This window comes from Bos grunniens, chromosome 7, assembly GCF_055505025.1.
Source record: "Bos grunniens cultivar Pamir isolate PY7600 chromosome 7, Bosgru_T2T1.0, whole genome shotgun sequence".
Classification (NCBI taxonomy): Eukaryota; Metazoa; Chordata; class Mammalia; order Artiodactyla; family Bovidae; genus Bos; species Bos grunniens.
The window spans coordinates 97,740,816-98,014,377 of record NC_141171.1 but is presented as its reverse complement, the minus strand read 5'-3'; the positions used below and the strand labels follow the sequence as shown (position 1 = coordinate 98,014,377).

Below are 273,562 nucleotides of genomic sequence, written 5' to 3'. Positions count from 1 at the left end.
CAGTAGCTATGATTACTCTGTGTGATCAAGGCCTGAGACAAGCAGGCTGCGTCTCCTCGTTTGGGCATGTAGTCCAGCGTCTTGACCTAGGCACTTCACTTTTTGTCTCCTTAGAAGTTTCTTCGACCCTCTCTAGCTTTTCTTCGCCTTCTGCTGTTCCCTCTCTGGTGCTGCTCGGTCTGTCGCTAGAGGCAGCGTAAAGCAGGGCAAAGAGGGCGGGGTGGGAATCCAGGTAGCCGGGTCCTTTAGGGACTTTCTGAAGAGGAGTCAGGCAACTGATGTCTTTGGCTCCTGGGTCACTATGGAGAAAGGGTGGGTTAGGGGCAGTGGCCGGGTTCCTTCTGGTTCTGAAATCCTATGATGAGACACGCCCGCTGGCACCCTCTCTGTAGGTTCCTTTTCCCCCTTTAAAGCATTTATCCACTTGGTTTTATCTTCTCCAAGTGCCAATCAAATTGGAAAAAAAAGAAAACCAAAAACTGGGGATGTTTCATGATAAACGTAAGATATATTGGAAAATGCTCTTTTTGCTACTGAGAATTAAAAAAAAATAATAACCCTCAGCTCCTGGTCCATAGAAACAAGGAATTTTAATGTCCTCACTTTGAAAAGCCACTCCAACAATCAGTAGAGCAGAGCTTTGATTTAAAACCTAAAGGCAAGCCTCCTGTGTTTTTCTTTTCCCTTCCACCAACACAAAGACAAGCTGCAACATAAAATAATGATGAACAAGAGTTCAAAGCAAGCCCAGGGAGCCAGCCCAGAGGACGTTTGCAATGCAGCCGGAGTCCTTCACCACAGCCCCTGCTAAAGCTGGCTTTGGACAGCACATAAATAGTAGGCAGGAGCTGCCAGAACCCCTTTCCCTTCACCCCTTCCCATAAATATTGGTCAGTGGAACCTGTATGCTAACTTGTCAGCTATCATGTAAATGCATTAATCAAGTCAATACACTAAACTTTCCCTTAGCCTCATGGGAAAGCCCAATAGCTTCCCTGGTGGCTCAGAGGGTTGAGTGTCTGCCTGCAATGTGGGAGACCAGGGTTCGATCCCTGGGTCGGGAAGATCCCCTGGAGGAGGAAATGGCAACCCACTCCAGTATTCTTGGCCTGGAGAATCCCATGGATGGAGGAGCCTGGTACAGGCTACAGTCCCTGGGTTGCAAAGAGTTGGACACAACTGAGAGATTTCACTTTCACTTTCTTTCATAATTCTTTCCAGAATTTTTGATTCACTACTCACTTTGGAATCTTTAGCCTTATTTCTCCCTCTGGAAAAACCTGACTGTTTTCTGTTAATCTTTTCTGAAACCAAGACAATAAAAGGTGAAATTTTATAATGAAGTATTAATTTTTAAACCATAAATCTCTTGCTTCTTCGGCTTCAACAAAAGAATTTTAGAACTGCTTAGCTTTCATACCAATGCACACTTAAAAATTATATATTGAAGAGAATTCTTAAGTATACTTTCATTGGGAAATATAAGTTATTGTTTAAATAATAGTGATGGAGGAACATTTTGAGCTTGTCTAATTCTGTTCATTTCTATCTGTCACACTACCATCATGACTGTCCCATTCATATATGCTAAAAATGGTTATATTTCTAATTAAATACCACACGGTAGGTTTCATTAGTAAAAGAACATGACTTATTTCCCATCCACCCCCGCCCCCCAGTTTTTTTTTTTTTTTTTGGACTGGCGATTCATTTCATATATGATATTATACATGTTTCAATGCCATTCTCCCAAATCTTACTCAATGCTCCATAACTTTTTTCTCTTATTTCATTTTAATCTCTTTTTCCTCATACCAGCCAGAATAAACCAAAGATGGGAATAGAAAAGAGACAGAAAAATAGCTTTCAGTGTTTGACTTAGTGTTTCTATATTGACTGCAAAGAAACCTTCTAATGACTCAATGCGCATTTGTACCAGCCTCTGAATTTCCACTTACACGTGCTAGAACTTCAGCATTTAAAATGTTCAGCTAATGTACACATTCAGCTCTCCAGCTGTCAAATTCATAGTTCGTTTACGTTTGATATTCCTAAGTTTTTCCTTTTGCAAATTGAAAGAGTAACCTCAATGATCAAGCACCAAATGAATCCAGTTTTCAGATTCTCTTGTTTTCCTTTCCTTTCTTTAAAAGGCTGCGCTGGTCTTTGTTGCTGCACACCGGCTTGCTCTAGTCGCAGTGAGTGGGGGCTACTCTTTGTCTTGCCCTTTGCAGACTTCTCACTGAAGTGGCTGCTTCTGTCCTGGGGCATGGGCTCTAGGCCCAGCAGGCTCAGGAGCTGTGGCCCAAGGGCTTTGTTGCTCTGAGTCATGTGGGATCTCCCTGGACCAGGGGTTGAACACGTGTCCTTTGCACTGGCAAGTGGATTCTTAGCCGCGGGACCACCAGAGAAGTCCTGTTTCCCTTTGCTTGCATGTGCTGTTGTAATTCTTCTCTAGTTTCAGGTTAATGCTCAGATCTATTTACTCGTAAAGTTTGAGAATTATTGTTATTGCTAATAAATCACGCTATTTTAAATATTAATAACACCGGTAATAAGATTGGTAAGGAACAGAATATTTACATAGTAATGCTGGGAGAAAATGCTACTTTTTATGAGTGATTAATAAAAATATTTTACTTAGTTAAGTGTTACTGAAGTTTCTCAAGATCTTTTTTACTTTACAGGATCAATGTTTAAATTGAGTGACATCATAAAGGATCTAAGACCTACTTCTACTTGTAAAAGGGTGAGCATTTGCTTTGCTTTTATCCCCTCCATACAAAGATGTAAGAAAACTGTTCTGAGCCATCGGTTCACATGATGGTTGAGGTAAAGAATTCTGGTAAATTAGAAATTTTAAAATAAAACCCCTGAACACGCAGCTAATGAGCAAAGAAAATTTAAAAAGAAAAAAATCCTTCAGAAGGTGAAAACTATGACAGTTTATCAGCAAGCCTGATTTTCTGGAGAAATCCTGCAATTCTAAAGTATTCCTACAGGATTTCCCTGGTGGTTCAGTGACTAAGGCCCTGAACTTTCAGAGCAGGGAGTGTGGGTTCAATCCCTGGTTGAGGAACTAACACCCTACATACTGCAAGGACTGAGCAAAAAAACCCCAAATAAACAGTTTGAAGAGTAATCTAATTAAAAAAATAGGAGTATTCTCACATATGTACACAATCAAGTAGATATATAAATGCATATTGAGTTAATAAAGTTAATATTCTTGACAACATATGTGATAAGAAAGTAGACAATGATCTCCTTTAAGTGCTAGGAAAAGATGCTACAATTTTTTGCGGACTTGCTATTAGAAAAGCTCTTATCATGCATCTTTCAGCCGTTCAGCCCAGTGTAAGACAGTAGAACAAGGAACACGGACTGACCTTCTCTTTATTGTATTTATAAATGTTTTTCAATTGTACTCATTATAAACGCATGCACATTAAATTTTCTAGATTTCCTAATCTATCTTTTAAATTGTTTTTAAAATTTTATGCAATTTTAAAGGTTATTTTCTACTTAGAATTATTATAAAGTCTTGGCTCTAGTCCTCATATTGTACAGCCTTTCTTACACCCAGCAGTTTGTACCTCCTACTCCCTTACCTCTGTGTTGCTCCTTCTCCCTCAACCCCACTGGTAACCACAAGTTTGATCTCTATATCTGTGAGTCTGCTTCTTTTTTGTTCTATGCTTGATTTCATCTTTCTTTGTCTGACTTGATTTCACGTAGCATAATACCCTCCAAGTTCATCTCAGTTCAATTCAGTCTCTCAGTCGTGTCCGACTCTTTGCGACCCCATGGACCGCAGTATGCCAGGCCTTCCTGTCTATCAACAACTCCCGGAGTTTACCCAAACTCAAGTCCATTGAGTCGATGATGCCAGCCAATCATCTCATCCTCTGTCGTCCCCTTTTCCTCCTGCCTTCAATCTTTCCCAGCATCAGGGTCTTTTCAAATGAGTTAGAACTTCGCATCAGGTGGCCAAAGTGTTGGAATTTCAGCTTCAACATCAGTCCTTCCAGTGAACACCCGGGACTGATCTCCTTTAGGATGGACTGGCTGGATCTCCTTGCAGTCCAAGGGACTCTCAAGAGTCTTCTATGCTGCTGCAAATAGCAACACTGTGTTCTTGTTTATGGCTTTGAGTGGTACTTTGCTGTATGTATATTTGTATCTTCTCTATCCATTCATCTATTGAGGGACACATGTTGTTTCTTTATCTTAGCTATTGCAAATAATGCTGCTATGAACTTGGGGTATATGTTTTTGTTTTTTTTTTTAATTTGTGTGTGTGTGTATGTGTTTTTCTGGACATATATTCAGCAGTGGAATTACTGGGTCAGATGGTAGTTCTGTTTTTAGTTTTTTGAGAAACCTCCATCAGTGCCTGCACCAGTTTACATTCCTACCAACAGTGTACGAAGATTTTCTTTTCTCTATACCCTTGTCAATATTCATTATTTGTGTTCTTTTTGATGACAGCCTTTCTGGCTGGTGTGAAGTGATATCTCATTGTGGTTTTGATTTGGGTTTCTCTGATGATTGGTGATGTTGAACACCTTTTCATGTGTTTATTGGCCATCTGTGTTTCCTCTGTCAAAAATATGTTTGGTTCTTCTGCCTATTTTAATTTTTTTTTAAATGTTGAGTTGTATGAGCTGTTTATATATTTTGGATATTACCCCCATCAGTCATATCACTGGTAAACATTTCCCCCCAAGCAGTAGGTTTTCTTTTTGTTTTGTTGACAAATTTCCTTTGCTGTGCAAAAGTTTTTAGGCTTAATTAGATCCCACTTATTTTATTATTGCTGTTTAGTCTTTAAGTCATGTCTGACTCTTTGTGACCCCATGAACTCTAGCTTGTCACTCCTCTGTCCATGGGATTTCCCAGGCAAGAATACTGGAGTGGGTTGCCATTTCCTGGACCCACTTGTTTGTTGTAATTAAATCTTAAGAGGCAACATATACATCCCCCAAATATTCACTTTCTTTTACATTACATTTGCTCTGTAAAAGGTAAAGCTCAAGAAATTGTAAAATAATCTTTTTAGAGAAGTAAAAAATTGTGAAGTTACTCTTCTGTAAACCAATTTAGACCTACCATGGTAACTCATAACTTCTTACAGAGGTGTAATCTCTTCCCACACTCACCTGTATACACAATGGTAGGAACGCTATAAAAATACGACACCGTGGAAGATATGAAAATCCTTAAAATGCCATGAAACCTAAGACATTTGAGAAATTGGATAACCTCAATTCTAATAGCCAACATTACCAGTTAAGAGTTTAAATAATAATAAAAAAGTGTTCTCTAATATACAAATGATATGTTTATACCTACAGATAGGAGAGAAAATTCCAAGGAGATATATTTTAATCCAACTTAATACATTGAAAAAAACCATGGGGCCAAAGGAATCAATGTCAAATAATCACAAATGCAAAAAAACAGTATTTTCTTTTTTTTTCCTCATATTTCATCATGCCATCATTTCAAGTTGTCTAACCACACAGAGAGACTCAGGCCGTGTTACTCCATGCCAGAAGGTTCAAGCCTGAGGATGAACCTAGAGATGGATGAAAACAGCGCATGTTCATCAGAAGTTTGAATGAAGTAAATCTGCCTGAATTCAAGAATGGGGCTCATTTCAAATGAAGACTAGGAGAGGATTCTCAGAGGTCAGGCTCTTGCTGCTGAGTTGTTAATGTGCTCTTCAGCTGTCCCAGCTGGGGCTGTCCATCAACTAAGAATGTGAGGAATGCATGACTGGTGCGGGGATCTGTGTGAAATAGATGACGTTTCCCTTGCCCCTGCCCCCTGGAGGGGGTGCCACAAGGGAGATGGGCGATACACACCCCTAGGCCCCCTGAAGCAGACAGCATCCAGGACACTCGGCCTTTGTTAAAGAAAGGATCATGCACAAATGTAATTCCTTTCTCTTAATCCTTCCATTAAGCAAATACTTTTTAAGCACCCACCAGTGAGCCTGGCAAGCTTCAAAATTTGTGGATATTGCTGAAAATAATTCAGACAGGGCTCTGAATGTACATTCTGATGGTGGGAACACAAACAAGTAAACAAGCCAATAAACAAAATAATTTTAATAATGCTATCGAGTTTAAGGAATAGGCTTTTGTTAGTAACGAGGGTGAGAAGGAGTCACCATTAACAGAAAGGGCTTTCTGAGATATCATGGAAAGGCCTGGAATAATGTGGAGGGGAAAGGGTTCCAGGCAGAGGTCAGTGTCTCGAGGTATGAACAATCCTGTAGTGTTCAAGGAAGAAAAAAAATCTATGTCTAAAAAGTACCTTATGTGGGAGAATTTTAAGCAATCTAAGGTAGAGTTCTTTAATTCCCAGTTGGAATTTGAATGAGAGAGATGTCCTGGTTGTTCCCAAGCCTTAGGAAGGTAAGAAACAGAAGGAACATTTATTTAATTATTATTAGGAGTGACCACCCTGTGTCTGACTCAGAGGTGGGGGTAGGTGAGCTCTAACTGCCTCGTAACCTCTCTCTAAGCACAGATTATTGTTCATCTTTTGTAAATGAGAAAATTTAGATCGACAGATTGAAAAACCTGTCCAAAGGTACGTGACACGTGGTTGGTACAGGATTTGAACCAAGTCTTTCTGATTCTAAAGTCCAGTTTTGTTTCTGCTAGACTTCACTGCTCTGTGTTATTTAGGGATAGTCCTGGGGTTAGAGTGCACAGAGAGCATTATAAGATTTTTGTGTCATCAACATATTAAATGAGTGTAATTAATAGAATTAAAAAGTGAGCTTATTGAGAAAAAACATTAAGAATTATTTCTAGAAATTTAAAATTAAACCTGTAGTCCTCATCTAGCCCACTCAAGAATCTCTCAACTGTGCAAAGACCTGAAGATTTTCTCCACTCATCTGTCACTCTGTACAGCTCTCGTCAAGACATGAGTGAACAGTCTTCACTTGATAAAATGTCCAATAAGTAGCCTATGGCTTGATCATGGGACTGCGTGGCCGGATGCTCACTCCTACAGTGGGATGCCTGTATGTTTCTAGTGAATTCACAAACAGAATTATCTTATGGACATAATTGTGCCCATTTCACAACATAGCTTGTGCCATTTTCTTAGTAAGGTCTGTGTGATTATGGCAATGCTTGTGTGGTGTCCATGGTGCCAGATACACAGTAATATTAGTGGCTTCCTACCACACTCAGAACCTGGAAGGAGCACTAGAGGTAATTTTGTGGAAAAAGTCTGGTCGAATCACAATGGAAAAGAATCTGAGTTATTGGTGCACAGCTTCATTACTGTACTCATTATTGTTTTATCCCTATTTCATTCGTTTCAGTCAGTTAGCTATTCGGCCCATCTGTCTTTCTACAAACATTTACTGAACTACCTACTATGTGCCATTATTCTTCTAGGCGTGCATGCTCAGTCACTCAGTCGTGTCCAACTCTTTGCGACCCCATGGACTTTGGCCCACCAGGCTCCTGTTTCTATCGAATTTTCCAGGCAAGAATACTGGAGTGGGTTACCGTTTACTACTCCAAGGGATCTGCCTGACCCAAGGATTGAACCTGCTTCTCCTGCTTGGCAGGTGGATTCTTTACCACTGAGCTACCTGGGAAGTCCTTTTCTAGGCACTAGGGATATACCAATGAAAGAAAAAAAAAAAGACTTAGGAACTGAGACATACATTAATGCATGAATCATAAAAGTCCTCGCTGCTAGAGGGAGAGAGAGAAAATACACATAAACTTGCAGACAGTGTAGAGTATATTAAAAGGAGTAACATGCTCTGGGAAAAATAGAACCTGATAGTGAGGTGGAATGCTGATTTCTAGGTAAAGTTCTTAAAAGGGTGGTGAAGGTGGGCTTAGCTGAGAAAGTGACATCTGAGCAAAGACTTGGAGGATTTGACTGAGTGACCCAGGCAGCTATCTGAAGCAAGGGAGTTCAAGGCAATAGCCCGTGCAATGATTCTGAGGTGGGAGCATGCCTGGCATTTTTGAGAAAGAGAAAAGAGGCCAGTTTGCTCAGAACAGAGTGAGCAAGGGAGACTTATGAGTTCAGATGTATTATGGGGCCCCAGATCTTTAAGGCCATTGTAAGGAGTCTGGAGTCTAACTGAATTTTTAGGAGAAATTTGAGCAGAGGAATAAAGAGTGGTTTGATTTAAATTTTAGGAATTCATTCATGTTGTTTGGTTGAGAATTCACGATGACCAGGCCAGGGTGGAAGCTGAGAGTCCAGTGGGATGATTATTTCAATAAACTGTGTAAGAGATGATAGTGGCTTGGACCAGTAGGGCTGGCAAAGGAATTGTTTAGAAGTGTTTTGATTCTGGATATATTTTGATGTTTGAATCAAGAGAATTTCTTGATAGATCAAATGGAAGTGTTAGAAAGACTGGAGTCAAGGAATGCTCTCAGGATTTTGGCCTGAGGCACCGTCAGGATGTACTGCTATCAGCTGAGCTGAGTTGGAACAAGTTTTGGGTATGAAAAACAAAATGCACCAGTTAAGGAAATGATTTTATTCAGTCCGTTGCAATAAGGAGAAAGTTCATTAATGGGGGCCATCTCAAAGAAAAGGAAAGGACCTTGCGAGAGAGGCAGACACAAAATGGAGTCATCAGGTCGTCTCATGGGAGTCATGAGGAAGGACGGGGCGGGCTTTTTCCCATCTGAGTCCTTTGAGGAAGAATGGAAGTGAGTTATCTTCAAATATTCGAGGGAAGGGTGGTGATTTTTGGTTAGCCAGTTCTTCAGACACAAAAGAGTGGGAGCAGAGGGCACAGGTAAAGTTAAATATTTTCTGTGAGGAAAAGCAGAACTTTAGTTTTGGACTTATCAGCTTTAAGATTTCTGTTAGATTTCATAGTGAAAAATCCCTTCAACATTTCCTTGCCTGACATCGAGATGAGTGTTGTATCCAGCCCTGAATTCTCATGCTGCATGTAAAAATGTGCAATTTGAATAATCAATTTTATTTCATTTCAGTAAGCAGATGAAGTCTCGGAATTATTTTTCTCTTGTATAAATATTTTTGTTTTTAACAGCCTTCATATTAGTAAAATTACTTTAATGAAATTGGAACCAAATTTTCCTTCATCTGACACTTCAGATGTTTCACTTTTCAGTGATAGGATTCATGGATCATGAAAGATTGCAGGGTGCTGGTTATGACTTATTTCATATTCATACCTATCTATGTGTATCTTATGTTCTGTCTCTTGTAGATCCCCAGATGACCAGTAAATTTAAAAAAACATACCTATCTTTAGTAAATTTGCCTAAAGACACACAAAACCCTTTTTGATAATGATATATGATAAAATACATAGAATGATGCATTTGGTTATAGTGTTAGAGGTTAATAATCTAGGTTTTTCTCACATGTCCTGCCAACACCTAGAGTACCTCATATTTCATATGAAATTCAGGACAGCCACTTTGATCAAAGCAGCCAGAGAAGTGATAGGAAATGTAGGCCTTTTTGGAAAAAGACTGAAAAAAGTAGATTGGAAATCATGAATGTGGAATGAGCAAAGATGAGTACAGAGCGGTTTTAGGCAGGAAAGAACATGTTAAGTTTAGAAATCTTATCTTAGAAGTTAAAATTTAAGGAACAAAAGGTAATAAGGGTGAGAACAAAGTATAGTTTTGTCTAAAGACAAAAGTCACTCTTGAAATATAACAGTATTATGAACAAGCTTTGTTTGCACATTTGGGAATATGATTTAGACTATTGCCTTTATTTTGGGGAAAAAAAACTTGATTTTAAAATAATCCATAGTTGAGACCTGTTTTGTATTACTCGTTTTTGGCTTTAGAAAGGCATAATTGTAACTAAATTATCTTAATTAATGTAGGAAATTAGCTCAGAAACCAATGTAAACTACTGTGTTATCTCATTAAGTTCTCATAACAACCCTCCAATCTGTTACCATTATTTTCTGCATTGTACAGATAAGGAAATTAAAAGGTGAAGTCATGCTTGGTAGTTGAGGAGGTAGGATTCTAACATGTGTCTATAAGAGACTTCAGAGTCTGAAGAGCTAGTTGAACAGTATAGCTAATATCTGTGGAGAAGGAGATAATTAAAAATCACTGACTGACATGTCTCTTATAGAGTTGCCTCGTGATCCAGCAACCCCACTCCTGGGAATATACCCAGACAAAACTATAATTCAAAAAGATACATGTGTCCCAATGTTCACAGCAACACTATTTACAATAGCCAAGATACAGAAACAATTTAAATCTCCATCTACAGGATGAAGGGATACAGAAGATGTGGTACATATATACAATGGAGTACTACTCAGGAATTAAAAAAATGAAATAATATGCAATTGGCAGCAACATGGATTGACTTAGAGATGATTGTACTAAGTGAAGTCAGAAAGAGAAGGATTAGGAACACATCACTTATACGTGGAATCCAAAATATGAAACAAATGAATCTATCTACAAAATAGAAACCGACTCACAGACACAGAGAACACACTTGCGGTTGCCACTGGGAATTGGGTGGAATTGGGCTGGATTGGGAGTTTGGGGTTAGCAGATGCAAGCTCTCATATATAGAATGGGTAAACAACAAGGTACTGTATCGTACAGGGAACGATATTCACCATCCTGTGCTGAACTATAGTGGAAAAGAATGTAAGAAAGAATGCATACGTAGGCGTAACTGAATCACTTTGCTGTACAGCAGAAACCAACAACCCTGTAGATCAACTCTAGCTCAATTAAAAAAAAAAATAAAATCCCTTAAACGTTATCCCTAGTAGTATTTTCCATTTATATATTATACAAGAGTTCTATCTTTTTTGCTTTGTCTTCTTTTTCTTTCTGGAATAAAACATTTCTATCACTTTTGCATTGAAGTAATTTCTTTATTGACCTTTTAGTAATTCTTCTGTTTTCTTCTGAATGAAAGAATTTGTATCTCTTTTATTATGTAATACTCCCCAAGTGAATTTCACTTGTACTAAAACAAAGCATTCCAAGTGAAACTCACTCAATTGTGTTAAATACTATATTTAATGAAGGATAAAGTGCATTCCACTACTCTTGCCTGGAAAATCCCATGGACGGGGGAGCCTGGTAGGCTGCAGTCCATGGGGTCGCTGAGAGTCGGAGACGACTGATCGACTTCACTTTCACTTTTCACTTTCATGCATTGGAGAAGGAAATGGCAACCCACTCCAGTGTTCTTGCCTGGAGAATCCCAGGGACGGCGGGGCCTGGTGGGCTGCCGTCTATGGGGTCGCACAGAGTCGGACACGACTGAAGTGACTTAGCAGCAGCAAAGTGCATTAAAGAATTTTTGTCTTAGTGACACATTGTTGATATTTTTCATTTTTCTTTTGTTCTTTGTGTTCTGTTCTCATTAGTGTTTTATACTACTCACTGCTTTCTATGTGAATAACTTCACATTTTTCTTTACCAAATGAACTATTTTTATTTTTAACCCATTTTACCAGCTTTCAGGTTCATATTCTATTCTAATTTTCTAAAAATATTGTTATATATATATTCTCCTAGTCATTTATAAATTTGATTAGTATTAAAATCTCCACTCCAAGCTTTTAATGAAAATATTGAAGATACTGGCTTCTAAAGGACTCCTATAGAACTGTAAGTAGCCGTTTCTCCCAATCAGTTCAGTTGGAGTATCTTATATTTGCATATAATTACTTTCTGGGCTTGTTTATTTTGGTCAAATGGCATTTGTTTTTGGGCTTTTGTTGTTGTTTGTTTGTTTAGCAATGTTTTCTAACCAACAATTTGATTTTAGTTTCTCCCATCTCTGGTTACGGAAGAAATTACACACATTTAGTATTGGCTTGAATAATAATTCCTAGAAAAGGAGTATGACAAGGCTGTATATTGTCACCTTGTTTATCTAACTTGTATGCATAGTACATCATGAGAAATGCCAGACTGGATGAATCACAAGCTGGAATCAACATTGCTGAGAGAAATAGCAACAACCTCAGATATGCAGATAATACCACTCTAATGGCAGAAAGTGAAGAGGAACTAAAGAGCCCCTTGATGAGGGTGAAAGAGGAGAGTGAAAAAGCTAGCTTGAAGCTTAACATTAAAAAAAACTGAGATCATGGTATCTGATCCCATCATTTCATGTCAAATAGAAAGGGAAAAAGTCAAAGCAGTAACAAATTTTATTTTCTTGGTCTCCAAAATCACTGCAGACAATAACTGCATCTATGAAATTAAAAGACACTTGTTCCTTGGAAGAAAAGCTAAGACTAACCTAAACAGTGTATTGAAAAGCAAAGACATCAGTTTACCAACAAAAGTCCGTCTAGTCAAAGCTATGGTTTTTCCAGTATGGATGTGACAGTTGGACCGTAAAGAAGGCTGAATGCTGAAGAATTGATGCTTTTAAATTGTGGTGTTGTAGAAGACTCTCAAGGGTCCCTTGGACTGCAAGGAGATCCAACCAGTCCATTCTAAAGGAAATTAACTCTGAATATTCACTGGACTGATGCTAAGCTTAAGCTCCAATGCTTTGGCCACCTGATGCAAAAAATTGACTCATTGGAAAAGACCCTGATTCTGGGAAAGATTGAAGGTAAAGGGAGAAAGGGGCGCCAGAGGATGAGATTGTTGGTTAGCATCAGCAACTCAATGGACATGAGTCTGAGCAAATTCTAGGAGATAGTGAAGGACAGGGGAGCCTGGCATGCTGCCATCCATGGGTTGCAGAGTCTGAAATGACTTAGCAACTGAACAACAATGACGACAGGTACAGCTCTTTTGGCTGTCCATGCTTTTGGTCATCTTTCCCTCCAGCTGCCAAAATGCTCATGTTTCAAGGGTTGCTTACAAGGGCTGCTGCTGCTGCTGAGTCACTTCAGTCGTATTCGACTCTGTGCGACCCCATAGCCGGCAGCCCACCAGGCTGCCCTGTCCCTGGGATTCTCCAGGCAGGAACACTGGAGTGGGCTCTTACAAGGGCTAACTCACTTAAAAAGCACACATCAGTCTATGTGCATTGGCAATACTCATAACCTAGTGACTTCAGGAATGCAGTTTCACCCATGGATCCTGGAGCTAATCAACACTGGGTAATCCAGTAAGGGAGTGGTTAAAGAAATTACAGAGCTGGTTGAGAGGTGTAACTAAACTCTATGAGAAAGAGGTAAGTAAAAATTTAACTTATCATTGAATTCACTGTCTGACATCTACCTAATACTTACCACAAGGAATCTGAGTTCCAGTGTATCCCTTAGCTTTTCTATACTTCTTTGCAAGGCCCTCCACATTAACTCACTGATTTCTTAAACTGTCAAGGCTGATGTTAAACAAGATGCCCATCAAATCCCTTTTTTTTTTTCAATGTGAAACTTCTAGTTTCTGTTTGGGTTTCTGCTGGAATAGCTTTATTATTATATAAGTCCTCAAGTGAATCTTTCTCTTTTATTTTCTTGAAGATAACTCAATAAAATATACCTTGATGGGAATTTTTTTTTTCTTTTCCTTTCTGTTATCCTTTATAGATGTTTCTAATCAGGAGGGTTAAAAGAAGTAAAATAATTTGACATTTTAAATTGAATAGGAGACCATACTCACCCTCTGGGACAGCCCACACTCTGTCTGTGAAGTGTGTTTCTCTGAATAAATTCACTTCTTACCACTTTATCTCTCACCAAATTCTTTCTGCGATGAGACATCAAGAACCTGAGCTTCACTAGGTCCTGAAACGAGGTCTATGATCTCTGTTGGAAGACTGTGGGGTTCCGGGCCCAGCCATGTGGGTTTGAGTCCCAAACTGGGTGTTGGCTGGGATCAGTCCTGAACACATGGGTTCAAGTCCCAATCTGAGGTGAACGATTTCAGCTGGACATGGCAAGCCTGTGGTCTTTGGCAAAGTGAAAGATGTGAATATGGTGGAAGTGCTGCAGTCCAAGAAAGGCAAGACCAGCAGAAGATCACAATTGCTGACTGTGGACAAATCTAATAAATCTGACTTGTGGTTTATCTTAACCAAGAGACCATTCCCTCTGTAGCTCAGGAGAGCACCCCGTCACCCCCATAAATCAATAAACAAATTGAATAGGAGACAGAATTCCATTATGTACTTTTTATTACTGTCCTTTGTTCTGAGAATAAGCATCAAAACTGATGCAACACTTGAAGCTTTCCAATCATCTACCCTCCCGTGTCTGGTTTGACAAGTATGCAGTTTGCATGTTCATACTATAACGTACAGCTGTAAGAATTCATGGTATATTGAGGAGAACTGTGCTATAATTGTTTTTGGGCTTTTACAAAAAACTGTATCACAACTGTATGAATTCTCAACTGATTCACAGAAGAGTGCTAAGCTTGGTAGATTTTTTGTATCTACGTTATATACCAGGGGTCTCCAACCTCCAGGCCACCGACTGGTCCATGGCCTGTTAGGAACCAGGCTGCACAGCAGGAGCTGAGTGGCCAGTGTGCTAGCGATGCTTCAGCTATATTTACAGCTGCTCACCATTGCTTGCATTACCACCGGGGCTCCACCTTCTATCAGATCAGTGGTGGCCTTAGATTCTCATAGGAGTATGAATACTAACTTTAAAGTCAAGGTGGAATATCCTGAGATTGCCACAAACAGAAATAAAGTGTACAATGAATGTAGTGAGCTTAAATCATCCCGAAACCACCCTTTCCACCCTGGTCCCTGGAAAAATTGTCGTCCATGAAATCAGCCCTTGGTGCCAAAAAGATTGGGGACAGCTGTTATAGCCAGTGGATCATGGTATTATTTTGTAGTTTTTGGACATCAACAAAAAATATGTTGATTAAATATTTTGATAGGGAAAGTAGGCTTTCTGGTTTATTATGTTAAATACATTTTATTAATAAAACAAAATAATCACAGAATGATAGAAAAAGGAAATGAATGATGTCACAGCAGAAATATATATAACAGATGGAATGTAATATCTCTGTCAAATGTTTGGTATGCAGAGGAGCCGGAAGGAAAGATGTTCTTCTGAAAAATACGTGCTGAAAACGCTTGGTGCTGGAACAGCTATTCACTTTTATTTTCTATTTATGTTTCTCAACTCTTTACACTTCAGTAGTATGTATTTTTATGAGTTTGCATTATGCAGCATGTTCACAAGACAGAAAGATGCATTGAAACAAAGTGAGCAAGGAAGTGAATAGGTAGATACACAACAGAGATAAAAGGACTCAGAATATTTGAGGTTTTACTAATTAGGGAAACTGGTTGCATACTGTAGCTAAAATCTATGAGAGATAATTCAAAATTTAGTGTAAGCCTCACTTAGTGATAAAACATATCAAGATTAGCTTCAGTGTCCCAAAGTAACTACCCTCTCACAAAAGCATATTTGCTAGCCTGCCATGGCCACACTTCTGCTCAAAATAAAATTCCTTTTAGTTGGCATTTTTCTGTGGCAATATACATTAACAGTGTGCCTAGATGGAATTCAGGGGAGAACAAAAAGACCTGAAACATTTTGCAGGTCATGAAAGTCAAACATAAAGTGTGTGCTCCAGACTTCAGAGCCTATAATTCGTGTGTTTCTTCCTCATTGGGTAGCTCAGTGAACCTCAAAGATTGGTCCCTGTACAAGCTATCTTCTGGGAAGTACCCCAGTACCACCTGGGGAGGTGTTAGAGATGGGTCTTGGGTCTCACGGCACCCTGAATCTGCTGAATCAGAATATCTGGGAGTGGGGCCCAATAACCTGTGTTTTAACAAACTCTCCAAGTGATTCTGGTAGGTGTTGTGAGAACTTCTGGGCTGGCCCCTTGCTGATTCAATAGTGTGGCTTTTAAGCCAGTAGCAACGGTATCACTTGGAAATTATTGAGAGATTCAGATTCTCAGACTCTGCCCCAGACCCAGGGAATCAGAATATGTATTTTAACTAGATTCTCAGATGATAGCTCTGCACGTTAAGCTTCCCTCTCACAAAAGCATGTTTGCTAGCCTGCCTTTGTCACATTTCTTCTTCTCAAAATAAAATTTGGAACCCATGAGCTAGCCATTCTCTCATGGTTTTCAGCTTTTGGTGCATAATGAAACCACTTGGGAGGTTGAAAAGACTGCCTCCAGAGATTCTGATTTACCTGGCCTGGGGTGATGTCTAGACACCATCTTTTTTCAAAGCTTCCCAGTTTGTGCAGGCACGGTTGAGAACCACTGTTTGAGCCCTCAGTGTTCATTTCCTTTTGTTTTTTTTTCAAAGCTTCCCAGTTGATTCTATTGTGCAGGCACGGTTGAGAACCACTGTTTTGAGCCCTCAAACAGCGTTCATCTACTTTTATTCTTGACAAATGTCTTTATATGAATATTTTCAACCTTGCTGGATGTCTTAATCTTCAGCTACATAGTAGAAGAACATCCCGGGTAAGAGAGGTGACTTTACTCCAGATGATCAGATCGCACCCAAAGCACCACCTTTAGCTCTGGGCTCCCTCCTGGAGAAGAATGTAGAAAAACTAGAGCATGTTTAGAAGGGTTGGACCAAGAGAAGTAATGCAAATCATTCCTGTGAGAAATGGTTACAGGAATTTGTGATGTTTGGGCAGCCGGAATGATCTTTTCAAACGTAAATCAGATTTTATCTCGTTCACGCCTGTCACTTGCCTTTGGATTTGGAAGGAAATCTAAGCCTTTTACCAAGTCCCTACATGACATGGTGTTGTGTGCCTCTTCCACCTCATCTCACGCTCCTTGCTCCTCCCATTCCTCACCCTCTCCAGTGGCTGTTGTTTGTCTCCTTTACGTTCCTTGGACGCTTTGAGAGTTTCGTTATCTAAGAGTGAATTCATGTTCTGTTCCTTCTGCCTGAACTGCTTCCCCCTTGGCTTTTCCCTTGGTTGGGCATCAACTTTCAGGTCTCTACTTAGAAACGGTGCTTCGTTACGTACTCAGTCTCTTCTAGTGCCTTTCTGGAACAAAAGCCCATTTAGGTTCTGCCTGATAACTCCTCTGACCTATAATTATCTTATTTTACTTATTCATTTTCTTGATATTATCTCCCTTGCTAGAATGTGAGTTGGATGAGGACAGGGACCTTATTGGACTTATTCATTGCTACATTCCCAGTGTCTAGAGCAGTGCCCCTCATCAAAGAAAGAAAGAAAGTGAAATTGCTCAGTCGTGTCCGACTCGTTGCAACCCTGTGGACTATAGCTCACCAGGCTCCTCTGTCCATGGGATTTCCCAGGCAAGAATACTGGAGTGGGTTGCTATTTCTTTTTCCAGGGGGTCTACCTGATCCAGAGATGGAACCCAGGTCTCCCGCATTGTAGTCAGACGCTTTACCCTCTCAGCCACCAGGGAGGCCCTGCTGCTGCTGCTGCTAAGTTGCTTCAGTCGTGTCCGACTCTGTGCGACCCCATAGACAGCAGCCCACCAGGCTCCCCCATCTCTGGAATTCTCCAGGCAAGAATATTGGAGTAGGTTGCCATTTCCTTCTCCAAGGGAAGCCCTAGTAGGGTGTAAATAATGATTCACTGAATGAAAAATGAAGGAAGAGAGAAAACTTTGATAGTTATTTTCAAATATTCAAAAAACTGTAACTAGAAAGTTCAGATTTGAATGGCTATCATTAAAAGCAAAATATGAATATTGTAAGGGGATCAATAGATAAAAAAAAATTCACAAGGCTGAAAGGAGCTATATGCAGCCAGAAGATGAAGTCAGCTGTCCAGGTAGATGGGTCCAGGTTTCAGCTGGATGGCACTTGACAGAGTTGTCAATGAGCTGACACAAACATCTGGAAGGAGATTGGTTTCAGGGATCACTGGTGTCCTATTCAACCTCATGATGCTAAGAGAATGAAAATGAAGGTGGGCTGCCAAGGACAGGTGCACTGTCAGTGTTGAGAAGATGGAGCAGACAGCCTTACCGCCATGAAGAAAGGCAGAAACATTTCAAAAGTCAGGTCAAGACCTGAAAAGGACTATATTAGAGCCTGATTGTTGTATGTGTGTTAGAGCAAATAGCACTATACTCATGAATAGCTCCGAAGGTCACTACATCACCGCACGATATCTTTCACAGTACCGTTTATATTTTCCTTTTTAAAAAGTGTGACATATTCACTGTCATTTTTCACTTTGTAAACATATTGTAACTGTTGAATATTCTATTCATATTCTTTACTATTTCCATGGCTTTTGAGTATACATCAAATAATCATTTCTGAAACCGATCTTATATGAGTATCTTTGAAGTAAAATACTTGTATGTCTTTATGATTATGCTCTAAAGGTAAATTCCTAGTAATGACAATAATAGTTGGAAGGGTGTTCAAGTATTGAGGCTTTAATAATTGTAATTTATAACAATCAGTTTGAGTCATTAATATTCTTTGTTTAAAGAGACAGGCAAAATTAGTGGTTTATTTTAGAAAAAATTCTACTCAACACAATTAAAAGAGTTTGGGTGCATAAATTATGAAATCAGCTTTCCAAAAAAGTTAGCTATCCAGATATATCTTTTCACCAAGGGTTCAGTAGCCTAGATGCTACCCTCCTTGTCGAATTTTTTTCTTTTTTGGCCACACTGCATGGCCTGTGGGATCTTAGTTCCCAGACCAGGGATTAAACCTGGGCCATTGCAGTTAAACCACAGAGTCCCAACCATTGGACCTCCAGGGAATTCCCCTGTCTAAATTTGTTACAGAGATTTATATTGCTTGAATAGAAGTGTGCTTAATACTACAGATAATATACATATAATCTCTTTGACCTTTTTGGTACTGTCCACTCCATCAATGGAAATGCACTGTCAAAATTAAGTTGAACTCTTTTCTAAGTAAGGAAAAAGAGGTTATTGGGCTAAATTATTTCATTTACTGATCTGTACTGTATCCATATACTGAATAGATGTTTCAGCCTTCGCTTCATTTTATTATTTAGACATTCCTCATGTTTCCAGTTGGCAAATCTCATCAAAAGGGTTCAGTGGACATTCCAAGAAGGCCTGGTACCAACGAAATATTGAGATTATCTTTAAAGGGTAGCTTTACCTCACTTTGGATATTCAGCTGTTTCTTTTTTGCTGTTGCCATATGCTATGTGTTATCATTAAATTGTTTATCAATGAGCTCAATGCTTACAACTTAATTTGGGCAATTAGTTACTGGAATGGCTGATGGAGGCCCTAACAGAGAATTAGAGTCTGACTAATAAACATGTTCACAGCAGTTAAATTATAGTTTACCACTGCAACTGCCAATTACATTGTTGGAACTTTGGAGGAGGATTTGTTAATCAGCAATAACATGGTCTGTGCTTTTTTTCTCCCTCCCTGCATCATGATGAAATCATCAGTGGTCTCTCAGTACTCACAGCTTCTAGGTTACATTCAATTACATGTTTGTTTGTTTTTTTTTTCAGTCCTTCACCAAAATTTGTTGTTTTACTTTATATTATCTCCTAAACTTGGTCTTCTTTTTTTCCTATAACTGTAGTTCTCTATCACATTCTCATTACCACTTGCTTGAATTATCAATTAATATAATGTTTACTGGGAATGGAGTTGGAAAAAACCAATAATTACTGAGGACTTTCTGTAAGCTAGGGATCATAGAGACATGTTTCAAACAGTATCTAACTTTTACCACAAACTGTGAAAGTTATTCTTCCCATTTTACATATGGGGAAACTGAGGTACCAAGATGCTCTGTGTCTGGGCATGTGTGTTGGTCACTCAGTGGTATCTGACTCTTTGTGACCCCATGGACTGTGGCCTGCTAGGCTCCTCTTCATGGATTCTCCAGGCAAGAATACTGGAGTGGGTTGCTATGTCCTCTTCTAGGGATCTTCCCGACCCAGGGATCCAGCTCAAGTCTCCTGCACTGCAGGCAGATTCTTTACTGTCTGAGCCCCAGGGAAGCCCTAAGATGCTCTATACTGTAGACAATATCTAGTTTAAATCTAGTTGTGCTTGCTTTACAAGTCTCTCCACAATGCCACACACACTATCTCTACAATTAGTTTGAGTGCCTACTATGTTCCAGAAGTTAAATTGTGTAAGATCTGTGAAAAGAATAAGATTATAATCCTTTTCCTGGGTGAGCTCATATTCTGGAAGGTAAACAGTCCTACACACACATAAGACCATTCTGAAACACAGGTACATTTGGGGAGGGGCAGAATGAGCGGGCTCACAGAAAACAAAAAGGATGGTTGTGAGGATCAGAAATCATTTATTGAAGACTGAAGAAAAGAGAAAGAGGTCCTTTTTCTTTGATGAAGCCTGGGTTTCAAAGTAGCAACTGACTGGCAGACATATGGTCCAGCTGGATATAGGGACTCAATCAATGCCAGCTGGGACTGGGATTTCTCTCTCTCTCATCTCTACATTGTCCTAGTCAACTTTGACCTCAGGAGGGTCCTCCCTCATGATCAGCAGCAGTTTTTAACCTTTTGTGGTCTAGTCTTCAAATGCCATGCAAAAAAGCTTGCAAATCTTTGTCCTTGAATTGCAAGAAGCGTCTCTTTGTTTCTCGTTGGATCAGGGGCTCATCACTGGTCAGTCAGCCTGGTCCAGGGTAATGTGCCATGCTGGTCGGTTTAGGCCTGTGTCTCACACCATCCCCAAGCTATCTGGGGTAGCTCACCTGGAACCTACATGTTGAGAGGAGGGAGAACTAGCATCAGGGCTCTGTGCCAAGAGAAACATGAGTGGGTCCTGGGTGGTAAAAACAGCCATTCACGGTCACTGTTCTCCACACCTGTTGGCTTTTCTGGTGGTCCTTTTTCCCCTCAGATCCAGTTAAATGCATGCAAAAGACACAGATCCTATTTTCAGGAAGATCACATATAAGAAAACATCTAATCTCTCTTATCTCTCAACAGCTAACATGTATTTCCTTGTATTTTATTGACATAGTTAACTATGGCTCAGATCATGAACTCCTTATTGCCAAATTCAGACTTAAATTGAAGAAAGTAGGGAAAACCACAAGACCATTTCGGTCTGACCTAAATCAAATCTCTTATGATTATACAGTGGAAGTGACAAATAGATTCAAGGGATTGGATTTGGTAGACAGAGTGCCTGAAGAACTATGGTAAGAGGTTTGTAACATTGTACAGGAGACAGTGATCAAAACCATCCCCAAGAAAAAGAAATGCAAAATGGCTGTCTGAGGAGACCTTCTAAATAGCTGAGAAAAGAAGAGAAGCAAGTAGACACCTATAGAAGCAAAGGCAAAGGAGAAAAGGAAAGATATATCCATCTGAATGCAGGGTTCCAAAGAATAGCAAGGAGAGATAAAAAAGCCTTCCTCAGTGATCAATGCAAAGAAATAGAAGAAAACAATAGAATGGGAAAGACTAGAGATCTCTTCAAGAAAATTAGAGATACCAAAGGCACATTTCATGCAAAGATGGGCACAATAAAAGACAGAAATTGTATGGACCTAACAGAAGCAGAAGGTATTAATAAAAGGTGGCAAGAATACATGGAAGTACTGTACAAAAAAGATCTTCACGACCCAGATAACCACAATGGTGTGATCACTTACCTAGAGCCAGACAGCCTGGAATGTGAAGTCAAGAGGGTCTTAGGAAGCATCACTATGAACAAAGCTAGTGGAGATGATGGAATTCCAGTTGAACTATTTCAAATCCTAAAAGATGATGCTGTGAAAGTGCTGCACACAATATGCCAGCAAAGTTGGCAAATTCAGCAGTGGCCACAGGACTGGAAAAGGTCAGTTTTAATTCCATTCTCTAAGAAAGGCAATGCCAAAGAATGCTCAAACGACCGCACAGTTGCACTCATCTCACATGCCAGTAAAGTAATGCTCAAAATTCTCCAAGCCAGGCTTCAACAGTATGTGAACCACGAACTTCCAGATGTTCAAGCTGGATTTAGAAAAGGCAGAGGAACCAGAGATCAAATGCCAACATCCGTTGGATCATCCAGAACGCAAGAGAGTTCCAGGAAAACATCCATTTCTGTTTTATTGACTACATCAAAGCCTTTGACTGTGTGGATCACAACAAACTGTGGGAAATTCTTAAGGAGCTGGGAATACCAGACCACCTGACCTGCCTCCTGAGAAATCTGTATGCAGATCAAGAAGCAACAGTTAGAACTGGACATGGAACAGCAGACTGGTTCCAAATTGGAAAAAGAGTATATCAAGGCTATATATTGTCACCCTGCTTATTTAACTTCTGTGCAGAGTACATCATGTGAAATGCCAGATGAAACACAAGCTGGAATCAAGATTGCCCAGAGAAACATCAATAACCTCAGATATGGAGATGATACCACCCTTATGGAAGAAAGCAAAGAGGAACTAAAGAGCCTCTTGATGAAAGAGAAAGAGGAGAGTGAAAAAGCTGGCTTAAAACTCAACATTCAAAAAATGAAGATTATGGCATCTGGTCCCATCACTTTATGGCAAATAGATGGGGAAACAATGGAAACAGACAGACTTTATTTTCTTGGGCTCCAAAGTCACTGCAGATGGTGATTGCAGGCTTCAAATTAAAAGATGCTTGCCCCTTGGGAAAAAAAGCTATGACAAACCTAGACAGTATATTAAAAAGCAGAGACATTACTTTGCCAACAAAAGTCCATCTAGTCAAGGCTATCAATAACCTCAGATATGCAGATGACACCACCCTTATGGCAGAAAGTGAAGAGGAACTAAAAAGCCTCTTGATGAAAGTGAAAGTGGAGAGTGAAAAAGTTGGCTTAAAGCTCAACATTCAGAAAATGAAAAAAAAAAAAAAGAAAGAAAATGAAGATCATGGCATCCGGTCCCATCACTTCATGGGAAATAGATGGGGAAACAGTGGAAACAGTGTCAGACTTTATTTTTCTGGACTCCAAAATCACTGCAGATGGTGACTGCAGCCATGAAATTAAAAGACGCTTACTCCTTGGAAGGAAAGTTATGATCAACCTAGATAGCATATTCAAAAGCAGAGACATTACTTTGCCAACAAAGGTTTGTCTAGTCAAGGCTATGGTTTTTCCTGTGGTCATGTATGGATATGAGAGTTGGACTGTGAAGAAGGCTGAGCGCCGAAGTATTGATGCTTTTGAACTGTGGTGTTGGAGAAGACTCTTGAGAATCTCTTGGACTGTGAGAAGATCCAACCAGTCCATTCTGAAGGAGATCAGCCCTGGGATTTCTTTGAAAGGAATGATGCTAAAGCTGAAACTCCAGTACTTTGGCCACTTGATGCGAAGAGTTGACTCATTGGAAAAGACTCTGATGCTGGGAGGCATTGAGGGCAAGAGGAGAAGGGGACGACAGAGGATGAGATGGCTGGATGGCATCCCTAACTCGATGGACGTGAGTCTGAGTGAACTCTGGTAGTTGGTGATGGACAGGGAGGCCTGGAATGCTGCAATTCATGGGGTCGCAAAGAGTCGGACACGACTGAGCGACTGATGTGATCTGATCTGATGATTTTTCCAGTGGCCATTATGGATGTGAGAGTTGGACCATAAAGGAAGGTGAGTGCTATAGAATTGATGCTTTTGATCTGTGGTGTTGGAGAAGACTCTTGAGAGTCCCTTGGACTGCAAGGAGATCAAACCAGTCTATCCTAAAGAAAATCAGCCCTGAATATTCATTGAAAGGACTGATGCTGAAGATGAAGCTCCATTAGTTTGGCCACCTGATGCGAAGAACTGAATTTGCTTATTTTAAGTGCATGCTACTAGATGCATACAAATTCATGAGTATGAATAATGCTATGATTCTACTTACACATAAGCATATATGTGCCTTTTCGTATTGTCCAACAGGTCCCTAAAATTCTAATCTCTTAAAAAATTTTTTAGAAGATTTTTCTGTTCTTCAGATTGCATTATTTCTATTGAATAAACTTCAAGTTCATTGGCTAGCTACTATCACTTTCATTCTATTAAACTATCCAAATATATATATTTTAAAACATAAGTTTTTCAGTTCTAGAATTTCCATCTTTTAAATTTGTTTATTGTGTACGTATTTTCCTTTATGTATTTGAGCATAGTTATAATAGCTGCTTTAAAAAACCTTGTCTGCTCTTTTCAATTTATGACCATCAAGGATTTGTCTCTGTTTATTAAATTTTTCTCTTGAAAATGGATCATATTTTCCATTGAGTAATTTTGGATGTTATCCTAGATATTGTGAAATGTTATGTTGTGCAAAGTCTGTTATATTCCTCCAAAGAGTGTTGATTTCTGTATTTTAGCAGACATCAACTTGGTTGCACTCAAATTGCAAACTCAGACTCCTGGGAAATAGTTCAAATCTTAGACCGGGTTCTTTTTTCTTTAGTGGAGTCTGTCCAACACATGCATGGTTCAGGGATTAACCAGAGATTTGTGCAGAGTCTAAACACAGAATTTGGGACTTTCCTTCTCTGTTTTCTTTTTTTGTTCTAGAATTCCCCTCTTTCCCACTTTCCGGTGTTTGTGGTTACTCTGAACTCTGTCCTCTGATTCTTGAGGCAAGACTGTGGTTTTTCTACTGAAGTTTTAGCCACCTTGTGCAATGTTAGCTTCCAGTTGCCCTTAGGCCAAAAGCTGTAAAAAAATGAGAACCTCAACCCTTGCTTGGTTTACTCTCTGATGCTTTCAGGTTGTTGCTTTTGGTATTTTGTTGAGAGTTTACGGTTGTTATATGCAGGGGAGTCAGATGTGGTAACAGTATACACCCACATCATAAGGGAAACTCTGATTAACTCCTCTTAATATGAGCTTAATCTTATATCCTTTGTGCATCATTTGGTGTCATGGTGTCTTGTTATTTCTGTGTGAATATTGCACCCTTATTTCTCTTTGAAATTCTCCAAATGCTATTTCAAACTCATTTTTATGTTGTATGAAATAAATTCCCTTCAAGTATAATTTATGTCCTCCACTGCTTCTTTTCCTCTTCTCATTTTTTTAAAATTTGTTTTAGAATTTGGAGATTTACTTTGAGTGCATTTGGTTTTGTTTTCTCTATCCCCTGTACTGTTGGTATGTTATGTTTTGTTTGTGTTTTGGCCACACAAGAAGGCTTGTGGTATCTTAGTTCCCCGACCAGGTATTGAACCTATGCCATGGCAGTGAAAGCTCTGAGGCCTAACAGCTGGACTGCTCAGGAACTCCCTGTTTTATGGTGGACTCCACTTAGCTTTCTGGCCCTCAGTCAAAAACTAGGATTTATTATCATACTTCAATAATATATGAGAATGTGGAAAACCTAGTAAGCAGTTTAGCTGAGCTTCTAGTAGTAAGGTTATGCTTTTCCTTGGGCTCAGAGCTACTGATAAGCTATAGCCCCTGCCAACAGATCTGCCATGTTTGTTTCACACATGAGAGAACTCACGTCAGGCCCTGATTTCAAGTAGTGACACAACTATCCCCCTCTTACACAAAGTACTTTCCTCTTCCTCCACAAGAATCAAATTCCCAATGGCTGTTCCTCTCTTTTGACCTAGATGGGAACCCACATCTAGCCTTTGGGTAGCCTGGATGTTATCTTTTCTACAAATCTGAGTATGTCTTTTTGGGTCTATCTTAATAGTTCACCTATTATTGCTATGGTTTGGAGTAGACCGTTTATAAAACATGACCTCATTGCAACGTTTGACTCTGAAGTCAAGACAAGTGTTTCTATCTTGTCTACTATATACAACAATGCTTCTATACCTTCTTTTGCTTCTCCATTTTGTGTTTACCAGAAAATACATTTAGTTTTCTTTTCCATTTTGTCCTGAAGCAGGTAGATGTAATCATATTTGAGTAAAGCAGGACTCCTGATTTTTAGAATTAAGGTCAGGAAGGTGGAATTATTGAGTATTTACATGTGAGGTGGGATATCAAAAGCAGGAAGGAATGGTATTTTTGAAAAGGAAACATCATAACTTGGGGGTTAAAATAATAGGATATGGCCAAGATGCAGTAGGAAGATCCTGTGCTCATTTCTTTATTTACATGCATTACCAAAATAATTATTTATAGAGTAACTGTTGATGAGACTGACCTGAAGATGAACAGAAAGGATTTTCTACAACAAAAGGTATAAAGAAGGAACCATAATGAGATGGGTAGGAGGGGCACAATATGGCCCAGGTAAAATATTAGTCGCTCAGTTGTGTCTGACTCTTTTGTGACCCTATGGACTGTAGCCTGCCAGGCTCCTCTGTTCATAGAATTCTCCAGGCAAGAATACTGGAGTGGGCAGCCATTCCCTTCTCCAGGGGATCTTCTAGATCCAGGGATTGAATGCAGGTCTCTTGTATTGAAGGCAGATTCTTTACCATCTGAGCCATGAGGGAAGATACAGGTAGGCAATCCACAAATAGGAGGTTAATCACCATGGCAGAGATCCTCCCCAAGGAGTGAGGGGTCCATTGGGCCCCCTAGGCCTGGTGCTTCTGCCTCAGGAAGATGAGACCCAAGAATGTCCAGTGGTGCTTGCATACAGGAGAGCTGAACAGTTCCAGAAAACAGAGAGCATGTGCCCTTTAAGAGCAGGGCATCTCACATATTCCAAGACCAAGGGCAGAAGCAGTCATTTCAAATTAGATCAAATCCACCTGCTGATCTTGGTTGTGTTGTTGTTTAATGGCTAAGTCACATCCAACTCTTTGTGACCCCCATGGGCTGTAGCCCACTAGCTTCCTCTGTCCATGGGATTTTCTAGGCAAGAATACTGGCATGGGTTGCCATTTCCTCCTTCAGGAGATCTTCCAGACCCAGGGATTGAACCAGCATCTCCTGCATTGGCAGGTGGATTCTTTACTGCTGAGCCACCAGGGAAGCCCCCCAGAAGGCAGGAGGTAACAGGGACTCCTCTAGGGACATAGACCCAGGTGGAATCACTTTGGGGCGCTCATTCTATCATGAAGATACTGGTGCTGGTAAGCCCCATTTTGGCACCCTCCTTCTAGTCCACTAGCACTGGAGGCTTGTCTATGTACCAGCCACTCAGCAGCAGTCCTGAGGCTCCTTCCCCCAGCCCTGGCCCTGCAGTAGTAGCTGCCCTGGGACTTGCTCCCCACCAGCAGGGGGCACTCTGGGCCCCAGTGCCAGCTGTGCCAGGATTTAGACTCACCCACCAGAGGGCTGGCAGCCTCCATACAATGCAGGACTGGCCACCAGCTGGACTGGGGCTAGAAATGCGTACCAGTGCACACACAGTAGCTGGCCTGCCATAACAGAGGGGTGAGCTCAGTTCATGAAGCCCTTATTGCAAAATTCAGGCTTGAATTGAAGAAAGTAGGGAAAACCACTAGACCATTCAGGTATGACTTAAATCAAATCCCTTATGATTACACAGTGGAAGTGACAAATAGATTCAAGGGATTAGATCTGATAGACAGAGTGCCTGAAGAACTATGGATGGAGGTTCATGACACTATACAGGAGGCAAGGATCAGGACCACTCTCAAGAAAAAGAAATGCAAAAAGGCAAAATGGTTGTCTGAGGAGGCCTTACAAATAGCTGAAAAAAGAAGAGAAGCTAAAGGCAAAGGAGAAAAGGAAAGATATACCCATCTGAATGCAGAGTTCCAAAGAATAGCAAGGAGAGATGAGAAAGCCTTCCTTAGTGATCAATGCAAAGAAATAGAGAAAAATAATAGAATGGGAAAGACTAGAGATCTCTTCGAGAAAATTGGAGATACCAAGGGAACATTTCATGCAAAGATGGGCACAATAAAGGACAGAAATGGTATGGACCTAATAGAAGCAGAAGATATTAAGAAGAGGTGGCAAGAAAACAGAACTATACAAAAAAGATCTTCATGACCCAGATAACCACAGTGGTGTGATCACTCACCTAGAGCCAGACATTTTGGAATGTGAAGTCAAGTGGCCTTAGGAAGCATTACTATGAACAATGCTAGTGGAGATGATGGAACTCCAGTTGAACTATTTCAAATCCTAAAAGATTTTTGCTTTTATTTCCAATATTCTGGGAGGTGGGTCATAGAAGATCCTGCTGTGATGTATGTCGGAGAGTGTTTTGCCTATGTTCTCCTTTACGAGTTTTATAGTTTCTGGTCTTATGTTTAGATCTTTAATCCACTTTGAGTTTTTTTTGTGTGTGTGTATGGTGTTAGAAAGTGCTCTAGTTTCATTCTTTTACAAGTGGTTGACCAGTTTTCTCAGCACCACTTGTTAAAGAGATTATCTTTTCTCCATTGTGTATTCTTGCCTCTTTTGTCAAAGATAAGGTATCCATAGGTGCATGGGTTTATCTTTGGGCTTTCTATTTTGTTCCATTGATCTATACTTCTGTCTTTGTGCCAGTACCATACTGTCTTGATGACTATGGCTTTGTAGTAGAGCCTGAAGTCAGGCAGGTTAATTCCTCCAGTTCCATTCTTCTTTCTCAAGATTGCTTTGGCTATTCGAGGTTTTTTGTATTTCCATAAAAGTTGTGAAATTATTTGTTCTAGCTCTGTGAAAAATGCCCTTGATAGCTTGATAGGGATTGCATTGAATCTATGGATTGCTTTGGATAGTATACTCATTTTCACTATGTTGATTCTTCCAATCCATGAACATGGTATATTTCTCCATCTATTAGTGTCCTCTTTGATTTCTTTCACCAGTGTTTTATAGTTTTCTATATATAGGTCTTTAGTTTCTTTAGATAGATATATTCCTAAGTATTTTATTCTTTTCATTGCAATGGTGAATGGAATTGTTTCCTTAATTTCTCTTTCTATTTTCTCATTATTAGTGTATAGGAATGCAAGGGATTTTTGGGTGTTGATTTTATATCCTGCAACTTTACTATATTCATTGATTAGCTCTAGTAATTTTCTGGTGGAGTCTTTAGGGTTTTGTATGTAGAGGATCATGTCATCTGCAAATAGTGAGAGTTTTACTTCTTCTTTTCCAATTTGGATTCCTTTTATTTCTTTTTCTGCTCTGATTGCTGTGGCCAAAACTTCCAAAACTATGTTGAATAGTAGTGGTGAGAGTGGGCACCCTTGTCTTGTTCCTGTCTTTAGGGGAAATGCTTTCAATATTTCACCATTGAGGATAATGTTTGCTGTGGGTTTGTCATATATAGCTTTTATTATGTTGAGGTATGTTCCTTCTATTTTTGCTTTCTGGAGAGCTTTTATCATAAATGGATGTTGAATTTTATCAAAGGCTTTCTCTGCATCTATTGAGATAATCATATGGCTTTTATTTTTCAATTTGTTAATGTGGTGTATTACATTGATTGATTTGCAGATATTGAAGAATCCTTGCATCCCTGTGATAAAGCCCACTTGGTCATGGTGTATGTATCTTTTTAATGTGTTGTTGGATTCTGATTGCTAGAATTTTATTAAGGATTTTTGTGTCTGTGTTCATCAGTGATATTGGCCTGTAGTTTTCTTTTTTTGTGGCATCTTTGTCAGGTTTTGGTATTAGGGTGATGGTGGCCTCATAGAATGAGTTTGGAAGTTTACCTTCCTCTGCAATTTTCTGGAAGAGTTTGAGTAGGATAGGTGTCAGCTCTTCTCTAAATTTTTGGTAGAATTCAGCTGTGAAGCCGTCTGGACCTGGGCTTTTGTTTGCTGGAAGATTTTTGATTACAGTTTCAATTTCCGTGCTTGTGATGGGTCTGTTAAGATTTTCTATTTCTTCCTGGTTTAGTTTTGGAAAGTTGTACTTTTCTAAGAATTTGTTCCTTTCTTCCACGTTGTCCGTTTTATTGGCATATAATTGCTGATAGTAGTCTCTTATAATCCTTTGTATTTCTGTGTTGTCTATTGTGATCTCTCCATTTTCATTTCTAATTTTATTGATTTGATTTTTCTCCCTTTGTTTCTTGATGAGTCTGGCTAATGGTTTGTCAATTTTATTTATCCTTTCAAAGAACCAGCTTTTGGCTTTGTTGATTTTTGCTATGGTCTCTTTTGTTTCTTTTGAATTTATTTCTGCCCTAATTTTTAAGATTTCTTTCCTTCTACTAACCCTGGGGTTCTTCATTTCTTCCTTTTCTAGTTGCTTTAGGTGTAGAGTTAGGTTATTTATTTGACTTTTTTCTCGTTTCTTGAGGTCTGCCTGTATTGCTATGAACTTTCCCCTTAGCACTGCTTTTACAGTGTCCCACAGGTTTTGGGTTGTGTTTTCATTTTCCTTCATTTCTACGCATATTTTGATTTCTTTTTTGATTTCTTCTGTGATTTGTTGGTTATTCAGAAGAGTGTTGTTCAGCCTCCATATGTTGGAATTTTTAACAGATTTTCTCCTGTAATTGAGATCTAATCTTACTGCATTATGGTCAGAAAAGATGCTTGGAATGATTTCAATTTTTTGAATTTACCAAGGCTAGATTTATGGCCCAGGATGTGATCTATCCTGGAGAAGCTTCCGTGTGTGCTTGAGAAACAGGTGAAATTCATTGTTTTGGGGTGAAATGTCCTATAGATATCAATTAGGTCAAACTGGTCTATTGTATCATTTAAAGTTTGTGTCTCTTTGTTAATTTTCTGTTTAGTGGATCTATCCATAGGTGTGAGTGGGGTATTAAAGTCTCCCACTATTATTGGGTTATTGTTAATTTCCCCTTTCATACTTGTTAGCATTTTTCTTACATATTGCGGTGCTCCTATGTTGGTGCATATATATTTATAATTGTTATATCTTCTTCTTGGATTGATCCTCTGATCGTTATGTAGTGTCCTTCTTTGTTTCTTTTTACAGCCTTTGTTTTAAAGTCTATTTTATCTGATATAAGTATTGCTACTCCTGCATTCTTTTGATCTCTATTTGCATGGAATATCTTTTTCCAGCCCTTCACTTTCAGTCTGTATGTGTCCCCTGTTTTGAGCTGGGTCTCTTGTAGACAATATATATAAGGGTCTTGTTTTTGTATCCATTCAGCCAGTCTTTGTCTTTTGGTTGGGGCATTCAACCCATTTACGTTTAAGGTAATTATTGATAAGTATGATCCCATTGCCATTTACTTTATTGTTTTGGGTTTGAGTTTATACACCATTTTTGTGTCTCCTGTCTAGAGAAGATCCTTTAGCATTTGACGGAGAGCTGGTTTGGTGGTGCTAAATTCTCTCAGCTTTTGCTTGTCTGTAAAGCTTTTGATTTCTCCTTCATATTTGAATGAGATCCTTGCTGGGTACAGTAATCTGGGCTGTAGGTTATTTTCTTTCATCACTTTAAGTATGTCTTGCCATTCCCCCCTGGCCTGAAGAGTTTCTATTGAAAGATCAGCTGTTATCCTTATGGGAATCCACATGTGCGTTATTTGTTGTTAGAAACTATACGCAAGGTGAAAAGACAGCCTTCAGAATGGGAGAAAATAATAGTAAATGAAGCAACTGACAAACAACTAATCTCAAAAATATACAAGCAACTCCTGCAGCTCAATTCCAGAAAAATAAACGACCCAATCAAAAAACGGGCCAAAGAACTAAATAGACATTTCTCCAAAGAAGACATACAGATGGCTAACAAACACATGAAAAGATGCTCAACATCACTCATTATCAGAGAAATGCAAATCAAAATCACAATGAGGTACCATTTCATGTCAGTCAGAATGGCTGCGATCAAAAAGTCTACAAGCAATAAGTGCTGGAGAGGATGTGGAGAAAAGCGAACCCTCTTACACTGTTGGTGGGAATGCAGACTAGTACAGCCACTATGGAGAACAGTGTGGAGATTCCTTAAAAAACTGGAAATAGAACTGCTATACGACCCAGCAATCCCACTGCTGGGCATACACACTGAGGAAACCAGAATTGAGAGACACGTGTACCCCAATGTTCATCACAGCACTGTTTATAATAGCCAGGACATGGAAGCAACCTAGATGTCCATCAGCAGATGAATGGATAAGAAAGCAGTGGTACATATACACAATGGAGTATTACTCAGCCATTTAAAAGAATACATTTCAGTCAGTTATAATGAGGTGAATGAAACTGGAGCCGATTATACAGAGTGAAGTAAGCCAGAAAGAAAAACACCAATACAGTATACTAACGCATATATATGGAATTTATAAAGATGGTAATGACAACCCTGTATGTGAGACAGCAAAAGAGACACAGATGTATAGAACAGTCTTTTGGACTCTGTGGGAGAGGGAAGGGGGGGATGATTTGGGAGAATGGCATTAAAACGTGTATAATATCATATAAGAAATGAATCACCAGTCCAGGTTCGATGCAGGATACAGGAAGCTTGGGGCTGGTGTACTGGGATGACCCAGAGGGATGGTATGGGGAGGGAGGGGGGAGAGGGGATCAGGATGGGGAACATGTGTACACCCGTGGTGGATGCATGTTGATGTATGGCAAAACCAATACAATATTGTAAAGTAAAAAATAATAATAATTAAAAAATTAAAAAAAAATCCTAAAAGATGATGCTGTTAAAGTCCTGCACTAAATAAGCTAGCAAATTTGGAAAACTCAGAAGTGGCCACAGGACTGGAAGAGGTCAGTTTTCATTCCAATCCCAAAGAAAGGCAATGCCAAAGAATTTCAAACTACCACACACTTGCATTCATCTCACATGCTAGTAAAGTAATGCTCAAAATTCTCCAAGCCAGACTTCAACAGTACGTGAACTGTGAACTTCCAGATGTTCAAGCTGGTTTTAGAAAAGGCAGAGGAGCCAGAGGTCAAATTGCCAACATCCACTGGATCATCAAAAAAACAAGAGAGTTCCAAAAAAATGTCTACTTTTGCTTTATTGACTATGCCAAAGTCTTTGACTGTGTTGACCACAACAAACTGTGGGAAATTCTTCAAGAGATGGGAATACCAGACCACCTGACCTGCCTCCTGAGAAATCTATATGCAGGTCAAAAAGCAACAGTTAGAACTGGACATGAAACAACAGACTGGTTCCAAATAGGAAAAGGTGTACGTCAAGGATGCACATTGTCACCCTGCTTATTTAACTTCTGTGTAGAGTACATCATATGAAATGCCAGGCTGAATGAAACAGAAGCCTGAATCAAGATTGTCGGGAGAAATATCAATAACCTCAGATATGCAGATGATACCACTCTTTTGGCAGAAGGCAAATAAAAACTAAAGAGCCTCTTGATGAAATTGAAAGAGGAGAGGGAAAAAGTTGTCTTAAAGCTCAACATTCAGAAAACTAAGATTATGGCATTTGGTCCCATCAGTTCATGGCAAATACATGGGGAAACAATGGAAACAGTGACAGACTGTGTTTTCTCAGGCTCCAAAATCACTGCTGATGGTGACTGCAGGCATGAAATTAAAAGACACTTGCTCCTTGGAAGAAAAGCTAAGATCAACCTAGAAAACATATTAAAAAGCAGAGAGATTACTTTGCCAACAAAGGTCCATCTAGTCAAGGCTATGGTTTTTCAATAGTCATGTACGGATGTGAAAGTTGGACTATAAAGAAAGCTAAGTGCTGAAAAATTGATGCTTTTGAACTGTGGTGTTGGAGAAGACTCTTGAGAGTCCCTTGAACTGCAAGGAGATCCAACCAGTCCATCCTAAAGGAGATCAGTCCTGAATATTCACTGGAAGGACTGATGCTCAAGTTGAAGCTCTAATATTTTGGTAAACTGATGTGAAAAGCTAACTCATTTGAAAAGATCCTGATGCTGGGAAAGATTAAAGGCAGGAGAAGGGGACGACAGATGATGAGATGGTTGGATGGCATCACTGACTCAGTGGACATGAGTTTGAGTAAGCTCTGAGAGTTGGTAATGGAAGGGAAGCCTGGCGTGCTGCAGTCCATGGGGTCACAAAGAGTTGGACACGACTGAGCAACTGAACTGAACTGAATAGCCGAAAACTTCTCTCACTGGGGAAAGGAAACAATCATCCTGGTCCAGGAAGAACAGAGAGTCCTATACAAGAGGAACCTAAAGAGATCCAGACTAAGACACATTGTAATTAAAATGAAAAAAATTAAAGAAGGAATCTAAAAAGCATCAAGGGAAATACAACTCCATGGAAATCACAAACCAAAAATCTATAATAGATACACAAACAAAAGAAAAAAGAATCTAAACATAACACTAAATATAGTCATCAAATCACAAGGAAAGAGAGAAAAAAGAAGGGAAAGAAAAAAAAGAGAATACAAAACCAGCCAGAAAACAATCAGCAAAATGATGATAAGTATGTACCAATCGGGACTTCCCATGTGGCATAGTGGTGAAGAATCCATCTACCAATGCAGGAGACAAAGAGATGAGAGTTCAATCCCTATGTCAGTAAGATGCCCTGGAGTAGGAAATGGCAACTCATTCCAGTGTTCTTGCCTGGAAAATTAGACCCCCTGGAGTAGGAAATGGCAATTCATTCCAATATTCTTTCCTGGAAAATTCCAGGGACAGAAGAGCCTGGAGGGCTACAGTTCATGGGGTCACAAAGAATTGGACACAACTGAGCACACAGCACATATATCAATCAGTAATTACTTTAAATGTAAATCGAATAAATATTGCAATCAAAAGACAGAGTGGCTGAATGGATAAAAACAAGGCCCATCTATGTGCTGTTTCTGAGGCTCACTTCAGATCTTATTAAAGGTAGATAAATAAGTGCATAGTGCATAGATTAAAAGTGAGGGGATGGAAAAAATGCAAATAGAAACTCAAAGAAAGCTGGGATAAAGTACCTCTATCAGATAAAATAGACTTTAAAATAAAGACTGTATCAAGAGACAGAGAAGAGCATTACATAATGGTAAAGGAATCAGTAGAACAAGAAGATATAACAACTGTAAATATATGTACACCCAACATAGAAGCACCTAAATACATAAAGCATATATGAACAAACATAAATGGAGAAATTGATAGTAACACAATAATAGTAGGAGACTTATACCCCTTACATCAATGGACAGTCATCCAGAAAGAAAAATCACTAAGGAAACACTGGCTTTGAAACACATTAGACCAGATGGATAGCTATATATCTTTACCTATCTATATCTATAATGTATATCACTATGTATTCCAGCAAGTCCACTTCTGGGTATGTTTCTGAAGAAAACAAGAATACCAATTTAAAAAAATATATATGTACCTCTATAAAAGTAAAGAGTCTGCCTGCAATGCAGTAGACCCGGGTTTGATCCCTAGGCTGGGAAGATCCCCTGGAGAAAGGAATAGCAATCTACTCCAGTATTCTTGCCTGAAGAATTCCATGGACAGAGGAGCCTGGTGAGTTATAGTCCCTGGGGTTGCAAAGAGTCAGACACGAATGAGCAGCTAATACACACACATGTTTATCACAGCATATTTTACAGCCAAGATATGGAAGCAACCTAAGTCCATCAAAAGAGGAATGGATAAAGATGTGGTATATATATCTACAATAGAATATCACTCAGCCACAAAGAAGAATGAAACTTTGCCATTTGTAACAACACAGGTGGACCTAAAGAGTATTATACTAAATGAAATGTCAGACAAAGACAAACACTACATAATTGCATTTATATACGGAATCTAAAAAACAAAAGCAAAGGACCAAACCTAACACAACAGAAGCATAGTCATAGATGCAGAGAACTGACTGTTGTCAGAAGGGAGTGGAAGTTTTTCAGTGATAGTGTGGCTGTAAGATATTGTAAGAATAAGAATGCACAGCATTCATTGTAATGTGGGTTGTTTACCTGAATTATGATTTTTGTCCTGTTTCCACAGGCCCCACACTTCAGGTGATAACACTCAACTTGTCCCTGGCTTATATGAAATTTATATGTATTTTTTTTAATTTTTAATTTTATTTTATTTTATTTATTTTTTTAAATTTTATTTTATTTTTAAACTTTACAAATTATATTAGTTTTGCCAAATATCAAAATGAATCAGCCACAGGTATACATGTGTTCCCCGTCCTGAACCCTCCTCCCTCTTCCCTCCCCATACCATCCCTCTGGGTCGTCCCAGTGCACTAGCCCCAAGCATCCAGTATCGTGCATCGAACCTGGACTGGCAACTCGTTTCATACATGATATTATACATGTTTCAATGCCATTCTCCCAAATCTTCCCACCCTCTCCCTCTGCAACAGAGTCCATAAGACTATATGTATTTAAAATTTAGAGTGAGGCAGTCCATAGACTGAATAACATCATCAGAACCAGTAGAATGAATCAGAGGTGAGAAGAAACCATATAATCCTTGAGTATTTGTATCAATCCCAAGAGGGATTTCAGATGTCTATAGGGATTGAAGCTTGTTATATTAACTAGGAGATCTCAAGTTAAAACATTATAGAAATGAGGTAGGGGTGGAAGGTAAGGTGATCAAAGCTCTGGATTGAGTGAGAGGTAGTAAAAGATCCACTGAAGGCAGCTATGCGATCACATGAAGTGCGACTTGATGGTGTTCCCATCACCTGATCATCTGTAGACAAATTCTGACCACAAGTATTTACAGAAGATTCTGGGTTTTTGCTGTGGCTTCCCCATTGGCTCAGCGGTAAAGAATCTGCCTGCAATGCAGGAGATATGGGTTTAATCCCTGGGTCAGCAAGATCCCCTGGAAAAGGAAATAGCCACCCACTCCAGTATTCTTGCTTGGGAAATCCCATGGACAGAGGAGCCTGGCGAGCTACAGTCTGTGGGGTCGCAAAGAGTCTGACTTGACTTAGTGACTAAACAACAATAACAGCCACAACTGTTCTCTAAAGTTGCTACAAACCCTGAATTAATATGGATACTGATCTAGGGGAAAACAAGGTTATGTCCCTATGAGACTCTGGTTACAACATTGACCTGTGTCGTGACTGACTGATACATAATCTTTTATGGGAGTTTCTGTTTAAAGACACCTTATTTAATATACATTACTGATTCATTAACATTGAACTCATGGCCACCAGTACTATAACTTGGCCTGAAAGATGCTTGTCTAGTATATGCATTTTCTCTTTAAGAGATATTAAGCCTTTTTGTGCTCAGTAACACTAGACAGAGCTTTATTATTTCGCTCAAGGATATTTCACATAGTGAAATGACCAAGAAAAAGCACAAAAATGTGAAAAATGTGGCCCTGCATAGACCACAAAAAGGACACTTGTTTATAGTACTGAAATGGGAAGGCAGAATGTTGCCTTGTCCAACCTCAGCTGGGATGTGGCCATTGGATGACTCAGTTTTTTTGCTTCTCCGCAGGTGTCTGTGAACAGTCCTCAAGAGCTCAGCGGGTATTGATTTTGGGGTTATGAATAACTTTTAGCAAGTAGGTAAATTCACAAACACAGACTCTATAAATGATGATTGACTGCATATTTATTTTGATAGGTGTCAGCACATGCTTAGGACTTGGCAGCCACAAGTAGAATCTTCAATTCTACTTTTAATATTCCAAGTAAAAAGAAAAAAATAGAACATGAGCTTTAATTATATATTTTCATTCCTCTACATAGTCAGAGAAAATATGACTTGTCTGGCAACTCTTGTAGAGGCTGTGCTTTTGTCCAAAATGTGCATCTACCCCAGAGAATTGATGGAATAAGTTCCTAAAAAGTTAAAGCTCGTAAGTTTATTGCCTTATGTGTTTTTTTCTAACTGCACAAAAAATTGTAGAAAAATTTAGAGTAATTTGACACATTAAAATCAATTTTACTCTGCATTCCCAGAAGTCCCAATTGCTTTTGAAATTTGAGTACATAAAAGCATTTATGAAACTACAGTAATTACTAACAGAATATATAAAAATTTGCAGTTACTTAAGATTCTCCCTTCACATTCTCAGCTTCAAACTCAACAATTCAGATTACATCGATGACATCAAAATTATAACATTTTCATAAAAAGCAATTTAAACATATTAGTGATAAAAAATATAGTATTAGGTACCTTACTTCTGAGAAAGAATCGTATTTTTTAAACTTTGGCAACCATCATCTGTCAACTGTTCTGGTGTCTGTGTCTTTCCTTCCCTTTTATTATTCTTGAGCAGCCAAGGTTCACTCAATATACAAGTTATTTACAGCAATGGGAAACCTTTGATTTTTTTAAAGAAACAGTATTTATATGAGGTATTCATTAGGGTAAGCTGGAAGGAAGGGAGTCAGCTTCTATTCATAGAAGGTGTCAGCATAAGAATAAGCAAGACTGCTGAGCACAAGGTAATTGAATAGTGATTGTTTTTTAAGGGTTAGAAGTGAAACTCCTAAATCCTGCCATGTGGACTGCTTTTAATTTGACTAAAGTTTTAAAAAACTCAGAATTGTAGACACCTAACGTAGGGTCAGAATTTCTCTATCAGGTGGAAAAGAGAGTGGGTAGATGGCTTGTGTCTTTCCTTTAGAGGCCAGTAGCTCACCCTGAGGGTTTTGTCTAATGGACCTATAATCTCTTGCTTGTTCTTCTTTTTCTCCAAGGAGTGTATGTGTTTAATTGTGTAGTTCTAGGATTAAGAAAGCACTGTGTGACTAGATAATAGATCTGTATTAACTGAATGATACGGGAGCTGGATTTTACAAATGTGGCCTCTCTGGCCCCATACTTGACCTAAATAAACTAAATGTAGCATCTAATATTCTTGTCTGCTCATGGTAAGAAATGGAAGTATTAAGTGTTTAATGATATTAATTAAAGTGGACACAATACCTGGATTGAAAAAGCATAACCTATATACATATATATCTTTGCCTGTTTACCACTATTTGGATTATTAGATACTAGAGTGTGCGACAAATGAAGGGCATTAATTACATAAACAGGTTAGATACTAATTGATTTAGGACTTTTGGCCTGGTGAGAGACAGGATCATATAGTACAGAACATTTGGAGGCTCCTTTGATGATCCCATTTTATAGACGGAGATAGAAATAAATGTACAAACTATGTGACATGTCTATGAGAATTGAGCTTAATCAGAGACAGAAATTTGTATGAAATGTACAAATCATAAACTCCTTTACCTTGTTATTTACCTGGCTCCTTTGTTTCTAGTCCAGGAAGTAGCTTTTTGTGTGATTTTAAGGATTCTGGTTGGAGCTTGTTAAAACCAACTGGACCAAAAGCCCTAGGGGCTGTTAACAAATAGTAAAATCCACGCTTTGACTTGGTTAGTAATTGCTTGGAACATTAATCATGCTCATCATTTGACTAAATTGTCTACCCCCTGCTTTATCTCAATTTCCACTCAGTTGTCAATAGAGAGAAAACATTTTGCAGTACGGTTTATTTTCTACTTGTCTGACTTCTCTTAATGCAGTCTGCTTTGTCTTTGAGAGATAAGTACAGAAATATACAATGATTTAAAGGAAGAGAGGAACTTCCTGATCAGATTCTATCCTTTCCTTTGTGACCGAGAAAGAGGGTAAACTCACAAAGGCAGGATTTAATATCCTAACAAATACCAGAGTTACCAATGCAGTTGATATTGTAAGCAGTCCATTTACTCACATAGTAGGCACTTCTCCTACCTTAGGACTCTCACATACACATGGCAAGAGCAGTTTAACTTTCTTACTGTGATCAGATATGACCTAGCTTTCCTGACCATGCTCAGCATTGATTTATAGTTTCTTTTCTTTTTTTTTTTTTGCCCCATAGTTCCAGTTATCTAAAGAAAGGTGAAATGAAGAGCAAGGAAAGGGAGGGACATAACATATTACTGAGTACTTATGTGATAGATCATATGCTGGAATATTTTAAGTATATTACCTTTTTTGATCCTCCTAAAACCCATGGAAGTAAATACTCCTCATATTTTTATGGTGAAATGTTAAAATTAAAAAAATTAATTATTTGCCAAAAATGGTATGGTTAGTAAGGGGAGATAGTTGCTAAATCTTGGCTCAAAACCAAAGAAAAGATGGCATAAAGAGGGCCTAGAAAAGAAGCAGAAGGTGTAACATAAAGATTCAAACCTGCCTGGGGTCCTTGCAGAAAGCTTAGTCTTTCTTATCAGAATGTTCTGTCTTGATTCTTTTCCAGAATCAGGCGCATAACACAGTAATCTATATCCCTGTTCTTTTGACTAAATTCATTCCCTTCTCACAACATTGGAATTTTTTGTTCATTTAAAGGTCATGTTTTTAGAGCTATTGACCCAGAGTTGTCATCACATTCTTCCTACTTCAAATAGTCTGAGTAAGATAAACATATTCTCTATCATTTTACCGCTAACCAGATTGACTCTTCAAACAAAGAGGAAGAGATAACCATACATAATATGTCATAATACACTTGCCTCTATGATGGAAACTCTCTCCCTGAAATGTACATGGATTGGAGTATCCTCACTCTGGAGTAAAAGTAGTCCATAGGAGAAGGTAGGAAATCTAAAACCAGGGAAAAAAAGAGTTAAGAATGTTGAATACCATGGGTAAGGAGAAAAGGCATAAGGCAGCTGGGTCCAGGAGAGGGAACGGGGTGAAGAGAAGTAGAAAATTCCCCCAGGGACATTTTCTCAAGACGTGCTAGAAGCACAGGGGCCCAGCAGAGAGGGCTTCTCTAAGTGAGGAGCCATTTAACCCACAAGATTGGTCTTTCTGTTTCATGTTTCTCACGGTCAAGTTTCACGCTACAGGGCTCACACTTCTAGACTGTATGGTCAGCTGGGCAGGACCACTCAGGGAGCCAGTCACTGAAGACATAGCATGGCATATTATGCAAAAGTGTAGAGGATCATAATATGTAGCATGTGTAGGCCATGAGGGTCATGTGGGAAGCCTGGGGATTCTCCTGGGTCTCCATCCAGCTTGGAGAACCCATCAACTGTGTCAGTAAAGGCAGTTGCAGGATGGCCCATGCAGTGATAGGTCTTTGGAAAGAACGAGACAGTAACACATTCTGAGAAGGTGCACAGGTTTGTGTTCATTAAGCAGGGCTGTCATCGTCTCCCCAAGGGTCATCTCCTTTCTAGCCAGACAGGAGAAGAAAGAACATAGATGAATGGATCTGGGGAGTTTTCATGAGATAGTCCTCCAAGGCATACGTCACTTCTGCACACATTTCAGTGACAACAATTCATCCACGTGGCCACCTTGAATTGCAAGGGAGGCTGGGAAATGTAGTCTAGTTGTGTACATAGAAAGAAGAGGAAAATGGGCATATGAAGGGCCCCTGGCATATCTGCCACATAAATAACAAAGTAAGGTCTAGAGGTGACATGAATGCCTGGCTAAAAGTTCACTTCAGTTCAGTTCAGTTGCTCAGTCGTGTCTGACTTTTTGCGACCCCATGGACTGCAGCATACCAGGCCTCCCTGTCCATCACCAACTCCCGGAGTTTATTCAAACTCATGTTCATTGAGTCAGTGATGCCATCCAACCATCTCATCCTCTGTTGTCCTCTTCTCTTCCTGCCTTAAATCTTTCCCAGCATCAGGGTCTTTTCCAATGAGTCAGTTCTTCACATCAGTTGGCCAAAGTATTGAAGTTTCAGGTTCAACATCAGTCCTTCCAATGAATATTCAGGACTGATTTCCTTTAGGATGGACTGGTTTGATCTCCTTGCAGTCCAAGGGACTCTCAAGAGTCTTCTCCAACACCACAGTTCAAAAGCATCAATTCTTCGGCGCTCAGCTTTCTTTGTAGTCCAACTCTTATATCCATACATGACTACTGGAAAAACCATAGTCTTGACTAGATGGACCTTTGTTGACAAAGTGATGTATCTGCTTTTGAATATGCTATCTAGGTTGGTCATAACTTTGCTTCCAAGGAGTAAGCATCTTTTAATTTCATGGTTGCAATCACCATCTGCCCCCCAAAATAAAGTCAGCCACTGTTTCCATTGTTTCCCCATCTATTTGCCATGAAGTGATGGGACCAGATGCTGTGATCTTAGTTTTCTGAATGTTGAGCTTTAAGCCAACTTTTTCACTTTCCTCTTTCACTTTTATCAAGAGGCTCTTTAGTTCTTCACTTTCTGCCATAAGGGTGGTGTCATCTCATAGACTTCACCATATTTTACCTCCTTTGGTATTTTAAAATATGTGATTATGGCAGAAGATATAATTTATATCACATTATAATTGAAGTTAGCAAGAATTGGTTATTTTAATTAATAAATAAAGAGAACTTCTTGTTTGACATTTCATTGAACCATTAAACCAAAAGGCTCAAATCATGGTCCCTCTGTGAGAATAAAGTTTAGGTAGGTACTTTACTTCTCTCAATCTTTGAAGAAAAACCAGGCATTCTAGTTTAGTCAGTATGAGTTAGACCAACACAAAATATGTAGCCACAAACAAATGTTTTAAGCAAAAATTTTCAAATATTATATAAGATAAATAGGAGTGATCTTTATAGTTCAGAATATGGACTAAACCTCAAAGTTGAAGCTAATGGACGATAAGTGGTTTATCATCTAAACGGATGTGCTGGGTACATCTTTGAGGCATACACCAAGCAGCTGACATATAGATCTGCAACCACCAGACAACTTTAATCCATATAAGAGGAGGGTAGAGATTAACCAAGTAAGTTACTGGAAATTTTTTAGGAGTAGAGAATACTATAGCATTTTTCTTCTCACGTGAAAGAAGAGGAAGGGGAGAGTACGGGAGAGTAGTTCATTTCTTGTGTCTTAAGTCAAGTGCGTGCTCAGTCACTCAGTCATGTCCGACTCTTTGTGACCCCATGGACTGTAGCCCGCCAGGCTCCTCTGTCCATGGAATTCTCCAGGCAAGAATGTTGGAATGGGTTGCTATCACCTTCTCCATAAGCCAAGTGAGGGGGACTCAAAAGAATTATCTAGAACATGACACCTGTATGGAAAAGGAGGAGACTTGTGCTTATGCTTCCCTGGAAAACACTGAAGGCACAAATCAGACTGGTCTGTTTCCTCTGCTAGTGAGGCAAGGATTGGGGAGCCAGTGGTTGGTCAAGTTGTACTCTGCAATTTTGTGGGAGTCAAACATTTAAGAATCTTCTGTGGGTCAAGTGAGCACATGAAAGAAATGGATAGGCTTGAGTTTTCTCAGGACCCAGCCCAAACAGACTGAGTGTGTGTCAAGAGAAGCTGGAAGAAGGGCCTCAATTAGGAGGGTGTACTAGGCCTTGGATATATCTGAAGGACCCACCAACATACCCCGTGGAGATGGGTGGCGTCAGATAACACCCCCCACTTCTTGGAGGACGTCCTGGGGTTCTAGATTCTCTTCTGCTGAGCCTTCGTTCCTGGCAGCTCCCACACACCTCTCTCTTTCCTCTTGTCTCTCTGCCTTTCTTCCTTTGTCTGTGGGGGTAAACGTAGAGGTCAAAATTTAGGAATTCTTCCAAGAAACTCTGGTGCTCTCTAATTGCCATACCACAGATGACCTTCACAGAAGGCTTTCTAATTTGTTTTCATTTTAGATTATTAAAATCTTAGTGTCTTTGTTTTTCCCTTTTTTTTAAATTCAACTTTGCTAAGAATTTGCAGTGGGATACAAATTTGGGAGGGAAGTCACTACATGGGTCTCGCTTGCTTTTTTTAATGAGAGAAAAACGGATAATTTAGGGAGTTCTTTTGACTTCTGGTGTGTTATAATCTCTTTACTGTGAGGGAAGGGGTTTCAAGTCTACAAAGACATTCTTCGTCCTTCGCCTTGTCATGGTTTCCTCCTCAGTAGAAAATATCCGTCAGATTGGAGGTTATCAGTGAGAGACGTATATGACTTCCTTCTTCTCAGTACTGCCTGAGGGAACAGGAAAAGGAGATGTATCACTCCCAGGATCCTTCACTTCCTTGAATACATTAGGGAATGTTCATTAAGATAGTCATTTTTAGATTTATAATAGCACCTGTTAATAGCTGACCCACATTTAGTTTGATTGCAAACTAAATCAATAAAAATTCAATCATTTTCTTGACCTTTAAGATTAGTAGGTGTGAATAGAACCATTTAACTCTGAGATGATTTAACTTGAATTAAAATGGACACTTTACATAATAACATGTGAAGACTATTCACAGAATTAAAATGTTCTTTCCAGAAAATGCAATTAGTACGTTAGCATGCTAAAAGTAAAGAAGATTCTTGTTGAGCTCTGGTAAATATACTAGCTGAAAAACAAAACAAACTAAACATCTTTTCTTCTTTTTGAAATGTTATCCTTGGTAAGAAAAAGTAGATACTTAAGATTTTCTCCCTCTTTAGTTCTTTTAATAATATCAATTCAGTTCAGTTCAGTCCCTCAGTCGTGTCTGACTCTGCGACCCTGTGGACTATAGCACGCCAGGCTTCCCTGTCCATCACCAACTCATGGAACTTGCTCAAACTCATGTACATCAAGTTGGTGATACGAACCAACCATCTCATCCTCTGTTGTCCCCTTCTCCCCCTGCCTTCAATCTTTCCCAGAATCAGAGTCTTTTCCAATGAATCAGCTCTTTGCATCAGGTGGCCAAAGATTTAGAGCTTCAGCTTCAGCATCAGTTCTTCCAATGAATATTCAGGACTGATCTCCTTTAGGACGGACTGGTTTGATCTCCTTGCAGTCCAAGGGACTCTCAAGAATCTTCTGCAACACCACAGTTCAAAAGCATCAATTCTTCAGTGCTCAGCTTTCTTTATAGTCCAACTCTCACATCCATACATGTCTAGTGAAAAAACCATAGCTTTGACAAGATGGGCCTTTGTTGGCAAAGGAATGTCTCTGCTTTTTAATATGCTGTCTAGGTTTGTAATAGCTTTTCTTCTAAGGAGCAAGCATATTTTACTTTCATGGCTGCAGTCACCATCTGCAGTGATTTTGGAGCCCAAGAAAATAAAATCTGTCACTGTTTCTGTTGTTTCTCCATCTATTTGCCATGAAGTGATGGGACTGGATGCCATGATCTTAGTTTTTTGAATGAGTTTTAAGCCAACTTTTTCACTCTCCTCTTTCACCTTCATCAAGAGGCTCTTTAGTTCCTCTTTGCTTTCTGCCATAAGGGTGGTGTCATCTGCATATCTGAGGTTATTGATATCATGAAAGAATATGGAAATTGTATTCTGTTCAACTTGAAAATAAAAGAGTGATTGAAGGACTTCCCTGGTGGTCCAGTGGTTAAGACTCTGCCTTTCAATGCAGGGGGTGCAGGTTCAATCAATCCCTGATCAGGGAACTTAGATCCTACATGTCATGGGGTAAGGCCGAAAAGTAAAAATAAAGTAAAATAAAATACAAGAGTGATTTATGCACCTCATTGAGAAGAATAGTAGGAGGATGTTTGAGAAGGGAGATTCAGTGTTGTCAGATTTTTAAACTCTCTACACTTGTACGGACATACAGAATGGAACAACTGCGTTTCACATCTGGAGGCACCGTTCACATCTCAGTTTGTGTGAACGTTGTCCCATGAGGTTAATGTGGTGTGCAGTCTAAGCCTCATGGCTGCGCATGGAGGTCATGCCTTAGAGTCTCTTTTATATTACCTTAACAATAATGATAATGATGAAAGGATAATTCTTCTCTGGTCCAGTAGATTTTAGCTTATTCTCAGTGAGGTATAAACAAATTAGGTAGGAAATCTCTAAAGGACTGCGCCCCAGACACGGCAAGGAAAGCTGTTGGAAGGGCTGGTGGCTTGTAAAAATAACTGAGGGAGGCAAAGGAGATGTGTGGGCCTGGAAGGAGAAGAAACAATACTGCCTGTGCCAAAATAGCGACAGCTGTGGCATTCCAGGGGTTTTTGCGATGGATGAGAGTACTCAAAACCAGGCTAGTTCAGTATCTTCAATTATGGGTGGGGGGAGGCCTTAATGATTAGCTGCCGGTCCTTCTTGACCAGATCAACAGATACACATTGTTCACTAATTATTTTTAGATCTATTCTCCCCCAACCCTTCTCCACAATTCTGACATTTCATATTGAAACACGGGCGAGAATAAATTCATTTACCTATAGTCGGCTAGATTGGTTTTTCCTACTCAGCTTTCAGCTTTGGTATGAAGATGAGGGAAGAAAAAAAGCTTAAACAGATTTGCTTTGATGTTTATGCAATGATGGCAGTGTAAATTCAAGATGTAAAATATCAACCTTAAATAAGCAACTTAAAATGTAACATAATGTAGAATTTTCCGTTTGCAAAATGTCCAAGACTAGCAGACTCTGGTTTATGAAAATTTTGTTTGTCTTATTTTTCTTCTGTGGTTCAGACTAAGTCCCTGCTTATGGTTTAGTTTTTTTAAAAGATCTTGCTACTGGAATCTGTTCAGTAATGTCAATTCCAATGGCTTCTCTTCCCCCATACAATGTTCCCACAAAGACTACTGAGGGAAACACGTTCAGAATGCAGGTGTAGGGTCACATTTCGTGTGTAGTGGGGTCAGATTATTGCACGTCTTAGCTGTATTTCTTCATATAAAAGTTATATCATACAAAATCCTATTTATTTTGCTTGATGATACATGTAAGATGGACCTTTTGGTTACTGTAGATTTAAACTACCCAATATATGTATTTCAGTTGCTTTCCCAGGGAAGATGATGCTTTTTTATAGGACAGACCACATTTACTCTTTAGTTCTATTTGCTGTTCTGTTACCAGGATGATATGTGTGTGAGACAGCAGGGTTCATGTGAGTCTAGAATTCCTGGCATTACTCTCAGTATCATTCCGTCTGACAGATGACCTCAATTCCCTTTGGCTCTACGACTTTTAGAACTTTGGGTTTCACCTAACTGCTGTTCTAGCTCAGTGGTTCCTTCACTTTGAACTTAAGACATCTGTAATACTTGGCTACATGTATTCTTGGATACACTATCCATCACTGTCTGTCTCATGGTTTTATGTTATTCTCTGTCACTTCTTTTTTCTATTCATAGGCCCCACCCTAGCCTGTGCTTAGATTTCTTTGTTAGAGTTTAAGATTTCACATATTGAGAAATTTATCAGGATATAATTTTAATGGCAGTTAGGGTCAGGGAACTAGCCCAATTCTTTCCCGTCTAATCTGTGTTTCTGAAAAGAAAAGTAACTGCTCTCCTTAGCTGGAGCTTTCTTACTACTTGAAATAAGTGTAATAACAATGCAGACTATGCTCTGCACACCTCCGGCAACACACACGCATCCAACTCACTCTTATTAGTTCTCTAGATGGGGAATAATACTAAACATCCTATAAGAGATGACCAGAAAATCATTAGAAATGACCATTTAGAAAATAAATCAGACAGGAACAGTGGCAACAGGGACTCAGGGAGCCAGGAAAAGTGGAGAAGGAGGACCATATTTTGGCCCCAAAGAAAGCAAAATGATGTCATAGACAAATAGGAATGTTTTCTCTTTGTCTGATGTTTTCTTCTAAGAGAAGTTCAAAACAGTTTATGGGCATATATTAATAATTAGTTCTCTGCACATCCCTGTTGTTTGAACACTTAAATTGAGGCAGATGGATAATGACTGACTTATTCCAAGCACTCAGCATGTCAGTGGTTGGATTTTGTTGAGATTCCTCATTCACCATAGACCACACTGCTTCTATGTATAATTCATCTCAGCTTCATCCAAATTAGGAGCTGACATTTTTTGGTAACACAAATCATAGCTTCTTGTCAATAAAAGAACTCCACTGTGGGAAACTCAGACTGCTAGGAGGCTCAGTGTGTTGCTAACTGTTGTTTTTGTACAGGTTTAGAGAATCTAATAGTTTGCCACCTTTATGTTGGCACATGGAAACATATGTTTATTGATGAGGTTGAATTTTCTTCAACCCAGGTATTTCCTGGGCAGGCAGGAAAGGAGATCATTTTGAGGCTTTTCTCCTAGGTGACTCAACATGAATTAGCAATAAAAAGGCATTAAAAATGCTTTTGGTTCAATACTTTTTCAGTAATGATCATAGAATGGTAACGATGAACCTAGTCAACAGAACCAGGCTGTTTTATTGCAAATTTTTAAACATATTTTTGGAATTTTAAAAATCTTTTCTCTCTGAGAGTTGTCTGACCCCTCTTTCTCTTTTAATCTCCTCCTGTTTTAAGAGTGAATACCAATGATCAAAGGTTCAGTTCTGCTTCCTTAGTATGCAGAAGTCATTGATTTCAAGACAATTTCAGATCCAGCTGAGACAGGCAGAGGTGAAGGGAAAACAAGATCCAGAGAGGACCAAGTGATTGAAAATGTATATGAACTTTGATTCCAAACATTAACCAAGGATTTCCCTTTATACAACATAAAAAGCAAATGTATCACATTTTGACATGGGTAGAAACTGCACAAGTCCTGAATACTGAAAATTCTAGCTAGACATGGTCCAGATGCCATATAACTTTGCTGCATTATATTTTCTACTACATATAATCTCTAAAGAAATTTGGCTGGTTCATTATTAACAATATTAATGATTTTTTTCCCCCACAGAATAGCTTTTTATGTTATAGCCTGAGAAATATATATGGATGAGTTTTATTTAAATTTAGGAGTCTTTATAGACCTTGCTAATACTTATACTTGTTTTAATTTATTAAAAAATCATTTCAGTAAAATGGAACTAAAATAGTGATGGTTTAATAATGTTTGGAGTTTTAATAAGACACAGACTTTAGTCAGAATTCTTAATGAATGGGAGTTTTAAAATATCTTCCTGGAAAGAATCAAATCAACAAAACTGCTATTAAGAAGTAATATTTTAAAAACCAACTTACAAGGCAAAAATCAAGATGCTTGTCTTGATCAGCACACATCCAGTACTTGTCTTCTGAATCTTCTACATCTGTCATTCTCTCTAAAATCATTGATGTTGACAAACATAACTCTGAAGGCCTGGAACATACAAAATCAAAAGAAAGATTAGATGATACATATATTCTACTGACTAAAGCAATATGAATATTAATATACTTTTTAAAGACTTCAAATAAAATTGTTGAAAAAAAGAGAGGGGTTTAGGTTAAGACTAAGATAATCAGAGAATTCAGCAGCTATCATCATCCATGACATCAGCTCAGTTCAGTTCAGTTGCTCAGTCGTGTCCTACTCTTTTCAACCCCATGGACTACCAGGCCATGGGCCTGGCCTCCCTGTCCATCACCAACTCCTGGAGTTCACTCAAACTCATGTCCATCAAGTCAGTGATGCCATCCAACCATCTCATCCTCTGTCGTCCCCTTCTCCTTCTGCCTTCAATCTTTCCCAGCCTCAGGGTCTTTTCAAATGAGTCAGCTCTTCGCATCAGGGGGCCAAAGTATTGGAGTTTCAGCTTCAGCATCAGTCCTTCCAATGAACACCCAGGACTGATATCCTTTAGGATGGACTGGTTGGATTTTCTTGCAGTCCAAGGGACTCTCAAGAGTCTTCTCCAACACCACAGTTCAAAAGCATCAATTCTTTGGTGCTCAGCTTTCTTCATAGTCCAACTCTCACATCCATACATGACCACTGGAAAAACCATAGCCTTGACTAGACAGACCTTTGTTGGCAAAGTAATGTCTCTGCTTTTGAATATGCTATCTAGGTTGGTCATAACTTTCCTTCCAAGGAGTAAGCGTCTTTTAATCTCATGGCTGCAGTCACCATCTGCAGTGATTTTGGAACCCCCCAAAATAAAGTCAGTCACTGTTTCCCCATCTATTTCCCATAAAGTGATGGGACCAGATGCCATCATAATTTTCTGAATGTTGACCTAAACAGAAGGACAAACTGAGGTATAGCATTTTCCAAAATTATTTTTTGACTCTCTAATTTATTATACTTATAGTTATGACAAATCAATAAAATGGACTTGTCTATTTCTTGTAGTATTATACAAGTGTTCCAAAATGGTACCAGCTAACAGCAATAAAAAAAAATTCACTTGGGGTCATCTGTTATATTACTAATAGAGTGAAATTAACATTCAAAATCTATCTTTGTTAGAACCTTTTCCCAGAGCCATTGGGAACGCCCTCATTCTAACATCTAAATATATATTAAAGACCATATGTCAAAGAGTCAAGGTCTAATGCTATATATTATTTATTACACTGGAATTTTACTATTGCTGAATTGAGAAGTTTGGGACTTGAATATATTTGTTGGTGGTGCAGAAGTTATTGTTGAATTCACATCAAAATTATAGTGAAAACATCTAATTACTCACAGATAAAGGTTAAATGGCTCACATATTTTCAGAGATGACTGATAAATATAATCCATCTAACCATCCACAATTTTATCCATCTATTCAGTACTGAGAGTTTACTTTCTATATACTTCAATATTGATATGTACATTCTAATATCAAGAGGATTATAAGTGCTATGATAAACATTCAATGTTATTTTACCAAATTTGCTTTATGCTCACTTTGATGTGAAGAGCTGACTCATTTGAAAAGACTCTGATGCTGGGAAAGATTGAAGGAAGGAGGAGAAGGGGATGACAGAGGATGAGATGGTTGGATGGCATCACCAACTCGATGGACATGAGTTTGGGTAAACTCCGGGAATTGGCGATGGACAGGGAGGCCTGGTGCTGCAGTCCATGGGGTAGCAAAGAGTCGGACACGACTGAGTGACTGAACTGAACTGAACTGTGCTAGGCACTGGACTTAGAATTAGGCGTGTAATAAGAAGCAAACAAAAACAGACAGATAAAAGGCAAAAAACTTCAAATTCACCTTTGAGGAAGTACTAACAGAGATCTGAAGCAAGAGATTATCTGCAGTGGGCCATGACATGAGTTATTCATCCAAATACATGTATGATTTTTTCTATTAATTAGATAAAACATAAATTATTCTACTTTGTACAGTTGAGGAGAAGTCCTCAAAACAACGTCATGATTTAAGAATTGTTTCTGTGGCCTTCAATCAGTTCAGTTCAGTTCTGTAGCTTAGTCATGTCTGATTATTTGCAGCCCCACTGACTGCACCACCCCAGGCTTCCTTGTCCATCACCAACTCCTGGAGCTTGCTCAAACTCATGTCTATCGAGTTGGTGATGCCATCCAACCATCTCATCCTCTGTTGTCCCCTTCTCCCCCTGCCTTCAATCTTTCCCAGCATCAGAGTCTTTTCAAATGAGTCCACTCTTCGCATTGGGTGGCCAAAGTATTAGAGCTTCAGCTTCAGCATCAGTCCTTCCAATGAATATTCAGGACTGATTTCCTTTAGGATTGACTGCTTTGATCTCCTTGCAGCCCAATGGACTCTCTAAAGTCTTCTCCAACACCACAGGTCAAAAGCATCAATTCTTCAGTGCTCAGCTTTCTTTATGGTCCAACTCTCACATCCATATGTGACTACTGGAAAAACCATAGCTTGACTAGAGGAAACTTTGTTGGCAGAGTAATGTCTCTGCTTTTTAATATGTTGTCTAGGTTTGTCATAGCTTTTCTTCCAAGGAGCAAGTGTTTTTTAATTTCATGGCTGCAGTCACAATCTGCAGTGATTTTGGAGCCCAAGAAAATAAAGTCTCTCACTGTTTCCACTGTTTCCCCACCTATTTGCCATGAAATGATGGGACTGGATGTCGCGATCTTAGTTTTTTGAATGTTGAGTTTTAAGCCAACTTTTTCACTCTCTTCTTTCACTTTCACTTTTCTGTGGCCTTAATTAAGCAAAATAATTTTGGTAGTTTGGTAGATACAGAGGAAATCCTCCATAAATTGACTGTTTCCACAATTTTATTAAGCACTCCATGGGGAAAGAGATGAGAAGGTGTGTAGGCAGAGAGATGAGTATCAGTTACATCTCAAAATGCCTAACGAAGCAGCATTTTAGCCAGATAATAGCTGATGACTCTCTTTTCCAAGATGTTTTACATTGCTAAAATATGACTTCATTGTTAACATTGATTTTAAATTACACAGGACAATATGATACATTAATATCAAAGGGAAAGTACTGGTAATTATTTTTGTGGGTCTTCTTTACACTCATAATTAAAGATTTATGAGTTGTAATTAAAGTAAAATATAAAATTGTTTACTGGTAGGTCAAGTTGTCATTGCCTTTTGTATTTTACCACAAAGTATATTGATCATTTCATAAAATATTTAAAAGCTGAAAGCTTCAAATAATTTTTATTTTGCCAGCATGAGCAAATATGATATCAACCTTGAAGTTATAATCATAGTTTTACAAGTTAAACAGGCAAATCAAATTAATAAATATGTGTATAAAAGCATTTTGTATATAAACAATCTAATCTGTATACTAAGCACAAGTCAGTATAAATTTTTTTTATATTGACAAAGGATTTTCAAGTGGCCATGGATCCAAGATCAATAAAATTTTGTTTTGTTATGGTGCTCTTCTCTTTGCTATTTGTCTATGAGGTGTAGCTACCATCAAAATGGGAAGTTCAGTTCAGTTCAGTTGCTCAGTTGTGTCCGACTCTTTGTGACCCCATGAATTGCAGCACGCCAGGCCTCCCTGTCCATCACCAACTCCCAGAGTTCACTCAGACTCACGTCCATCGAGTCAGTGATGCCATCCAGCCATCTCATCCTCTGTCGTCCCCTTCTTCTCCTGCCCCCAATCCCTCCAAGCATCAGAGTCTTTGCCAATGAGTCAGTTCTTCGCATGAGGTGGCCAAAGTACTGGAGTTTCAGCTTTAGCATCATTCCTTCCAAAGAAATCCCAGGGCTGATCTCCTTCAGAATGGACTGCTTGGATCCCCTTGCATTCCAAGGGACTCTCAAGAGTCTTCTCCAACACCACAGTTCAAAAGCATCAATTCTTTGTCACTCAGCTTTCTTCACAGTCCAACTCTCACATCCATACATGACCACTGGAAAAACCATAGCCTTGACTAGACGGACCTTTGTTGGCAAAGTAATGTCTCTGCTTTTGAATATGCTATCTAGGTTGGTCATAACTTTCCTTCCAAGGAGTAAGTGTCTTTTAATTTCATGGCTGCAGTCACCATCTGCAGTGATTTTGGAGCCCCCCCAAAATAAAGTGTGACACTGTTTCCACTGTTTCCCCATCTATTTCCCATGAAGTGATGGGACCAGATGCCATGATCTTCGTTTTCTGAATGTTGAGCTTTAAGCCAACTTTTTCACTCTCCTCTTTCACCTTGATCAAGAGGCTTTTTAGTTCCTCTTCACTTTCTGCCATAAGGGTGGTGTCATCTGCGTATCTGAGGTTATTGATATTTCTCCTGGCAATCTTGATTCCAGCTTGTGTTTCTTCCAGCCCAGCGTTTCTCATGATGTACTCTGCATATAAGTTAAATAAGCAGGGTGACAATATACAGCCTTGACGTACTCCTTTTCCTATTTGGAACCAGTCTGTTGTTCCATGTCCAGTTCTAACTGTTGCTTCCTCACCTGCAAACAGATTTCTCAAGAGGCAGGTCAAGTGGTCTGGTATTCCCATCTCTTTCAGAATTTTCCACAGTCAAAGGCTTTGGCATAGTCAGTAAAGCAGAAATAGATGTTTTTCTGGAACTCTCTTGCTTTTTCCATGATCCAGCGGATGTTGGCTATTTGATCTCTGGTTCCTCTGCCTTTTCTAAAACCAGCTTGAACAACTGGAAGTTCACGGTTCATGTATTGCTGAAGCCTGGCTTGGAGAATTTTGAGCATTACTTTACTAGTGTGTGAGATGAGTGCAATTGTGCAGTAGTTTGAGCATTCTTTGGCATTGCCTTTCTTTGGGATTGGAATGAAAACTGACCTTTTCCAGTCCTGTGGCCACTGCTGAGTTTTCCAAATTTGCTGGCAAATTGAACGCAGCACTTTCACAGCATCATCTTTCAGAATTTGAAATAGCTCAACTGGAATTCCATCACCTCCACTAGCTTTGTTTGTAGTGATGCTTTCTAAGGCCCACTTGACTTCACATTCCAGGATGTCTGGCTCTAGGTCAGTGATCACACCATCGTGATTATCTGGGTCGTGAAGATCTTTTTTGTATAGTTCTTCTGTGTATTCTTGCCACCTCTTCTTAATATCTTCTGCTTCTGTTAGGTCCATACCATTTCTGTTCTTTATCGAGCCCATCTTTGCATGAAATGGGAAGACTAACATGTAAATCTTGAAAATAATGCATACAAAATTAATATGAAACCAAGTATATCATGCAGTGGAAAAAATAGTGGGTTCATTTACACTTGGTACTAAATGATTATTGTGATGGTAAAACTTGCCCTCAGTTTCTCCATTTGTAAAATAAGGAGTTTATAATATCCTATGTCTGTTTGATAAATGTTATCTTGCAAATATGGCATAAAATCAGGAATATAACTGTAGGATTATAAGGTCTACCTAAATTTCTTTTATTTGGTCTTAACCCATAAATGATGACTATTAAACTTTTGTCCAAAATTTTCTACATATGCTTTTATAGCAGCCTAAGCAACATAGATCATCTTATTAGACTTTACTTGGAAATACAAACATTTCTTGAAAGGACTAGATGTGCGTATAGCAAGTATTCTGTAAGAAAAATTACCCCTGACATTCCGTAATTTTGTCTGAATGCTTGGTGGACACTGTATTCAATAAAATCATAATTAAGCAGCTGCAGCATAAAAGCAGAGGGAAGAATTTTGTCATTTATGATTATTCCTGGTGCTACTCATCTCAATTGCTTTTTCATATAAAGAGGCATCTGTGGAATGGATGTATCTAAGACCCAATCTATCAGAAGTTCTTGAACATTTTGTGAAGTGCTAATTTTTATTTCCATGAAGATTTGAAATCTTTTTTCAGAGGAATAAGAAGGGAGGCAGGTAAGAAAGTCTTGAGTAGAAAGGTGTACAAGGTGTCCTCGTGGGTTATCTCTCTGTCTACTGGTAAATGACACCAAGAATGGCATCTGACTGGAGATCAGCCCAATAAGTCTTCAAGATCTTCCAGCAGAATGCGATTACTTGTTGGAAACTCTTGTCCCATGCAATGGCTGTACCATATTTTTGGCAATAATACTTTATTTCTAATGTGATATATATAAGGTCTTTGTTGAACACATTTTGTTAAATACATATTAAACAATACAAATCTGGAAAATTCACCTTTTCTTCCTCCCTCCCGTCCTTCCTTCATTCCTTCCTTTCTTCTACTATCATTTATTGAGACCCTATCATGTCCAAGAAATACCGAGTTATAAAGCATTCAGAAAGATCTAGCAGACACAGTTCTTGTCTTGAAGGGGGTATGGGTATGCAAATACCCGTGGCATGAAGCAGGCCATTCATTTCCACTAAATTAGTGCAAAGCACCATGAGGATTCAAAAGTTAGCCTCTAACCATTAGAGGGATCCTTTCTAATTGTAGTCAGCATGAATTAGTTCTCCAAGGAGTCCTTATTCCCTTTAGTGGACCAAGGCATTTAGAAAACAAGATTTGATATGGGATGCTGCTGCTTATTCCTGGTACCCTTCAGTGGCAAGAGTTAGGGAATATATGTATGAATATAAATAGATATTTTATATGTATATATATATGCTCATTAACATAGTTTCATCTCTATTTTTAAATCTATGTATGTAGGTATATATCAGTTTATACCAATACCTCTAATTCAAATTCAAACTATAGGCTTCATTCTAGATTTCTCACTTTTCTTGTAACTTCTTCCCCTAACACTGAGGAACCTGGCTCCTATTATCTATTAATATTATTACATTGGTTCCCCTTACTTGTAACTGTTCTCCCTTTGAGAGTCCTGGCCCCTTCCACTCACAGAGGTTTTCTTCATCTTTCTTCACCACGCCCTGACATTCTATACCAGCTATCCTATCCCATGATGTATCCCTACTCACCCTGGTCGGACCACAATACCCTGCATCATCTAGTCAGCTGCCTATGTAGGTTGCTCAGTAAATATCTGATTGACTACTGTATCTCCATAGCACAATGTTTGGGGTTTTCACAGAACAGTGTATTGTCAAGGAACAAAAATGCTAACAACATTAGGCTTTACCTCTGTGTTAAAATTGCATTATGTTAGTGTGAAACTCAAGTCCAGTTATTTCATTCCAGATAGTAGAAATGAAGTCTGCAAATATATTTTGGATGATGAGGTTTGAAAGGGCTCAAAATCAATGAAGAAGGAAAAGGATTTTTCTGCTGACATTTTAAACTAATTCATTTAATGATTTAATTCTCCCTGGCTTGTAAAAGAAAAATAGATGCAGTGTTTGAAGATACAATGTAGAAGCATGCAAAGGACACAGAGAGAAGAGATTGAAAAAATTCTATGGTACTTCCTGGCCATAACTCCACATACAAGTAGAAAGGGGCAATAAATGAGAAACATTTTCATCTTAATTAATCTTGTAGAGTTTAAGCATGGGCAAAAGTGCTCTGCTACAAAAAAGATAGGAAATTAAGGTGTATGAAAAATATTTGTATATGACATATTTATTTAACTAAATTATAACTTGGAAGATAAGACCTAACTTAGGTTGCAATCACATACTAATAGCAATTAACCAGCAACTGTAAACCAGAGTAAGATCGGGCAGTTTATGTTATTGGTGGAATACCAATGACTTGGTAATGGCCAATAGATTCATGACAACTCATGTGGGTAAGGGATTCTAGAATTGCAGTTCTTTCATGGGTGTGTCCATTTTGCCTTCTTCCTTTCTCTGACAGTTTACATGGAGCATGATTATTAGTAACATCCTTTTTGATTTTGGAGTGTTCCAGCTTGAATGATTAATTGTATGGTCATCCTAACTTCAGACTGATTTGGAGAGTTCATCAAAGTCGAAGAATCTCAACTCTTATTTGTTATTCTGACCTGAAGGAAAGAAGGCAATTTTAAATAAATTCAAAGCCATATAGGGCTAGCTCCTCTCTGGACTATATATGAATGCAAATTGGACCAATCAGTGGCATTTTACACCAGCTGTAACTTCTGGGTGGTCTTCAAAGAAAACCCCATTTAGAGTGTATTTCAATGATGCAAGGGAAATTTCACAAACTGCTAAAATGAGGCTGGGAGGTCTGCATTTGAAAGAAGGGGTTTCAATTACTATATTATGGACAGCAGGAGAAAAGCTTTGCTATAGCTGTCACCGGAAACTTCAGCCACTAGTTACTTCATCAATATGCTTTGTTCATAGCATTCTACTACTTCCCCATAATATCTAGATGAATTCTGAATACCATGTTATTCAAGGTGGTGTCATGGATTAAAAATGTAATTTAGAACTCCTTCTCCCCAGTGTTCTATGTTAACAAAATATGCTGTCAATGCTGTCTTTTGTGAAATGAAGGGAAAATAAGCATTAACAGGATTTCATACTTCAGTTGTGTGATTCAATACTAATACGGTATGTTCAGGTGTAAAATTATTAGTAATATAATACTTTCACATTGAGTATTAAGATAGGAATGGGATTTATGTCTGTCAAGATTAATTGAAAAATTCAAGACTTGATTGTGAAATTAAAAGTTTTAAAGACCACCTTGTTTGCACAAATTCTCCAAGAGAAAAAAATCCAATGTTTATGAACACAGATGCCACACACGTACAACACTTGATCATAAAGACACTGAGAAATCTTTAATCCATCTTGGATGAGGTGATGGAAAACATGATGCTGTGTCAAGATATGGAGAATAAAAATTAGTACAAAAGACTAGAGAAAGAAAAATAAAACCAGGAAGAAAGAAAATATTGTGGTTGCAAGTCTCCAAAGATGAAATAAAAAAGAAGGAAGCCACCAAGAAATCCAAAGGCCACTCCTCCAATAAAATGGTAATACAAAATTTACATTTTCTGATTTACAGAGAACTAACTTCTCAAGAGAGAGCTTTGGAAATAGGCTTTAGGCTCCCACCTCCATTTTGATCATTCCTTTGGGATATAGAGAAATAGGCGATGGGTTGATAGTCATCAAGGGTTACATGATACAAGCTTTGCCTACTACCTAAAACTTGTCAGTTCTTTCAGCAAGTTGGAGTTTTAGAGACAAATAGAATGACTGGTTTGGGTATTGCTTGACTCTATTTCTTTCTTTTTTTTTTTTTTTTACCAAAAATAAGTCATTTTGCTAAATACTAAACAGAACTTTTAAACTAGACACTTGTTTATGTCTTGGCAAACCACAAATAAGAGCTGGTAATACCCTCATTAAACACATCATGTCTTTCTGTCCCATGCGTTTGGACTCTAGCAGTGAATTACTCTCAGAAGTTATCCTGTAAGATGGGAGTGTCTTTGTTTACATCCCCTGTTCACAGAGTTTAGAATCACAGGATTTTAGAGGAGAGGATTGCTAAAATACCCCTAGTCCAGAAGTATTTGCCCACATAGTATTCATTCCATGGCTTCATGGATCCACAATCTCCCACGGTTTGAGAAAACATGGAAGCCTTATTAACTTGGCTTGTGAGACAGACTGAAGGGTAGTGGAATATGCTACTTCCAAATCTGCCTCTTTAATAAATTTAATAAATCTGCCCCATATAAATTCTTTTGAGGCAAAGGCAGATGTAGGAAACCGTCCAAAAACCCAAATTTCCCTTTTATAAAGGACATTTCCATCTGTAAAGGTATCTATCTCCCTCTTCTATACCAGGAAGAGGACTCTTAGCAACTCTTATCAATGGAGAAGGCACTAATTTAAATTTGTAGAAGAAAACTTTATTAAACAATCCTTGCTACTATACTTTTTCTAGATTCCTTCCCTTAGCTTGCTTTCCCTGTCCAAAAGCTTAAACCTTTTTCCTTTGTTCAGCTGGAGATAGAATACAAACCCAAGTTCTAACCAGCCCTTTGGTTTACTCATCACTGGGTGTCTTTGTAATTTGTGAATCATACTTGGATGCACCGATTGATAAACTTGTTTGTTTTTCTCTATCTTTTGACAGCCTAATTTATAGGATCTTGACCGGAGAACCTTAGAGGGTAGAGGAAAAAGTGGGTAGAGGAAAAATATATTTTTCCTTTTCTACAAGGTTACTATTATTTACTTCTCCATACATACCTAACAAAGTATCAGCAAAAGCTAATGATATCTTCTCACCCAAAGAACAAACTATTTTGTTTGGCAGCAAAATCAAGCTCTTTGCTACATAATAGTTATTCTGGCAGCTCTGTGAAGAGTATAGGCCTGGTAGTAGTATAGGTAAGAGGTGTTTTATAGATATGGTAATATTATTTTTTAATTGAAGTATAGTTGAGTTATAATATTACATTAATTTCAAGTATAACACAGTGGAAATAATATTTAAAAATTCCATTTCCCTTCAAATACTGATAGGCCCTAAAACACCTTATTTTGAATGATTAAAGTACATAATTATAAGCCCAAACTGGTATTTCAAAGAAAGGACAGAAAAACTAAGCAATTTCAGCATATTTTTTTTCTTTGATTAAATCTACAAACCAAAGTAACAATATTTATATACAAATATATATCCTGTTTGTTTACTCTCTTAATGCTGAATAATCACTGGGGACTATCAGAGACCAAGAAGTGTATGAAGATAAAATGAAACAAGCAGTTTGATCATTGATGGCTTCCTTCTTTCTCTCCTCATCCTTTAACCACTAGTTCTTAAAATGTTAACAAATTAGAGATACCAAGGAAATATTTCATGCAAAGATGGGGACAATAAAGGACAGAAATGGTATGGACCTAACAGACGCAGAAGATATTAAGAAGAGGTGGCAAGAATACACAGAAGAACTGTACAAAAAAGATCTTCACAACCCAGATAATCACAATGGTGTGATGACTGACATAGAGCCAGACATCCTGGAATGCAAAGTCAATGGGCCTTCAGTTCAGTTCAGTTCAGTCAGTCAGTCATGTCTGACGTTTTGTGACCCCATGGTCTACAGCACGCTAGGCCTCCCTGTCTATCACCAACTCCTGGAGTTTACCCTGACTCATGTCCATAAGTAGGTGATGCCATCCAACCATCTCATCCTCTGTCATCCCCTTCTTCTCCTGCCCTCAATCTTTCCCAGCATCAGGGCCTTTTCAAATGAGTCAGCTCCTTGCATCAGGTGGCCAAAGTACTGGAGTTTCAGCTTCAACATCAGTCCTTCCAATGAACACCCAGGACTGATCTTTAGGATGGACTGGTTGGATCTCCTTGCAGTCCAAGGGACTCGCAAGAGTCTTCTCCAACACCACAGTTAAAAGCATCAATTCTTCTGTGCTCAGCTTTCTTCACAGTTCAACTCTCACATCCATACATTACTACTGGAAAAACCATAGCCTTGTCTAGATGGACCTTTGTTGGCAAAGTAATGTCTCTGCTTTTGAATATGCTGTCTAGGTTGGTCATAACTTTTCTTCCAAGGAATAAGCGTCTTTTAATTTCATGGCTGCAGTCACCATCTGCAGTGATTTTGGAGCCCAGAAAAATAAAGTCAGCCGCTGTTTCCACTGTTCCCCATCTATTTGCCATGAAGTGATGGGACCGGATGCCATGATCTTAGTTTTCTATATGCTGAGTTTTAAGCCAAGTTTTTCACTCTCCTCTTTCACTTTCATCAAGAGGCTCTTTAGTATTTCTTCACTTTCTGCCATAAGGGTGGGGTTATCTGCATATCTGAGGTTATTGATATTTCTCCCGGCAATCTTGATTTCAGCTTGTGCTTCCTCCAGCCCAGCGTTTCCCATGATGTACTCTGCATATAAGTTAAATAAGCAGGGTGACAATATACAGCCTTGACATACTCCTTTTCCTATTTGGAACCAGTCTGTTGGGCCTTAAGAAGCATCATTATGAAAAAAGCTCGAGGAGGGGATGGAATTCCAGCTGAGCTATATCAAATCTTAAAAGATGATGGTGTGAGAGTGCTGCAGTCAAACTGCCAGCAAATCTGGAAAACTCAGCAGTGACCACAGGGCTGGAAAAGGTCAGTTTTCATTCCAATCCCAAAGAAAGGCAATGCCAAAAATATTCAAACTACTGCACAACAGCACTCATCTCACACAATAGCAAAGAAATGCTCAAAATTCTCCAAACTAGGCTTCAGTCGTTCATGAACTGAGAACTTTCAGGAATTCAAGCTAGATTTAGTAAAGGCAGAGATCAAATTGCCAACATCCATTGGATCATAGAAAATGCAAGAGAAGTCCAGAAACATATTGACTTATCCTTTATTGACTACACTAAAGCCTTTGAAAAGATTGAGGGCAGGAGGAGAAGGGGATGACAGAGGATGAGGTGGTTGGATGGCATCACCGACTCAATGGACATGAGTTTGGGTAAACTCTGGGAGCTGGTGATGGACAGGGAGGCCTGGCATGCTGCGTGCGGTTCATGGGGTCGCAAAGAGTTGGACATGACTGAGCAACTGAACTGAACTGAAAGCCTTTGAGTGTGTGGATCACAACAGACTGTGGAAAATTCTTAAAGAGATGGAAATACCAGACCACCTTACCTGCCTCTTGAGAAATCTGTATGCAGGTCAAAAAGCAACAGTTAGAACTGGACATGGAACAACGGACTGGTTCCGAATTGGGAAAGTTCACTTGAGTTGCTCAGTTGCGTCTGACTGTTTGCAACCCCGTGGACTGCAGCCTGCCAGGCCTCCCTGTCCATCACCAACTCCTGGAGCTTGCTCAAACTAGTGTCCGGCAAGTCCGTGATGCCATCCAACCATCTCATCCTCTGTCGTCCCCTTCTCCTCCTGCCTTCAATCTTTTCCAGCATCAGGGTCTGTTCCAATGAGTCAGTTATTCACATCAGGTGGCCAAATATTGGAGTTTCAGCTTCAGCATCATTCCTTCCAATGAATATTCAGGACTGAGTTCCTTTAGGATGGACTGGCTGGATCTCCTTGCTGTCCAAGGGACTTTCAAAAGTCTTCAACACCACAGTTCAAAAGCATCAGTTCTTCAGCGATCAGCCTTCTTATGGTCCAACTCTCACATCCATACAAGACTACTGGAAAAACCATAGCTTTGACTAGACAGGCATTTGTTGGTTATGTCTCTGCTTTTTAATACGCTGTCTAGGAGTGTCAGAGCTTTTCTTCCAAAGAGCAAACAACTTTTAATTTCAAGCCTGCAGTCACCATCTGCAGTGATTTTGGAGCCCCCGAAAATAAAGTCTCTCACTGTTTCCATTGTTTCCCCATCTATTTGCCGTGAAGTAATGGGACCGGACGTCATGATCTTAGTTTTTTTAATGTTGAGTTTTAAGCCAACTTTTTCACTCTCCTCTTTCACTTTCATCAAGAGGTTCTTTTGTTACTCTTCTCTTTCTGCCATAAAAGTGGTGTCATCTGCATATCTGAGGTTATTGAAGTTTCACCCTGCAATCTTGATTTCAGCTTGTGCTTCATCCAGCCTGGCATTTTGCATGATATATTCTGAATATAAGTTAAGTAAGCAAAGTTACAATATACAGCCTTGACGTACTTCTTTCCCAAGAAGAAGTTGATGTTGGGATGTTGATTGATTTCATTTTTTCTTGAACTTTAATTTATATTTAAAACATGGCAATAAAGATCATCTCTTATCATATAAGAAGGACAAATATGCATAGAATTTGTTTTCACAAGAGGTTTTAGTACTTTGTCCTAATTTATGTGTGTTCAAATATATCATGAGTCCATAATGTCCCCCAAGCATAACTTATAATCAAAGCCTCTTATCGTATCTTCAGCCTGTTCTAGGCATATTAATTCTATTTACCCCACACACATTCAGCATTAATAAAATCATTAAGCTAAGTTAATTAATTGCCCAGATTTGACCTCCCACCCTGCCCCTTTCCATGAGGTAAAGGGGGGAACTCAGGCTCCTGGTGCCACATACTAGACCCCTCTACCTGATTTTAGGATAAAATACAAATCATAAGATAAAATAGAAGTTAGGTAATATACAGGCTAAAGTGTATCATGTATGTAATATATTATTAATAAATTAAATAAAAACTTAAAAGTCAGGAAAACAATAGTCCCTTTTAGGAAATAGTGCCAAATCTATTGATTTTATTCCAAATACAACGTGATAGGATCCACTGTTCTCTTCACCTCATTCAATTTTAATTGGGGTCTATATTGTACAAAATATCATATCAAGTGCTTAGAAAAAGTACCAGGGGGGAATTACAAATGTTTGGTAAAGCCAATATTAAATAATTCTCTGACACATAATAGGTGGTTAAGAAACAGTAGTTGAATGAATGACTGAGTTTCAAGATTTTTTCAATCTTAACTTACTTTTAAAACTTCATTTTACCCGCTTGCCTCACCTATACGCCTTCTGAGATAAGCAGGAAAGGAGCAAGTGGAAACAAAACACTCTGATTTTCTGACATAAAGAGTTATATTTTACCTCATTAGAATAATTATAAAAGATATTGCTTTTTTTTTCTAAATATAGAGGAATTTTCTACTTTTCAAGACCAGTTTTGCTTTAAAACTAATTGGACTTGCCAACCAACAAAACTAGACTACATAAATAAATTGGCCATGATATTCAGCGCTCTTTTATATTCCTGTCAAACTTGTTCATGCTATTTATGCAGCAATGTTGACTCCTCTGAGACCTCTCTGGTCACCCCATTTAAGTAAGTCCCTTACCCTGCTTCCACTGATATCCTCAAACACCTCATTATGATTTATTTTTCTTCACAAATATTTATAAAGAATTGACTTTACAAGTGTATTATAAGCATACTTGTTTGTTGTACATAGTTGCATATTTCAATAAAATATTGACTCCAGAAAGGCGGGGAGAATTTGTCTGCCTATATCTCCAATACCTAACAGTTGTGGCGCATGGTAGGTGCTCAATAAATTGTCGTTAATATACGACTCTACGTTATAGAATTTTAAAATGTTCTATAAAAATGTTATTAAATATAAGATGCTTTAAAATACACTTTAGGTTTAGAGGTCTAATCAACCATACCTTATGTTCCACCACAAAGGGGGGGAATTAACTGAGTAAAGTTTTTAGATATGTTTGATAGAGCTTTGTTTTATAAATTCAATTAGGTGTGCATATTAAACTGCTTCAACTCAAGGAGGTATCAATACAACAAATTGTAATTCTTCTCCTTTTCCCCAATCCTTTTGTGGCATGCTCTGTTGAGTTTCTCCCTCTCTTGGGCAGATCTCACAGCTTTCTGGTAACTTTCAATAGTTAAGACGCCCCAGTCTAGTCAGTTTAAACCTGTGATCCCCTCTCTCACCTTTACTGTTACTCAAGTAGGACCTATCTTTCATATTTCCACATTCTCTTTCCTTCACACCTCAGAGTAATGGGTAAAACCATTTCTTTTACTTCCTCTTTTTGCTCTCTTCCAATTCTTCTTTTGTCTGTAATTGGATTTGATAAAGGGATGGTGGGGTTAGCTCACGTAGAAATGGATTTTCCTTCCTTAGTGTGGCTATGCCCGCTTCAGTCGGGTCCAACTCTGTGTGACCCTATGGACTGTAGCCCGCCTCCTCTGTCCATGGGATTCTCCAGGCAAGAATACTGGAGTGGGTTGCCATGCCTTCCTCCAGGGGATCTTCCTGACCCAGGGATGGAAAGCACGGCATCTCCCTGTGACTTCTGAGTTGCAGACAGATTCTTTAACACTGAACCACCTGGGAAACCCTAGCTGTGGCTACTCTTGGGAGGCACTGATTGGCAATGAAAATGTTGGCCATCTCTTGAAGCATGCGTGTGAGTTCTTTAGGGAAGTCTGTGGTCTTGCTTCGATTTTCCCTAATAGTTGTAAAAGAGTTATTTAAAATCTTCAGCCACAGGAAAAATAATTTCAACATGCATGACAAAAGGTTGCTTTCCCTTATGTTTAAACAATTCTTATTAATTGATTGAAAAAATGTATCTAAATAAAAACTTTAAAAATGGGCAAAGAACTTAAAAAATTCAAAAAGATGAAATACAAATGCGTACAAACATTTGGAAATATGTAAACATATAATAGTGTTGAAAAAAAAAGTTTTTGTTTGGCCTATCAGGTTGACAGAAGTTTAAAAAAACTTGTGTATAAAATGTTTTTGAAACAACTATTCTCACACTGCTCGATGGTTCAGTGTTTCTGAGGATAAACTGGCAACTGCATTCAAAGGCCCAATGAATATGTACAGCATCTGACTGAGAAATTCAAATCCTGTAAATTTATCCCCTTCTGAAATAGTCAGAAATATGTGAAAAAATTTATATACATGAATATTAATTACGACATTTTCAATAGCAAAAATTTGCAAAAGACGAATGATAGAAGATTTATCAAATAAACTATAGAGTATGCAATGGAATATTATGAAACTGTAAAAGTGGTAATTGATGTTTACTGAACACTTGTTGTTGCCAGGCATTCTTGAAAATTTTTAATGTATGTCGACTCATTTAATTCTTGTAACCGTCCTGTAATGTAGGTACTATTATGAAAACCATTCTATAAAAGAGGAGAATGAGTGTTAAGGAGTTTAATTATCTGGCACAAGATTGCACAGCTCAGTCAATAAGACAGGTGTTCATATCTAAATAGTCCAATTTCAGAGCTTAAATATTATGAAGTACAACTTCTTCAATGTAAATAATAAAGTAATTGCCTATCTACCTGTTGACACAGATACACATATATTTAAGATATAAAGCTGAATAAAGGCAGAGGAACCAGAGATCAAATTGCCAACATCCGCTGGATCATGGAAAAAGCAAGAGAGTTCCAGAAAAACATCTATTTCTGCTTTATTGACTATGCCAAAGCCTTTGACTGTGTGGATCACAATCAACTGTGGAAAATTCTGAAAGAGTGGAAATACCAGACCACCTGATCTGCCTCTTGAGAAATCTGTATGCAGGTCAGGAAGCAACAGTTAGAACTGGACATGGAACAACAGACTGGTTCCAAATAGGAAAAGGAGTATGTCAAGGCTGTATATTGTCACCCTGCTTATTTAACTTCTATGCAGAGTAAATCATGAGAAACGCTGGACTGGAAGAAGCACAAGCTGGCATCAAGATTGCCGGGAGAAATATCAATAACCTCAGATATGCAGATGACACCACCCTTATGGCAGAAAGTGAAGAGGAACTCAAAAGCCTCTTGATGAAAGTGAAAGTGGAGAGTGAAAAAGTTGGCTTAAAGCTCAATATTCAGAAAACTAAGATCATGGCATCCGGTCCCATCACTTCATGGGAAATAGATGGGGAAACAGTGGAAAAAGTGTCAGGCTTTATTTTTTTGGGATCCAAAATCACTGCAGATGGTGACTGCAGCCATGAAATTAAGAGACGCTTACTCCTTGGAAGGAAAGTTATGACCAACCTAGATAGCATATTCAAAAGCAGAGACATAACTTTGCCAACAAAGGTCTGTCTAGTCAAGGCTATGGTTTTTCCTGTGGTCACGTATGGATGTGAGAGTTGGACTGTGAAGAAGGCTGAGTGCCGAAGAATTGATGCTTTTGAACTGTGGTGTTGGAGAAGACTCTTGAGAGTCCCTTGGACTGCAAGGAGATCCAACGAGTCCATTCTGAAGGAGATCAGCCCTGGGATTTCTTTGGAGAGAATGATGCTGAAGCTGAAACTCCAGTACTTTGGCCACTTGATGCAAAGAGTTGACTCACTGGAAAAGACTCTGATGCTGGGAAGGATTGGGGGCAGGAGGAGAAGGGGACAACAGAGAATGAGATAGCTGGATGGCATCACTGACTTGATGGATGTGAGTCTGAGTGAACTCTGGGAGTTGGTGATGGACACGGAGGCCTGGCGTGCTGCTATTCACGGGGTCGTGAAAAGTCGGACATGACTGAGCGACTGAACTGAACTGAACTGATAATATGTGTTAAATAAAACAAGTTGTGAAAAATATACACACAAAATGTATATGTGACATACACATAAACATATGATGATGATGATCTAGTTGCTAAATCGTATCCGACTCTTGTGACCCCATGGACTGTAGCCTGCCAGGCTCCTCTGTCCATGGGACTCTCCAGGCAAGAATCCTGGAGTAGGTTGCCATTTCCTTCTCCAACATAAACATATATGCATGTGTATATACACATATATTGACAAAAAAATATTCTTGAATGTATTGGAGTTCTATAGCTCAGAATGTTAATCAGGGGTTATCTCCGGGTAATAGAGAACTGATTTGGGGTGATTATTTTTTCTTTTATTTCTCTACACACATGCAATTCTTGGGCTCATTTTCATGAACATGAAATACTTGAGCAATAAAATAACATAACACAAACCAGTGGAGTCTCTGGTCATCTCTGTGTGACATGTGGAAGGTGCTTTTCTTTCTTGCTGTCTGTTATGGCCCTGGCAGCAGTGGCCCTCCTGCTGTAATGGGAGCTGAGGTCTTGCAGGAATTGAGTAGAAGCTGGAGGAAGAGACCTGGGCCAATGGTGAGCCATGCATGCACCCAGGGTCCTACTATGAATACACAGTTGCCCTAAGTAATTTCATCAGGCTTCTGCTTTCCTGAAAATACACAAATAATAAACTGTAGAACCAGTACTTCCCCCCCTTTTTTTAACTGGGCAAAAATGAACCTTTCCTATGCCTGTTGGTAAGTTGTTTTAGGTGCGGAGATAAATGATGATAAATATACAACAATCTGTAGTATCAGTTAAAAATTACAGATTTACCAATTTTATATGCCATATAAACTAATTCAAGTTAGACTTCCTTATACTCTTGAGACATTTTTTGGGGAAAGAAAACATCAGGAAGTCATAATCTTGTAACAGTGTTCCAACTATTTTCTAGATAGATTTTAATGTTATGATGCAAAGGTTCAAGATTAAGAGTTTTCTTGATTATACAGTGATTAAAAAAATCTATGAATCTGCTTGCAATGTGGGAGACCTGGGTTTGATCCTTGGGATGGGAAGATCCCCTGGAGAAGGGAAAGGCTACCCACTCCAGTATTTTGGCCTGAAGAATTCCATGGACAGTATAATCAATCCATGGGGTCGCAAAGAGTTGGACATGACTGAGCAACTTTCACTCAAAAAGATCTATTGTTCCAAGTCATCTTAAAAGGGGCAAACTTTCCATTAAGCATATTGAGAATCCTCTTAATGTTGCGATGGTGACTAATTTGCTGTTATTGTTGTTTAGTCTCTAAGTTGTGTCCAACTCTTTTGTAACTCCATAGGCTGTAACCGGCCAGTCTCCTCTGTCTATGGAATTTCCAGGCAAGAATATGGACTGGGTTGCCATTTCCTGCTCCAGGAGATCTTTCCAATCCAGGGATCGAACCCACATCTCCTGCATTACAGGCAGATTCTTTACCACTGAGCTACCTGGGAAGCCTGGTGACTAATTTACTTTCAAAATAATGACTAATTTACTTTCAAAATAATGACTGATTTAAGAAGAGACTGTAAGAGCTGGCATTGCTATCGGTAAAGGATCTTAGTCAGTGCTGTGTCATCACAAATGGCATTCAGATCGGTCCATTATTGATGCTGGAGTGCTGGCCTCCCTGCAGTGGTCTTTTCAATTGCCCACTTCTCATATAATCAAAAGGCATTACACAAATTTCTCTAACCACAACTGTGCTTAGAAACAGTAAAGGTGCTCTAATTTAAAGGTATGGTACTCATTTGAGTTGAAGAAAGTGCAATTGTAAGTTATTTTGAACTTATTTGGCACCTTGGTAGGTCTTAACTGCAGTTTGCTCTTTTATTTTTCCATTTTCAAAATAATAGGAATGAAGACAATGCCACTCAAGCCATGGAAATAAAAGGAAAAATCTCTATCATGTCCTGCAAAGACCTCTTGTTCAGGAAAGTAGGAAATCTTCCAGCCTGGGGAGCAAATAATCGATGCCCACAGTGGGCTACAAAACAAGAGAAGGGAAAGTGTATTCAATAAGAATGGACTCAAGGGTCTTGAATTTTCACTCCCTGGTGTGCGATCCACAGTTCTTTCCTTCAGGGGCTCCTTTTAACATTCTTCCTCTTCCTTGCTGAGTTTACAGCATTCCCACTCCTATACAAACCCTCCAGTGAGCAATTGTTCAGTTTTATCAGCCTGTGAGGCCCCAGGATGTGAGCAAACAACACTGAGGAAAGATGTTCCACGCCTTCCAGTTCCTAAGCCTCTGTTTTTATATAAAGCCAACGTATTGTGTATGCCTCACGCTTTTTCATGAACAGTGCAAGTACCCTGGCACCACCTTATCAGAATTTCCCAAAATCCTCGTCTAGGGAAACAGTTATCCGTTATCACTGGAACAAGAGTAAATTTATTTTAGTTGCAGAAAAAGGGAAAAAAAAACCATTCAACGTAAAGGATTAACAGATATTAAAATAATATTTGTGTAAGGTTAAGCCTTACATAAGACTGGCAAACAGTGAGCTCTCTTGAACATTAGTAATCTAGAGATAATACCTGTTATACTTCAAAGGATTAAAAGGCGGCCTCTCAGTAGCATGTGAATTAATATGGATGATCAAGAATTCATCTTAGAGTCCCAATTTTTAGCTGAATAATCAGAGACCAATGTCCAGTCACTGTCCATTTTTTTAGCAATTTGAAAATCGGTAACCCCAAAACTTCCTTTAAAGGCAAACTTCCACTTAAGTCGCTCAGCTGGAATAAGGAGCACATCATATTTAATTTCATAAAGTTGGTCATCCAAAATAAAGAACTCTTTGATGAAATTATTGGAAGGCATAAGGATGAAGTTCATTATATAACCATTACAAATCACGCACTGCATTATGCCTTATTTCAAAGCATCTGTCAAACAATATTCAAGATAGTAATGCACAGGACTGGCAAAAATAATCTGTAAGAAATGGGTAGGAGGAGCCTTAGAGGAAAGGTAGGATCTTAGCTTGAGTCATTAGTCATGAGAAAACCCTTGAGCTAGAGACCAGTGCTTGTTTATTTAGGGAGGTGATCCAGGGAAGTAAGAGTGTAGGACAGGGGAGGATGGAACAGGGAAAAACAGAAAGCCAGCTCAGAGTGGTGTGTTCTTTATGAATAATAGCATAAATATTACTTTATATTAATCTTAATATAATAATTTATATATTATTTAAATAGAATAGATATATATTATATTATAATAACATAGGGAGAGGGCAATGGCAGCCCACTCCAGTACTCTTGCCTGGGAAGCCCCTGGATGGAGGGGCCTGGTGGGCTGCAGCCCACGGGGTCGTGAAGAGTCGGCCACGACTGAGTGACTTCACTTTCACTTTTCACTTTCATGCACTGGAGAAGGAAATGGCAACCCACTCCAGTGTTCTTGCCTGGAGAATCCCAGGGATGGGGGAGCCTGGTGGGCTGCCATCGATGGGGTCACACAGAGTTGGACGCAACTGATGTGACTTAGCAGCAGCAGCATAATAGCATAAATAATTATTCTTGATAAATGCTGTTTGGCTTGACCTTCTGGGAATCTTCCAAGGAGCTATATGGACTGTGTCACAGACTTTCTCCCTTGCTTCTCTGCACCTCTCTCCACTGGGTACAGAAAATAGCAGATATTGTCGACAAGCTAACTTTCTTCCTTTATCGAAAAAGCATTGTCCTATGGGGTATTAATTCCTTTGTATATGTATATGATGGTCAGTGGTCCCACATGACAGGTTCCATATCACAGAGCTAGAGAAGATTCCACAAGACTCTGTCAGTGATCCGTAAGTGCTTGCATGCTGGTGCTGGTGGGGAGGCCCTGCACACAGGGAACTTACACCCATATGTGGAGTAGATGTCATTTCTATTAAAGATAAGGCTCTGCCTTCTTCAGGATAGAAGGGTCCAACGGAATAAACCTGTCAATCAGTAGAGCCAACTGCAGCATCCATTCGTCATAACAGCCTTTTTATTTCCTCCAAAACACTTTTCACATTCTGAATTTATTTCTTTTGTTTGTTAATCCCAATAAGAATGCAAACTCCTTCAAGTTAGAAATGTTTCTCTCCTATTGTCTTATGTATTCAGGAGGTCGGCCATGTAGTACACCCAGACTGTGTATACATTCCTCTTTGGATTCTGAATTGGCACTTCGTCTTTGGTAATTTACTTCCTCTGGACGCCAGTCAGAAGGGAACTTGTGCTTATTGAATTCGTTCAATGCCAGAAATTCTTATACATTATCTATGATGTAGGTGATGTAATTCTTGCCATTGTGTATTTGAGGAAGAGCTGACCGTAAGCTTGCCTAGAGTTATACAACTATTCAGCCAGGTTTCTGGATCTAAATTCAGGGTTGAAATTACCGTGGCTCATGAGATGACTATTTGTCACCAATTCCTTGTTATCCCCTTTTGTGATGATGTGTCAGACTTCTGATAGATGTTCCTGACATGGCCCCAAATGAATGGACCATCATTTCCAACAATCATTTCCAGCCAGGTAAATGGCACTATTCTCAATTCAGTAGGTGTAGTCAGGTAACCAGGAGTGACCTCTAACTTCTTCCTCTTGTTCACCTACTCTCTAGTCTTTCTTTTAATGGCTGCATTTGTTTAAACGGGGCTTCCCTGATAACTCAGTTGGGAAAGAATCCTCCTAAAATGTAGAAGACCCTGGTTCGATTCCTTGGTCAGGAAGATCTGCTAGAGAAGGGATAGGCTACCCACTCCAGTATTCTTGGGCTTCCCTTGTGGCTCAGCTGGTAAACAATCTGCCTGCAATGTGGGAAACCTGGGTTTGATCCTTGGGGTTGGGAAGATTCCCCTGGAGAAGGGAAAGGCTACCCAGTCCAGTATTCTGGCCTGGAGAAGTCCATGGACTGTAAAGTCCATGGGGTCGCAAAGAGTCGGACATGACTGAGAACTTTCACTCACTTTGTTTAAACAAAATGCCAACTGCATCTACATTTTTGTGATGAATGCATTTTATTTGGTGGTTTAGTCAATAAGTCGTGTCTGACTCTTGCAACCCCATGGACTGTAGCCTGCCAGGCTCCTCTGTCCATGGGATTCTCCAGGCAAGAATTTTGGAATGGGTTGCCATTTAGGTTTCTGCCATTTACACATTTTCTATTCCTGACAGAAAATCCAAGCACCATGCCCTCTAGTTCAGAACTGGGTACCTACAGTTCTATTGGCCACTTGCCAAGTCCTATCAATTTTGTTCACCAAGTGTCTCCCAGTTCTGTTCTTTTCGTTAACCAACAATTCCGCAAGTTAATTCATGCTCTTGTTGCTTTCCACTTAGCTACTAAACCATGGTGGACATTTGCTATTTTTGTCCATTCAAAATCTCTTCTCACTTTCTCCTTATAGTATGCCCACCTTCCTTTGGGTAATAAAGCCTCACACACTATTTTTCCAGGTGTTTTGGGACTTGGCTATCACAGGCTTCTGCCCCAGTGGCCGTGGAGCTGAGTGCCCAGTCTTCATCAGCTAGTGTTCCATCTTCCTGGCTAGAATGCTTGGTGAAAGGTGCATAGATTCCATCCGGGCTATCATTCATTGCCTGTGGAGTTCTCTTAATCTCTCTTCATTCATTACTTTCCAAGCTCAAAAGATACGATCCTGTGAGTGTCAAGTTCCTCACTACACAAAGGAACCTAACAAGGTGAGTCCAACAACAGATAGATGTCAAAGGAGATGGAATGAGTCCCGATGACATGTTTTGAGGCCATTTATTCAATCAAGTGTAAATCCCATTTTATCCATGTCCCTCCCAGTTACAACTATCAGTAAATTAGGTATTTTTTTTTTTGTTGTTTAAAATGGGCTATTTTGAGTTCATTGAATTGTAATTTAAAGTATCTAGTAATGAAATTATTTTCTTGTCCTACCCTTGGAAGGCCCATATACCCTCCCCTGGCATAACTTTTCTTATGGTTTTACCCATTAATTCATTCTCCATGCATGTATGCACACATGCATGAGTGCATATGTGCTGAGAGAGGGGGGAATTTTTCCTCTAAAGATGACACATGTGTCTCATATCTTCATGTTATATCCCTTTAAATGGACTGACTCCCTCTGTATGTATCTATTTTGTCCCTAGATCTCTCCACTCCAGTGGAGAGATTTCATTTCTTCATACCCTACAATACTAAGAATTTTTTTTGTTGTTATTTATGCAAAGCATCCAGCTTTATTTGCAATTCCTTTTCCGAGTGTCGTCTGAATCCTGATGACACGTGTCAAAGTTTCCAAGAAGTATTTTCTCACAAACATCTTCTGTATTTGGAGAATGCAGCATCTTACTCCAGTATCCTAGGCTGATTGCTTTCTTACTTTCATTCATGTTTTGCTTTTTCCATTCAAACAGCTCTCAAATTGGATTTAGCTTTCTCATAAAGCACAGAGATTTTTCATTTTTGCCCTGAACTTCATTCTTCAGCACGTGTTGAACAGAATCCTTATCATCATCCGAAAACATTTCTGCAAACTTCCTCTCCCCATAGCTTGTGAATCCTTCACTCCTAATACACTCATTCCCTTCATGTACCAGTCCATTGCCATCATTTAAGACAGTAATTTATAATTAGCATCTCTACAATTTATGGTTCAATTTCTCTGTTCCAATGCAGATTGGAGAAGGCATTTTTATTTTTGTCTGTATCTACCTCAAAAGAATAAAATCTACTAGCCTTTTTTAACATTGAAAATATAAAGATGCTTTGAATTTGTGTTTGTTTTATATTTAGGAAGATTGTAGTTCTTTATCATGCTCTCCAAAATTATACTGCATCTTGTATAGAGGGAAAAGGATGAGAAATATTTCCTTTTATCTCCATAAATGTGTTTCCAGTGCTTACAAAGAAGCCTGGACTAACATAGAGAATGGAGTTTTCACTCTATTTGAGGTTTTGTTGGCTTCCAGACTAGAAACTCATCTAGCAGACAGCATCTATATTTCATCACATGCAACCCTCTATTTAATAAGGCAAGCTCTTTAAGCAAATTTCTTCCCAAATAGCATTCTCTTTTTGCATTTTCACATCATAGAATGATCACATTCTTAGTTCTTCTTGCTGTTCAAAGGGGGCACTAACAAGTTGTCCCTGGGGACTAGTTGGGATGGACAAAGCATCAACTCCCATCTATCAAAGCCCAAACAAGATTCTAAAAATTGTTTTGGAAATTAACTTTTTCATTTGATCATAAAAATAAATTCAAGAAACATAAAATTGAAGTTAATAAAGAATAGTTACTTAGAAGTTTTATGTGTTATTATTTGTTGGTGGGGGTTGTTATGAAAGTATAACATTCAAGGATTTCTCCTTGTTTGGAGAAGGAAGGATGGTTAGATTAAGGCCAAATGTAGCCAGGAGCACTTTCATAAAAGCGTTGTTTTCCCCTGTTTTTATATTCTTAGAATAGGAAGGTAGCCATTGATATTGGAACATTGTCTCCAATAATTAGGGTTTCTTAAGCACTCACTATGTGTGTGTCTAAGTTGCTTCAGTTGTGTCAGACTCTTTGCGTCCTCATGAACTGCAGCCCACCAGGCTCCTCACTTCAAAGTTCTCCACTCAAGAATACTGGAGTGAGTTGTCATTCCATTCTCCAGGGGATCTTCCTGACCCAGGGATTAAACCCACATCTTTTTGTATCTTCTGCATTGGCAGGCAGGTTCTTTATCTCTAGTGTAACCTATGAGGCTTATTATCTTTCTTGTCTTTAGTTAACAGATACTTTCAAGAAAGGCTTCCCAGGTGGGGCAGTGCTAAAGAATCTTCCAGCAACGCAGGAGACTTGAGTTCAATCCCTGGGTCCAGAAGATTCCCTGGAAGAGGAAATGGCAACCCACTCCAGTATTCTTGCCTGGAGAATTAATCCCATGGATGGAGGAGCCTGACGGGCTACAGACTACAGACTCGCAAAAAGTCAGACACATGTACTTTCAAGGAAACCACTGATTAAGACTATTAGACCTAAGGTACAGCTGTTGGCAGTGATGCAACTAAGATTATCCTTATTATTTTAGCCAATAGGTAGATTTCCTGTCTATAGTAATTTAGTTTGAAATTTAAAGGTCATATCACTAATGGAGGAAAGCAAATAAAAGTAAACTATATTCTCTTCAGTATAAATTTTCTCTTTATAATTTCCAGTGCTCATTGGCCTACAGATGTCAAATGAATTTGCTCTGCCCAGATTTTCTTGATAAATTTAGGCAACCATTCAAGATAATGTAGGCTTTGGCTCTGCTTATCACAGGAGACAGCTGGATGTTTTATCTGTCTATATTATTGGTATTATGTAGGTAATTTGTAACTTAAGTCACTTGGGTTGCCTGGAGCCAGGTAAAGTATATTGGACAGTTGGAGCAAACATTTTTACAGTAAAGTTTACAATGCAAGGAAAATAAAGGGCCTAAATGGGCCTAAGTGTTCTGGGTTGATGAAACCCTGGTTTAGAGGTGATGAAGAGACAGCATATTAAAAAGCAGAGACATTCCTTTGCCAACAAAGGTCCATCTAGTCAAAGCTACGGTTTTTCCAGTAGTCATGTATGGATGTGAGCGTTGGACTATAAAGAAAGCTGAGCACTGAAGAATTGATGCTTTTGAACCATGGTGTTGGAGAAGACTCTTGAGAGTCCCTTGGACAGCAAGGAGATCAAACCAGTCAATCCTAAAGGAAATCAGTCCTGAGTATTCACTGGAAGGACTGATGCTGAAACTCCAATACTTTGGCCACCTGATGCAAAGAACCGACTCATTGGAAAAGACCCTGATGCTGGGAAGGATTGACGGTGGGAGGAGAAGGGGATGACAGAGGATGAGATGGTTGGATGGCATCACCGACTCAATGGACACGGGTTTGAGTAAGCTTCAGGAGCTGGTGAAGGACAGGGAAGCTTGGTGTGCTGCAGTCCATGGGGTCACAGAGTCGGACACGACTGAACGACTGAACTGAACTGAACTGAAGAGAGATGGGTTCACCTCAGCTTCATTCTGCCAAGCAAAACTGGGGATTACAGGCTACAACTGCTTAAGGAAGAATTTCTTTCATGCCTTTCTCTCTACAACCAATTTATTTATTTGAATGGATCTTCATATTCAGGTGCATTGCTTGAAGATGTTCACTATATAATCGAAAAGAAAACAATTCAATTTATTGGATGGAAGAGAGAGCTCCTTTCTGGAGGCCACATTTTGATGGTGTCAGGATTTGAATCTTACAGTCACTTCTCCACACAAGGGCAGACTCTAGCAAACACGTGGTTTATCTTTAATTTTACTTAACTTCATTTTATTTAATTAAACTTAATTTAATTGACTTTAATTTTATTTAAGTTTAGTTTTGGCTGTGCTGGGTCTTTGTTGCTGCACACGGGTTTCCTCTAGTTGCGGTGAGTGGGGACTACTCTTTCTTGGGGTGTGTGGGCTTCTCATCGTGTGGCTTCTTGTTGCGGAGCTCAGTAGTCATGTTTCGTGGGCTTAGTTGTTTTGCGGGCTGTGGAATCTTTCCAGACCAGGGATCAAACCCATGTCCCCTGCCTTAGCAGGCAGATTCTTTACCACTGAGCCAGCAGGGAAGTCCTGGACCTCCCTTTGCAATAACTGCTGCTATGTACTTGCCCCAGTCTCACTATTTGACTGTGACTTATGAGGACAGTGAACACGTATATGAAAGTGAAGCCTCATTGTAAGTCGTCACATGTTGCAGTATTACAAGTGCTAACGTGTGGGTTGCAGGGGGAGCGTTAAAGTTGTGTGCACAAATGTAGATATTTTTCAAGGAGCGTGTACCCTCTAGGACTTCTTCCAGTGTAGCACGTTGCCTCCTGCCTGCACACGTGTTCAAAGGCAGGTTCTTGGCTTTTGACTTCTGAGTAGTGAGATTTCTGTGTTCAGATACACGGATCATCCCCACATTGCCTCGTGCCACTCTGTCAGGCGTTGCTCTTCTTGGGTCACTGTCTCCCCTCTTTCCCTGAGATGTCTCCCCACTGACCAAGACACATATTTGCATGTTAATTCTGCCCTTTGTTTTCTGAATCTGGTAAAGTTTCCCTCACAAGCCCGGTAACATATTCTTCACTAAATGTGACACTTGCATTCCTAACGAGTTTCCCGGATGGTGATGCTGATCCAGAACCACCCTTTGGGAATTACGGATCTAGAAGAATAGCAGTCTTTTTTTGTTATTTTTAAAACTACTTCTATTTTTTAAGAAGTGTTTATTTTGAAGCAGTTTCAAATTTGCTATAAGTTGTAGCAAAATATACAGAGTTCCAGTGTGCCTTTTACTCAGATTTCCAGTGGCTTACATTTCAAAGGAACCATTTGAGAACAACACTCCTGTATCTAACCAACTCCTAGTTGCATCTGCCTAGCATCAAAATTGCTAAACGGTTACCAGCATGGCTGTTCATCTCTCCATTTGTTTGTTTGGTTGCTCTGTGAAGCTGGCAGGATCTTAGTTCCTGGACCAGGGATTGAACCCACAGCCCCTACACTGGGGGCAAGGAGTCTTAAACCTCTAGACTGCCAGGGAAGTCTCTGCTTTTCTTTCCTTCTTTTTTTAAAGCTACTTAGTTTTAAAATTTGGAAAGTTATTAAAAAATTTCAACTTCAAAAATTGAAAAGAACTCTTTCTTTTGAGGGAGGTGTCCTACTTTTCTCCAGTTTTGAAAGAGGGTCAAAGGTCGAGTCCCTGGAAACCAGGACTGGTGAACTTGGAACCAGTGTTCCAAGTGTGAATTTATATGGTACTTTCTACAAGTAAACTGCGTTATCTTCAGCTTTCTTAACAATTTATTTCAACAGCTGTAAAATAGTAGGGAACTTGGATCTTTTAATAAAAGATGATACTGAATTTCTTTCACAGAAAATTTCTGGAAAAACAATCTCTCCCACATTGAGATGGATTTGACTTTCCTATCCTGAGTCCAACAAGTATCTGTGAACATTGTTTTATAGATACATAGATACACATATTTTAAAAATGAATTGACATGCTTTATTAAGCTACAAAGTGGTCCATGGGCTTTCTCTCACTTGATAGTGTTAGGAGCTGATTCTAGTGAATATCACAGGCTTTAAGAAGTCCAGTATGATTGCCAGAGGCAACAGTTTTAATTTTTATCAAACAGCTTATCTCCCTGGGACATGATTTATTTTAGGCATGGCCTAATTTCTTTCAAGCCTTAGGCTCAAGTGTCTATGACAGTTTGCAAAACTTGGTGAGATAACCTGGAATTTTTCACATGTCGATGTAGGATTACTGCTTCTGATCATGCACCCAGAAAGGTGAGAGGTATAGCAAACTGAAAGCTTGCCCCGCAAGTCGGCAGAAGAGCTAGATTAAATCACTCAACTTGCTATTAAGTTAGAAAATCTCTCCCTTGTTAATTTCTTTTTCAGTCTGATTTCCACCCCAAGACATGGGAGTTTGTTTATTCCAAGCACGAAGCTTCATTTGCTTCAAAGGCGTTCCTACACAGAGGAGAAACAACGTGAGCCTGTCTTGGTGGATGTCCTGCCTTGAGATTCGTAAGGGTGTTTGCTGAAGATTAATACTGTGAGCTCGATTAACAATGAAAAAACTCAATCCTTGGCCTAACACTATTTAAAAGTATATGGCTACGTGATACAAACTTGAGGGGTGAACCTACTGCTTTGAGAGTCTACCTAGTGGCTTTGAGAGCCAAAGTCGTCTACCCACCCATTTCTAGTCGTCTGGACACCCATTTGCATGGTTGTCTCTCCAGGCCTGACTTGAGACTCTAAACTGCAGGGTTTAGAGATCCACCATCTGACTTAATAACTCTTCTTTTCTCTTGCACTCTCCTAACCCACCTGAGATGCCAATCAATTGGTGATCATCAGAGGCAAGCACCAATTTTATTGTTGATCCTGCTGGAAGTTCATCCAAAAGATAAAGCTGCCCCTCCTCCCCACTTTCTCCTCAGGCTATGTCAAATATTTTGAAGTGAAATACAGATGACATCTGTTCTTACTTCCACAAACGTATTTTCATCCCTGTTGCCTTCTAGCATTGACAATCACCCCAAACTGGAGGTCAGCTTTGGGTCTCCCTGTGTTCCTGTTGCTTTCCCCACAGTGAACTGGAACAAGTCAGCACAACACAGCTCCCCTCCCACCACGAGTGATTCATTGAGTGAGTATGAACTGATAAAGAAATGGGCGGGTAGAAAATTCTGCACAGCTGTTGATGAGAACAAAGATCAAAGATGCTGACTTGGAAACTGATTGAAAAAAAAAGGATAATATCTCTGTTCCTTATGCCCAGGACCTCTCACAATCTCCTGATGGGGAAGAGGTAAGCCACCACTTAAGAAACAGAAGGGCTAGAAGGCAAGAAAAATCTCCGTTGAAAAGAGACACATTCAACTTCTATACAATGAGGAGGTCTCTATTTGGAATTACCTGTTTGTTAGCGTCCCTTACATCACTTAGCATTCCAAGTAAATGTGAACTAGGAATAAGGCTGTGGGCCGTAGGACAACTCACAAAAGCACTGGGTGGCTCGGGCTCACCCAATAAAATCCAATTTAGTGCTCAGCTGAAGGGAGACTTGTAGAGTAAAACTGGCGTTTTAGGACCGTCATGCTGACTCTTGTCTTTTCTTCTACTGATTTGACTGCCACTGCCCTGCTGTGTTTTTGCTCTAGGCTGTACAAATAAAGACCTTTAAGAGGAAATCATAAATACTTGATTTAATTAAGGCCATTACCAACACCACTTCTCGCCTCATTTCTCCAAGTGTTAAGGTATAGATTACATTTGAACAATGGTGATGCAATAAATGCATAAAATGCAATTCCTCTTTTATGGTTTGTAGAAATTAGAGTGACACAATAAGATGCTCTGTAGCAACTATACATTTCCTAGTCAGCAGTTTCCTTTGGAATTGAGGTTTTCAGGGCTAGAGGAGAGGGGGATGTATCGAAACCTTTTTGCTTCTGTTAAAAAAGAAAACAAACATACAAACACAGCTGAGGTATCCAGTGCTATCATTTCAAAACCACAAGCCGTAAGAACTGTGCTATTTTCTGTACCAGCTGGACAATTTTGACTTTTGTGCCAGGAAGAACCATGTTAATCCTCTTTATCCGCTGACCCTTGTGTTTAGTTTCAAAATTCATAATGTTTAGTCAGATGCTGTTACTAATATTGGATATCATTGCGTAGAGTGAGCTAATCTTATCCACTCCTAGATTATTTCTCGGGATTAGGTGTATTTTGTTTTTATGGGTAACTTCTCCCAGTTTGTCTGGGGTTTTCCTAATTTAAAAACTGAAATTTCTGTACACTGAGAGCCTGTTCAGTCAAGGGTAAACCAGGTTGGCTGGTAACACTGGTTTTCAATGATTTTCCAATCCTACTCTCTGATTCTTACCTTTGAGAGATTTCATTTTGAGAAATAGTTTAAGTATAGCTAGCATTTGTATAGCAAGTACTATCTAAGTCCTTGAAATGAATTTGCTTTTTTAATACCCTTAGATGCCAGAGAAGAGGGTTAACTTCGATAGTTGTATTGGATGTGTGCTGTACAACTCTGGGGAGCAACAACCGCATAAACAGGGTAACCCTACTGACAAAGGTAGACATCATTATCATCCCCATTTTACAGATGAGAAAACAGAAGCACTGATAGATCAAATAGCTTTCCTATGATCAAACAGCTAAGAAGTGGTATACAGGGAACCCACCCTAGTAGTCTTCTTTTGGGGCTCCTTTTGGGGCTATCATTAATAACATTTGCAATAGTAATCCTTATTCATGTTTGAAATGCATTTTATCCCCACATTTGTAGTCTTCACTTGCTCAAAGCTGTCTGAAATTGTTATTCCTTTGGTGACTAACCTACTAAGTTTTCTCCAACTAAATTTCTTAACTATGTCTTTTGTCTTTTTTTTTTTTTTCTCCACAATGGCTGTTGGACAGAGTGATACCCAAGGATATGCTTAGGTATCCTTCCTGGTTCAATATGACAGTGTAATACTGTATAGAACAATACTTCTCAATAGAACATTCTGTGGTGGTGGGACTGTCCTATATCTGTACACAGTCACTAACCCTGTCTGGCTACTGAGTACTCGAAAAGTACCTAGTGTGACTGAAGAACTGAATTTTAAATTTTATTTAATTCTAATTAGCTTTACATTGAATGCAAATATGGTGGCTAGCAGCTACCATATTGAACAGCACAGGTTCAACTCATTTGTTTATAAGGACATCTTAATATTTATTACACAAATGACATGACTTGCTTCATTAGCTAGAAGTAGACCTTTAAGCTAGCTCCTGTGTGACTAGATAGAAAGGAGAGACAGGAGGGAGATGGTACTGAGAAAGAAACCATCCCAGGGAAAAGGATGCTCCCATTCCCCTATGCTTTTTTAATCTAATAATGTTTCTAAGCATATGAAGAGGATCACAAAGTAGATTACTTTGGAACCATAAAACCTGTATTTAGACATTTTCGTGAGGATTGGACACCGTCGAGCTTAGAGTCATTAAGGTGAAGATAAACACCAGAATCATGGTTTCCAAGAAAATGTCACAAAAATTATCTCCAAAATATCACTTTTCCTTAGTTATTTCCCACCTCCTCTACCATCTCTCTACATTCATTCACAATTTTACATATCACATGTGGAATTAAATATAATTTGTTTTCTACTCTTTTGATACATTTTGACAAAATTATACCTGACACGTGTGCCAAAAGACTTCTTGGGAAATTCCTCCAAATCAAAATCTGCTTCATGGATTAAATGACTGTCCTTTGACCTTTGATTCTTCTGAATGACTGGGTAGAACATTCAGAGAGAACTAGAAGAGAGGCGATGACTAAAACAAGCTAGATGTCTAAGGTCTTTTCCTGGTTTTGCTTGACTATTTTTCTCACACATCATTAGTCTTGAAAAGAATCCTCACAGGGAAATGACCTTAAGGTGACAACCCCTTGGGAGCAGGTGTGTGTCCTTTATTGAGAGCCCATGGACACCACTGGGGCCTTTGCTGTGGGCCACTGCCCTCCCTGGGGCTGAGCCTCTCTCCAGAGTCCAGCCCCGTTTCCCCCACCAGCAAAATCTCCCTTTGTAGGCAGGAAAGGCATTTTTAAAGGCGTCTGTGCTGGCTACCACCCGACTGTTGACTGTCGGTTAGTACTTAAATCACCTGCAGCCACTGATCCCTTTCTCTCTAGTTTCACTGGTCCGCTTAACAGTGATGTCATCAGGTAGGAATGTCAGCTAAGATGAAGGCTGCCCAGTTAAATTTGAATTTCAGATCAACAACGAATTCTTTTTAGTGTAAGTGTGTCCTAAATTGCACAGGACACACTTATACTAACATATACATATTAGTATAAGTATATACTTACCTATGTTTGGATCACAACAAATTGTGGAAAATTCTTAAAGAGATGGGAATATCAGACTACCTTACCCGTCTCTTGAGAAACCTGTAAGAAGCACCAGTTAGAACTGAACATGGAACAAAGGACTGGTTCAAAAGTGGGAAAGAAGTTTGTCAAGGCTGTATATTGTCATCCTACTTATTTAACTTATATGCAGAGTACCTCATGCAAAATCCTGGGCTGGATGAAACACAGCTGGAATCAAGATTGCCAGGAGAAATATCAATAACCTCAGATATGCAGATGACACCACTCTTATGGCAGAAAGCAAAGAGGAACTAAAGAGCCTCTTGATGAAGTTGAAAGAGGAGAGTGAAAAAGCTGACTTAAAACTCAACATTCCGAAAACTAAGATCATGGCATCCACTCCCATCACTTCATGACAAATAGATGGGGAAACAGTGGAAACAGTGAGACACTTTATTTTCTTGGGCTCCAAAATCTCTGCAGATGGTGACTGCAGCCATGAAATTAAAAGACATTTGCTCCTTGGAATAAAAGCTATGACAAACCTAGACAGTGTATTAAAAAGCAGAGACATCACTTTGCCAACAAAGGTCCGTCTAGTCAAAGCTATGGTTTTCCCAGTAGTCATGTATGGATGTGAGAGTTGGACTACAAAGAAAGCTGAGCACTGAAGAATTGATGGTTTTGAACTGTGGTGCTGGAGAAGACTCTTGAGTTGAGAGTCCCTTGGACTGCAAGGAGATCCAACCAATCCATCCTAAAGGAAATCAACCCTGAGTATTCATTGGAAGGACTGATGCTGAAGCTGAAGCTCCAAATCTTTGGCCACCTGATGTGAAGAACTGACTGATTTGAAAAGACCCTGATGCTGGGAAAGATTGAAGGTGAGAGGAGAAGGAGACGACAGAGGATAAGATGGTTGGATGGCATCAAGGACTCAATGAACGTGAGTTTGGGCAAGTTCTGGGAGACAGTGAAGGAGAGGGAAGCCTGGCATGCTGCAGTCTGTGGGGTTGCACAGAGTTGGATATAATTGAGCTACTGAACAATAGCATATACTTACATATATGAATATACATATATGGATATATATACACCCAAAGCTTATCTGAAATTCAAATTTATCCTGTATTTTTATTTGCTAAATCTGGCAATCCTAAATCTGAGCATTATCTCCAAATCTTAACAGGGAAGAAAATACTGATGTAACTGAAAACTTGTGGGAAAACGTCACAAATCATTTGGACAGTGTGGTCCATCTTTCAGAAATACCAAATGTGTTTTTCCTGGAGTGACTAAAACTTTGGTAACAATAATCACTGAATTTGACTCTTAGGTATGACAAACATTTGGTGAAACTAATGACTTATTGACTGGCTGAGTGCTCCATGATGCTGTATTTAATCACCACAGAACAGCAATTTAAATTGCAAAAAACTAATTCGGAGTCTGGAGCTTTCTTTTTTCCCCTTCTATGGAGGTATGAAGAGTAGAACTAAAACAAAGTAACTTCAGCTCTGGAAGTTGCTTGTTTTCAAGGGGAAGGCATGCTCCCATGAATTTTTCAGATTTGTTTTTGCAGCTAGCTGAGGCTACAGGGCTTGTGGCATAGTACTTTAAAGTGTAAGAAAAAAACATTCTGATAGTGTTTTACAATGCACAGAGCAGAATTGAAAAAAGAGAAGAGAATGTGTCAAACTAAAATTCTTATTACATAGAGGTGGTGATAGAGACACCAACGCCATTGTTCATTGTAAGTCTAATAACAAAGGAGACAGGATCAGGAAAGCAACTTGACTTTGCAGCCTACCTAGAAAATTCTGAGTCTATCATAAGTAACCCTAAACCTGAGGCAAAGCCACAACACTCAGTCCCAAACATAGCTCTTTTATAGCTGCCTGAGTTTGTTTCATCTCCCCTTTATTCTTGGATTAGTGGCTTTAAAATGGAAATGCTGGATTCATTTCAATTATTAGGCTGATGTAAGCATTGTAATTCTCTCTCTTGAATACGTAAATGTGTTGATTGTACTCTGGGAATTTTACAGTTCTTTCAAAAATACCGAAAGTGCTTTGCTCCATTTTTCTGATATAATTGCTTGTACTATTTAATTCCCAGCTCTATTATGTTTGAACTTTTGCAGTGGAATCAAGAGACACAAAAGGTGTTGTAAATGATAAATTTCCATTTCTTCTTTCAAAACATAAATAAAACTAGTTTGGAAGAATTTAGAGGTAGAGAGAATTCCTTTAATGCAGAGCTTATTCTGAGTCTGGAAGTCTTGACTTCTTAAAAGAAATACTCTGGTGAGACACACAAATGCTGATGAGTTGGTGACACAATAATAATTGGCAGTCTCTGGTGTTCAAAGCCATTTGCTTGAATTATTTATGTCTCAAAACTGACAGGAATTTCATAAGAGCAAATAAGGCGAGTCCAGCGGGTGTCGTTTACATGATGCAATCACACGTCTGATTGACTGCGGGTCTCATCTGCCAGAGCCGATGACTTAAAAACCCAGGGGAGGAGTTTATTTCAAGAGCGTCCCACTCCCATCAAGGTTTGATTAGTCCTTCACGAGCTTGATTCCATTCACTGTCAAAGGCAGCTTGACAAAGACCAATTTGCATAATACTCCTTATATGAATTTAGAATGATTCAGTATAAGGTATTGCTCCTGGATTGCTTCCTTAGATGCTGAAATTTCCTTTTAGTTCCCTAAAATATACTTTATAATATTATCATGAACCCAGTGAATTATGATTTATTCTTTATAGTACCTGAAGTGTGTATAACATTTTGGCAACCTCCTAGGATGATCAGTGATTGTGGTTTCAGTGTGTCTGCCCTCTGATGCCCTCTTGCAACACCTACCATCTTATTTGCATTTCTATTACCTTGGACGTGGGGTATATGTCCACTGAAACCATAATCACAGAAAACTAGCCAATCTGATCACACGGACCACAGCCTTGTTTAACTCAATGAAACTAAGCCATGCCATGTGGGGCCACCCAAGATGGATGGGTCATGGTGGAGGGGTCTGACTGAATGTGGTCCACTGGAGAAGGGAATGGCAAACCACTTCAGTATTTTTGCCTTGAGAACCCTATGAACAGTATGAAAAGGCAAAATGATAGGATACTGAAAGAGGAACTCCCCAGGTCAGTAGGTGCCCAATACGCTACTGGAGATCAGTGGAGAAATAACTCCAGAAAGAATGAAGGGATGGAGCAAAGCAAAAGCAATACCCAGCTGTGGATGTGACTGATGATAGAAGCAAGGTTCGATGTTGTAAAGAGCAATATTGCATAGGAATCTGGAATGTTAGGTCCATGAATCAAGGCAAATTGGAGGTGGTCAAACAGGAGATGGCAAGAGTGAACATCAACATTCTAGGAATCAGCGAACTGAAATGGACTGGAATGGGTGATTTAACTCAGATGACCATTATATCTACTATTGAGTGCAGAAATCCCTTAGAAGAAATGGAGTAGCCATCATGGTCAACAAAAGAGTCCGAAATGCAGTACTTGGATGCAATCTCAAAAACGACAGAATGATCTCTGTTTGTTTTCAAGGCAAACTATGCAATATCACTGCAATCCAAGTCTATGCTCCAACCAGTAATGCTGAAGAAGCTGAAGTTGAACGGTCTATGAAGACCTACAAGACCTTTTAGAACCAACACCCGAAAAAGATGTCCTTTTCATTATAGGGGACTGGAATGCAAAAGTAGGAAGTCAAGAAACACCTGGAGTAACAGGCAAATTTGGCCTTGAAGTATGGAATGAGGCAGGGCAAAGGCTAATAGAGTTCTGCCAAGAGAACGCACTGGTCATAGCAAACACCCTCTTCCAACAACACAAGAGAGGACTCTACACATGGACTTCACTAGATGGTCAACACCGAAATCAGATTAATCATATTCTTTGTAGCCAAAGATGGAGAAGCTCTATACAGTCAGCAAAACAAGACCGGGAGCTGACTGTGGCTCAGATCATGAACTCCTTATTGCCAAATTCAGACTTAAATTGAAGAAAATAGGGAAAACCACTAGACATTCAGGTATGACCTAAATCAAATCCCTTATGGTTATACGGAGGAAGTGAGAAATAGATTTAAAGGACTAGATCTGATAGACAGAGTGCCTGATGAATGATGAACGGAGGTTCGTGACATTGTACAGGAGACAGGGATCAAGACCATCCCCAAGAAAAAGAAATGCAAAAAAACAAATGTCTGAAGAGGCCTTACAAATAGCTGTGAAAAGAAGAGAAGTGAAAAGCAAAGGAGAAAAGGAAAGATATAAGCACCTGAATGCAGAGTTCCAAAGAATAGCAAGGAGAGATAAGAAAGCCTTCCTTAGCAATCAATGCAAAGAAAGAGAGGAAAACAACAGAATGGGAAAGACTAGAGATCTCTTTAAGAAAATGAGAGATACCAAGGGAACGTTTCATGCAAAGATGGGCTCGATAAAGAACAGAAATGGTACAGACCTAACAGAAGCAGAAGATATTAAGAAGAGGTGGCAAGAATACACAGAAGAACTGTACAAAAAAGATCGTCATGACCCAGATAATCACAATGGTGTGCTCACTCACCTGGAGCCAGACATCCTAGAATGTGAAGTTAAGTGGGCCTTAGAAAGCATCACTACAAACAAAGCTAGTGGAGGTGATAGAATTCCAGTTGAGCTATTTCAAATCCTGAAAGATGATGCTGTGAAAGTGCTGCACTCAATATGCCAGCAAATTTGGCAAACTCAGCAGTGGCCACAGGACTGGAAAAGGTCAGTTTTCATTCCAATCCCAAAGAAAGGCAATGCCAAAGAATGCTCACACGACCCCACAATTGCAGTCATCTCACATGCTAGTAAAGTAATGCTCAAAATTCTCCAAGCCAGGCTTCAGCAATACGTGAACCATGAACTTCCAGATATTCAAGCTGGTTTTAGAAAAAGCAGCGGAACCAGAGATCAAATTGCCAACATCCACTGGATTATCAAAAAAGCAAGAGAATTCCAGAGAAACATCTATTTTTGCTTTATTGACTATGCCAAAGCCTTTGACTATGTGGGTCACAATAAACTGTAGAAAATTCTGAGAGAGATGGGAATACCAGACCACCTGACCTGCCTCTAGAGAAACCTGTATGCAGGTCAGGAAGCCACAGTCAGAACTGGACATGGAACAGACTGGTTCCAAATAGGAAAAGGAGTATGTCAAGGCTGTATATTGTCACCCTGCTTATTTAACTTATATGCAGAGTACATCATGAGAAATGCTGGGCTGGAAGAAGCACAAGCTGGAATCAAGATTGCTGGGAGAAATGTGAGTAACCTCAGATATACAGATGACACCACCCTTATGGCAGAAAATGAAGAGGAACTAAAAAGCCTCTTGATGAAAGTGAAAGAGGAGAGTGAAAAAGTTGGCTTAAAGCTCAACATTCAGAAAAGTAAGATCATGGCATCTGGTCCCATCATTTCATGGCAAATAGATAGGGAAACAGTGTCAGACTTTATTTTGGGGGGCTCCAAAATCACTGCACATGGTGATTGCAGCCATGAAACTAAAAGACGCTTACACCTTGGAAGGAAAGTTATGACCAACCTAGAGAGCACACTGAAAAGCAGAGACATTACTTTCCCAACAAAGGTCCATCTAGTCAAGGCTGTGGTTTTTCTAGTGGTCATGTATGGTTGTGAGAGTTGGACTGTGAAAAAAGCTGAGTGCAGGAGAATTGATGCTTTTGAACTGTAGTGTTGGAGAAGACTCTTGAGAGTCCCTTGGACTGCAAGGAGATCCAACCAGTCCATCCTAAAGGAGATCAGTCCTGGGATTTCTTTGGAAGGAATGATGCTAAAGCTGAAACTCCAGTACTTTGGCCACCTCATGGGAAGAGTTGACTCATTGGAAAAGACTCTGATGCTGGGAGAGATTGGGGGCAGGAGGAGAAGGGGACAATAGAGGGTGAGATGGCTGGATAGCATCACCGACTTGATGGATATGAGTCTGAGTGAACTCCGGGAGTTGGTGATGGACAGGGAGGCCTGGCGTGCTGCGATTCATGGGTCACCAAGAGTTGGACACGACTGAGCGACTCTACTGAACTGAGCATGATCTGTAAGCGAGGTGTCTAGGACTCAGCTGGTCCTTGATGTACCCTCCCACCCCTTGTTTACTCAGATTTCTCCCTCTGCAGTGCCCTCCAGTCAAGGCAGGTAGAGATAAGAAGCTGGCTCCCCATGTACTGGCTTTCAGAGTTGGAAGAGTAAGTGAGTAAAATTAAACTGCCCCAAGACAATTTATAGAGTCTTCATTACGTACAGGTGAGTGGCTCTTCCTGCCCATTTTCATGTGGACTTTGGAGAAATTATCATGGAGTTTATGATCCTTTAAATTTATTTTATAAATTTTAAGAAAAAGGCATGTAATGCTTGAAGAGAGTAACATATATGAAATGTCCATTGGATTTTTTATTTATTTATTTTTGCTTTGGTATGAAAACAAACTTTGGGAATTAAATGACTTATAGTACTATTCTTAGGTAAAATTGTCCTTCATATCTGTGGATTTCCCATCCGCAGATGTGGAAGGTTGTCTGAACTATGTCATTTTATAAAAGAAGCTTGAGCTTCTGCAGATTTTGGTATCTGCAGGGGAGATCCTGAAACCAATCCCCTGCAGATACTGAGAGATTACTCTATTTTAAATATTTTGTTCATCAAAACTTCATTAGATCAGGTTGTTCAGAGTATCATGGCCATTGTGTACAACTAAATTGCTTAAGTTATTTCAATATCAATTTATACCATTTGTGATAACGGATGAGATTTGAGGAAATTGTGAAATACATAAGAGAAAGATAAATCCTACATGATAATCACTTATATGTGGAGTCTGAAAAAGCCAAACTTGGAAACAGAATAGAGTGTTGGTTGCCAGGAGCTGGGGATAGGGAGAATGGGGAGATCTTGGGCAAAGAGCATAAACTTTCCATTATAAGATGACTATTTCTGAAGCTCTAATATACAGCATAGAGATTGTAGCTAATGACACTGTATTATATACTTGAAAGTGTTTAAAAGGGTAGAACTTAAATGTTCTCGCCACAAAAACATATGGCAATTATGTGACATGATAGAAATGTTAGCTAGCACTTCGGTGGTAATCATTCCGTAATATATGTGTGCTCAGTCTTGTATATTTTGTAATATATAAGTATGCCAAATCAGTCTGTGTACACCTTAAATTTATACAATGCTAAATGTCAATTATATCTCAATAAAACTGGGGGAGAAAAAGAAAAAAATTCCTGGAGATGGATGGTAGTGTTGGTTGTATAAAATGTGTATGTACTTAATGCATCAGAACTGTACATATAAAATGGTAAATTTTATGTTATGCATATTTTTTCACAAAAAGATTATTTTGAAAGCTATTTCCTTTGGACATCAAGTAAGTAGGTAAAAGGAATTGATATTCATCAGTGTCATTTATGATAAAAAGAGAATCTGCCCCCCCCAAAAGTTTCTGAAAAACAAATACTATCCTATTCACAAGTAAAAGTTAAGATGAAACACCAAAAATTTTACTCTATTGGGGAACTTGGGCGAGTGCACAATTGTTACAGATTAAAAGTAGTGTTAGCTCACCTAAGAGCCAATCTAAAGAGCAGAGAACGGTCAAATGCTTTCTAGAAGAGAAATCTTTAGTTTAAAAAATAGCTAACTAAAGACAAAAAAGGCCCATTTCTTTATCATCTGAGCCACCAGGGAAACCCAACAAGAGTCAGGCCTAAAAAAGGTTCGTTTCTTGTCCTGACATATTTTTCTATTCCTTCTAATTATCTTTTCCCAAGCCTGTGGTACGTTATTTCTTCTCTCTTACACTGAACACAATTATAACATTTCTCATTGTTATAGCCCCAAGTGTTAAAAACAATTGCATTAGCAGGAAGAAACTTATCTTTTTCTTTCCAAAGGGAGCTTTTTAGTCTTTATTGAGTGGGTTGTCTTTTCAGTGGTATCTAGAGGTACCACTTTCCTAGATCGTCCTAGAATGTCCTACACTCATCTCTCCAGCTTGGTACAGGAAATTGCTCCTTCCACTGCCTCAAACTGAATTCACCTTAAATGTCTGTGGTCTTGATGTGAGAGGAGAGACCTCTCCAAAAACCATGTTGGTCTTTGGTCAGACTTTTTCTAAGCTCTTCTGGTCCAGGCACATGTAAAAATGCTTAAGTCCTGCCAACATCATGAATAAATGAGTTGTATTCATTGCCAACTCCTTTGTTTACAAAGATGTCCTGGGCACCTGGAAAAGCAGTCAAACCTCACTTGACACTAAGTTTAACCTCTGAGCTGAGCTGAGGGAAATAAGCTCTTTAAATCTGCTGAATCATCGATTCTCACACATCTTTTTATGGGAACCATAGATCAGGAGGTTTCCCTGGGTGCACTTACAGCTGGAAAATATCTATCATTTTTTCACTGCTTAGCCTGGACTTTTGGAACATAACTCCTTCTTGTAAACATATTAAGTTCAGTTCAGTTCAGTCGGTCAGTGCTGACTGACTCTTTGTGACCCCATGGACTGCAACACGCAAGGCCTCCCTGTCCATCACCAACTCCCAGAGTTTACTCAAACTCATGTCCATTGAGTTGGTGATGCCATCCAACCATCTCATCCTCTGTCAATACTTGAAATTTTAAGGCTTTTCTTCTCTTGGTCATCCTCCCCTTCTACTCTACCTCCCAAGGTCCTCTGAACAGCTCCTCTCTCTGTCTTGTCCAGAGAACAGCAAGAGATGACACAGTGATCACATTCAGATCAGAGAAGGCAAGCAGATGACTATTCTAAAATAGAAGAGAATAAAATACCTTAGGCAGGTAATATTGCTCCTTAATGTTGAAAGAAAGTTTACCTTATTGGAACACTTGCTGCTGCTGCTGCTAAGTCGCTTCAGTCGTGTCTGACTCTGTGCGACCCCATAGACGGCAGCCCACCAGGCTCTGCCATCTCTGGGATTCTCCACTTACTGCATGGTAAATCACTTCAGTTGTGTCTGACTCTTTGCAACCTCATGAACTGTAGTCTGCCAGGCTCCTCTCTGTCCAAGGCATTCTCCAGGCAAGAATATTGGAGTGGGTTGCTATTTCCTTCTCCAGGGGATCTTCTCACCCAGAGATCGAACCCATGTCTCTTATGTCTCCTGACTTGGCAAAAGAGTTCTTTACTATTAGCACCACCCAGGAAGCCCCAGAATACTTATTAAGGTATATCTTTAATTGCACTGTGTTTAGTAGTCATCAGTGAGCATTGTCTTAGCATCTGCAGGTAACATATTAGCAAAGGAGGACCTGGAAGATTGGACATGGTTTTGCCATAATGAACACACAGTGGGAGTTTATCATAATAAACATCCAATGGAAAATGTGCATGTGAAATAACAATTAGAAAGTAGGCAGAACATTTAGTATTGAAACAGGAGGGTTGACGTTAGTAAGGAGAAACGTCCAAATAGCATTATCGCTAGAGAGTAAATAAATATTGGTTCATTTAAATATGACAGGAAAGGAAATCAACCCTGAATATTCATTGGAAGGACTGATGCTGAAGCTGAAACTTCAATACTTTGGCCACCTGATGAGAAGAACTGACTCATTTGAAAAGACCCTGATGCTGGAAAGATTGTGGACAGGTGGAGAAGGGGATGACAGAGGATAAGATAGTTGGATGGCATCACCGACTTGATGCACATAAGTTTGAGTAAACTCTGGGAGTTGGTGATGGACAGAGAGGCCTGGCGTGCTGCAGTCCTTGGGGTTGCAAAGAGTTGGATATGACGGAGCGACTGAACTGATCTGATGACTGGAAAAGGGTTATAAATATTCAGTATGTAATAAATATTCAGTATGTATTCCTCTCCGAATTACATCCACCACAGTACTGACAACTGCACAACTGCTTCAAATTTTGTTTGTGCCGTTCACTGGAGAAGTCTAGTTTTTACTGTAGAGAAAATACCCATTTCCTCCTCCACAGGGGTTGTGGTATACCCTCCAATTTGTCCCGTTTGCTTTGGCAAGCCTGTGGGAGAATGGGGGAGAAAGGAGAGATATTCCCGTATCTTTCCTTATATTACTAGATTGTAGCTCATTCAGGAAACGTGACATGGTATAGCCGAATTATGGACAGAGATACTAATACACAGACTTTAGCATAAATATCTGTTAGGAGAGAGTGAAAGAAGTTGGTTGAACTTTCTAAGTACCTTGGTAGAGGAACAACTAATTTGAATACAATAAGAATAATGTGTTTATACATATTGAACACATTTTTAAATATTCTTTTAAATGTTTGATAAATTAGTAAGTTTGATGAATTTGTCATTTGGCACATTGATTCTTTATTAAATTGGCCTGCTTTCATTTCAAACTGACAGATTCATTCATTCAATACTAAAACATCTGATGAACACATGCTATAATATGCCAGGGATTTAACATTTAATACTGTATGAGACAGTATTAGAGAAATTACACTTTAGTGGAAGAGGGCATCAAGAACATTATCACAACAGAAAGTGATACGTAATGCTATGAGAATTCAGAAGAAGATTACAGGGAAGAAAGAGATTGTTCCATCTGGCTCCTGCTCAGGGGAGCCTTCACAGAGGAGATGATGCTTTTGCTGAGAGTTGGAGGCAGGAATTAATTCACCCAGGGCAGTGAGCAAGTGCTCAGAATGTAGATTAAGGAATCAGAAGGTGCCCAGGCAGTGAAACTGGTGATGGTTCATGGTTCACAAAATAAATATCAAATAAAAATGGTCAGGGCTGACATTTAAAAGTAAAATAGAATGAAACAGAAAACAGCAGAAGGCAGTGAATGTGGTAAGCACTGTGTTTTACAATTCTGTTATGTGTATGTATATAGGTGTACATATGTCAAGTTATCATATATATTTCTTACTGTTCATCACAGAGAAGAGGTAGATAAGCCACAGAAGAAAGAGAAGACATGTTTAGAAGAGGTTCTGCATGTAGATGGTTAAGTGAGAAGGAAAAATTTGATGTGAGAGATGGCAGGGAAGAAAGCTTGTAGAAAGAGAGGTCAGATCGTGAAGGGTTTAATAGACGTTCCAAGAAGCTCAAAATTTAGCCTGAAGCTAAAAGGAGTCACTGAAAGGATTCAGACTTCAGCAATACGTGAACCGCGAACTTCCAGATGTCCAAGTTGGTTTTAGAAAAGGCAGAGGAACCAGAGATCAAATTGCCAACATCTGCTGGATCATGGAAAAAGCAAGAGAGTTCCAGAAGAACATCTATTTCTGATTTATTGACTATGCCAAAGCCTTTGACTGTGTGGATCACAATAAACTGTGGGAAATTCTGAGAGAGATGGGAATACCAGACCACCTGACCTGCCTCTTGAGAAACCTGTATGCAGATCAGGAAGCGACAGTTAGAACTGGACATGGAACAACAGGCTGGTTCCAAATAGGAAAAGGAGTATGTCAAGGCTCTTTATTGTTACCCTGCTTATTTAACTTATATGCAGAGTACATGATGAGAAAAGCTGGGCTGGAAGAAGCATAAGCTGGAATCAAGATTGCCAGGAGAAATATCAATAACCTCAGATATGCAGATGACATCACTTTAATGGCAGAAAGTGAAGAGGAACTAAAAAGCCTCTTTATGAGAGTGAAAGAGGAGAGTGAAAAAGTTGGCCTAAAGCTCAACATTCAGAAAACTAAAATCATGGCACCTGGTCCCATCACTTCATGGAAAATAGATGGTGAAACAGTGGAAACATTGTCAGACTTTGTTTTGGGGGGCTCCAAAATCACTGCAGATGGTGACTGCAGCCATGAAATTAAAAGACGCTTACTCCTTGGAAGGAAAGTTATGACCAACCTAGATAGCATATTAAAAAGCACAGACATTACTTTGCCAACAAAAGTGTGTCTAGTCAAGGCTATGGTTTTTCCATATCCACATCCATGTGGATGTGAGAGTTGGATTATGAAGAAGGTTGAGCACTGAAGAATTGATGCTTTTGAACTATGGGGTTGGAGAAGACTCTTGAGAGTCCCTTGGACTGCAAGGAGATTCAACTAGTCCATCCTAAAGGGGATCAATCCTGGGTGTTCATTGGAAGGACTGATGCTGAAACCCCAATACTTTGGCCACCTCATGCAAAGAGTTGACTCATTGGAAAAGACTCTGATGCTGGGAGGGATTGGGGGCAGGAGGAGAAGGGGATGACAGAGGATGAGATGTTGGATGGCATCACCGACTCGATGGACATGAGTCTGAGTGAACTCCGGGAGTTGGTGCTGGACAGGGAGGCCTGGTGTGCTGTGCTCCATGGGGTCGCAAAGAGTCAGACATGACTGAGCAACTGAACTGAACTGAAAAGGATTCATGGTTTAAATTAATGAATTTTCTTTTATTTAAGAAATAATATAGAAGTATCAATTAGAAGTATCAATGTAAGAAGGAAAATTTTACTTTCCAATGCTACTATTTACCCCTCAACTCATGCTTTTATTCCTAAAGCTGCTATCCATTTCTGCTTTGATTTCTTTTGATAGTTAACATTAAAATAGTACATGATATACTCTAGTTCTTGATTTTTAACTTTGGACAAGATCATTTGATCTCTTGTTACAAAAGGTAATAAACCCAGCATAACTACAGGGTTTAATACCTCCTCTTCCCTTCTGCTTCATGAATTGTGTTAGATTTTTTCATTTTTTCGTAGTTGTATTTGTGATTTTAAGTCATATACTGAAATACTGGCATATCAGTTTTTTTTTAATATAAATTTATTTATTTTAATTGGAAGTTAAAACTAGAACACTTTCTAACACCATACACAAAAATAAACTCAAAATGGATTGAAGATCTAAACGTAAGACCCAAAATTATAAAACTCCTAGAGGAGACCATAGGCAAAACACTCTCCGACATAAATCACAGCAGGATCCTCTATGACCCATCTCCCAGAATATTGGAAATAAAAGCAAAAATAAACAAATGGGACCTAATTAAAATTAAAAGCTTCTGCACAACAAAGGAAACTATCAGATCAGATCAGATCAGTCAGACCCCATGAATCGCAGCACACCAGGCCTCCCTGTCCATCACCAACTCCCGGAGTTCACTGAGACTCACGTCCATCGAGTCAGTGATGCCATCCAGCCATCTCATCCTCTGTCGTCCCCTTCTCCTCCTGCCCCCAATCCCTCCCAGCCTCAGAGTCTTTTCCAATGAGTCAACTCTTCGCATGAGGTGGCCAAAGTACTTGAGTTTCAGCTTTAGCTTTAGCCAAAGAAATCCCAGGGCTGATCTCCTTCAGAATGGACTGGTTGGATAAGCAAGGTGAAAAGACAGCCTTCAGATTGGGAGGTGGATGAAACTGGCATATCAGTTTTATAGCATACCTATTGACTCTTTGGTCTTCCCTGGTGACTCAGATGGAATCCACCTGCAATGCAGGAGAATCCACCTGCAATGCAGGAGACCTGGGTTCAATCACTAGGTTGGGAAGATCCCCTAGAGAAGGAAACAGCTACCCTCTCTACCCTGATGCTGGGAAAGATTGAAGGCAGAAGGGGAAGGGGACAACAGAGGATGAGATGGTTGGATGGCATCACTGACTCAATGGACGTGAGTTCGAGCAAGCTCCAGAAGACGGTGATGGACAGGGAAGCCTGGCATGCTGCAGTCCATGGGGTCACAGAGTCGGACATGACTGAGCAACTGAACAATAACAAATTGACTCTTTATTACAGAAATAGGGAATTAATATAGTAAATTTTTGATAGACAATTATAGGTTGAGTCATGTATTTACTACCCTTAGGAAATTCCAAATTAAATAATGGAAAGATATTTCTCTTTCTGAATCTCTCTCTCTCTTTCATATCTATCTACCATGTACCTATTTATCTATGTATCTTTAAATAATTAGCCTACAATAGCCTTAGAAATCAAGAAGTGGCATCCATGGCCAGGTATTTGAAGACACTGTGGGAAGAGAGACAACAGATGTCATCATATGAGTAAAGCTATCAAAACACAGTAACTCAATAACTGCTGGATATTCTGAGTTGAGACCTAATTCCTTGCTTCCCTGTGAGCAGCTCAAAGCCTTCTTTAAATCTGTGAGTTCATTATACATATTGGTTTCCTTGCATTAAGAGATCAGTATTTTTTATTTTCCTTCTCTTCTATACCTCTATTTTAAGTACTATTTTATTTATATAGCGTTTGATCTGAAAACTTTAATAACTGCTTCTAAAGTCATTAAAATAAGTTGGCAACTACATGTTCTTGAATTTACAGAGCACTTTCACATGTGCTTCTAATTCAATCATGACAGTAAGCCTGAAAAATAGGGTCAGACATTCTTACTATTCAAATTTTATTGATAAGGCCCAGAAATATTATGTCACTTGCCCAGAGAAATGTGGACAGTAATATTGTGGCCCAATAATACTAATAATTCTTACAGTAACTAATATTATTTGGAAGCTTACTAAATTGCCAGGTACCATTTTATTATCACAGCTTTTGCAATGTCTTTTTTTTTTTTTAGAAATTTAATCTCTTCAAATTTTAAGTTCCTTAAGCCAATTTATTTAGAGCCTTGTCCAGCTAAGTTTGTGTTTAGGATTCCTGTGTGGCAGCTAATGACAGTTACCTCAAATGTTATTGGGTGTTGCTATTTACTAGACTCTCTATTTAACAATTTTTGATAACTTATAAATCTGTACATATCATGTGATTTAGATTGACTAATTTGAATGGAGACTAGATGGTGCATTCTTGTACAGATTCTTGATCTTCCCCAAATAGTTTTATGTAAGTAATCAAGCCAATGATCAATTATTAATTCTTCCCTCTATGGGGCATCTCTGAGTTCAGAACTTTGTTTGAACTTTAGGGTAGTGATCTTTGGTTAGGTGATAGAAAAGTGTGAAGTGTTTTTAAACTTAGAAGCCAAAACAAATAATCAAAAATAAAGTATATAGTATATGTTGTTTCGACATGAGGCACCTCTTTCCTATGGTATCATTAGGAGATAATATCACATATATGACTTTTTTTTTCAGATACGCCCACCTTACTCCTTTAAGCAATAGTAACAAAAATCTCTTAATTCAATTACTTTTTGAAAATGGATATGTCTTAAAAATGAATTAGGAACCACATAATTTCAGTTTTTAATCTATACCATATTGTTTTGCTTTCACAGTTTGGACAAGATGCTAATTAAGGTATGAGTTGGCTTTCTTTAAGTTGCAAAATGAGAGACAGGGTGTGATAATGATGTCTGTCCTGCCTACTTCTCAGGGATCTTCTGAAGCACTCTGTAAAGCTATGGTGTAATTATTATTTTGATCCAGACTCTTGTGTTTCCATGTACATACATAATTATCATAGCTAACCTTTACATAGTGCTTACGATGTGTTAGGCACTGTTCTAAGCGTGCTGCATATAACTGTCATGACAATCTTAGAGTGTAGATATCACTATTATCCCTTTTTTATAGTTTAGAAGACTGAGACCTGGGGCATTGGTAGGTGCCAGGCGTGTACCTGAATTTACACCCAACTTATGTGTCCAGAGCATGTGTCCTTAATCATAATGCTCTTCTGTATTCTAGGAGACTCTTCAGGATTCTTGTATCTTGCAGATTTTTTTTTTTTTTTTGCCCCTAACTGTATAGACATCATAATATGATGAGAAGACCACAATTTTTTTACAGTTCTCGATATTTCTGTTGATCTGTGATAGCCACTTCTCTTTGCTGTACATGTGCCTGCTTCTGTGAATTTTCCTGTCCCCATTTGTGTTTTTTTTTTTTTTATTATAATTACAAATTATTTATTTATTTATTTATTTATTTTTTTTGTGTTATTTCTAATAATTACTGAGGACCTTGAGACTAAGTTAAGGAGATACTATGATCTATTTCTTAAGCAAAATGAGAGGGTTTCTATTCTCACATTAACCCATTTTCTAACCCTTTAGACACCAACTAGATAGCTTCAATTCAGCACTGACACTAACTATCTGGAGTCAGCACAGACCCATGGGTTAAGGGCTCAGTTCCACAGGGCTGCCCTCATTTGGGGGCATCAATTACAAGTCTGGGACACCTTACTTCTCACTCGTGGGCTCTAAATCCCGGGTTCCCTCGACCCCCTCCTCAGATTCAATGCATTGCTTAAATGGCTCACAGAACTAAGAGAAACACTTTATGTACTTTTGCTGGTTTATTATAAAGGACTCCACTCAAGACCATCCAAAGGGAAGAAATGCTTAGGCAAGGAACAGGAGGGACTTCTGTGCCCACTCCAGGCACATCATCTATCCAGCATCGCAGTGTGTTTGCCACCGCAGAAGATTTCAGAAACACTACGGTTTACAGTTTTTATGGAGGTTCCACTGTATAGGCATGATTGACTAAATTATTGGCTACTGATGATTAAAGGACTTCCCTGGTGGCTAAGACAGTAAAGCGTCTATCTACAAAGTGAGAGACCCGGGTTCAATCCCTGGGTGGGGCAGATAACCTTAGAGAAGGAAATGGCAACCCACTACAGCATTCTTGCCTGGAAAATTCCATGAATGGGTATGCTACAGTTCGGTTCAGTTCAATCACTCAGTCATGTCCAACTTTTTGTGACCCCATGAACCGCAGCACACAAGGCCTCCCTGTGCATCACCAACTCCTGGACTCCATCCAAACCATGTACATCTAGTCGGTAATGCCATCCAACCATCTCATCCTCTGTTGTCCCCTCCTTCTCCTGTCCTCAATCTTTCCCAGCATCAGGGTCTTTTCCAATGAGTCAGCTCTTCGCATGAGGTGGCTAAAGTATTGGAGCTTCAGCTTCAACATCAGTCCTTCCAGTGAACACCCAGGACTGATCTCCTTTAGGATGGACTGGTTGGATCTCCTTGCAGTCCAAGAGACTCTCAAGAATCTTCTCCAACACCACAGTTCAAAAGAATCGATCCTTCGGCGCTCAGCTTTCTTTATAGTCCAACTCTCACATCCATACATGACCCCTGGAAAAACCATAGCCTTGACTAGATGGACCTTTGTTGGCAAAGTAATGTTTCTGCTTTTCAATATGCTATCTAGGTTGGTCATAACTTACCTTTCAAGGAGTTAAGTGTCTTTTAAATTCATGGCTGCAATCACCATCCGCAGTGATTTTGGAGCCCAAGAAAAATAAAGTCAGCCATTGTATCCACTGTTTCCCCATCTATTTCCCATGAAGTGATGGGACCGGATGCCATGATCTTAGTTTTCTGAATGTTGAGTTTTAAGCCAACTTTTTCACTCTCCTCTTTTGCTTTCATCAAGAAACTCTTTAGTTCTTCTTCACTTTCTGCCATAAGTTCTTCTTCACTTTCTGCATATCTGTGGTTATTGATATTTCTCCCGGCAATCTTGATCCCAGCTTGTGCTTCTTCCAGCCCAGCATTTCTCATGATGTACTCTTCATATAATTTAAACATGCAGGGTGACAATATACAGCCTTGACATACTTCTTTTCCTATTTGGAACCAGTCTGTTGTTCCATGTCCAGTTCTAACTGTTGCTTCCTGACCTGCATACAGGCTTCTCAAGAAGCAGGTCAGGTGGTCTGGTATTCTCATCTCTTGCAGAATTTTCCACAGTTTATTGTGATCCACACAGTCAAAGGCTTTGGCATAGTCAATAAAGGAGAAGTAAATGTTTCTCTGGAACTCTCTTGCTTTTTAGATGATCCAACAGATGTTGGCAATTTGGTCTCTGGTTCCTCTGCCTTTTCTAAAACCAGCTTGAACATCTGGAAGTTCATGGTACACGTATTGCTGAAGCCTGGCTTGAAGAATTTTGAGCATTACTTTACTAGCGTGTGAGATGAGTGCAATTGTGTGGTAGTTTAAGCATTCTTTGTCATTGCCTTTCTTTGGGATTGGAATGAAAACTGACCTTTTCCAGTTCTGTGGCCACTGCTGAGTTTTCCAAATTTGCTGGCATATTGAGTGCAGCACTTTCACAGCATCATCTTCCAGGATTTGAAATAGCTCAACTGAAATTCCATCACCTCTACTAGCTTTGTTCATAGTGATGCTTCCTAAGTCCCACTTGACTTCACATTTTAGGCTGTCTGGCTCTAGGTGAGTGATTACACCATCGTGATTGGGTTGTGAAGATCTTTTTTGTACAGTTCTTCTATGTATTCTTGCCACCCCTTCTTAATATCATCTGCTTCTGTTAGGTCCCTACCATTTCTGTCCTTTATTGAGCCCATCTTTGCATGAAATGTTCCCTTGGTATCTCTAATTTTCTTGAAGAGATCTCTAGTCTTTCCCATTCTGTTGTTTTCCTCTATTTCTTTGCATTGATCACTGAGGAAGGCTTTCTTATCTCTCCTTGCTATTCTTTGGAACTCTGCCTTCAAATGGGTATATCTTTCCTTTTCTTTTGCTTTTCTTTGCTTTTTGCTTCCCTTCTTTTCACAGCTATTTGTAAGACCTCCTCAGACAGCCATTTTGCTTTTTTTCATTTCTTTTTCTTGGGGATGGTCTTGATTCCTGTCTCCTATACAATGTTATGAACCTCTGTCCATAGTTTATCAGGCACTCTGTCTGTCAGATCTAGTCCCTTAAATCTATTTCTCACTTCCACTGTATAGTCATAAGGGATTTGATTTAGGTCATACTTGAATGGTCTAGTGGTTTTCTCCACTTTCTTCAATTTCAGTCTGAATTTGACATAAGGAATTCATGATCCAAGCCACAGTCAGCTCCCAGTCTTGTTTTCGCTGACTGTATAGAGCTTATCCATCTTTGGCTGCAAAGAATATAATCAATCTGATTTTGGTGTTGACCATCCTGTGATGTCCATGTGTAGAATCTTCTCTTGCTTTGTTGGAAGAGGGTGTTTGCTATGACCAGTTCGTTCTCTTGGCAGAACTCTATTAGCCTTTGCCCTGCTTTGTTCTGTACTCCAAGGCCTAATTTGCCTGTTACTCTAGGTGTTTCTTGACTTCCTACTTTTGCATTCCAGTCCCCTATAATGAAAAAGACATCTTTTTTTGCGTGTTAGTTCTAGAAGGTCTTATAGGTCTGCATAGAACTCTTCAACTTCAGCTTCTTCAGTGTTACTGGTCAGGGCATAGACTTGGATTACCGTGATATTGAATGGTTTGCCTTGGAAACGCACAGAGATCATTCTACAGTTCACAGGGTCTCAAAGAGTCAGACACGACTGAAGGACTTCACTTTCATTTTTCTTTCATTCATGATTAACTCAGTCTCTAGTCCCTGGAGGTTTGGAGTTGTGGACCTGAAGGTTCCAACTGTCTAATCACATGGTTGGTTTCCTTGGTAACCAGCTTCCATCCTGAAGCTATCTAAGGGTCCACCAAGAGTCACCTCATTAGCATAAACCCAGTATGTTTTAAGGGACTTATTATGAAGAAGACAAGATGATTTCTCACTCGTCTCACTCAGGGAATTCCATGGGTTTAGCAGCTCTTGTGTCAGGAACTGGAACAAAGATAAAACATTTAAACAAAGTTCTCCTATCACCCAGGAAATTACAAGCGATGTAGAGCCTTGTATGGAATGGGGGATGAAGACCAAATATATGTTTCTTATTATAACACAATATCATAGTAGACCCTTTTAGAGTTAGGTCTAAGATGATTGAAATGATCAGGGAAGGAGCCCGAGGAATCCACCATGCTGCTGCTGCTCAGTTGCTTCAGTCGTGTCTGACTCTGTGTGACCCCATAGATGGCAGCCCACCAGGTCCCCTGTCCCTGGGATTCTCCAGGTAAGAACACTGGAATGGGTTGCCATTTCCATCTCCAATGCATGAAAGTGAAAAGTGAAAATGAAGTCGCTCAGTCGTGTCCGACTCTTAGCGACCCCATGGACTGCAGCCTACTAGGCTCCTCTGTCCATGGGATTTTCCAGGCAAGAGTACTGGAGTGGGGTGCCATTGCCTTCTCCAAATCCACCATGAGTGAAGTACTCTAGTGCTCTTATGTGGACTTGATGACATCCGCATCTACTTTACTGCTTGACTCTGCATAGCTCTAGTTAACAGCTGTCTATGGTGACCATATTGCCTGAATTTAAACAGCTGGTCCCACAGTTAGAGATAATTTCAGTCCATATGTTCCAATTTTGGTTAAAAGCTTTGTTGCTGTACAAATAAAAGACTTCCAGAGAAGCTTTACCAAATTCTAGTATATCAACATGAAAATCTGTCAGACTCTTTGTGACCCCCTGGACCATATAGGCCATGAAATTCTCCAGGCCAGAATATTGGTGTGGGTAGCCTTTCCCTTCTCCAAGGCATCTTCCCACCCCAGGGATCAAACCCAGGGATCAAATCCAGGTCTCCCACAATTGTAGGTGATTCTTTACCAGCTGAGCCACAAGGGAAGCCCAAGAAAACTGGAATGGGTAGCCTATCCCTTCTCCAGGGAATCTTCCTGATGCAGGAATCAAACTGGGATCTCCTGCGTTGCAGGTGGATTTGTTACCAACTGAGCTATCAGAGAAGCCGTTAGTTACATAACTGAGCTATCAGAGAAGCCGTTAGTTACTTAACAGTCTTTGGTTTATTAATAAGAATAAATTTCCAAAAGGAATATAAGAATTAGAGAAGAAAAGGCTCATTTGGTTGGGGTTTGCAGCCTCTTTTCTGATGTGTCTAGTGTCTCCCAGGGCCAGTTCCATTCTGGTTTTACATGACTCAGTTGGCAAAGTTTCTTAGCCCCCACCTCCCACCCCATCCCTTTCAGGAGTATTACTGCCTAGAGCTATCACATCCAGGAATGCTTTCCTGATTTTCAGCTTGGACATCACTCTGGAAGACATGGCTCTGGTAACGCCAACTGAGGACTGCAATATTTCTTTGTCTTTATGAGTCCTCATACATCAGACAAAGTGCCGGATAATTATGTAAAACACCTTGGATGAATCCCAGGCTGAACGTCTTCAAAAGACAAACAGATTAATCATATACTAAAAGAAGGCACAGGATCCACTTGTACTCTTACTGGATACACAAGATGTCCCTGAGTAATGTCTTATTCTGAAAGAAATGCCTGAGCAAGAGAAAAAGCAATGAAGATGACAGGACAGTCCAGAAGTTTCTGTTTTCTCCCAATTCTAGAAGGCCTTCCCTTTCCCTCCCCAATCTTCCTTGCTCTAACTCAGTCAGCCACAGATATTCTTGTAATAAACGCTGACCTATACAGAAATAGACTCGAAGTATATGTTTACTCGTGTACATTGTACTTTGGCATTAAGTTTTTAAATGTCGTCCCCACAAGTTGTGTCTAAGGCCTTTGTCTACATTCAAAGCATCTCTGATCCTATAGTTTATTTCTGATGCTTTTCAAACCAGGCTAGGAAAACTGACCAGAAACTGTATTAAGCATTCTTGTGGATTTTCATATCCAGTAGGAAAGACACTGACTATGGCTTATTTTGGGTCTTTATGTAAGATTTTCTTTTTTTCAGGAACACTCAAGGAACCATAGCTCCTAAAGCCTGTAAAATTTGAATTATTTCAAGCATATAAGCAATGAACAGACTTCAAACCCACATAACACCAAAAAGAAGAAGGAAAAAAAAAAAAAACAGTAAACAGCCCTTTCATCTTAAAGAAATATCTTTAATATGTGTTGTTCTTAATTAGATTAATTAACTACCTCCTAACCTTTTTAATCTTTGACTTTTCATGGTCTGGATATAAGTGTTTTTAATTTCAGGTATGTTTATATAGTTCTGGGGTCCTCTTTAGCTTAGTTCCTGATTCACTTTGGAGTGGAAGAAATATGTTGATATCATTCTGATGTGCAGTGTTTGTGTTCTTGGTCTATTAAGGGGTTATAAGAAGGCTCAGAGAGGATAATGTAAACGTGTAACAGTTTTTACTTTTGTTCATGATTAGGATCTGATGGGAGAAAACCTGGCACTATTTTACCTTTTTTTGGCAAGCAACAAGAATCTAAAAGTACCAGAAAAAGATCTACATGTACTTTTCTTTGAAGGCAAAGAAATGTACCTATAATTTACCTACTCAGCTTCTCATTGCATACAAAAGACTTATTGATTACTCTTAGTCATATCAATAATGATGATGATAAAAAATAGCAAACTTTTTTGTAAGTCAGGGTAAGTGCATTCAGTGCATTATCTCTTATATTACCCATAAAAATTCCATGAAGAAGGTACTATCCATCCCAATTTAATTTCTATTTGTCTTCAAAAAAATCAACTTTACTGAAGTATAATTTACATGCATGCTTAGTCCCTCAGTCGTGTCCAGCTCTTTGAGACCCCATGGACTGTAGCCCTCCAGGCTCCTCTGTTCATGGGGATCTCCAGGCAAGAATGCTGCAGTGGGTTGCCATGCCCTCCTCCAGGAGATCTTTCTGATCCAAGGATTGAAACCCGATTTCCTGCATTGAAGGTAGATTCTTTATTGACTAAGCCACCAGGGAAGCCCTGAGGTGTAATTTAAGTGCAATAAATTGCACATATTTGACTTGCTTTGAGAGAGACACATTTTTGTGAAGCTACAACAATAATCAAGATACAGAACAATTCTATGCCTCGTAAAAGTACTCTTTTACCCCCTGGCAATTTATTCTTTAATCTGTCCCTTGCACAAGGCAAGCCCACTGTTTTGTTTGCAGTTAATATAGATTGCAGGGTGGATATTGGAAGCATGCATGCCTCTTCTTAGGCTTCCCAGGTGGCTCAGTGGTAAAGAATCTGCCTACCAAGCAGGACACGTGGGTTCTGTTCCTGGGTAGGGAAGATCTCCTGGAGAAGGAAATGGCAACCCACTATAGTATTCTTGTCTAGGAAATCCCACAGACAGAGGATACTGGTGGACTGGAATCCATGGGGTTTGAAAGAGATGGACATGACTTAGCAACTAACAACAACATGACCTTTCTTCTTATTTAAGAAAAATGAATGTGTTAAAAACTGTGGCAATCCATTTAGTTTTTAGCTTTAATGAGTTTGATAATACTTAATTATACTTGATAGAAATTAGTTTATCAGTTTTTCCAAAAAGCTAGTTTTAAAATTTTGCCACTAATTTTGGGGTATTTTTGTGTTGTGTCTGCCCACAGTAGTAGATACAATGGTCATCTAAGTTAAATTCACCCATTCCAGTCCATCTTAGTTTGCTGATTCCTAGAATGTTGATGATGTTCACTCTTGCCATCTCCTGTTTGACCACTTCTAATTTGTCTTGATTCATGGACCTAACATTCCAGGTTCCTATGCAATATTGCTCTTTATAGCTTCTAATCTTGCTTCTATTACCAGTCCCATCCACAACTGGGTGTTATTTTTGCTTTGGCTGCATCCCTCATTCTTTCTGGAGTTATTTCTCCACTGATCACCAGTAGCATATTGGGCACCTACACGCCACCCTTATGGCAGAAAGTGAAGAGGAACTAAAAAGCCTCTTGATAAGAGTGAAGGAGGAGAGTGAAAAAGTTGGCTTAAAGCTCAACATTCAGAAAACTAAGATCATGGCATCCGGTTCCATCACTTCATGGGAAATAGATGGAAAAACAGTGTCAGACTTTATTTTCTGAGGCTCCAAAATCACTTCAGATGGTGACTGCAGCCATGAAATTAAAAGACGCTTACTCCTTGGAAGGAAAGTTATAATCAACCTAGATATCATATTAGAAAGCAGAGATATTACTTTGTCCACAAAGGTCTGTCTAGTAAAGGCTATGGTTTTTCCAGTGGCCATGTATGGATATGAGAGTTGGACTCTAATGAAAGCTGAGTGCCAAAGAATCGATGCTTTTGAACTGTGGTATTGGACAAGACTCTTGAGAGTCCCTTGGACTGCAAGGAGATCCAACCAGTCCATCCTAAAGGAGATCAGTCCTGAGTGTTCATTGGAAGGACTGATGTTGATGCTGAAACTCCAATACTTTGGCCACCTGATGCGAACAGATGACTCATTGGAAAAGACCCTGATGCTGGGAAAGATTGAGGGCAGGAGGAGAAGGGGATGACAGAAGGTGAGATGGTTGGATGGCATCACCGACTTGATGGACATGGGTTTGGGTGGAGTCCGGGAGTTGGTGATGGACAGGGAGGCCTGGCGTGCTGTGGTTAATGGGGTCACAAAGAGTCGGACATGACTGAGTGACTATACTGAACTGATACTCATTTTTGTTGTGTCTACTGCTGCTGCTGCTGCAGCTAAGTCGCTTCGGTCGTGTCCGACTCTGTGCGTCCCCATAGATGGCAGCCCACCAGGCTCCCCCATCCCCGGGATTCTCTAGGCAAGAACACTGGAGTGGGGTGCCATTGCCTTCTCTGTTTGTTGTGTCTACTTTTAAGTTTTCTTTTTTTATTAATTTCTGATTTTATCTTTATTAATCTCTTTTTCTGTGAATTTCTTTGAGTTTGATTAGTTGCTCCTTTTCTAGCTTTTTATTTTAGCTCTTTGAAATTGAAACTTACTTCACTTATTTTCATTCTCCCTTGTTATCTGTCATATGTATTTAAGGCTATAGATTTTCTTCTGAGTTTTTCTTTGGCTATATCCCACCACCTTTGATACACAGACTTCTTATTTATGTTTATTTCTAAATAGATGCTGATTGCCATTTTGTTTTACATTTTAGTCTGAGTTTCCTTGAAAGCAGTTTCGGAGACAAAAGCCTGGGTGTGGGTAATTTATTTGGGAATTGACTTTAGGCATCATGTATTTTTCTGGGCTCCAAAATCACTGCAGATGATGAGTGCAGCCATGAAATTAAAATACTCTTACTCCTTGAAAGGAAAGTTATGACCAACCTAGACAATATGTTAAAAAGCAAAGACATTACTTTGCCAACAAAGGTCCGTCTAGTCGAGGCTATGGATGTGAGAGTTGAACTATAAAGAAAACTGGGCACCAAAGGATCGATTCTTTTGAACTGTGGTGTTGGACAAGACTCTTGAGAGTCCCTTGGACTGCAAGGAGATCCAACCAGTCCATCCTAAAGGAGATCAGTCCTGAGTGTTCATTGGAAGGACTGATGTTGATGCTGAAACTCCAATACTTTGGCCACCTGATGCGAACAGATGACTCATTTGAAAAGACCCTGATGCTGGGAAAGATTGAGGGCAGGAGGAGAAGGGGATGACAGAGGATGAGATAGTTGGATGGCATCACTGACTCAATGGACATGGGTTTGCGTGGAGTCCGGGAGTTGGTGATATAGAGGGAGGCCTGGCGTGCTGTGGTTCGTGGGGTCGCAAAGAGTCGGATACGACTGAGTGACTGAACTGAACTGAACTAATAAGGACTATGAAGAAGGCTGAGTATCAAAGAATTGATGCTTTTGAACTGTGGTGCTGGAGAAGACTCTTGAGAGTCCTTGGACTGCCAGGAGATCAAAGCAGTCAGTCCTAAAGGAAATCAATCCTGAATATTTACTGGAAGGACTGATGCAAAAGATGAAGCCCCAGTACTTTGGCCACCTGATGTGACAAGTTGATTCATTAGAAAAGACCCTGATACTGGGAAAGACTGAAGGCAAATGGTGAAGGGGGTGGCAGAAAATGAGATAGTTAGATAACATCACCGACTCCATGGACATGAATTTGAGCAAACTCTGGGAGACAGCAGAGGACAGAGGGGCCCAGTGTGCTGCAGTCCATGGGTTTCAAGGAATCGGACATGACTTAGTGACTGAACAACAACAATGAGGAACAGTAGGAGTGGACAAGGAAGAAAAAAGTACCGAGGTCAGGATACATTTTCAAAATGGCCAAAGGTGATTAATCTCATGGGGCCCTTTGAGGAACCTTTTAAATTATGTCTTAGAATTGTCCACCTGCAGATAAAATGTGGATACACGATTTACCGTCATCTCCCAATCTTAAATCGCTCAAAACTAGTCTTATGGGTCGTAAGTCCCTTGAGCTTCAAGGCTGAACATAACTCAGTATAGAAAAATATACCACACCCATACCACAGCATCAGAGAAGTCTTAGGACAGGAAGAGAGGTGAATGAAGGTGATCCAAGCCTTTGTCCTCTCAGGTGTGTATACTTGAATATACCCGGAGCTTGTGTGGAGCTGGTTACCAAAGGGTGGTTGCATTAAGAGGGTGCCCAGAGGTTACAAAAGTACACAAATGTCTGATACAGTTTCCTTTTTAACTGAAGAGCTGTTTAGGGGTGTAATTTTTTTAAATGTCCATAGAGTTATTTTTTTGCTCTACTTTTGCTGTTAGTTTCTCAATTTGTCCATCAGTTTTTTTAGGGTTAGATTCCATACTTTCTGTGGATTATATGTCTCCCAGAATTCTTACACTCTGAACAAGGAGGAGATGCCCTTTTGAGGAGAAAGTCCTATTTACTAGAAGGAAATATAGAACCAAAATTTAAAACTTATCCTAAGCTCTAATAACTGCTAAAATCGGGAGTATTTCTCAAAACCCTCGCAATCGAATCTAATAAACCCATATTTACAGGCATCATGACCAACAGTACAAAGAAACGCACAAGGGGCAATGGGAGGAGAGGCAGTGAAAAATGAACTAGAGACGGTGGATCAGGGGGCAGTCAGAGACAGCGTGACTTTGGAGTGGGGCCTTTACGACTGGGTTGATTTGGTCAAGCATAAGCTACAGCATGAGCGGAGGCCCAGAGATTTGAATGAGCTCTGTGTTTACAAAGAATTGATGTTGCCTACATCAGGGGAAAGAAGCCTACCTGTCTGTTCACTCTGGGCCCCAGAATTTTTACTATAATTTCCAGCAGGGTCTACCTACCCTTATCATCTATCCAAAACAATATGTAAAGTGATTTTACTATGTATACCTTATGAACACAACAGGATTAATCAAAAATAACTGACGACCCTATGGAATGAGAACTATATGCAGTTCATAAAATGGCCCACCTATATATTTTTGTTGCTGTTGTTCAGTCATCAGTCATGTCTGACTCTTTGTGATCCCATGGACTGCAGCACACCAGGCTGCCCTGTCTTTCACTATCTCCCTGAGTTTGCTCAAACTCATGTCCATTGAGTTGGTGATGCCATCCAACGATCTTATCCTCTGTCACCCCCTTCTCTTCCCACCTTCAATCTTTCCCAGCATCAGGGTCTTTTCCAATGAGTTGGCTCTTTGCATGAGGTGGCAGAATTATTGGAGCTTCAGCTTCAGCATCAGTCCTTCCAATGAATATTCAGGGTTGATTTCCTTTAGGACTGACTAGTTTGATCTCCATATAATACATATATATGTACATGATACATATGATGTACATATATATACATGTACATACATATGAAGCTGGTATATTTTTACTAGAGAACTGACAAAAGCTTTCGTTAGGTACAATCAAGGAAATGTTTCTTTTCTGCTCTAATTTTTATAGAATTGATTTTAAACACTTTGTTTTTCTGTCCATTCTGATAGTTCCACATTGGTGTGTTCTGAAATTGTGGTTTCTTTGTATTGGTATCTTTTATAGAAGTTCTAAAGCTTGAGGTTTCATAGATTTGACTCTAAGAACAGTTTTTATCAATTATATTTCCCAGGGAAGTTTTGCAAGCCCACAACACAATTTATGAAATGTGTACCTCAAGTTACTTATGAGCCAGAAAAAAGCCTCCATTTTTACTTTATATTTCTGTAGCTCTACATATCTGTCCACTCAATTAAAAAACACTACGATTTCTCCTCTAACTGTTTTGAGTCAGAGGAAAAGGGAATTTTAAGTCCTTCTATTTTTTTGCAAAGTGAAACAATTTCCAAACATAAGTCAAATTGAAAAAAGCTTTTTCATTTTGGAAACGTGAACTGGGTGGTTCTCACTATGTATCATAAGGACACAGACCTTCTGACTGTAACAGACCATGATGCAGTCTTTATTATTTTTTAAATTTTATACCCATAGATGGGCTATCCAGGTAGTGCTAGTGGTAAAAAACATGCCTGTCAATGCAGGAGACGCAAGAGATGCAGGTTTGATCCCCGAGACAGAAAGATCCGCTTAGTAAAATGGAATAGGAAATGGCAACTCATTCCAATATTCTTGTCTGGAAAATCCCATGGACAAAGGAGCAGGGGTGACTACAGTCCATGGGGTCGCAAAGAGTTGGACATGACTGAGCTCACACACCCATAGACATGTGCGTGATATCTTGCTATGGAGACACTATGGTTTTTAGAGAATTGTCATAACTAGAGTTGTGACTTTGAGACTGTTCTGGTGGTCATATAAATGTGGTCATATAAAGAACGGAATGGAGAGAGCCAAGTGAAAAGTGATGAGAGCCCATACTAAGATATTCTAAGAGAAGACAGGGAATTTAGAACAGATTCAACAAATATTCAAAACACAGATTGGCCTGGACCCAGGAACTGATTAGATTTGGAAGAAGTTAATAAAAGAAGAAACATGGATGACTCGGGAAAATAACTCTGAGATTAACATCATGAGTTTATTTCCTGTTATTTGAGAAAATTTAATTCACCTGCAAAGGCTGTTTAATCATTCAAGTTAAAAAGTAAATAACTTCAGTTTCACACTTTAAAACGGGATTAAAAAAATCTCAATGGCAGGTACAAGTTCCAGAAACATCATTCAGCAAATCAAAGGGCTCCTTGTGAGCCTTAGGTGGGTTGAGGGAGGCTTATCATGAAGAAATAAACTCAGACTTAGCTTAAAGATTGAAAAACTTACAAGGAGATGACATAGATGGCAGGCCTGTGGTATGTACCAAAAGAGCCTCTGTTTAGTGAAAAGCAAGATGAAACAAACCAATTCTTGCTCATACTTTCATTTAAATATTTAAAAGTCATTGATGAAAACTAGGTTCTCCAAATCAGAAAACATTTTCTGCTTGTCGAAGAAAAAGTTGCGAAAAGGGTCGTTCCTTGGATCTTTCAGTGAGTGAACACTGAGAAGCTCTTTCACTATTACAGCACAATTTCACATTATAGACAACACTAATGTTACACTACTGTTTTATTTTTTTTTCTCCTGTCCTTTTTCACTCTTTCCCTGCCCGTTTTCTCTTGACAACTAAAGTCTATGGAGACAAATTGGACTAAATATATTAACAAATATTTTATAGACTGAAAACATAGGGTGAATTTTCCATGAAAGATCTGCTCATCATCATGAAGATTCTCTTAGAGATTGACTTATCCTAATAGGGTGATGACATTTTCCTGGATAAAAGACTTTATATAATGTAAAATATTTGTATTTTTTTTAAGGGATGTATTTATTCTGGCTGAACATTAGATGCCAATAAGCCATATTATAGTTAACCACGAGGACAATTCTACATGACTGGACAACCAACTTCCATAATTCTTGTACTTTTGATTCCCAGTCAAAGAAACCGTCAAAATTATTTGTATTCTCAATCCTTGGAATTAAATCCATGGCCTACCTTTAGAAGCAATGATTCCGCAATACTCTTTCTCTAATAACAGGTTTTTAGAATCCTTAAGTACCTCTAACTTTGGACTGGCAGAAAATATTTGTACTACAAATTGTCAGAGCTGGTATTAAAGGATAATTGCTTTTAACAGAGCAGGGAAGACATTCTAGTGGTAAAGAACATTTTATACTGTGAGAATTAAAGTAATTATCTGGCTATCCCAGACAAGATAATCCTTTTTTTTTTTATCAATATCTAGTTAATTTGAATTTTTTTTTTTTGTCTTGAAAGTGAAGACATGTCTGACTCAGTCATGTCTGACTCTTTGGGACCCCATGGACTATAGCCTGCTCTTCTGTTCACAGAATTCTCCAGGCAAGCATACTGGAGTATGTTGCCATGCTCTCCTCAGGCGATCTTCCCCACCCAAGGACTGAACCTGGGCCTCCTGCATTGTAGGCAGATTCTTACTGTCTGAGCCATCAGGGAAGCCCCTACTGTTTGAAGAGAGACTTACAAATACAAAAGGGGAAAAAAAAACCTAGGATGAACCTTATAATGTTAGATGAGAAACTGCGTAAGAAACAAAGTGTTGGTATAAACACATGATTTTCAGTATGTTCAGTTCAGTTCAGTCACTCAGTCATGTCCAACTCTGCGACCCCATGGACTGCAGCACACCAGGCTTCCCTCTCCATCACCAACTCCTGGAGTTTACTCAAACTCATGTCCGTTGAATCAGTGATGCTATCCAATCATCTCATCCTCTGTCGTTCCTTTCTCCTCCCGCCCTCAATCTTTCCCAGCATCAGGTTCTTTTCAAATGAAGTCAGTTCATCACATCAGGTGGCCAAAGTATTGGAGTTTCAGCTTCAGCATCAGTCCTTCTAATGAATATCCAGGACTGATTTCCTTTAGGATGGACTGGTTGGATCTCCTTGCAGTCCAAGGGACTCTCAAAAGTCTTCTCCAACACCACAGTTCAAAAGCATCAAGTCTTTAGCACTGAGTTTTCTTAATGGTCCAACTCTCACATCCATACATGAGTACTGGAAAAACCATAGCTTTGACTAGACGGACCTTTGTCAGCAAAGTAATGTCTCTGCTTTTTAATAAGCTGCCTAGGTTGGTCATAACTTTTCTTCCAAGGAGCAAGTGTCTTTTAATTTCATGGCTGCATTATAAGCATAAATATGAAGGAAGTACACAAACATACACGTATGTGTTCCCCAGCTTTGTCCACTAATAGGGCTTGGGAGGAGTAACTACCCAATAGACAGTGGCACATACAAAGTCCAGATCTTGATTTCTAAACACTATTTTCTATTATAAGGATGGAATGGCTGATTCTAGGGTTTGGAGGAGGGGTTTACAAGATGATGTTGAAATATCCTGTACCATAAAGTAAGGATGTGCTCAAGAATGATAAGGACATATCAGAAGGATTCAGGATCCAGCTGAAAGGGGCTGTCACTAACTAAATTTGGGGTGAACTAAACATCAATGTAAATAATGATAGTAATGGGTTGCAAGCCACTGACAAGATTGTGATGAACAAATCTATTATGATATAAAATGAATGCACTAAAATATGATGAGAACTAGTTTAAAAGCAGCTTCTCATAAAGTTAAATCATTAATTGCAATGGGTAAAAAGTTGCAGTATCATTCTGTGATATTGCTGACAAAGATGCATAATCTGAATCTAATCATAAGAAGAAAATTTCAAAATATCCCAAGTGAAGGACCTTTTATAAAATAACTAATCTGTAATCTTCAAAGGCTTCCCTGGTGACTCAGATTGTAAAGAATCTGCCTGCCAATAAAGGAGATGTGGGTTCAATCCCTGGGTCAGGAAGATCGCCTGGAGAAGGAAATGGCCCTCCACTCCAGTCTTCTTGCCTGGGAAATCCCATGGACAGAGAAGCCTGGCAGGCTACAGTTCATGGGGTTGCAAAGAGTCAGACTTGACTTAGAGACTAAACAGTCTTTAAAAATGCCAGGATCGTGAAAGCCAAAGCAAGACTGGGGAAAATTCCAGAGTGAATGACATTAAAAAGACACAAAAGATAAATGTCACATGTGATTCTTTTAATATAAAAGGTAATACTGAGACAATTGGAAAAATAGGAATAGGATATGAGCATAAGATGAGAGTAATATGTCAGTGTTAATTTCCTGGGTTTGATGGTTGTGTTGTGATTATCTAGTGAAGGAATGTCCTTGTTTGTAGGAACTACCAAATTGAGGTCTTTGAGGATGAATTGGCATCAGGTAAACAACTTACTCTTCGATGGTTCTGGAAAAAAAAGATTTTTTGTTTTGTAATTATATGCAACTTAGAAAAGTTTCAGAGTATTTCAAGATAAATCTCCTAAAACAAACAAACATTGTTCAGGGTTCATTATTGACTATGCTCAATTATTATAGGAGAAGAAACCAACAGTCTAAGGCCCACTTTCCTCTTTTCCCCTTGAGCTTTGATTCAGCTTTTCAAAGATTATTTTATCATGTAAAACAACATCCTTAGGACATTTTTCTCCCCATAACTTATTAGCAGTTAATGTCCAAATCAAATTATCACCTACTAGCTAAAATACTTCAAAAAGGCTTCTGATGGACATATGCGCATTTTTACTTTCAGGTTTTTGCCTACTAAATTACAAAGGAAAGATTTCTGTCAGACCCTATGCTTCATGTAATTTTAAGGACGTCCTTCCACGACAAGTTGCAACTAATCTTTTAAGGCATTTTTAATATCTCAGAATTCTTAAACTGCACCTAATTACCGCCAGTCATCTGTTTGGTGTTCACTTCAGTTCAGTCGCTCAATCGTGTCCGACTCTTTGCGAACCCGTGAATCGCAGCACGCCAGGCCTCCCTGTCCATCACCAACTCCTGGAGTTCACTCAAACTCATGTCCATTGAGTTGGTGATGCCATCCCACCATCTCATCCTCTGTCGTCCCCTTCTCCTCCTGCCCCCAATCCCTCCCAGCATCAGAGTCTTTGCCAATGAGTCAACTCTTCACATGAGGTGGCCAAAGTACTGGAGTTTCAGCTTTAACATCATTCCTTCCAAAGAAATCCCAGGGCTGATCTCCTTCAGAATGGACTACTGTTAAAGCTGCAAGTATAGTTTCTGTGTCCCTGTAGCAGCTTGGTAGTACAAAGCAAATGAAAAATCTATCCTAATATCAAGGTTGAGCAGTAACAATTGTCAAAGTTTTCAACGTAACACAGATTGCTGTTAACAATAGCCAAAGGGAAGATTCATAAATTCTTTCATTTACTCAGCACTGCCAGCCACTTTGCCCAAGGATATAATGCTGCCCAAGTCAGATATGATTCTTGTCCTTATGGGGCTTATAGTCTGGTGGTGGAACAGAGAGTAAAAGAGACTAGCAGACAGTATGCACTGTGATAAGGCTCTTTGAAAAATGACAGAAATAAAGAAGAAAGATAGAAGTGGCTATGACCCAGAAGAAATAAGCAGAGAGAAAAACTTTTCAGGAATGGGTTGTGAGGGAACGGTATTGAGTGTAGGGAGTGTTTCCTTGGGCAGGATCTGTGGACAGGGATATAAGACTAGCTTCATTGTAAGGGAACAGAGGTTACACAGAAGAGGGGACATACGGTAGTTAAGATAAGCTTTGTTCTCTTTGTATTTTGATGGAGGAGACCAAGAACTTTGGAGGAAGTAGTTCTTACTCTACCTGAACATTAAAAATTGTACAATTGGCCACTGCTACTTAAAACTCACCTGTAGGTCCCCATGCACTAGAATATGTTCCAAGGTCCTTACACCATGGTTTTCCAGGCTCTGAATCAGGCCTCTGACTGTCTCTTTAGTCTCATTTTGTGTCTCTGTCCTACTTGCTATACTGCAGAAACATTAGGCATCGTACATTTCCCTATGAGGCCAAGTTTTTCCTATTGTGAGCTCTTTGTACTTACTGAGTCTCCACCTTGAAAACTCTTCCTCCCTTTCATCAAATGGCTGTCTTCTTATCATCCTCTAGGTTTTGGTTAAATATCACTTACTCCGGGAGGTCTTGCCTAATCATGTTGTGAGAAGTAGGACCTCCTCTGCCCTTTGCAGTTCTATTTTCTTTCATAGTGTCCTGTTCTACAGTATCTTTTACAACTTTTAATTATTTTTGTTCTTTTTCTGTTTAATATTTGGTTTTTGTTTCCTAATCTACTTTAATAGAATGTAAGATTGTGAAGACAGGCTCCTCCTGTTCACCAGGCACTGTCTGTCACATAGATTTACACTCACAGATAAGAGGCCAATGAATCAAAGCACCCAAATGACTTGCTGGTTAGCACTGCTGTTCCTGAAACTGAAGCTCCCTGGCACCACTATGGCAGTGAGCTTTTTCACACAAAGTAAATCTCATTTGTATAAAGCACTTAGATTATCAAAATCAAGAGCATCATATATTTTATAGTAGAAAGAACATTTTAAGTCACAGTTTGACAAGTTTCATAGAGTTCACCAGTATTTTCATGCGAGTCAGAGTTCATCTGTATGGCATGCTTGTTAGACTGTGGTTTTAAAAAACTTCTCAAAGGTTTGTTTATTCACCTGGGAGCTTTGTATTTAGTGGTAAAAAGTAAATTTTATAACACAAAAATACAGCAGCAACTATCAGTAAGCATGACTTATTCAGAGGGGCAGAAGTATGGATGTTACATGCAGCAGATACTTAGATATTTGAAATTCACAGGATGGGAGGATCAACACAGCCAAATTTCATTTATCCTCAAGATCTCAATGTTTCTAAGATAAAATATAATCAATACAGTTTGTTTATGTCATGTTAGTTTTTGCTTTTTTTGTGCAGCATCTTTGAAAATGTTTCAGGGTGCATTTTTTCCCTTACAAATACATGGCATCCTTTATTAGATTCTCTCATATAAGGTTAGCTTCCATAAAGGATTCTGCTGTTAGCTTTGCCCTCCTTTTGAACTGAATCTAAAATAAAGCTCTTTGAAATATATTGATATTTCTGGCTGGTTGGTTTCTGAAGCAAACAGAAATGTCTGTGTGTGGGAGGGAATGAATTTTTAAAATTTTATGATCAGTATAAAGAAAGCCAGATATTCAAAAATTATGTTTTTACTTCAAGATTAATACTCTGTAGCTCATTATTACAAATAATCATTACCACAATTTAGTCACTCTGTAGGAGATTTCTATTTCATTTTAATATCATCATCACTTCATCTTCTATGTTCTTGTGTTTATAATATAGTTAAAAACAGGTAAGTTTGGCCTCAGAGTACAAAATGAAGCAGGGCAAAGATTAACAGAGTTTTGCCAAGTGAATGCATTGGTCATGGCTAACATCCTCTTCCAACAATACAAGAGAAGACTCTACATATGGACATCACCAGATGGTCAACACCGAAATCAGATTGATTATACTTTTTGCAGCCGAAGATGGAGAAGCTCTCTACAGTGCACGAAAACAAGACCGGGAGCTGACTGTGGCTCAGATCATGAACTCCTTATCGCAAAATTCAGACTTAAATTGAAGAAAATAGGGAAGACCACTAGGTCAGGTATGACCTAAATAAAATCCCTTACAGCTATATAGTGGAAGTGACAAAAAATTCAAGAAACTAGATTTGATAGAGTGCCTTAGGAACTATGTATGGAGGTTCATGACATTGTATAGGAGGCTGTGATTAAGACCATCACCAACAGAAAGAAATGCAAAAAGCAAAAGGTTGTCTGAGGTGGTCTTACAAATAGCTGAGAAACTAAATTAAAGGCAAAGGCAAAAAGGAAAGATTTACCCATTTGAATGCAGAGTTCCAAAGAATAGGAGAATAAGAAAGACTTCCTCAGTGATCAGTGCAAATAGAGGAAAACAATAGAATGAGAAAAACTAGAGATCTCTTTAAGAAAATTAGAGATACCAAGGGAACGTTTCATGCAAAGATTGGCAAAATAAAAGACAGAAATGGTATGGACCTAACAGAAGCAGAAGATATTAAGAAGAGGTGGGAAGAATACATAGAAAAACAATACAAAAAGATCTATAACCACGATGGTGTGCTCACTCACCTGGAGCCAGACATCCTGGAATGTGAAGGCAAGTGGGCCTTAGGAAGGATCACTACAAACAAAGCTACTGGAGGTGATGGAATTCTAGCTAAGCTCCTTCAAATCCTAAAAGATGATGCTGTGAAAGTGCTGCATTCAATAAGTCAGCAAATTCGGAAAACTCAGCAGTGGCCACAGGACCAGAAAAGGTCAGCTTTCATTCCAATCCCAAAGAAAGTCAATGCCAAAGAATGCTCAAACTACCACAAAATTGCACTTATCTCACATGCTAGCAAAGTAATTCTTAAAATTCTTCAAGTTAGGCTTCAACAGTACGTGAACAGTAGGTGAGCCAAGAACTTCCAGATATTCAAGCTGGATTTAGAAAAGGCAGAGGAACCAAAGATCAAATTGCCAACATCTGCTGGATTACTGAAAAAGCAAGAGAGTTCCAGAAAAATATCTGCTTCTGCTTTATTGACTAAGCCAAAGCCTTTGACTATATGGATCACAGTTAATTGTGGAAAACTCTGAGAGAGATAGGAAAACCAGACCACTTTACCTGTCTCCTGAGAAATCTGTATGCAGGCCAAGAAGCAACAGTTAGAACTGGACATGGAAAAACAGACTGGTTCCAAATTGGGGAAGGAGTATGTCAAGGCTGTATATTGTCACCCTACTTATTTAACTTGTATGTAGAGTACATCATGTGAAATGTCAGGCTGGATGAAGCACAAGCCGGAATCAAGATTGCTGGGAGAAATATCAATAACCTCAGATATGCAGATGACACCACCCTTATGGCAGAAAGTGAAGAAAAACTAAAGAGCTTCTTGATGAAAGTAAAGAGGAGAGTGAAAAACCTGGCTAAAACTGAACATTCAGAAAACAAAGATCATGGCATCTGGTCCCATCACGTCATGGCAAATAGATGGGGAAACAATGTAAACCGTGACAGACTTTATTTTTTTGGGCTCTAAAATCACTGTGGATGGTGACTGAAGCCATGAAATTAAAAGACACTTGCTCCTTGGAATAAAAGTTATAACCAACCTAGACTGCATATTAAAAAGCAGAGACATTACTTTGCCGACAAAGTTCTGTCTAGTCAAAGCTATGATTTTTCCAATAGTCATGTATGAATGTGAGAGTTGGACCATAAAGAAAGCTAAGTGCTGAAGAATTGATGCTTTTGAACTGTGGTGTTGGAGAAGACTCTTGAGAGTCCCTTGGACTGCAAGGAGATCAAACCAGTCCATCCTTAAGGAAATCAGTCCTCAATATTCTTTGGAAGGACTGATGCTGAAGCTGAAGCTCCAATACTTTGGCCACCTGATATGAAGAGCTGACTCATGGAAAAGGTCCTGAGCTGGAAAAGATTGAAGGCAGGAGGAGAAGGGGATGACAGAGGATAAAATGGTTGGATGACATCACTGACTCAATGGACATGAGTTTGAGAAAGCTCTGGAAGTTGGTGATGGACAGGGAAGCCTGGCGTACTGCAGTCCATGGGGTCGCAAAGAGTCAGACACGACTGAGAGACTGAACTGAACTGATAGTTAAATAAGATGTGGCTTTCTTAAAACACCAATGCCAATGTTAATATTATGATCAAATTTATGGACCTGACCCTCCAGATACTGAATTTGATTCTGAAGTTTGGGCTTGGAAATCTGTATTTTACAAAATATTAATGCTACCTATATCACACTGAATTTTGAAAACCATCATGTAGGGCTTCCCTTGTGGCTCAGCTGGTAAAGAGTCCGCCTGCAATGTGGGAAACCTGGGTTGGATCCCTGGGTTGGGAAGATCCCCTGGAGAAGGGAAAGGCTACGCACTCCAGTATTCTGGCCTGGAGAATTCCATGGATTGTGTAGTCCTTGGGGTTGCAAAGAGTCAGACATGACTGACCACTTTCACAGATACCCGAGCCCAAACCCCAGAATCAAATTGATTAGTTGCAGCAAAAGGGATCCCAAACTTTGTGATAATATATAAGATGTCCCAGGAAACTGAAATCAGGAAGTGCAAAAAGCTGCTTCCGGAGAACTCTGTGGTCCCAATTATGACTTTGTTTTAGTCCCAGGAGATAGTTCAATTCAGTTCAGTTCAGTCGCTCAGTCGTGTCCAACTCTTTGCGACCCCCATGAACCGCAGCACCTTGCCTCCCTGTCCATCACCAACTCCTGGAGTCCACCCAAACCCATGTCCATTGAGTCAGTGATGCCATCCAACCATCTCATCCTCTGTCGTCCCCTTCTTCTCCTGCCCCCAATCTTTCCCGGCATCAGGGTCTTTTCAAATGAGTCAGGATTAAAGGCTGAAGCTTCCTGTATACTGTTTAGACAGTAGGTATAAGTTGGCTTTGGGGAGCTAATTGAACATCCTAATTTAGAGGACTTTAGGCTCTAAAAACATTGTGGTGTCCTCTCATATATAATATAAAATAGTTCATTTGTCCACATAAAAAATCATATGCATGTTGAAATTAAAATAGCTTCTTAAAGATGTTCTGTTGGCAAAAATTAGAACTGTCAGTAAATTCATCAAGGCAGAAATGTATGTTTTCTCTGTCTCTGTCTCTCTCTTTCTGTCTGGTGCCCCAGTTTTGCTGGAGCCCTTAAAGCCTGATGATTTTGCCTACAAATCATCAAGCCCTGGCTGAATTGGCCATCTATTATTTCTGATGCTCTACTTATTCATTCAATAAGTACAGAAGTTCTGGTGTATGCATTAGTGTCACAGGAGGCAACAGAGCAAGGAAAATCGAAGGACATGCTCTAGGGAAAAGGCAATCAACCCCACTGGGTGAGACGGGAGCTAGATGAAGCCAGTCTGGAGACTCAAGCTCCCTGTGGTGGTTTGCACGCTAAGTCATGTCCCACTCTTGCTACCCAAGGACTGTAGCCAGCCAGGCTCCTCTGTCCATGGGTTTTCCAGGCAAGCCTACTGGAGTGGTTTGCCATTCACTACTTAGCATTTAAATCTGAGAGTAAAATGATAAAAGTGAAGCATAGGAGCCCATATTATCATTATTTTCTTTTTCTTCTCATCTGAGAAATTTTAGTTCAATTTTTCAATATCAGGAAGCAGTCAGGAAGAGAAAAGTAAAGACTGAGAATAAAATGCTCCCCAAAAGAAATGTTTCATAATACTGTGTCAATAGTATATGACAACCTTCTGGAAAAAAAAGAGAAACTATAGCTCAGTTTTCATCTTGTATCCAGTTCATCATCTGTCTTATGCCTAACTCTCAACAGGAACATTTTTTTGTATGAATAGTACAAAGGTGTATGTTCTATACTCCTACAGGATTTTTAAGTCTAAACAAAGTGTTAAACGAGGTGTTGAAACTATAAAAGAGCACAGGCTTTTCAATTCTCATTTAAAATTCACCTAACTGAAGTACAGACTCTTTTACATTCACTTCAACATAAAGGACAGAAATGAACTACTTCGTTTGTCTGGCAATATTGGCTAGGAAGTTAAAGTTTGAAAGAAAAGGAAGTAATAGACTTTTGGCTGAATTTTTACTACTAGGGGATGGTCCAAAGGAGTGTTTCCTCTTTCCTTTTAAGCATAATGTGCTGGGATTTAATTGTATTATAAACCATTTCCTTTATATATCCATGAAATAACAAGCATCCATATACTTTGTTCTCTTTTTACTATAACATGGCAGATAGTCAGTTGAAATTAAAGAGAAAAAGACAGTTTTGCAGTGAAGAAGGAACCAGCAAGTTAATATTCCTAAAGAGATAGAAAGAGACAGTCATAAATAGGATCAGAGCTTTCTTTTTATTTATTTATTTTTTTTGGCCCCTTTCTCACCGGAGGAACCTGTTACAAAAATGTGGTTGGTTCTTTTGTGGACTCTTAACCAGCTCTAAAAGGATAAATGGAGAATGGGCACTAATGCCTAACTACCTCAATCTAAATCCAATGTATTAGGGGGAAAATGGAAGAAAATCTTCTAAATGGACAGGAATCTGAAGTTGGACTCTGGCATAAGCCCTTGGCTTAGAAGGGAGAAATTGAGGCCTGCATCTCTTTTTGAGTCACCTCCAGATTGAACTAGGACAAACGTACCATGTCCATCTCCTTCCTTCTTGTGCCCCCAAAGGAAGTATCTTTGGAGGATTGCGTTTATTCCTGCTGTTATCATGGAAGAAACAGCTCTGGTTTCTCCCATATGCCTTTCCCCCAAACAAGGTGTTAGTAGTTGTGAATAGCAAACTTTTAAAGAATCATGAAGGATGCTCCAAGAGCAGTGCCCTCCTCCTTTTAATACACAAAGTCTCATCTCTGTTCTTTACAGATCTTCATTGTTTAGCTGGGAAAGGACAGAGGTAAACGCCTCAGGTTCTCTGGCAAGAAAGTTCAGTTATTAGAGATATTTACTGACAGTGCTCCCCAGGATCTGTGCGCCCTAATTCCATTAAAAGCATCCTGGATTATTGCACCCTTGTCTTCAGGCTTGGCCGTTTAGTGCATAACGTTGCTCAGACTGCAGTGATTCCTTCAGGAACAGACTTGTGACCCAAAGCCAACGATGTGACCCAGAATGCAGAGAGGCTTTTCCTGGGACTGCTGGGCAAGAGACACTTGTGTCTTCCTGCTGGTCTTGCTTGAGCCAGACCATGAAGCTGGATCTGTTGGAGACATTCTGACATCACAATAGGAGAGGTTGTTTGAGAACAGAGCAAACACAGAGACTTGTGAGTAACGATGTAGAGAGGGACACTATATGCTGATCACATTGTGTGAGTTCCTTGTTAGGCTCCTTCTGGAGTTAGCCTTGGTTCCACTCTTGGACAGTTCAGTTATGAGATCACATACATTCCCATTTTCCTTAGACTAATTTTGTCTGGAGTTTCTGTCATTTGCCAAAGAAGTGAAGCCTAACTAACATAATTTAATTCTAATCTCAGCTCAGTCATTTCCTACCTAGTGAAAGTAGACAAGTAATTTATCTTCTCTCATTGTAGCTTTTATTACTCAAAAAAGGGCTATATTATAATTATCTACCCGATTGATTTTTGTAAAGATTAAGTGAGGTTGCTGTTCAGTCTCTCAGTCGTGTCCAGCTCTTTGTGACCCCATGGACTGCAGCACACCAGGCTTCCGTGTTCTTCACCATCTTCCAGAGCTTGCTCAAATGCATGTCTGTTGAGTCAGTGATGCCATCCAACTGTCTCATCCTCTGTCATTCCCTTCTCCTCCTGCCTTCAACCTTTCCAGCCATCACAGTCTTTTCTAACGAGTTGGTGCTTTGCATCAAGTGGCCAAAGTATTGGAGCTTCAGTTCAGCATCAGTCCTTCCAATGTATATTCAGGATTGATTTCCTTTAGGATGGACTGGTTTGAGCTCCCTGCAGTCCCAAGGGACTTGTCAAATACTTGACTGTAGTAAATGCTCCATAAATACTAGCTATTTTTTACCATTAAAAAACACAAAAATTGTACCACAACCCCGCTATCCAAAACAAAAAAAATCTCCAAAGAACTTCAGAATCTGAGTGTCATTTTTTTTTTTTTGGTCAAAACTATACAATTTCTTGTTTACTGAAGGGTCATTCTAGTTCAAATTTCATTCTTTCTCTCTTCCTATCTTTGATGAAAAGACTTAAATTCCTTAGGCTCAATAACTGGCCTCAATAACTGCTCAATAACTCTATTTTGTAACTTTTCAGATCACCCCAGTTTGATATGATGTTGAACTTAAATGAACTTCCTGGTAACAGAGAAATGTACTAGTCAAGAGAATCTTGAGAAACTATGAGATTTTTCAAAATAATAGTTCTAGAAGCTGACTGATAAGGAAATGATGACAATAAATATCAAAGTTCGTTGATCAGGATACATCTAGGAAAGATAAATGTCAACTTTGAACCCCCTCAGTAGAGGAGCTAACTTAATGAAGGAGAATCAAGTAGTAGAGGTACTGTCCACTCAGAGTTCTCAATTCCACCCTCTCATCTTCGACAATTGTCTCAGCTCTGACCTTCATCCAGAGGACTCCCAAGTGTACCTCTTTACATTCTGCCAATTTTACACTCCCAGATTTCTCCCAAATCTCCACCCTTCTTTCTCATTTTTTGGGGTACAGATAGCCCATTGTCTCAGACTATAATCTCAGCTTATATATTCACTCAACTACCAATCCTGTAGATTCTAACTTATATCCACTGATTTATTTCAATTTAGTCAGTGTGGGGGGGTTTGATGAATTGGGAGATTGGGATTGAGTTATATACACTACTGTGAATAAAACATAACTAATGAAAACCTACTGTATAGCACAGAGAACTTTAATGCACTGTGGTGACCTAAATGGGAAAGAAGTCCAAAAAAGAGGGGATATGTATGTATGTATAGCTGATTCACTTTGCTATACAACAGAAACTAACACAGCATTCATTGTAAAGCAACTACATGCCAATAAAAGCTTTAAAAAAATTCCTTAATGTCCTGGATTAGGTTCTGATTGCTTCTTGCCATAGATTTCTAACAACCTTCCTATGTACTGTCATTATTTGTCTCATTTAGTAACTTCCTACCTTTTCCCTCCTTTTTAAAAAATGCTATTATTTCCAGAGTTATGTTACCTAAAGAACAATTTCCATCACACTGTCCCCCTTCCAAGACTTCATATTACCTTTGGAAGTGACCCCCAAAGTCTGGATCTCATGGATCAGTGAAACAAAAATATATTAGGGAGCTCAAAACAGTGTTTTCAACGTTTATCTTGCCAAGTAAGAATGTTAGAACTCCTACAAAACTACCTTATATATTTTTACCATCACTTCATAACAGCAATTACATTTAGTTCCAAATGTAAGTGGAAAGAATTTCAGAATAAAGACCTTTGAATTGAATGCATTTTGCTTCATTAAAAAAGAAAAAGCCTTACAAATTGTCTTGATTTTTCTCATTTCTCCTCAGTCCAGTGAAAACTTAGGACTTAAACCATCACTGACCCATGGCCAGCTTTTGGGAACCACTGATCTCCAGAATAAAGTGAAAGTTCTGGGCATAACATGTGAGACCCAGAAATGGCCTAAAGGAAACTTTTGTGAGGCAAAATGCAATTATTTATGGTTCACAATATGCATTTTGAAAATTCCCTCTTCCATGCCTCTTTGAGTTGTAACAAGCTTTTCAGTTATCCTCCTCAATTCTCATCCCTTGCTGACAGCCAGCTCATATGCTTTATTCATCATCATAATGGTAGTTCTTCAATTTATAATTAATTTCTCCTTTGTTCTGAGCTTCATTACAGCTGAAACTTGCATACCTTTTATATTCTTGCCATGTGTTATAGTGTCAATACTTATGCTGTTTACTTTATGGACAGAGACTATTTCTTGTATCTATTAATATGCTGCAAGGTAAATATGTGTGGAATTTGGATCGAATTTAGTAATCATAATTTTATAGGAAATGTAGTTTTTAGAAGATATAAAAATAATATTATTCATAGTGTCTCATTCAGTATCAATGGTTTAGTTACCAAAAGCATTCCTATGTCAACAGAACAAGATAATACAGGGTTGAAGAAGTCAGACATTTGATCCGAAAGGACTAACAGACAGGAGTAGAAAGAAGGATAGTGATCCTCCCAAAGGAAGGGCATGTTTGGGATCCTGTGGTTATTTCTGTCTGATTGGCAGTATATGACACGAGCTGATGGTTACTGAAGAAGTCCTAACCAGGAGGCAGTGGCCAGGTTTACCTCAACTGACTTGCAGGCTGATGTTCCTGTGAAGTCCTGCCTGCTGTTTAGGAGAAATGCCAAAGTAAGTGTAGAACGTTGACAGGAAGATGAACAGAAGTCAGGACACAGGGAATGGCTTTAAAATAGAACAAAGCACAAAAACCTTTTTTTGGGCAATTCATTTGATTCCAACACATGTATTCCAAAAGGAAAAGTACTATGTCAGTTTACTTGGGAAAGGGTCAGCAGGTTGGAGGTGTATGAATGATATTCCTCCCCAAAACATGATATTCCTTGACACTTTGCTCTGCTTCACAAATCACAGTATAGGGAGATAAAGAAATAGGCAGAAAGAAAAAACCAAAATGTGTGAATCCATTTACCAACAGGAAAAACTATTCTGCCTCTGACACAAACAAGTGCTAGTTTTTCAAATGCCACTGAATCATAAGTCTAGTAGACTAGTAGAGAGGTCTGCCTATCCATCCATCGATCGATCTGTGTATCATCTCTATCTCTCATCTATCTATTTAATGACTTGGAAGTTCAGTCAATTTGCCATTTCTCGTAGTGAAATTCTACAAGAGCAGGAGACTGCTATGGTATTTCTCATTGTGAAATACTTGGTACCTGCTGATAGAGACTGTGACTCCCCTAAGGTCCTAAATTAACTGCATCGATGCTAGAGGTATCTCTGTTTGACTGGCCTGCTACTGTATACAGCTTCTGTATATAGGGCTTCCCTGGTGGCTCAGAGAGTAAAGCGTCTGCCTGCAATGCGGGAGACCCGGGTTGGATCCCTGAGTTGGGAAGATCCCCTGGAGGAGGAAATGGCAACCCACTCCAGTACTCTTGCCTGGAGAATCCCATGGATGGAGGAGCCTGGTGCAGGCTACAGTCCATGGGATTGCAAAGAGTTGGACATGACTGAGCATTTCACTTTCACTGTATATAGTGGAAAAAATATTTGAGAAAATTCATAACATTTATCTTGATTCACCATTGTGAGAGCAGTATTATTGATAGGCTATGGTTTCAAATACTGTGGTATGCTTCAACGTGCTATTGAAAAATATGGACAGTGAATATCGTAATGAGTTGAGTAGGAGCTGAACCATGTCAGACAATTGAAATTCTAACAGAGCACAGGTTTTTATGGAAGCCTCAGAGTTTTATTTCTAGTTACCTTCCTTTGTATTGATTCAGTAACTGTATATAATATACATGCTTACTCCTATTCTTTTGTTTTTCCATGTAAACCATTCAATTTTGTTAGGCTTAATTTAAAAAAGAAGTTTAAACAACATTGCTGGAAAATATCTCTGTTATTTGTAATTTGTGTGCTAATCTCTTCTCTAAGCATATAAATACACAGGTTCCTAGGTTAGACATGTGATTAGATTAATGCTTTTTTTTTTTAAATCATAGTAAGTGAAAGAGCATATCCCAGGCAGGGTGAAGGTAAGGACTTAACACTTTAGGTTGATGAACACTACTGGTTTATCTGGAGTCTCATCAGAACTGACCTCCCAACAACTCAGATGTTTTGCCTGAACTTTGTCTTTAGGTCTCTGATATAGCTCCCTTCAAAGGTCAACCATTGTTCATCTAATTGGCTAAACTGATAGGAGCAATGAAGAGTATCATTTCTTCAATCTCTGTCCATGAGGACTGCAGTACCATGTGATACTTCAGTTTTATTTATTTGTTTATGCAATTGAGAAGTACCTATTGGTTTACATGTTGATGAACTTGGAATGATTTTCTTCTGGAAATGCAGTAAGTAGTTCTCTGTTGTTATGGACTGAAAGTTTGCATCCCCCCTACCACCCCCAATTTATATGTTGATCGACTGAGTGAAGTTGTTCAGTCATGTCTGACTCTTTGCGACCCCATGGACTGTAGCCTCCCAGGCTCCTCCATCCATGGGATTCTCCAGGCAAACTGGAGTGGGTTGCCATTTCCTTCTCCAGGGGATCTTCCTGACTCAGGGATTGAACCTGGATCTCCCACATTGTAGGCAGATGCTTTACCGTCTGAGCCACCAGGAAAGCCCTTATATGTTGAAACCCAACTGTATTCGGAGATGAGACCTCTGAGGAAGTAATTATGGTTAAATGAGGTCAGAGGAGGTGGGTCCTTAAGTTGATGGGACAGGATCGTAGTCTTTATAAGAAGAGGTCCCAGAGAGCTCTCCCTCACTCTCTCCTTTTCTGTGGACTCACAGAGAGGTTTCTGTAGGCTCACAGTGAGAGGGAAGCTGCTTACAGGCCAAGAACCCAGGCCTCAGTATAAAAGCTGACACCTGCTGGTGCTTTGATCTTGGACTTCACAGCCTTCAGAACTGTGAGACACACATTTCTGTTGTGTAGGCACTCAGTCTATGACATTTGGTTATGGCACCCCAGGTAGGCTGATACAGCTGGAAATGTGGGTGAACTGTGAGAAAATGTGAAATTTAGCCAGAAGAGTGGCTGTGGCACACAATCAGTGTGGTAATTAAGATCTCAGGAATCACTTTCCCTCAGAATAACTTTCCCATTACCCTTGTTTTGTCAGCTCACCAGACTTCAGTTTCTTCACTTGCACAATTGTGACAGTAATAGATTCAACTCAACGAGGTTGATACAAAGACCCAGAGTTAATAGAGGCTTAGCGGCCTTCAGTGCTCAGTTAATATCAGCTATTATTATGACCTAAAAATAGACAAAACACAGTGTCAATTTCATGTAATGAAAATGAGCAAATGCCCTTATGATCTTTCATAAGCTAAAATCACAAATGCTATACTCATGAAAGATTTATTATTCTGATTTAATAGTGCAAGTAAAAACTCACTTTTCTTTTTCTTTCAGAATTATATTGGTGGTAAAAATATTTCTTTTTCATGAAATTCTTTTTTTTATAGCACGCTAGAAATTTTTGTCGGAGATGGCAATGGCAACCCATTCCAGTACTCTTGCCTGGAAAATCCCATGGACAGAGGAGCCTGGTGGGCTGCAGTCCATGGGGTTGCAAAGAGTCGGACACGACTGAGTGACTTCACTTTCACTTTTCACTTTCATGCGTTGGAGAAGGAAATGACAACCAACTCCGGTGTTCTTGCCTGGAGAATCCCGGGGACGGCAGAGCCTGGTGGGCTGCCTTCTTGGGGTCGCACAGAGTCGGACATGACTGAAGCGATTTAGTAGTAGTAGTAGTAGTAGAAATTTTTGTAATGTAGTTCATATAGCATGTTAGATTACTTAATAACATATTGTCTATTCTGAAGAATAATTACCTGTCCTTATTCTGAAGGAGATCAGCCCTGGGATTTCTTTGGAAGGAATGATGCTAAAGCTGAAACTCCAGTACTTTGGCCACCTCATGCGAAGAGTTGACTCATTGGAAAAGACTCTGATGCTGGGAGGGATTGGGGGCAGGAGGAGAAGGGGATGACAGAGGATGAGATGGCTGGATGGCATCACTGACTCGATGGACGTGAGTCTCAGTGAACTCTGGGAGTTGGTGATGGACAGGGAGGCCTGGCGTGCTATGATTCATGGGGTCGCAAAGAGTCGGACACAACTGAGCAACTGAACTGAACTGATACCAGTATATACACAAACTCATTGAAGATAACCCCTTAAGCATGAAGCTGAAGTCATACAGTCAGTTTGTAAATGATGAAACATGCAGAGAAGGTTTTCCACTCAGAGTGGTTGGGACGGTGTTGCTGCATTAAAGAGCGATGGGATTAGAAGCAGGGAGGAAAGATTCCCTCCAGTGAGGATAACAGTTTATTAGCCCTACTGCAGAGACAAACCTGAAAAGCTTCAGAATGTGTACCTAAAAGGCTGCATAGTGACCAGTCTAACCTTTTGTCAGAATGAGTCTAACCGAACTTCTGAAGTTCTGTCTACTGGGAAATTCAATTTTATTCACAACTTGGCAAAAATCTACTGTTAGTAGAATTAAAAAGTGCAAAGCCAGTGAAAGAGAAAGAATTGAAAGCCTGTCTTCTTTCTCCCAAACATAAAATTTGTGGTTGACCTGTGTACGAGACAGCAAAAGAGACACTGATGTATGGAACAGTCTTATGGACTCTGTGGGAGAGGGAGAGGGTGGGAAGATTTGGGAGAATGGCATTGAAACATGTAAAATATCATGTATGAAACGAGATGCCAGTCCAGGTTCAATGCACGATGCTGGATGCTTGGGGCTGGTGCACTGGGACGACCCAGAGGGATGGTGTGGGGAGGGAGGAGGGAGGAGGGTTCAGGATGGGGAACACATGTATACCTGTGATGGATTCATTTTGATATTTGGCAAAACTAATACAATTATGTAAAGTTTAAAAAAAAAAAGAAAACGAAAAAAAAAATTTGTGGTTGATGGTTAACTGAACACTACAACAAAAAATTTTTGATATGGGTCATTGGCAGGATTTGTGGTTTATGCCTGCCTTGGACTTGTGGGAAATTTCCACAAAATTTTATTAGAAAATGCCCTTCTTAAAAAACAAATTAACTAAGGAAGGACCAAATTGTCATCCAAGAGATTGGGAAATACTGCAATGAAGGGCATTCTTTAAGTGCCATCTGAGTATAGCCTGAAAACTAATGAACTACTTAATCTCTTCTACTCTGAAGACACATACTTTGATTAGTGTCTGGGATTGTTGTAAGGGACTCAGTTTGTGGCTGCCCCCTCTTCTCTGAGCTTTATAAAAGGCAAGAAATACTGGCCAGTATTTCTCACAAACTGAGTAAATAAATCTCCAATTATCACAACTACAGTTGACACCAAGCAATTTAGAGGAGAAACTAATTTAATCTTCAAACATTTCAAGATGCTTTATAAACTACTTAACGTCGATCTAGATATCACAGGGACTGACAAAGTATTATCAGCATCACCTTAAGAACCAGAAGTGTTTTCCATAGTCCTAAAAGGATCTAACACATTTCCAAAAGACAAGCCCCACTGATACCACCTGCTGTTTAGAGGTTTCAGCTCTTTGGTATCCGTTATGTCTAGCAGTGCTTGATCTTCATATTTTAAGATTTGTTTCACTGGTGAGAGGAAGAAAGGGCTTGTTCTGTTGTTCAGTACTTCCACTGTCATCTCAGCCTTGAAATGCCAGCTGAGGTGAATGCCCATTTTGTTTGGTTTCTGGTATGGCTCTAGTTCACGACCCTTTTTTTTTTTTTATTTTTAAACTTTACATAATTGTATTAGTTTTGCCAAATATCAAAATGAATCTGCCACAGGTATACATGTGTTTCCCATCCTGAACCCTCCTCCCTCCTCCCTCCCCATACCATCCCTCTGGGTCGTCCCAGTGCACTAGCCCCAAGCATCCAGTATAGTGCATTGAACCTGGACTGGCAACTCGTTTCATACATGATATTATACATGTTTCAGTGCCATTCTCCCAAATCTTCCCACCCTCTCCCTCTGCAACAGAGTCCTTAAGACTGTTCTATACATCAGTGTCTCTTTTGCTGTCTCATACACAGGGTTATTGTTAGCATCTTTCTAAATTCCATATATATGCATTAGTATACTGTATTGGTGTTTTTCTTTCTGGCTTACTTCACTCTGTATAATAGGCTCCAGTTTCATCCACCTCATTAGAACTGATTTCGTTTGGTTTCTGGTATGGCTCTAGTTCAAGACCCTTTTGAGTACTAACGTCCCAGTTAAAACACTGCCTGTGAACCAGAGACATTTAGAGATATACCTGGCATCATGGGGGAGGCTAGAATTGGAAACCAGAGTTCTACTTAAACATAAATGCATTTATTATAAAGATAAATGCTGAATTCTGGGCAGTTGAGACTTGAACAGTATTTGAAATCTCTTTCTCCTACCTTGAGGGGAGAAAGCCAAGGGCCTGTATTTCCTATAAGCTGTGGTTTTAGGCTTCTGAAATATATATTTGCTTCACCCTTGTACTTATCACAATCAAATTTGCAGGATCAGCTAAGCTCTTTTGTGAATTCAAAGAATATTGTTACAAAAGTCTTTTTTTTTTTTTTTTAGAATGAGTAAATAGACATAACAAATGTGAGCAAATATCAGTTCATAATTTCTTTGGTGCTAAATTCCATGTGCTCTAAAACTCTTTCTTGTGTTTGGGTACAGAGCTTAACAGTTTTGTTTAGGCTTTTTTTTTTTAAAGTGAATTAAGGCAATAAAATTCACTGGACTGAGGTTTGATGAGGATAAATAATTGGTTCTACAGGCATTCTACAGTCTGCTTAGGCTTTCTTGACTCTAATGCTGCTCATCAGTCTCATTTGGTGAATAGTGTGGGCAAATATCCCCCTGATCTCAGAAGTGACTCTGAGGCCAGAATTATTCAGATTGTTTTGTTTGGTGACACCAGTTTCTTTGTTTTGTTTTCCCCAATTTTTTGTTTTGAAAAATTCCAAGCCTGTGGAAATGTTGAAAAAGATACAATAAACACGTACATACTCTTCATCTAAGTTTACAAATTGTTAATACTTTGTAACGTGTGCTATTGATCATCTATCTAGGTAAGGACGGATATATATGTGTTTATATATATATATGTGTGTGCATATACATGTGTGTGTGTTTATGTATGTCTTTAATAAAAAATTCATTCTTCTACTTACATGAGGGGATAAATAAATAAAGAGTTAAGAGGAAAGAATACATTCTCTTACCTGCTTGCACTCATGATTTCTGCAGAATCACCTTTATCCATTTCTTATATATATATATATATACACATATATTATCCGTTTCTTAATAGGCACCAAATCTGCAAAAATTACATAGATTCACCAGATAAATAGGCAATTTTATTAGTTTAAATTTATTTCATAATTTCAAATTTATAGCATTTGCTTATTATTAATTCAATATATGAGATACATAAGCCTGTTTTAATGAAGACAATAACTTAATATTGGGTGTCTAGTTAATATCTGCAGACTCAACACCCAACTTATAGGTGAAATATGTTTCACTGTTCAGTGAGGAAAAAAAGAATGACTGTGAAAGGTAGCAGCTTATTGTGAAATCTTAACATATTTTAAGAAATTTTCTCTGGAAGCTTTAAAGAGATATAAATAATACTGTTAATTTTCAGTTGTATGGGATAACAATGTTTCAAAAATAGTTTGCATTCCTTATCAGTAAATGTAAATCAGGTTGAAAGTAATCTAAACTAAAAATGATGGTTAAGGTTATTATAACATAGTGTTACCGATGTGTTGTAAAGAACCCGCCTGCCAATACAGGAGATGTAAGAGACGTGCTTGTTGGATCCCTGGGTTGAGAAGATCCCCTGGACGAGGGCATGGCAACGTATTCCAGTATCCTTGCCTGGAGAATCCCATGGACAGAGGAGCCTGGTGGGTTACAGTCCATAGGGTCACAAAGAGTCTGACACAACTGAAGTGACTTAGCATGAACTCAGGAACCAGTATGTTCTGGATTTACTCATTATTGGAAAAGTGACATAACCAGACATACCTAAGCCTTGTTTGACACCTAATTTAACTCAGCCCACATTGATTGTCATAAAAATGTACAGTGCTTGCTTGAACAGACAGGTGTAGATCTGATTTTGAACAAGTACAGAACTAAAATCTTAATTGGTGTTAGTGCCATAATCAAATGTTTACAAAGAGAATACAGGAAGTGAAGTGAAAGTCTCTCAGTCGTGCCCGACTCTTTGCAACCCATGGCCTATACAGTCCATGGAATTCTCCAGGCTGGAGTAGGTAGTCTTTCCCTTCTCCAGGGGATCTTCCCGACCCAGGGATCGAACACAGGTCTCCTGCATTGCAGGGTGGATTCTTTACCAGCTGAGCCACAAGGCAAGCTGGGACACAGGAAAACTCCCCATAAAAGAACTGTGTGAGCATCAGTGGAAGGCACCGTGGTCAGAGGTCTGATGACCCATAGGCTGCTATTCCTTCTCCGGTCTCCTCTTTCTTCCAGAGTGCTGGTAGCCTGGTTGCCCTTCCCACTCTCCAGCATGCTCCTGCCTTAGGATCTTTGCTTCAAATTCCCCCCAGCTCCCTGCCCACTTCCTTCATATCTTTACTGAACTGCAGCCTTCTCAGACAGATCTACTCAAACCTCTTGACTTATTTTGCAGCCATGGCTTAATTTTCCTGCATTGCCCTTATAAAATTTTAATATAATATACAGTTGGCTTATTTTAATTTTCTTTTTTGCTACCACCACTAGAATGTAAATTTAATAAAGGGCAAAAATTTTTGTCTGTTTCCTTTCTTTCCTGAATCCTAAGACCTTAAACTCTTTTCAATGGATGATACATACTCTATGAATGTTTGTTGAATAAACATGTTTTTTCAAATAAATATATACACATTTTATATAATTTACAATAAACGTTATAAAATGTGAAATTCAGATCAAATAATTGCAACACCCCCAAAGGGCTTTATAGAATGTTAGGGTTTTATATGACCAGTTTGAAATAAATCACTAAAGAGTTTGTTCTTCCCTTATTTTTGGCAATGGAAGATTATACGTGATGTTCAGGAGCGAAGGGGAAAAAACAAGCTTTTGGAATTCTTTCAAACAGTTGTTTGAACAAAAGATACACATAATTTATCACTGCCACATACCAATGTTCTCATCTACATGTTTTATGATTCCAAATTAAGTTTTTAAAAACCACTTTATATTTCCTTCCAATACAATTTGAAGCTGTATAATTAAGAAATTGATAGAAGAGCTCCCTTTCTAAGCTTCATTTAAGTTATTAGAATTTGAAAGAACTTTCAGTTCATTTCACTTCAGTTCAGTCACTCAGTCGTGTCCGACTCTCTGCGACCCCATGAATCGCAGCACGCCAGGCCTCCCTGTCCATCACCAACTCCCGGAGTTCACTCAGACTCACGTTCATCGAGTCAGTGATGCCATCCAGCCATCTCATCCTCTGTCGCCCCCTTCTCCTCCTGCCCCCAATCCCTCCCAGCATCAGAGTCTTTTCCAGTGAGTCAACTCTTCGCATGAGGTGGCCAAAGTACTGGAGTTTCAGCTTTAGCATCATTCCTTCCAAAGAAATCCCAGGGCTGATCTCCTTCAGAATGGACTGGTTGGATCTCCTTGCAGTCCAAGAGACTCTCAAGAGTCTTCTCCAACACCACAGTTCAAAAGCATCAATTCTTCGGTGCTCAGCCTTCTTCACAGTCCAACTCTCACATCCATACATGACCACTGGGAAAGACATAGCCTTGACTAGATGGACCTTTGTTGGCAAAGTAATGTCTCTGCTTTTTAATATGCTGTCTAGGTTGGTCAGAACTTTCCTTCCAGGGAGTAAGAATCTTTTAATTTCATGGCTGCAGTCACCATCTGCAGCGATTTTGGAGCCCCTCAAAATAAAGTTTGACACTGTTTCCACTGTTTCCCCATCTATTTCCCATGAAGTGATGGGACTGGATGCCATGATCTTAGTTTTCTGAATGTGGTCATCTAATACAAATGCCTCATTTCTAAGCAAAAAAAAAAAAAAAACACCGTGGGACCTCAACAAGTTGTATCTTGACCTAAGTTGTATAGCTGATTAGGAGAAACCAATCATTCCAGATTGAACCTTGATCTTCTGTAGCCCAGTTGAGTTCTCTTTTCCATGTTGTTGTTGTTTCAGCACTAACTTGTGTCTGACTCTTCTGTGACTCCATGCTGTAACCTGCCAGGCTCCTCTGTTCATGGAATTTTCCAGGCAAGAATATTGAAGTGATTTACCATTTCCTTCTCCAGGGGGTCTTCCCAACCCAGGGATCTAACCTGTGTCTCCTGCACTGCAGGTGGATTTTTTTTTTTTAACCACTGAGCCACCTGGAAAATCCATATATGCATGAAATGACATGCTCTATTTTTATACAGCATGGAGTCATTTTAAAATAGAGCAATAGCTCTCCAGCACAGGACGGGATTACTTAGAGATAGGATTTCCCTGAAAGGATATGCTCAGGTGTCCTCCTGTATTCAAAGGCCAGCCTTACGTCCCTGTTTGTCCAGATGAGGAGTCCCAGAGTCAAGATAGACACTGTTTTTATCACCACTGTATTTAGGTTCACAGAAGTTTGCATTCCTTAAAAGAGAATTTTTGTCAAGGAAGAGAGAACACAAAACCTGTAACAAGGATTGGACTTAAAAAGGGAAATATCATGGAATTTTCTTTCTGTTGCACCAAAGAAGCAATGCTGATAAAACGGGATTAACAGCATGTCAGCAGATAAGCTCTTCAACATCCTCTCGTAAAATCTTTGTGCTGTGAAAGAGAGCTTCAAAGCAGGTGAAAATGTGGAGGAGACTTGAATATGATTTTGTTTGAGTGTGGTTTTCAAGATCAAATACTTTCTGGTTTCCAGATTCTCACTAGTTCCACTTTTCAAAATATGTAGGAAAAGAAACAAAAATGTAAATAATTTTATCAGTGGAAAATCACTATGAAATTTTAGCTGGGAAGACAGTAAATTTTTTTTTTAAACATTCAGATCCAGATAATTATTTATTGTTAACAAAAACCCATTTTGGATATCCAAATAGTTTGGGGGAAAAAAAAAGCTTAGATAAAAACTTCAAATGAAGTATAAGTAGTCTGTGGTGATCCAGTCCTCTTCATTCATTATTCTGACACAAACCTCCCCGGAGTGTGAAAAAACGCCTTGGACTGTGAGGATGGTTGAAGGATGCAACCATACCCAGATTTGTGGAGTACATCCCTGCTCTTGGTCTTTCTTTTTGTGTCATTAGCCAAGTTCTTGTTAAATAAAAATAAAAATAAAAATGCATTTTTGCTCATGTACACTTAAGTAAGTCTAATATTTTCATGTTCGGTTCAGTTCAGTCACTCAGTTGTGCCTGACTCTGCGACCCCATGGACTGCAGCACGCCAGGCCTCCCTGTCCATCACCAACTCCTGGAGTTTACCCAAACTCATGTCCACTGAGTCAGTGATGCCATCCAACCATCTCATTCTCTGTCATCCCCTTCTGCTCCCACCTTCAATCTTTCCCAGCATCAGGGTCTTTTCCAATGAGTCAGCTCTTCTCATCAGGTGGCCAAAGTATTGGAGTTTCAGCTTCAACATCAGTCCTTCCAATGAACATCCAGGACTGATCTCCTTTAGGATGGACTGGTTGGATCTCCTTGCAATCCAAGGGACTCTCAAGAGTCTTCTCCAACACCATAGTTCAAAAGAATACTGGAGTGGGTAGCCTTTCCCTTCTCCAGGGGATCTTTCCAACCGAGGGATTGAACCCAGGTCTCCCGCATTGGCAGGTGGATTCTTTACCAGCTGAGCCACAAGGGAAGCCCTTCAAGTGTGCAATCAATGATTTTTATTAAATTCACAGTTATGCAATGGAGTTCCTCACAATGGAGTTCTGGAACATTTTAAAAAATATGAGTTCTTAGAAATGTTTTTACATAGGGAGAAGATTCTAAATTCCCTTTAAAGGAAGTTGGAAAAGAAGAGCCTTAGAGAAAATGATAGTCTTCAAAAGAGGAGGGTGTTTAAGAATCTCTCTTGAGCATTCAGGGACCTTCTCCCTCCTTTTCTCTCCAGTAGGTAGTTTGTGAGATTTTTGTGTGAATCCAAGTCTAATGACCAGAAAATGAATAGGATTTGTTTAGAGTTTGGCACTTCTAATTAAACAAAGCCTATTTGTCTTTGTTTTCTTTTACATTGTCAACAACGACAACAAAATTACTTGAAAACAATATAGCCATACCGTTTAAACTTATATGTTGGTTCTATGCTAACTCCATAAAACAATAATTAGATCTATGTTTTTCTAAGTGAATTTCTTATAATCATTCTTCTTCCTAAATGGTTATGTAAGGTAGAATTATAGAATTAGAGGAAAATAAAATTTCCAATTATTCTAATACTGTATCACACTTCTTCCTAATATTTTTCCTAATTTCTTCCTAATTTTCTTCTTATTTTTTCCTAATATTTTTCTTTGAATATATGTGCTTTCTTTGTGGTTCAGGTGAACATGGAATCATATAACTTATATACAATTTTCTGCTTGGTGTATCATTTATATATCATATATGTGATCATTTATACATATTCATGAGTATTCTTCAGAAACATTATTTGTATGAGTGGCAGCTATACCATATATGTGATCATTTATACATATTCATGAATATTCTTCAGAAACATTATTTGTGTGAGTGGCAGCTATACCATATATGTGATCATTTATACATATTCATGAATATTCTTCAGAAACATTATTTGTGTGAGTGGCAGCTGATTTTGAAGAAGAGGAGTGCCTGGGAGCAAGATTTAAATACAAGACTGAGTATGAGACTGAATAACACATATACACTATTCAGATCTTTCTTGATTCCTCTGTAGCAAGAAGACTCAAGATGATAGAAATTCCCTGGGTTATCTCATCATAGAACTCCAGTAATGAAGCAGGCTAGAGAAAGCACAATACATTTTAAAGAATTTACTTAGATTAAAACAGCACCAAGTCCTTAAATGTGATTACTTTCTACATATTTCCTTTTTTTTTTTTTTTTTGGCATGATTTCATTTATTTGAAATGTCCAGAATGGACAAGTTCTTAAGAGGCAGAAAATAGACAAGCAGTTTTCAGGGTCTGGGGCAGAAGGGGCTTTGCAGTGACCACTAACAGATATAGGGTTTCTTTAGGGAGTCATGAAAATGTTCTAGAATAAAATGATTGCACACTGTGCATGTACTCAAAAGTCATCAAGTTGTGCATCCTTAAAAGGTGAACTTTATGGTATGCAAGTCATATGTATTTCTTAATATATTTACATTGCAGTATTTGTATGTTTCTGCTCTCAAGATCCATACCTAGTGCAATCCTTAACACATAGTAGATGTTCAATAAAGTCAGTTGGAGAGAGAATGAAGGAGAAATGAGAAAAAGTATTTTTTTCTTTTATCCTTAGTCACTATTTGGGCCACTGAGTAAACACATTCATCTCCCCAAATGCAGAAAGCCCACAGATATCTAATTTATGAGATAAATACTATAAGCTTGTATAAAATCACCTGGCAAGGTGCCTGGCGTATAACAAGCACTCTGTAAACACCAGCTATCATTATTAATAAAAATAATCTGACTCCACAGAGTTGGAAGCGGGAGCATCCTACACGGGAGGCCAGGAACCAGTCATAGTTGCAAAAGGGTAGCAACATGATGCCTGCACCCAGGGATGGGGTTGGGAAGCTGCTTGCAGTGTCCCTCAGGCCACCTTTCTTTTCAGCCTCAGATATATTATTGAAAGTTGCAGCTCAGCCCTGTCAGTCTAAATCACATTAGAGGAATTAGGAGACGCTCTGCAAGGAGCAAACAGGGTTTGGCAATTTGATTTCAGGAAAACTTGAAAGGTCAGAGATGGAAGGCCAAGGTGAAAAAAATTGAGCTTTGAGCTGCAGTGAGGACCAACAGTCACAGCAAGAATGACAGTAATGAGCATTTAGGAGTAATGTCTTCAGTAAGAATCATCAACCATGATAGAATTCCATCTATCTAGGGAGGTGGGAGATACACCGGATTGTCTAAAAGGAATGGTGTTTGTAATTTTGCTGTTATATGATTTCTAGTTAAAATAGTATTTCTGATTCAATCATTTTCCTTATTTAGTAAAGCTAAAACATTATTTTAATTGCCCCTTAATGTTTCTCATTATTTTTGTCAAATTTTATCCAAAACTGCTCTTAAAACAAGTGCGAAATTTTTCATGTTTTAAATTAAATCTGTTGCTTTCTTGTAAGCAGTTGGAAATGATGTAAGAAGTTAATGAAATGAACACATATCTGTCAGATTTTCCAGAATACATTTTTCACACACAGTCACTTGTTTGTTGACTATCAGTTAACATGTTATGTTTTGCTGGTTGTTTGCAGATAAAAGATTTTTTTAAAAACAAATAATATAGTTATATAAGTAGGCATAAGAACCACAAATATAGTCATGTGTTCTTGATCATTAAGTGGTTACTCTTATGCGCTTGGTGTCTGACCCTGGATGAGTACTCAATATTTCTAAGCTTCAATTTCTTACAAAATCTATAAAATACAAATAATGGTATCCTGTTTATAAGATTTTTGTGAGGATTTAATTAGAAAATGAAATTAAGTGTTAAGGATAAGACTTGGTGCATAGTAAATGCTCAACAAATAGTTTTTTTTTTTTTTTAATTCAAGTGTCCAAATGTGAGAGGCAGTCCAAGATGTATTGTTTTCCTGACAGATTATGTTTATATGACTGGGCAGGAAGATTGTAAACATCTGTGCCTTGGTTACCACTTGCCTGATTTATTTAACCATGTGGATTTTGTCAACTCTTTTCAACTAATCACATACAGGCAATACCATCTACACTGCACAGATGGTTTCGTCAATCCATTAGCAATGCCTGGGTGGGGCATCTCCAAGGGATTGGGCATGTTAAAAGATGCAAGGAAATTTGAGTTTTTGCATCTTGAGTCTCAAGGAGTGCTTCTAAACTCCTATGTCCTTCAGCTCTATTATGAAAAAGTGGATCTTTCTAAATATATATATGTATTTAGAGAGCACCATCAGAGATGTCTGACTCGTCAGGAAATGTTCTGTCTGTGACAGCAAGCAAAGCAAGTAAGAATGGTAGAGAGAGTTAAAAAGAATTTAATGCTTACTTCGATGTTCATTTTTCTTACTAAGATACTAAATAAAGGTAAACATAAGAGAGCAGAATTTTTCATCTTTTTTTTTTTTTTGCCAGTTTCCTCTTTCAATGATCTATTTTTGTAAAATGTCATGTGGGCTTGTCACTGGAATTTGAGGAAGCAACACAACTACCTGCTTTGCTGTTTGTGTGTGAACCACCCGAGTGACAGCTGTGCAGCGACCAATTCACTGACAGGCTTTAAACCAGTGACATTGTTGGTCATTGGTCAGGATATGTGTCTATGAGTGATTTGTGGATTGAAGAGCTAGCAGTGATATTAGTACTTTATGCAGTTACTCACAGTTACTATTCTGCGATAATGGAAATGCAAACCAGGTTGTCTGGGACCAGTGTTTTCAATGAAACCATGATAACTAAAATGTGCAGATTGGAACTGTGTAAAGCAAGGATTGCCTGTATATATTTACACATAATGAATGAAAGGGATGACTTCCCGATTCAGTCTTGATAAGCTGTGAATGGCTGTACCTTTCCCTATCCTAAATAACCTGGGGATGCAATGTTGGTCTCCTGGTACCTGAAGAAGATGGTGGACTTAGTTCTCTGACTATGCCATCCCCCATAAAAGGGGAATCATGCTGCTAATGTGATTCACTGGCATGAGATAAAATCTAGAAACTGTTTTTACTTCTTCTCTTATTCTATAGTACAACTGAGATCGTTAAGGATCTCAGTCTAACTTGGGGATGTGATTGTTTCTTCCATACTCCCCTGGGAACTTCCTCTCCCGCTCATGGACCATGACAAAAAGAAGCTCAAGTCCTGCAGGGCCAAGTCTCCATGACAGTTCAAAAGGGATAAATATTTGTCAAGGTCAGATCAATGGTATTAAACAGAGAGGGACAAAGAACCAAGAAAGTTGAGGAATTTACAGCCCAGTCTATAAATGAAGAGGATTGATGGTAGCTGGAAACAAAGAGCAGATTCATTGGAAAGAGAATAAAATAGTCTTGGAAAGTAGGAGTTTGAGAGCTTGGAGAGATTCCTCATAGGGTTGTGATAAATGGTCTCAATTATATTTGCATCACAGTGTCTGTCTGTCACATAATAAGACCTTACAAATATTTCTTAAATGAAGCAAAAAGTATTGTTGGGATTCCACCACAAAGACAAGCACTTTTTATTAATGTTAAGTTCGGAGAAATAACACTTTTTATAAAACCTAGATTGAATATGTCTATATACAGCATGCAAATAAAATGGACCACATATGAAAAGCCAAACCCAAGGAAATTCAGTAGAAAATTCATTTTTCTCTCTTTCTATTTGATAATTTGTGTTCCTCTCCAATGTCCCTGAGGGACACAGGGCGTTCTTTTGGAAGTGTAAATCATGTCATGTAATTTTTTTGCTGAAAACTTTATAATGGCTGCCACCAAAAAAATAATCTGAAGAGTTTACCATAATTTACAAGGTTTATGTAATCTGATCCCTGACAAATTCTTTAATCCCATCTCTTACCCTCATCCTTCACCACTTTGCCCCACACTCCAATATTCTTTAGCTACGCAGGCCTTTTTTTGGTGTGTGTTTCACAAATATGCCAAACTCACTGTGGTCTCAGGATCTTTGCTTTTGCTTTGACATCTGGCAAGTTCAACCTATAGATCTTCACGTGGAAAACTCTTAGCACAGTGTCTAACATATGGAGTTAGTAAATGTTATTATTTATGATATTACCCTTTGGAGTTTCCTCTGTCCTTAGAATGTCCAATTGATTCTGTATTTTCTCTTTAACTCTTTGAATCTGCCTGCAGTGCAGGAGACCTGAGCTTGATCCCTGGGTCAGGAAGATCCACTGGAGGAGAAACTGGCAACCCACTCCAGTATTCTTGCCTTGAGAATTCCATGGACAGAGAAGCCTGGTGGGTTACAGTCCATGGGGTTGCAAAAAGTTGGATAAGACTGAGCAACTAACACTTTAACTTTGCCTGTTTTTGAGGTAAAGGACACATGATAATGATCCTCTCTATTGGGGAAAAAAATGAAAGGTGTATCTACATCAGTCAGGAAAATCTAGTTATGCTGAAAGGTGTATGTACATTAGTCTGGAAAATCTAATTACGCTGAAGTCACATATAAGCCCTCCAAATCTCAGTGGCTTAAAGCAGCAAAAGTGTCTTTTTGCTCATGTTACATATCCAGTGTGGACTGCAAGAAGGTTCTACTCATTGCAGAGATGCTAACATTTTAAATGATACCACCAACTCAACAGGAGGTTTCAGGGTTTGCATGCCAGAAGAAGAGGAGAATAGAAGTTAAGAGCATTGCCAGCTGCATTGTTTACCCCACATACGCACAAATCATTAAATTGTTTACCTTAGACATGACACAAATCATTGCTCCTCAGATTTTATTGACCATAAGTCAGCATGTGCTGTCTCATATGTGCATTCCCATCTTTTTATTAGGCCTTGATGGCAGGTATCACATTTTTAAATTGGGGTTCCCAAAATAATTTTGGACTACTTTTAACAATTTGGATTCCTAGGTTCCACCCTCCAAAATTCTGATTTATTTAGACTAGGATGGGAGGTGACCATCAATTTCTCTGTGATATTTCTAGTATATCACTTGCCTGTGCTTTGGAGACCACACTTTGAGAAACATGGCTCTAATGACCAGAACAATGACTTATTGATCATAGTTCAGTTCAGTCTCTGCGTCGTTTCTGACTGTTTGCAACCCCATGGACTGCAGCACACCAGGCTTCCCTGTCCATCACCAACTCCTGGAGCTTGCTCAAACTGGTTCCCTTTGAGTCAGTTATTGATTGTAAGTGCTTAATACATGTTTTTTGATTGGCTGTATAATTAGAATTATCTTATGAATAAAGATTTAATGGCCAAATCAGTAATCTAAATGAAAAGCATTTGTATATGCTAACTTGCATTAGGAGGAAGATGAAGGTCCTGAGTTTTTTCCATTTACCCTAAAATAACTTCTAACTCTAGTATGGGTGGTGCTGGGACTGTCTTCCCTTCACTTCATTCAGGTCACTAGCTTGAGCCACACAGCATCCCACCAAGTCCTATTCCTCATTCAGGAAGAAAGCCCAAGTCAAAGGTTATTAAAAAAAGAACAGATGAACTCTTTGATTCATTCCATTTGAAATGGATTCTTCAGAAAGCAAATACAATCTCTTGTAATTAAAAGTTACTTTGTGTGAATCTAGCTCACATTTCTTTGACGATGATAAATATTAGCCTTCTTTTTGTGTTGTTTTAAAAATCTAATGGCAAATAACTGTAGATCCTAACTAACTGGCAACTAAACTCTTGTCATTTATCTCTGCAGTATTTTCGCATTCTAATCACAGAATAACAATACTAGGAGTAAAGATTATAATGGTGTCATAAAGTAAGAACCACAGATGCATGCTTTTTAAGTGAAGTTAATGTTCCATTATGATAGACTACCCATCCCCATGAAAAACTCAACCATTTAAAAACCAGATCTACACTGCACTTTCAGTACTCAGGCTTCTTTTTTTTTTTCCCCTAAAAGGCAGCTTCAGCATGGAGGTCTCCACAGGTATATATTCACAAGCATTTTATTTTGGTTCATTAAGTGTGAAGGCTACTAAAGTAGTAAAATGTTCATGCAAAGCATGCAGAAAAGAAACACAGCAAAAACTAATTCTTAAAATATTCTTTAGTTGTTTTAAAAATTAATTTGTAGGAGATTACATTTTCATAATTGCTATGAAGTCTTGCTTTAATAGTATCACTATTTCCTTCTCCTCTGGGCAAGTTACTCATGTTAGGCTACTGTCTTGGGAAATAGATGGGGAAACAGTGGAAACAGTGCCAGGCTTTATTTTTCTGGGCTCCAAAATCACTGCAGATGGTGACTGCGGCCATGAAATTAAAAGACGCTTACTCCTTGGAAGGAAAGTTATGACCAACCTAGATAGCATATTCAAAAGCAGAGACATCACTTTGCCAACAAAGGTCCGTCTAGTCAAGGCTATGGTTTTTCCTGTGGTGATGTATGGATGTGAGAGTTGGACTGTGAAGAAGGCTGAACGCTGAAGAATTGATGCCTTTGAACTGTGGTGTTGGAGAAGACTCTTGAGAGTCCCTTGGACTGCAAGGAGATCCAACCAGTCCATTCTGAAGGAGATCAGCCCTGGGATTTCTTTGGAAGGAATGATGCTAAAGCTGAAACTCCAGTACTTTGGCCACCTCATGCGAAGAGTTGACTCACTGGAAAAGACTCTGATGCTGGGAGGGATTGGGGGCAGGAGGAGAAGGGGACGACAGAGGATGAGATGGCTGAATGGCATCACTGACTCGCTGGACTTGAGTCTGAGTGAACTCCGGGAGTTGGTGATGGACAGGGAGGCCTGGCGTGCTGCGATTCATGGGGTCGCAAAGAGTCAGACATGACTGAGCGACTGAACTGAACTGAACTGATACACTATATATGAATATGAGCACTCACACTGGAGTATGGGCTAGAGAGAAGATAACCAGAGAAAAAGAAAGTGAAAGTGAAAGTGGAAGTGGAAGTGGCTAACTCATGTCCAACTCTTTGTGACCCCATGGACTATACAGTCTGTGGAATTCTCCAGGCCAGAATACTGGAGTGGGTAGTCTTTCCCTTCTCCAGGGGCTCTTCCCAACCCAGGTCTCCAACCCAGGTCTCCTGCATTGTGGGAAGATTCTTTACCAGCTGAGCCACAAGGGAAGCCCAAGAATAATGGAGTGGGTAGCCTATCCCTTCTCCACCATATCTTCCCAACCCAGGAATCCAACTGGGGTCTCTTGCATTGTAGGTGGATTCTTTACCAACTGAGCTATCATGGAAGCCCTTCTTGTTATATTCTGACCAGCATATTCTAACTATCTTGGCTGGGAAGTGAATAGGTAATTTTGCCTTTGCTTGAATGTGGATCGAGTCTAGCTAATACTTCTCTAATAGATGAGAATAAACTAAATGGGCTGAAAGAAATGCAAAAAAATCACATGTACTCAAAGACTTTATTTCCTTACTGCATGAACATCTATGTTTTTCTTAGATCACATCCAAGAAGGCAGGGTGAAACAGTGGAGTCCTGGTCTTCTTTCCTGTACATTGCTCTGGAGTATCCTTGTAATAAAATGAGTTTATGTGTTTAGAATATGTCATGAACAATAATGGTCATAACATTAATACTCATGACTATTATTGTTCACAGTTTATTCTAAATATGTAAAGACTCATTGTGATGTGCTTGTTAATAAAATATTATCCTAAAGCACAGAGTGGGATTAATATTGAGAGTCAGAAGTTTTAAGTGATTATGTTGCTTGGGACAATTAGTGTGACAATTTTTTTTTTTTTTTTAATTCAAGGTATTGAGGTATTGAGATAATAGTATCCCTCCACTTCCAGCTCATTATAATTACTGGTCCTGGGGAAGCCTGTCTGTTTCTTACTTCTCTTTTGTCTTTATTTTCTAGGCCTAGTTCCTTCTTTCCTCTAAAAATAACACAATGTTTTCATTATGTATCTTTGTATGTGTCTTTGTGAAATGTATATGGTTGTTTTGTGCACTTGCATTTTTAATTTTCATAAATGAAGTTAGGTAAATCTCAGTTCAGTTCAGTTCAGTCGCTCAGTCATGTCCGACTCTTTGTGACCCCATGAATCGCAGCACACCAGGCCTCCCTGTCCATCACCAACTCCCGGTGTTCACTCAGACTCAAGTCCATCAAGTCAGTGATGCCATCCAGCCATCTCATCCTCTGGCATCCCCTTCTCCTCCTGCCCCCAATCCCTCCCAGCATCAGAGTCTTTTCCAATGAATCAACTCTTCGCATGAGGTGGCCAAAGTACTGGAGTTTCAGCTTTAGCATCATTCCTTCCAAAGAAATCCCAGGGCTGATCTCCTTCAGAATGGACTGGTTGGATCTCCTTACAGTCTAAGGGACTCACAAGAGTCTTCTCCAACACCACAGTTCAAAAGCATCAGTTCTTCGGTGCTCAGCCTTCTTCACAGTCCAACTCTCACATCCATACATGACCACAGGAAAAACCATAGCCTTGACTAGACGGACCTTTGTTGGCAAAGTGATGTCTCTGCTTTTGAATATGCTATCTAGGTTGGTCATAACTTTCCTTCCAAGGAGTAAGTGTCTTTTAATTTCATGGCCGCAGTCACCATCTGCAGTGATTTTGGAGCCCAGAAAAATAAAGTTAGCCACTGTTTCCACTGTTTCCCCATCTGTTTGCCGTGAAGTGATGGGACCGGATGCCATGATATTCGTTTTCTGAATGTTGAGCTTTAAGCCAAGCTTTTCACTCTCCACTTTCACTCTCAGTTAGTTTTACCTTATTCAACTCATTCTCTGTGTTGCTGTGTATTTCTACTATTCTGGGCTGCTCAGTGCTGTATCATTTATTAAGCTTTAATAATATTAGCTCTACTAATATTAAGTAGTTTTCATACTCACTTTAAAAAAATACAATTTTGGTTGTCTTCCCTCATGTTCACCATTTAATTTGTTAACTCTCTATCTTTCTAATAGTCAAATATATTTTGAAGTGAAGATGATAAAATATCAGGAGAAGGTCAAATGGTAGCCTTTAATAACATTTTCCAGTGAATTTCTGAAATGGCACAAGCATATCACAGCTCTCTGTCCAGGGAGAAGACTTCCCTTATTAGACAAAGACACAATATGCATGAAATATCCCATACTACTCCTTCAGTCTCCCTCCATACTTTAATTCTAAGTAGTAGCTTAAGTGATATTATGAAGCTACCCTTCAGAATGCTCATTTTCATTGAAACATAGAAGCTTCTTGTGCAGATGTGGGATCAGCGATGCGTGAACAAATATATAAAATTGAAGTAACATAAAGACAGAGGGACCTGGAGTCAGATCTGCTTTTGACTAACTTGCTCAGTCACTGTGCATCGTCATTAAATGACTCTTAACATTTTCTCTTCATAGCTCTTGGACAATAACTCAGGATATGGTGAGTTTCTTAAGGAAGAATGACTATTACTACGAGAACCAGCTCCTACTCTCTCTTGAAGATATTTGGGCCCTAGTGAGGAATGTGAACTAGTCTGATGAAGACTCAGTTCTGATAGCAGCCAGGCTGAACGTCTGTAACTGGGCCAGGAGGTTGTGTGCCTAATCTGCCCAGAAATCATTCCTTTCTGTCCATCACTGTAGCCTGAACACATTCTAGGAATTAGGTACTAATTAATGTCAACACATTACAAATGAAAGAAGGGAAATTGCTTGGACTCATTTCTGAGGAAATCTTCAGTAATTCTCTTTAAAGTTAATGTGTACCTCCGGGCAGCACTGAACCAAACCATAAAATGCTGCTCATGTGGATGAGTGACCTGGAGGCGACCCATGTGAGCCACTTGAGCTGGTATTTGTTTCCATATTGTGTCTGTTTTGTTAGGATGCCGCTTATAACATAGGGTAATCTAGTTGGTGGCATCAGACAGGCTGAGAATTCCAACTGTGGCTTCATTAGCAGTAAATTCTAGAGTGTGTTCACAAAAATCTAGGAAATAACTTTATTTTTTTAATTTTTGAAAAAATTTTATTTTATTTTTAAACTTTACAATGTTGTATTAGTTTTGCCCAATATTGAAATGAATCCGCCACAGGTATACTTGTGTTCCCCATCCTGAACCCACCTCCCTCCTCCTTCCCCATACCATCCCTCTGGGTCGTCCCAGTGCACTAGCCCCAAGCATCCAGTATCGTGCATTGAACCTGGACTGGCGACTCGTTTCATACATGATATTATACATGTTTCAATGCCATTCTCCCAAATCTCCCCACCCTCTCCCTCTCCCACAGAGTCCATAAAACTGATCTATACATCAGTGTCTCTTTTGCTGTCTCGTACACAGGGTTATTGTTACCATCTTTCTAAATTCCATATATATGCGTTAGTATACTGTATTGGTGTTTTTCCTTCTGGCTTACTTCACTCTGTATAATAGGCTCCAGTTTCATCCATCTCATTAGAACTGATTCAAATGAATTCTTTTTAATGGCTGAGTAATACTCCATTGTGTGCGTGTACCCCAATGTTCATCGCAGCACTGTTTATAATAGCCAGGACATGGAAGCAACCTAGATGCCCATCAGCAGATGAATGGATAAGAAAGCTGTGGTACATATACACAATGGAGGAAATAACTTTAAAAATGGCACTTCCTGACCTTAATTTGTTGCTGCACTATGGACTCTGATTAATATATTTTTTCCAAGAGTGGAACAAATAGATCATTACATGGATCTGAGGAAGTCTTCCTTTTCATCAGAAGCAGATTCGAATACGTTTTTAGGTCTATAAAATTTGGAATTAGATGCTAAAATCCAAGTGATCACTTTGGATAATTATGATAGTTGTTATTGTTTAGTTGCTAAGTCATGTCTAACTCTTTTGTGACCTCATGGACTGTAGCCCACCAGGCCCTGTCCATGGGGATTCTCTAGGCAAGAAAACTAGAGTGGGTTGCCATGCCTTCCTCCAGGGCATCTTCCCAATCCAGGGATCGAATCTGAGTCTACTGCATTGCAGTCAGATTCTTCACCCCTGAGCCACCAGGCTAGCCCAATCATGATAATAGATGTGTACTAGTAAATCATATTTGATCTAAAGTTTGGAAAGTAAGTCCAAGACAGGAGATACCAATCATTGGTGAGTCTACAGTAGGAATGGGAGAGTCATTGTGCAGAAAAAGCAGTGGGACCTGCGGTAAACCAAAAAAGGGGGTGCAATTTTCTGTTTATTATTCTTTAGTCTTTCTTATTATATTTTCCCTCGTTAAGGATGCTGTTGATGTGCGCTTTACTAGACTTCATCTGAATAAGAATGTCTGGGCTTTGACAATAAGTAAGGCATGCTTTGCTCAGACTTTTGGCTCTTTTGAGAAGACTTGGGCACCTAATCCTTCCGACTCCAGTGTTCACACAACGCAGCACCTGGCACACAGAATGGGCCAAGATTATTGCATAAATGAGGACCCGAGTAAGGCGGACATACCTATAAGGTCAGGCCAAATTTTGAGCCTATTGATAAACTGTTGGAGAACCCATTTTAGTGCATGAACTTTGGAGCTAAAAAATCTAGATTCATGTCCTGAAAACTATATGGCCATGAGTAAGTACTACTTTTAAGTCTCTATTTCCTCATCTGTAAATTAGGATTAATAATGGATTAGCAGAGAAGAGGGGAGAGGGGACAGTGAAGATTAATTTGACCACATCAATCCCAATTATTTTGCTAAAATTAAAAAAAAATTAAGTTCTAAGAAATTTGGCTCTTAATTAAACACTGCCTTGGTTGTTCTCTAACAGTTTTTTTTCTCCCCCTAAATTTTAATATGTTAACCAGGATGAAGGGATTCAAGAGCATGCAATTTTCTTTTTGTTTTCCCAAGCATCTAGTACAGATTGCATGGAAGTGATAGTCTATGTGCTTTCTACAAACCACACTATGTAGGGGGTGGATATGGAAGAACAAGCCGGTAAAAAAGTAATGACAAATATGGCTGACTTGTAGGCACAGTGGGGGAAGGAGAGGGCGGGACTAATCGAGAGAGTAAAATTGACATACATATACTACCATATGTAAAATAGATATCTACAATAGCTAGTGGGAAGCTGCTATATAGCATAAGGAGCTCAGCTCAGTGCTCTGTGATGACCTAGAAATGTGGGATGCGGGCTGGGTGGGAGGGAGGTTCACATATACATGCATCTGATTCATGCTGTTGTACAGCAGAAACTAATACAACATTGTAAAGCAATTATACTCCAATTAAAAATAAATCAAATTTAAAGAAGAAAAAAAAAGTATGTGAAAATATTGATTGTAACAATATACTTAGTGGTTTTATTGGGAGAAGGGAAAAACAAATTTTTCAAAATAAACGTATACATAGTAAAAAAAGAAAAGTCTGTTTGAAGCTTCCTAGCTCTATCCACGCCTTAGTATTCCTGAAAATAATCTGTGCAATTTTAATTGTATTTTTATAAAGTCTTAAAAGATGAGAGAGTTGGAAGGAAATGAGAACAAAAAACTTTGGGCCGCATCCTGGGTGAGGAGAGGCAGACTAGGATTAGATAGAGAAGACACCCAGAGGGATTAATTTGTTTCTAACAATGACAGTGTTGGAGCGAGAGGCTTTTTTAAAAAATAACGGTGGGCACACAGGATGCATTTTGAAACATTTCAGAGCTGAAAGAAATAGATGCTATAAAAATTTAACAAAATGGTACCACAAATTTATCAAATGTCTTATATATCATCCTTATACTAGAAAGATATGTATTGAACTCATTAGAATAGCTTCCTGCAATATGGAAGAAAAAATGGGGCCAACAGGGAATAAATACTCCAGTGCAAGGGGCCTTGCGCAGATCACTGGTGATCAAGTGCTTTGAACTGAATATGATTAACTTGACTCTGCACCTGAGGTTCAAAAGAAACCAATCAACCCCACCACCTAAACAATGAAAGGGAACTACACGGCATGTGTGCAGGAAGAGCTCGAGAGCTCTTTTCTGGGGAAAGATGCTTCGGGCCATGGAGTGCCTGGGATTCCCAGGTGCAGGTGTGAGTGTGAGCGCTTTCCTGTGACTTAATTGGCAGGAAGGGAGATGGAGCTTGAGAAAATTGCTGACTTTTGATTGATTTGGTTGTCTTTAGTTAGAATATTCACTGACCAAACACACTTTTTTTTTCAAATAGGAGCTCTTCTTAACTTCCCAAGTTTTTTTTTGTGTGTGTGTGTGTGTGTGTCTGTGTGTACGCACACGTGCGCATGTGCAGAGGTCTTTGGAGTTCACAAATAGCAACAGCCACCAATTCAAGACCCACACATTGTAAGGGTTAAAATGCTGCTTCAGCAGAAAAAACAAAAAACAAAAAACTCCAACAATAATGTTTATTTCATTAAACTAACTGTAATTAGACTAACTGTTGCTATTAGACTAACAGCTTGAAAATCTGCCTCCTTTACCAGGGTGAATTGGTTGGAATATCTCCACAGTTAATAAAAAGGGAAGAATGTGGGAACGTGGCTGAAATGTAACACAAAAGGAAATAAAATACTAATTTTTCAGAAAGAAATGTATAGGGATTTCTCAATACATTGAGAAATGATCAACCAAAAATATGGCTTGTTGGCTTAAAGATCAGAAGATTTAGGTTTTATAAACTACCTGTTCAGCATTATTCTATGCCGAAGAGATACAGTGAATGCTATATGTACTTCCAATAAGATAATGAGATTATGGTCATAAATATATCTCAATATTGTACTGTATTTTCTGTTTTATATTCTCAGCCATTTAGCTATCTATCATTTTACTTCATGTTTGATAGATTTAAGGTAACCCCACATATATGTCTAAAGGCACAAATGTGTTGGTGAATGCACTCAGTCAGCCCCCTGGTACCTCTGTATGACCAAGTTTCTCTCCCTATCTGTTTAAAAGTTTAAACAAAGAAACATTATCTCTAAGTTTATGCCCAGGGCTGTGATCCATCCTAGTTCATGAGCAAAACAAAACAGGTCTGATCTGTGCATTTCTGGGTCCTGGGCAGCTGCTGCTTGTCATCTACCTCCACTGGAGTGTTTTCTCATTGATTGCATTCCTTCTTGTGACTCTTTCCTCATAAAAGAGATGGAGAGAAGAAGAAAGGGGTTGAAAGAGGGAGGTAGAAGGGAGGGGAAGAAGGGGAGAGGAGAGAGAAAGGGGCCAGCATGCAGACCACAGTCACCTCACAGTACCTACAGACGGATTGGTGGACATGCAGAGCAGAGAAGGCACACCCACAGTCAAAGCCAAAACTCACTTGCCTGCTTCACTTCTGTGTGTGTAACAACCACGTGTCAGCTGAGCATTGGATTGTTTTGCCAAATTGCCTACTTTTGGCTCACCTCTATTGGCTTGGGTACCTTGAAGAAGAAAGAAGAATCATTCACGTGTTGCCCTCAGTGTAGAAAATGAGAAATGATACAGCAACAATAAAACCTTTACAAACTGAAGGAAATTTTTCCTGCGTACCTAAGAGTCAGGATATTAAGGCAGAGATTAAATCATATCAACATGGAGGAAGTAGGTACATTCTTCCACTGCAACTTCAATAGGTTGCTCTCGTTCGGTGAAAGAAGAAAAGGCTAAGTTCAGATGTTGTTTCCACCATTTTTGCTGTTTATATTTATAATATAGGACTAGACACAACTGTTGAATGTATTGAAAAAGTTTAAGTAAAATATGAGCATGAAAGTTGCCATAAATGGCTCCACTTAATATTGTGCTGGGAATAAATTGGTACAAATTAGACTTTCTGAAAGATAATATGATAATGACTATCAAAAATCTTAAAAAAGTGCTTGTCCCCCCTTCTACAAATGTCTATTTCTAAAAAAAAATTCTAAAAAAATTAAAGTTGGTACAGGGTAGCCTTATTTATAATGGTATATTTTTTGGAAGCCCCAAAATAGGAGAGTAGTTAAGCAAATGATTTTCTATCCAGACAATGGACTATGTAGCCTTAAATGATCATGTTACTAAAAAAATATTTATTGTGGAGAAAAAATGGTCAAAAATATTAACAACTGAAAGAAGTACCCCACAAACCGATTCAACAGCATGCCTATTTTGGAAGATAGAGATGTAGAAGCATCTGTAAGGGTAGGAAGGATATTCAGCAAAATGTAAAACATTATCTTTCTTTTCATGCTTTTTTTGTATTCTCCAAATTTTTTCTTTGAGCACTTTCTTATGTGCTCGGCTATAATCACATAAATGCTACTAAAAATACTCATTAATGTTCAAAGGCCTTTCTCTCTCTGAGGCTAATGATTTGGTTAAACTTGGAGGCCATGTTCCACATGAAATACTCTGGGTACTGGGATTGATGCGTTCGATGAAAGGAGCCTCACAGTTGTCTCAAGCTTACACTACTTGGAGGTTGTGAGTGCAAGAAGACGAATCAGAATGTACTACAATCTTAAGGGGGAATGGTTCTCCTCAGGTTTACCATCTTGTCTATCACCAATAACCAGACGCTCATACTATAACACAAATGGTACTAAACTATGGGTTTATAAAGTGAAAGGCACTATTATCTTACTCATAATGGGGCAGTGGGTGTCTGACTGGGGCAGTGGGTGTCTGACTTGAAATTGCTTTGGCAATCCTAACCCTGTATTTCCTGATTCTGATGCAACTGAAACCTCGACTTTCTCATATTACAGTGGTTTATATAGTATATTTAAAGATACCACAGAAGTAGACGATAAAGCAGCGTTTTATGGTTGGAGTAAGTAAGCAGCTGGATATGACTTCGTTTGAATTGTACAGAAGAGTGGAAGTTCAAACATGAACTGAAATGACTACTCCTTTGTTTAGCTATCATAGACTGTTTCTTTATCACAGTCACATGAAGTCCATTGGAAAATGTACAGGTAATAACAAATACAGTACCAAACTCCATTGTAATAAGCATTGCTCCATTGTATAATCTCTGCATTGGTATCTCTTTAGATTCAAGATAAGGGGAACAGCTTCCTGTAGTCCATTTTCTGTTAAATCACACAGAGATTGTTTAATGCACATTCATAATCAGTATTCAAGGAGTGCTCACACACAAAAGCTCTCCATGTACTCCCATCCTGACTATGAAGATGAATGATGTCTGATAAATCTCTATCCAACATTTCCTCACTGTACCAAGCATCCCTTACTTGAAACCAGAGTTTACAAATGTTGTACATCCTTTGAATGTTGCCCTATATTTGGCAAGAGTAAGTAAATTAAATCAGCTAATTTAATAATAAAAATCACTAAATAATTTTAATTTAAGAGTCTTGGGTTGGACCTCACATTTTCTTAAGTAAAATGAAGTGAAAACGTGTTTTTAAAAAACAATTTCTATTCTGTTGGTACGTGAAAGGAATCCCATCTGCTGTTGATAAAACCTTTTTACCTTTGTGAACATGGCCATTCATGACAGAATGGTCTCAGTAAAGAGATTAAAAGACTCAAACAAGTACCCCAATGAAACAGTGGGAAATATTAAAGATTTCAGACTTTTTTCATCACATCTCTTATTTCACATAATAAAAAGCATGACTCTGTTCAAGTTAGATATCCTAGCATCAATTGCTGGATATCAGAGAATGGCTGTTAATTTAAGGTGCTCTCAACTTACCAAACACTTGCAATGCTTGCTTGATTGACAATTTTACAGCTGGTGTACTGAAATATATTCTGCTTAGCAACTAATGTTAAGCAGAGAAAATGTTCTGACTATGGCATTGTGAAAACAGGTGCAGAGTATCTGGAAAAAATTTTACTCTAAAAAGGAAGACAAAAGTGGTCTTCAAATGAAGAGCTTGAACCCGAAGTATGTTGTGCCATCTAATAATAAAAACAAATGAAACTTCTATCTCTCAAAGGTATATGTATTCCAACAAAAATAAACGTAGTTTCAGATACCAGGGCAAACTCAATCAACGAACTGAGTTAGAATTATTTCTCTTCAAAGAGTGTTAAATTCTAAGGACACTTTTATTATCATTATGGAACCTATGTTATACTTTGATTAATCTGTACTAGGGGTGTGTAAACTGGTTCCTACAACCTTTTGAAATGTTTGTGTGTGTGCATGTTCATTAGCTAAGTCATGTCTAACTCTTTGTGACTCCATGGACTGTAGCCCGCCAGGCTCCCCTATCTATGGGGTTTTTGAGGCAAGAATACTGGAGTGGGTTGCCATTTCCTACTCCAGGGGATCTTCCTGACCCAGGGATCAAACCTAGGTCTCCTGCATTGGCAGGCAGATTCTTTACCACAGAGCCACCTGGGAAGCCCTTAGGAAAGAGTTAAGAAAAACTGGAGGGCTTTTATCTTTTTTGATTGTCACAGAAATTGTATTTTAGACTCTTTAATGAAGAAAATGAATAATGGCCATGTCCTCTAAGTAACTAGAACAAGGAATCTCTGGGGTTTTTCCATGAGGAGTTCTAAGATGTATTGAAAGCTTGAGTTAGGATAAGTAGCAGTGTAATTCTCAGGCTTTAGATGGTATGAAACATATCAGCAGTGGTTCCTACAACTAAAATTCAGTTTATTCTTTTATTTTTAACCCAAATGAAAATTCTCACGCCTCACTTCTCATCTGTCCTTATGTTATTTCTGATTGATTCTGGCAGCGACGGACTTTAATAAAAAAAAAAAAAGTGTCTTTACTTTAAGTCAATATTATTTAAATTAAGCCACAATTTAGTGCAGAAATACAAATATCTGGCTTTTGTTGATCTTAAAATACTGGAAAAAATGTCTTTTCACCATTTAAACAGACTTGGGAGTCATCAAATGACTATGGTTCGAGTTAATCACCAGCAAATAAAAATGAACTGCTATTTAAGGTTTTTTTCCCCTGATGTCTTCTACCTAACATTTTTCAGATTATTTTCTCCCTAAAATTATCCAGTTTTGATTCAAATATGGTTATCAACCTGGTACAGAAGCTCCCAAAGAAGGATTCATTCATTTAATGGCCTCTGTCTTCTTTCCAGGCAGCGTAAGAGGACAATTATTTGGTCTCCTTTCTGAGCTATTCTTTTGCTCAGTGGGAACAAACTGGCCTCTGCACCTCCCAGCCCAGCCTGCCTCTTTTCAGCCCTTTAGGTTTGATGTGAGGACACAAAGAGGAGTGATGAGCCTGGGGTCCACCTTCTCCCATTCAGAGGGGCGCAGCTGGGAAGGAAGGCAGGAAAGTCCTGCTCGTGGTTCACACAAAGTACTCCCCAGCAGGCTGCAGCTGTGACAAGCCAGCAATCCTTCCCTCGACACTTAAGGCGCATATTTCATAGTCTAAGAATAGAAATGCTTACACTGATCAAGAGTGGGGGTAGGGGGCTGACAGAATTACCCTCAGATGGCTGGGGCTCAGATGCATAAAGATGTCAAGAGATCTGGGTTTAATTGAAATGCAAGCATTTGCCATGTGCGGTTCTACACACAGGGCTGTTTTGCCTTAAATGGTCAGTAACATATGTTTTGGCAAATGAAAGCAAAACAAAACAAAAAAGAGTGAATATAAATTGCAACAAGAACATAGAAGGCACCTTAGGAAAAATAATATCCATTGAATGCTATGAAGAAACATGATATTGTATGTTTGATGGTTGTGCAGATTTAACATGGGATTTAAAAAAATATTCCACAATTCATTGCTGTTTTATTCACTTTATAGAGAAGTAATTCTAGGGATAGGTGCTTCATGTGATCGATACATGAACAACTGGTAAAACACTTTGGCATTTTTGATGACCCATTTGACATTAGGATTACTTCTTTGAGAAAGTTTGAACAGTAAAGCAAAGTGGCTACAATATTTTTATTATCGTGATACTACAAAGTAAACACTGAGAATTGATTCACCATCCAACTGATGTAGAAAGATCAAAGGAGATTCATATCAAAATCTAACCTTAAGTGAAGGTTGGCGTGGAGATAACAGGATATTGGGTCAATCCTAAGATATAACTTTAGTCTACTTCTGCCTTTCAAGTGTTAAAAAATAAAGACTTCATTGGCAAATGAGTCCAGACATGGGTTTAGAAAAGCCAAGTTCCATCAGGAAATGGTACTTGGTTTTTTTATTTCTAAGAGGTCTGTACCTTCTTTTGACAAAACGTGAAGATTCCGCATTTGCAAACTCACTGCTGGCATATGCACCTGCCCTGAAGTCTGGCCACGCTGGTTTGTTGATTTTGACTCTTAGCAAAAATGTTTCCAGGAAGGTCTATTGCAAGATTAAATGTAAATGCATTCTTTGTAGGGTGAGAAACTCCTGGCTTTATTATTGGTAATGGAATAGTTACACCCTTGTGTATGGTACATTGTTTGTGTCCTGGTCGTGGGCGGAGTTTATAGTTGAAGCAGTGTCCTTTCTTGCCCTGTATTGCTTAAATCTCATCTGGCCTGTGGCCACCCACTTTGCCTAGACATAAGACAGACTACATAAAGAGAGAAGGCTATAGGCATGCCAAACAATTATCTTACCTATCTGCATATTGTTGACTAATTTGTTGATTAATTAAGAGCTATGTACAGTGATCATTGTGATCCAAGTCTGGATAAACCTGACATTCAGCTTCTGGGAGGTTGTGAGAACGTGGTCTAGACTGCTCTCACACAGCTGTCAGGTGCTTTCCTGTGAGGCTCCATTGTTTGCCCAGGAGAATTCAGGTCACCTTCAGGAAACCTTATCTTACCCGGGTGACATTTATCAGGCTGCAAGCGGGGGGAGGGGGGGGTGCGGGTAAGAGGGACTTATGGTTCCTGACCCAGGGATCGAACCTGGGTCTCCAGCATTGCAGGCAGACCGTCGGAGCCACCAGGGGAACCCTGGCAGTAGTTAGTGCCACAAAGGAATTAATTATAACACCTCAGTGTTCTTTAAATTTTGCCACTTTTGGGTGACTAAAGTCTAGTCAATTTTCTTCCTTTGTGCAAGGAAGAGGTGAAGACCCTGCATGTCACAAGCTGCCACAGAAGACAGCACAGAGCGCCACATGGTTCAAAGGCCAGTCAAGTCCAGCAACACCTGAGCCATCTTCCTCATGGTTAGCATCAAGCTGTGGGATAGTACCCTCACTCCTATTATCCTGTGATACCAGAGAGACCTCAGGACCTTCCACTTCCTTGTGCCCGCCTCACTGTTACGTACATGGGTTTGGTTTCTGGAATCTGGAACTGTTCAGTTATTGGACGCTTGTCTTTAAAATTCACTTTTTATGTCATTGGTTTCCAGGCACCAGCTGCCTTCTGACCACTTGATCTTAGAATCCTGCCGTTGGATTTTCTTTTCTGATCACTTTCTCCTGAAAGTTTTGTTTCTGTTTGCCACTTAACCAAACACCAGGAAAACCAGAGTCAGAGCCTCCCCAGGAAAATCCCACACAGGCCAAGTCCCGGTCCAAACCTTTGGCTGGGTGTTGACACCAGATTTCAAATCCTGTGTGGATCGCTTTGATCCAGCAAAAGGAATCTGGGTAAATAAGCTGGGCCTTCAGCGGCAGGCCACACTGGGATGTGAGTGTTCTGGTATTCCTGAAGCTACACAAGTGTGAGAGTGTGCGAGTGATGACTATGGGTATGTGAAAGTGTGCAAATGCATGTGTGAGTATGTGTTCAAGCAGAAGCTAGAAGTGAAGTTGCTCAGTCGTGTCCAACTCTTTGTGATCCCCTGGACTGTAGCCTACCAGGCTCCTCCATCCATGGAATTTTCCATACAAGAGTACTTACTGGAGTGGGTTGCCGTTTCCTCCTCCAGGGAATCTTCCCGACCCAGGGATCGAACCCAGGTCACCCACATTGCAGGCAGATGCTGTACTGTCTGAGCTACCAGGGAAGCCCCAAGCAGGAACTAGTACAACAGAAAAACCTTTGCTAGTAGCAACGTCCCCAACAGAAGGGGTCCACTAGAGACTCTCCTGGCTTAAAGACAGTGATCCAGGTTCTAGTGCTTCTACTGCTATCTCTCTGGATGACCTGGAGCAAGCCACTTTCTGTCTCTTGGATCATAGTTTTTATATTCAAAAAATAAAAAGTACTACAAACTCCCTACCCTACAAAAAGTATGTGCTACAGAGTCACCATCATGATTTTCTTCCATCTGACTAACCATATAGAAGAGGTTAAACACAGAGCTGGAAATAGGAAGTTCTGGCTGAGAAACTCGAGGGCAGGCTCAAGCTCTACTGTAACACTCTGTTGGGGTTTGTTAAAAATAGTACAGGACTGAACTAGAGACTGAAAGGTTACCGGCCTCATCCTGGAGAGAAGAGAACGCCTACAGGAGGGATGTCAAGAGGAGTGTGAGTACCCCAACATTCCTCTGCACATCCTGCGGCTGAAACATCCCTCTCCCGAATTCTTTGGAGACCCCATACAGGGAAATAAACTCACCTCTCTCTCCTATAGACTTAAAAAAGCACCGTGACTCTAATACAAAGAACTGGGTGAGCAGGAGACAAGGCATGCCATCTTAATTTGAGAGTAAATGAAACATGCCCCCAAGTTGATGCCTCTGTCAATTAACAGCCAAGAAAACAAGCTTGATGCATCTCACTTCTCCCACTGACCATATTGGTGGCTCTCCCAGACTTCCACATAGAAGGCAGCCCTGAGAGGTAGCACACATAACAGTTTCTGGCTGCTAAAAATAAACCACGATTTAACTGCAGTGCTACCTGAAGACTCAAACCAAAACTAGAGGCAAATATAAACATCACCCATTTGAATAAGAAATCATTGATAAAGTTCATAGACCTCCATTCTACCTCAGACTGGGTAATGGGATGATCAGTTTATAAGCATCATATATATAAGAGAGAAACATTTTAAAGTAAGTATACTGGGAAGTCATAGCCCACCATCCCTCTCAGTTTTAAACTTAGACCATTAAAATAAGAAAGGGCTTTAGGGATGAACCAGAATAAATAAAATGTAGATTGAGGAGACTGAGGCTCAAAGAGGGCAAGTTCTGCCACAGGATCCAGCAGGCTGGAGGGGGCGGGAGCCGGGGCGGGGATCATTCCTGCCTCTCACATTGATGTCTTTGCCACTTCTGTCTGCTGTTCACTGTATCATTGTGCTTTGAAAGGGAAAGTGAAAGTCGCTCAGTCGTGTCTGACTCTTCTGGACCCCATGGCCTGCAGTCCATGGGATTCTCCAGGCCAGATACTGGAGTAGGTAGCCTTCCCTTCTCCAGGGGATCTTCCCAACCCAGGGATCGAAACCAGGTCTTCCGCATTGCGGGCGGATTCTTTACCAGCTGAACCACCAGGGAAGCCTAAGAAAACTGCAGTGGTAAGCCTGTCCCTTCTCTAGCGGATCTTCCTGACCCAGGGATCAAACCGGGGTCTCCTGCATTGCAGGCGGATTCTTTACCAACTGAGCTATGAGGGCATTGTGCTTTAGGGAAGTCAAATATTTTCCCAGGGTTGAGTTTTTAAGCAGAAATTACTGTGGCACTTTCAACGTTCCTCTTTAAAATTTCCTCCTTGGTTTGGCATCTGTCTCCTCGTAGGATTTCCCACCTGCTCTCTCTTCCTGACCACAGACTCACATGTTGGCACAGATCCCTAGCTCAGGCGTTCCTCTTCCAAGACTCCCTCCACCTGAACATTTTGCTTTGCTCTCTTGGGGTCCAACCACCCACCCCACCTTTCTGTCTTCAGTCACAGGGTAGCATCTCTAGCTCCTGAAATCTCTGTATGTATTTCACTTTCCTGCCTTCCAGAATCACTCATATCTGTCACTCTAAAAGTATAGGCCTCAGACGAGCAGCATATAACATCACCTGGGAAGTTGTTAGAAATGCAGATTCTCAGGTCTCAGGCCAGAGTTACTGTCTCAGAAATTCGAGTGGGGAGGCCTGGCAATCTGTGTTTCAGTGAGTCTTCCAGTTGACTCTGACCCTTGCCCAACTCTGAGAACCACTCACCTACTGACCTATCTTATCTTCAGCATGAGTTCAGGGGAAGAGCTCTGCAAAAAACTGTTTGTGTTAAGATCCTGCTTTTTTGGCTGTGTAACTAGGAAAAACTACTTCACATCTCTGTGCCTCACAGTCCTCATCTGTGAAATGGGGATAATAATAGACTGGGTCTCAGAGATTTGTTGTGATGCAAGATATATATGGAATATAATTTGCACAGAGCAAAACCTAGGAAATGCTAAAAAATTAGTACTTAGTCTTTTATAAGATTTTTCTACTCACGACACATGAAATGTGAGTCACTTTCCATATCATACCCTTATGAAACTTGAAAACAAAAGTTAATCAATAGTGAAACCATGTTACTTAGAAATGTAAATTACATTCTAAATTAGACCTTGTAAAGGAGATCAGTCCTGGGTGTTCATTGGAACGACTGATGCTAAAGCTGAAACTCCAATACTTTGGCCACCTCATGCGAAGGGTTGACTCATTGGGAAAGACTCTGATGCTGGGAGGGATTGGAGGCAGGAGGAGAAGGGGACGATAGAGGATGAGATGGCTGGATGGCATCACTGACTCGATGGACATGAGTTTGAGTAAACTCTGGGAGTTGGTGATGGACAGGGAGGCCTGGCGTGCTGTGATTCATGGGGTAGCAAAGAGTCGGACACGACTGAGCAACTGAACTGAACTGAATATCAATATATATGAAATTACTTTCATGTTTGCACTTTATGAATTTTTAATTTGTATATTTCAAGTTAATAAAAATGATGGCATAATATAAACTCGTAAGAATCAGTTTAGAGAAAGCTATTTTATTGCCACATAGGACTAAACTCAGAAATCAGTTTGCAAGTTTGTTCTTGTAGCAGCTGATACCCTTAAAGGAACACACACATGTTTGTTGCTAATAATAAAGCAGCCAGTCTTTTTTCGGTCTAGAGCAACTGTAAACTTGCCTGTGTAGAATGTCCTTGAGGCAAAAAAGCAAACTCATCAGAACAGGACCCCACAAGCAACTCTTGAAATCTGAATCATGCATTTTTCTTGCATGTAAATATCATTTCATATTAATTGATACTATCTAAATATGTATTCATAATTGTTGCTATGCTTGTAATTATAAAGAAATGAATTCATTGAATTGCACATATAAAATGATTCCTATGTATATATTTAAAAATATATAGCTAAAGTTGTGGAATCCCTTACTAAATGCCAAAATTTAGTTTGTTTCTCTTCCATGCAGACTTCAAAGCCTTTAAAATACCATTTATTATATTTCTAATAAAAAAATAAAAATACCAGATACATCATTGGTTTCACTCTAATAAAGAGTTCCATTGATTAGCAAAGAGCTTTATACGTGACATCCACATTTTAATTGTCTATTGTTTTCCAACATGACCATTTAGTTGATGGCTATTACAATTTTAAAGCTTGTGTTACTTAGAACATATGTACAGTGGATAGTCCTGGTGAAATGGCTCAGATCAATACTGAAAATAAAAAAGCCCGCCCAGAAGGGACCTTTCTTAAAGCAGGCCAAAAACTGTATGTGCATAGCATTTTTTTGGCAAGTCAATGGTAAAGTCCTCATCTGTTAATATCTTGGACATAAGGTTATGCAATTGTGGTTAAGGAAATATGGTGGTTGTTAATTTAATTCCTAGCTGACCCAATTTCCATTCATATAAAATATGCTTTAGGGCAGTCATCAGGAGACCACTTTGACTTTGGTTTAAACGGAATTTCCTTGCCTTTCATGACATTTTAAATTTTCATTAAAAGATAGAAGAATTCTGTCAAACAAATGACTTAAACAGGTTGAAAAATATGCAGGTAAAGTTTTACAGTATATCAACAAAGATTCATATGCAGTAGTTAAGTAAAATGAATTCTAGGGTAAAAAAAAAAATAAACATAACTTAGCAGAAACCATAGGAAAACAAGTCTAAAAATCAGACATGAATTATAGTTGCTCCATTTGGAGGACACAGTTACAAGCTCAGTTCTCTGTGAAACCATGCTGTTTAGTGCTAGGGAGGAGATGGGAAATCAGAAATCCTAATTCTGGTCCCAAGACACTTACTAAGATGCCTACAATTCTCTTTGGCCCAGTGTTCTTTTATGGGGTTAATTATTGTTAATTTCACTAATAATCATCTTGGAATAAGGCATCTGTACTCGAATTCCCATTGTGAAATCAATCCTTTTTTTACAAAAAATAACAGAACCACTGTTAAGATTGAAACGCTGAGAGGATAATGGAATCAAAAGAGCTCTCTGTAAAAGAACAGATTTATAAAAACATAGTGCCAGACAGTCCTGATAGCATTTTCAATAGAATTAAAAACTTAGTGAGCACAATGAATGTGCCTTAACACACATATATTTATATTTTTGTAATGCATTTGATACAGTATCTCAATAAATCTTGTTTGCCAACCTAATTAGCATTGGGTTTGCAATGGGCTCTGTCACATGGACCGAGAACTGGCTGGAGGACAAGTCCTAATGACTCAGGGCAATGTGTTGACTATAGGGTCAGTGTGAGGTCTGGTTTTGTTTAATGTCTTTATTAACGATCTGGAAGAAAGAGTAAATAATTCTTGAATGAAATAACGTTTTAATGACAGGCACATGGGCTAACCAGAGAACAGAAGTAAGCACCAGTTCCAGGCTTGCTACTGATTTGAAAGAGGCCGGTCACTTGATCTGAGTATGTTTCCCCATGTGGAAAATGGAGATAATGGTCCTCTTGTGAGAAAGCGAAGATAAGATTTTATGATTTCAAATACAAAGTATGATAATGCTCCCTCTGATAGTATTTGCGGCTTATCTACTGCTTACAATACTTGTTAGGAGTCACTTGAACGTGGCAGAACATAGCGTAGGGTCAGTGTCAGGGAGGAACAGAGCAATATTGTCAAGGGACAACACGTTTGGAGGGCAAATGGCTAAAACTCCTAGAAAAGGAGCTTTGTAAATAGGCAGAAGCTTAGAGAGAATGGGAAGCTGAAGAACAAACAGCAAAACAATCTTTCATGGGAAAGTAGATGGCAGAGTGCAGGACAAGGCAGAAGAGGCTGGAGCTGTCTTGCTGGGTTTGGGGAAGTGACTTCAGGGAGGCCTCCCACACTGCCTACCTTTTTATCCTTCCAGTTTAGGGAGACAGTGCACATGGAAAATGTTTACATTCAACTGCTTCTAAATTGTTGGGCTTCCCTTGTGGCTCAGCGGTAAAGGATCGGCCTGTCAATGCAGGAGATCAGGAGACGCGGGTTCGATCCCTGGGTCAGGAAGATCCCTGGAGAATGAAATGGTAACGCTCTCCAGTATTCTTGCCTGGGAAACCCCATGGACAGAGGAACCCGGTGGGCTATAGTCCATGGGGTCCCAAGTCAGACATGACTTAGCAACTAAACAACAAACAGCAACTCCTAAATTGCCATTCAGCTTTTATATTAAAAAACTGAGCTATTTAAATACAAAGTAGAGGTCAGTAAATTATTTCAGGTCAAACCTTAAAAGTGATTTTCTTGGTAGAGTCACCTCTAGTCCGATGTGACTGTAGTGTTAGGAACAGTTTTTTGGGGTTACGTGAGGCAATTAGCTAGAGGGAGGTGGCACAGGTGGGTGGTGGTGCTCATTTATGCAAATGAAGCTAAACAAGATTTACTAAGATTTTTTTTCCCCACTGAAATATGACGGTCAAGCAGACTAGAGTTCTTGTGACCACTGAAGAGTATTTTTTCAAAGTGACAAAGAAGCTCAGGAACCAAATTAACACTAGAAGATCACTGGTTCTTTGCACTGTAAAACAGGTTTGCTCAAACCAACCTGATCATTAATATTTTCTAAGAGAGTCTCTTAAAAATATAGATCTCTGTGTCTCAGCCAAGACCCACCAAAGCAGATTTCCCAAAGAAGCCAAAGTAATTTCTATGACCAGGTAAACTCCAAGGTTGAGTAAAAGGAACTAGATTGTTCCAAAGTTATCTCATCAATAGTCTGACATAATCTACTAAACTATAGTCCTTCCAAGCTAACCTAAATATTTACGTTGACTCATTAGAGATTTTTTTTTTCTTGCATATATCCAAAAATGGCATATAAAATAGGATAGTCCATGGTTTTTTCAGTTTTCTTATCAATCACCAAAGTCTAAGTTATTACTCTAGAATCTGCTTTTATAATTCTTTCTCAGTACAGCTTATTTTTTCTTATCAGTTATTTATTTTGAACTCATTTATAATTTATATCCTGCCTGTTTTCCAAAAAACAGTTTGAGGATTGTATCTCAAACGGTCTTTCTAGTGAAGAGTGAGAGGAAGAACTTTAGAATCCCCATGTGATTGGAGCGGTCTCTTCAACAACATCCTTGAGGCTCTGAGACTAAAATTCGTGCCTTCCTCCCTTAAAACAGTATTCTTTATGCTAAGCCACACATTTGAATTTATTTGGGAGACAAAGAAATATAAAATAAGGTACAGATATGATGAAATACTTCCTGTGTGCCCTGAGAGTACTATAAAAATAATATTAATAGAAAGTTGGAGGGAGCCTCAGTAGACACTCCCAACTACCACATTAGGGTCCTCTTTACATGGAATCCGTTTATGGTGGTATCTGAGCTGGGGAAAGCCAGCTCCATCGCTGACAAGTACTTGGGTCTCTATTCTCATCATTTCCAGGAAAATTTTTTTTCCCAGAAATAAAGATTACAAGATCAATTTGATATTTAGAAAACAGAAAACACAACCTGAATTAGCATATGTGGAGGGTGGTGTTCTGGAGAAGATCCCAGAAAAACATATAGGAAAAAAAAATCCAACTTAGTGAGAGAGAGAAAAAAAATATCTGCTATAGAATAACATGGAAAAGAACCAAGATTTTTAAGATCCTTAAAAATCAAATCTACTATAAAATAGGTTATAAATTCCACTATTGAATAGGTTATAAAATGATAAAACATTCTCTTCAAAAGTAAATCTACCATAATGATCATTTGTGGCCATATTTTACTTTGACTAAATATTATCATGGTTGTTTTAAAAGATGTTTTGGTGTTTTTTGTGTCTGAGGGAAGTTTCATCTATTTAATGTATTTTCTCCAAGGATAGCTGACATTTTGCTCTCTTCCTCTCATTACAGTCTGTGACTAATGTATCTTGATATATATATATACATATATATATGTGTGTGTGTATATATATCCTTCAAAGGGAATTCAGCTTGCATTGCATATTGGGACTGGGTAAATTCTGTCCGAATGATGTTGGCAGGAACATGGTATTGTGACTCAATTAGATTCAGGTTGCACATGTTTTTTAAGCTGATGTCTTTCTGCAGCTCCCTCTCCACCTCTGCTTTCCCCAGTAAATAATCTCACTGGATTCTTCATTCATACATCTTTATGTTTCAGGGGAGCCTCAGAGAAGAGAAAGAATCCCCTTCTGATCAGAGCTTACCTCTTGGCCAGGGATCTGTTAGCTCAGCACGGTTCTGTGTGGAAGGGGCTAATGAGGCTGGAGTTTATTTTTTCATCAGTTTTTTTCCCCACTTCTTTTTAAAGAGTCTGGCCACCTTTTTAACATATTTAAAATAGAAATACTGAATTTTCTTCCCTTTTAATTTTAGCTCTTCTACCTACTGCATGCTTGCTAAGCTGCTTCAGTTGTATTCGACTCTCTGAGACCCAATGGACTGTAGCCGGCCAAGCTCCTCTGTCCATGGAATTCTTCAGGCAAGAATAGTGGAGTGGGTTGCCATGCCCTTCTCCAGAGGATCTTCCCAACCCGGGGACTGAACTCATATCTCTTGCGTCTCCTGCATTGGTAGGCGGGTTCTTTACCTTTAGAGTCATCTAGGAAGACCTCTTCTACCTCCTAGCAGTGTGAATTGCCAGTAGCTTCTGAGTCCTAATTACCTCATCTCTGAAATGAGGACATTACCCAGGGTTTGCTGTGCAAGGAGGAGTTGAGGACTCCAAAACATTCAGAAGAGTACCAGGTATGTGGCTGGTGCTTGCAAATGGTAAAGCTACAACTCCAACTGTGTTTAACAGAGCTCTTAGTATATGTAAAGAAGGAAGCAAAATCTTGAGAGGCTTAGGATAGCCCTGACTTAACTCTCCCCCTGATTAAAATTCGCTTGATGACGCAGAACAGCAGCATTTTTAGCACAGCAGCATAGTCTCATGACATTCATTAAATACATCAGTATTTTTACTTTTTAGTGCTGTTTTTGCTCTCATTAATGCCTTTTCCTAGCAACACATGTATGGAGAAAATTAAGCACGGAGAAAATGCAAATCATTCATTTTCTCATTTATTAAAAATTAAACAATATCCTATTCATTAATTTAGCTACCAGCTAAAGACTGAATGCCTTGTTGAAGGGACTGTTCCAGGACCAGTGCATCCACCATTTAGCTGTGAATTTCTGTGCTGACCTAAATGTAGCCATTAACCATATATAGTCAGCTGAGGACTTGAACTGTAGCTCGTGTAATTAAATCTAAATTTTATTTAATTTTAACTACTTAAAATTTTAATTTTAATACTGCAACAGTATAAAATAATTTCTCATTAAGCATGTACATACTATCTCATTAAAATTTTTTATATTGATTAAATGTTTAAATGATAATATTTTAGGTACATTAGGTTAAACTAAAGTATATTATTAAGATTAATTTCACCTATTTCTTCTGACCTCTTTGTAGTGTGGCTACTAAAAAATTACATATACGGCTTACAGTGGTTCAAATGGTAAAGTGTCTGCTGGCAATGTGGGAGACCCGGGTTCCATCCCTGGGTTGGTAAGATCCCCTGGAGAAGGAGATAGCAACCCACTCCAGTACCCTTGCCTGGAAAATCCTATGGATGGAGGAGCCCGGTAGGCTACAGTCCATGGGGTTGCAAAGAATCGGACACGACTGAGTGACTTCACTATTATATTTCCATTAGCCAGAGCTAGCGTAGACCATCCTGCATTCACCAAACAGGAAGCAAGAGCAAGTAGTATCAAAGTAAGACTAAAAAAGTATCGCTGATTGGTAGACATTTTAGGAATTTATAAAAAGAAAAGTTAATCATAATTTAGGAAGACTTTAGAAAGAATGACCTAGAGACACGTCTTCATTTGAACCTGAAAGTTGATGAGTGTCCACAGAGCAGGAGAAAGCAATGACCAAAATACCAGACTTAATAAAAGGCTGACCTAGTAGAGAGGAATTAGCATTGAGAACTGATATCATAATATAAGAGTTAGAAGGAGCTAAAGATCCTTGTCTAAACTCCCCCTTGTGCAAATAATTCTTTATTCAACCTTCAGCAAGTATTTATTGTATACTTTCAGTGTGTTAGGCATTGTTCTAATCTAGATGCTGAAGACACGACAGCAAGAAAGACAGACAAATCCTTACTCTTGTTACATTCTAGTTTAGAAAGATAATAGACCATTTATAAGTAAAGGGACAAGAGAAAGGACAGTTTCAGATTTTGATAATTCTGGGGAGAAAATACAATGGTCCTTACTATAGAGAGATGGAAGATAAAGGAAGGCACCCTCAGCTAACTTAGATTGAGCATTATTAGCTCAAGGATGGCTCCTTGAAGGAAATGATATGGGTACTGAAGACTGGAGAATAAGAAGTGGTCAACACAATCAAGGTGTGGTCAGCAGATGAGCTGACAAGTAGAAAGGCTGGAGGATGAATAAGATTGGTGTGTTTCAGAAGGAGAGAGACTACTGTGCTGGCACACGGGGAGCACGAGACTGGGGACAAGCAGAACTTAGAAACCAGTATAAGGACTCTGGATGTGCAACAAAAAACTGTTAGAAGAGTTTTGATCAGAAGTGTAATGCAAACTGATTTTCTGCTGCTTTGTGGGGAATGGATTGTAGAGAAGAGAATACTCCTCCCACATCCATGAACTGGAAGTCATGCTTCCCTCCTTCACAGTTCTATATGTTATTAATATATCTTCTACGGCACTTCTCCTTTCTTACCTTGTTTTCTGATTATTCAGTTTAAATCTTAGCTCCACTATCTCAGAAAAACTCAGTCTGATTCATCTTTATCTCTCCCACAGTCTCAGCACAGCATCTTGAACATAATAAGCCTTGCATGAATATTTATTAAATGAATGAATCATGGAATGGATAATTCAAACTCTGCTTGAATACTTTCAATGACAAAAAGGGCACAGCTTCATAACACAACCCATTCTGCCATTACAAGTTTCTTCTAAAATGTTAGAAAAACGTTTTTAAATGGATATAAAATGAATGTTTCTTTTATTTTTACTTATTCATCTTTATTCTTTCATTTGTCTGTGGAAGAGCAAAGAAATCAATTTTGTCTTCCAAAAGATCATCCTTTAACTTAATGCTGACAGTAACTGTTTTCACAAATGTTTTTATCTTTGTCATTCCTAATCTTTTCAGTATCTTTAGACACAGTTTTTTCATTATTTGCTCTCCTCATCACTTTTCTCAGCTTATACTTTTTATCATAACCCCTTTAATAAACAAGATACCCAAAACTGAATACAATATACCACATGCATCTGCAGAGTCTTACTAAGTTTGATGGACATTCATGCTAAGCATTTTTAATTGTTTCATAAAAATATTGGTTTATACTGAAGTGATTAATCAGATTATTAAGAAGTCTCAACTGGTTGGATGTGATGAGTGGGTACTTAATGACCCATATCCCTGGGTTTGTTGGTGGTTCATGGAAGCAACCGAAATTGGTAGGGTAGAGTCAGGAAACATCTTAGAGAGCCTTCTCTGAGTTAAGATGAATAAACAAGAGTGCTCAATTGGTAATGAGCATTATCTTTCTAAATCATAGATATGCATTTAGCAGGGATCTTAATTCTCTTAATCCCTTATTTCTCAATTTAGGCTTTGTGAACCACTAGATATTAGATAACCTGAACATCTAATTTAGTCCAAGTCTCAGGAGAAGGAAATTTTGGGGTATAAGAAGGCTATTTGGAACAGAAAGTCCCTCTTCATAGCACATCTCATAGGGAAGTCTTAATTACACTTGCCTTCAGAATTGGCCTGCATTTACAGAATCACAAATTTGTAGGCAATCTTAAAGACCACTGTCCAATCTATTTAGGAATTTCTTTTTTCAAACTGTAGAAAATGAACCATGAACATTAGATCTAATTCCAGTTATTGATTTAACACTAAGTCAATGGAGAGAAAAGGATGAATCTGAGTGTTATTTGCCTGAATGAAGCACGATGGTTAATAAATCTGTAGTTTCCTTGCTTTGACCCTTACAGCATGCATTACCTTTCCCTAGCTTCATCTAATTATACTCTTTTTGTTTTTTTCTTTGCCCTGATACCTTATTTTATTTTGAAATATACTTTTACTTTCTGTTTCTGTTAGTCATTTTGAATCTTTTTTGGAACAAGGTATGATATAATTCTTCATGAGCTCAGGGGTTACAAGCTCTTGCCCTTTCCTGAAGAGAAAAAAAAAAAAAATCATGTAGCAGTGATTCATTAACCTAGAAACTTCTAGGTGATCTAGAATCATGCTATTTCTTTTGGTTATTCTGAGAGAAATAGTTCATACTGCTGACTTAGAAACAAGAATTACTAGAAATTTGCTTATTTTCTCTCAATCCCGTCTTGAGTGACAATCAGTTCAGCTCAGTTCAGTTGCTCAGTCGTGTCCAACTCTTTGTGACCCCATGGACTGCAGCACGCCAGGCCTCCCTGTCCATCACCAACTCCCGGAGTTCACTCAGACTTACGTCCAGTGAGTCGGTGATGCCATCCAGCCATCTCATCCTCTGTCGTCCCCTTTTCCTCCTGCCCCCAATCCCTCCCAGCATCAGAGTCTTTTCCAATGAGTCAACTCTTCGCATGAGGTGGCCAAAGTACTGGAGTTTCAGCTTTAGCATTATTCCTTCCAAAGAACACCCAGGGCTGATCTCCTTTAGAATGGACTGGTTGGATCTCCTTGCAGTCCAAGGGACTCTCAAGAGTCTTCTCCAACACCACAGTTTAAAAGCATCAACTTTTCAGCCCTCAGCTTTCTTCACAGCCCAACTCTCACATCCATACACGACTGCTGGAAAAAATCATAGCCTTGACTAGACGGACTTTTGTTGGCAAAGTAATATCTCTGCTTTTGAATATGCTATCTAGGTTGGTCATAACTTTCCTTCCAAGGAGTAAGTGTCTTTTAATTTCATGGCTGCAGTCACCATCTGCAGTGATAAAAAAAATAAAGTCTGACACTGTTTCCACTGTTTCCCCATCCATTTCCCATGAAGTGATGGGACCAGGGTCTTTTCAAATGAGTCAGTTCTTCGCATCAGGTGGCCAAATTGGAATTTCAGCTTCAGCATCAGTCCTTCCAATGAATATTCAGGACTGATTTCCTTTAGGATGGACTGGTTGAATCTCCTTGCAGACCAAGGGGTTCTCAAGAGTCTTCTCCAACACCACAGTTCAAAAGCATCAATTCTTTGGCACTCAGCTTTCTTTATAGTCCAACTCTCACATCTGCACATGACTACTGGAAAACCATAGCTTCAACTAAATGGACCTTTGTTGGCAAAGTAATGTCTCTGCTTTTTAATATGCTATCTAGGTTGGTCAAAACTTTTCTTCCAAGGAGCAAGCGTCTTTTAATTTCATGGCTGCAGTCACCATCTGTGGTGATTTTTGAGCCCAAGAAAATAAAGTCAGCCACTGTTTCCACTGGTTAGCCATCTATTTGCCATGAAGTGATGGGACCAGATGCCATGATATTAGTTTTTTGAACTTTGAGTTTTTAAGCCAACTTTTTCACTCTCTTCTCTATTGTCACTCAATTTTATTCACAAATTTATTGAGTGACAATAAATTTGCCATTGTTTATGCTGAACTTTTTGGATTGGCACGTTTTCATTATAAATTAGTTACATCTCATTATGGTCTCACTGACTAGATTCTTGACTATAATAGTCTCAAAAATGCATTTCCTAAGTCAATCTTTAGCCACATTACACAAAGTAAGTTCCTGTGTAAAAAAAGTAACATTTTGACAGTAAAGTAAAAATTCTGTTTTTTGTAATTTGTTCCATCTGTTCACAATTAAAAGAAGAATCTGCTATTGAGAAAATAGATCAATGAAAAATAAAACATTCTAAACAGAAACATGGTTTTGATCCCCTTGTGCTTAGAAATAAACTGGAGGTATACTTTTTTCCCCAAGAATTTTGAACAAAAAATTATTCTCTCTGTGAAAGTTGGGGCCAAAAACTGTTGCTAAATAACTAAGTAAATAAAAATTTAAACTTCTAGCTAGAATGAAGTGACTATGGCCAACCAAGACTAGAATAAACAAATAAAATGTAAAAATAATTTGTTGAAAGTGTCCGAGAACTATCAAAAGAATAACAAGACCTGGAAGAGTTAATAATCCAGAGAAGGGACATTTTGCATCTGGGTATAGGAATTAATTCTTGGCGTAGGCAAGAAGATGAACACACTGGTTATGTAATTGATGGCAGAAAAACCAGCAGAGCTTCTGCAAGACTTGAAAACAGTTTGATGGAACTGGAGATCAATAGAAAGCCCAGAGATAAATCCACACACATATGGACACCTCATCTTTGACAAAGGAGGCAAGAATATACAATGGATTAAAGACAATCTCTTTAACAAGTGGTGCTGGGAAAACTGGTCAAACACTTGTAAAAGAATGAAACTAGAACACTTTCTAACACCATACACAAAAATAAACTCAAAATGGATTAAAGATCTAAACATAAGACCAGAAACTATAAAACTCCTAGAGGAGAACATAGGCAAAACACTCTCTGACATACATCACAGCAGGATCCTCTATGACCCACCTCCCAGAATATCGGAAATAAAAGCAAAAATAAACAAATGGGACCTAATTAACCTTAAAAGCTTCTGCACATCTAAGGAAACTATAAGCAAGGTGAAAAGACAGCCTTCAGAATGGGAGAAAATAATAGCAAATGAAGCAACTGACAAACAACTAATCTCAAAAATATACAAGCAACTCCTACAGCTCAACTCCAGAAAAATAAATGACCCAATCAAAAAATGGGCCAAAGAACTAAATAGACATTTCTCCAAAGAAGACATACATATGGCTAACAAACACATGAAAAGATGCTCAACATCACTCATTATCAGAGAAATGCAAATCAAGACCACTATGAGGTACCACTTCACACCAGTCAGAATGGCTGCAATCCAAAAGTCTATAAATAATAAATGTTGGAGAGGGTGTAGAGAAAAGGGAACCCTCTTACACTGTTGGTGGGAATGCAAACTAGTACAGCCACTATGGAGAACAGTGTGGAGATTCCTTAAAAAACTGGAAATAGAACTGCCTTATGATCCAGCAATCCCACTGCTGGGCATACACACTGAGGAAACCAGAAGAGAAAGAGACATGTGTACCCCAATGTTCATCGCAGCACTGTTTATAATAGCCAGGACATGGAAGCAACCTAGATGTCCATCAGCAGATGAATGGATAAGAAAGCTTTGGTACATATACACAATGGAGTATTACTCAGCCATTAAAAAGAATACATTTGAATCAGTTCTAATGAGGTGGATGAAACTGGAGCCTATTATACAGAGTGAAGTAAGCCAGAAGGAAAAACACCAATACAGTATACTAACGCATATATATGGAATTTAGAAAGATGATAACAATAACCCTGTGTATGAGACAGCAAAAGAGACACTGATGTATGGAACAGTCTTATGGACTCTGTGGGAAAAGGAGAGGGTGGGAAGATTTGGGAGAATGGCATTGAAACATGTAAAATATCATGTATGAAACGAGATGCCAGTCCAGGTTCGATGCACGATACTGGATGCTTGGGGCTAGTGCACTGGGACGACCCAGAGGGATGGTATGGGGAGGGAGGAGGGAGGAGGGTTCAGGATGGGGAGCACATGTATACCTGTGATGGATTCATTTTGATATTTGGCAAAACTAATACAATTATGTAAAGTTTAAAAATAAAATAAAATTAAAAAAAATAAAAAACAAAGAAGCTTCAAACACAGGGCTGTTTCACTCTCAAGTTATTTACCAAATTTTGATACTAAATAAGGATAAAAGTGAAGTAAAAACACAAGCAAAGAACACTAAAAAGCAGAGCAGAATTTGTATTAATCTCTACTGCCAAAGCGACAATGATCAGAATTTAAGATGTTCTGAGGAGAGAACGAACTCAAATGATGGATTTGGTGGCAGATGTAAAGATTAGAAGACAAGATTAAGAATCAAAAAAATTCATTATTAGGAACTAAGAGGATAGGTTATAATAAAATTCATAAACTTAAACAAATAGAAGGAACCCTAAAATACATTAAAAATGAACAATAACCCGGTGTACGAGACAGCAAAAGAGACACTGATGTATAGAACAGTCTTATGGACTCTGTGGGAGAGGGAGAGGGTGGGAAGATTTGGGAGAATGACATTGAAACATGTAAAATATCATGTAAGAAACGAGTTGCCAGCCCAGGTTCGATGCACGATACTGGATGCTTGGGGCTAGTGCACTGGGACGACCCAGAGGGATGGTATGGGGAGGGAGGAGGGAGGAGGGTTCGGGATGGGGAACACATGTATACCTGTGGTGGATTCATTTCGATATTTGGCAAAACTAATACAATTATGTAAAGTTTAAAAATAAAATAAAATTAAAAAAAATAATGAGTCTTAGATCCATGTGGGCTACAGTGGCAAGTTCTAAAATACGTGTATCTTTGAGTACCAATAGAAGAGAGACGGAAGCAATATTAAATGAAATAACGACAGACTTTTTCTTTTCCAAAATTGAAGAAGAACATTAACTCAAAGAGTCAAAATTTGTGAACCCTACACAGGATAAAAAAACTAACTAGACACACAGCAATGAAACTCCTAAAGCCAAAGAGAAGAAAAGCAGCCTGAGAAAAAGACACTGGACCTTCAAAGAAGCAAGAGTAACAACAGAAACAGGAAATAATGGAATGACAACTTTAAAGTGCTGAAAGGAAAACCAAACAAAACCTTCCATCTGGAATTCTATCCCAGGGAAAATATCCTTAAAAAATATCTTTTAGAATACATGACCTGAGAAAATTAGTCATCAGCAGGCATGTTTTAAGAGAAATGTTAACGGAATTTCTTTATGTAGAAAGAAAATGATCTCAGATGGAAACATGGAAATGGAAGGTATGAAGAACACAAGAGATGATGAACAGATGGAAGAATATAATTGAATATTGATTGTTCAAAATGCATTTAAAAGTTGTGTGCTGTGTGTGCATAGCCACTCGTCATGTCCAGCTCTTTGTGACCCCATGAACTGCAGCTTGCCAGGCTCCTCTGTCTATGGAATTTTCCAGGCAAGAATATTGGAGTGAGTTGTCATTTCCTTCTTCAGAAGATCTTCCTGACCCAGGGGTTGAACCCATCTTTCCTGCATTTACAGGTGAATTCTTTACCATTGCACCCCCTGGGAAGCCCCATTTAAAAATTATGTACAATTAGAATGTGTGAGAGGAACTATATACAAGACAGAAAGAGTAACTATAATGAAAGTGTTTAAGATAATAGCATAATGAAGAAAGAGGAAGAAAAAGGTCTGCAAACAGCTTTTGTGGAATTGAATTTGATTTTTTTCCATGTTAATTACTTGGATACACTTGAATGAATGAGTGTTTTTCTAGTGCAGCATCATAGACATTTGGGTACCAATATTGCAATAATATTATACAGAATGGTTACCATGATTTGTGCTTGGTTATGCAGCCAGACATGTTCCACTAAGATCCTCGAAAAAGAAAAAAAGCCTGGAAACAGTTTCAGAATAAACTATATATTACGAATGTCACTAATAATGGTGAGAATGCAAAACTAATTGAGTTGAGAAGACACGGTTCTTTCCTTTTACAGTCAATGTGTAAAACTCTGTGGTGCTTCACCAGATGAACAGTAAGCCCATTATCACATACGTTAAAGATCAGAAATTTCTTCCTTCCAGCACATAAGCAAGCACCTGCAAGAGCGTGGCAGAGGGCTTGTGTCATTTATCGGCAGGAGACCCTCTCTTCACAGAACAGCTGCCTGACACAGAGCCCAAACTGTGGCTCCCTTGTGTTTTGAAAAAGATGATGTCTCCCCTGGAAGGACAGGCGTACAATAATGGGAGTTTTGGCTGGGAGTTGCTCTGGCTGAATGACAGATCTTCATGGGTGAAAAATGGACCTACATAACGTGCTTACTATCATAAACTCAGAAAACAACATTTGAAATGCATAGGTTGACAACCTGCCTAGTTCTCATTTCAGTTTCAGTGGAAAACATGGCACTCAAGGAAGTTCTGTTTTTACTGATCAAATTGAGATTTTCCATCCTGCTATCCTCTCTTTCCTCCCTTTTTCCTTCTGAGGATACATTTTTTCCCTCTCTTGTTGATTTATATTGCTACATGGTATACAGTACTGCTTTACAGAGCTATTTCTTTGTATGTAAAGTTTTGTTTTGAGTATCTCAAGATGACAAATTGGCTCTCATGGCATTGAGAGGATTTAACTTAATGTCCAGAAAGAACTAGTCAAGTTGAGGATGAAGTTCATGGATAAGAATTTCAAAATCTAACTTTTAATCTAGTACACTGAGCTCTTCTTTGAAGAAGCATTAAAGAAGTGTAAAGCTTTATTTATCCTACTAATTTTTGTTCATGATTTCTGATGCCTATTTTAAAAATATAAAGAGGGTGAACTCTATCAAAAGACATAAGATGTAAGCTTATGTTTTTAGGACAAATTTCTCAAATTTTAAAAAATTGGTAGAATTCATAAATGCCATATATACTAATCTCTAAAGCTTAAATTACATTTATTTTGACTCTAGGGTTGTTAGATGAAATATAGAACACTCAGTTAAATTTTGATTTCAGATAAATAATATTTTTTAGTAAAAATATGTCCCAAATATTATATTTTTATCTATGGAATAAACTCTCTTCTCTGACACTATTTTTAAAAAATATAATCTGGGTGTCAATGGCTCAAGGACTATTAACTAAAACTTAAAAATGAGACGGTTTTGTGTGGTAAAACCTACTTAGTTTGCTTTTGAGACACAAAAAGACTGCAGTTATTTATCTGTCTCAAAAGAAGCTTTAAAGCTTCAGGTCTTTCATTTTGTCTTGATTTTTACTGCTTCAAATCTATATTTTCTTCAGCACCCTACTAGTAGTTTATGGGGCCATCATAAAGAAAAATAGGCCTGACTGTTTATAGGCAATTTAGTGCAAGATCCAGTTCTTCAATATATGTGTGTATATATAGCTGCAAAGTCTAGGGAACCCAGTTTTCATGTTGGCACATACCTTTTATTTCACACATTAATGACAGTGTAATTGTTTATTAAGAAGATAATCTAGTACACAGATTTTACAAACCAGTGAATCTGAGTTTTAACCCTAACTCTTAACATATTGTAACCGTATAGCTTTGGAGGAGTTACTTAAGCTCTCTATGCTTCGGTTCCTTCGTGTTAAACAGAGGTAATAATGGTACCTGATTTGTAAATTTGTTGTGAGTATTTAATATGTTAATATATACAAGTTCTTAGACCAGAGTTCAACACACAGTCAATGCTATACAAGTATTTGTGATTGATTATTTTTTGTTTCTTTTCTATGTGCAGTTAACATGTCAAGGTTTTTTTTACAAATCCTACATTTAATCTTCAAAACAATTATCTAAAATTAATTTTATTAATGTATTTAATAATGTTGTATAATTTGACTACTTAAGAGAGCCGGGATTCAAGTTCAATGCTTTTAATCAAAATGATTTCCTGTAATATGTTGATTATACATCCCCACCTCCACACACAAATACACATTCTTCTAGGATGAGTGATTTCTTGAGACACATGTACTAGTGAGCTAAAGAAATCTATATAACAAAGTCCATTTAGTAGGAAATAGTGTTCATTGATTCTACTGCCTTTTCTTCCTTCCATCAAGGCTAGGTTCATGAAATCCTAGGACCACACAACCTACACTTAACTTGTCTCCTTGCTTTTATTTGTTATATTAATAAAGTATTCACATTTGCAAAGGTGTAACTTTGAAAAGTATGAGACTTCTCTTGATTATGATCCTTAATAGTTCTGCGTGTTTGACTAGAGCTTCTTGTGGCTATGTGACAATTTACTTTCCCATCCAAGGACCCGTCTCACAAGCATGAATGTCCAAACATGTACACACATGTGTATATTCCGCTTGCTCAATTTAATGAGAACCTGATTGCAAATTATCTGATGATTTCCTAGATTTTAAGACAACAGCAAAGGAGAGTTGTTCATTCATACATAGGATGGTGAACTGATGATAGATACAGAGAAAACGCTTGAGAAAATTCAGTGAACAGAAATATCTATTGGGGGGGAGTTGCATGTCAGTCAAATGAAAACACAGGAAGTTATTAAAACTGTGCAACCACACTGAAACCTAGCTTTAAAAGAGTGTTTTGATCAAGGAAACACATTGCAACAACAAGGAGATTTGAAGATAAAACAATTAAAAAAACTTGAGTTTCTCAAAATACTGTGAGGAAGACATGTACTCTTTCCTGATATGTGTATATATATACATATACATATTAATTTTTGGCTGCACCGCACAGCATGTGGGATCTTAGTTCCCAGACCAGGGATCGAATACTTGCCCCCTACACTCAAAGTGTGGAGTCTTTAACTCCTGAACCACCAGGGAAGTCTTTTTCCTGATATTTCTTGAAGAATTAGTTGTTCTTATCTCCACTCTCTTAACCTGTTATAGATGTTTCTATTCTTCTCTCTCCCTGAAATCAGCACGACTCTCCTCCTTGCTCTGGATAAAAGTCCCCTCCCAACCTTCTCCTTGGTCCCTTAAGTCTCCTCCTCCTCTCCACTTCCTGCAGCCTCTAGACTTCTGTCTCTCCACACCTCTCCTCAAGAGTATGCATCACCATCCATAATCTCCATCATCTCCAGTCCTCTGGGGAAGGACGAGGGTGAGAAACTGTGCAGACAAAAAGAGAATCCCCTTGGAGAAGGGGAGGAAAGAAAGGCCAGGAACACTGAAGAGCTCATTCTTCCTTCCCTTCCCTTCCTTCTCCTCTCCTTCACTTCCCTCTGTCCTGTCCTTTGCCGCTACTCTTGAAACACTTGTAATTCACATATAAGGCAAAACTATCCCAAGCATTATTGCAGGATGAAGTAAATATAATTTATATTTACCTATTCTACAATTTATATCTACTTATTTTATATGACTTTTATTTCCCCATTCTTGCCCATGTCTATTAATTGATATTTTTGAAACTTTCTGAGTATAAAGTATTTATGACGTTGATTCTTTTTCTTAATCTATCTCTGTCTGCCCTTCCTTCCCCTCTTATTTCTTTCTTTGTCTCTCTGTTTCTCTAAGTTTCTCTGTCTCTCTCACAAACACACACACACCTGCACACAAACACACACACACCTGCACACAGACATACATGCACACACACACAGAGTTCTTTGGTTTACACTGAAGCCAACCCAGGCACACAATTCATTTTGCACTGTGGATCCCAGATAACTGATCTGCCAACCAGTTCTAACCTTTCATTCATAGGAATGCTGTCTGAAGAATTGTGGCAAATTACTAAAAGTAACTGAGAGATGTGGCAAGAGGGGCAAATACGTGATTCATAATGGTGTATTTTTTTACAGTTTAATATTAGCGATGCTTTTCAATAAACATACAAAATAATCAAGCTCGATACTAAAAAGTTCAGGTTTTAATGTTTGTAATGTGAGAACAAGGAAAGCAAGTGGAGAAATTTCAATGGACAGAGAGGATTATAAAACATTAACATTAACAATAATAACTACCGTTTACTGAGTAGTGACTTTCCACTAGAAATTGTGAAAGTCTTTAAGCATATATTATCTAATTTAATCCTTGGATCAATACTGGTAGAGGTATTATTATCCTCATATGCCTTTCAAAATTTTTACTGGGGTACAGTCGCTATACAATGTTGTGTTAGCTTCTGCTGTACAGCGAAGTGAATCAGACATATACATACCTCTCCCCTTTTGTGGATTTCCCTCTCAGGTCTGCACAGAGCACTGACTAGAATTCTCTGTGCTCTAGAGTAGGTTCTCTTTCGTTACCTATTTTATAATAGTAGTGCATATATGTCAACCCCAAACTCCCAGTTCATTTATAGAGGGAAGATCTAAGGTTTACACGGATTAAGTAACTGCCTGTCATCTATCATTGGACTTGTAAATTGCAAAGATGGAATTCAAATCCATATCTCGCTGATCTAATGTTGTGCTTTAAACTTTGCTATACATGTGTATAGACTTATGTGTAATACATGTATACATATATTTACATATATGTAAATGTACAGAGTAATTGCTTCTGTAGGCAGTTTGCGATTTCAGATAGAAGATGTTTAGAAGGTGGGGACACCTTTCTTAAGGCTCTATAGTATGAGGCAGATGGTCATATTATAATTAGTTCCATAAGTGCATTTGAAGAATAGAGAACCAAAGAGTAAAAATAGGGCAACTGTACTGTGGAGCCTGTCAGGTGTGGCAGCTCATTACTACCTTTGCTGTCCTTTCCCTGGTGCCTTCTCTCTCAAGTTTCATTTACTTATTTCATTTTCATCGATTTATACTTAAGTTGAATTTTTTTGCATCAGGATTATTTAATATCCTTTTTTTTTTCCCTTCTTGACATCTGCCCTCAATGTTGCATGTTCTCATTAACTACTATGAATTGTAATTAAACAGAAGGATATGTGAAGGTAAGTGAATGCTGTTTCACAGGTGGTCTTATGGAGGGTTTGTGCAGAGCATCACAAAATTCCCAGACAGTGAGGACTGGTGCCTGTGGCTTACGGGCAGCCTTAGAGACTCTCATTCCTGAAAGAACAGAATAAGGAACCAGGATGGTCATGCTTTAACACAAACCTTGTACAATGCCATTTGGTGCCATGGATAGTATCTGATTTTAGTTAGTCCCGGACGCCTTTTATATGAACATCAAGAAGTTAAATGTGTCCCTAAATGTCTGACGTGAGGACTGAACTATAATTCTATATTACACATTCTCTGCAGTTGGTGGGAAGTCCAGGGGTCAAAACCCTGCTTGGGGCATTGTCAGACACAACAGTTTAAGTCTCTAGCTTGGCACATTAGTCGGTGATGGTATTATGGGGTTGCTTAGGGCTCTGACTTCCCATGGATAACTGGAAAGCATCAGCATCACAGTGCCTCACATTTGCTGAGTACCCAGAAGTCACATATGTGACTCAGTGGGTTTTTACAGAATTTAGACGTGTCACTAGTCTTTCAAATGCACTGTTTAGTGGGGAGACAGGGCAGACCAGCAGAGAATGGGAGCCCTGGAAATAGGTGTGCTGCAAGTTCCCTTTAGTTGGAATCTTGTGAAATGTTTGAGGGCAGGGATAATTTATAGTGTTGCCGCAAAATGCACCCTCTCTTATCTTGCAGCAGAGGACTCTCCTGGAGTCTGGAAAGTATACTAATGATTACACGGAACATATCTACTGTTTTCAATAATGCTCCAAAATATTGTGTTGTAAGCATAATGGAACAGCCAGAGTAACAAGTATTGTTTTCTTAATTTCTCAAATCATAGCTAAAAACATTGACAGAGAAGTATTAAAATTACATATCAGTTCTATAATTCTGCTGCTGCACAGTCGTGTCCGACTCTGTGCAACCCCATGACGGCAGCCAACCAGGCTCCCCCGTCCCTGGGATTCTCCAGGCAAGAACACTGGAGTGGGCCTATAATTCTGAGTCTTCCTTTATTTTCTCTCTAATGTACAGGCCCGCTTAGCAGTGATTAAGTGAATGATGTGGGGAGAAATGGGAATTCTAGAACAAGGGCTGTCAGATCTCTGTGTGATCAACCTCAGGTGGAAGGCTTCACACACACAGCTCTTGGGATCCACCCCCAGAGTTCCCGATCCTTTAGGCCTAGGGTCAGGGGCCATAATTTATGTTCCTAACTTTTGAACTGTGGTGTTGGAGAAGACTCTTAAGAGTCCCTTGGACTGCAAGGAGATTCAGCCAGTCCATCCTAAAGGAGATCAGTCCTGAATATTCATTGGAAGGACTGATGCTGACACTCCAATACTTTGGCCACTTGATGCAAAGATCCGACTCATTGGAAAAGACCCTGATGCTGGGAGGGATTGGGGGCAGGAGGAGAAGGGGATGACAGAGGATGAGATGGTTGCATGGCATCACCGACTCAATGGACATGAGTTTGACTAGGCTCTGGGAGCAGGTGATGGACAGGAAGGCCTGGAGTGCTGCAGTCCATGGGATCGCAAAGGGTCGGACACGACTGAACAACTGAAATGAACTGAACTGAACAAGTTCCCAAGTGATGCTTATGCTGTTTCTCTGAGGACTAGTCTTTGTGAACTACAGTTTTAAAATACAAGAAGGAATTGAATGGAAACAATGCTTTCCTGCTGAGTGTTCTACTTTCTTTTTGAAAAACAGTGAATAAAGAAGAAGGACTAAATGTTCAATTTATGAAAAGAACTTATCATTCTTTTAAAACAATATTAATGCTGCAGAGGAGACTTAGAAGTTCTGGTGGGAAATCCTAGGCCAGAACTATTTCATCTGAAGACAAAATACCACCTGCTGCTTTTGTTTACTTATTCTGAAGAAACTGCTTCAGTGTTTTCTTCCTTTCAACTGATTTTATTATACAGATATATTTTAAGGAAGATTATAGACATTGTGATATCCTGCCTCACAAATACTTCAGCTTATATCTGTAAAAAAGAAGAGCATCGCCAACATAATCCAAATGGCATTATTACACCTAACGAAGTTAATAATCATTATTTAATATTTATTCAAATTTCTTAAAATTGTTTCTAAAATGTCCTTTTTTGTTGGTTTGTTCATAGCAGGATCTAATCCAGGAAAACAGATTGCATCTGGGGGTGTGTGTCATTTTAAACCTTTTCAATTGAGGAGAGTTCTTTGTTTCGTGACACTGACTTGACGAAAAGAAAGGGCCACTTGTTCTGTAGAATATTTCTTTCTTTTTTTTTTTTTTTGATTTGTCTTGCGTCCTTGTGGAAAGACCTATATAAATCACAGTAAATGTTTTGGTAGGGGTGTATACTAACTATACTCTTTACTGTATTACATTAGGGGACACATACCATCCAGCTTCCCATCATTTGCATTGCTTTGACTATGCATGGTAATGCCTTCCCGATCATCCACTATGATATTACATTTTCTGCCTGCTGTCAGAAAATCATCTGTGTGCTGTCACTCTGGTACCTCACAAATGTCAGATCCCTCTATACATTTACATTACAGTTTTAATATCACTTGATAATGCTTATCTACAGAAGTAATTTCATTTAAGTTTACAAAGTGATTGTTTATTTGTTCTGCTACGCCTTCCAAGAATATTATCTGGCATTCTTTTTAAAAGTAGAGCTTTTTCTTACAACTGAGGCTGTTTAAGATGCATTTTCTACTGGAAAGCTTTATCTTTCTCATAATTCACAAATTTTCAAAGTGAGTAATTGGTTTTAACTAAACGCCTCAAATGTTGACAAGTGAGGTAGCCTAGCTTTCTCTGTGTAAGTGTCATGAAGGACATGCTGATGTTCACGATTAAATGTGGTTCAGTTGCCTACAATTATTCTGAAAATGTACTCGCATGACAGGAGTGAGCTGTCAAGAAGCAATGAGCTGAAGACCCAAAGGACAACTCATTATGACAGGAAACAGGTGACTGCGCTGCCAAGACAACTCAAGGCTTCAAATTCCCTTATTAGCCTTTTTTGGGTAAAGCATCCAAGGAAGAGGCCCCTACCCAGTGAAACACTGACAAGAGAAGACACATTCCATTTGCTTTGAGAGGTATTCATTCCAATGTGGCTTAATAAAGTCAATCCAGGAAATTGTGGCCACCAATTTTTATTATTAATAATAGATACAGTTTTTTAAAAAGTCAGGGTGCTAAGAAACCTTTCAGGGTATATAATCTTTGCAACGTGTTTGCTTTGAGCCATTTTGGGAATAGTGATGGTGGAAGAAATGCTGTTCTTTATGGTATTTATAACAATGCTGAGCTTGCAAAGGGAAAACAGACTGACATCATTGGACGAATGCAGCAAGGCAGTTACATGTAAACACAAGGGGAGTGATTTATATAGAAGTCTTCAGCATTTTTCTCTATCTCCTGGAGTTTTTTTTTTTTTTTTCAAAAGATCAACAAACAAAAAACCTAGTAGTGAAGAATTGGAAAGCGTTTCCTGTTACCTTGCTTTGAAGTGCCAAATGACGTTGGTAAGACTGTTGGCGATAGCCACAGTCATAGGTTTTAACTGTGTATGTTCAAGGAGTTGAACTTCTAGCAGATGTTTTCAATCATCTCTCTTGGATGCTGTCACCCCTTCCTTTTGTTCAAGTCTCAGCTAAAGGGACATGAAATCTGTGCTCTGTATGGAGAAAATCACTATGATAGATTTGTTGATGCGAAAGATAGTCCTACTCGTTCCCTCCCTCGTTTGCTGGAGAGCCAGGTGTTATTCCTTGGAAAGCCACATAGAACTCTGAACTGGGAATTTTCAACAGCAAGTACCATTAGCTGGGATCATATCTACCCTTCCTAGGACCCCTGTGCCAGGAATTCTCCTGGGTTGACCTTAAACCCAAGCCAGTCTGACATCTTTCATCTCTGTCACTATTCTCACACCCATTCTCTAGCACTGGAATGAGTTACTGGTTTTCCAGAAATTTCCATACATACATACAGAAATATATGCAAAAGTAACATCCTGAGAATTTTCCAGGTTGAACTTCCTGGTCACACAAGGTTGTCCTTGCGTGGAAAGTTGTCAGTGTGTCAGAGTTGACAAAAAAATAAATGGTATCTTGTAGAAGAATAGTAAAGATAATATTATTCTTCATTTCAGAAATGTTTGATGAGTATTTACTATGTATCATGAAGGAATAGCTCTCTTAAACCATTAAACTTGGTATCTGCTGCTGCTGCTGCTAAGTTGCTTCAGTCGTGTCTGACTCTGTGCGACCCCATAGACGGAAGCCCAACAGGCTCCCCTGTCCCTGGGATTCTCCAGGCAAGAACACTGGAATGGGTTGCCATTTCCTTCTCCAATGCATGAAAGTGAAAAGTGAACGTGAAGTCGCTCAGTCATGTCTGACCCTCATGAACCCATGGACTGCAGCCTTCCAGGCTCCTCCCTCCATGGGATTTTCCAGGCAAGAGTACTGGAGTGGGATACCATTGCCTTCTCCAAACTTGGTATCTACTCTCTACTAATTGTGTGATTCGGAGCAATTAAGTCTATGACTAAAGATGGAAGAATGTTTATTTCTTTGTAGGTAGGGTCTTCAATTTGACCTTTATCACAATCAAACAACAAGATAGCCAGGGTCCAAAACACTTCAAAGTCTCACCCTGCTGCCAGTTTTAAAGGCTTTCGGAATGTTTGTTTCTTTCATACTTTAATGTTTGTGTATTTATAACAAAGAGCTTATTATAGTGCATAATTTCATAATTATCCATTGATTCATACAGCTCCTTGCTAAATTCAGTTCCAGGTGTATTCCTTATGTTTTTCATCCAAGGTTCAGATTTGCCTTTGAGATAATTTATCGTTGGTTTAAAGACAAGAGAAAAAGAAAATGAGAGACATTGCACCTTTCTGAATCCTTTGGGTACAATAAACAGTGCAATTAAATCAGCAATTCTAAGAACTCTGAAGTTGTTTTAAGAACAATTTTCCTCAGGTCTATAAAAATGCCATCCCTTGTAAAGCTTCTGAAATCAACTAGTTGTATCTTATAGCCAATGAGGTCTTTCATTGGAGGTTTTGATGTGTGAGTTATGTTGACTTCAAAAGTTTCCTTTTGAAGTGTGGAATGAAATATAATTTTAAGAATTTTAATTCTGTTTCAGTTCAGATCCAGAGGCAACTGTACTTAGTATTCTCTGCATTGGCAAAAGTCTTTGAATTTAGATAGCCATGACTGTTAAAAATGAGAAAGTTTGAGAGTTGGAGTTGTAAAGAGTTTCTTGGGCACAGGTTGTATTTTCTTGTTGCTTCATTAACAAAGGGAAAAGTTTTAATATTTTGTAAACCTTGGATAAAAATGAATGTATTGTAAACAAAAACATCATTTTATTATATTTGTACAGAAAATTTGAGATCACTTGCAAGGTCCTAGATATGGGGTGGAGGGGGTGGGATTAGTCATCAAATCTTTCAGACACTTCCATAGACCTTTAAGTATCTCCTCTAAAGGTCTGCTCACCCACTGCAGAGACAGGAAAATGCAGTGATGCGTGCCACAAAGGCAGGCTTGCTGTCCCACATGCCTTGCTTTTGACTCTCCCAAAAGACTCACTCTGGCTACTGACTTTCCCTATTTCTTAGGACCTGGACCATAACAAGATATTTACTCTTTCATTCTTCAACCTTTAGTCTGATACTAGAAGATGTTCCATGTCCCTTATATAGAAACAGATGGTGCCATGCCCTAGATTTGCTGGAATATAGCTCAGAGCATCCTGCTGGAGAAGATTTTATGGGCTCAATCAGGACATGGGTCCAGCTCAGGGTGGAACATGCCTGCGAATCACAGAATTCCAGGCTTGGGAGATTCTTCTGAGTTTAGGAATTTACCACCTCCTCCTCTCCTGTGTTACTTTCCCTGGTTTGTGCAGTCTGTCTGAGTTCACATAGCTCTGTTATATTTTTGAAACCACTGTGAGAAAGTCTCTGTAGTGTTCCCCCCTCCCCACTGCTTCTGATTGGAGAATAAGATAATTTTGAATAAAGATTTTGGCTCTGATAGTTTGTGTTCCCGTACTGCTGAAGGCTTAGTCTCCTTTATGCTAGGGTGAATCAGTAAGACCCCATGGTGTTAATGAAACTAAACAGGATCATATGGGGCTCCTAGTCAAGGAGACTTCTGTGTCCCCTGGTTCTTATAGGGGACAAACTCTAGATTCTATGAACTTCCCTGAATTCCAAAGTGCAAATTCAATCAGTGGAACAGTCGCTAATCCGGGAAGGAGGAGATGCAAACTCAAGGGAGGAACAGCCAAAAAACAGTAGTTCAGCCTTGGGGCAGGGTTCTCAAGGGATACACTTAACAATGTCTTGAAACCCTTGATAAAACTAAAACCCAGCAAATGAACAGCAGTCATCATGCCAGAGAGCACCACATGAGGCTAGGCTAAAGGATCCAGAGAAACTCATCAACACGATTACATGAGACAAGTTTAAAGTCCCTGCACATATCCTAACCTTATCAGCAAAGCGAAAGTCACTCAGTCCTGTCCTACTCTTTGCGATCTCATGGACTATACAGTCCTTGTAATTCTCCAGGCCAGAATGTTGGAGTGGGTAGCCTTTCCCTTCTCCAGGGTATGTTCCCAACCCAGTAAACCCACCCTTGAATCACTGTCATAAAACTCCTCACCAAACTCTCCAGGGTTGGGACACATAGTTTTCAAGAGCAGGAGCCTCTTATGTCTGCCTTTGCCTGGCAAAGCAATGAAGCTATTCTTTTCTACTTCACCCGAAACTTGGTCTCCAAGATTCAATTTCAACATCATTGAGATATAGTCATGTATTCAACAGACATTTATGGAATGCCTAGTAAGTATGCTCGGGCTTCCCTAGTGGCTCAGTTGGTAAAGAATCTGCCTGCAATGCAGGAGACCTGGGTTCGATCCCTGGGTTGGGAAGATCCCCTGGAGAAGGGAAAGACTACCCACTCTAGTATTCTGGCCAGGAGAATTCCATGGACTGTGTAGTCCATGGGGTCACAAAAAGCTGGACACAACTGAGCGACTTTCACTTTCACTTTAGTAAGTACCAGACATTTTAGGTGCCAATAAGAAAGAAGTAAACAGAAATAAACTAAATCCCTGCTCTCAAAGAACTTATATTGTTCTTGGAAAGGAGAAGATATCAGAAAAGCAAAAAAAAAAAAAAAAAAAGGTATGTATGTCTCTTAGATGGTAATAAGTGCTTTGGGAAAAAAGTAAAGTTCAGTAGTTCAATTCAGTTCAGTTGCTCAGTCATGTCCAACTCTGCGACCCCATGGACTGCAGCACACCAGGCTTCCCTGTCCATCACCAACTCCCAGAGTTTACTCACACTCATGTCCTTTGAGTCAGTGATGCCATCCAACCATTCATCCTCTGTCATCCCCTTCTCCTCCTGCCCCCAATCCCTCCCAACATCAGGGTCTTTTCCAATGAGTCAGCTCTTCTCATCAGGTGGCCAAAGTATTGGAGTTTCAGCTTTAGCATCAGTCCTTCCAATGAACACCTAGGACTGATCTCCTTTAGGATGGACTGGTTGGATCTCCTTGCAGTCCAAGGGACTCTCAAGAGTCTTCTCCAACACCACAGTTCAAAAGCATCAATTCTTCTGCACTCAGCTTTCTTCCTAGTCCAGCTCTCACATCCATACATGACTCCTAGAAAAACCATAGCTTTGACGAGATGGACCTTTGTTGGTAAAGTAATGTCTCTGTTTTTTAATATGCTGTCTTGGTTGGTCATAGCTTTTCTTCCAAGAAGCAAGCGTCTTTTAATTTCATGGCTGCAGTCACCATCTGCAGTGATTTTGGAGCCCCAAAGATAAAATCTCTCACTGTTTCCATTGTTTCCCCATCTATTTGCCATGAAGTGATGGGACCAGATGCCACGATCTTAGTTTTCTGAATGTTGAGCTTTAAGCCGACCTTTTCACTCTCCTCTTTCACTTTTACCAAGAGGCTCTTTAGTTCTTTTCGTTTCTGCCATAAGGGTGGTGTCATCTGCGTATCTGAGGCTATTGATAAAAGTTCAGCGGACAAGTTGCGATTTAAAATCCAGAGGTCAGGAAAGCCTTGATGAGATGGTGACTTTGAGTAATGACCTGAAGGAGGTAAAAGTGAGCTGACGTTTCAGGAAAGAGAATGCCAAGTAGACAGTGCAGCAGATGCAGAAGCCATGGATTTGAGGAATGGCAAGGTGGGAAATAGCAACCAGACTGGTGGGGTTTTGTACAGACAACTAGAACTATAACCTTGACTTTCATCCATATTGAACTGGGATACTTATGAACAAAGAAGTGATACACTCGAACTTAGCGTTTCAAGAACTTCAGTCGCAAAGTCACACGGAGGCCAGCAGGAGCCATGGGCAGAGACTGGAAGAGCAGTTTGGAGGAAGCTACCAGTAATCATTCAGGTGGGATGTGTGTGCTGAGGGATAAGAGGTTAGAGCAAGCCGGAGACACCAGAGGTGGTGAGAACTATTTCAATTCTTAATACATTTTAAAAATAGAACAGATATGTCTGCTAAAGGATTAGATGTAGGGTGTGAGAGAAAAAGGACTCAAAGGTGACTTCAAGGGTTTTGTCCTGAGCAGTTGGAAGGGCGGAACTATGGCTCACTGAAGTAAGAAAGACCTGGATCAAAATCCCTGTCTGTTACTCAGAGTGTGACTTTGGATATGCAACTTAAAACCTCTGCACCCCTAGCCCCGACCCCAGCCTTGGTTCCACTTATAAAATGGAATAATCTTATCTACTTAGAGGTTGATGTAAGAGTTAGAGATAATGTATTAAAGCTTTTGCAAGGTGCCTGATACTGGTGGGTACTCCATAATAACCGGAACACTTACTTATCATTGTTGTTCCTTGGGAACAAAACTACAAGTCTGGGTTTCCCCTCATGATAGGGCTTCAGATATTTGCAAATTACTCACATGTTTCTCCAGTCTTCTCAGAATGAATTCTGTTGTTTCTTTTGGTGGGAGCTGCCTGGATTCTTTGACTTTCCTCGGCACACGCAGGTTTGAATCACTCTCCTAATTTATAAAAGGAATGAGAAAGGTTTAGAAAGGACTCTATACATCTTTCAATAATGAGCTAAATTATCAGAAATCCACTTGTGAGAAATCTGTATTCCCCCTTCCCTCTCCCCTATAACAACTGTGAAAGGAAAAGCTTTATTTTGTATGCAGTTTATACAAGCATGAGTCAGAATAACGGGAGTCATTATTTACATATATTTTCTTTTTTTCAGTAAACCTTCATTTTATCCCAGGGCTGTAATGCAACTTTAGGGCAACCAAACATAACACCTCCAAGTTATAAAATCCGTTCCATCCAGCCACAGTTACAATTTCTCCCAGTTCTGAGCCTGTCCAGCAGGCTGGTTACATAGGCAAAAGGTTCTAGAAAGAATGAAAATGTCAGATGAACTCTATTTGACTAGGAACCATGCATCAAAATCATATGCCTTGGGACTTCTCTGGCAGTCCTGTGATTAAGACTTGAAGTTTCCATTAGAGGGGCACAGTTTGGATATCTGGTCAGTGAACTAAGTTTCCGCATGCCATGAGGAGCGGCTAAAAAAAAAGTTATATGGTTGGAGCAATAGCCTGAATACAAAAGGAGATATGGGAGAACATATAAAATCAGATTATGTCCTTGGTCCCCATGGTTTTGTTTTGTTTTTTTTTTTAAGTAAAATTTATAGTCCTGGACTAGTTTATTTAATTCTGTCTCACATTAATACTTTGTGTTCTATTTTTTTCCTTCTGGTGCCATCTCAAAACATAGTAAAAATAAATGTTAACATTCCACCTGCCGTGGTGGAGTTGATAGCCTTCTGGAACTTTTCATGGATAATCAAGCCTCATGGATTATACTGTAGTCAGCATACAGGCAGGGCCCAGATCTTAACCTCTGTTGGCGAGGCAAAGCAAGGAATTTAAACCAACATATGAAGAAGACAACTAGAGACTCTTTGACAAAAATTGGATTCTCACAGTCAGCTATAACTTCAATGTTCCTTATCTAGAAAAAAATTACTTTTACTAATTTATCTAAAGAAATAAACCTGATGATGCTTCTAAATTACTTAGCACCATGCCTGGAATATAGTACACATCCAAAAGGTGCTGTTTCTAATAGTAATAATGGTAGTATTTCAATTTTTTATGTGTCTTTCTGGTGCAGTGCTATTCTATATTCATTGAGACTGGTCAGGCTGTTAGGCATCTCAAAATGCACAGCAACATTGACTTAACTTGTTAATAAACTGGAGCTTCACACCTGCTCCCAGCAGTCCCTCAGAGGCCCTGTGAAGTAGAAACACAGCTGAAATGGTCCAGAAATTGCTGGCTGATTTTAAAGTCCTCAGCATTCACATTGGTCACACATATACTCACACTCCCAAATGAAACATATCTTTGTGCAAAAGCAAAGAAGGTGAGTGAGGCTGGCAGCTTGACTCACAGATGCTTTTACGCTTTTCACCTCCTCCCCACACCAATTTTTATTTAAATCCAGAGAAGCATACATTCATGACTCTCCTATACATTAGTAGTGGAATGGTGGAGTGTAGAACCAGCAATCTCAAGTGTGTCTAGGATTGGCTGGGTGGTAAGGGTTTAATTTGAAGCCTGGGAGCAGCCATGTGCATACATCAAGCCTGTGTCTACTCTGGGCATGCGCCCTGGTGACTGCTGGCTCACAGGCTTTCTCTTGGTGCTGCTGTGTGATGGAGTGAATTAAGATTTATGTTTGTCACTATGAATTTTTCTCTCAGTGCAAACAGATATATATTTTATAGGCTAGACACAAGCCCTTAAAGTTATATTCTAAAAGACTTTAGAAGAATCTGCAGTAATATTCCAAAGTAACTTCTGGAAATTGAAAGAACATTAATCATTCTAAGTATTGTTAAATTTTTCTTGTATGTTTTATTATTGTATATGAATATAGAAATACATATAAATATATATGTATTAATACACTTATGTGTGTATGTGTATATATATATGTATGTGTGTGTATGTGTGTAACCTTTACTCCCCAGGAGGTGGCTAAAACTCTTCTTTGATTTTCATTTTATTTTCTTGTTGTGATGACTACAGATCTCTGTCCCTTTAGAATGTAAGATTCACAAAGAAGGAATTTTCCCATTCATTCTTTGCTATGTCTCCCAGTGCCTATAAGAAAAGAAAGAAAAAGCTCTAAGTCGTGTCTGACTCTTGTGATCCCATGAACTGTAGCCTGCCAGGCTTCTTTGTCCATGGGATTCTCCAGGCAAGAACACTGGAGTGGATCGCCATTTCCTTTTCCAGGGGAACTTTCTGACCCAGGAATTGAACCCAGGTCTCCCTCATTGCAGGCATATGCTTTACCAACTGAGCATAAGAGCATCTATTAAATACTATACTAAATATAGAAAAAAACTTAAATATTAAACACTCATCCAGTAGACAATAAAGAAGAACTGCTTTCAAAGGACAATATAGACAAGTGTACAGTGTTCTTAAATTTGAAAGTGCATTACAAAAAGAATTGGGAATTTATCAAAAACTCATATTCTTATAGATGCTCAGAGGTTTCAGTTCAATCTGGGGTAGAGTCCAGGACTTGATCAAGCAGTCTTTTCTCCTCCCCCTCACCACCTTGCTACAAATGATTCTAAGAAAGGTGGCCCTTGAACCACATTTTGAAAAATACTGCCTTAGAGTCTGCTTTTTATTTACACAGACTGAATAACTAATACTCTAAACTTAGTGGCTCATTTCTCTCCCCATTCTACATTGCGTTCACTTTCCTTACCCAAAGTACATTAATGCCTCCTAAATTCCTTTTAGCCTTTGCTCACCTCTTTATCCCTTAGATTAGAACCACAAAGGTTTGGCCACCAATCAAAATGTGTCTTCCCATCTATTGACAGAGGATTAAGAGGCATTGAAGCTGACTGACATCAGGAAATGAGACCAAGACACAGTGTAGTTGCCCAGGTTTGCGAGAGAAAGAGAACAAGTGAATCTGCCTGGAAACAGCCAAGACAGAGGAAATGAGCTTTGAACTAAGAACAGAAGGGGGCAGGACTTGGTGGAAACAGGCCTGGACTGGGTGCTTAAGACAGGCACTCTAGTGTCTAGTGACAGAGACAACCAAAGGGGAGGCTACCAGCGTCGGTGCTTCTAGTCAATGCCAAAGCCAAAGCTGTGCCTGAATATAGGGCGTTGTGTCTGCGATTCAGCCAGAAAGGCTTTGGTTTCCCCATGGAATTGGGAATAAGGCAAATAGCTGGGTTAGCTTGAGTATGAAACAGGTTGGAACTAAAAAAACAGGCTTGTGAATTGCAGTTTGCCAAGTTGGGCCCTATGACTAAGTTGGGCAGTTGTAGGTGATCTGCCTGTGGGCTCTTTAGGCTCTGAAATCTTACTCTCTAGAAGAAAAACCTGTCTTTATTTTTATTTATTTACTCATTTTAAAATCAAAATGTGTTGGGCTGACATAGAAGGTAAGGATCAGGAGCATGGAGGCAGCCCTGCTGGAGGCAAGCTCATGGTTGAAAGGTTGCTTATAAAAAGAAAAAGTTAATCTTCTTTGACCTTGGGAGTGAAACTGCTAAGTGGCAAGTGGAAATTTTGTATGTGCACCGTTGGTGCTTTAGCACATAGCTCTCCAGCAGGGCCAATTGAGAAGCTTGATGGAGGACTGGAGACTTCAGGACACCCTTGCCTAGAGCAGCAGGTGGTTATACAAGATCATTTTCCAAAATGCACTTCTATTTTCTGCTCAGTCCGTTCACAACTTAAATAGTACAGATGATTACACTAACTAGTTGTATGAAAACTTGCTTAAGAAATTTAATGTCTCTGCATACACTCTTGCCTTTCTTTTTTTCATTTTAGAGAAAAGCACATTGCCTTTACAATGGGTAGAAAGTAATACTTATTCCAAAATTACAAAGATATATTCTGGCTCGAGAATTCAATGTCCAGATTCTAAAAATAGAGTAAAGACACTTATTACAAAAACATTTATTGCATAGTATATAAGATATGGTAAGACATGGTGGCTAAGTGTTCTTACCCTAAAGGGCTTATAGTCAAGTAAAAATAAGAAAAATCCCAAATTTTGTTATGGCACTAATCTAGAACCAAGAATTAAATTTGTTTTGTGTAACATTTTAAGGAAAAAAAAAATAAAAGAAAATCTACTGGACTAGATTACTAAATAAGGAACTGGCAAAACACACGGAATGAATGGGCATGTTTCCACTGGACACGTGTATGGGAAAGCAAGTGTTGGGAGTAAGAGGTCAAACAAATACAAAACAAGGCCCCAAACAAGCGCACATCTGTGCAGCTTGAGCGTTGAAAACAACCATCCGTATCCTAGAGGGAGTTACATACTTTCAGCTCCTTGCTTTACAGTTAATTTCAAGTAGAATCTCTCTTCATTTATTGTACAAATGATTAGTGCTTTCTGCTTGGCACTCTGCTAATGGGAAAAGGAAGATAAATTAGACAGGATTCCGCTTTCAAGGAGTTCAAAGATAGAAAGCAGTGTGTGCGTGCTCAGTCTCTTCACTCAGGTCTGAGTGTTTGCGACCCTCTGGACTGCAGCCCACCAGGCTCCTCTGTCGATGGGATTCTCCAGGCAAGAATACTGGAGTGGGGTTGTCATGCCCTCTTCCAGGGGAATCTTCCCAACCCAGAGATCGAACCAGAGTCTCCCACGTCTCCTGCATTGCAGGCGGATTCTTAATCCACTGAGCCACCTAGAAAGCAGTATTGTAAGGTAAGGTAAAAGCTTGAGGGGCCTTACAGAGGTTCAGGTGGGGGGGCGGTGGCTAGAGAAGTCTGGATGGCTTCAGGGGAAAAGGTAGGGGAGTTGAACTGGACCTGAGGGCGGGTGCAAGTGGACAGCCAGAGTTTGGAGAGCTGGCACGTGTTCTAGATGGAGAGATTCTAGAGATGTAAGAAATGTAACCGAAAATAGGTCATATTCAGGGCCAACCAATGAGCAATCTGGTTTGTGTGGACTAAACGGATTTAAGATAAAGGCACACTTGAAAAGTTGAAGAAATAGTTAAAGAAATAAAATGAGTGTTGAACAACATCTGATTATGTACTTAGTCTAGAGACTTGATGAGCAGGAGAACCAGGGTAAGGAACACTCTGAAGAGGATTTTGTAAAACGATCGCCAAGTTTTTCTCTGTAGAGTGGCAGTTGCAAACTCGACTGTCCAGGAGAGTCTGGTAAGGAATGCTGATGAGGGAACTGAGCCAGGGTAAGAAAAATAGCAACTCAAGGGAGATGATCAATGCCAGCAGACTCTTGATCTGCATGTCAGGAGGTGATAGGGACTGGGCTTAAAGTTGGCCAAGTGGACAGAACATTTTACTTTTGAAAAGGATAGCTGCTACTCAGCTCCAGACACTTGTAGCCTTGTGGAAACTGAGGCTCAGTAGGGCCAAATATTCAAGAGAAATTGGAAGCTCATATTTTATGTTGGAAATGAATTAAAATTAAACAACAACAACAACAACAAACCCAGTGGACCTCAGCATTGAATGGGCCAAAAAAAATAGGTCTGCAGGCAGTTTGAGACCTCTGATGATTGCTAGGAGTCCCTAAAATAGAAGGAATATGGAAAAGCCTTCCATTTGAAAAGAAATCAAAGCATCATACCGCTAGGAATAGCAGGAATAGCAAAGAGAATGTGGAAAACCCACAGCTTGTTTGATTATTTATTCAATGTCTGCCTCAGTAGACTGTAAACACCCTGAGAGTGGACAGCGTCCTTGCTTTTCTTCTCAACACCCAGCACAGTGCCTAACATAATATAGGCATGAAATAAATATTTATTGAATGGACATTACTCTTAGAAATGTATTCTTAAGGCTAATGAGAAGTGCTACATTCTAGTTTTTTTCTTTACTTTAGATTGATGTTTGAATAATTAATGACTTGTAATTTTACCATATCAATATGCTATTTAAGACATAACCTTTTTATTTTCAGCAGAATCTGTTCATATACTTTATCACAAAACCCTTAAAGTTTACAGTCTATGTGAAATCCATGAAATAACTGTGATCATGGTGTTCCTCTAAGCTTCAATGATTTCCCATCACCTACTGAAGACAGTCTAAACTCAACCTGATTCAAAGATATTTATATGATCTGGCTTTTGAACATTTCTTAGGTTCATCTTTTCTATTTCCCAATCTTGGGATAAGTGAGTAGGTAGGTGAGTGGTTCTTGGTTGTTGAGAGCTGTTTCAGAGAAGAATTTTTAGGGGACATTCATTTATATTTGATAGTGATTTAAAAAAAGACAATAAACAGCAATACACAGGATATATTCAGTTCAGTTCAGTTGCTCAGTCGTGTCCGACTCTTTGTGACCCCATGAACCGCAGCACGCCAGGCCTCCCTGTCCATCACCAACTCCCAGAGTTCACTCAGACTCACATCCATCGAGTCAGTGATGCCATCCAGCCATCTCATCCTCTGTCATCCCCTTCTCCTCCCACCCCTAATCCCTCCCAGCATCAGAGTCTTTTCCAATGAGTCAACTCTTCGCATGACATGGAGTTTCAGCTTGAGCATCATTCCTTCCAAAGAAATCCCAGGGCTGATCTCCTTCAGAATGGACTGGCTGGATCTCCTTGCAGTCCAAGGGACTCTCAAGAGTCTTCTCCAACACCACAGTTCAAAAGCATCAATTCTTCGGCGCTCAGCTTTCTTCACAGTCCAACTCTCACATCCAGTTGCCAAAAGAATCAAGTGAAATTGGGCAAAGGTTTATGATAGGTTTAAGGAATCACTAGCATTCAAACTTGACTTGTGCTTAGTTTCCCTTTGTAGGTATTGGACCTAGTAAATAAGGACACACATTACTTTTAAAAGGTTTTATGATATTCAGAGTTTGTGTGTTTTCTGGTTAAATATTCTAATATGTTTGTGAATGCTACAGGCATTATGTAGTCAATATTCACATAATGAGAATGGCTGTAAACTGTAAAAGTATTTATTTTCTAGATGTTCTTTATCCATTGTATTCTATGTCTTAAAGCCGTACTTCTGAAAATACAGACTAAGGAACAGTTGTATTAGAATAACCTAGATTGTTTGTCGAAAGCGGATTTCCAGAACATGCCATAGGTATACAATTAAAGTAAATCTATTGGGAAGGGTTCAGGCCTCTGAATTTTTACAAAGTTTCTTAAGAGATCTTTTTGCAGATGAAATTTGAGCACAACTCTTTGAAGGTAGGTGGAAACTGAGAGTGGCATCACTTACTATAATGCGTGGTTTCCCTCTCTTTCTTTCTCTGTCCTAGTGTGGAGTCAGCTCCACAAAAATGCCACCCTCTGTAAGTTTGGCTGGGGAGATTCTGTGCAAACACCTGCATACCAGATGGGCATGATTGTAGACCTCCTTCTGCTGATCCAGCTTCCATTCATGTCATGCACCACTTGCTTAATTCAGAGTGAATGGAGAGGATGATGGGCATTTCACACAGAAGTCTTCAGCACATCAGAGTCATTTTTCTTTTTTTTTTTTTGGTTCTTTTTTTTTTTTTTCTTCTCTATTTGTCATGATTTACAGTCTTTTTCTTTTTCCTTATCAAGAATTGCAGGGATTGTATACCCCAAAATAAATGACTGAAGGCAGAAGGCATTGCTTTGTGAAAGCAAGTGACTTAATGCAGAAAGCCTCAAGAAGGTGGTGTTGCTATTTTTAAGGGATAGACTTGTTTTTTTTAAATAGATCCAGTTTTCTATTAAAGCCACCTAACAGCTTAAAGTTTATCAAGTACTAAGTGTAAAAGTATGTATGCTGCTGCTGCTGCTGCTAAGTCACTTCAGTCGTGTCTGACTCTGTGCGACCCCATAGATGGAAGCCCACCAGGCTTCCCCGTCCCTGGGATTCTCCAGGCAAGAACACTGGAGTGGGTTGCCATTTCCTTCTCCAATGCATGAAAGTGAAAAGTGAAAGTGAAGTAGCTCAATCATGTCCGACTCCTAGCGACCCCATGGACTGCAGCCTACCAGGCTCCTTCATCCATGGGATTTTCCAAGCAAGAGTACTGGAGTGGGGTGCCATTGCCTTCTCCTAGCTGTACTAAAATAGGATTTGAAGGTAAAAGAATTATAATTTCTTTCTTTTTCTAATGCAAGTGACCTAAATATCAAATAGATGGTTAATCTCAATCACCACAATGAGATACCAGGAAAAGATTGTATCCTAATCTTTTAACAAGGCAAGTATAGCACATATCTTTCTTGCCTGGAGAATCCCAGGGACAGTGGAGCCTGGTGGGCTGCCATTTATGGGGTCGCACAGAGTCGGACGCGACTGAAGTGACTTAGCAGCAGCATAACATATATCTAGCTTTCTTTACTTTCTCTCTCTCTCTCTCTTTTTTTTTTCACCTGTACTTTTCCCTCTCACATTGTTTTTCCTACTGCTAAATCTAGAGGGAAGGATACTGCATTGCAAGATGGAAGGAAATAGAAACAGTCTGTTGTTGGACTCCTGGGGAACTAGGAAACACTATCAGAAATGGTTTAGGTAGGAGTCATAGATCATGGGAAGGGAAATTTAAAGGGAAAATAAGAAGTTTACACAAGACTTTTAAAAAAGGGGACCATAAAGCACTGTGACAATCAGAACAAATGATTACAGCAGCACCGCCCCCCACCGCCCACCCCCCCAACAAGTACTGGGGATCAGAGGGCGGTGGCGGGGAGGAAGTTTTTCTTTTTCTATTCAAGGCTCTCAGCTAAATGCTTTGATTGCATTAGCTCACTGAACTTCATTAAGCCCTACAAGTCAGAATCCCCCCGTTTCATAGATGAGTAAAAGTGGGGTTTATAGAGACTAATTAATTACCCAAGGTTACAAAGTGGCAGAGCCAGAATGTGAATTCAGATGGTTTGTCTCTAGACCTCAAGCTCTTCACCACTCCCTGTAACGGCTGGAAGGGTGGTGCGGAGAAACAACAGTTGTTAGGGATCAGCGAATTCTGGGAATGTCCTAAAAAGAAAACAGTTTAACTGCTAATCTGGATTGGCCAAATCTGGATTGAAGAAAGAAAAGAAAAATCTCCAGTATACATCATTGACTCTGCCTTTTTCTGAAACGTGTGCAGCTGGGAAGCAAAAACAGATAAATTATTTGAATGATATCTGAGCTGGTTTTGTTGAAGGCTGTTGCTTGCAAATTAAACTGCTAGAAGAATATATAGAATAAAGCTGAGTAAATCTGAAAGATACCCACCAAGTCTGTCTATAGTTAAAACTCAGTGGAATACAGTTGCAATTCATTTCCTTTCCTTGCGAAGCAGGAATTGAAATGCTGAGCATTTGCCAGTCAGTTGGAAAATGCCTCTTAAAGAGGCAGAGGCTGCCCCTGACCTCTTGTTCCCCCCACAGTGGACTGCTGTTAAGTCTTCATTGTTATGTGCAGAGTTCAGTCCCAGCAACATCTCCCTCTGTGGTGAGTTCACATGGGTTTGCAAGGGAACAGACATACTGTGAGCAGTTAGCCATTCCACAATGCTAGGCTGCCTAAGCTGACTTTGCAGTATTCACAATAGAGCAGCTACAGAACCCCAGCAGGAATTTCCTGTTTGAGATCCTTTTATTCTTGCCACAGCAAAACCTCTCAGAAATGTGTCCTACTTGCGTCAGGTACGGTGGAATTAAGTAATATCGTTTAAAGTTCCCATCAAAGGACTTTTGTCCTCCCAGCACATATTGTGGAATATACATCTGCTCATAGCTGACACATGTGGTTTTGTCTGGTTCCTCAGCTAGAGATGGGATTATCTTTTGGGAATATGCTTTAACAATAAGCTTGAGCGTGAGAAATATATAATTTTAAATTTTTTCCCAAGGTTTCTGTCCACTGCCTCTTTCCCCAACACTTTCGTTACCTTTCCCCCTTTCTTTTTCTATTCCCTGCATTTCCTTCTCTTCTGATATCAGAATTTTGGAATAACAGCAACAAAAGTATCTATGGCACTCCACAGCAATACGGGATTCAGACTCTGCAAAAAACCTTAAGTGAGGTTTCATTAGTTTAGTCAGCAATGTCGTGACCAATTGTCTGCTGGGTTCATCCATGTCAGGAAACTTTCAATAAAATAAGTAGAATCATTTCTGTGTCACAGGATGCCATGAGGAATAAATGAAGTTGCGTATGGGAAAGCATAAAGCTCAAGGCATAGAGGGGGTTCAAGAGACATTAATTCCCCACTTGACCCCACCCTTTTCTCTTTTTTGTGTCTTAAAACTCCTGGAGGAAATATTTTGATTTGATGCTTTATAAAGGTAACAAACAAGAGGTTTTATTGTTTGAACGCTATTCAAAGAATTATTAGATTTATCAGAGTTGGCAAACATAAATGTATGTAGCAGTTCATGTTGGTTGCTCAGTTGTGCCTGACTCTTTGCGACCCCATGGACTGTAGCCTCTGTCCATGGAATTCTCCAGGCAAGAAACCTGGAGTGGGTAGTCATTCCCTTCTCCAGGGGATCTTCCTGACCCAGGAATTGAACCCAGGTCTTCCATATTGCAGGCAGATTCTTTACTGTCTGAGCCACCAGGGAAGCCCCATATAACAGCTTGTATATATGCTGTGCTCAGTCTTTCAGTCGTGTCCGACTCTTTCTGACCCCATGGACTGTAGCTCACTAGGGTCCTCTGTCCATGGAATTTTCCGGCAAGAATACTGGACTGGGTTGCTATTTCCTCCCCACCCAGGGATCAAAACTGAATCTTTTGTGTCTCCTGATTTGGCAAGCCAATTCTTTACCACTAGCATCACCTGGGAAGCCATGTATAGCAGCTTACATATAAAAATTTATAATTGCAGTGTAATGCTGTGTTAACAGGCATACCTCTTTATCAGAGCTTTAGTGACCCTCAGGGCTGGCCACAGCAGGAAAGGCAGATAGGTTTTGCATGGTGTTTGACCAGAGAACTCACTGGGGAGTAATTTTCTCTGCTTAGAAAAAGCCTCCAGAACATGTACAAGCCAAGCCTGAATCTCCATGCTGGGGAAAGAGCTGATGGGAAGCAGAGGTGGGGGAAGGGACTAGAACCTTGGCTTTGATATCACACTGCATGTCTGTTTTCAGTGCTAGGAGCATGGTTTCATGGCTCTTTACATACAAATGCCACTGGGATCTATAAGCCAATAGTCTCTTATTTTGTTCTTTCTTGTAACATAGGAATTTTTAACGTCCTTGGTTGGAGGAGATAATGATATCCAAGGTGGCAAATCAGAATCCAAAGTTCTGGAATACCTATCATTGTTGTATAAAAGTGAAAAGACCCAACTGGACCTAGCTTGTGGAATTTCTGGTTTATGTAATTCAAAGCAGGGAAAGCAGTCATGCATAACATGTGAACAAATGGGTATGGCCATTTTTTCTAGTAGACTTTCATACAGAAACAGTACAGCCAGATTTGGCCCACAGGCCGGAGTGTACCACCTCGGCCCCTGTCTGATGGAAGAGAAAAGAGTTACATTGGGCCCTTGTGCTCAATCCAGGATCAGACAAGTGGTTCTGCTGCATTTGCGATGGCCCAGTGATTCTATCAGTGATCTAGCAGAGATAGAGAATGAGCTTTATCTCATCTGTCACTTTCAAACAATTGGTTTGAATGCATGTGTAACTATGTTCAGAAGCATTCTGACATTGTGCCTGGGCTAAGCAGAAAATATAAACAATTAGCAATGTTTGAAATAGGCATCAAGGGGGATACAGTGATACATCACATTTTTGTCATTTTCGCTTTGGTATATAGGACCGACATGGCCTGATTTTGTTTCACACATTGAAAAATTTCCATTCAAGGGCCAAGAAAGATTTTTTTAGCTTTATGATCATATATATTTTTTAATGATCCTAATGAAGATCCAAGATCGGCTAAGACGTCACCCAATACAATTGCTCAAAAAGAATGTTTTCAATTTTTTTAAAGTTTAGTACAGAAATGATAAGATCATTTAAAGTATTTTATCAAGAGGAATTAATCAGAATTTTGGAGCTAATCCATCTTATGGAATTTTGGGGCTAATCCATCTCATGAAATACTCAAATGAGATGCCTAGGGTTGTTGTTGAGTCATTAAGTTGTGTCCAACTGTTTTCCTCTAATTGCTAAGTCACATCTGACTCTTTCGCTACCTATTGGACTGTAGCCCGCCAGGTTCCTCTGCCCATGGGATTTCTCTGGCAAGAATACTGGAGTGGGTTGCCGTGTCTCCTGCATTGACAGGAGTCCTTGGAGCACAGGTGATCACTGTGTCACCTCAGAAGCCTGTGATAACAATTACTTTTGGGGATACTAGAACGGGATGGCAACATAGTATTGTATTTTTTTTATGTTTTCCTTTAGCTCTCAATTATTTTGTACATGTATTACCTATGGTGTGCTCTTACTAACCTTAAAAAAATTTTTTTTTCCATTTCTGGAAAAGGCCCCAGACATTTTGAAAGTCATAGGAGGAGAGGCGATTCCTAGTTGGCTGTTGCAGAATCCTGCCTACAGATAAGCAAGCACCACCTGCAGCTGTGCTATAAAACAAATGCTGCTTCTTGAAAACATAATCATTGGGAGGCACTTGGCAGCTGTTAAAATTGAATCACCATTGCTCAGTCCAAAGGGGAGCAAATTTTAACCATTAGTCTCTCTAAATTGATATTTAATTACTCTCAAAAAGAAGAAAAATGTGAAATTTCTCTTCAGAATTCCTTATGTGCTGTACCCAAGGTTTCATTAGACCAGTTTATTGCAGTTGTTTCGACAGCAGCTATGTGGCCAGAGGATACACAAGAAATAAATCCATGGTTCCTTTTAGTTGAAGTTTGGCTTTAACCAGCTCTATTTTCAGTTATTTCACTTACACTTTCCTAAAAAAGCAAATTAGGTTTCAAAAATATAGTGAAAATCTTTTTGAACACTTTCTCATGATTTTGATTGGAATGTTTTTCTTATCAGAGAATGAGATGTGAGAAATGGGAAAAAGGATGGAGAGAGGAAGAAAGAGAAAACAGGAAAGAAGGTTGAGGCAGCAGTTCTTATCCTAGGCTGGCTTCAAGGATAGTCTTATAAACTGCCTGACATTGTATGCGAGACTTTACACCCATTCCACTCGTGTAAAGTATACTTCGGGGATAAATATTAACCCTTTAGTTGAAAATTACTGTTCTAGTAGATTGAATCTTTATCTAGAGATGGTAGCCGGAATAAGTTTTGGAATGGCCAAGTCCAGCCTGAGACATGGTAGAAAGTAGGGCCAAAGGAAAAGAGATGTTAACTAAGGAAAATATCACGTACTTCACCAGTTTGCCCAGAGGCCGCCCTGATCCTGGATACACGATTATCAGTCCCGGAACCAAGGAGGAATCGTGGTAGTCAAGGCAGGCTCTTTTGGGGAATCAGTGACATATGACTGCTTCCCTCCTTCTCTCCGTTAAGAGAGCAGCTGGTGCACCCTGGAGAGTCCTGACAGTGAATGATAGCCCAAGGACAAGGCACCAGCTGAAAGCCAGCTTGGCTGCAAATTAGAGTATAATGGCAGAGTGGTTTCTGCTGCGAAGCGATTTGCATCAGAGCCCACTGACAATGCACGGTCTGTAGGGCGGGCATTTGAAAGAGAAGGAAATAAAAAATGCTACATTTCTAAATAATTTAGAAGATTCATCAAAGGAAGAGATGCAGAGGAGATAGGAATTTCTAGTATCTGTTTTTAGATTATATTATATGAACACTCATTTTACATCCAAAGAAATTTATCTATATAAATTTACCTCCACGTTTTTCATGCTAGTTGGCCCTTCGTTCCCTACTCTCATAGTACTTAAATCATAACTCTGTTATAGAACTATATAAATGCAGTGCTTAGACATATATCTCATTAAATTGTATATTTGTAATGCTTAGGTGTGGTTCCCTAAAGATCAGATTACTGTGGTTATCACATCAACGCTCCAGCATTCTAAGAATCTGGGGTATGTGTGTGTTTAATAAAATCTTTAGGAAATGATGGAATCTTGTGGAAGAACTCTGATAATGTGAAACATCAGAGAAAGTAAGTGAAAGTGTTAGTGGCTCAGTTGTGTCCGACTCTTTGCGACCCTATGGACTGTAGCCCGCCAGGCTTCTCTGTCCATGGGGATTCTCCAGGCAAGAATACTGGATGGGTTGCCATGCTCTCTTCCAGAGAATCTTCCCAACCCAGGGATCAAACCCAGGTCTTCATTATTGTAGGTGGATTCTTTACTGTCTGAGCCACAAGGGAAGCCCCTAAACATCAGAGAAGAGATCCAGTAAATGCTGAATCAAATTCTGTGATAATGGAGACAGAAAATGCTGATGAAAACAAGCAGTTGGAAGGGGAAACAAAAGAGAAACATGATAAGATTCATAAAATAGAACTAATAGCCAACATGGAGGAGCATAACATATTTATGTGCTATAACTATCGGAAAGATAATCCATTATCTCGGTATATGAGAAACATATCGAATAAACAGCATTATTTTATTAATTTAGCTATGAAAATCTGCTGGAATGGCATATAAATACACAGTAATTTATGACATTTGAAAGGCTGAGCTTGTATTTTCCACCTGATGGTGATTTTCATGGGGACAAAAACTATATCTTGCTCCTTTTATCATTTCCAGTACTTAGCTTAACACATCACACTGAAAGCACTGAATAAATATTTGGTTTTTAAAAAAGAATGTCTGACATTTAAGAATCTTTGTAATTGAAAGGCTGATATTATCAGTGCTTCTTAATTTTCCACTTCTTCCTATTCAAACCTCCTGCTCTACTCATCACTGCCTCGTGAAGCCTCATTTGAGAATGTTTTCTCTTTGCCTTTCCCAGTCTTCTCTATATCTATTTATGCTTCAGCACAGCTTACATCTCACTTAGTCTGAGGTCTCATTTGTCTGCTTTATGTGTATTGAACTCCTTCTAAGTTAGAGTTCATCATGTTTACTTTTTTAAAATTTATTTTATTGAAGTATTAATTTGCAATGTTGTTTTAATTTCTACTGTACAGCAAACTGCTTCATATATAAGTTCTTTTTCATATTCTTTTCCATTATGGCTTCCCACAGGGTATTGAATATAGTTCCCTGTGCTATACAGTAGGTGAAAGGGTAAGTGTTAGTCGTTCAGTTGTGTCTGACTCTTTGTGACCCCATGGACTGAAGCGCACCAGGCTCCTCCGTCTATGGAATTCTAACCAAGCAAGAATACTGGAGTGGGTTGCCATACCCTTCTCCAGTGGATCTTCCTGACCCAGGGATCAAACCCAGGTCTCCTGCATTGCAGGCAGATTCTCTACCATCCGAGCCACCTGGGAAGCATCATGTTGTTTATCCATTCTATTTATAATAGTTTGCATCTGCTAATCCCCTGTCCCATCACTTCACGGGAAATAGATGGGGAAACAGTGGAAACAGTGGCTGACTTTATTTTTCTGGGCTCCAAAATCACTGTAAATGGTGACTGCAACCATGAAATTAAAAGACGCTTACTCCTTGGAAGGAAAGTTATGACCAACCTAGATAGCATATTGAAAAGCAGAGACATTACTTTGCCAACAAAGGTCCATCTAGTCAAGGCTATGGTTTTTCCTGTGGTCATGTATGGATGTGAGAGTTGGACTGTGAAGAAGGCTGAGCGCTGAAGAATTGATGCTTTTGAACTGTGGTGTTGGAGAAGACTCTTGAGAGTGCCTTGGACTGCAAGGAGATCCAACCAGTCCATTCTGAAGGAGATCAGCCCTGGGATTTCTTTGGAGGGAATGATGCTGAAGCTGAAACTCCAGTACTTTGGCCACCTCATGAGAAGACCTGACTCATTGGAAAAGACTCTGATGCTGGGAAGGATTGGGAGCAGGAGGAGAAGGGGACGACAGAGGATGAGATGGCTGCATGGCATCACTGACTCGATGGACTTGAGTCTGAGTGAACTCCGGGAGTTGGTGATAGACAGGGAGGCCTGGCATGCTGCGATTCATGGGGTCGCAAAGAGTCGGACACGACTGAGTGACTGAACTGAACTAATCCCAAACTCCCAATCCGTCCCTCCCCACTTCCAAGCCCTGGAAACCACAAGTCTGTGAGTCTGTTTTTTTTGTCTATTAAATCTTTATGTCTATTAAGTCCATTTGTATCATATTTTAGATTCCACATATAAGTGACTTATAATACAAAGATAGTATTTGGCTTTGTCTGACTTCAGCTCAGTTTAGTCGCTCAGTTGTGTCCGACTCTTTGCAGCCCCTTGATCCGCAGCACACCAGGCCTCCCTGTCCATCACCAACTCCCGCAGTCCACCCAAACCCATGTCCATTGAGTCAATGATGCCATCCAACCATCTCATCCTCTGCTGTCCCCTTCTTCTCCTGCTCTCAATCTTTCCCAGCATCAGGGTCTTATCAAATGAGTCAGCTCTTTGCATCAGGTGGCCAAAGTATTGGAGTTTCAGCTTCAGCATCAGTCCTTCCAATGAACACCTAGGACTGATCTCCTTTAGGATGGACTGGTTGAATCTCCTTGCAGTCCAAGGCACTCTCAAGAGTCTTCTCCATCGCCACAGTTCAAAAGCATCAATTCTTCAGCACTCAGCTTTCTTTATAGTCCAACTCTCACATCCATACATGACCACAGGAAAAACCATAGCCTTGACTAGATGGACCTTTGTTGGCAAAGTAATGTCTCTGCTTTTTAATATGCTGTCTAGGTTGGTCATAACTTTCTTTCCAAGAAGTAAGCATCTTTTGGTTTCATTGCTGCAGTCACCATCTGTAGTGGTTTTGGAGCCCAGAAAAATAAAGTCAGCCACGGTTTCTACTGTTTCCCCATCTATTCCCCATGAAGTGATGGGACTGGATGGGACTGGATGCCAGTTTTCTGAATGTTGAGCTTTAAGCCAACTTTTTGACTCTCCTCTTTCACTTTCATCAAGAGGCTCTTTAGTTCTTCTTCACTTTCTGCCATAAGGGTGGTGTCATCTGCATATCTGAGGTTATTGATATTTCTCCCTGCAATCTTGATTCCAGCTTGTGCTTCCTCCAGCCCAGCATTTCTCATGATGTACTCTGCATATAAGTTAAATAAGCAGGGTGACAATATACAGCCTTGATGGACTCCTTTTCCTATTTGAAACCAGTCTGTTGTTTCATGTCTGACTTACTTCACTTAATATGATAATCTCTATGTCCATCCATGTTGCTGCAAATGGCATTATTTCACTCTTTTCATGACTAATATTCCATCATATATATGTACTACATCTTCTTTATCCATTCATCTGTTGATGGACATTTAGGTTATTTCTATGTGTTGGTTATGGTAAACAGTGCTGCAATGCACAATGGGGTGCATGTGTCTTTTCAAATTATGATTTCCTCTGGATACATGCTCAGGAGTTGGATTGTAGGATCATATGGCACATGTTCAGTTGTTATTTTATTGACAATTTCACTTGTTTAAGACTTATTTCCTTGCATAGACTACAAGCTGTTTCGGCAGAAGGAATCATATTTCAAAGAAGGTAAGTTTCTATATTTCCCATGTTGCTGAGGACATTTTGTAGACAGATACAGGCCTGCAAAGTAGACAGCATTTCTGGGAAGGAGGAGGAATATAATGCCAAGCAGCAGTGATTCTTACAGGACCTGAGAGCATGGGAGGTGGGTGGGGATCCAAGCTTACAGGTTTCCCGACAGTGCGGGTTAGTTTCACCATTTGTAGGGAGCTCCCGTCTATGGAGATCTGATAAACAGGAGGCGAGGCCCCTGAATTTAGTGTCTTTTGTGGGGATCACACACTTTGCTAAGCTTTCCACTCATTTCCTATCTCAGCCGCTGTAGTCTCAAAAGTGACATATTGAAATTAAATGGGTTTCTTTTACACGGTTACAACTTTTAGCTTTTCTTCTTCTCTAGGGCATAAATTAGTAGAAGGTAAGTAAATAGTGGCATAGACATTTAGTCAGTTTTCTATTATTGGAAAGCTCCCCCGCCTTTTTATTTATTTATTTTTTTTATCTCTCTCAACTTCTAGGTGGAGAACATAAAATAGTAATAAAATCGTTCCTATATTCTCATTTGGCATTTACTGACTTGACAACATTTTTCAGTACATGGAATACAAACAATACAAAAATCTGATCTATATATTGTGCTAAACTTGAAATTTTTTTCCTATGGTTTTTCAAGAGAATTTAGCTATATCAGTTGATAGATAGTATTCAGTAAAGAGAAAGAAAAAAATGTAGTCTTTGTTAATTAAAAAGAACTGAAAACATGTTATATAAGCTCTAATCCTTCTGCCCTGTGAACTCTACTTTGGGAATAAGGCAGACTTTACCCTCCTGAAATTGTAGAATATTTTTGTATAGTTAAGCAATGATGTAGCATTCTTTAGCCATGTTTTCCATAAAAACATCTAATAGCCTATTAGAAGAATAAAGAAAGGCAAGAATCAAGATCTATCCCAGTCTGATAGGATTGTTCTATGTGGTGGTGGCTTACTAATAGCTTTATTATTAAACCATGTAAGCAAAAGAAAGCACTACAGCTTAGAGAGAACTCAGACAGATCTGCTTTCAGCATGTAACTCAACCAGTGTGTAGAAACAAGTAATTAAAAGGACACAAAGCCCGTAATCAATTGCACACCGGTTATCTTTGATTGCTCTTGCAAAGGACAAATTACACACAAGCCTCTTGAAAGCCTGCAGAGAAAGAGGTTCTATTATCTTCGTTTTGAAATCATCTCTCCACAAAGACAAGGGCGTCCCTATTCCTGATCTCTTGGTTTAATTAAAAAGACACAAACATCGGATGATGTTGCCGCATATCGAATGTTTCCGTCAGTGCAATGGAGTGAAAGAGGAGTAGGGGGAGGAGGGTGAATGGGGAAATGGAGCCGGGGGAGGGGTTGGGGGTGAGGGTGTGGGCTGGAAGAATTTCTTTGCCATAAAGACTGGCCTTTTTCACTCTGACCATCTGTTTTCTCATGGTGAAAAGCCCCATTGCTGGTATCCTGGCATAGCTTTGCATGTCTTTGTGCTTGAGGGACATTCAATCTTGCATCTGATACACGCTGATCTGTGACACTTCCTAACAAATGAGGCTTTGTTCAAACAAAGAGGCTCCCTGATAGGAACTGTAAACTTGGAGCTTGATATCCTGCAGGAAAGGCAGGCTACGGCTGAACAGGCACAGGAAATTCTCCCTGAAATGCAACAGAGCCGAAGGAGGTCACACGCCCATGCACACACATGGTCTTTCAGATCCTCCCAGACCTCTCATCTCTATCTTCCCTTCAGATCCGACAGCTCTAGAGCACAGCTGTGTTCAGACCTGGCAAGAGTGGGACCCATTTCTATTAGAGGCCGAAGCTCACTCTCCATAATAATGGCACTTATTCGTGTAGTTTCTTCATTTTACAAAGCACTTCCACAACCATTAATCCATTTGATACAATAAGCTCTTAAGGCCCAGTCCAAATGTGATCACATCCAAGAGCACTCTTTTGTAAATATCAGGGCCAGTCGCTGCTTGTCTCTCTTTCCTCTCCTTTTATGTCCTCTCTCTCTCTTTTCTTCTCTCTCTCCTTTTTCCTCCAGCTGGTGACCTTGAATTGGAGGTTCCCAACATTAGTAGTGTCCACCTTTTAACCATATACTATGTTTCTGCGGTCCCTGACTACTTAGACTTGAGCTGTGGAAAATGGATAATGAGCTATTGAATACGGATTGCAATTTGGAAAAACAAACAAACAAAAAATAGCAGAGAAGAACCCAGATCAGGAAAATACTGCTTGCTCTTTCTAGTTATGGTTTGGTATCCTGTTAGAATGTAACCAAGCACCCTAGGAAGAATGCCACTTTCTCTTTTCCTCCCTTAATGCGCTGTGTTCTCTCCTAGGCAACTCCCATGCGCTCACGGAACACCTGGCTGTCACAGCTTCTGTTGCGGGCATCTCCTTCTTCCTCTAGTTGGTTAATTGGTACTTCCTTCATGTTCTCACCCCACCTTGCTTCCCACTCAGCACGAGTATGTCTATCTCCCCTACTAAACTGTGAACCACAGGGCTGGAATGTGTATTTATTATACATCCTTGTATATTTCCAGTATTTCATGGAGTGCCTGACCCACAGCAGGCTGCCAGTAACAGTATGTCAGATAGATACATTTTGTTGGTTAAACAGTGATACAATTGAGAGGGAAGAAACAGGAAAATACTGGCAAAACATAAAACATTGACTTCCCTGCAAACATCTATAAATTTTTTCTTGGCCTGGACCTGTCACTTGGCTTTCTGCTTCTTACCACTTCCACAATGTGAAGCAGTGTGTGATTCAGGAATTATCTTAGACCCAATGTCTCAGTTTTCTGGATCAGTACTTTTTTTTTTTTTTTTTTAACAAAGATGCTTGAATTGCAGAGAACTTAAGTAACCTTTTATAAATTCTATCATTGATTACTTAATGGATCTATTACCAAATGTAAAGATTTTTGGCCCAATAAGGCTCTGGAGTTACAGGAAAGAAAACTCATCCAGTGAGCACTTTAACATGAAAATTTCTTAGGGAGGACAGTAAGCTGCAAAAAAAAAAAAAAAAAGAGAGGTCACATAGACTTTAAAATCTCACCTTTCAACTGGCTTGTTCAATTACAAGTTGTTTTTAATGTTTCTGAACCTTGATTTCTCTAGCTATAAAATGAGAATATTAACACTAGCATGCCTCAATGGGATTTTATGAGGATTAACTAAATGTGATTGTAAAGCATGTTGGGAACATAGAGTACTGGATAAAATAATTAATATTCATAATTTTGAGACTGGATATGATTTCAAAGGGTAATGGTGTGAGGTAGGTTGCAACCGCATTGCAGTTTTAAAGGGAGTGGTTCCAACTCATTTTGTCCCTTTTCTAATCTCTTTCCCTCATGTGCTGGTAAGAACACAACAGAAAATTGATTAATTAAAGTTTGGTAGCTCAGTCAAATTTATTTGAAAACCGTTTTTAAGAGTAATAATGGTCAGCAGTCAAAGGGTAGAGTAACTATAACTGCCCCGTTGTTCCAGCCAGTTTGAACATGACCACGTAAAACATGGGAAATAATAAAGATAGCAGGGCAAACTTCTTGGCTGTTAATGTCCAGTCACTTATTCAATTAAAAGTAACCAGTACGGACTCTCTAAATGCCTGTCAACCTATGCTTCTGTTGGTTCTGCTGTAGCGAAAGGGTTAACTCTTGGCCGAGCAGTGAGCACAACCTATGGATCTAAAATTTGAGGTTCAACTAAGAAACACCTTCAAAAGGTGATTTACACCATGGAATCACGAGGTTAGTTTATCACCCCAGGGGAGTAGTTATGAGTTTAATGTGAACCTACTCAGTGTGATTCTATTTAAACTAATAGCTGACATGAATGTAGTGCTGCCTTTTCCTCTGAGTCTCTGTTCTGTATCATTGCATATGATGCGCCTAAAATCCCTCTAAGGAGACAGGAGAGACGGTAGTCACTCTAAGGTGTAGACAGGAGAGTGAGTCGCTGTCGCATGAGTCACGCACCCTGGACAACCTTTCGCCTCATCGTCAATGAAGCTTCACGTTCTGGTTAAGCTTGTCAAATTTTCCAAACTTGTGTATCATGTGTGAAAAGGGACTTTAAAAAAAAAAAAAAAAAAAGGAATAGAGCTCTGGGAACAATTTTCCCAGCGTTTTCAAAAAGCAGTATTGATTTTTCTTTCAAACTATCTTTCAGATTCCTTCCCTCTTTTCCATTCTCATGTCAGCCCTGAAGGTCAAAGTCTCATTACTTAAATTACTAGAGCAGTAGTTTTCAACCCTGACAGCACAGTAACATCTCTCTGGGAGTTTTAAAAGCACTGACATTTGGATTGGAATCTCAGAGATTCTGATGCAACTGGTCTGGGATGTGTCCTGAGCACTGAGATATTGAAAGTGCTCCTGGTGATTCTCAAGGGTAACCCAAGGAGAGGAATCAGGGATCATTGACCATGAGCTCTTCTCTCTCCAGATCCATCCTGCAAGTTCAGCTCAGTCATTGTCGTGTCTGACTCTCTGCGACCTCAAGCGTGCCAGGCCTCCCTGTCCATCACCAACTTCCAGAGTTCACCCAAACTCATGTCCATTGAGTCGATGATGCCATCCAACCATCTCATCCTCTGTCGTCCCCTTCTCCTCCTGCTCCCAATCCCTCCCAGTATCAGGGTCTTTTCAAACGAGTCAGCTCTTCACATCAAGTGGCCAAAGTATTGGAGTTTCGGCTTCAATATCAGTTCTTCCAATGAACACCCAGGACTGATCTCCTTTAGAATGGACTGGTTGGATCTCCTTGCAGTCCAAGGGACTCTCAAGAGTCTTCTCCAACACCACAGTTCAAAAGCACCATTTCTTCTGTGCTCAGCTTTCTTTATAGTCCAACTCTCACATCCATACATGATTGGAAAAACCATAGCTCTGACTAGATGGACCTTTGTTGATAAAGTAATGTCTCTGTTTTTTAATATGCTGTCTAGGTTGATCACAACTTTCCTTTCAAGGAGTAAGCGTCTTTTAATTTCATGGCTGCAATCACTATCTGCAGTGATTTTGGAGCCCCCAGAAATAAAATCAGCCACTGTTTCCCCATCTATTTCCCATGAAGGGATGGGACCGGATGCCGTGATCTTAGTTTTCTGAATATTGAGCTTTAAGCCAACTTTTTCACTGTCCTCTTTCACTTTCAACAAGAGGCTCTTTAGTTTTTCTTCACTTTCTGCCCTGCACTCACTTAAACTTCATAAGCATTATAGTAACTAGATCCATCTTGGTTTTACTAAAAATACCTCTCATCTCCATTTTTTCCTATTTTCTATTCCTAACATAGATATTTCATATCATATGGTTTGAAACGAAAAGTGGAATAGATGATAAATATATTAAAATTCCAGTGCTAGATAAATATTTCCCCAGCAGTGCTTTAATCATTTTACTCATCCAGAAATTCTAAAACCTCAGCATTGCCAAGTTGCAAAGCTCTTTGAGCTAGTATTTAATATTCTTCAATTGCTTAAAATCTCATTTTACCTTTCCAGGTTGACTTATCATTAAGCTTTTTCTGTATTCCGAATGTACCACATTGAACCATTTGTTCTCCCACCATGCCTCCTATCCCTTCATCTCTGTGTCTAGTTCTGGCCTTTCCCTCCACTGAGAAAGCCTTGAGCCAGCTCTAAATCTTTCAGTATTAACCACCCCTAATGTGCCAATCAATATGCCACTTTCTTTAATAAGACGTTTAAAAAGACTGGAGCCTATTATACAGAGTGAAGTAAGCCAGAAGGACAAACACCAATACAGTATACTAACGCATATATATGGAATTTAGAAAGATGGTAACGATAACCCTGTATACGAGACAGCAAAAGAGACACTGATGTATAGAACAGGCTTATGGACTCTGTGGGAGAGGGAGAGGGTGGGAAGATTTGGGAGAATGGCATTGAAACATGTGAAATGTCATGTATGAAACGAGATGCCAGTCCAGGTTCAATGCACGATGCTGGATGCTTGAGACTGGTGCACTGGGATGACCCAGAGGGATGGTATGGGGAGGGAGGAGGGAGGAGGGTTCAGGATGGATTTTAAGTAATTTAGAATTAAAAAGATTTAAAAAAAAAAAAAAAAGACGTTTCAGTTCTGATAAAAATGGGTTCAAACCCTTTTTCTACCCCATAACATTTTTACTGCTACATCTTATGGTGTGATCTATGATTATTTATAAATTTATCCTACATCCTTTCTTCCTCCCATTATACTTATAACTTCTCAATGGCCAAAATAAAATATGATTAGAGCTGCTTTAGATTCAGATAGCCTGAGTTCAAATCCTGGTTCTACCTCCTAAGAGACATGTGACTTCTAGCAAATTGCTTTCCTCTCTGGGCTTTGTTTTCTTATTTTTCAAATGGGAGAAATAAATGCCACCTTCTTATAGGGCTGTGGGGCAAATTACCGACTCGTGTATGCTTTGAGCAGTGCCCGGCACAGAGTGAGTACCAGGAAATGTCAGCTCTTGTCGGTTGCCTGTTTTATCTTGACAGAGAGTAGGGCAGTATCTTGTACATTTTAGGCACCAAAAGTATTTGTCAAAGGTACTAAATTCTTTGGAGCTTGAAAAGATCCCAAATACCCATACTATAAATATTTTATAGCTGATGATTTTTAGGTCATTTTTACAGCCACTTGACAGCATGTGGGCCAAGGTGACTCGATATTTTGCTTCAAAAAATGGAAAACATAATGTCTGACAGGCTTGATATCCTGTGTTGAAATTCTTGGGTCCCACAGTTAGTGCTAGAGATTCACCTCTGTGAAATGCCAAAACTGCCAATCACAGTGATTTATTGCATACTCAGTTCCACAGACATTTAAAAGAAATAGCTGAAAATCCAGAAGCCATTGAAATTCTTTAGCTTAGAGCAAGTATGTGCAAATAAACTAAATAGGAAAATTATGTATTCTGATAACAAAACTTCCCAATATAGGTATTTCATTTAGTAATATATGCTTCACAGGTCTTTGGAGATAAGACTATAAACATGACTGTCAGATTTAACCAATAAATATTTTAACACCAGCACATTCTTAAACTCATAGGCATTTGTATATCAGATGTCATAAAGTTGAACTGCCCTTTAGGTTTTCAGGACAGAAAAAAAGAATAAATAAAATGATCAAGTCAATGTCAAGTGCGACTATTCAGCCAGTTACTGGGGTTTTCCCCCTCCTACATTGACTTGTGAAGTGTTTGAAGTCACTTTTTAAAAAATTAATAATTAATCTTTTTAAGCTGTTCTTTTTGCAGGTGGTGAGGGCAGTCAATGTTAAAGGAAAAAAGATAAGAACAGAGGATAAGTCCTGCCTGTCGGTGTTTATGAGGTAATCTGACGCCACAGGGATCACACTGTGTGTGTTTGTGCTGTAGATGTTAATGTGATCTTTGTCTTCAGTGAATTCCCAGGAAACCTTGTCAATAAATTAATTCTGGAGGTGTTGTTTGTGCATAGGAAGTAGAATAGTAAAAGTCTGAAGTAACAGTTTACAGCTGCAGAGAGAAGCAGAAAGAGAAAGAAAGTAAAAGAGAGAGAGAGAGAGAAAACTTTAGAGGCAAATAATGCTTTTTGGGAGCTGACTGTGGCTGAGATCATGAACTCCTTATGCCAAATTCAGACTTAAATTGAAGAAAGTAGGGAAAACCACTAGACCATTCAGGTATGAACTAAATCGAATCTCTTAGGATTATACAGAGGAAGTGACATAGATTTAAGGGACTAGATCTGACAGAGTGCTTGATGAACTATAGATAGAGGTTCGTGACATTATACAGGAGACAGGGATCAAGACCATCGCCATGGAAAGGAAATGCAAAAAAGAAATATGGCTGTCTGAGGAGGCCTTACAAATAGCTGTGAAAAGAAGATAAGCGAAAAGCAAAGGAGAAAAGGGAAGATATACCCATTTGAATGCAGAATTCCTATGAATAGCAAGGAGAGATAAGAAAGCCTTCCTCAGTAATCAGTGCAAAGAAATAGAGGAAAACAATAGAATGGGAAAGACTAGAGATCTCTTCAAGAAAATTAGATACCAAGGGAACATTTCATGCAAAGATGGGCTCAATAAAGGACAGAAATGGTATGGATCTAACAGAAGCAGGAGATATTAAGAAGAGGTGGCAAGAATACACAGAAGAACTGTACAAAAAAGATCTTCATGACCCAGATAATCACAATGATGTGATCACTCACCTAGAGCCAGACATCCTGGAATATGAAGTCAAGTGAGCCTTAGGAAGCATCACTACGAACAAAGCTAGTGGAGGTGATGGAATTCCAGTTGAGCTACTTCAAATCCTGAAAGATGATGCTGTGAAAGTGCTGCACTCAATATGCCAGCAAATTTGGAAAACTCAGCAACGGCCACAGGACTGGAAAAGGTCAGTTTTCATTCCAATCCCAAAGAAAGGCAATGACAAAGAATGCTCAAACTACCACAGAATTGCACTCATCTCACACGCTAGGAAAGTAATGCTCAAAATTCTCCAAGCCAGGCTTCAGCAATACGTGAACCATGAACTTCCAGATGTTCAAGCTGGTTTTAGAAAAGGCAGAGGAACCAGAGATCAAATTGCCAACATCTGCTGGATCATCAAAAAAGGAAGAGAGTTCCAGAAAAACATCTATTTCTGCTTTATTGACTATACCAAAGCCTTTGACTATGTGGATCACAATAAACTGTGGAAAATTATGAAAGAGATGGGAATACCAGACCACCTGACCTGCCTCTTGAGAAACCTGTATGCAGGTCAGAAAGCAACAGTTAGAACTGGACATGGAACAACAGACTGGTTCCAGATAAGAAAAGGAATACGTCAAGGCTGTATATTGTCACCCTGCTTATTTAACTTATATGCAGAGTACATCATGAGAAATGCTGGTCTAGATGAAGCACAAGCTGGAATCAAGATTGCCGGGAGAAATATCAATAACCTCAGATATGCAGATGACACAACCCTTATGGCAGAAAGTGAAGAGGAACTCAAAAACCTCTTGATGAAAGTGAAAGTGGAGAGTGAAAAAGTTGGCTTAAAGCTCAACATTCAGAAAACTAAGATCATGGCATCTAGTCCCATCACTTCATGGCAAATAGATGGGGAAACAGTGGCTGACTTTATTTTTCTGGACTCCAAAATCACGGCAGATGGTGATTGCAGCCATGAAATTAAAAGATGCTTACTCCTTGGAAGGAAAATTATGACCAACCTATATAGCATATTAAAAAGCAGAGACATTGCTTTGCCAACCAAGGTCCATCTTGTCAAGGCTATGGTTTTTCCAGTGGTCATGTATGGATGTGAGAGTTGGACTATAAAGAAAGCTGAGCACTGAAGAACTGATGCTTTTGAACTGTGGTGTTGGAGAAGACTCTTGAGAGTCCCTTGGACTGCAAGAAAATCCAACCAGTCCATCCTAAAGGAGATCAGTCCTGGGTGTTCATTGGAAGGACTGATGTTGAAGCTAAACCTCCAATACTTTGGCCACCTGTTGTGAAGAGCTGACTCATTTGATAAGACCCTGATGCTGGGAAAGATTGAGGGCAGGAGGAGAAGGGGTGACAGAGTTTGAGATGGTTGGATGGGATCACTTATTCGATGGACATGAGTTTTGGTAAACTCTGGGAGTTGGTGATGGATAGGGAGGCCTGGCGTGCTACGGTCCATGGGGTCGCAAAGATTCGGATACGAATGAGCAACTGAGCTGAACTGAAGATAGTTTATCTTTAAGGAATCACATACTGATAATGGCACATGAGAATTTATGTTGTTTTGGATGCGTTATAGCTACCATTTTTTTTTTTTTTGCTTTTGCTGACTGTTTGAGTCCTCTTTGTTCAAATAATTTATTCATGAGGTTACGCTCAGATTAACAATGGAATATCCAGCACGTATACTTCTGGATGGGAGTATATTTCTTTATCTGATTCTTTTATAGGGGTCATTACATGCCAGCACTATGCTCTAAGTTTTACTAAAATATACTTACCGATTTAATGGTCCGAATAGTCCTGTAAGATAGATACCCTTATTATGCCCATTATACAGATGAGGTAATGAAGGCCCAGAAACGTAAAATATCTTGCCTAAGGTCACAGAACAGGGCTAGAAATAGGACACAGGCTGTCTGATGGGCTATCTGGCTCATGCTTGTAAACACTGAGTTATGTTGTTTTAGAAGAAAAGGTACAATAACAATCAAAGCAGGTCCCCCCATCTCCCCGAAATTTTAGTGATTTGCTCTTATTCTGTAACTATAAGCAGTACTCCCTTTTGAGGATAACAGGAGATAAAGGGGCTAATCTGATGAAGGAAAGGAATTAAAAAAAAGTGTGGCAAAGGAACACCAGAAATTTAAATTGACAATAAAGTGGGTGTAAAAGTCTCAAAGTGTTTTGGCCCACGGCCTACACTGATCTATGGGAGGAGCTGGTGGCTCAGGGAAAGCTGTGCAGTGAGTGTGGAGGTACAGTTTTATGAGAGAGTGACAGAGGTGTATGAGCAGGCACACTGAAGGCCAGAAGTGTATGAATTCAGCAAGGACATTATCTCACATCAGAGAATGGTTTCACAGATCCTAGATACCGTCCCCTTCCTTCTAGGCTTCTCCATAGTAGGATAACTATTACAAGAATATTCTGCAAAAGATCGCTGTCTGGATGCCTGGATTTAAATCCTCAGTCCTCAACTAACTGGCCTTATGGCTTCGGTCCAGATATTATATTTCCCTTGATCACAGCTTTCCTATTGGTGAGACAGGGTTAATAATAGTACCTGCTTCAAGGTTATTGTGAGAATTACATGGGCTAATCTACATGAAACACTCCTCGCACAGAGATTACTCAACAGTACTTTCTGACTTCTCTCCTTTATGACATTTGATGTCATGAATGCAATTTTATATTTCACAAATATTTGTCTTCTACAGGCTAAGTGCCGGGATATACAAAGATAAACGAAATAGTCCCTGACTTGGGGAGTTTAAAAGATATTCATGATCTACACAACAAAGGCAAATATTTGTTACATGGTTGTACAAATAAGTGAACTACAAATACTGCAAAAATTCCTAATCGATTCCCCAGAGCAAAAAAAAAAAATAAAGTTTTAAAAGTACACAATAATCTGATAAAACGCACTAAGTGTTCTCTGCCACGTGTGTCTCTGTGACTTTTCCGGAAGCGTGATGGATGTTGCTAGGTGGAAGAGGGTTCTCCACTCACAGTCTGTATACTAGGTATCTCACAGCACAGGTATAGGCGGAGATATCCTTGAGATGGGCAAAGTCTTTCTCCTTAATTATGCTCAAAAGGTATCAAATATACATTTTAAAGGGGAGGCATGATGGAAAGAATGGATTTATACACAGGTTTCTTAACTATAGTAACAAGACGTTATCTAATGTTTCTAAGGCCTAAATCATAATTTCTGGGTAGCAGGTCGCAAAAGTTCTTTGTACATTTTTCAAAATGGTTTCAGTTTGTGTAGGCCAATATGCTTCATAAGATATGACAGGTAAATTTTAAATATTTAATATGAATACCAAATGTATTCTGTTGCTTCAGGTCCCACCCTGCAGCCTACCTCTGATTTTAGCCACAGCTGCAGGGCACACTTTTATACACTCTTAGCTGCAGGCTGACAACATCCTGTACCAAAGCCTCCTCATGTAGACACATTTTCTACCCAAGACCCTCTCCAAAACCACAGCTCCTGCCCAGCCTATCAACAAAACCAGTCCAGGAACGGCTGGGTGTTGATGTCCAAGGCGAGTTAGTGGATATACTTGCCCTCCCCTTTTTCTACTGTAATAATTGTGAGACACACTCTACATGCTCTGGCTAAATTGTACCAAATACATGTATTTACATGTATATTGCATTATATATAAATTTTTTCTTCTTTCCTATTTTACTTTCTTTGCTTTTTCACTCCTGTTTTCAAGATTGTCCCTCAGTAAACGGTCTGCATACGATGCATTCAAATCTTTATCTTAAGCTCTGCATGGAAAGGGTCCATGCTGCTGCTGCTGCTGCTAAGTCACTTCAGTCGTGTCCGACTCTGTGCCACCCCATAGATGGCAGCCCACCAGGCTCCCCTGTCCCTGGGATTCTCCAGGCAAGAACACTGGAGTAGGTTGCCATTTCCTTCTCCAATGGAAAGAGTCCATATTAAGGCATAAAATCCCAACACGCAGGTTATTAATAGTCTTAAGTTAGTTAAATAAACTGAGTCAAGGAAAATGGGTAGATTAGGATATATGGGTATTTCACCCAGAGAGATTTAAATGGAGAACGTCAGTGGAATCTCCTTTCAGACCAATTAACACCATAGAGGCAGGCAGGGTAGCACCAACTACAGTTTCTAGGAAAAAAAATCTTTAAGTAAACTCATCCTTCTAAGAGATATTCAGTGGCTACATATTTCTATAATAGGAGCGGAAATATTATGTTTTAAATATAGTAAAAAAAAATTACAACACATCTTTCTTCTCAACAAACAGTTTCAAGTCCTAACTGAAAAGTGCTAAAAAGACTTAGAGACATATGGACCACTTTCACTGAGTTTGAATCAATGAGACCGACATAATGGCCTCATTCTTCTTTAGTTGGTTTATGACAGCTGCTTGTGTTAGAATGTCAATGAAAGCCTGCGACAGCAATATAAAAGCTATCATATTGATTATGACATAAGCTTTGAGCTGATTAGAAGAAAAGTACATAGTGCAAAGTATAATTTTTATCACTTTATAGTCATTATAAAAGGACCACAGTGCTTATCACTAGCAAAGCTGTTTACATCATGGAGCATGAAACTGACATGTATATAACCCCAACCGAGGCAAACAATAGGAGTTAAGGATAGAGCAAATACACCTGCTCTGAAGCAAAAGCATAATAAAATGACAGGGTCCTTTCTGAAAAGGGGTCTATATAGTTTGTATCCCTAAATTTGAAGCTCTTAACGAACATAATTATACTTGAGTTTTAAGTTACCAGTGGTGAGCTAAAGAATTTCATTTTAAATCCATTTACTGGCTTTCCCTCTTTTAGCCATAGTAATGTCACTTTTGATATATCTTGTGCATTTCAGATTACCTATGACTCTGATTAAGCCTCATGCCAACTTTTAGAAAAACAATCATCCTAAAAATGATAAACAGTTCTTTTAATATTCCAGGTTTATGGGAACATTATCAGAGAAAAATTAAGGAGAGCTTAAATAATTTGAGTCATGTAATCTCTCCTAGCACAAACCAGAAACTGAATTTGTCCAAAAGCTGTTGAAGCCTCTTGAAGTAAATTAGCAGAAGAAGAGATGCTCTGACTATGATGGGGAAATCTGGTCAGTGTCACGAGGTTGTCATTCCTCTTAAAACTTGCTGGGGAGCTATGTTCAACCTCTGTATTCGGGGGCTGTTTGAGAATTTATCAGAGTGTTTTTTAAGAAATGGGGATGTTTGAGGTAGTGAGGTTGACAGAAAATTCCTAGGTGACAAATGACCTGAGAATTGTTAAATGTTGCAGCTCAGTTCACTTTAGATGTCTCTGCTATAAACAAATGGCATTTCTGTGGAGCGTCTCTTAAATGGGCAGAGCTATTTGTATCAAAGGATATGATAGACATTACTCACAAACACTGCTGGTATGTCAATCCTTCTGGGAACGTGGGAGAATTGCATGTATTTGCCCCATTAAAGTTAGACAAACATCTAACATCCTCTGACCAAGAAAATGAGAGTAAAGTAAGTGGTGTCACCTGTGACCTAAGGCATAGAAGAAAGGGCCTATGCACAATTCTTTCTTCTCTTCTTTGCTCTGCTAAAACTGGAAGGCTCTTTTGCAAGTGCAGCATGTAGGAAGCTAGAGCCTTTATCTATCTTAGTCTCTGAGTGACTGCCATAAACCAAGTTCTCCCCTCGATGCACACAGGTCATGTGCTGTGTGTGGCAAACAGACCTTTGCTGCATTGTCACAGAAAGGTTAGTGTTTTTTGTTAAACTAGCACATCCTGACCAATACATAGGATCTGTTTTAAAAGGCACTTTTTATGTGAACCAGCTGCCTGGGATTGAAATTAGCTTTGATATATAGAATATAAGGGTATAATATTTAATCAACTATAACTCTACCTTTAGAATCTTGTGTTTAACCTCCAGGCTTATGGCAAGATAATACCTCAGGAGAATAAAGTCTAAGTTAGTGGATTTTCAGTGATAGAAATATAACTCGTGTTATTTGAATTGAGTTGTGTTAGAAAGCAAGAGTGCAAGGAAAAAGGATTTTGGCCAAACAGCCTCTTATACCACAGAGAAAAAAATGTGAGGGAGAAAGACAAAATCATGATGAGGTAAAGAAAGGCATTGTAAGCAGTAGGGGGTGATACATACATAGCCATAATGTAAACAGGTTCAGGCCAGAAAACTGGGAATATGCTGATTGAGCCAGCCTGAAGTTTGAGGAAAGATAAGGCTGTAGTACAAGCTTCAAAAAGTAGCTCAGATGGTAAAGAATCTGCCTGCAATGCAGGGAATGACCTGGGTTCAATTCCTGGTTCCGGAAGATCCCCTGGAGAAGGAAATAGCGTCCCACTTTAGTATTCTTGCCTGGAGAATCCCATGGATATCTATTCCATGGATAGAGGAGTCTGGCTGTCTACAGTGCATGTGGTCACAGAGAGTTGGACGTGACTAAGTGACTAACACACACACACACACACACACACACACACACAGGTTTCAAAAGGGTTTTAACTGAAGCTGTGTATGCTGCTGCTGCTGCTGCTGCTAAGATGCTTCAGTAGTGTCCGATTCTGTGCAACTCCATAGAGGGCTGCCCACCAGGCTCCCCTGTCCCTGGGATTCTCCAGGCAAGAACACTGGAGTGGGTTGCCATTTCCTTCTCCAGTGCATGAAAGTGAAAAGTGAAAGTGAAGTCGCTCAGTCGTGTCCGACTCTTAGCGACCTCACGGACTGCAGCCCACCAGGCTCCTCTGTCCATGAGATTTTCCAGGCGTGAGTACTGGAGTGGGGTGCCATTGCCTTCTCCAGAAGCTGTATATACGTGATGTCAGAAGTTTTATGAAGTTCCATATTGGTTTTACAGATCTAATTGATTTTTTTCCTATCCAATTGATTGACTAATGCTATGTATACAAGAGTGATTTTTTTTTTCTCTCTGAGAGTTGTATGTCATATCTAATCACGTGCCTTATTTCTCACAGTTAGGTGTTAATTATTTTTATGGTCAAAAAATTTTTTTTCCTAATATCAACTTTTTAAGATCAAGAACAATATAAAGGTTTTCAAAACTTTGGTACTTCCCCTTTTTGATGTTTATATTCCCTAAAGGACTGACATTCCTCGAGGGCAGAAATGACATTAGTCTCTTCACCACACAATCCCCAGGACCTGGCATAATGTCTTGGACACAGTAGATGCTTATTATCTTCTCAATGAATATATGAACATGTATATCAAACTTCTAAGCTCTTTTCGTATGGTCCTACTTTAACTTAATCTTCCCTGGAGGTTCAGACGGTAAAGCGTCTGCCTACAATGTGGTAGATCGGGGTTTGATCCCTGGGTCGGGAAGATCCCCTGGAGAAGGAAATCGCAACCCACTCCAGTACTCTTGCTTGGAAAATCCCATGGACACAGGAGCCTGGTAAGCAACAATCCATGGGGTCACAAAGAGTTGGACATGACTGAACGACTTCATTTTCTTTACTTCATCTTTCTGGTTTTATTTCTGTTAGGCTCCCTCACACATACTGTGGCCAAATAGATCTGCGTATAAACTTCATCCCAATCTTTGTTCTTTGATTTACTCTCTTTCCTCACTATGTCCCCATCTCTCTGTCTCCTGCTAAGAGATGCCTTTCATAGCTGAGAACTTTTCATATATGCTGCCATTCTCTAAAATGAAAGAAACAAAACTATGAAGTAGGCTGTATTCATAGTAATAATACCATTATACAGATGAGGAAAATAAGGCTTAGAAAGGTAACGTATCTCAGTTCTCTGAGCCCCGTAGGTCCCTAAAGCGCAGGGCAGCCAAGCTCTGTCTCCTCACAGAACCACTGCCTCTAACTGCTTTGCTTACTGCTAACTCCTGCTGTTGGAGAAGGCAATGGCAACCGACTCCAGTACTCTTGCCTGGAAAATCCCGTGGATGGAGGAGCCTGGTAGGCTGCAGTCCATGAGGTCATGAAGAATCGGACACAACTAAGTGACTTCACTTTCACTTTTCACTTTCATGCACTGGAGAAGGAAATGGCAACCCACTCCAGTGTTCTTGCCTGGAGAATCCCAGGGATGGGGGAGCCTGGTGGCTGCCGTCTATGGGGTCGCACAGAGTCAGACACGACTGAAGTGACTTAGCAGCAGCAGCAGCAGCAACTCCTGCTGTTCTTCCTTCAAGCCCCATTCAAATACCACTCCCTCCATAAATCTTTTTTATTATGTTGATCTTCACCTATCTCAACCTCTCTTCTGTTCCAAACACCTGTTACCCTTAAACTCAGCAGCAGGCTGTTCACCCTTACTGGTTCTGTATATATTTCATGTGTACTAACTTAATGTTTCCAATGAGACCTTGAAGTCTCCAACTGGAATTGAGCACTATGGTATATCCCATGATCTGGCGCAGTAGAGATGATCAAGGAAAACTTCCCAAGAAGCAAGTTGAGAAAGAATAAAATAATTCTAGAGTTGCCCTATTTAATCTGGAATTCTCATTGGTCAATTTTTCTCAAAGCTCACATGTAGCCTTTCCTTTTGACATTCTTTATTAATTTATTTTTTAATTTCTGCCACTCTGAAACTTAAAACCATATCTTTAGCTTTGGAATTGTTAGAAATAGTTTGGATAAAACAGGCTGCCTTTTCAAGATGAGGCAAAGACTGCTATTTCCAGTCATTAAAAATGTTTAGGAACAAAGGAATCAGCTGACAACTTGTGCCTGGTGCCATCAGAGAAGCCGGAGATTGGGATGTTTATTTTTACACATTGGGAAGGAAGAAGCAAGGATTAGCCCCCGAGGTTGACACCTCAGATGAGCTCAGTGGTTTTGCATTATATCACATGAACATAATGTCTTTCTTCATGCCCTCTCAGAACTAGGCAGAGGCACAAAAGAAAGCCCCAAGCCAGAGCTCTGAACATAAACTGGATCTAAGCCTTAGTAACTGAATCTGATCATATAAACAACTCAGAACAAGTGAAGAAGTGCCAAACTTGCCCTTGTGAGTTTCCTTGTAAGTTAAAAATAAAACTCAAGCAATTATGGATTCAGATTATAGAAAAGTAATGATATTGAAGCTAATTTAAGTAAATGATTCATGATTCCAAAATACATAAAACTACTACAAAATTAAGTTTATTTTGTGCAAAAGGAAAAACAAAATAAATGGAGCCCTTGGTTAGGTTTGATATTCTTTAAGCAAACTGCAAAATATTTTCTCATGTCAGCTTAAATCATAGATTCAGATTTAGACCAATTTGGGGATAAGGAATAGTTATTACTGGATGGCTTTTTTGTGGACGATGTAAAACAAACACAATTTAAGTTAATTCTCAATGTAAAGGTGTCCATTATAACTATGGATACTTAGGCTGAGGCCTCAAATAATCCCCAAATTATGTGATAGTATCAGAGTGGTAAAGAATCCATCTACCAGTGCAGGAGACGACAGAGACTAGGGTTTGATCCCTGGGTCAGGAAGATCCCCTGGAGGTTAAAACGGCAACCTGCTGTAGTATTCTTGCCTGGAGAAGTCCATGGACAGAGGAGCCTGGCAGGCTACAGTCCATGGGTTCGCAGAGAGTCGGATTGACTGAGCATACACATACAACACACACATAATTCTCTTATATATATGCATATTTTTAATGGGAAGCAAATTTTTTTTTATTATGAATTGATTTCAAGATAGAAAGTGAAAGAAAGTGAAGTTCCTCAGTCCTGTCCAACTCTTCAAGATAGAGACTCACTTAAAGGTCACAGAGTTCGTATCGAGGACATAAATAGGAATTGTGAGACCAGGCCAGATGCACGCCCATTTGGACAGTATAATCTTGCTAACAACACTCCAAAGATCATGCCGTGGGAGAGGGCAGAGGCTCTCATACTGGTACTTTATGGTCACTTGTTAACTTACCAGTGCTTTTTGGGGGTCTTTAGACTTTTGTTGGTGAAGGCAATGGCACCCCACTCCAGTACTCTTGCCTGGAAAATCCCATGGATGTAGGAGCCTGGAAGGCTGCAGTCCATGGGGTCGCTGAGGGTCGGACATGACTGAGCGACTTCACTTTCACTTTTCACTTTCATGCATTGGAGAAGAAGTGGCAACCCACTCCAGTGTTCTTGCCTGGAGAATCCCAGGGACAGAGGAGCCTGGTGGGCTGCCGTCTATGGGGTCGCACAGAGTTGGACACGACTGAAGCAACTTAGCAGCAGCAGCAGACTTTTGTCATTATTTTCTGCAAAGTACAATACCTGTTATTCCTACCACCTCTTTTGATTCACAAGATATCAGGATGGGGATGGTTGCTTACCCTGAGGGACTTCCCTGTGAGATCTTTTGCACTCTTACCTCGCCACCACCCTTCTGTCCTCTTCTTTGTCAGTCTCTTTGACCCATTGTTGAGATTCAGATAACCTTGCAGCAAGCTGCTTGTGTTGGAGAATTTACTCACATGTCACCTAAATGTGCAGCTCTCAATCATTATGACTCTCAGGCTCTTTGGTCTTTACAGCTTTATGTTTTACTAATTTAGCAGTTTCATGACTCTTGCTCGTTCTGGTTGTCCTTCTAAATCTAGACCTCCTCAAGCTTTCTTTGTGTAAAATTACTGAAATGGAAAGTTTATGGTGTAGTTCAGAACCCCTGGTAATAAGTCTAGATGAAGTTATATGTGCAAGAGATCAAATGAAGGAAACACCTGTGAAGAATAGAAGGGGAGATGGAGCAGACCTTCAGACCAGGATGCAGGTCTGAAACCAGAAAGCAGAGAGGGGAGGAAGGAGGATTTGGAGGCATAGCCACACATTGCAGTGCAAGTGGAAGGAAGTCACACTCAGGTTGGATCAAAAGCGGCCCATTAAAGGAGTTTCCCATAGGTAGGCATGGTCCAAGACCAGCATCCCTACTGTGCTCTACCACGGTGCAGCAGGTGCCCAGGAAGAGCATGGTCTCCATGTGAGTGCTGTGATGGAGCCCACTGGGTAGCCACTGGGGTCATCACCACCTACAGTCAGAGCAGATTTTCTCTGGAAGGGAGATCAGAGTAACTCACCTTCACAGCTTCCATAATTCCTGCTTTGTGCCACACAGACTCATTTCTCCACCTGCGTTTGGGGCCCAGCCTCTCCCCAGTTCCTGGGGCTCCTCTTTCTGTAGGATAAATTAGAAGATGGTAGTTAGGGGGATGGAAAACAGTTGTATAATTTCATTTGGTCTCAAGTCTGCAACAGTGGCTTGTTGTCTCCCTCCTCTACAGTTTGATTAAAATGCACCTCGTTCACAGTCTTCTCGGTAAGTCTTTGTAGTTAACCTGAGGGATCTGAGCCCTGCTAGTCATTCCTTTATCAGGTCAGGTCGGGGTTGCTGAATGCACGCACTCACAGCTGGGGGAGTCTCCAGAGAGACCCAAATAGGTCACCTGGGTTCCCCATGTCCCCCCTGCTCTGTCCCCATCAGCTCAGAATGGCACCTCCTCCTACTGACCAGGGTCAGACTTTTGCTTTGTTGTGTGGATTTCCACGTCTGTGGGTCATGTACTCTCTCCAAGACTAGACAGTGGTCCTAACTGAGCATCCTTGGGCAGGTAAAGCAAACTCATACACGAAATCAATATTTTTATCTGTGAGGACAAACTGCCAATCCTTTCAAAATAAAAGAGACCCAAGGTAGTCAGACTACCTGAGGGAGTTGCTGGTCTCCTGGAGGAATAGAGCTACATTGGAGACTCAGCACCGATAGCAAGTTGGACATTCAGAAATGACAGTAGAAATGTGGGCCCGGAGAGGTGTGAGTCCATGTCAGGTCCTTATGTAGCTTCCGATGCTGACACCTTGGCATCCCTGGATTATACAGAACTTCTCTCTCACCCTCTTGATTACAGGTGTTTGACCAAGGCCTCCGAGGCTCTAGCCATCTCCTGATCACCCTGCCTGAAGCCACTGATGCAATAGATCAATGTGATTTTCTGTGGAATGTTTAGACAGCCCATATCTCCTTGAATAGTACTATGACAGAAGGCAGGAGTGAAAGTGAAGGTGAAAGTCGCTCAGGCATGTCCGACTCTTTGCCACCCCATGGGCTGTATAGTCCCTGGAATTCTCCAGGCCAGAATACTGGAGTGGGTAGCCTTTCCCTTCTCCAGGGGATCTTCTCAACCCAGGGATCGAGCCCAAGTCTCCTGCATTGCAGGTGGATTCTTGACCAACTGATTTATGAGGAAGGCAGGAGAGCTATCACAATAGAGTTATCAGATCCCAGGAATAAAACTATACAGATATTCTTGTCTGTTTCTTGTAAATGCAATTGTGTTTGAACTTTTTTTCCTAATTGAGTCCTTATTAATATCTTCTAGCAATGAAACCATGTTGGTTTTCCAGAGGTGATCATGGCTAACACTTGGTTGTGCTCTGGTAGAATGCAACCATTCTCCCTGATCTGTCCAGTTTTTGCAGTGGCCAGACTAGTGAATTACACAAAGGTATGACAGAAGCTGTAGTCTTAAAATATTTAGCTCTTTAATGACAACAATAATCTCCACCATCCTTTCATGAAGTGATATTGTTTAGATATACTTTCTTGACTGAGAAATAATAGCGTCTTTAAAGGGTTTCACTTAGCTTCATCCGCTGTGACAGTGCTTATTCCACATTCCAAGGATCCAGTGTGAGGGGTAGTCTAACTTTGAATCCCAACTGTACTCAAAATTAATGACTACTTAACGTGTCTGTGGACTCAGTGGCTGGGACTACTGTAGCAGATAAATCCACTGTACTAAGTTAGATTTTATCAAAGATCCCATTTATTCCCTGGATCCCACTCTAATCAGGTGTGATAATGATGGTTTGGGTTCCACCTATCAATGTCAATTCAGAATGTAGTATCCAGTAGTCTTTAAAATGTTGGATACTACTTTTTCCAGGAGTCAGTCATCTGAGTAAAAGGCTACAGATCCCTCTATGAATATTAAGTGTATTTTTACCATATAGACTTGTGATTGAATTGGGAGATAGGCAGTGGATTCTGTTTCTGAAAACTGACCCAGAATTAGGAAATGAAAAGGAATTGTGACTTCTTACTGGCATGACTGTGCTCAGCTCCCTACCCTTGCATTGTTGTTAGAGATTAAGGAGCTTAACTGCTGTCAGGCTATTTATCTCCTAGGCTGTGACAGTCTTTAACCATTTTTACAAGTCTTTGTGGGTTAACACTCCATGGCTGCTTGCCAGTTATCTTGGTAACAGTGGCTCCGTAGCTTCTGGCCATTAAGTGCCACCTCTTGGCCTCTATTGTCCACTTGGATATTAATGAGCCAGGCTCAATGCCCACCTCCCCCAACGTCAGCCCTGGACAGCGGAGGTGGTCATCACTGAGGCTGGTGCTCCCCTCCATAGTGCATTCCTGCTGGCCTTGGTGATCGCTGGATCTTGTGAGCCCTCTCCTGGAGCATAGTTCTGGGTTGGATGTTCATTTCCATATGCCTCTTTCTTCAGTTCAGTTTAGTTGCTCAGTCATGTCCAACTCTTTGCAACCCCATGGACTGCAGCAGGGCAGGCCTCTGTGTCCATCACCAACTCTGAGCTTGCTCAAACTCATGTCCATTGAGTTGGTGATGCCACACAACCATCTCATCCTCTATCATCCCCTTCTCCTCCTACCCTCAATCTTTCCCAGCATCAGGGTCTTTTCCAATGAATCAGCTCTTTGCATCAGGTGGCCAAAGTATTGGAGTTTCAGGGTCAGCATCAGTCCTTCCAATGAATATTCAGGACTGATTTCCTTTAATTCCATCTTCTACTATCTTTCATGTCAACTCAGGCATTTTACCTTTGTTCAGCATGGGCCACAGCTTTCTCCAAGCTTCTAAAGTCCTCCCAATAGAGTGTTCCCTGTTTCCTGTGGGTACTTGCTGATTTATTGAACCTGTGTCACAAGAAAATGTCTGCAACTCAGTAAATTACTGTTCATTCAGTCTTATATTCAGGATCCCTTGACTAAGCACCTTCAAAACCCAGTTCCAGGAGACTCCTCTGGATCCTGCTGGCCCATGCCTGCTAATTTTTGCCATTTCCTTGGTGTGTGAGGTTCTTCCTGCCTTACTGGACCTGCACGTCACCAGCTGGATTATGCTGGGATCGAACTGTAGTGCTCGGGCTGGTGGCCAGGAAGGGGAGTAAGAACAGCTTGCCAGGCGCACTTGCCACTTTGCAGGTGAGGGTCCTCTGTCACAACACATGCACAAGAAAAGTGCCATCTCTCAGGAGGTGGTGTCACCTCTGTAAACTCTGTAGGCTCAGGAGAGTCTGCAGAGCTCCCCACCCCCAGCCCCTTAGGGACATCAACCCAGTTCTTCCCATCCCTTAACTCCAGGCCCTAAATATTCTCAACTTAGCATAACATACCTTCCAGGGCTGGGCATTTAAATGATTCTGGAACACCATGACCCTAACTCTTGGATTCTGTGCTTACTCCTCAACTGTGTCTGTCTTTGCACCGCACCAGATAAAGGACTTCTTCAAAGGGGTAGTCCTGACATATATACACTATGATGTGTGAAACAGATAGAAAATGGGGAGCTGCTATATATTAATAACATAGGGGGCCCAACTCGGCGCTCTGTGGCAACCTAGAGGGGTAGGTGGGTGGGACGGGATATTTATATGTGGCTGATTTTTATTGTTGTACAGCAGAAACCAACATGACATTGTAAGGTGATTATCCTTCAACTTAAAAAAAAAATAAGCTACCAAAAATGCCCTCTTGTTCACACACTTTGCAATTAACTCTTTTTTAAACTTATTTAAATTTCTCATTGCCCTTCAGAGTGTCAGTGCAATCCAGAAGTAACTGGCCAATTCCACTGTCCTTAACGGGCATTTTTCCACCATTCATTTCAAACATCTGAATTACTGCACCATCAAGAGTATTCTCTTCTCCTGGGTCATTTTCCCAGATCAGTTCAGTTCAGTTCAGTTGCTCAGTCGTGTCTGACTGTTTGTGACCCCATGAACTGCAGCATGCCAGGCCTCCCTGTACATTACCAACTCCTGGAGTTTACTCAAACTTGTGTCCATCGAGTTGGTGATGCCATCCAACCATCTTATCCTCTGTCGTCCCCTTCTCCTCCTGCCCCCAATCCCTCCCAGCATCAGGGTCTTTTCCAATGAGTCAGTTCTTCGCCATTGGTGAAATTTTTAGCAGTTGGGCTCCTTTCTTGTGTCAGAGACTCTCTGTGCCTCCTTCTAGATGAGTGTTAAGGGATCCACCAGCTCACAGACCTCATCTTAATATATTTCACTGGGGTCATTTCTGGTGCCAACTGTGTCAGCTTGGGAAGCAGGTGCCAAAGTGGAATTAGATGTATGAGAGTTTTATTTGGACAATGGTTCACAGAAGATGAAGGGGAGAAGCATCAGGATTATGCAGGAGTGTGATGCATTTCTGACCCCTGTAAAGGGAGTTATGGAAGGAGGAGGATGGAATAGAAAGAGCTTCACATCATGATTCAGCTTGGAGAAGGCACTGGGCAGGCTGATAGACAGCCCTAAAGGGAAGACTGCCCATTAAAGAAGTCCCACTTTGGGCAGGAACGGAACAGCTCTAGAGAAACCTCCACGCTCCGTGGCTGGTCATAGCGTGGCCTTGGCACGCATGCTGCAGTGGATTCTGTGATGCAGCCCCAGAGTACCCTCCTCACAGCAGGTTCTTTCTAGAAGGGAGATCTGAGCCACTTCAGTGGCTGCCACAGTTATATTTCAGGTATGGACACATCATACTTTTATTTGAGGGAAGTAATAATTTGTTGATTTTTCCCCTTACATACTAAAATTTCCCAATGCCTAATATTTGGTTCACTTTCAAAACCCTAGTAACCTGACGCAAACAGTTTCCACTCATCCTATGTCTCTTTTCTTGATCATAATTGTTAGCTCAGAACTCTTTGTATTATTTATAGTTTGAATTATTTATTGCCAAATGCATTACCTTGAGTTTTCCCATATTAAAATTTGTCTGACCACTTTCCTACTCACTGTTTGGATTTAAATCATCTTATCATAGTGTCTCTACCACTCGATTATGTGTAATGGGGGTCACAGCTATAATTTCCCCTTTATAATGAATATTTGCAAGTTTTGAAAAGTATTCTTCCCATTTCATGCCTAAGTATCTCCTTGGATTTACCTAAAGTCTATTAGCTTTAGACTATTTTGAGATCCATGAGCAGAGTCTTCTGAGAATACTCCCTTTATACAGCAACAGGGGGCTCATCCTCTGTGTCAGCCTTGTGTTTCTATACTGGAGAGATTAACTAAGGGCCCATTAACCTGATGCGAAGAGCTGACTCTTTTGAAAAGACCCTGATGTTGGGAAAGATTGAAGGCAGGAGGAGAAGGGGATGATAGAGGATGAGATGGCTGGATGGCATCACTGACTCAATGGACGTGAGTTTGGGTGAACTCCAGGAGATGGTGATGGACAGGGAGGCCTGGCGTGCTGCAGTTCATGGGGTAGCAAAGAGGCGGACACAACTGAGCGACTGAACTGAACTGAACCTGAAGAATCTGTGAAGTACATGCTGCTTTTTAAGGGTGGAATTTCCTGTATAGAGGGTCATGGCTTAAGAAGCAAATTTTTCAGGGGAAAGCTGTCTTGCTATCTGCTTACCTGACTGTACCAGGGATACACAAGAAGGCAACAAATGCATGGTTACCCATGGGGTAGGCCAGCTGACTTTGGTGAGGCTCTGCTGATATTCTAGAGGAACATGGAAAAAGGCGGTCACTTAAGTCCTGACCATCAGTCAAGGTTAAACAACTGCCCTATACATAATCTTTTATGTGTAACATGACTTCTCTCACGAGGCAGCCCGTTAATGTACCCCAGGTGTATGTGCTAGCAATACAATTAATATCTGGAGGTAATCTGTGCTCTTTCTCTTTAATGCTAAGGAATTTGATCAGCTTGATTAGCTTTACTTGGCTGTATAATTCCCATTTATGACTGTCCTGTTGTGTCTCCTGACTGTACTTATGTATTTTTGAAAAGTCTTCATTTCTAACCCTTCTCCACTTACAGAAGAAATGTTTTTCTGGTGCTTGTTTTTTTTAGGTTTTAGACCACATTAGTTTCTGGTTTTCTAAGTCATTCAATAATTTAGATGCCCACCAACACTGTGTCCCCTCCAGGGTAGAATTATCACTGAAAGCAGATACTTAGTCAGAGACCTAGGTTCCTAGGTACCTCAGCATCTAGATAAGGCTGTGTGTCTGGTTCTTGTTACTGGAATGGAGTGGAAATGTTGTGTCACACTTTTTCTCTGCGCATTGGATACAAAACATAATAAAGTCCTTGGATATGGCACATTCCCAATATGGAGGGACCAAAGGTCTCTGACTTACACATAGAGAAACACTGCTTACTCATTGGGAATAGCTGGACTAGGGAAAACAAGGAAAACAATTAACTTTTATTGCACTGAAATTTTAGGATTTACTTACTGGCATTACCTTAATGAATACTTGGCTTTCAATTAGGAAATATCTTAAGAATGGTTTTAAGAAACATTATTACATTTACCTTACAAACATCTCTGAGTGTGAGGAGGCAGAATTCATAATGTTCTGTGACACTGAGAGAACAGAAGAAACTTTTATGTAAAAAATGAAATACTGTTGGTATATCTCTGGATAGAAGTACCACTTATTTTTATATAGTCTGATAAAAATATATTACAGACACCAAAACCAAAATAGTGTGACTAAGTTTCAAAAAATGGAAGGATTTGGGTAAGCTACAAAATTAAGTCGACGTGTAAATTCAGAAACTTCATTTAACAAGAGATGGACTAGTGGAATGTTACAAGAGCTGGAAGACAGGGAAGGATTTTGAATAAGACAGGGGAACTGTGTCACGAAAGGATACTGAAGAGTTCATAATTTAGCAGAAACAAACCCAAAAAGGAGTAGTGAGTGAACCAGTAAAAACTGGCAATCATAAATCAGTAAATCAGTATTTTAAATATAGAAAATAAGTACCACAGATATGTCTTTTTTTTTTTTTTTTTAATCTCCTGTACTTGAGTAGATTCTAGCTAGAAGTAAAGATCCAAAAAAGCCCTGGATGAAGTAAACAATATTTTTCTCTTGGCACTTTAAATGTTACAAAACATTTTATGCACTTTACCTCATTTATTCTTTAACAATGTCCTTGACAATTAGAAATGTTGGATAGCATTATAAGAATGATGAAGATAAAGAACTGAGGCTCAGAAAATACAGTAATTGTTTACACCAAAGGGCTTCCTGCCAACACTGGCAAAATGGAGCATATTTGAACTTGACATTTGTGACTCTTAAAAACTTTGAAAAATGAAACAAAATAAACAAACAAAAACTTTTGTAGCTGCTTGTTGTAGGGACAGGTGTGATGGACTTGACGTTTTAATCCAAATGTGAAGAACCACCTGGGAAAATCCATGGAATGATTTGGGGCAGTCCTATCCTTTCCCACGATGAGGCTGAGATATTTATGAACTAAATTTTTATGTTTATGCAACTAAGGAGTAAAGTAGTGAACTGGCATCAAAGAGAAGTGTTGTGAGCTCTTCCTAATTGGATGGGCCACCTGTGTCAGCGGTCTTTGCGGGATATGTGTTTGGTAACTGGCTTTCCTCCTTAGGAATTAATTTGGAATAATGTCATTTGAGGAATAGTATAATTGCTATTGTTGTTTTGGCTGACTGTATAGAACTTCTGTATCTTCAGGTGCAAAGAATATAATCAATCTGACTTCAGTATTGACCATTTGGTGATGACCATGTGCAGACATGTCTCTTGTGTTGTTGGAAAAGGGTGTTTGACATGACCAGCGTGTTCTTTTGACAAAACCCTGTTAGTATTTACCCTTACTTTAATACTTTACACTTTTAAAAACATTTACCTCATTTTTTCCATTTATTCTATAAACTCAGAATCTATTTTGAGGTATGAGATGGTATTTAGGATATGAATTTGGAAGTCAGACTCGTTTCCTAAGGAACTTTGAATCCACTGGGTAAACCAGAGTAGTGAACAAATAACATTACTAGGCAATCAAGTGTACTAATGTATTTACTGAAGGAAGTATATGTGTCAACTTAAAAACCATAGTAAATATAGTCAAAATTCATGGGATGTCAACTATATTTTCATAGTAAGTCATTATTAGAACAATTTGTTTTGATGAGTGAAAGTAAAATTTGCTCAGTTGTGTCCGACTCTTTGCGACCCCATGGACTATACAGAATTCTATATACATGGAATTCTCCAGGCCAGAATACTGGAGTGGGTAGCCTTTCCCTTCTCCAGGCTATCTTCCCAACCCAGGGATTGAATCTAGGTCTCCCGTATTGCAAGTGGATTCTTTACCAGCTGAGCCACACAGGAAGCCCAAGAATACTGGAGTGGGTAGCTTATCTCTTCTCCAGTGGATCTTCCCAACCCAGGAATTGAACCAGGGTATCCTGCACTGCAGGGGGATTCTTTACCAACTGAGCTATGAGGGAAGCCCTTGTTTTGGTGAGAGGGCACTGGAAAAAAGCAGTGGGAATTCTTATTCTTTTCTCTAATTTTCTAACAGCCTTTTGTTTTGCTTTTATTATCTTCCCCTCCTCTCTTCTCCATATGTAATCCACACTCTCTTATTTGCTCTCCTACTATTTTTAAGCTAATCTCACAGATTTACTTAAACTTAAACTTATTTCCGTGTAGCACAACTGTGGTTTAAATATTGCGGTCTGTGGAGTCAGACTTTAGGTTCAAACCTGGCCTTGTCTTTTATTACTTGTGTCACAATTTACTTACAACTTCTGTGTATAATCTCCTTGTAGAAAACAGCATTCGCTTTATACGTTTTTTGTTTTTTTTGTGTGTGTGAAGACTTAATGAGTTTACATACATAAAGTGCTTACTGTCTGGCATGTGGTAAGTGCTCTATGGTTGAGTATTAGTTTTCTTGCGACTGTCACAAATTGCCACATACCTTAGGAATATAAATCGGCATCCATTTATCATCTTACAGTTCTGTAGATCAGAATCTGGGTAAGTTTTCCTGGGTACTCTGCTGAGGGTCTAACAAGGCTAAAATAAAGGTATTGACCAGCATAGGATTTTATTTGAGGCTCTGAAGGAGAATCTGCTTCAAGGTTTAATTAGGTGATTGACAAATTCAGTTCTTTGTAGTTGTAGGACAGAGGTCCCTGTTTCCTTGACGTGTGGGCCCCTCCATTTCAAAGTCAGCAATGGCATACTGAATTTGTCTTGTACTTTGATTCTCTCAGACATCTTCTGCCACATATTTCTAATTATTTTGCCTTCTGCTTTTAAGGGCTCCTGTGATTACATGACCCGCTCAGATAATTCAGGATAATCTCTCTATTTTAAATCAGATAATTAGCATTTTAGTTACCTCTGCAAAGCCTCTTTTGTCATGAAGTGTAACATACTCACAGACATGACATGGGGTGGTGAAGTTTATAGGAACCAAAATTCTGCCTACCACAGATCATTATCTATTACTACTGTTGTAATTTAAATGAGTGAAGGACTAACAGATGTATGGAATAGAATGTTCAGGACAATAATGTTTTCTAGGGAACTGAATTGAAAATTGATTTGAAAGTTATTTAAAGAGTTAAACTCTGGGGGTAAAGGAACTCTTGCTCTGATGAACAAACTCAAACCTTGAACTATTATCTTTTTGCACATATACATATACTGATTTCTCTATTTTTAAGGGTAACATTTTGTTACTCTGAATCTTAACACCAATCTGTCGATACATTTCAAAAATATTTATAAAATTACAATGCTAAAGTCATCTCTCATTTCAAAAATAGAATAAAATTTTTAAGAAAGAAAAGTAAAATAAGAAAGAGAAGTGTTTTCTTATAAAATTTAGCTTGGAGAAAGCTTCAGAAATCTGAGAAACTGCACACCTTTCAAATATAGGTTTGTGAGGATATGTAGAAAAAGAACACTTGTACACTGTTGGTGGGAATATAAATTGTGCAATCACCCTAGAAAACAGTATGGAGTTTCCTCAAAAACCATGTGATTCAGCAATTCCACTCCTGAGTATATATCCAAAGAAAAAGAAAACATTAATTAGAAAAGATCCAACACCCTAATGTTCATGGCTGCCTTATTTACAATTGCCAAAATATGGAAGTAACCCATCCATCAATAGGTGAACGAATAAAGAAACGGTATATGTGTGTGTGTGTGTGTTCACACAATGGAAAACTATTCAGCCAAAAAAAGAATGAAATTTCATTTGCAACAGTATGCATGGACTTGGAGAATATTATGGTCAATGAAATAAGACAGATAGAGAAAGACAAATACTGTATGTTATCACTTCTATGTGAAATCGAAAAAGTGAAACAAGCTAGTGAAAATAACAAGGCAGAGAAAAAAATGCTTTCTTCTGAAATATGATACACTTGACTCCTGTTAATATAATAAGGGGCTTCCCAATATAATAAGAAATAAAATGTATTTATTAAATGTTCAAGAAATTATTATTTAATATAAAAAGAAAGTATTAAATTGTAATTACTTCTATTTATTTCACAGGTATTTCACAGTCAGAACAAACCTAAACTAGGTTTTGTTAGAAGCTGAAAACAAAGCTTCAAAAGATCATGAGGAAGGAAAAGTAAAAATAAAGTAAAATACAATGTTTAACTTATGTGAAACTAGATAACTAATTAACATGGTTAAGCTATTTCTAAAGATGTTTTTCTTTTGTTTTGCTTGTGAGCATAGTATTCAAAGTGATTTGCCACTCTACACACAGACACCACAAGATGGTCAGTATCAAAATCAGACTGATTACGTTCTTTGCAGTCGAAGATGGAGAAGCTCTATACAGTCAGCAAAAACAAGACCTGGAGCTGACTATGGATCAGATCATCAGCTCCTGATGGCAAAATTCAGGCTCAAATTGAAGAAAGTAGGGAAAGTCACTAGGCCATTCATGTATGACCTAAATCAAACCCCTTGTGATTATACAGTGGCGATGATGAATAGGTTCAGGGGACTAGAATTCAGATCCAACATGCTCTGGATCATAGAAAAAGCAAGTGAATTCCAAAAAAATCTACATCTGCTTCACTGACTATGATAAAGCCTTTAACTAGGTGGGTCACAATAAATTGTGGAATATTCTTAATGAGATGGGAATACCAGACCACTTTACCTGCTTCTTGAGAAACCTACATGAAGGAGAAGAAGCTACAGTTAGAAATGGACATGAAACAATGGACTGGTTCCAAATCAGGAAAGGAGGCTATATATTGCCAAGGCTATATATTGTCACTCTGCTTATTTAATTAATATGCAGAGTCTAATATTCAGAGTACATCATGTGAAATCCTGGGCTGATTAAATCACAAGTTAGAATCAAGATTGTCTAGAGAAATATCAACAACCTCAGATACAAAGATAATCCCACTTTAATGGCAGAAAGCGAATAGGAACTAAAGAGCCTCTTTGTGAAGGTGAAAGAGGAGAGTGAAAACACTGGCTAAAAACTCAACATTCAGAACATGAAGATCATGACCTCCAGTCCTATCACTTCATGGCAAATAGATGGTAAAAATGTGCAGACAATGTCAGATTTCATTTTTGGGGGGCTTGACTGAGCGACTGAACTGAAAATCAATGCAGATGGTGACTGCAGCCATGAAATTAAAAGATGCTTGCTCCTTGGAATAATAACTATGATGAATAAAACTAGACAGTGTATTAAAAAGCAGAGACATCACTTTGCTGACCTTTGCTGACAAAGGTCCGTAAAGTCAAAGCTATGGTTTTTCCAATAGTCATGTATGGATGTGACAGTTTGACTATAAAGAATGTTGAGTGCTGAAGAATTGATGCTTTCAGACTGTGGTGCTGGAGAAGACAGACTCTTGAGAGTCCCTTGGACAGCAAGGAGATCAAACCAGTCCATCCTAAAGGAAATCAGTCCTGAATATTCATTGGAAGGACTGATGCTGAAGCTGAAGCTCCAATACACTGGCCATCTGATGTGAAGAGCTGACTCATTGGAAAAGACCCTGATGCTGGGAAAGATTGAGGGCAAGATGAGAAGGGGTCGACAGAGGATGAGATGGTTGGATGGCACCACTGACTCAATGGACATGAGTTTGAGCAAACTCCAGGAGATGATGAAGGACAGAGAAGCGTGGCTGTGCTGCAGTTCATGGAGTCTCAAAGAGTCAGACATGACTTTGCAATGGAACAACAACAACAGTGTTAGACTCTTCTGAGCATGGTTACTTTTCCCTAGCTTCTGCTCAGGGCTCAGAATCTCACTGTAGGGCTAATTAGTCATATTTGGGTATTGTGTCTTAGTATAAGAGTCACTTGGTATTTTTTTCATGGATGATGAATCCCTATATATGTTTATATGCATATATACATCTGCACATGTACTTACACATACCCACATTATTAATTTACCTGATCAGTTAGTAATAATTTGAAATTTGCTTTTCAAATGTACTTTTGTCTTTAAACTTTAATGTGTACTCTGCATATTAAAGGCAGCATAATATCAGCTATCTTTAAACAGGGATGTTTCATTGGGAAAGAAATGGACAGAGATGGACAATGAGTATGTCTAGACCTTCTAAGTTATACCGTAACTTGCAATGGTCTTTCTATTTTTCTCTCATTTCCTGTCTCTATTTTTTCCCCATCCATTTTTAGAGCTAACTTGCCAAAGTTTTTTCTATGCATATTTACTCATGCCATAAGTGCTTTTCTCTCACTTCCCTCACATAAATCAGATTTTGGCCTAGTACAGCCTTTGCTATACATCTTGGAGTATGGTGATTTAGATAAAAATTCAATCTTCTTTTGCATAAGGACAAGATATTTAAATTTCCAAGGTTTTATTTATGCAAATATCAAAAATCACGAGTGACTATGAGTCACTATGAAATTTCAAAATCTCCTTTTAGCTGTAGTTAATAATTTACAGATTGAAGAATACTTGCTGGATTATGATCAAGCCTTCAGACAAGAGGATGCTAAGATGATAGCTTTTCACTACTTAGTATCCATTTATATGATATCACTGAGACTTTTGGCATAGAGTTCATGCTCAAAATGTTTTTAACATCTGTGTGACTATTTTTTTTATGACTAAAGATTCAATATTTATTAATCTCTCAAACCCCAGTTGGGTTTCTGAATACTTTCTTTGAGGAGTGCACAAAATATAATCTCAAAACAAATTACAAGAAGTGTAAGGTAGAGGTTTTTAGTTCTAAGAAATGCAAGAGTTCCTGCTATGCTTAGGGAGTTAGATTTAATGTAGTGAAATATTTTGTATGTCTTTGCATTATCTTTCACTTAAATCTGTCATGCAGAATGCAAAGAAAGTTGAAAATCTCAGCAACAATAGGCAGATTAGATTTAGAAAGGAATGAATTGGTGCCTGTTTTATGATATATATCACAGTAAAGTGGGTTTCCAGATTCTCTGTTTTTCAGAAATGCATAACCCATGATGGTAGACATATTAAAATTGCCTCTGGGAAATAAGGATGACATTCATTTGACATAGAGGAGGATATTTAATCTCTGTAGGTACATCACATTGGGGGAAAGCAGTTTTTTCATTTGGGTTACATTTATTATCATTTCTGAACTTTTGATAAGATGGTTAAAATGAACAGATCAACTGGGCTGCAAGCACACAGAAGGCTATGGTTATAGGCATGAAATAAACAGTTACTAACAGGGTTTTCAAGATAAATGAATATACTGAGCTGGCACCAACCAGAAGGCTAATTTGGAAACAGCACAGAGAAGGTTTAGTAAGAGGAATGTTATTTTGGATGAAACATTAATACAAAATGCATAATTCCAAAAAAGGTTGTTTTGTTCCTGCTATTTTTGTTTCTGTTTGATTTTGCTTGAAGCTGTCATGAATGGCCCCCTCCATGGATCACAGCCTTGTGGTGAAAGGGCTTGTGTAACTCAATGAAGCTATGAGCCAAACCATGCAGGGCCACCCAAGATGGACGGGTCATAGTGAAGAGTACTCATAAAATGTGGTTCCCTGGAGGAGGAAATGGCAACCTACTTCAATATTCTTCCGTAGAGAACCCCATGGACAGTATGAAAAGGCAAAAAGATATGACACCGGTGAAGATGAGCCCCCCAGGTTGGAAGGTGTGCAATGTGCTACTGGGGAAGAGCAGAGGGCAATTACTATAATAGCTCCAGAAAGGGTGGAGTGGCTGGGCCAAAGTGGAAATGACAATCAGTTGTGGGTATGTCTGGTGGTGAAAATGAAGTCCTATGCTATAAAGAACAATAAACCTGGAATGTTAGGTCCATGAATCAAAGTAAATTGAATGTGGAAAAGCAGGAGATGACAGGAATGGACACAGACATCTTAGGGATCAATGAATTAAAACGGACAAGAAGGGGAAAATTTAATTCAGATGACCACTATATCTATTACTGTGGGCAAGAATCCCTAGAAGAAATAGAGTAGCCCTCACAGTCAATGAAAGAGTCCAAAATGCAGTACTTGGGTGCAGTCTCAAAAATGACAGAACTGTCTTGGTTTGTTTCCACGGCAAACCGTTCAACATTACAGTGAATCTAGTCTATGCCCCAACCGCTAATGCCGAAGAAGCTGAATTTGACCAGTTCTATGAAGACCTACAAGATCTTCTAGAATATTTACCAATGAAAGATGTTATTTTCATCATGTGTGAGTCACTAAGTCATGTCCAACTCTTTGCAACCCCATGGACTGTGGCCTGCTAGGCTCCTCTCTCCATGGGATTCTCCAGGAAAGAATACTGGAGTGGGTAGCCATTCCCTTCTCCAGGGGATCTTCTTGAAGCAGGGGTAGAACTTGGGGTCCTTTTCATCAGGGGATTGGAAGTCAAGAGATAAATGGGGTAACAGGCAAATTTGACCTTGTAGCACAAAATGAAGCAGGGCAAAGGCCAACAGAGTCTCATAGAGAGAATACATTGGTCACAGCGAACATTCTTTTCCAACAACCCAAGAGACCACTCTACACGTGGACATCACCAGATGGTCAAAACTGAAACGAGATTATGTTCTTTGTGGCCAATGATGAGAAGCTCTATATAGTTAGCAAAAACTAGACTTGGAGCTGACTGTGGCTCAGATAATGAGTTCCTTATTGCAAAATTAAGACTTAAATTGAAGAAAGTAGAGAAAACTACCAGACCATTCAGATATGACTTAAATTGAATCCCTTATGAATACACCATGGATGTCACAAATATATTCAAGGGGTTAAATCTGGTAGACAGAGTACACGAAGAACTATGGATGGAAGTTTGTAACACTGTACAGGAGGCAAAGAACAGGATCATCCCAAAGAAACAGAAATGCAAGAAGGAAAAGCAGTTGTCTGAGGAGGCTTTACAAATAGCTGAGGAAAGAAGAGAAGCAAGGCAAGAGAGAAAGGGAAATATATACCCAACTGAATGCAGAGTTCCAGAGAATAGCAAGGAGAGATAAGAAGATCTTCTTAAATGAACAATGCAAAGAAATGGAGGAAAACAATAGAATGGGAAAGGCTAGAGATCTTTTCAATAAAATTGGAGATATCAAGGGGACATTTCATGTAACAACAGGCACAATAAAGGAAGAAAGGGTAAGGAACTAACAGAAGCAGAAGAGATGGTGAGAAAACACAGAACTATACAATAAAGGTCTTAATGACCCAGATAACCATGATGGTGTGGTTACTCACCTAGTGCCAGACATCCTGGAGTGTGAAGTCAAGTGGGCCTTGGGAAGTATTACTACAAGCAAAGCTAGTGGAGGTGATAGAATTCTAGCTGAGCTATTTAAAATCCTAAAAGATGATGCTGTTAAAGTCTTGCACTCAGTATGTAAACAAACTAGGAAAACTCAGCAGTGGCCACAGGACTGGAAAAGGTCAGTTTTCAATCCAATCTCAAAGAAGGGCAATGCCAAAAAGAGTTCAAACTACCATACAATTGGGCTCATGTAACATATTAGCAAGATAATGCTTAAAATCCTTGAAGGTAGGCTTTAGCAGTATGTGAACTGAGAATTTCCAGATGTACAAGCTGGGTCTCAAAGGGGCAGAGGAAACAGACATTAAATTGCTGACATTCATTGGATCATGGGGAAATCAAGGGAATTCCAGAAAAACATATACTTCTGCTTCACTGACTATGCTAAAGCCTTTATGTGGAAACTGTGGAAAATTCTTAAAGAGATGGGAGTACCAGACCACCTTACCTGCCTCCTGAGAAACCTGTATGTGGGTCAAGAAGCAACAGATAGAACCAGACATGGAACAACTGACTGGTTCCTAATTTTGAAAGGAGTATGTCAAGGCTGTATATTGTCTCCCTGCTTATTTAACTTCTATGCAGATACATCATGTGAAATGCCAGGCTGGATGACTCAGAAGCTGGAATCAAGATTGCCAGGAGAAATATCAACAACCTCAGGTATGTAGATGACACCACCCGTATGGCAGAAAGCGAAAAGGAACTAAAGAGCCTCTTAATGAGGTTGAAAGAGGAGAGTGAAAAAGTTAGCTTAAAACTCAGCATTCAAAAAACTAAGCTTATCGCATCTGGTCCCATCACTTCATGGCAAATAGAAGGGAAAAGAGTGGAAGTAGTGAGATTTTATTTTCTTGGGTTTCAAAATCACTGTGGACAGTGACTGAAGCCATGAATTTAAAAGATGCTTGCTTCTTGGAAGGAAAGCTATGACAAAAAGCTATGATAGTGTATTAAAAAGCAGAGATATTACTTTGCTTACAAAGGTCCATATAGCCAAAGCTATGGTTTTCCAGTAGTCATGTAGTATGTGAGAGGTGGATATAAAGAAAGCTGAGGGCTGAAAAATTGATGCTTTCAAATTGTGGTGCTGGAGAAGTACTCCTGAGAGTCCCTTGGACAGCAAGGAGATCAAACTAGTCAATCCTACAGGAAATCAACCCTGAATATCCATTGAGAGGACTATTGCTGAAGCTCTAATACTTTGGCCACCTGATGAGAAAAGAGATGTCATTGGAAAAGACCTTGATTTAGGAAAGATTGAAGGTAAAAGGAGAAAAGCAGGGGATGAGATGGTTAGGTAGCATCACCAACTCAACGGACATGAATTTGAACATACTCCTGGAGATAGTGGAGGACAGAGGAGTCTGACTTACTATAGTCCACAAGGTTGCAAAGAGTCAGACATGATTTAGTGACTGAACAACAGAAATGATATCAAGAATAACAAGTGATGTTACCATAGTTTTTTCTCTTATAGATATTTTTTACTCAGGGTATCTTTCATGCATGTATATTTGGTGTCCATTATTCAATTAAAGGGATATGTAAACAAATTCCCATTGTCTGCTTTTATAGCCTAATCAGCTGTTAAGTGTAGGAGTTTTAACCAATTATTTCTTAAACTTTTTAATTAAAATTGTATAATTTAAAGTGTGCAACATGATGATTTGACATACAGTAAGACTCGTACATTTGAACTTTTAGGTTCTGAACTTTCAAACACATGTTCATGTGTCCAAACAGGTAAGTTAGTTCACATATCTGATGTACATTGAAACGTGTGTGCAGCCTTTTTACGATGGTTGTGCCTTTGTGAACTTTACTGTACAGGACTTAGAAAGTACAGTGGTATAGTGTCTTTATTTCAAGTCCAGGATGTCCTGGAAGCAAGTGGAAAAGCAGTGGTGATGTAGCTGGTACAGATAAGAAGCATCAAGAAATAGTTATGGAATTTAGAAAGATGGTAACAATAACTCTGTATACGAGACAGCAAAAGAGACACTGATGTATAGAACAGTCTTATGGACTCTGTGGGAGAGGGAGAGGGTGGGAAGATTTGGGAGAATGGCATTGAAACATGTAAAATATCATGTAGGAAACGAGTTGCCAGTCCAGGTTCGATGCACGATGCTGGATGCTTGGGGCTGGTGCACTGGACGGCCCAGAGGGTTGGTATGGGGAGGGAGGAGGGAGGAGGGTTCGGGATGGGGAACACATGTATACCTGTGGCGGATTCATTTTGATATTTGGCAAAACTAATACAATTATGTAAAGATTAAAAATAAAATAAAATTAGAAAAAAAAAATTGAGTCTTATAGAATGTTAAGAAACAGTCTGTTATATATTTAGTTATTTAAAAGCAATTCAAATCAATAAAAGAAAAAAAAATTCTTCCAAAAATTAAAAAAAAAAAAAAAAAGAAATAGTTATGGAAACAAAAGTCAAAATAACTGAGTGTGAAGTAAGGAGAAATGATGGTAGACATCGCCTATTCTTATAACATGAATCATTCAACCACTGGAACAATTCTAAAGAACAAGGACAAGATCATGCGACATATGAAGTCTGCTGTGCTGATGATGTAGACAATAATATCAAATAAATGTGGAAAAGTGATGGGCGAGATGGAGAAACTTCTCTGTGTGTGGATGCAACAGCATCAAGCCCTGCTCAACTTAACGCTGATTTGAAAGCTAACAGCTTTTCTGAAGACTTAAAGAGGAAACACGGTGAAGAATAAGAGAGTATGACTTTTAATGCCGGCCATGGCTGATTTTATCGATTCGAGGCTAGAGCCAACCTTCAAAACATAAAAGCAAAGGGCGAGGCCGCGAGTGTGCCCATGGTAGCTGCCCGGGAATTTCCTGAAATGCTTTGAGATATTATTGATGAAGGCACATACAGTGATGACCAAGACCTGATGGAATCGGGGGCCCAGAGAAAGGATCAAGAGAGGCGAGAGAAAGCGGAAGTCACTGAAGAACTGAAGGGATTCATGATGCAGGGAATGACAAGGGGATTTTCAATATTTGAGGAGGTGGTTAGTTTTTTGAGGCACAGGACCTGAATGTAGAACAGCACATGAAGGTTGCAGCAGCCATTCAGAATGCAATCCAGCGCTACTGAGCTATCAATGGCTAGAAAGAAAGAGACACAACACAGAAATCACTGTATTGTTTTTTTTTTTTTTAAAGAGGGCAGATTGAATGGCAGGGAACCGAACGTGTACCATCAACGTCAGGTATGAGTGAAACTGCAGCTTGCCCTTCTTCTCTTGTTGCTGACAATCCTTCAGCTCTGCCGTCTCCCACCTCTTTTCCCTCCTCCAGTCAGTGACTCTTCTTGCCTGTTCACTTGATGCCAGCCCCTGTGTGCCAGCTCTTGTACTGTACTACTGGAATTTTCAAGGTACTGTACTGTAAGGAAAAAAAGTTTCACTTTTGCATTTGTTCATTTTTATGCATTATTTGTGTGAAAAATATTACAAACCTATGACCGTACAGTACTGATTGTGTCAGTTGGGTACCTAGGCTAACTTTGTTGGACTTATGAACAAACTGGAACTCGTTGGTGGGTAGAACTGTCCATATGCATGGAGAAAGGATTACCACAGAGAAGCTAATTAACATATCGTCTCATATTTCCATTTTTTGTACATAATGAGAGCCCCTAAAATATACTATTTTAGCAAATGCTTCCTCCACATTGTGGCAACTATAAACAATGCTGCTATGAACGTTGGCATGCATGTTATCTTTCCAAATTAGTGTTTTTCTTTTCTTTTTTTTGGATATATATACACCCAAGAATGGAATCGTTGGCTCAAATCGTAGTTCTCTTTTTAGTTTTTTGAGACACTTCCATACTGTTTTCCACAGTGATTGCACCAATTTACATTCCCACCAACCATGTACAAGCATTCTCTTTTCTCCACATCCTCACCAACATGTATTATTTGTGGACTTTTTGATGGTAGCCATTCTGATAGGTGGGAGGTAATATCTCATTGTGGCTTTAATTTACGTTTCCCTAATGATTAGTTCTAATGATTAGTTAGAACTGAACATGGAACAATTGACTGGTTCCAAATAAGGAAAGGAGTACATCAAGGCTGTATATTGTCACCCTGCTTATTTAACTTACATGCAGAATACATCATGAGAAATGCTGGGCTGGATGAAGCACAAGCTGGAATCAAGATTGCCGGGAGAAGTATCAATAACCTCAGATATGTAGATTTCACCACCCTTATGGCAGAAAGTAAAGAAGAACTAAAGAGCCTCTTGATGAAAGTGAAAGAGGAGAGTGAAAAAGTTGGCTTAAAACTCAACATTCAGAAAACTAAGATCATGGCATCCGGTCCCATCACTTCATGGTAAACAGATGGGGAAACAGTGGAAACAGTGGCTAACTTTATTTTTCTGGGCTCCAAAATCACTGCAGATGCTGATTGCAGCCATGAAATTAAAAGATGCTTACTCCTTGGAAGAAAAGTTATGACAAACCTAGACAGCATATTAAAAAGCAGAGACATTACTTTGCCAACAAAGGTCCATCTAATCAAGGCTGTCCTTTTCCAGTGGTCATGTATGGTGGTGAGAGTTGGACTCTAAAGAAAGCTGAGCACTGAAGAATTGATGCTTTTGAATCACGGTGTTGGAGAAGACTCTTGAGAGTCCCTTGAACTCTCAAGGAGGGAGGGAGATCCAATCAGTTCATCCTAAAGGAAATCAGTCCTGCATATTCATTGGAAGGACTGATGTTGAAGCTGAAACTCCAACACTTTGGTCACCTGATGCGAAGAACTGACTCATTGGAAAAGACCCTGATGCTGGGAAGGATTAAGGGCAGAAGAAGAAGGGGACAACAAAGGATGAGATGGTTGGATGGCATCACCAACTCAATGGAGATGAGTTTGAGTAAACTCTGGGAGTTGGTGATGGACAGGGAAGCCTGGTGTGCTGCAGTCCATGGGGTCGCAAAGAGTGAGACTCAACTGAGTGACTGAATTGAACTTAACTGAATAATTAGTGATGTTGAATATCTTTTCATGTTCCTGTTAGCACTTTTTATGTATGTTGATGTATGTTGTCGATGTATGTTGGATATTAACCCTTTATTGGTCATATCATTTGCAAATATTTTCTCCCATTCAGTAGGTTGTCTTTTTGTTTTGTCAACGATTTCCTTTGCTGTGTAAAAGCTTTTAAGTTTAATTAAGTCTGATTTATTTTTGATTTAGGAAATGCATTAGGAAATGGATTGAAAAACATATTGCCATGATTTGTGTCAAAGAGTGTTCTGCCTATTTTTTCCTATAGGAGGTTTATGGTTATTTGGTCTTACACTTAGGTCTTTAGGGCTTCCCTGATAGCTCAGCTGGTAAAGAATCCACCTGCAATGCAGGAGACTCTGGTACGATTCCTGGGTCAGGAAGATCTGCTGGAGAAGGGATAGGCTACCCACTCCAATATTATTGGGCTTCCCTTGTGGCTCAGCTGGTAAAGAATTTGCCTGCAATATGGGAGACCTGGGTTCAATCCCTGGGTTGGGAAGATCCCCTGGAGAAGGGAAAGGCTACCAACTCCAGCATTCCGTTCTGGAGAATGCCATGGACTGTATAGTCCATGGGGTTGCAAAGAATCAAACACGACTGAGCGACTTTCACTTCACTTTCATTTTAGGCTTTTAACCCACTCTGAGTTTACTTTTTGTATATTCTGTAAGAGAATGTTCTAATTTCCATCTTTTATATGTAGCTGTCCAATTTTCCTGGCACCACTATTGAAGAGACTGACGTTTCTCCACTAGCACATTCTTGCCTCTGTTACAGATTAATTGATCGAAAGCGTGTGGGTTGGCACAAATTTAATTTTTTTATGAAGTGAAAAATTGTCTAATTTTGCTTGATTTTCTATGCTCATATCTTTTTCAACCACAAACTCTTGTGCATCAAGTGTTCTATTAATTTATTTTTCCAGAAGAAGTATTTCCTTGAGCCCTCTGACCTGCTTCAATCAGGACTGTGTACCCTCTGATTGCAGGCATGCTAAGTTGCTTCAGTTATGTCCAACTCTTTGTGACCCTGTGGACCGTAACCCTCCTGGCTCCTCTGTCCATGGGATTCTCCAGGTAAGAATACCAGAGCGAGTTGCCATGCCCTCCTCCAGGGGAACTTCCTGACCCAGGGATCGAACCCTCTGTTCTTATGTCTCCTGCATTGGTAGGTGGGTTCTTTACCACTGGTACCACCTGGGAAGCCCTAAGTCTGATTACTCAGCAGTCATTGTGGCATCTTCTGTCACCACCATCCTGGGACTCACCTCTTCTTCCCATGCTCCTCTTGTTTCCTGTGAATTTTCATCTTTGTTTCAATTTTATTTTGGTAGATCATCTCTGTCCAGAAGATCCTTGAGAAAGGACACGTTGGGGTAAGAACTTTGAAACTTTTTCTCATGTGAAAATGTCTTTACTTCTCTTCCTTTTTACTGATACTTCATCTTGACATTGGATTCTTTCCTTGTTTTTCATTGGAAATCTGAAAGCTCTTCTCTTTTGACTTTGAGTGCTCCCAGTTTCCAAAGTTACTGCTGACAAAAACCTGAAGCCACGTTAATTTCTGTTCCATTTTAGGTGATCACTCTTTGTCTCTCTGGGACCTTGTTGAACCTTCCCCTTGTGTTCTGAAGTATCACAATGATGTACAGTGATAAGATCTGTCTGCATTCACTGGGCATGTTGTTGGTCTTTCAGCCTGAAAACTTAAGTTCTTTGAGTTTTGGAAAAAATTTTTTAAAATCATTTTGCTTATCATTTTCTTCCCACTTTTTTTTCCTTCAGTTTTACACTTCTGGAATCCTTTTTTTTTTTTTTTTAATAGTAAACTTTTTGAATTGATCCTCTTATTTTCTTGTTATTTTTGTTCTCCTGACCTAAAATTACTTTTTGCTACCCTTCTCATTTCTGTTATGCTGTATGAAATCAATGCTTTCTTTGTATTTTTGTCTTTGATAGAAGGCTGAGCGCCGAAAAATTGATGCTTTTGGACTGTGGTGTTGGAGAAGACTCCTGAGAGTCCCTTGGACTGCAAGGAGATCCAACCAGTCCATTCTGAAGAAGATCAGCCCTGGGATTTCTTTGGAGGGAATGATGCTGAAGCTGAAACTCCAGTACTTTGGCCACCTCATGAGAAGACCTGACTCATTGGAAAAGACTCTAATGCTGGGAGGTATTGGGGGCAGGAGGAAAAGGGGACGCCAGAGGATGAGATGGCTGGATGGCATCACTGACTCGATGGACTTGAGTCTGAGTGAACTCCGGGAGTTTGTGATGGACAGGGAGGCCTGGCCTGCTGCGGTTCATGGGGTCACAAAGAGTTGGACATGACTGAGTGACTGAACTGAACTGAACTGGTGTCTAAACAGGCTTTTATTTCTATAAGTTGTTATGTTATAATTTGAAACAATTTTGTTAAATCTGTTTTTCAGTTTACTAGCTCAAATGTGTTATCTCCTTCCAAGTCAAGTGAGCTGAAGGTCCTTACAACCCTTGTTCTGTTGTTTTATTTTAACTTCAGAAAAAAATTTAAACTTTATCTTCTATTCTTTACCATCTGAGCCAATATTTTAACTGTGGAAACACTCTTTTGGTTCTCAGAATGTTCTTTTTTATTATAGCATTCTATTCCTTTTGTACAAAGTTATACTATCTTCTCTTGCATTTCAGTGGATATTAATAATACATATATCTTCAAAGCTCTCTTCCCTGTGCACAGTCTGCTTCCCCCAAGTTGCTTTTTATATTTTTCATACTTTTCACATCGCAGGCATTCCTCAGATGTCTAACAGTTCTCAGGGATCAAAAACTTTGACTGGAAGCTCTATCACCTGTGAATCTCAGGGCAGAAGGATATAGGTACACTTTTCAGTTTTGTGACCTCTGGATACATTCTCTTGAAGTGGTCTGAACTGCCAGAGAAAGCGTCTCTAGTCCTGTGCCTGGAGGATGATGGCCTAGTTGCCAGGAAGCCAAGGAGGGGGGGAGAGCTGGAGGACTCAGTCGTAGTGCTCATACTTGTCCTTCTGCTTTATCGTGCTACCTTTGCCATCCACCCTGTAAGGGCTCCAAAGCCCCCTTGTTTCATTGTTTTAAGAGAACACGCTTCCCTATTGAGCAAAGATTCAAGAGGCGTGGTCATTTGATTGCCTTAAGCTGGGAAGCAGATCTAGGGACTTGACTGCTACTTAAAGTCCTCCTTATTTCAGCTCTCTCCTTCTATTCACACTTACAGTGGTACCTGATGCTACCGTATCCTTAGGTTTTTGAGGATTCTGTGTTAGAAATCTGATGAGTTTTCAGCTTTCTGAGTTGCTAGGATAAGATTCTGGTCTCTGGGGTCTGTTAAACCTTTTTCCAGTTGAACATCTGCTTTCCAGCTTCTAAAATTTTGTTGCTGCTGCTTCTTTCGTTCTTCCTGTGTTTGGGGGTTGACATGCCTTGGGTGGGAAATCAATTTGCTATTATCTTAGTGAATTTCAGGAGGGAACAAAATTAGACGAATGTGTGCAATCTGGGGCAGACTGTATTTTCCAAAGGTGATCACCATAATACCTCCTGTCCTTTTGTGCTCTTTTGATGTGACTATGGCATTCCTTCTACCAGGTGATTGGTCCTGTTTTTCCCTTCTCTCGAATCCTGATGAACTTTTGACTATGGTGGAAGTGCTGCTTTATGACTTCTGAAGCTAGGTCACAAAATGCTATGAAACTTCTGCTGGGACACTTGCCCTTGGAATTTGGCCATCACAATGTGACTAGAACACAGGGAGCCAGTTGGAGAGCAGTAAAAGCTGTGATGGAAGAGAGAGGTTTTGTTTTTACTGGACATGAGTCACAAAATCTGTTCTTCAATTCTAGTTTTTCCAGGTAACTATGATTTCAGCAGCCTCAGCTTCTTCATCAACAAAATGGATGCATTAAATAAGATGAATTTTAAGCTTCTAGTTCTAATGTGCTATTATTTTTATGACATTTAAATAGTTCAGAGCCCTACTGATGTTTAAGTTCAGGGAGTTTTATTCAAATAGACTGCAGTGAGAATGATATCCTAAAGTTGCAGAAGGTGGCAGCTATGATAATCAGCGAGGTTGATATGTGTATCTTTGAACTTAAGTTCCATTATCCGACAAGTCTATTATGTGTCTGACATTGAGATTGAACAGGAACTTGTCACTCTGTTGCAGCATTTTAGCTATGAAGTAAGATTGACTATTGTCTTTCTCTGAATTTCTTGGGATAGAAAGTAGACAGTTTCTATGACTGTTTTCTTTGCCTATTAGTTTGGTGGGAAAACAAAGCACAAGACACATTTAAATATTGAGCAACAATATATTCAAGAACAATAAAGAGTATGGAGATGTCTTAAGTAATATCAAATCACTTGTTTGGTTTCTTCCCACTATTCTGTAAGTCCTTCTTTCTACCTCATAGACACTTATAAATCCCCTACTTCTTTCTCATATCTTTGTTTTAGAATTTCTGAGTTCTTCAGAACTTCTAAGAATTTCTTGAAATTTAAAAGTTTTTTGTATTTTCTAAGACTCCCTGAAGCCAACCTTTCTTGGCAAGAATTTTTATCCATATTCTTCTGCTAATGTAAAATATTATATCCTTTCCTCATGGAATTCCTTATTTTCTATATAAATTATCCTGCAAAGCTAGAGCTCCTGAGGGAAAGAAAGATTTCTTTTACACATGGAAAACCTCTGAACATCCATATTTGCCTTGGATAATTTTTAATGTTTTTGAGAGGAGGATCTATCTTCTTTTCCAAAGTACCCCAGAGCTCTCACAGATCACCACTATAAACATTAACAATTTAAAAAATCTGCACTCACAGGAAAGACAGCAATGAAATCTTTTCCCCTCCCCCAAGAAGAGCTCTGAACCTTGGGGGAAATAATGAAACCACATACTTTACTGTTAAATTAGTTTCGAATGTCTATTACTCCCTTCTGTGCAGAATTCTCAGTGGTTCCTGAGAAGCTCCTGTTTTGCACTTTTGTATTAATATTTTGTTAGCAAACCAGGTAAAGGAGAGAAAAGACTGTCATTTTGGGGATGAAAGCCATTCTGAATGAACTTTCTTAATTAAGAAGCTTAAAAAGGATAAAAACATTTATGAACCACAGAGATGCCTTGATTAAAACAATCTTGTAACCAGTAAAGTTTTGTTCTTTATGTGAGAATTTCTCAATTATTCTAGAGCAGTAGGTCTCAAACTTTTTGAGTGTCAAATTAACTGGAGGGTTGATAAAACAGATTACTGGGCTCTACCCTCAAGGGTTTTAAATTCAGTATGTCTAGGGTGAGGCCTAACAATTTGTATTTCTGACAACTTCCCAGGTGACACTTGATGCTCCTGGTCCAGGGAACCACACTCTGAGAACCACTGCATTAGAGAGCCTTGGATGCTGAGGGTCCTTCAGTTCAGTTCAGTTCAGTGGCTCAGTCGTGTCTGACTCTTTGCGAGTCCATGAACTGCAGCACGCCAGGCCTCCCTGTCCATCACCAACTCCTGGAGTCCACCCAAACTCATATCCACTGAGTCAATGATGCCATCCAACAATCTCATCCTCTGTTGTCCCCTTCTCCTCCTGCCCTCAATTTTCCCAGCATCAAGGTCTTTTCAAATGAGTCAACTCTTTGCATCAGGTGGCCAAAGCGTTGGAGTTTCAGCTTCAAGATCAGTCCTTCCAATGAACACCCAGGACTGATCTCCTTTAGGATGGACTGGTTGGATCTCCTTGCAGTCCAAGGGACTCTCAAGAGTCCTTTCCAACACCACAGTTCAAAAGCATCAATTCTTCAGTGCTCAGCTTTCTTTATAGTCCAACTCTTACATCCATACATGACTACTGGAAAAACCATAACCTTGACTAGATGGACCTTTGTTGGCAAAGTAATGTCTCTGCTTTTTAATATGCTGTCTAGGTTGGTCATAACTTTCCTCCCAAGGAGTAAGCGTCTTTTAATTTCATGGCTGCATATATTTGCTACTGCTGCTAAGTCACTTCAGTCGTGTCGGACACTGTGCGACCCCATAGACGGCAGCCCACCAGGCTTCCCCGTCCCTGGGATACTCCAGACAAGAACACTGGAGTGGGTTGCCATTTCTTTCTCCAATGCATGAAAGTGAAAAGTGAAAGTGAAGTCGCTCAGTCATGTCCGACTCTTAGTGACCCCATGGACTGCAGCCTACCAGGCTCCTCCGTCCATGGGATTTTCCAGGCAAGAGTACTGGAGTGGGGTGCCATTGCCTTCTCCATGCATATATTTAAACATATATAATTAAAAATTTTATGCATATTAAATATATAGTATTTGATACACACAATAGAAAAGCAAAACATATGTGTATTATGAAACATAAAAATAAAATGAACAACCATAAATAATTTCTGAGTTAAGAACTAGGACTTATCAATACTGTTGTATCTATTGGTGTGTCCCTTTATTCAATTCTCTTACCTGCCCTCTCCACTCTAAATTTAGTTTGGCATCCTACTGCTTTTAAAAATGGTTTTATCATGTAATTTTTTATCTTAACTAGGATATTTAATTTTGCTGGTATATGGCAGAAAGTGAAGAGGAACTAAAAAGCCTCTTGATGAAAGTGAAAGTGGAGAGTGAAAAAGTTGGCTTAAAGCTCAACATTCAGAAAACGAAGATCATGGCATCCAGTCCCATCACTTCATGGGAAATAGATGGGGAAACAGTGGAAACAGTGGCTGACTTTATTTTTCTGGGCTCCAAAATCACTGCAGATGGTGACTGCAGCCATGAAATTAAAAGACACTTACTCCTTGAAAGGAAAGTTATGACCAACCTAGATAGCATATTCAAAAGCAGAGACATTACTTTGCCAACAAAGGTCCATCTAGTCAAGGCTATGGTTTTTCCTGTGGTCATGTATGGATGTGAGAGTTGGACTGTAAAGAAAGCTGAGCGCTGAAGAATTGATGCTTTTGAACTGTGGTGTTGGAGAAGACTCTTGAGAGTCCCTTGGACTGCAAGGAGATCCAACCAGTCCATTCTGAAGGAGATCAGCCCTGGGTGTTCTTTGGAAGGAATGATGCTAAAGCTGAAACTCCAGTACTTTGGCCACCTCATGCGAAGAGTTGATTCATTGGAAAAGACTCTGATGCTGGGAGGGATTAGGGGCAGGAGGAGAATGGGGCGACAGAGGACGAGATGGCTGGATGGCATCACTGACTCGATGGATGTGAATCTGAGTGAACTCTGGGATTTGGTGAGGGACAGGGAGGCCTGGCGTGCTGCAATTCATGAGGTCGCAAAGAGTCGGACACGACTGAGCTACTGAACTGAACTGAACTGAAGTCTTATATAAAAGTGGTTTCATACTGTATGCAGTCTTCTGAAACATGACTTTTTTGACTAAATATTGTGTTTCTAAGATTCACCTCTGTTGCTGTGTGAAATGTTATTTATTTCTTAGTTTCATAGTTGTATAATTTTCCTTTTGTGTGAATACAGCAAAATATTTATGTCTCTTTTCCTGTTAATAGACTTCTAGGTAGAGCTTTTATGGACAAGACTATTTTAGGCATCTTGTATGTATGTCCCTGGATGGCTGTGCAAAATTTTCTCTAGGATTTTTTTATCTTGAATGAGTAATATATTGATTCTATAGATAAGAAAGTGATATCACATCTTTTTTAAAACATTATATAAAAAAATTAAATGTAAAAGAATTTATGAGGTGTTTTCTATGGAAAACTAACTCCACGAACTGCTTTTTCAAAATGTGTTTCATGGCCAAATAATATTGATAAATATCCTATTCTATGTAACTGCTTTGGAAAATCACAGTAAAATTAGCATGTCAATGGCTCTGAGAAGACCTACTATAAAGTAAATGTTTAATTATATTGAACCTAGTGGTTCCTATGTTTTTGATCATAGAATCCCAGTTGTTCATTATGTCTATTATTATCTCATGGCACCAAAAGTCTATTGAACACATCTTGCTACACTGACATACTGCATCAATACTATGACACTATATAGGGTTTTTATTGCATCTCTTTGATACATAAATGAAAATTGACACATTATATACATTATGGAATAGGAAGGAAATCTCTATGGAATACTGGAAAATCCTAGGAATACTAGAAATCCTTACCTAAAATCAGTAATTCTGTGCTAATATGTGATCTTTGTGATCAATTACCATTGACTGGTTCTGGTCCTGTTCCCACTTTTTATAGTGGGATAAAGAGCTCAAATCCTAGAAACATGGAGGAACCATGAAAACAGTATTGAGATGGCTCCTGTCCAATTATCAGCTGGGTTTAAAAATGAATTCTTCCCTATATCTAAAAGTGGAAATATTAGTACTTCTTGAGTAGGAAGGCTAGCGTGTCTGTTGGTCCACCATGCCAGAGAGGCCAGGATGCCTCCCAGACCCAATTATTCACTGTTTGGGTCCTTTCTGGTTACATCAAGACTTTTCAGAAAAATCCACAGTTGCTCTACTCTGGCACAGAAAGTAACTATTTTATAGTTTACCATTCTTTGCTCAAAATCTTTTTCTTTGTGTTGCTCTTTGGTTCGGATTTTGAATTCTCCTTCTCTTTTTTTCAGCTGTTCAGATTGTTGGCTTATTTTGATAGTGTGCCCATATTTTGTTTCAATATTTCCATAGAATTTGTCTCCAGGATTTTCTTTTCAATTCCTTGCAAGCTAGCTTTTGGGGAAGTATAACCTCATCTCTGAGTTTCTTGGAACAGAAACTTCTATGATACTACACTCCATCTGAGCCTCAATTCTCAAGGTTCATTTAGCTGAGGAATTAGGTTCCAGGGTCCAGAATTTCTCTGTTTTCTTTCTATCCATATAACCCCTAGAGTTCAGAGTATGAAACCCTCCACTCCTTCCAACTGGCCAAGGCCCGATTTTTTACCTTATTCTATTCGCCAGACTCTGGACCTGTTCTGACTCTTCTCTCTCTTAGATTTTGTGATTTTCCAGAGTGCCTGTTTTCTGACAAGTATTATCACCCTCTCTGCTTTGTGGCACTTGCTGAAGCACACTTTCTGTGTATTTTTGAATGTTATATAGGTTATCAGAAATTATGATTTTATTGTATTTTAATAATTATGATTGACCAAGCTAGGCCATATAAATTGCTTCCTTAGTTCCTAGTCTTTGAATGTATTTCCAGAAATGTATTCCCTTGAATGAGCTCACCTCTCTGGAAAATTTATACTCTCTACCTTTGAAGCTTTAAATATAACATGGGTATAATTCTCTGAGCAGGGCTAAGTGTGTCTGAAGTATACCACATGCTCTATAGAACATGCCACAAATCTCTCTTCCTAAAAGTGTTGGCAGCATCCTACAATCAGACATTTCTTATATATGTAGCCAATATGGAGGGACAACCATCACAACCATCTTCCAATTCTTTATTTGATGCCAGTGAATTTCTTTTTCCTAGCCCCTTCATTCACTTTTCAACCCAACCCTCTATTTGACTCCAGTCTAAGCCTCTAGTTGGAAAACCTTGCTTCTTAGATCATCATGAAATCTCAAGATGAATTCTCAACCTCTTGCTGGCTCCATCTATGGCCTACAAGAGATATACACCCAACCTTCCCACCTATTTTTTTGTCTAATAGTATTAGAAGTTCTCCACTGAACCCCATTTCTTCCATCTGGTACCTCTTCTCCTGCCTAATTAGGGATTTATCCTGCCAGTTACTACCTCTTTCTACAACATTTTCTAGCCGTTCCATGTCAAGGCTTAAATACAACTGCCTGAGAGAGGACTTTCCTTATTGTAAACCCAGAGTAACCCAGCTGGCACTGTCTATAACAACACCCTGTTTTATTGTTTTTTATGGCAGTTATCATCACCTAGTATATCTTATTTACCTGTTATTTGTTGACTTCTTGTGACTTCCTTGAAAGCAGCGACCTTGTGTCTTGTTTATTTCTAAAGTCTTAATACTTAGCATAATGCTTGGAACATAGTAAGAGTTCAGTAAATATTGTTAAATAAAACAATAAGTATATCCTCCAATATCTTCATTTCTACATACTCTTTCCTTCTAGCTTATAAATATGTGTATTACTTTCCCATCTTAAAAACAACAAAAGCAAACAAGTGAAAGACAAAAAAAACTTTTCTTAATTCTGACAGCAATTGCCTGACCCAGGGATTGGCAATATGTGGCTCACCAGCAGAACACTTTTTTTAAATAAAGCTTTATTAGGAAGAACCATGAACATCCATGTATGTATTGGCTATGGCTGCTTTCTGCCCTACCATGGTAGAGCTGTATCTTTGCCATAGAGACCATATGCCCACAAGCCTAAATTATCTGGCTTTTTCAGAAAACGTTTGCCTACCTCGGGACCTAGCACCTATTTTTATATTTAGCATTCTCCAAAGTAGTAGAGTGCCACAATTTCTTGCATTCTTGTAAGTATCATTTCCTTTTTCTCTTTCTTTTAGTCTGATTCCATATTCATACTATACTACATTGCTTTCTCTAAGATTAAAAATGGTGCCCTAATCGCAAAATCCAGTAGATGCTTTCCAGTCTTTATATTCTGGAGCTACTGCTCTTGGCTTCTGTGAAACTCACCCACTTCTTTCTTTCCCCTCTTCTCTGACTGTATCTTTGCTCTTTCCTTTAGCCTGCCCCTTTAGAATCTGTGTATTGCCAGATTCTGTCCTTAGCTAAAAGTTCTCAATTTGCATACTTTTCCTGCTGCTGCTGCTAAGTCGCTTCAGTCATGTCCGACCCTGTGCACCCCCAAGGATGGCAGCCCACCAGGCTGCCCCATCCCTGGGATTCTCCAGGCAAGAACACTGGAGTGGGTTGCCATTTCCTTCTCCAATGCATGAAAGTGAAAAGTCAAAGTGAAGTCGCTCAGTCGTGTCCAACTTTTAGTGACCCCATGGACTGCAGCCCACCACCAGGCTCCTCCGGCATACTTTTCCTACATAAATTCATTCAATCTGATTGGTTTCAGTCCCACTGCTAAAGTTCAGTTCAGTTCGGTTCAGTCACTCAGTTATGTCCAAGTCTTTGCAACTCCATGGACCACAGCATGCCAGGCCTCCCTGTCCATCACCAATACCTGGAGCATACTAAAACTCATGTCCATGAAGTTGGTGATGCCATCCAACCATCTCATCCTCTGTTGCCCCATTCTCCTCTCACCTTCAATCTTTCCCAGCATCAGGGTCTTTTCAAATGAATCAGCTCTTTGCATCAGGTGGCCAAAGTATTGGAGTTGCAGCTTCAACATCAGTACTTCCATTGAACACCCAGGACTGATCTCCTTTAGGATGGACTGATTGGATCTCCTTGCAGTCCAAGGGACTCTCAAAAGTCTTCTCTAACACCACAGTTCAAAAGCATCAATTCTTCAGTGCTCAGCTTTCTTTACAGTCCAACTTTTGCATCCATACACGACCACTGGAAAAACCATAGCCTTGACTAGACGGACCTTTGTTGGCAAAGTAATGTCTCTGCTTTTTAATATGCTGTCTAGGTTGGTCATAACTTTCCTTCCAAGGAGTAAGCGTCTTTTAATTTCATTGCTGCAGTCACCATCTGCAGTGATTTTGGAGCCCCCCAAAATAAAGTCAGCCTCTGTTTCCACTGTTTCCCCATCTATTTGCCATGAAGTGATGGGGCCGGATGCCATGATCTTACTTTTCTGAATGTTGAGCTTTAAGCCAACTTTTTCACTCTCCTCTTTCACTTTCATCAAGAGGCTCTTTAGTTCTTCTGTTTCTGCCGTAAGGTGGTGGCATCTGCACGCACACACACCATTTCTTGACTTTGGCAGCAGCTTCCTGCCTAGTCTCCCTGCATTCAACCATACCCCATTAAAGCCACCTTCTACCCAGATGCCAAGTGTCGGTTTAAGGCAGTGCTTTCCAGACCTTATTGAGCATCAGATACAGACTGCTAAACCCCATTTATGTAGTTTTCACCTAGTCAGTCTCCTGTGGGACCAGAGTATCTGCATTTCTTTCTTCCCAGGTGCTGCTGATACTGCTGTTGTAAACAGCATATTGAAAGGCACTGGCTTAAAAAATGTTTCTATTGCCCCCCTTCTTCCTTGATACGATGCAGTGGTTTCCCACAACCTCCAGAGTAGACCTGACTTTCCTAGTATGTCACATTACGCTCGCCAAGCTCTTACATTTTCTGCTTCACCAGGATTCCTTCTCTCATTCTTTGACTTCCACTTGATTCTCCTGAAACCTCAAACATTTGTGTATTTCAGCAAGTGTCCTGACATTTCAGCCCTCTGAGCTCTGGCTCATACCTGTGATATCCATAGCCATTCCGCCCATCTTTCTTCTCACTCTTTAAAGAGGTATTTCAAGTGCTTGTTCCTTTTCCAAGCTTCTGCAATAGTCTGCACACGTTCCTCTCACCACACAGTTTCTCTGTCCACTCTGCATCCTCAGTAGAATCTTAACAACAGTTATTTGTGTTCATCTTGTCTCTCTCAAATTGTGAGCCCCTCACAGAGGGCTTAGAATCTATGATTCTTTCAATCCCTTTCTCTCCCTCTCTCATCACAAAAATGTAGGCTCGCTTTGATGTATCAACCTAGGAAATATATTTCACACTGAGGGTTAGAACATGGAAATTAGTGTTTCCATACATTACTGATCACACCATAAATTGACTGCATCCTTTCAGAAAGCAACTTGGCAGAAGCCATGGAGAGCCAAAAAAATAAGAAAAACTCTTCATGTTCTTGGACTTAGTCATTCCACTTCTGGGAATCTAGTCTAAGAAAATAATTCAAAATATGCATAGAGATGCAAGTCACACATCGCTTAAAAGAGCAAAACAATGGAAAACACAGAGTGTTTAACACTAGAGAATGATTAAGTAAGATGATTCTGATGAAATATTGCACATTTAAATAATTTTTAAAGCACATATGGCAAGCATAAGATTATTTTTATTACAATGTTAAGTAAAACATAAAGATACCAAATGTTAATATAAATTATAATTCCAATTATGTAGCAAGATTTTTTTTTTAAAGCCTTGAAGAAAATGCACTCTAAGTTAGGGTAATACACTTATGATATGACTGTATATAGTGGTTTTATTTAGAATAAACAAAATTTGAAAACTTATTTTAAATATCCATGGTCTTTCATGTTATGCAGTTTTCTTTTTAAAATGAAAAAGATGTGTCAGTTTTAGTTATACAGAAAGGCTCAACTGAGATTTTAATACATATCTTTACTTGTATCTTTTGTCTAAATTACTGCAGGATACAATTTTAAAAACTGAAGAATATTAAGAGCCATAGTGTTGAACACTGACAAAATGTAGCCAAAGATTCATGCAACAATCAAAGGTAAAATGACTTTTGTGAGACGCTGAATATAACATGAAGACACCAAGTTGCACACCACAGCAGGAGCCACCAGGGCATTAGATGGATAAATGCACTCAAACATCATGTCCAACATGTGGAGTTAGTACAGCATGGTGGTTAGAGTTCTCACCGTAGCACTTTAATCTAGATTTCAGCCCTACATAGTCCCTTACTAATTAAGTAACTGTGGGAAAGCTTTTAGCTTCTTGAAGTCTGTTTTCCCGTCTGTATGGTAAGGATAGTAACACTTGCTTATGGTGGACACTGCGGATTGCTTGCCCACGGCCATCCTACTGCGTGTGGTCTGCCTCCCCCAACACTGCCAAGCTTACACGCTCCCTCTCTCTTTTACACACACATTCATTTTCCATCAGAATCTCTCTCTTACTCTAGAGGCTCCCAATATCAGATCCTTACTTTCTCAGCCCTCCTTTAGCCAGATTAAGGTTTTATGATCCAGTTCTGGTCCCTTGAACTGAGGCAAATGTCATATTATCTTCTGGGAAAGAGTCCACCCCTCCCACCAAATATATTCATGGACAAAAACACTGCCTTTCTTTGCTTAGTGTGGTCAGTTTCAAGTGTGAGGTCTGCAACTGTCTCAGTCATCTGACAGTGAGAGAGGGAACACTGCACAGAGTATAACAGAACAAAAAGATGGACAACTTGAACCTCTGATAACATCACCACCCCGGAGAACTTTTTTATCTGGAATAACACATATGGTCAATGTTTAAATCAGTTTTAAATGTGGCTATTCTAGTATTTGCTTTTAAATCAGTTTTGGTTGGCTATTCTAAAACTTGCGGTTGGAACGACTACACAATTTTATATTAAATGAAATAAGGTGGGTGATGTGCTTAGCAAGGAAGCAAAGCACAGTGGTCAAGGGTAGAGGCTCTGAAGTCAGACTGAGTGTTTTCTGGTGCTAGTCATGCAACACTGAAAAACTTCTTAAACTCTCTGTCACTCAATTTCCCTATCTGTAATATGGAGATATTAATAGCACCTATGTCATAGGGTTTGAGTGGGGAATAAATGAAATATATACAGCACCTATGAAAATATCTGGCAACTATAAAAATTCCTATATTAGGAATTAAATGTAGTGAACCAGGGTCTCCCACATTGCAGGTGGATTCTTTACCAGCTGAGCTACCAGGGAAGCCCAACAGTATAACAAGAGTTCAGTAAATAAAATATCACTCTTATAGATGATTGATTATGAAATGACCTTAAAGACCATGCAGACATTTCATAAACAAGCTGTAGTGACCAATCTCAGGTTAGATAATCAAGTCACCTAAGTTTTAATTCATGGCACTTTCTCTTATGCTGTACTGTCATTATCTTTTCAACAATCCTGAAACACTGTTTATTGTGTTTTAATTATCATAAATTTTATTGTTTTAATATGTGATGCAGAAGTAGATTCAATGGATAGATATTAAAATGCTTTTGCATTTAATTTGGGTAATTTAGACTCTTTTATTAGACAAGTTATATTCCTAACAAGTTTATGTAAGTAATATTTTTTAAAATAATGGGTTACTGAATGATATTTTTTTACTTTATAAAGTGTTCAGAATAAATTTAGTATAAACTTTTCAAGCAGGACATGATGCAAATTTTGGAAGAATTTTCTGAAGCTCTCTCTCCTTAGGTGTCATATGATATATGATTGCTTACCCACAGCCATCCTTTCATCCTCTCCGGTGCTATAAATATCTGCAGAATCTAGATTTGAAAAAAGTAACAAAACCATTATCATAACTCATGTGATAGCTTCTGCTCCTCTTTGGAAGTGTATATACCACTCAAAATGAAAGGGAAGCATTAGTTGTCAGTCCCTCTGACTGTGAGAGGGAGACTCCATCGTGTGAGTGTCTGGTAGGGAATCCACAGTTTACGTGAGTTCTTTCTGATGTAATCTACAGCTACAGTTTCTAAAAATCAACAGTCTCTTACTCTTAGCATCTAAAAGAATGCGTGATAATATTCCATAAATGATTGGTAAATAAATGCATAAACCAATCACTTATTAAGCAAATTTATATATTGGGAAGGTAGAAAAAGTTCTTGATCTCACATTTTAATTGGTACAAGTCACGGTAAGTGCAACGAAGACAAATAAACAAACCAAAAAAAACAACAATATGGAGGCGTGTTCGAGAATTACTGAGTAGAGTAGCTGGCAACTTTAGATGGGGTAATCAGAGAAAAGTTCCTGATCAAATCAGGTAATCTGATCTGAGACCTAAAAGATGAGAGGGGCTACACTGCACTTTTCCAGTTGGGGGAGGCTCTGCGGTAATCTAGGAAACAATATGTTCAAAAGCCTGAAAGCAGAAGTTAAGTTGGCGTGGTCAAACACATAACAAAGCAAATCAAAATGGAAAGAAGACTGAAATGTTTGAAGTACCATTAATAAAGAGGGGAATAGTAGACAATGAGGTGGGTGAAGCTGGCAAGAGTCATGTCATACAGATCTTGATACAACATGGAAAGAACTTTGGACTTTAAGAAAAGTTGGAAAACGTTGGAATCTTATTCATGTAACCAATGAATAAAGATATATAAGGTGCTCTGCAGTTGTCTCTTAGTATCCATGGGACATTGGTTCCAGAAACCTCTGTGGATACCAAAACTCACAGATGCTCAAGTCCTTTATGTAAAATGGCTTGTTACTTTTGGCCCTTTGTATTTGAGGTTCTGCAGCCTTGGTGCTGAGGGCCAACTATACAATAAAAATGTTCTTGTTAAAAAAAAAAAAAAAGCCTTATCATTTAGGCACTGTTCTCATATTTTACATTGATTAACCTACTTAATGCTTATAGCCGCCTTTTGAGAAAACTGGTGCACGAATATATTACATAATTTTCCCAAAGACATACAGTGAATGAGGCAGAGTGCCAGGATTTGAAGCTGGGAAGTCTGGCTTCATTGTTCTTGCTGACTCCCTTAAACTTACAGCGTCCTTTATATGTCAGTGTGAACGCAACACAATAAGGACGTTGGAGATCAGAATTTGTTTCTTCTCCCCAAAGGTAAAGTACTATCTTACCTTTAATTCAAGGTAAGATTTAATTCAATTCAGGCTAACGAAAGCTCACCGATGTCATACTCAGCACATGATGCTGGCTAAAGTTCTGGGGTGTATAAATGAAGAATATAATGGTTTTATCTCTCAAAGAACTCACAGTCTAACCAAAAACTGACAAATAGCATATGATATACATATACATATATGTATATATATATATATGATATACATATACATATATGTATATATATATATGATATACGAATGACAAATGATATACATAAATATCTATAATGTTAGCAAGTTTCTGTGGTATTTAATATGAGTGTTCTTTAATATTCACTCACCTTCTCTATTTTAGGCCCACTTGCGTTAAGTTGGATCATACCACTAATTTTGCCCATGAGTTCTGAACATGTCACTTCTGGACTAAGGCATCAAGAGCCCTGTACAATCCACCAGTTTATTCTTCCCTATTGTGGTGACTGGGGAAGTTTCATGTTGCTAGGGCAGGGACACAATTTGAAAGCAGCCTAGTCAGAAAAGAAATAACTACCCTAGGGAGTTAACCAGACTCACATCAGATTTTTTTTTTTTTTTGTAAGCAAGAAATAAACGTTGGGATAACTGCTGAGATTTCAGGCCCTGTTTATTACCACAGCAAGGCAGAGACTATCCTATGTTTTCTGCTTTAAAAAAGTGTATGTGATAAATTCTGAGGCACAAGAGGAAAATAAGAAACAACAATTCTTACTGGTAAATTGAAGATGTTTCCATAGAAGAAGTAACATTTTAATTGTTTATAAAAGATGAAAAGGATGTCAGTGGCCAGAAAGATTAGGGGGGAGAGGAGGATATCATAGAAGCATAAACCAAAAGAATAATGAAAGTTAAAAAAACCTATGAAAGTAAAGAGAAATAATTTGAAAGATAGAAAATAAAGCCACATTCCTAAAATGTTCAGTAATTAGTAGTAAAATGGTAGGCAGTACAAGGCTAAACATAGAGAGATGTGATGAAAAGATTGATTAGGGCTTATTTTGACCATGCTAAAGATTTTGACTGTGTGGGTGACAACAAACTGGAAAATTTTTAAACAAATGGGAATCCCAGACCATCTTACCAGTCTCCTGAGAAGCCTGTATGCAGAACAAGAAGCGACATTTAGAACCAGACATAGAACAACAGACTAGTTCAAAACTGGGAAAGGAGTACATCAAGGCTGTATAATGTCATCCTGCTTATTTAACTTATATGCAGAGTACAATATGTGAAATGCTGGGCTGGATGAATCACAAGCTGGAATCAAGACTGCCAGGAGAAATATCAACAACCTCCGATATGAAGATGATACCACTTTAATGACACAGAGTGAAGAGGAACTAAAGAGTTTCCTGATGAGGGTAAAAGAAGAGACTAAAAAGCTGGCTTAAAATTCAACATTCAAAAAACCAAGATCACGGGATCTGGTCCCATCACTTCAAGGCAAAGAGATGAGGAAAAAGTAGAAGCAGTGACAGACTTTATTTTCTTGGGCTCCAAAAGCACTGCTGATGGTGACTGCAGCCACAAAATTAAAAGACACTTGCTTCTTGGAAGAAAAGCTATGACAAACCTAGACAGCATATTAAAAAACAGAGACATCACTTTGCTGACAAACGTCCATCTAGTCAAAGCTATGGTTTTTCCAGTAGTCATGTGTGAATGTGAGAACTGGACCATAAAGAAGGCTGAGCACTTAAGAATTGATTCTTTCAAATTGTGGTGTTGGAGAAGACTCTTGAGAGTCCCTTGGACTTCAGTATCAAACTAGTCATTCCTAAAGGAAATCAGTCCAAAATATACATTGAAAGGACTGATGCTGAAGCTGAAACTCCAATACTTAGGCCACCTGATGCAAAGAGCTGACTCATTGGAAAAGACTTTAATGCTGGGAAAGATTGAGGGCAAGAGGAGAAGGGGTCAACAGGGGATGAGATCACTGGATGGCATCAATGACTCAATGGACATGAGTTTAAGCAAACTCCAGGATATAGCGAAGGACAGGGAAGCCTGGAGTGCTGCTGTTCACAGGGTCACAAAGAATTGGACAAAACTTAGCAACTGAATAACAATTTTGATAAATGTAAGCTCCTTAAACTTGATTTTGTACTATCTGAGAGAGCCATTGAAAACTTTTCATAGAGGAGACATTTTCTGACAACCAGTAAAAGACATGTTTTGAATAGATAACATTAATTTTGATATAGTCTCCACCCTGTGTTGGTGGCAAAGTACAATCAGAGACATTGCATTGTTTTGAAATAATTTGTTTAGGTGACCTTAAGTGTAAAGGTCACTTTACATTTAAGCAAATACTTTCAGAATATTTGTTTCATATCGAGGCAACCTCACAGTTGCATTTGCTCTAAATCTTCATTTTTTGTCCAGTAGCTAAGACTTGGAGAAGGTGTTGAGAAGGAAGAAATAGATGGGAAGGACTCATGGGAGTATGAGTTGGGCTCTGAGATTGCATTCAGCCTGTGCCTAGGAAGACAACTCAGGCAGCAATAAGTAAGTAAGTAAGTGTTAGTTGCTCAATTGTGCCCGACTCTTTGTGACCCCATGGACTGCAGCCCACCAGGCTCCTCTGTCCATGAGATTTTCCAGGCAAGGATACTGGAGTGGGTTGCCATTTCCTTCTCCAGGGGATCTTCCCAACCCAGGGATTGAATCTGGGTCTCCTGCACTGCAGGCAGATTCTTTTTTTTTTTTTAAGCATTTTTTAACAATAAAGCATTTTTAAAAAATATAAATTTATTTATTTTAATTGGAGGCTAATTACTTTACAATATTGTATTGATTTTGCCATACATCAACATGAATCTGCCACGAGTGTACACACAGGCAGATTCTTTACCGACTGAGCTACAAGGGAAACTCCAATAATCGTCCAGGAGAGAAAATAGGGTCTCTCTTGGGAGGCTTAACTTGGGGAGAGACTGAATGGGTCAAGAGACCTTAGATGTGTCCAGATGTCTATTCAGCTACTAAATGAATGACGCATATGTCATTTGGAAGATTGGAGAAGTAGCATTTTGAAGAGTCATAAAGGATCAGATGGCCTGCCTCAGCCTGGGTCTGTAGAATGCCTGATGGAGCCCCTGAAACTGAATGAGAAAACAGCTTTGTTGTTGACCATCATGCTTAATGTCTCCACTGAATTCTCTCCTGTCACATGAAAGATCCTAAGACAGAAATGAACCGTTTGAAAAATAGTATTGGTTCTGTTGACAATAGAATGGGAAGAGTAAAAGTAAGGAATAGACAGTTACTTGTTTTATAATACTTGCAAATTCTAATGTGAAAAATATCATTAAAATGGAATAAATATTATATTATTTTTCAAGTATATATAAGAGTTAGTATTATGAATAAACTATAAATCATTAAAATAATACTGGATATTTACTAACTTTTTGACATTATTGTAATTATCATTTGATGATAAAAATATAATGATCAGCATGATTAGAGCCTGAAAAATTTTTGATGTTAAAGTGAGAACCCTATCCATGGAGAAGTTGAGAACCATCTGTTCTGTTAAGAAATACTTACACCATAGGTGTAAGTATACATTCTTAACAAACAGTGTTAAGGATATGTCTGGGATAACCTGAAATTAATAGCAATTCATCAGCTGACTCTGAATGTAAGTGAAAGTCATGGAGATAGTCTTGCTTTGACATAGTCCATAATTTACATACCTAGATAAGACAAACTGCTACCAGAAATTTTGAGGAAGCTCCCAGAACATTGTTCTCATAATTTTTGAAGATTCCAGTGCTGTGTGTGTGTGTGTGAGCGTGCACGCACACACACGCGTGCACACGTACTGGGAGCTTAGTGGTGGCAGGAGGAACAGGAAGGATGGACAAATATTGCAATGCCCTTAGCACGTGACTCTCGGTGAAACTGGGGAGTTTGCCAGCTGTTTACATTATTTTCAGATAAGTTCTTCATCTGAGATGTATAGCTACTGTTCTTCATTTTGCTTGTGAAAGCAACTGTTACAAACCATATTGAAAATAAAATGGTTATTTTTACCCTACATAAGGACTTTGATCCTTTGTGAGAAATTCGTTTACTGAAAAAATAGAATAATTTTGTTGAAAGCATTTTGTTGAACTTAAGTAACAGAGGTGATACCTTTTATTGTTATTTCACTGAAAAGTCAAGGAGGGTTTAAGTAAATGTTTTCCTAATAAATTGTATGGGGAATCTGTAACTGCTCAGTGGAAAAATCTAAAATAAGCAATTAGCAAAGGCACTGTTTGTTACGAATGACATTTCCCTGGAAGCCAGCTGTTGCCATCAGCAAGAAGGTTTTCTTACTCTTTGTGTCCCCTTACTCCTGACTTGGAAATCAGTTAACACCAAGTAGCTGCTGATTTCATTTTGCAAAGCGTTTTTTGTTAACATCTCCAGATATTATATAAGGCTTTCCATTGGCATCAAAATTTAATTAAGTGTAGTCAGTTTGCCTTTGCTTTGACTTTGATTATTTGAATTTCAACTGCCTTTAGGGAGAAAAATACGGAAGTATATTACTCACCATTTCACATCTGTTGCAGTTTAAAAGACTCAGTTGCCAAGAATTTTATGAAGCATCACTTAGTAATGATTCAGGAAATGATTAGTCAATGCATCTTATGCTCAAAGTGGAGGGCACCCTCTGTTGTCCATCTTGGTGTGATATTTCCTTTGTGTTGCTTAAACCACAGAACCAAGCTATGAATTTGACATTTCTCCTTAAATGGACACTGACCCATATACATAAAAGAATCCTTCAATATTCTACTGAGAGTGTTAAAGTAGGGTGGTCTAAGAAAATTGGCTTCATTCTCATCTTCCATCAGTTAACTGGGATTTCCAAAGTCACTTGATATCTTTTTCCAAATGAGAAATATTAACAATTTAATGGTAATGGAAAATGAGAAAGTTGACAATTGCACAATGTACATTTGCAAAGGTTTAATATTGCAGTTGTTATTTAAATCTGAAGTACAAATGAAGTTTCCAACATCTTTGTCTGTTTGTGTGTTTTACAATTTTAAGATTCAATCATTATTAACATTTTATATAAGGCCATAGAGCCGAAAGCTATGTTTAGGATTTTGACTAAAAAAGACACCTCAAGAAGTCTGCTTCTTTAACTTTTTCCTTACACACTCTTATGACCTTATTACCTCTTCTAAGTATTTATTTCTTGTTCTCTGAAATTTGCAATGGATCTTTCCTTTATTATTATTTATACATGGTTTGATTCTTGATTTCTAATGATTTGTACCTTCAGTTCAGTTCAGTTCAGTTCAGTCGCTCAGTCGTGTCCGACTCTTTGTGACCCCATGAATCGCAGCACGCCAGGCCTCCCTGTCCATCACCAACTCCCGGAGTTCACTCAGACTCAAGTCCATCGAGTCAGTGATGCCATCCAGCCATCTCATCCTCTTTTGTCCCCTTCTCCTCCTGCCCTCAATCCCTCCCAGCATCACAGTCTTTTCCAATGAGTCAACTCTTCACATGAGGTGGCCAAAGTACTAGAGTTTCAGCTTTAGCATCATTCCTTCCAAAGAAATCCCAGGGCTGATTTCCTTTAGGATGGACTGGTTGGATCTCCTTGCAGTCCAAGGGCCTCTCAAGAGTCTTCTCCAACACCACAGTTCAAAAGCATCAATTCTTCGGTGCTCAGCTTTCTTCACAGTCCAACTCTCATATCCATACATGACCACTGGAAAAACCATAGCCTTGACTAGATGGACCTTTGTTGGCAAAGTAATGTCTCTGCTTTTCAATATGCTATCTAGGTTGGTCATAACTTTCCTTCCAAGGAGTAAAGAAAGAAAGTGAAAGTGAAGTAGCACAGTCATGTGCGACTCTTTGCGACCCCGTGGACTCTAGCCTACCAGGCTCTTCTGTCCATGAGATTCTCCAGGCAAGAATACTGGAGTGGGTTGCCATTTCCTTCTCCAGGGAATCTTCCCGACCCAGGGATTGAACCCAGGTCTCCCACATTGGAGGCAGACGCTTTAACCTCTGATCCACCAGGGAAGCCAAGGAGTAATTGTCTCCAAGGAGTAAATGTCTTTTTTAATTTGTACCTTGCTGCTGCTGCTTGGAGAAGGCAATGGCACCCCACTCCAGTACTCTTGCCTGGAGGGTCCCATGGATGGAGGAGCCTGGTGGGCTGCAGTCCATGGGGTCTCGAAGAGTTGGGCATGACTGAGCGACTTCACTTTCACTTTTCACTTTCCTGCATTGGAGAAGGAAATGGCAACCCACTCCAGTGTTCTTGCCTGGAGAATCCCAGGGACGGGGGAGCCTGGTGGGCTGCCCTCTATGGGGTCGCAGAGTCGTACATGACTGAAGCAACTTAGCAGTTTTAGCAGTCGCTTCAGTCATGAATAGTATAGTAATTATTTGAAAATATGATAGGGAATGTTTTGTAAGACTAAAACAAAGATCTGATGACTGTTCTCATGGTGTGGTAGTTGAAACAATGAAAATAAATGAGTTGCATGCTAAGAGAATGGCACCCCACTCCAGTGCTCTTGCCTGGAGAATCCCAGGGACGGGGGAGCCTAGTGGGCTGCCCTCTAGGGGTCGCACAGAGTCGAAAACTACTGAAGCGACTGCTAAAACTGCTAAGTTGCTTCAGTCATGTACGACTCTGTTTTTGTGAGATCTTTTTCTGGTTTTGGTATTACGGTGATGGTAGCCTCAGAGGATGAATTAAGAAGGGTTCCTTCCTCTGCAATTTTTTGAATAATTTCAGAAGGGTAAATGTTAACTCTTTTATAAATGTTTGGTAGCATTCACCTGTGAAGGCGTGTGGTCCCGGGCTTTTGTTTATCTGGAGTTTTTAAATTACTGATTCAATTTCAGCAGCAATGTTGGTCTGTTCATATTTCCTGTAGTTGTTGTTCAGCTGCTATCACATGCAGCCTGGAAACTGCAGCACGCCCGGCTCCCCTATCCTTCACTATTTCCCGGGGTTTGCTCAGACTCACGTCCATTGTGTTGATGATTCCATCCAATCATCTCATATTCCGTTGCCCCCTTCTCCTTCTGCCCTTAATCTTTCCCAGCACCAGGGTTTGTTCTAATGAGTCAGCTTTTTGCATTAGCTGGCCAAAGTACTGGAACTTCTGCTTCAGCATCAGTCCTTCCAATGAATAGTCAGGGTTGATTTCCTTTAGGATTGACGGTTTGATCTCTACTCTTCCTGATTGAGTCTTGGGAGATTGTGCATTTCTAGGAATTTCTTCTAGGTTGTCCATTTTATTGGCATATAGTTTTTCATAGTAGTCTCTTATGATCCTTTGTATTTCTGTGGTGTGGGTTGTAATTTCTCCTTTTTCATATCTGATTTTAATGATTTGAATCCTCTCTCTTTATTGATGTGTCTGGATAAAGATTTATCAATTTCATCTCTTCAAAGAAACAGCTCTTCATTTTATTGATCTTTTCTATTCTTTTTTTAGTCTCTATTTTATTTATTTCTGCTCTGATCTTTATGATTTCTTTCCTTCTACTAACTTTGAGTTTTATTTGTTTTTTTTTCCCTAGTTGCTTTTTGTGTCAGGTTTAGGTATGAGGTTTTTTCCCCCCAATTTCTGAGGTAGAAAATTGGGAAATTATAAAGAAATGAAGTTATAAAAAATACAAAAATTTTGTATTGCTATTGTCTTTGTCTTTACCGATGAGCTTTTTTCCTCTTGTAATTTCCATGTTTCTCATTGTATCCTTTCTTTTCCACTTAAAGAAGTTTCTTTAACATTCTTGGAAAGCTAGTGCTAAATTCTGTTGGCTTTTGCTTGTCTGTGAAGCTTTTCACCTCTCCATCAAGTCTAAGAGCCTTGCTGCATAGAGTATTCTTGGTTGTAGGTTCTTCTCTTTCAGCACTTGAAATACATTATGCCATTCCCTCCTAGCCTACATTATTTTTCTGAAAAGTCAGCTGATATCCTCATGAGAGCTTCCTTGTATATAGCTCATCACTTTCCTCAGTTTTTTTGTTTTGTTTTGTTTTATTTATTTATTTATTTTGCCTCGTCATGCAGTATGCTGGATATTAGTTTCCTGACCAGGGATCAAACCCAGGCTCCTGCTAGGGAGAGTGTGGAGTCTACAGACTCGACCACCAGGGAAGTCCCACCGCTTACTGCTTTTAATATTCTTTCCTTATCTTTAATTTTTGCCATTTTAATTACAATGTGTATTTGTGTATTCCTCTCTGGGTTAATCCTGTTGGGGACTCTCTGATTCCTGGGCTTGGGTGTCTGATTCTTTTCCCAGGTTAGAGAAATTTTCAGCTATTATGTCTTTAAATATGTTCTTAGCCCCTTTCTCTCTTTTCCTCTGGAATCCCTAGAATGCACATATTTGTGCACTTGATGTCAGAATTCTGTTACACTATCCTCATTTCTTTTCCTTTTTTCTGTTCAGTGTCAATCATCTCCACTACTACATGTTTCAGCTCATGTTCCATTACTCTGCATCATTTAGTCCACTTTTGATTCCTTCTAGTGTAGTTTTCATTTCAGTTGTCATATTCTTCATCTCTGTTTGGTTGCTCCTTATATTCTATAACGCCTGGTAAAAACTTTCAACTTCTCTCTTTCTGCATCTATTCTTCTCTTGAGTTCTTTGATCATTTTTGCAATCATTACCCTGATCTCTTTCTTGAGTATATTGCCTATCTCCACTTCACTTAGTTCTTCTGAGGTTTTATCTTGTGCCTCTGTTTGCAGCATATGCCTCTGTCACTTCCCTTTGCCTAAGTATTTTAATTTCTATATATGGTGGGTTAATACATTTCCCAACTTTGGAGAAGTGGCCTTTTGAAGGAGATGTCCAGTATATCCTGCAGCATACTCCAGGATATGTGGAGTGATATGCTCTAGGAGTTCCCCTTCCCTGCTTGTGTGTGCTACATAGGCCCTTCTATTGTGGTGGCCTGACTACTATGGGTGGTCTGGTAGGCTTGGTTGGCCCTAGGTCCACTTGACTGGTACACTTTGGCTTGTCTGGAGGCTGCTGGCTAATGGTTGGCAGGTCTAGACAGGAGGCGGCTGGCTGCAGAACCCCAGGGACTCCCAGGGATAGTGCTGGCTCACTGGTATGCAGAGTCAGGGTCCAGGAGACTCTGGGGCTGGTGCCTGCCTTTTGGTGAGTGAAACCAGGTTCCCGGGCCAGGGCTAGTTCACTGGAAGGCAGAAATGGGTTTTGGAGCCTGGTTTCAGGGCCCAGGGTCCCAGAGCTGGTCTTGGACTGTTGCTGGGCACAGACTCCTGGGTGTAGGGTGTCCAAAGCTTATATTGGCCTCCTAATGGGTGGGGTACTAGCCTGCTTGTGGTGGGCTGTGTCTGAAGGCTGTGGGGCTGCAGTTGTCCTGCAGCTGGTGTCTCCTTACTGGTGAGTGAGACTGGTCTTGAAGCCAGCTCAGACTTGCTGGTGGGTGGGTCTAGGACCCAGCCAATACTGGACTGGTGCTGGCCTGCTGGTGGGTGGGCTGAGTCTGCAGGCTGCGGGTATTCTGGAATTTTTAATTTCCATCCTTCTATATCACATGTGTAATTATATTAGGGTAAAATTTTTAATGCTATCACCATCAGTATTATTTATAAAATTAATAAGGTTTTCATTTGCTCTTCTCATTTTCCTTATCCTTTTGAAAAGTAATTGGCCTATATCTACATTGTCAGAGCATATAGTAC

The 273,562-nt window shown here is 39.4% G+C and overlaps 3 long non-coding RNA genes across 5 annotated transcripts; 2 read left to right on the top strand and 1 right to left on the bottom strand.

The window, feature by feature from the left end:
- Window positions 1–2,629: 2,629 nt before the first annotated feature.
- Window positions 2,630–6,125, top strand: LOC147370021 (uncharacterized). The gene is made up of 2 exons (XR_015168312.1): window positions 2,630–2,749; window positions 5,513–6,125. It is a non-coding gene; the product is annotated as an uncharacterized LOC147370021 (long non-coding RNA).
- A 36,359-nt stretch (window positions 6,126–42,484) lies between these two features.
- On the bottom strand, window positions 42,485–203,188 carry LOC147370020 (uncharacterized). Of its 2 annotated transcripts, XR_015168311.1 has the most exons (4): window positions 202,860–203,188; window positions 189,439–189,540; window positions 48,540–48,657; window positions 42,485–43,603 (listed from the first exon to the last, which is right to left on the bottom strand). It is a non-coding gene; the product is annotated as an uncharacterized LOC147370020 (long non-coding RNA). The 2 variants fall into 2 exon arrangements; XR_015168310.1 differs by lacking the exons at window positions 42,485–43,603; window positions 48,540–48,657 and adding an exon at window positions 163,665–163,853.
- Window positions 193,779–260,513, top strand: LOC147370019 (uncharacterized). 2 transcript variants are annotated; one of them, XR_015168309.1, is made up of 4 exons: window positions 193,779–194,293; window positions 248,348–248,435; window positions 248,693–248,734; window positions 249,318–260,513. It is a non-coding gene; the product is annotated as an uncharacterized LOC147370019 (long non-coding RNA). The 2 variants fall into 2 exon arrangements; XR_015168308.1 differs by having other exon boundaries at window positions 248,285–248,435.
- The last annotated feature ends 13,049 nt before the right edge of the window (window positions 260,514–273,562 follow it).